The sequence below is a fragment of the Choloepus didactylus genome, chromosome 14, assembly GCF_015220235.1.
Source record: "Choloepus didactylus isolate mChoDid1 chromosome 14, mChoDid1.pri, whole genome shotgun sequence".
Classification (NCBI taxonomy): Eukaryota; Metazoa; Chordata; class Mammalia; order Pilosa; family Megalonychidae; genus Choloepus; species Choloepus didactylus.
The window spans coordinates 33386325-33674682 of record NC_051320.1 but is presented as its reverse complement, the minus strand read 5'-3'; the positions used below and the strand labels follow the sequence as shown (position 1 = coordinate 33674682).

Sequence of the window (288358 nt, the reverse complement as noted above, 5' to 3'; positions counted from 1 at the left end):
AGTCATTGTAATGAGAAAAGTTGATCACTTTCACACTTTTACTAATTGGAAGGGACAGTTTACTAAATTTTTCATTTTAAATTAAAAAGGGAAATGTGTTAGAAGTCTAAAATGCTTTGAGTAATTTTTAAATCACATCTATATATTTTAGAACCAAAATTTTACATTAATTTTTCACTGATCTTGACAAATATAACTTTTTAAATGAACTATAGCAAATAAACTTCATGGACTATGACTTATCTATATAAGCCTGTTGCTAATGTTTTGGTCTAATTTTATCACTTCATTTCTTTTTGGGTTAAGTGGTGACATAAAGTTCCTGAATTTTATCTTTGATTCAGTTTATTCTAATGTTAGATATTTCAAAGTTATGAATACAAGAGATGCAGAGATGGAGTTGATGTAATCTTAAATTCTATTTTTCAAAACCAATCTAATGTCAAAATATCTGTCACCAGCTCTTAAAATTTTAATGAAGTATTTTCCACTGCATTTACAGTACAAAATCTGCAATTTGATACAACGACCAATAATTCAAAGCAATAGAGAACTTGAGGTAAATGACCATATGATTATACACATGATAGGTGCGATATACTCACCTGTGCAAATGCAATATTTTTGCTAACAATTTTTTTAAAAAACTTTCACAAGATTATAGAAATATGATGTATGCCCAATAGATAGATATTCACATTTTCATACTTTGAAGATATTGGCCAATATGATTTAGTGTTTAATAGCTTTCATTCCAGTCTAAATGATAGATGATTATTGTAATAATTTTTCTTCTGCTGTTCATATTAAGTAAAATACAAAGTGCAAATGTGTAAAAACAAAGCCACCACAAGATAATGCATTTTAATAGATGCACGCATGAAGTTAAGGTAGGAAAATTAAGATTCCTGAACATGAAAAGAATGAGGAAAATATGAAGAAGTTTAATTACCAAATACCTGCCATAAGGTTATTTCCAAAAACTGTTATAACCTGATAGTTCCTTTCTATGGTTTGTGTAGAATAGTATTTGAGAAAAATCATTTTCCAGAAAGTTATGCATCTCTGCAGAACACAACCCTGGCAAAACATGTCCATACTTTTTTCCTCAAGTGGGTAAATGTTAAGAGAGAAGAATCCAAGTTTCATGATGCAGCAACACAAAGCTGGGAAGTGAAAATTATGTTGCAGTGGAGTCTTGAAAATATGACTGTAAAAGTTAATCAATAAAATGTCTATTCCTGTCTATTCACTAGAGGCCCCAGCTGCATAGCTTCACTCAATCGATACTACAAATTATTACGATTTCCAGGTTCCCACTGGACATTCAGAACAAATCTTTCAAGTGTAACAGGCTTATACTGAGTATACGGTGTGTGTTCTCTGTATTTCATTCAAAAAGAGGAGGGGAAAAATAAAATCTAAATCCTATGTGTTTTTTAAAAATTCAACTTTGTGGAACTAATAACATGAGGCACACATTTTAATATAAAAAAATCTACCCTTTGATTGCCAACATTTTTCATGCTTCTTTTTTAACTTTTTTTATGTTAAAAAATGAATAACCTGGCAATAAATTTTGGTGTATTGGAACCTGGCTAGTTCTGAATAACTATTCCAAAGACAATGAATTAAGGAAATCATTTTGGGATAATTTATCAAAAAATCACTTACAAGCATTTCCAAGGTTCGAAAGGTACAGATAAGATCCAAATATATTCCAAATTGTAATAGATCTCTTAAAGTATAAATTCTAGGTATTTTTATGACTTATTCCAACACATTTTTAAAATTACATTTCAGGTTTTCCATTCTTTCTCTTTTTCTAAAATAGAAAAAAAAATCATGATTTCATAAATAAGCCTCCCATCTTTTGAAAAATGTCCCAGAATCCTGTGCACTAGTGAGATCCTTTGCTTTCTGCAGCAAAATTCTATCGTGATTGCAATCTCTAGAAACTCTACTCACGTCTTTGACCATACATACCTTTATGCTTTATACATTTCACCCTGCACCACCCAAAACCCAAAGATATTTCAAATAAAGGGATGATTGGTTAAGGGAACTAACCAATGTTTAATACTTTATGACACCTGATGCTGCATTTCCTTCTTTTGACTGGCAAACAACAGGGTGTCTGCCACTGCCCAATACTGAATCACTTGGTTAATTTGATCAATTCATGCCACCTGTTGATTGAGTGAGAAAAACCAAACAAACCTAACTTTTTGTTTAATAGGTCAAAAAGGCTTTGGTTTTGTTTCTCATTTAATCAGTAGTCTATTTTTTATGTTTCAACATTGATACATCTAGCTTGTAGGCATATCTTGTTATAATAGAGTGTTTAAGTTTATTTTTTAAAGAAAAGGTGAAATTGTTTCTTGTTTCTCCTAAGAACCATCATTGTTTTGAATATACAATCATTTCTCAATCTCTTTAAAATTCCATGACATAACATAAAAAATCAATGAAAACATTTTTTATGACATGTCATAATATTTATAGTTATATGACTTTTTGAAGATATCCAATTGCTGAACCATGGCAAATAGTTTTTTAACACTGTGACAAATCTAACTATTCTTAACTCTGCACTGATATTTGTATACCGTGACATCACTTTCACATTAAGAAAGAATATTCTATTTAGTTTCACTATCAAGCTGTATTGGATCATTCACTGTATTTTTGAACATCCACTATATTTTAACTGAATGAATCACAGTCCGATTTATTTACTTATAAAATTCACAATTGAAAGCAGATATTTATATACCAGTTTTCAGAACGAAAATAATATTATTTTGTTATCATAGCTGAGAAGAGTGCTTTCATAATGAAGTTTCACTGAAGAAAATGTTTTTGGCACTATTTTCATAATATTAAGTTAAGATCAATCAGTCTACTTAGCTTTATGTTAGTGTACACAACCATTTTTATATATTTCTTGTTCTCTAAACATATCTTAAGTACATCATTCCTCTAACATTAGTTAGGTATATTTAAAGATCATAATATTTATTATATTGGTACATTACTTTCAGCCATTCCCAAAGAAACTTTGCCCAACATGCTTTTAATCCTTGGTACCAATTTTTACCTTTTCCTATTTGCTAAATGTGGGTGTTTTTTTTTGTTGTCCAAGTTCCATGCATCTGACTAAAGGTACATTAATGGCAAACAGAGTTTGAGTATTTTATTTTATTTAGAAGCATGCAAAATGTCATGTTACATTGTACAATTGTTTCTAATGCCTTATAATATTAAACCTTTGGATTGAAAGGCAAATATATTCTTCATGAACAAATTTCAAAAATATTATTTTCATATTTTAACATTGTTAATTCACTTTATAAACTATAATCAAAAAGTGCTTCAACACTCGTTATACATATTATTTTGAAATCATATTGGCAGACATATCAACATGTGCAGTAAATACAAGTTTATAATTTGGTTTCCAAAGATCAGTTGATATCAAATGCACATCTTAGTTTTGGCCTCAGGACTATGTTCAAAGTTATAAGTGACAGAGGGAAAAAAAGTTTAGATCTGTGTGTTTTATCTAGATGTGATTACTTAATTTAACCAAAGTTCATGAGCAAAGTGTAATTTTTGACAAATACACAAGGAGAGAGAAAGAGAAAAAGTCTGACAGAGGAAAGGAAGAGGGGCAGGAGTGAGAGAGAGAGAGGGAGAGAGGGAGGGAGGAAAATTCATCTGGGATAATGCAATTTCATAAATAATATTTTATAGCAGACTAAGAAAATCAAGGAAAGAACTGAGAGGATAGGATATTAAAAAAAGAAATTCTTCAAAGTTTATTTGAATAATAAATAAAACCTGAAAACATTATAATAGACATAATTATCACATAAATATTCAGTATTTATTTAACATTATTTAGTATTTATTTATTTAGAAACGAAATACTAGAAGATGTTAGACTAATAACAATTTTCATGGATGTTTCAAAACTAGCATAGATCTTTACTGCTTTTCATCATAATCCCTCATGGTATGAACAAAGATTCTACTCCAAATGTCTCTCACTTTACTAGAATCTTGCTTAGAGCAGTTACTTTAACAAAAAGAAAGACAACTAGAGCCATATGTAACCTTTGGACTCCAAAAGGGGAAAGATGAGAATGCCACTGGCACATAGGTGCTGCAGAAACACAGGGTATCCTTTCTCTTTGCATTCCGCATTGAACATTTTCTGGTAGTTAACAAGAAAGTTGACCACCACATCATTATTTGGAATCTGGAATAGGACTGTTACAATTTTCAATATGTGCCATTTCAGCTAAGAAATGCTGCAAATTTAAAGTTTAGAACTGTTTAAACCAACCGTTTATTGAGCAAGCTAGCACATTTATACTTAACCTTTTGCAAACAAAAAGAGTTAAATATTTAGCAACTAAAGTCAAAAGGACTGACTTGATTTCAGTACGTAAAGTAAAACTTTCTGAAATACTAAAAAACAACTCACTTGTAATCATTTTTTTTTCTTCTTCAGAAGCAATAATCCCTTCTGTCACTGTCTTCAGCTCTGCCTGGGTTTTTCTACTGTTCTGTTCTTGGCGAACTGTTTCTGTTATTTGCTCAGTTAGCTGCTCTTGAGTAGCTTTCAAGCTGGATTCCATTAGAAGTTTTTCATCTTGACTGGCAAGTTCTTGGGCTGAAAGATAAAACAAGAACATTGCCTTTTAAAAAACCAAGCTAATGCATGTTCTTTTCTTTTGTTTTTGGTTTAAATTTAATGCAACGCAACTTGGAAGATGATTTGAACAGATTCTTGTCAAAATACAAGCTCATGCATTCAGTGTTCAGTTTCCTTTATTTAAAGCACAAGTAAACAAAGGTATGTATGAAGGAATAAAGACGCAGGTCAGTAATCTCAAGTTTAAAACATTTGAGTTAAAAAATTAGATGTTGTGATCAGACAATTTACTGAGTCTATTTGTGAGCCTTCTCTTGCTACATAATTGTATTATGAAAGAATGTTGATACGTAGCATTATTGGTCCTACTTTAGCATAGGTCTTAGGAGTGTGTGTGTGTGTATGTGTGTGCATATATATATATATATATATATATATATATCTCCACATGGACAAAGACTGATACACTTATAAATTATGCCAAAATGATTGCTCTCCATTGATTTATTTTCACGTATATCTGTATTTAAGCACTTTTTCAAGGTCATCCAATAGATGGCACTCTTTCATTAGATCAACACAGATGTAGGCAGTTTGCTTCAAGCTCTCAGAAAAATAAGTGATTTAAGACAAAGACATTTTTCCTTTGTTCTTCGTTGACCGTATTCCTAGAGATATATATCTGTACATTTTGTTTGACTATTCCCCTGTATAAAAGTATTTATCTGTTTTTTTCTGTTGCTCAAATGCATATTATCAAAGACAAATGTGATCCAGTATTTTATTTTTTAATCATATATTCAGATATGTATTTATATAGTCCATATTTGAGATACTTTGAAATCAAACTCAATATCTAATCCATTAAAAATTACCATATTTTATCAAGATCAACAATTTCAATCTTTCTGTCCAAAAATGAAGTAAAAACAAGAAGACGCCAAATCGATAGAAATAGCAATGGAGAAGGCCCATGTTAATAAAAGTTTAATAAAAAGAACATCTTCCCTTTTAATGATTCTCATTTAATGTCCAAAGCAATGGTGTTTATATTAAGCTTCAATAAAGTTAGAAACCAATATATTACAGTCTTACATCAGAAGTATCTTTTACAGGCAACCTCATAAAGAAGATACTCCATATAAATATTCTGCATTTATCACTCATCTTTGAAGTTAAATGATGTCTCCCTGATAAATTAGATCTAAAAATATCTGATTCTCAGTTTCTCATTTATAGATTTTGAGCAACTGAGTACTTATATTTCAATAAATATGTACATGCATGTTTGCTGTTTTCTTGCAAGTGTTTAAAATGAACAGTTTTGCCCCAGAATAAATTACAGCATCTACCATTTTTATAGCTTAAACATGCTATATATTAACAGTTTAAATTTGTGCCTCAGGATACCACAATGCTATCCCAAACAGCTAAATATTTAACGAGGAAGAATGCATCACCCAGAGCTCATCTTTATTAAATTCCAAATACATCAGAATCTCTTTGAACAAATGAGTTAAATGTTTAATAATTTCAATACATGTTAAAAGTATGGGGAAAAATCCAATAAAGGACTTACAACAAGCTTGCTCTGAAAAAAAAATTGTCAAGCTTAAAATATATGAAAAGGCACTAAAACCTTCCCTGTTCTCGACCAATAAGAAAATGTAATCAAATGAAAAAAATCAATACTTTTATGGTGACATGTTTTTGAGCATTGTTAATATAGATGCATAAATAGTTTAAGTACAATATGTTATTTTATATATCTTTCCACCTTCCACAATTTATATTTCTTCTGGGAAAGAAAACTCCAACAAAACTTTAAAAATGAGTTTTTAGGAGAATTTTCAGGCATTGAAATTGAGAGGGGAATTTTCGGACATTGAAATTGAGAATTTTTAACTTAAAAAGACTTTGAGAAATAATAACACAAACAAATGATTATAGATACAAGACTATTTCAGGAAGTATCTTTTCTGAAGAATACACTTGTAACAATAGACTGACTTCAAGACTATGGAGACAAATTGTGGCACATGGATAAAACAGACTTTTACCAACTATGGATGATGTGAATTTTCTATGAAGTTTGTTATCTTGAAATGACTGAGGTTTTTGTGTCACAGCTCTCCTAAGAGTCTACTCTAATTCATTATGGGCTGGTTAAAAAGAGGCAAATTATTTTAAGTTTACCTATGCCTTGGACTTGAGCCTGAGTTGATCCCAAGCCAGAGGCACTCACAGCTGCATGGTTTATTTACAATCCCTTTGTCAGACTTACAACTGCCCCAGGCTATAACATAGTGTACCTAATGTTCAAACTGGCAGGTAATCTTATGTCAAACATACTTCTTTGATTTAAAGTGATCAATAGATTCTTGTAAAGAGGTAATTTCTCTGATGTTTCCACCTTGCCTTTCTTACAGGTGATTCACACAAAAGCCTGCTTATATGATGTACGAACAATAAACAGAAAGCTATAATCATGTTTTTTCAGATGTTTCCGGTGCACAACGATTTTGGATCGATACACTGTGTAATACAATTATCTGCAATGATCTGGTTGTATTGAAAAAGAATTTGCAGGAGACCTCTAGGGGGTTTTATCCAGAAATACGTATCTGGCAATGCTGTGAATAGTAGAAGGAAAAATTAAGGGATTGACGAAGGTGTCTGTTATGCATCCAATGACTTCATTTGTACTTTTTCATGAAAGTATTACACTACAAATATTAGTAGAACAATAGCTCAAAAGTAATAATAGTGATTATAATGGCCATGTCTTCATACTATTTATTTATGTGGAAAAAATTTTTAACAAACATGGATGTGAACTCTAGAGACTTAATGTGTATTATATAGAACCGATTATAGGCAATATTGATTGTTTATTCTTTGAAACAAAACCTCTTTATTCCTATCTTATCTAACTTATGTAAATACTGGCTTCCATGTCTGTTCAACTATATTTCCACTAGAATGGTAAACTTTTAGACTATTATTTAGGACTGTTCAACAACAACACTATACACTAAGCCCTTTATTCAAAGCTGCTTTCTTTCAAACAAAGATTTGCAACATCAGGAAAGAGCTAACATATACCACCTGTCTCAAAAAGAAATTATACACATTTTCTGCAAAGATCTGTGTGGAAACAACTTGGTTTTGTTTTTATGGCTCTCTCAAAGATGCTGACTTTGATGCAGCATCTACCTCAATGCCAGAAAAGATCTGCACTTTCTATTTTGAGCCTCTAATCATATATCCCTATTGTGAAATTCTCTTTTGTCAGGCTAGAACAGATTCGCATTCTGGCTAAGCCCATAGGTTTGGTAGGCACTGTCACCTCTCACAAAGCCCTGTTCTATGCAGATTCTGCAGGTCTCCATCTGGCTGCGGAAGCTCAGCTCTGCTCTGACGACAGACAGCAATTGCTCTTTCCCGATGCTTCACTCTCTGTGTATCCTGGGCACTTGCTTTTGGTCTCTTGACCACACAGTGGAGGTACTTCACCTTACCCACTTTGACTTTGATGGATTCCTGTGCCTGCAGGAGACCAGCTCCTGACTTTCTTTAAGAAGTCCTCTTTTTTGCATATTGCCTGTGAAGACAAAAAGCATTCCAATAGTGCCTTTTATGATGTACTTTTTATATCCCATCCTGTTATTCTGAACTATAGGACATTAGAGAACTTATAGCTTCTCATTAGCAATCAGGTCAAGTATCGACATCTCTTCTAGAATCAAAAACTTAAGGAACTTTTCTTCAAAAAAAAAAGTCAAAAGGAAGATTCACCATTAGCCTAAACAGAGTGTTAATCAATACATAAAGATTGAAAGGTGAAAGAAAAACAATTCCCATAATTCTTGGGGAATGAAAAAGGAGGACAGTTGGGTCAAAATGAATTCTTTCTATTTAAAATATAAAGAAAAATTTAATGAATACAAAAAGTATATTTTTAATCTCTGTGAGGTAACACCTATGTAGCTTTTTCATTTAGCTCAAATGCGAACTACGCTAATGGATACACGAGGAAATCCCTCCACCACGAAGATAATTAAGGTAACCTCCTAATGGCTTCCCACACCACTTACACCAGTTAGCTTTATACGAATATAATGTTTGTCACTTTCTTTTTCAATTTTATTATCTTTCTAGCACACAATGTTTCAGCTTTAAATTTGAATGAGGAAGGACATTAAATATAATTGAAGACTAAAATGATAAACTAACTTGCTTCTTAAAAGTAAAACTAACTAAATTTTATTGGTGCTGTTTTCGTGTCCATCAATATGGTATTTCTGGTTGTTTTTAATTGGCTCCATGCCACACCTTGACTCTCTATCATGCTTCATCATGCTTCTTTTAATCTGAATATTTAGTGTTCTTTCATGTCTTAATTACAGCAAATTGCAGCACAGTTGGCACCATTTCTTGAAATTAATCCCAGAGTACTTTGTTTCTGTCAAGCAGTCAAAGCCTTAGAGAGTAATAGTAAATGTTATTGCAGATCTAAATTTAAATGACTGTCTATGTATTTAACTTAAGCCTTTAATTATTCTTGCTGAACTGTTTTTGATTCAAATGTTAAACATTATTCATTGAGAATGCAAAATTACTTTAGACAGCTTAAAACCTGCAGATATGTTTGGCTATAATTTTAACACAACAATTATTTATATTAATATATTTTCTCAGGTGTCTAAAACTTAGTAAATGACATGCAATATCTTTTTATGGAAATGTATTGCAAGGTATTCTGTTAGTTCTGTCATTATTAATAAAAGATATGGACTTGAGCCCATTCAATTCCAAAATGGCTTTCCCATAATGAATTGTTAAATTGAAAAACAGTCCCAAGAATGTGATATTACCATGGTTAACAATCTTTAAATAATTCAGAGGTAAGTACTTCAAAAGTTCTTCTTACTTACTTACTAGAGTATCCTATGGAAAACGTAAAGCTCCTAGAACTCTCATTAGCTAATCTTTTCACTCCCCAATTCTGAACAGCCTCCATAAATGTCCTTATTCAAAAAGAAAACACTAAAAATATAAGTTAAAAAATTCAGTGCAGCAAAATTCACAATTCATGTCTTATAAATATGTGCTCAAAGAATTAGGAATTGGAAAAGTCAAGGATATACAGAATACATATTTGGTGATCAGATTCAAATAATTGGGATTCAATTTTATAAAATTAGAACCTACTCTTTTGGTCTTACTGAATAATAGAAATTCCATAAATTCTTTAAGTGAATGGGCATTTCATTGAACCACATACAAATCTGTGTATCATAGTAATCTACCTTGTGAACTCCCACCAGAATATGGGTTCCATGTAAACAGGCTCTTCATCTGTGTCTTGCCCACATCTGGCACACAGTCCTATATTTAGCTCTCTATATAATAAATACTTAGTGAATTGAATTGTATAAATTTCACCTGTCAGACACCTGTCATTTTCTCCAATAGGAAAACATATCATTTGTTCTGCCTCTGAAAAAAAGTTGAGTATGGAAGGATTTACACTTACAGTTTTGGTAGGTTTATCTGCCAAAGCATAATTTGATAAATACTACTTTTTAAATTTAGCTTTAATCTTGATCTAAATGAGATTCGATGACTATTTCTATTGCCAACACTTAAGATGTATATTGAATTTACAGACAAACAAGAGAAAGACAGATTTACTAAATGTGTGGTAAAATAGATTTTTCTCTGTAATTCAGAAAAAAAATGAAGTAGTATCTTGCAGTTCCCTTTCCTTATCAATTGCAATGTGATTTTTGAGTAGATGTGTATTTTCCCATTTTCTCACAATCTCAAGGGTGTAGCTGATCTCTCTGACTACAAAGTTTCCTAGTAGCTGTAAAGTCCCTTTCAAGCTGTGTTATCTGCTGTTCTAGCTGAGCAAGTTCCACTTTGTGTTTCTTTTGGGAAGCTATTATATCCAAATGCAGTGACTGCAAGGTCTTTTCTAGCTTTTCAATTTCAAGAACTACTTTTGTCCCCCACATTGGTCAAGTGTATTAGCTGTTTCAGCTTTTTCTTCCTCTGTGATCTACTCACATTCTTCAACTTTCATCGATGTTTGCATCGCATTTAAAGTCATGGTTAAAATGAGAAATTAATGTGCATGATCCCAGATATATTCTGTTCATTATGTTCTCTAAACATTATTATAATTCTACTTAGAAAAAGGTAAACAAGCATGTCTCCCCAGCAGTTCAGCTAATGTAAATGTAGAAACTGAGGAATATCAAAGTGAAACCAATTATCTTAGCCCTGGGGTAGTTTTCCATGTGTAGTTTAGACATCTTAGGGAATCAGGAACTGTAATATTTTCACAAGTCTAAAACAGGGCTTCTAGACTCTTGTACTATATAGCCAAGATGTTTCTATTCTCTTTATAACCATTCTAATAGATTTGGTCAGTTTGATTTCTTATTTTTACAATGAATTAAAGGATATTTAAATTAAATTAAAAATTATTTTGCATTTTACAAAAGCATTTCATATGCAAGGTCACATTTCATCCCTTTTGTAAACTTGTAAAATCTCCATTTTATAGACAAAGAAATTAAACTGTAAATCCTTTGTGCTTTTTACTATACCATGCTGTCATTATTCTTGAAAGAATTGGGGTTTATGGCAAACATTAATGGGTTAATAAACTGATATTTAATCAAAAAGGTGTGAAAATATTACAATAATCATAATAAACAATGATAATATGATAGTGTATTCAGTGTAAACCACAAATCAACATCAAAGTTAGTTTTAGAAATTTTGCAGTGCTAATCATGCATCTTAATGAAGTCATCTCTAAAGTTTTAGCTTTATTATTTGCACTCTTTACTGTACTCAAAATAGGTTTACTTATTTTGTGTGATAATCACAATCTTTGCCTAGCAATGGAAAACAAATCTCTCTCTCTCTCTCTCTCTCTCTCTCTCTTTCTCTCTGTGTGTGTGTCTTTCTCTTTCCTTAATGGGACTGGATTTTTCCCATCTGCATCCAGAAAGAGCAATTTTATATAGTGCAGGATTTTCTAGGTACCAGAAATGCAATCATTAACCGTAAACAGACAACACTGTTAACTATTAATATTTAGTTTGAATAAGTTCGATAGAGTTGTTGGATAGGAGATAAGTACAGACCAAGGATATATAGGTAGAAATATGCTTAAAAATAGAGAATAATTCAAGGAGACTTGAAGAATCAGAGACACCACACCATAAGGCTATTACATTATACTACACTAATGCCCATGTATCATAAAGTAGAATTAGAGGGAAATTAGATTATAGGCAGTCAGCACAAAGATTGCTGGAGAAGTCATGGACACACCAGTGGCCATCTCCCAGCCCTAGTCTGCCTCACTCCTTTTCTGTGTTTGGAGACTTCTAAATATGATTGCATTTTGCAGCCCAGGGGAGACACTAGGTCTAATGTAATAGCCTGATGGTACCTTGAGACCCAAATCAGGAATAAGCAGCTACTTTACTTATCAGGGTGAGGACCCTCTACAAAGTTTGCTTGAAACATACTTTTTGCTCAGTGGCAGGGCACCCTATTCCTGGGTGTTTAAATTCCCCACACTCGGCCAACAACGGGGTCCCTCATTTCCAATGTGAAGTGGGGAGACTGGAGCTGCCATTCACCCCCCCCTCAACTGAATATTTGGCCTTCTCAGCACTAGCCATGATGGGACCACTTCCCCTGCTCTTCTGGACCCTTTGTGCTGTGCAGGTAAAAAAGCAGACATTTGTTGAGAATCTCTGTTGTGCCTTTGTTCCCATGTTGCACTGTACAGCAACTCATTCCACAAAGATCGTAAGGTAGAATCAAGGATACTAGACTGTAGACAGTGAACACCAATACGATAGGGAATAGATCAAAGTAGGGTTTCCTATATGGTCTCATTACAGTTGTCCTTAGCTAGAACCTGCTGCTGGTTAACGTGTAATAAAATCAGAAAATTAGGAGTTTAACCAGTCCTATCATCTGGAGTTTAGCTCCTTATTACTAATTGTTAAGGTTTGTAAAATATCCTTCTGTAACCGTTACTCTATATAATAGACTGGAATTATACTTCATTGAGATCAGGGTCTGTCTTGTTTATTTTGTATTCAATTGTCCTAGCTCTGCTTCTGTCACCTTAGTAGATACTCACAAATGCTGGACAGATTGAACTGAGGTTTTCATCAGCAAATCATTTTAAAGAAAGTGCCACATTAAATGCACATCAAATTTAGGGGATGAAGTCTTAAATAAACTGTGTGATGAAAACTGATAAATTCACTAATTTTTTTAATTTTATGCAACAAAATTGTTACACAATAAATTATTTGTAATTTCCAAAATTTTTGATATTGAGTAGGTAATGTAACTATTAACAGTCATAATCTATAGTGTTCTCTTTTAAACATACTGTGATGAGAATAAATGGCTACTTTAATTCTGAAGAACAATCATAGCGATTTGTGATTTGTCATCTATATCACAAAGAGCATACAATTCTTTAAAAGTAAAATAGAAAAATTCATGGCTAGTCTTATTTAGAAGTTTAAAGCTGTTACTCTGAGTGTTTTTTCAAAAAAATTCTTATATATATTACAGGTATGTGACTTTCCTCTTTAGCAGTACTAAATCTCACTGGAATTTGTGCTTCAGTATTTTCTCACATCATAAAGTTATCAAACTATTATATTTGCCAGAAGACAGCCTATCACTATATTGTACTTAAACCCAGAACAGGATTTCCAAGTAGACTTAAGTTTCCTGTCCAAGCTTCACTACTTATTAGCTCTGTGAACTTGAATAAACTTCCTAAGTCTCAGTTTTCTCATCTGTGAAATGAGAATAATAATATCTATATCATAGAGATGCCATAAGGTAAAAAGAAATAATATATCTGGAACAGAGCTGACAGAGTAGGCACTTATGCTCCTGAGGTGGGGTCTGCTCCACCTGAAAGAAGTCCAGGACAATGCTCCCAGGAATAATTTTGTTCTCTAGTTTCCTGCATCTTGAGGGTTAAAATGTGAGCAAGCTCTTGAAGAAGGGGAGCTTTATATTTGGTCAAAATGGGTTTCAATAGAGACTAAAAAAAGATATTACTATTATTAGGAAAGGTTATTTTTACCTTAAAAGTTGATTTAAATTTAAGGAATTATAAAAATTATTATTTAACCAAATTGAATGAAAATTCATTTATTTTTAAATCCCACTGTTTTTCCGAAAGACGACTTTCTCCTTATGCTCTTATATTGATTACTTTTGAAAGATTTCCTCTGCAATCATGTATTAAAGTGTCTCTCTCTGTTTTCTATAATGACAAAACAGGTCCAGCCAGGAAAGACCATGGAAGTGTTTTTCAAAAAGGAGTTTTGTGGATTTTCACAAGATAAATTATAATACAATAAAATAAATTATCTTTGTTAGAGTGTCATCATTATTTTGTTCCTATTTGCAAATAGAACACTCTGGTGTCTTTCTTCTGGTAGTTGGAGGGTTAACCCTAGTAAGTAGATGTTAACCTCACATTGATCTAATCTAGAGGTCAGATGTTAGGGAACAGATATAGGTCAATAAAACTGTCAGGTCAAAATCCTGTGTTCAAGTCTGCATAGATGCAGAATAGTGAGTAGCAGAGAGAAAGAGCTCATGCAAGACAGATTATTTCTACTTGAGTACAGTTGTGATGCAGAAGTAAAAGATTATGAGATCACTGAGAATGAAATTAAGACATAGAGGAGGCAGAATATCTACAAATGAAGAAGGTACTGATAACTACCTTCTCCTGATTAGCTTGCCCTTCCTACTTATGTGGGCTCCAAGACTGATAAACATGGCCCCTTCAAAAATTCTGGAGACATATTTTGTTGTTTCCTAGATTGGTTTATGGAACGTATTGGTTGGCTTCTGTCGAAGCTGAGTTTGTGCATCTGGTTGGAGAACTATGAGATATACTTGGACATGTTGATAAGACTCAGTTTACCTATATAAACAGAACCCATTAATGAGGCTGTTAGTGATAAGAGAGGAAAGGAGGGGAGAGAAGGTATACATAAAAATAAATTTTAGGCATATTAAAAAAATTCACATACTACCAGAGGAATTTTCAATACAGTTGCCTGAGAAAACAAGCACTGCATATCAATCAGATTGAACTAGTAAATGAATTTCTGTTCTGTCTCAAGTCATAACGAGGGAATCTGTGAAAACACAATTTGGTGGGCACACTGAAGTATAATCCAGTAAATGGCGATATTCATACTTGTACCCTAACACATCTAAAGTGGGCTTTTAAGAAGCTTGTGTAAGCTGTAAATACTACTACAAACTAGTATATTTTCGTGCAGTTAAGGGCCAGGAACTGTTGAAAGTATAACTTTATCAATTTCACTTAATTTAAGAAAATTAGACTCGTACTAGAGGAAGATCTTTAGACATAGATTTGAAAAAGTTATGATTGAACTGTTCTCCAGAAAATAGGCCAACAAATGATAAAGAGAGTACAAGTCACTAAAAAGTCAGTAGGAATATTTGTGGCCAGTAGCTTCCCCTATCACCAATAGAAGAAAAGAGCAGGAACTGCTATTAGTAGAAAACACCATGGACAAGAATCTCCAAGTCACCAAAGTACGTTAGGTACTCAGAGAGACAACATGCTTTGGGAAGTATTTTGATCATGATGCTCTCCCATTGAAAACACTTGCTGCAGCTTCGTATTGTTCATAGATAAACTTAAAATTTTAACATTGCCTATGTGGCTTTCAGCTCCTATCTATCTCAACAGCTTCAGTATCCCTATTAAACACTAAATTCCAGTTGTATTCATCTTCCATGAGTTCTTACAGTGCCCCAAATTCCTACCTCCTAAACTCAGGGCCTTATATGTCCAGGTTTCAACAAAACAAAAGATTATAAAACATACAAAGAAAGAGGAAGTGATGGCCCAGGCAAAGGAGAAGATTAAAGAGTTAAAAACCATCAATGAGAAGGACAAGACCTGGGACATTCCAGACAAATGTTTTAATGTAAAATGGTCCTAAATAGGCTCAAAGGCTTAAAGGAAAACCTGGTTAAAGAACTAAAGGAAATCAGGAACATGATAGATGAGCATAAAGAAAATATCTTGTGGGGGCAGACGTATTAGTGTGGATTGGGTTGGAACCTATTGGTTCAGTGTCCACGGAGATGCGACCCACACAACTGTGGGTTGATAACTCTGATTGGATAATTTCCATGGAGGCGTGGCCTTGCCCATTCAGTGTGGGTCTTGATTAGTTTACTGGAGCACTATATAAGCTCAGACAGAAGGAGCTCATAGCTAGCTGTAGCTGAGACAGATATTTTGAAGACAGCTGTTGGAAGCTGATGCAGACATTTTGGAGAATGCCATTTTGAAATGCAACCTGGGAGCAAGCAGACGCCAGCCACATGCCTTCCCAGCTCACGGAGGTTTTCCAGATGCCAATGGCCTTTCTCCAGTGAAGATACCCTGTGTTGATGACACTTTATGGCCTTAAGACTGTAATTGTAACCAAATATAACCCCTTTATAAAAGCCAGTCCTTTTCTTGTGTTTTGCATTCTGGCAGCATTAGCAAACCAGAACAGATGGAAATTATGAAAAAGAACCAAACAGAAGTGAAGACCACAGTAACAGAAACTAAAAATTCCCTGGAGCAACTGAACAGCAGATTGGAGCTGGCAGAAAAAAGAATTGGTGAACTTGAAGATAAGACAATCAAAAACATCAAGTTTGAGGAGCAAAAAGAAAAGAAAGCATGAAGAAAAGTGAACAGAGCCTGAGAAATCTGTGGCACACCACGAAGCATATCAATATACACATTGTGGGATTCCCAGAAGGAAAAGAAAGAAAGGTGCAGAGAAAATAGTCAAAGAAATAATAGCTGAAAACTTCCCAAATTTAATGAAAGACAAGAATACACACATCCAAGATGCTCAAGGAGCTCCAAACAGGATAAACCCAAATAGTCCTGCACCTCACTGTGTTATAATCAAACTACCCAGTGCCAAAGATAAAATGAGAATTCTGAAAGCAGCAAGAGGAAAGTTACCTGTCACATACAAGGGAGCTTCAATAAGATTAAATTACAACTTCTCAATGGAAACCATAGAGAGAAGGTGGCCATGGGAAGACAAATTTAAAAGTGCTGAAAGAAAAAAAAATTGCAAACCAAGAATTCTACATCTGGCAAAACTGTCTTTCAAAAATGAGGGAGGAATTAAGACATTCCCAGATCAGCAAAAGCTGAGGGACTTGTCACCACCTGACGGGCCTCGCCCTCGTGGATGCCGACTCCGACCCCTCAGAGGTCAACAGGCACAGCCTCAAGCAGGAAGCCAAGGTGCCCTCCTGTCCTCTGGGTTTTTCCGGTTACCATCTGGCATACAATGATCTTGAGGGATGCCCAGAAGGAGCACAAAAGAGAGAAATGTAACTATACCAAGGCAGAAATGCAAAGGTTTTTAGAGAAGTTTGTACAGAAGCAGGGAGAAAGGGGAACAGATTGGCTATTGCAGGTCTTTGGCACAGGGTCCAATCTGTTACTTTGGGCCATCGAATGCACCAGTTAACAGGGCTAACCAAAGACCCTAAGACACATAACTCATTAAAGAATGCTAAAATACTCAGAGCCCAGCTTCTCCATGAAAGCACGGAACACTCACTTTCCCATTCCCCACTACCACGGCGCTTGCTTTGGAAAGTGCCAGGGTGGCAAGGTCAGGTTCTAGGAGGGAAAAAGCATAGAAGAGAGTGTTGAGGGGGGAACTGCCAGCAAGGAGGATGGAGCTTTGCCCCTCCTCACTTGGGTCGTTATGGCCTGGTGGAAGCTACCCCTCCATGGCCGTAATTGTTGCCAAGGCTCAAGGAGACTGGAAAATACTAGAAGAAGCTTGGCTTCTCCTCTGCAAAACAGGTATGGTCCAACAGTTCTGTCACATTGCTGAACATCACCCTCAGAACAACTCGGCTTGAATCTCAAATCTGGAAGAGGTCCTTTTAGGATCAGAAGTCAAGGAATTCTTCCTTCAGGGAGACTCCAATCTTTTAAGGCCATCATGCTCCCATTCATAAAAACTGCAGGGACCCTATTGACATGGTTGCTCTGCATGAAGGGGAAGCGGCCAGGGAAGCACAAATGTTAGCCGCCCATGCGTTTCAAACAGGAGCAGGGACGGCTCGACATTTAGCCCAGGGAGGCTCTCTACTAGGAAAGCTGCCGTTTCCAAAAGGACAGAAGTGGGGTTCAACGCCTCCTATCACTCACCACCATGCTGGCTAACCCTGAACTCAGGTGAGCCCCAGAACCCCTCCCTTTGGTGGAAGAAGGGGGCAAGATTGAGTAAAACACCCCCTACTAGCAGCTGCATAACCTAGGATGCCTCCCACCTTATCGCAGGCAGCTGCTTCACTAACTGCGTGCCCTGGCCAGGGCTTTCCAAGAGTCCAGGTGTCGCAGGGCAACCAGAAGAGCCATAACATCTTAGCACCACCGCCCCTCAGGCGGTGCCCACAGAGCCTCCCTCAAACCCCTTTCCTGATTTGTTGGAGTAGCAGCCTCCAAAGCTTCTGCCTGGGCATTCCGCGGTTCCCAGTCCTTGTCCCCCCACCAGGGAACAATCGCCCCTACACAACAGCACTTCACTGGGACAAGGCTAACAGCACCACTTCCTACTCTTAGGAAGTCACAGGGGCCCAGGTAACAGTCATTCCTGGAAACCCCGAATGTTGCAAACCCAGCGGCCCCGTCCCCTTCAGGGAATTTCAGGCCAACCAATCCCAGGCAAGCATATCACCATTGACGCCACGGTAGGCATCACCTCCTAAAAGGTCTACTGCTTGTGATGACTCCTCTTTCCACAGTATCGCCTGCACCAGAAGACCAAGGAGCTGAGACCAGGAACTAAAAATCTCCTAGAAACAGGCGTTACCACTTCCACCATATTCCCTTTTAATTCCCCTTTTCTCTGGCCTGTGCTTCAGGTCGTCAGATTCCCCTTGCAATTAAAAACTACATTCTAACCAATAGATCACCCGCCACCTTACCGTAGCAGGCTCCACACACGTCGCGACCTTTCGTCTTCTGGAGGCATCGTATACCCCGTTTATCTATTGTACTCCAACGTCATCACGAGGAAATCTCCACCTTTGGAGGCCACAATGAGATACAGCACTGCAGTTGGCCCAACCGTCTGTCCCCCAGGGCACACCCCTAGTCCCAGCAGGCTCTACGTTTCCCTTTGAGGCCCATGCCACTGCCGATCCCATCTCCTGGAATCTGTAGACTACACACGGCTCTGCATGGCTACCCACGGGCTTCTGGATGCACAGGCTTCCCATGACTGCAGCTCAATACACCCCTCTTGAAAAACTGCTGCTTGCTGCATGCAACGCCGTTGAGCTAGTGGTATGGACAGGCCAATGGCTGAGCAACTCTTTAAAATCCAGGACAGTCACTACAAGGAGCCTCCGTTTGGGCCAAACTGCAGATCCCCAGTTACCCTCCAGGTAATCACGTTTCAGCACATTCACAGGCCAACAGGCACAAAGCCGATTTTGACTGCCTGGTGAGGAGGCAGCTCTTATTCAAGTCACCAACCGTTCTGGTCTCCAGACCTGCCAAACTCACACTCCAAGGAAAGCTCCCAAGCTCCCGACCCTCCACCTCCACCAGGTTATGAAGCCTCGACCACAGCTCTTTTGTCGTCCCCCCATCCCTCCTCCTCGGGTTTCAATATTCTCCTCCTTCCTCCCTGCTTTTCAAGCCTGTAAAGCACGTACTCCTCAAGCACTAGCAGGATGGCGCCAGTCAGCTTCTCGACCTGCGGGGACTGCTGCCAGCTTGATTATGCCAAATGCCAGGGTGTTCCTCTTACCTCAGCATTAACCAAGCGACTGCTATTTAATTGCAAATGCTGCCCCATTATTAAGCACCTGAGCAAGCATGGCACTTCCTGGTGTCCCCGGGGTGACTGTCCCTTCAGCACAAGGCACACTGATTTCACCGCGCTTCTCCTATCATCAGCGGGTGCTTTCTGCTAAGCTATTACGTGCACTGATATGTTTACCGGTCTTCTACTGTCTTCTCTGACCAGGAACACCTTGGCAGAACAGGTGCTCTCCTTATTTGATCGTTACTTACTCCCCCTTTTGGCTCATCGGGCATTTTCCACTTAGACCAGGTCTCTCTTTTTACAGCCGCAGCTACCCAGGAATGGGCATTACAACGCAGGGTCCTTTGGAACTTCCGCTTAGCCCACGGTCACCAGGCTGCTGGCCTCACAGAACATCTCAATGGCCTTCTCAAATCCCTACTCTTAAAATTACAAAATGGGTCATGGACTCCCAAATGATCCAAGTTTTTGCCTAAAGCCCTTACCCTTCTTAACTCCCCATCATATGGTTAGCCCACTATCACAACTGGGCCAAACCCACCGTAAAAACCCACTGTGGCTCCTACTCTTGTAATTACAGAGGACACAGATTCCTTCCCTCTGAGGGATAATATCATATACATTTTCTCCCACAATTACACCTCCCCATATTGCTTCAAAACGTTGGTCTCTTGCCTTCTAACATTTCCTGGTAGCCCGGTATTGGGGACCATAGTGATTGACAGGCCCCGCCCATTGGCAACAAGCCGAGCCCCAAAGCTTTTGCTAGACCACACTTCCCCGCTTGACATACAGCTTCCAGCAGAACCCAGTGTTCAACAGCTTTAAGGGCTGGCTGATGTCTCCTACCCACGCTTCCCCACAGGAAATTTGAATCATTGTCCCAGGTAGCAACAAAAACCTCAGTAACTCAAACACTACAGATGTCCTAGTTTCCTAAAATACCCCAAGTTTGTTTGTAGCTGGGGTCCTTTGTCCTCAGGCACCACAATTGCTGGGTCTGTTATAAAGCCCAGCAAAGGTTATTACCTGAGTTAGTGTGTATCCAGCTGACCTAGTAACCCTGCCCTACTCACAAGACAAGCAGTATCCCATATGTCCCTACATTTCCCACAGCCCCTCTCCTTAGCGCTTAACTGTTCCCATGTAGGACACTTAAAATACAATACCCAGTACCTGGAGTACTCACCTAGTTCTTCACATCTGCCCTAGGGCCACTCCATATGGATCAAGAAGTAAGCTTGGGGCTCACAACTCAACTACCCCAAGATGCTAACTGATCACCCAGCAAACTTACTTTGGCTTCCCTGACCAAATACTTGGTGTGCATTGCAAACTGGACTCCCAGTGTGTGCACTTTGTTTCATATCCCTTAGCGCATCTACCTCCATGCCCACACACGGGAAGCCTCATTTGCTTTTACCAATGCACCCTGGTTTCACTGGGACCCTCACTCCAAGTAACAGCAGAAGGACCACCCCACATGACATTCATACGGCACTGACATGCTTTATTCTTTCCAATAATATTAAAAATAGGTGTACTGCACTCCCTCACTGGAACAGGGCTAGGCACCACTACACTGGGCACACAGGAACAGGTCATACAGGCCAACACTAATCTCTCCGCCACTCTAGCTGCTTCCTTGCAAAACCTCCAAGCAACCTTAGCCCAAATGCAGCAGTTCCATGAGTCCCTAGCCCAAGTGGTCTGGATTTAGACTGCATAATAACAAGGCAGGGTGGGGAGGGTTCAAGAGAACATACAGCATCTTACCAAGCAAACAGAAAAAATACCAAATGTCACCCAAGTTGTGTCCAACATTCCCACACTGCCAAATGGCTTCTACTTGTTCTCATGGCTAGACCCTACATCCTGGCATGGCTGGCTCAGGACTGGGTGTCAAATCCATCTCTATGCACTCCTTGGCATTTTCCAAGTTGCTACCCTGCTCAAATGCATACCTAAACACCTGACTAAGCCAACCCTTCTGGGTAGCATTTACCATTTCTTGGTTCAGGTAATTCAGCGCATCGTGGGGCCAATTGTCCTGGGAGCACTCAGAACCTTAGTGATGTGCTGCCTAGGGCTGGCCAAGGCTGGTCAGGACAGATGGACATCCCCTCCCTGGAGGCAGGGCAGTAACCTTAACCTAAGGTCGGTCCTCATCCTTGCCACCAAAGCCATTTGAAAGACCCAATAGGAAACAACCCATGAAAGTAAAGCGTGGTTTACCTCTCTCTTAAGGTCTGGGACAGTGGACTGCTGTCTACCCCTCTCTGGTCACCCTGTATGGCTTGAGGACCTGTAAGTAATAAACCCTTAACCTTCTAACTGTGACTGCGTCATTGAAGCCACCTGAGATCCTTCCCCCAAGGGACCCCTTGGTGGCCTTGCCTTGGAGGCCTTCTATGCAGAGTCAACCGTTTACTTACCAACTCCCCACAAAAGAACAAGACAAGGGGAAATAGAGAGTTAATTCAAAATGAGTGTTGGGTTTCTGTTTGAGGTGAAGGGAAAATTCTAGTAATGGATGATGGTGACAGTACTGTCATATTGTGAATGTGATCAATCCCGTTGGATACTCTGCTTAAGAGGGGTTGGGATGGGAAGATTTGTGTAGTATATATGTTTCCACAATTAAAAAGAAAGGGGGGGGAGACAGAGAGAGAGAGAGGATAAAGGAAGGAAGGAAGGAAGGAAGGAGGGAGGGAAGGAAGGAAGGAAAAGAAAGAAAGAAAAAGAAAGGAAGGAAGGAAGGAAGGAAGGAAGACTAAAAACAGTAATGACAATTAAATGTAATACATGATACTGGATGGGATCTAAGAATAGAAGAGAAAAGCCTCAAAAGGACATAATGGGACATAAGAATAAATTGGAATATAGAATATAAGTTTTATATCAATGATAAATGTCTGGAACTTGATAACTGCACTTAAGTGATTATATAAGTGAATTCCTTGTTTGTAAGAAATGTACATGGCAGTATTACATATTTAAGAAATGTGATATATGTAATCTGCTCTTAAATGTTCAAAAAATAAGTACAGCTGAGATAGATAGATTGATATGTAAAATGATATGGCAAACATGGCAAATGTTAAAATTGGTGAATCTGGGTAATGGTGGGGGGTGGTATTTAGGAATTAACTGTATTGCAGGTTGCATTATTTTTGCACCTGTTTGTAAGATTGAAATTATTTCAAAATAAAAGTTAAAAAATAAGTAAATAAAAAGCATCCTGTGTGTATATGTGCACACACACATATACACGTATATATGCACACATAGTAGCATTCTATACATGCTATACATAGTACCAGTCTATAGATTCTTCATATGCATATAAATATGGCACTATCTGCCACTCTGAGTATATCCATAAGCAGCCTTATTTTTTTTTTAATTTAGTGGTTGTTAATGTTTTAAATAATGAAAGTGAATTGGATATTTTATTCAACAAATTAATTATTAGTAGAAGGATTCTGTATTTCATAGTGAAAGTAAGCCTCTGTTAGGAATCAGCAAAAAAAGTTTTACTTCTGTCATTACTGCTCCCTACTTGAATGACAGGCATTTTACAAAATCTCCTTGAGTGCAGTATTTCTCATTTGTAAACAGTGTTTGTGGGTATTTGGTGGACTATATTATTTCTACAACCCTCTCAAACTTGAAACTTTTTCACAACATAACTTTAAAATTTGCATACTAATTATTTGTATATATACCAGCAATGAAATCTGATTCAAATCCATTAAAAACAAACAAAACTGTGGATTCAGTGTTAGTGTCTAACACTATCTCGTCCAGTAAATTCCGATTTTCTTGGCGACACTGTCATTTATAATAAAATTCTTTCCTCGGTCCTGGCCTTCTGTGAAGGCCACAGCTGTGCTTGCTCTGAGCTCTCTCCACCATGGTGGGCGGCCTGCTGTTTTGCTTTAGGAGGCCTCAGATAGGCTCTTGCTAATACTTAAGACCTATCTCTCAAACTTGAGCCTTATCTCTCTAATGAATGCCTGTTCACCATCAGAGCCAAGTGCCCAGGGAGAACCAAACCTCTTGATCCTTGCTTTCTGAACATCTACTTACTGGATCTCAGGGTCAGAAGCTCTGTGATGTAGTCACTCTGGTATTGTACTCTCTCCAGGACTCTAGGGTTCAAACAGCCCCTGCAGGCACTAGCCGCTATGGTGATAGATGACCGCAGGCTGGTTTGACTATGCCAGGCTTCAGGTATATGAATCCCTGTAAGTCTGAGCTTGCTACCTCATGACTTGAAAGCTGCATTGTCCTTCTGCTTCCTCTAGGCTGCCTGTCTTTAATTAGGTGCTTTTGCCACACCTTATCTAGGCCTTTTTATGCTAGTCCATGCAAGGTTCAGGTGGAACTACTGGTTTCTAGTGTCCTTCTACAGCACCTCTTCCAGTTTCACTCCTTCCTTCAATAAGAACAGAAAATGTAGATAAAAGCAATGCATTATACTCTTTTCTTATTACACCTGATGCTTTGGTTCATTGCTGTGGTATTTTTCTCCCAATCAGGACAGTCATTTACCTCCATTAGTAACTGACCAGATGCTGACTGTTGTTCTCAGAAAGGAATCTGAATGTACAACTTAGCCTAAAAGCCTTTTTAAGCCCTTCATTAGAGTAAAATTTAAGGAAATTCAAGGAAAAATGGTTAGATAATAGCCCTATAGAAAGAAAGATGGATAAATGTAATAAATAACTGATTGCAGTAAGAAACAAGAAAAAAAAGAGAAGTGAAGGAAAGTTGTTAGTTCTCTGCACTAGAAATGTTTCTGTGTTTCTCATTCTGGATTTGACGATCAAGTGAATCAGCTTTTTGTTCAATAATTCTTTATTTTAAAACGTTGCATTTAAGTATTGTATTGGTATTCAGGTTGAGTTTTTTGTTGCCATTGTCTTAATTCAAAACTGCCAATCTATACATTGTATTTAATCCAAAACTATCAGTCTATCCCCATCAGTTAATAAATTATATACAAAAGTCAGCATTTCATGTAGAACCTGAGGACCTAACAGTTCTTTCTGGTCCAGGAGAACATTTGCTCCTTCTCACAAATATAAAATAAAGCTGAGCTCAACTATAGTATTGAATGCAGAGGTGAATGTAGCACAAGACCTTTCTGAGAGTCCCCTAAAGAAGGCCTGGAGATCAGTCATTCACCATGAAGTCATTTACTGAAGACTAACAGTGATCCAAGACACTTAAGAGTTACCTGGGAACATTATACACTCCACTGTCATGAGTGAGTAAATGTCAAATACTATGAATTAGCATGTAACAAAATGTTGTGAGTTTGGTACTAGAGCAGTTGGCTTCAGAGAATTAGCAGGACAGGCTCATTTCTGGGATAAGCCTCATTTACTCTTAATAAATAGGCTTCTGGGGTAAGGTTTGCTAATATTTTATTAAATGTTTTTACAAATTGGTATTCATAGATGACATGGGCCTGGAGCTTCACTTTTTCCTTTTTCTTTCTCTTTTTTTTTTTTTTTTTTTTTTTGTAGGTAGCAAAGGGAAGGGAGTGTATCTTTTATTAGTATTTGTTAAGATTGTGAAATTGTCATTTAAAAGCTCTCTTCTTTTTCCTTTGTTCCAGATGATTTTAAATAGCTTTGAAATTGTTTCTTAATGAATTCTTCTGTGCAACCAGCCATTTTTTGCACATAGCCCTTTGACAACTTCAACCTTCTCTGTTTCTTTTATGGCATTAGTCTGTTCAGATTATCTGTCTGTTCTGTAGTGGCTGTGGCGGTTTATATTTTTCTCAAAAAATTTGTATCTATTTTATCCAGCTTTTCAAATGTACTGGCATAGAGTGGAGAAAATTAGTCTCAAGTGATTTAGTTAATGCCCTCAAATCTGTGGTTATTTCTTTCGTGCTTATGTAATATATTTATGTTTTCTCAGTTTTCTCTTGATTCATTTAGACAATGATTTTACATTCTTTTTTGGGTGGTTTTCCTCCAAAATATATAATTAATTTATTAATTAGTCTATTCATTTATTAATTCTAATTTATTTTCTGTTTGCATATATTGTTTCTTTTCAGTTTTTTGTGTATTTATACTAATTTTTTAATTTTTAATGTACTGTGTTGGATGCTTAACTCACTTATTTTCACTCTTGCCAGTCTCCTAATGTATCTCAGAGAACAAGTTAATTTCCAGATTATTACAACTGTTTTGATTTCCTCTTTGAACCCAGAGTTTATACACACATTCAGTTATATAGATATACATACATATACACATAATAGTTATACATAATACATTTGTATATATGGTACATTTTATATAATCCACAATATATGACATACATTATGTGTGTGTGTGTGTGTATATATATATATATATATATATATATATATATACCACAAAGTGGACAAAATACATTAACAGACATTTTATTAAAGAAATGGCTAATAAGTACATGAAAAGATGTTCACTTAGGAAACGCAAATTAAAACTACCATGAGATACCATTCTACAGTATTAGCTATGGTAAATAAAACAGACAATAACAAAATATTGGTGAGGATGTGGAAAAATGGGAACCCTTATATAGTGTTGGAGATTGATAAGATGGTATAGCCTTTGGAAAATAGTTTGGCAATTTCTCAAAAAGTTAAGCATGAAAGAACTAAAAGACCCAGCACTCCTAGATATCTGCCCAAGAGAAATGAAAGCACATGACCACACAAGTATTTGTACACCAGTATTCATAGCAACACTACATAATAATCAAATATGGAAAATAAATGTCCAATCAATTGGTGAATGGATAGACAAATGTGGTATATTGATACAATGGCATATAATGGATAGACAAATGTGGTATATAGATACAATGGAATGGTATATTGATACAATGGAATACAATGGAAAGAACAACTTGCCCATGCTATGTCATGGATTAACCCCAGAAACATTATACTCAGGGAAAGAAGCAAGACACAAGAGACCATATATTATATGATTCCATTTATATGAAACATCCAGCACCAGCAAAGGCAAATTGAAAGAGACAGAAAGTAGATTAGTGGTTGTCTGAATCTGGCATTGGGGATAGAGAGTAACTATAAAAGGGCATGAGGGATCTTATTGGGGGTATGAAAATGCTCTAAACTTCTGGTGGTGGTTGCACCAGTCAATAAAGTTAATAAGTCATTGAACTGTACACTTGACATGGGTGAATTTTTTGATATTTAAAATATACCTCAATGAAGTGGTTAAATATATTACATATATACATATGCATATAGTTTTTAAATTTCTACATTGTTACATTTCATATTTTACTATATAATTTCATATTTTCTTGAATTAAATCAGAGAATATAGTCAATACTATTTGTACTTTTCAGAGCTGATGGAAGTGTTTTGTAACATAACACATGACCAATATTTGAAAGCCTATGGACACTTAAAAATATTTTTCCTTTTCAGTGTATGGACTTTGAAAAATTAAAACTATTGTTAATAATATTATTTAGGTATTTTACATACTTATGGTTTGTCCATTTAATTTGTCACAAAATGAAAAAGAAATTGGAGACTCCTATATAAATGTGTTTCTAATCTCTTTCTCCTAGGATCTTTGTATTTCCTAATGATTTTGCTCTATAACTATATTGTGTTATTTGGTTCATGAATACTCTCCTTTTGTCATAATTGTGAATTTTATTATTTGTTACAATTTTCATTTGATTATTTTTGCCCTGAATTTAAATTTTTCTGATTACATGATGATAAATTCCACTTTTTGTTTCTTATTTGCATATCTCTGGGATGATTATATTCATCTTTTCTTTATTCAGTTTTTCTGGGTCCTTTTTAAATATGTGTATATTTTTGTAGAGGCTTTGTTTTTGGGTCTGTTAGAGAGTCTTTTACTCTTAATTGTTGAGATAACTGCATTTATCTTTACTTAAACTACGGATATGCTCGGTTAATTCTGTCATTTATTTTTTCCTATTGCTTCTTTTTAACGTGTCACCGTATAAACAGTGTTTCCTTTAGTCTGTGTGTGTATTATTCCAAAGATAATTTGGAATGTCTATATATTTTCTAGTGGTTTCTTTATAACTATCACTTTTAGGACTGTTCTTAGTTATCTACATCTTTAGATAGGCTCTATTGACTTCCTCTTCTACTTATTTCCCAACCACTGCTTATTTTGTATCAATCAGAAAAGACTAGGTTATACTGCAGTACAAAGGAACACAAAATTTCAATGCCTTATCACAACAACATTTATTTCTTGCTTATTCAAAGTCTCCTGTGTCTGGGTTTCTCTCCAAGGCAACTGTTTTCATACAGCAGCTCAGTATCTCAGGCTGCTTCAACCTAGTGCTACCTACTTCTCAACACAGTGTTTCATGGTCCACCATTCAGGAGAAGACAGCTCGGAGGATACTTCATCAGGAATTAAATGTATCAGCCTGGAAGTGACATCAGTCATTTCTGCTGAAATCCCTTTGGCCATAAACTAAGGAAAAATTAAGGTAGGACAGGGTGCTCTTCCTAGGTACCCACAAGGAGAAGAAAATGAGATATTAGCAAGTACTTATAATGCCTACCATGATATCAATATGGGACTTATTAAAATAAATAGGTTAAAATTTTGGAAAAGGGTTAGGTTGGAACTAGGCAATAGTGCATAAATCACATGATAGCAAATTCTCCTAACTAAGAGAATAGAGGAAAATAGTTATTGCAGGTTTTCCATTATCCATTAAGATAATATTATATAGAGAGATATATCCACTTATATACATTTTGCATTTATAAACAAACACTAACATATATACCAAGATCCAAACATGGAGAAAGAGATTATAAAGATTAGGAGACAAAGCCATTCAACTTAGTATTTTTAAAATATTAAAAGTTGCTTATCTGTATTATAAAACCTCCAAATTTAATACACAAAGTATAACTTTCCAATTTCACACTGTTAAATAACACAAAAATTTACTAAGAATATTTTCCATATGAGATGTCAAAAATATTAAACAATACAATGAGTTCTACAATTTATTCAGCAATGATTTATCCTTGAGGTTAAAAATAAAATTGCTGAATATGGTAAACTAACAGTGGAAAGTTCAGCAGTGATAATGTATGCAGAGGTGCGGTCTACATTATTACAACACAAACAGCCAAATCACCTATGAAAACATATATTTAAAGCCTAGATAGTTTCATTTGTTTCAGTGATGACCACATATTGTTTTCCATAAGGAAGTGAGAAATTATAGAGCTTAAATTTCAAAATTTTTTTGTTAAAATATAACATACATAGGGAAAAGTGAACAAATCATAAACACAGAGTTCCATGAATTTTCAAAAAATGAGCATATCAAATCAATACATCACCTATCAATTACATTCACAATATTGTGCCACCAGCACCACCACCCATTACAAAAAAAAAAAAAAAAAGAAAATCACCAAATCCCACAAATCCCAGGAGCCCAGAAGCTCCGTCGAGACCCTTCTCATTCACTACTACCTTCTAACTGAAGGTAACTATCGTCTTGACTTGTACCTCCATGCATTGGTTATTCCTGTTCTGCCCTTTATAAAAATGAAATCACACAATATGAACTTAATGCATATGTTTTTTTAGCTTAATATGAGATTAAAATTCATTCATGTTGTTACATGTAGAAGTTTCATTGTTTTAGCTTATTCCCTTTTATGAACGTACCTTAATTTGTATATCCATGTACTGTTGATGGACATTTGAGTTGTTTCCAATTTTTTGCTATTACAAATAGTGCTCCTGGAAACATTATTGTACATGTTTTAGGGTATATATGTATAAAGATTTGTGACTTGAATTGCTGGGTCTGACAGTACACATATTTTCAGCTTCAGTAGATACTGCTAAGAAGTATTTCTGTTGATTGTAGCAATTTAAATACCTACCAGCAGACTTCTGATTTCTGGTCCAACATGTAAAAGGGCTTGGAAGCCATCACTCCTATTCTCACAACAAGGTAAAAGCTGGAGAAAACTGCAGATCAACAACTCCTCTCAGATCCATTAGAGAATCGAAGTCACAGGGCAAACCATTGGCCTGAAACAGGAGATACAGGACAATGCAGAGAATCAGAGCTTGACAGGAAGAGAGGATATAGCTAGGGACTGTTCCTTTTACCTGCTACAACATGCCTGGCTTAAAAAAAAATTAGCAAACCATGCTAAAATGTAAAATAAATAAAAAGAGGAGATACACAATATGAAGCATCAAAGCAAGCAGCACAACCTGACTCAGATGTGGAAGAGATTTTTGAATTACCAGTCTGAAAATTTAATATAACTATGATTAATATACTAAAGTCTCTACTGGAAAAAGAGGGCAATAGTCAAGAACAGATGGGTACTATAAGTAGATCTATGAATTCAAAGAAAGAATCAAATGAAAATGCTTTAAATAAACATATGATAACAAATGAAGAATGCCTTTGATGGGCCTATCAGTAGACTGGACACAGCCAAGGACAGAATCAGTGAACTTGAATATATGTCAATAGCAATACCTCAAACAGAAAAGCAAAAGAAAAAAAAAAGGAATTAAAAAAAATCTAGAACAGAATATCCAAGAACTGTGGGACAAATACAGAAGGTATAAATAAGCATAATAAGGGAATACCAGGAAGAGGAGAGAGTGAAATAACAGAAGAAATATTTGAAATAATAAGGGCTGAGAATCTTCCAAAATTAATGAAAGGTACTGTTCCGGTTTGCTAATGCTGCCATTATGCAAAATACCAGAAATGGATTGTCTTTTATATAGGGGATTCATTAAGTAATGAATTTACAGTTCTGATGCCATAAGTGTCAAAACTAAGGCATCAACAAGATGATACCATCACTGGAGAATAGCCAATGGTGTCCTGAAAACCTCTGTTAGCTGGGAAGGCACATGGCTGGCATCTTCTGTTCCTTTGCTCCCAGGTTGTGTTTCAAAATGGCTTTCTCCAAAATGTCTCTGGTTCTCTCTTAGCTTCTCCAGAGAAAACTCTGGGCTAGCATCTCCAAATGACTCCAAGTATCTCCAAGTGTCAGTGTCAGGGTCAGCTCTTGTCCTCTCTCCAAAATGTCCTTCTCAGCTGCTCTGAGCTCTTTCTGTTTTTGAGCTCTTTTATAAGACTCCAGTGATTAAATTAAGACCCATCATGAATGGGTGGGGTCCATATCTCCATGGAGATAATTTAATCAAAGGCATAGCTCACAGTTGATCGAGTCACATCTCCATGGAAACACTCAATCAAGAAGTCATACCCTAATCAGAAAGATTAATAAATCTGCCCCACAAGATTGCATTAAGGAAGATGGCTTTTCTGGGGGACATAGTATATAAAAACTGGCACATTCCACCCCCTGGACCCAAAAAAGACATATTCTTTCCAAACACAAAATACGTTCATCCCATCACAATGTCACAAAAACTTAAATCATTTCAGTAAAAATAGGTAAGTACAAAATCAGTTACTGGCATGGAATTCTGGAAGCTCAGATAATACCAAACAGGATAAACGCCAAAACCTCTAGACCTAGGCTAGTCATATTCAAACTGCAGAAAATCAAAGACAATAGGAAAATCCTGAAAGGAACCAGAGTTTAAAAAACACCTCATCAATAGAGGAACAAGGATAACAATTTCATCAGCATTCTCTTCAGAAACCATGAAAGCAAGAAGAGTGGAGTTACCTACTATCTCCCTCTTGTTATAGTTTCAGGAGGTTTTTATTGATATTTTGGGATTTTCCACATGGGTTACTATGTCATCTGTGAACAAAGACAGTTTTATTTCCTTTCCCATCTGTATACTTTTTGTTTTATACCTGTATGCCTTTTCTTCCCCATCTGTATTAGCTCATACCCTATTTACTACCAATGAAAAATTAGAATTTGAAACTAAACACACAACACCATTTACAGTAGCACCAAAACAAATGAAATGTGTAGGTATAAATCTAACAAAATATGTGAAAGATCTATATGAGAAACAATACAAAAATCTGATGACAGAAAACAAAGATCTAAATATATGGAGAGAGATTCCATGTTCTTGGAGGGGAAGACTCATTACTGTTATGATATAATTTCTCCCCAACTTGATCTATAGAGTCAATGCAAGCCAAATAAAAACCCAGCAACTTATTTTTGGATATCTATAAACTGATTCTAAAGATTATATGGAAAGCAAAAGACCCACAATAGACAACACAATACTGCTAAAGAAGAAAAATGTCAGAGGACTGACACCATCTGATTTAAGACTTACTGTAAAGCTACAAGAATCAAGAAAATGTGGTATTGTTTAAAGAATAAACAAATACATCAATGTATTTGAAATAGCTCCACAAAGATACATTCAAGTAATTTTTGATGAAGGAGTAAAGTAAATTCCATGGTAAAGGACAGACTTTTCAACAAATGGTGTTGGAACCACTGGACATCCACATGCAAAAAAAAGAGAAAAATGATTCTAGACACAGTCCTTAAATCTTTAACAAAATATAACTCAAAATGGATTATAGAACTAAGTGTACGATACAAAACTATAAAATTTCTAGAATGTAACATAGGAGAAAGTCTAGGTGATCTTTGTTTGATGATGGCATTTTAGATACAACACCAAAAGCATGTTCCATGAAAGAAAATATCAATGTAGGATTTCTTTAAAATTAAAAACTTCTGCTCTTCAAAAGACTTTAATAAGAGAATGAAAAGATAAGCCATACTTTTTGGGAGAAAATATTTGCAAAATCCATATTTGCAAATCACATATCTGACAAAGGACCTGTATTCAAAATATGCAAGGAATACTTAAAACTCAAAAACAAGAAAACAAATAACCCAATTACAAAAAGGGCAAAAGATTTGTATGAATCAAAGAATATATACAGATGGCAAATAAGCATATGAAAAGATGTTCAACACCATCCTTCACTAGAGAACTGCAAACTAAAACAACATGAGATACCGCTCCACACCTATTAGAATGACTAAAACCCAATATACTGACAACTCCAAATGCTGGCAAGGGTGTGGAGCAATTGGAACTTGCATTCATTGCTGATGGGAATTCAAAAGGATATAGCCATTTTGGAAGACTGTTTGGCAGTTTCTCACAAAGCTAAACATAGGCTTATCCTAATACCCAGCTTTTGTGTCCTAGATATTTACCTAAATGAGTTAAATACTTGCAATACATACAAAAGCCTACATGCAAATATTTACTGCAACTTTATTCATAATTTCAAAAATTGGAGGCAGCCAATATGTCCTTGAATAGGCTAATGGATAAACAAACCATGGTACATGCATACAAAGGAATATTATTCAGTGACAGGAAAAAATTAGTTATTAAGCCACAAAATGGCATGGAGGAATCTTAAATACATATTGGTAAGTGAAAGAACTCAGTCTGAAAAGGTTATATACTATATGATTCCAACTATATGACATTCTGTAAAAGGCTAAACTATAGAGACAGTAAAAGGATCAGTGGTTGCCAGGGGTTTGGCAGGAATGGGGAGCTGGGGAAAAGAAGGAATGGATGAATAAACAGGTAGAGTACAGAGCATGTTTATGGTGGTGAAATTATTCTGTATGGGACTGTGCCGGTTTGGATGTATTATGCACCCCAGAATGCCATGTTCTTTTATGCAATCTTGTGGGGGCAGATGTATAGTGTTGATTAGGTTGGAATCCTTTGATTGAGTGTTTCCATGGAGATGTGACTCAATCAACTGTGGGTGGGAACTTTGGATAATTTCCATGGAGGTGTTACCCCACCATTCAGGGTGGGTGTTAACTGAATCACTGGAGCCTTATGAAAGAGTTCACAGACAGAAGGAGGTTCTGCAGCCAAGAGAGAAACTTTGAAGAATGCACAGGAGCAGAGACTGGAGCTGACACAACCTGGGATCAGAAGACGCCAGCCATGTGCCTTCCCAGCTAACAGAGGCTTTCCAGATGCCATTGGCCTTCCTTCAGTGAAGGTATACTTGTGTTGATGCCTTCATTTGGACATTTTCATGGCCTTCAGACTGTAACTTTGTAAACAAATAAACCCTCTTTATAAAAGCCAATCAATTTCTGGTATTTTGCATAATGGCAGCATTAGCAAAACATAACAGGGACTATAATGGTGGATACATAACGTGTATTTGTCAAAATCCATATAACTGTACAACACAAAGAGTGAACCCTATTGTAAACTATGGACATTAGTTAATAAAATGTATCAATATGGCTTCATCAATTGTAGCAAATGTACCACACTAATGATAGACATTAATAATATTAGGGGAAATTGTGTGCAGGGGAAATTTCTGAAAACCTAAAACTAAGAAGTAAAATAAAACCAAAAAAGTACTTAAAAAAATAAAATCAATTAAAAAATACCTACCAGCATTGTATACAAATTTATTTTATCTGTAATTTGGCAAAATAGAATTCATTTTATCCATAATTTGGCAAAATATTATAAATGAATAAGTCTTTCAGAATTTGACATTTATTGAATGTGTGGGATTTTCTTATAAAATTAACTTGCATTTCCCTGATGACTAAGGAAAATGAGTAAATGTCATGGACAAAATTATAAGAAGTCCCCCAATTTTCCTGCTTTCTGGTATGTACAGTCTTTTCTAGCCCCATCCCCTTGAATGTGATGTGTGAATATCATGGATGATGCTCCCATGATTAGATTATGTTATATGGCATATTGCAGCTGTAATTAAGATCCTAATCCATTGACTTTGAGTTGTTTAAGTTGGAGATAACCCTGGGATGGCCAGATCTAATCAGATGAACACTTCAAAAGAGAGTTGAGCAGTCAGAGATTTAAACCAGAAAGCTCTGTCTCCTCTGTTTGGTCTGGAGAAGCAAGCCCTCATGACTTACACATTTTATATTCTTGTTGCATGTTTTGTTTTTAAGGAAACTGACAACTGTTTTTTACAGTGGCTGTACCACTTTGTATTTCCATCAGCAACATAGTAGCAATCTTATTTCTCCACAATTCTCATCAACATTTGGTGGTGTCAATAAGTTTTTATTTTAGCCAATCTGATAGGTGTGTAGTGATATCTCAGTGTGGTTTTAATTTGCATTTCCCTAGTAGGTAATTACGTTGAAAATTTTTCTTGTGCTTATTTGTCATCTCCATACCCTCTGGCTCTTCATGTCTTTGTCCTCAGTAAGTTGGGTTTTTGTTTGTTTTTTTTACTGCTGAGTTTTTTTAAAATTCCATTTTATTGAGATGTATTCACATATCATACAATCATCCACAGTGTACAATCAGTTATTCACTTTACCATCATATAGTTGTGCAGTGATCACCATAATCAATTTTTGAATATTTTCATTATTCAAAAAAAAATCAGAATAAAAATAAAAGTAAAAAAAGAACACGTAAAACATCCCACCCCATCCCCATCCTACCCCCTATTTTTCATTTGATTTCTGTCCTCATTTTTATACTCATCTGACCATATACTGAATAAATGGAGTGTGAGCCACAAGGTTTTCACAATCACAGTCACACCCTGTAAGCTACATTGCTATATAATCATCTTCAAGAATCAAGACTACTGGGTTACAGTTTGACAGTTTCAGGTATTTCCTTCTAGCTATTCCAATACACTAAAAACTAAAAAGGGATATCTATATAGTGTAAAATAATGCCCTCCAGAGTGACCTCTCAACTCCACTTGAAATCTCTCAGCCACTGAAACTTCTAGGAGTCATGTCCCACGTAGTGGGGAGGGCACTGAGTTTACCTGTTGAGTTGGCTTAGAGAGAGGCCACATCTGAACAACAAAAGAGGTTCTTTGAGGGAGACTCTTAGGCACAATTGTAAGTAGGCTTAGCCTCCTCTTTGCAGTAACAAGCTTCATAAGGGCCAGCCCCAAGATCAAGGGCTCAGCCTACTAAATTAGTAATCTTCAAGGCTTGTGAGAATATCAGTAATTCCCCGGGTAGGGAAGTTTAATATTTCTGCATCTCCCCCAGCATATATTTTTATTTTCTTCCCAAATTACTTTGGGATATATCAGGACTTCATGCTAACCTGTACAAACCCACCAGATCTCACTTCCTGTTCAAAGTTCCATGTAATTATGATGTTTAAATAAACTGACCATACAAGTTAAATTATTTAGTGTGCTAAAGAAAATATAGGTCTTGCAGCAAATAAACATCTCTTCCCTTGGTCTCACACAGAAGTTGAAGTTTTAAAACATAGTGTGCCAGTCTGAATGTATTATGTCCCCCCAAACGCCATTATCTTTGATGTAATCTTGTGTGGGCAGATCCTGTCAATGTTAATTAGACTACAATTCTTTGAGTGTTTCTGTGGGAATGTGCCCCACCCACCTGTAGTTGATAACTCTGATGAGATATTCCCATGGAGGCATGGCCCCACCCATTGAGGATGGGCCTTGATCAGTGGAGCCATATAAATGAGCTGAGGGACAGGGGGAACTCAGTACAGCTGAGAGTGAACTTTTGAAAAGGAGCTACAGCCAAGAGGGACACTTTGAAGAAAGCACAGGAGCTGCAGATGAGAGACATTTTGAAGACAGCCATTGAAAGCAGACTCTTGCTCTGGAGAAGCTTAGAGAGGACAAATACCCCAAGTGCAACTAAGAGTGACATTTTTGAGGAACTGCAGCCTAGAGAGGAACATCCTGGGAGAAAGCCATTTTGAAACCAGAACTTTGGAGCAGATGCCAGCTACGTAACTTCCCAGCTAACAGAGGTTTTCCAGACACCATTGGCCATCCTCCAGTGAAGATATCCAATTGCTGATGTGTTACCTTGGACACTTTATGGTCTTAAGACTGTAACTGTGTGACCAAATAAACCCCCTTTTATAAAAGCCATTCCATCTCTGGTGTTTTGCATTCCAGCAGCATTAGTAAACTAGAACACATAGTCAATATCGTCCTTTACCCTTTGGCCTGATTTGCCTTAGTCCTAACCAGTTCTGCTTCATTCATACCACTAATTGAAGTCTGAACTCTTTTTCAGCTTTTTCAATGGTTGCTATATGGGGTAATACTGACCTTCATAGCTACAGAACTCTAACTCTCAGTTCAAGTGTCACACAGACACTTGAAGTTCCAAGGACCAACCAGGTTATAGACAAAGAGCTCAACATCTCAGAATTTAGAGATAACCATTACATCTCAGGAACAGATGTGACTGCTGTAAGAGCAATCTAGGGACATTTACAATAGGTGTTCCTCTGATAACCTGTGCTCTAAGATTCAATTCTCAGAGTTTACACTTTATATTTAGTCCATATTAGGGAGGCATTATAATGTTCGTATTTTTGTTTCTGGCACATTTCACTCAAAATGCTGGCCTCAAGATCCATTCACCTAGTTGCATACCTCATATTTATTCTTTTTCTGAAGAAAACTGGCATTTCTTCTTTCTGGTGGTGTATGTATACACCACAGTTCACCATTCCTTTTATCAGTGGATGCACCCTTAGGCCACCTCCATCTATTGTGAACTGTGAATTCTGCTGCCATAAACACCAGAGCGCAATGTCCACTCATGTCCTTGTGCTCAGTTCTTCCAAGTATATACCCAATAACAGTGTTGCACGTCCATATGGCAACCCCATAGTTAGCGTCCTGTGGAACCACCACACTGACCTCCAGCTGGGTTGTGCCATTTTACCTCCCTACCAACAGGGAATAGGTACATCCCTCTCTCCACATTTTCTCCAGCACTTGTATCCCTCTGTTTATTTTTTAAACAGCTTTATTCAGACATTATACAATCCCCCCTAAGTAAACAATCAATGATTCCCAGTATAATCACATAATTATGCATTTACCACCCCAAACTATATAAGGACATTTCCATCTCTTCCCCAAAGAAAGAGGAAAATGAGAAAAAAAAGAAGAAAAATGCAAGAGATAGAAGAACAATAAAAATAAAATACAATGAAAAGATAAGACACCACCACCACCACCAAGAATCCCATATCACTCCCTTATGTCCCCTCCCATAGACATTTAACTTCCATATATTTCATTTTTTACAATTAGTGGAAGCATCTTACAATGTTACCATTAACTGTAGATTCTAATTTGCATTGATTGTATTTTCCCCTGTACCATCCAATATCCAACACCTTGCAATGTTGACATTCATTTGTTCTCCCTCATTTAAAAACATTCTTATATTTGTACATTTAATCACCATCATTGACCTCTCTAGGTTTCCCTAAGTTATACAATCCCAGTCTTTATCTTCTGTCTTTCCTTCTGGTGTCATATATGCCCTTAGCCTGCCTATTTCAACCCTACTCACATTCATCTTTGTTCAGAGTACTTACAGCATTGTGTTACCATCACACACTATTATGCTATCCATTCCATTTCTGGATCTATACAATCAATACTGTTGAACCTTCTGCACTCCTTCAGCATCAAATGAGTGATTTCTAACTTCTTTCTATCTCCTGACAACCTGTGTTCTCAACTCTAAAATTTCACTCATCAATGTTAATCCATGTAATGAGATGATACAGTACCCTTACTGATAGTCTTCATTTCTACACTCTTCTCTGAACTTCTCTCTCATGTCTTTTTCTATCTGCCTGTAGTGCTCCCTTTACTATTTCTTGTACAGCACAATGTTCACAAACTCTCTCAGTGACTGTTTGTCTGAAAATATTTTAAACTTTCCCTCATTTTTGAAGGACAGTTTTGCCAAATATAGAATTCTTGGTTGGCTGTTTTTCTCTTTCAGTATATTAAACACATCATACCACTGCCTTCTCACCTCTCTGGTTTCTACTGAGAAATCCACACATAGTCTTATTGATCTTCCCTTGTATGTGATGGATTGCTTTTCTCTTGCTGCTTTCAGAATCTCTCTTTGTCTTTGACATTTGATAATCCGATCATTAAGTGTCTCGGAGTTGTTCTACTTGGATCTATTCTGTTTGAGGTACATTGCATTTCTTGGATCTGTAATTTTCTTTCATAAGGAATGGGAAATTTTCAGTAATTATTTCCTCCATTATTCTTTCTGCTCCTTTTCCTTTCTCTTCTTCTTCTGGGACACGTATGATATGTATATTCATGCTCTTCATGTTGCCATTCAATTCCCTGAGACTCTGCTCATATTTTCCCATCCTATCCCCTATCTGTTCTTTTGTGTGTAGGATTTCAGATGTCCTGTCCATTAGTTCCTGAATCCTTTCTTCTGCCTCTTCAGATCTGCTGTTGTATGTCTCCATTGTGTTTTTCATCTCTTCTATTGTGCCTTTCATTCCCATAAGATCTGCCAATTGTTTTTTCAAACTTTCAAGTTCTTCCTTATGTTCACCCAGTGTCTTCTTTATATCCTGCATCTCTTTTGCCATGTCTTTCCTCAATGCACTGATTTTATTTTTGAATTGATTTAGCATATTTTTCAAACATCTTTAATTAATTGTTTCAACTCCTGTATCTCATTTGCAGTGTAAGTTTGCTCCTTTGACTGGGCCATAGCTTCATTTTTTCCTAGTGTGATTCATAATTTTTTCTTGTCTAGGCATCCAGTTTCCTTGATTACCCCAATCAGATTTTCCCAGACCAGGCAGGCTCAGGTCTCAGGAGGAGGCTGTATTTAGTATCAGGTTTTCCTGAGGGTGAGATCTAGAAGACTGTCACACTTTCCTGTGAGGCCTCTAGACTGTGCTTTTCCCAACCTACTCATCAGATGGTGCTTGTCAATCCACAGCTCCCCACTGGCATAAAGAGGTGTAGTGCATTTAATTCACAGTGGACCCTCTCCCAGCCAGGAGCTGAAGTTATCAGAAGCCAAGTTTAAGCCGTTTCTGTTTTTTTTTCTCCAGGCCCTGTGGTCTGAGCTCTCTGAAGGAGGGCTGCCACTTGAGCTGGGCCCCATCTCACCCCCTTTACTTAGGGAAGATAAGCCCATTTGGGAATTATCTTCTACACTTAAGTTTTTCCTTTGACTCTGGCTCCCTTATTTCTACCCTTCACTGGCTCAGTGCTGAATATTGAAAATGCCTGAGGCTTTCTCTAATGAGCTACTTAGAATGAAAGGGGGAAAAAGGGAAAAATGAAGTCCTCTTTTCAGAACCAGTCCTGAGCTTTCCAGTTCACCAGGCAAGAATTGGAGTTGGTAGCTTGTTCTGTGTGCCTTTTCTTTGGACACAGCCTTTTTCCAGTATTCTGAACACCTCCAACTCCAAAAGTCCTTGTTATTTTGTTGTCGTTTTTTTTTCTGTTGTTTTTGTTATTAACCCTGCCTACTCACTTCTGGGCCAAATCCTTTTGTGCCTGCTCTTGTTTTATCTGTGCTTGGAGCTTTTATTTGGCAGTATGAATTTGTTAATTAATTTTGCAATTGGGGCTTTGTTGAGCCCCTCTCCTTGCCCCCAGAACAGATTGTTTCTTTTTCCCATAGGAAACCAGCTCCAAGACAGTCTGCCATCCCTGTGGGGGATGAGTTCCAGCCCCCCAGCCAGGGAAACTTATAGTTCTTTGCTGCAATCTTAGCCATTCCACCCATTCTTGACTGGTACACAATGCGTGTCCAGTAATAGAAGTCACTGAAACAACTCTTCCATACAGTTCCTGGCTATTTACCAGCTGCCCCAGAGGAGTAACTAAATTCTACACTTCACCTCTCCACCAAATTGCCTACTGTTGAGTTTTGAGTGTTCTTTCTGTAGTCTAAATTTAGTCCTTCATGGGATATGTGGTTTGCAAATATTTTCCCCAACCCTGTAGCTTCTTTTTTCATGCTCTTAAAAATGACTTGTGAAGATGAAGAGAATTTTAAAATACTGGGGATGAAGTCCAATTTTTTATTTTTTATAGTTGCTCTATCAATTGTTGAGAGAAGGGTGCTGAAGTTACTACCTATAATTCTGATTTTGTCTATTTCTCCATTTAGTTCTATCAGTTTATCCTTCAAGTATTTTGCAGCTCTGTTTCTTTGATGCAAACACATTGGTGATCACTCTATCTTCATATGGATTGACCCTTTAGTCATTATAGAAGGTCCCTTTCTGTCTCTGGTAATACTTTTTGTTCTTAAATCTACTTCTCTGATAGTAATATAATCACATTTGTGTGATATAAATTTCTCCATCCTTTTACTTTCAACCTGCCTATATTGTTATATTTGAAGTGAGTTTTCTTATAAACAGCATATGGTCTGCTCATGTTTTCAAATCTACTAGCAATATCTAGGTTTTAATTGATGTATTTAGGCAATTTATATTTAATATAATTATTGATATATGAGGATTTACATCTGCCATTTTGTATATTTTTTGCTCTATCTTTTTTTATTTCTCTGTTTCCTTTTTCCTACTTCCCTGTGTGTTATATGGACATTGCAAGAATTCTGTTGTGATTTATCTACAGTGTTTTAAAAAGTGTCATATTGTTTCTCTTTTATCGGTTGCTCTAGATGTTACATTATGTGTACATAAACTTATCACAGCCTACTTGTGTTTTGCTTTGCTATAGCTGCTGGAATGCAATATACCAGCAATAGATTGGTTTTTACAAAGGGGATTTATTACGTTACATATTTCCAGTTCCAAGGCCATAAAAGTGTCCAAATTAAGGTATCAACAAGAGGATACCTTCACTGAAGAAAGCCTGATGACATCTGAAACACCTCTGTCAGCTGCAAAGTCATGTAGCTGGCATCTGCTTGTCCTTTGGTCCCAGGTTGCATTGCTTTCAGCTTCTGATTCCAGTGGCTTTCTCTTTAAGCATCTGTGGGTTGTCACTTAGCTTCTCTGGGGCAAACTCTGGACTTCATCTTTTAGCTTAGCATCTCCAAACATCTTTCTGTCTGCATCCCTGAGCGTCTGGGTCTGTGTCAGTTCTGAGCTCCCTCTCTCTCCCTGAGCTCTCTAGTGGACTCTAGCAAACTAATTAAGATCCACCTTGAATGGGAAGGGCCACATCCCAATGGAAATAATATAATCAAATCTCCCACCTATAGGTGGGTGGGTGACATCTCCATGGAAAAACTTAATCAAAAGATCCCACCCACAATAGTTCTTCCTCCACAAGAGTGGATTAAAAGAACATAGTCTTTTATGGAGTACATAACAAATTCAAACCAGCACAACTTGTGTCATCATTTAACCAGTATGAGTGAAGTATAAAAGCCTATGTCCTGTTAAGTCCCTTCACCTCCCACATTTATATAATATGTTTGTCTTAAATATTTCATCTATATACACTTTGAACCAAATAAGGCAGTGATAATTTTCACTTAAGCTGAGAACATAATTTAGAAAAGTCAAGAGGAGAAGGAAAGTCTATTTTATTTACCTATATTCTTGCTTACTGTGTTTGTTCTTTCATGGTATTCTAATGTTCCTTCTTTTTCTGTTTCATTTCTGCTCAGAGAACTTCCTTTTGCCAGTCTTTTAGAGTATGTTTCATGGTTACAGGTTCTCTTAGTTTTCTTTCATCAGAGATGTCTTGATTTCCTCTTCCTTCCTGAAGAATATTTTCAATGGGTATGAGATTCCAAGTTGACAATTCTTTCCTTTCAGCACCTGAAAACTATTGTGCCTCTTACTTCTGCCCTTCATGGGTTCTGATAAAAGTTTCATGTCATTCAAAGTGTTTTCCTCTATGGATAAAATGTCATTTATTTTTTGTTTGTATGTTTGTTTTCTGTCTTCTTCATGATTTTTTTCTTTGTCATTAATTTCCAGAAGTTTAATTATTGGGTATCCTGTTGAGGACTTCTTTGGGTTTAGGGTTTATCCTGTTTATTTGATCATCCGTTTCTTTCTAAGCTTTGAGATTTTTGAAGGCATAAACATTTCTTATTCAGTTTTCTATTTTTCTTCCATCATAATACCTGGTACATAGTAAGAGCTCAATAAATGTATCATTTAAGAATCAGTAAATAATTTTAATCGAATTCAACATGCAATGATCAAATCAATATTCTTCCTAATATTTCCATACAAAAGTCCATGGAAAATAATGTTTTATGTTACCTAGTATGTTAAAGTTCACCTAATAAGGTAGCAAATGAAGAATGTCATACAAAATGGTTAAACAAAATGTCATGAGTATCCTGAAGAAGGAGAAATTCAATCATCTTTTGATAAATTGCTTTTGATATTTTGTAACATTGTGAAGACTGATGCCATATAGTAATTTAGAAGGAGAGATAAGTATCAGGACTGATGTCACTTTGGGGCAAAATAAAGAAATAAGACTTTCCATTTTTCTGATTCACTACCCCCATTTCTACTGGTCTAGAATGCTCCCCCCACTTCCATTTTCATGGAGACAAAGGTACTTAAATATTACCACACAAAGACATAATGTATTAAATCTAAGTCCTAAGTATCTAATATCAGACCCTTTCCTAGAAAGTTGGAAACAGAGAAGAACAAAGGGATGAAGTCAGCGCTCTACATCAGCACCATTAGTAGATCCATCTTACACATATAACAGTTTTGTTTGGGGCCTTAATTCGTGCTGTCACTTACTCCTAGAGGCCTCTGCATCTCCCAGCAGTGCTGCTGTCAAAAATAACAACAGTCTCTTCTAGCAATGGTCATCCTGTCATCAGCACCTATCCAAGGAGCCACAGTGTCTCTTGATTTTTCCAACAGTTCCTGGATGTCCGATCCACTGGAAAGCTCAGGGCCATATTCTGAAAAGTCGTGTAAACAGAGCTCTCCTAAGGAGATTCCTTGCACAAAATTCAAGTGGCAGTTTTTGCTGCTGGACCACTCGTTCAAGGAACCTACAGTTGTATTAGAAAAGTTAAACAATAAAGCACAACACAGTGCCACATTCCTGAGTCCCCTTCACCCCCTTCCACTGTGCTCTGGAATAAGAAATCTTTACCTAGTTTTTCCTGGCATAGAGCATCTCTCGTACTCCCTCATCAGCTTCAGCCATGAAGCATATATGCCTTCTTGTAGTTTGACAACGCAGTTATCAAGAGAACTTGAAAATTGTCTTAAATTTTCTTTCATATGAGATATCTATTGCATGTTAGGCTTAAAAGCATTTTGTAATTGAGTTGAGGGAATAATTATAATTATATCATTTTTATCAAAGTAAATATGCAAACTAAATTCTCATAACTAGCAATTTTCCTAACAATATTTAAGATATCTCTGTATCTTACACATAACAAAATGCAAGTGATGATTTCTAAATTAAAGTATAAAAAGTATAATAAATGACTGCAACATTTGAAATAAAGAACACATTACATGTTAGCGTATCTGAGCAAAAGTAATAGAAAATAATTAGTTTTCAAAATGCTTTGGCTCAGAATACCTGTCCATGATTAACAAAAATGTATATTCTTCCTTATAAAGGTGCTGGTATTTTATTATATTTTTATGTTTTTTTCCCTACCACTTTCCAATTATATTTTATGTAAACTTTTCTTAGACATTTCCTTGAGTTTAAACATTTGTTGAAGTATATTTACATATAAATGACTTCACTGAGAGGGAAGCATCATCTTTACCAGAAATTCATAGAATCATTAAATCATGTTACCTAAGGAAGCTCATTGGATCTAATAGAATCATTTAGCCATATCTCTATCTCTCATTTTAAAGCCTCCTTTAAAGAACATGCATATACCTACACCTTTTATTATGCAAATATTCAAACAATGGAAATAAACCTTTTAATTTATTTCATTTTATTGCTCCTTTCTGAATTAGGAAAACAATGGATTTTGAACCAATTTCCCATCTGTAATTATTATTGACCAACTACTTGAGTGGATACCAAAGAGTTTTCATACACGATAGAATCATTTCACTGAAAATCTTAATTTTGGGAAGAAATGTGAACTACTTTATGTCAAGGGCACCCACTAATGTATCAGTACTTATATCCCCTCGCAAAGCCTCCTTCACTGTGGATGTCACAATTTGGCAGTTAAAGACAAGGGTTCTGAGTGTGAGCTTACTTGGATTTGAATCCTGGTTTCAGTGTTTTATAGCTCTGTGATGTTGGGGCTCACTTTACTCACCATCTGGAAAAGACAGTAATAATATTTCACCTGATAAAATTGTCATGGAAAATAAAGAGAAGTAACTTTAGTACTTTAATCTTTGTTTGAAAAGTTAAAAATATTCTAATACATGGCAAGTCCTCAATAAATGTTACCTTGTTATAAACACATGAGATCAATAAAAATTCATAAGTAAATGAATGAAGTTTTCTATAAACATATGCTCTTCTATAAGGGAAAATGTACAAATAAACCGCAATTTATATTCATGCTCTATCAGTATACAATAGTGATTTTAAACTTTTAAAAAATGTAAAGGAAATTGTGAATATGTCAAGGTAATTTAAAAATATATAGTGTTCAAAAATGAACAAATAAATGAATTAATTAAAATAATTTCCATCAACTGGTGATTTTGGATAGTAAAATATATCACTTGACACTCAAAAATTAGGAGTTTTAGAGACAACTGAATATGTTTGCCTATACTGGAAAAGGAAACATGTACAGGCTTTCAAAGTGTAGCTAATTTTGCAAATATTGAATAATTCTCCTTCTAGTCTGAAGAGTTTATGCAGTTCAAACAGTTCTGGGATGTCTCACATCAGTGTCCCCAAAACTCAGTGTCTGGACTATGATCCTCGCAGGTTCATCAGATGATTTGTTAGGATTACCTGTCTCTGCATGCACAGAGAGAAAATCACCCCCCACCTCTAATCCTCAGCCCGCTAAGGGTAAGGCATTATCAATTATCTGGTCTGAGAACAGTTGATAATGTATTGTTTGTTTGTGTCTGGCAGTCATTCCACACTGAGCCACAGCTAAATCCCAAATGCAAGTTTGTAAAGATAGGACATGAAATAGCCTAGATGTGAAAGAAAAGCCTGGCTGGAGAACCAGTGCTTTCAGCCTCTATCAAGACCTAATGATGCTGTTATAAACTATTAAAGTGATAGTAAAAGAAAAATAATTTATAAATAAAAAGATATAGAAGTCTATATTTCCTAGGAAGAATACTACCTTTAAGTGAACATTTATAAAAGTCTAATACTGAAGAAGTTTTTTTTTTTAAAAGAGTTTCCTTTTAGGGCTTAATTATTTCAAGGCTTCAACCCAGGAATATAATTCTACTCCATTTGTAATCTGCTTCCATTTTCTGACATTTATTTAAAATGAATTATTTAAACTGAATTATCAATTAACTTCTTGACCAAAGTTTGTGACTGTAAACTTTTATCTTTTCAATTTCATACAACATATCTGTACTGTGTCACTTAAATTTAGGACCGTGATTCTAGTTTATCAAGGTCACCGTTGTCAAATGGATTTCGTGCACCTGAAAAATAAGGTCATAATTGAGACTGGTTTGGTCTATTATTACTTCCATGTTAATATTCTAAGGGAAAATGGAGAATTCACCTATATTGAATCACTATCATGTATCTGGATCTGTGCTTTCACATATTGTCTCTTTCAGTTCTTGAAATCCTTTGCAGAAATTACCTAATGTAACCAAAACAAAACAAAGATAGTAATGTGTTCTCATTCTTTGGTATTCTGAATTGGAAGTTTTCTTAATCCACTATTAAATATTGGATTTGTATTGCAGGGGGTGAAAGGCAAGACAGATAATTTGTCTTTAGTTTAGAAACTCTGGGATATGACGAGCCTCCGCATTTCCCAGAGATCCTTGACTGTGAATAGGATACAGTAACTGGATGGGACAAGGAGGTTGCCTCCCTCGGGGAGAGGAGAGTACAGTCTATGTATGCATTGGAAGGTTGCATATCGATATTTAAGAGAAGGAAAATGTGGACTGTAACAGAGTCTGCTAGTTGTTCCCCTAGTACCTATTCTCCCTTTCCTCTATATTTATAGAATTTTTAGTTGAGCACGTGGATGTCTGGCTAGACTTCATTTCTCGAATCACCAGTGTAACCAGTTGTATGTGCTGGAAGCAGATGTGATATGAACAACTTCTGAGTAGTGCCATTAATGTGAATAATCGTGTGTTTCTGTTTTTTCTTTCTGTTACTGGAATGGAGATAGATGGCAACGACTAGAGTAAACATTTTGATGCAGGGGATGGATGCTAGAGATTGAATGTGACTAGCAACCGGGTAGAAGGAAACTCGGCCCCTGATTACTTCGTGGGGGAAAGCCGAGATAGTAGCGGAACTTTATATGAAAGAAAGGTAAACTTTTATAATTTTAAACTCTTGTGAACTCTGGATATCAGTTTCACTAGCAAAAGCAACATTGTAACTAATACCACCAGAATTTGCAGATTAAATTGGCTCGCTATGTGGGTGGTAAAATTACTGCAGAGGGATTATTTTGTCTTTATTTTATATATTCAGATATAACATACATTTATGTTATCCTAGAGATGGATTTTTTTTAAATAAAATCTATAATAATGAAAATAATTCTTCAATTACATGATCAGAAAAGAATGTTATCCGCAAAAGAAACACAACCAGGCTTAGCTTCAGATCCAAATGGTTATGGAGCATCTTCTTCAGCTTTTCTTATCAAAAGTGTGATTCAAAAATTTTATAATCAGCAAAATTTTTGTGTATGTATTAAGGGAATTGAAAAACATTCTCAGCTAGGAAAGGACTTGAAAGTATACTACTCACATTATCTCAACAATATTTTTTTTAAAAAATTAAAGATAAACTTACACAATTGAGATGTAATTAAAAAAAAAAGAACCAATGAATGGAAATGTCTGTAATATGAAAAGACCAATCACAAATATTGAAACCAGTTAAACATTGAAACAATCTCTAAATGATTATTGCAAATACAGTTATACAACAGAATGCAAATGTCAAAATCTGTTCTTGAAAGAGAAGACAAAACATGCGTGCCTGTGAATGATAACTCAAATACCTTTATCAACTCCAATTCCCTTTGAAATGTTTGCCATCAACTCAGAAAAAGACTCTTCCTTGCAGAAGTACATAAACACAGATATGTAAATATTTCTTTTATGAAACATGAGCTCATCAGTACACAAGACTGAAATGGCATCTGCTCAGTAATAAAGCTTATGGTCACTGGAAATGTACTTTGATTAGAAAAATACAGTGAAATTAATAGAAACTAAAAATGGACATTTGACCTTTATGATCTTTGGATGTACTTCAGAACTTTAAATATGAATACTTAAAATTTAAATGTTTGGCTTTGAAATTATTTTTAAAGGGTAATGTATAACTGAATGTGCAAGCATTTTATTCATACTTGATTTATGTAGATTTAGTATTTATTCAACAAAGTTTTGCATGTAATAATGAATACACTTGATGCTTTTAATAGCTTACTAAATACCACCAAAAGAGAAAAATAAAGTGTTGGTATTCAACTCCAATATTTTGCTCATTCCACACTGTGTGTTTCTCTGCCTGCAAAAATGGGTAATGCTTTATTTGAACTGAAAAAAAAAAAAAAAAAAAAAAAAAAACCAACATATTATGAACTTTATACAAATATTTTATTTCATGTATTTCCTCTCACCTATTTATTTCTTTTTCATGGAGCAGCTTATGTTTTGCCCAGAAGTTGCTTCGATTCTGAGTTTTGTTTCTTTGATATTTCTTCAAATGTAAGTAGATTCTCCTGGCAGTCCCTAGTGACAATAACTTATTTCTGCAGTAGCAATATTTTGTTATTCTACTAAGCTCAGGCAGTAACCTGAAACTGTTCAACTGAATCTGCTCTAAATATAAATGCCATATAACTTTCAACAGTTTACAAGCCTAAAAGGTTCAGAAAAAATTTTCCTTCTGTGGCCTCTCAGTAATTCTAAAAACCCAGAAAACTTTAAACAAAAAGCTTGGCAGGGTTTTCATAAGGTTGGTAAAACAAAATTTTAAAATATAATCTCTGCAAGTTTTGTGCAAGACCAGATGACCACATAAAACAAAATAAAAGAATAATTTTTTTTTTTTTTTTTTTGCTAATGAACCATCATCATTTCAAAAGGACTGTATAATTTCTCCTTTTGATAGAATTTGCATATGGGTCATGTGATCATTAATTTCTAAAGATTTGTGACTATTTGCTTTGGGACTTTGATGAAACAACCCAGTCACAACTCTGTCCTATGTTGCTAATTCTCATGTAATGAAAATGAGGTGTGTTTCAAGGATTATTAAATTTTAAGCATGAAAGGGGTGAAGCCACTCTGTGCAGGTGATGTGTTTTTTCAAAAAGGCTTCTTTCTTAAAATGCTAAATCTTTTTTTTTTTTTAATTTTAAAAGAATCAGATCTTAATTTCGTATTAGTGCCTGACAGGAAAAGTTGAATTTTCCATAGACACCGTCACTCCACTATGTATTTCAAGATCCATTCTGCAGTTCCAGGAGGTACTTCCAGTTTGAGTTGCAAATTTATTACGCTAGTTAATGAGTTTTTCTGTAATATATACAAAATTGTCTGGGTCAATAACCAGGGTTAATAACCCCATTTTATTGAAAAGAAATCCAAAAGCAGAATAGTAATATTCTAGCTGTTAATTATGATTATTAAATAATATTTTTCATATTTGTATTACTTCATCTTTCAGTTTGTTTTGTTTTATTTTTAGTTATACTTAATTTGTTAATAGTCATTTCAGTTTGCTAACTAATACCCAGATTTGTATTGCCCAGTATGAAAAACAATTTAGATCCATTCAGATCCTTTAGGATCTTAACTATGTAACACAAAATAAAAGGAACCAAAGAATTGTCGAATTTAGAACTAATATTTCTGCTCTTTCATGCTTCTAAAAGTTGCCAAAGCAAGTTCTCAAAATATGAATAATACATGCTTTATTTTGAATATATTTATTTCTTTAACTACAAAAGAAAATTATGTCTATTATACAAAAATAGAAATTATTAATGAGTAAAAGAAAAAACCAACATTTGTGTGTGTGTGTGTGTGTGTGTGTGTGTGTATATAGATATATATATATATATATATATATATATTTTTTTTTCTTATCTTCTGGTGGGCTTTAACCTCTGGAAATGTTCTGATGTATAAGTTTCCATTTATTATTTTTTTCATGCAACAACTAAAATAGAAAACTCAAAACTTTCAATGAGTTGATCAGGTAACTCATTGGACTTGCAAAATGGTGAGGTAATTTTACATGTTCATCACTAATAACCCCAATCAAATGCTTGAAGTTCAATTGATTTTGAATGTCAATTATTTTGATGTTCTTCTTAATAAAAAAAAGACATATATATATATAATCTGTGTATATATATAAATGGATATATACCTGATTCTTATATAATGTAATAAATTGTTTAGAGTCTAGAGCACACCCATGCAAAAATATTAGACCCAGGAAGACTTAATTAATGTGACTTCAGAAAAATTACCAGTTTTAAGATTTTTTTTATGTGTTTTCAAATCCTCAGTAATTATTTACTCATATTGTTTTGTAATTATGAGCATTTTGTGAGAGAAGACTGTTATTAAGAATTCATCTGTTCTTAATTTACTCCCTACCAATGTTCTATTTTTATTATCAAGGAAGTTGGTTGATGTAAAAAAGGACTGATACTAATTATAGAAAATTGTCATCAAATGGAAAAGGAAAATGAAGAGTCTCATAAAGGCTGAATCCTGATTACAGCTTGAAATTGCTCTCCATTAAAACAATTGACACTCCCAACTAGCAAATTGTATAGCATTGCAAATAACCAGGTATTTTCCATCAAAGACCCTTTTTCCTTTTTTTTTTATTTGTTTGTTTTTGTGCAGCAATTATTAACCTTGAAGGTCTGGTGTAAAACTTCATTTCCATCATATTAAGAGCAAAAGTTTACCCAGTTATTAACATTTTTCATTTTTTTACTATGCATATTTCCAGTCATTGTAAATCAGCAGCTACACAAATCTACTAATGCAAATATTTTAATTATAAGTTTAACTTGAAAAGATGCTATTAGCCAATGTAAATAGTCTCTAGATATACATATTTTAACCATGTGAATTGGATTAACTTCAAAGGATCAGAATGACATTTGGTGAATAATCATTTCCAGTTTATTAGTGCTTTGGAACGTTCAGATTTTGGGGAGAGATAATTCATTCCATTCTGGTGAGCAATTTTCTCACTGTATGGTTGAACTTTACAATCAGATTCAGAACATTATATTCAGGGGACACCTGGTTTGAGAAATTTAAGTTACTTCAAAAATGCTATTTCAGCTACCTTCACAACTCCAGATATTGTATTAGTCACTAGTTCATCCCGTCATCTATTCATAAATTCACTAAGTTTACACCAAGTTACCACCCTGGGAAAACTAAGATCTGAATTTTCACAAACAATATAGTAGAATGCAATCCTTGTAAGGTATCACACAGTATCAGTCCATCCATTCCCCCTAAATCATGAGTTTTCTGTAGATAATAAGAAAACAGAACTATAATATTAGCACTGAGGGCATTGGGAGTTTTCAAAAAAATTTTTTTCATTAACAAAAAGGAAAAATATGACAGTTTAAAAAATAGTTTCGTATTTTCTAAGGACATCAGATAGTTGATTTTTTATATTCAATATTGGATTTTCACATTAAAACCTTAGAGGCTCAATCTCTTGGTACTCAGTAGCTTCAAGGTATTCACCAACAATTTCAATGTCACTATTTCCAGCTGAGAATATTATCACACATGAACCAAAGAGAAAAGCCAATGTTTAGAGAAAATAAATATTCTAGTACTCATTTTTTTGTCATTGTCCTTCTAGATCAACAGTTATTTCCATGGTTTCTAGGACTCTAGTGCCTTTGTTCATAATGATTTTGGGGAAGGGGGCATTGATAATGGCTATTATTGAGATATAATTTACATGCCATAAAATCCACCCATTTTATGTGTACACCCATCACCAAATTCTAATTTTAGAACATTTCCATCCCCCTGAAAAGAAACCTCATGCACATTGAGTCATTCACCATTCTTGCCCCAGTTCTGGGCAATCACTAATTGACTTTGTCTTTATCGATTTGCCTTTTCTGGTCATTTGACAAACATGGAATCATACAATATGAATTCTTTTGTGTCTAGTTTCTTTCACTGTACACATCTGTTTTCAAGGTATGTCCATGTTGTAGCATATATGGTTTTAATATGGTTTAAATACCTCTGTTTCCAGTGAAAACAGCTTTGTGAAGAGATACGTGTAATTCCCACCCCACCTGCTGGGTTGGTCTTTGAGGGGATGACCTAAGACAGGTAAAACTTTCATTTTTCATATCATTTGGAAATAAATAGAAAAAATATCATGATGAGGAACAAAGACAAGAAAGTTTAAATCAAGAAAAATGAAAGAAAAAAAATGCAGCTGTTGTTATTTAATTTAGACCAATTCTATTTCACCAGAAGACACCCCAACAAGTAAATGATATGGCGGCAACAATGAGTGTGTTACTTTTACTTGTACGTTCTTTCTGAGAATTCATTTGGGGAAACACTTGACTCAAGATATTTTATAGCTTTCGGTATTTGACATTTGGCATTAAAATAAGAAAGTAAATAAATGCTATAAAGCTGGCAGTGGTGGGTATTGCTTGCTTGCTTTAACTTTGATTTTAAATATTTGCTCATGAATACCTTTAATTAAGGTTGATTGTGTGTCAGCAAAACTGCCTTTTATGTACTGGCTGCTCTTTATACTTTCAATGCATGGTCTAATCCCCTTTCCTTTATTTACAAGTTGAATGTCTTTAGGCCCGCAAATAAAAGAAGAAACTATGGGATCTGAAAGGATATATGATGTCACCAGGGCAAATATCTGGAATGTGTACTGAACTGGATCATCTTTGCAAATCTCAAAACGGACATATTTGCATATTTTAAAAATATGAATAATATACTTGAAAGTGTTAAAATTACTAATGAAGATTGGTAGCTCCATTTCTGGGAGGCATAATGGGAGAAGGAGGTGAATTGTCCATGTTAGTCCAAACATATTTGTAAACATATTTTAAATTAGGCATGAAAATGTCAAGAAGGAAACTTTATTTTTAATAATTGAATTTGAAATGCACTTAGGAAGAGGGAGGTGAAAAACTTCACATATTTGTGAAAAAAATGCTAATACTGATCTGGATAGTAAATAAAAATGGAGACTATTGAAAAGCAGGGGCAAATATCAGACAGAAAAAAAATTTGGATTGTTCTGGAGTCAATAGGCATACTGCATTTGTTATATAGAGTAAGTAGAAATTAACATAAAATATTTAGAATACACTAAGACTTTTAATGCTCTTTCTAAATGATACCAATTAATGGTGCAAATTTTGGGAAGGATGTGTACAATTTGAATCCTGTGAATTTTGAATAGATCCTGTAAAATATGCATTGCATTGTATGATTCTAAAACAAATCTGAAGACCATTTACAAGGTGAAGTTTTGTATTACTTTTCCCAAATAATAGTATTATATGGTTGTTAAGAATATACATTTCAAAATACTATACTTGAATATCTTACATGAACTATTTAGGTGGCAATGGTTTCAAAATGTTTCATGCTAATACATCCATTTCCTTTTTTCTGTAAATTATATAAATCTTATTTAACCTCTCCAAGCTCAAGTTTCCAAAGCCATGAAATGAGATTTATTTCCTTCGGTGGCTGTTGTGTGGATTAAAAGAATGAATATAGGCAAAAAATTAGCATATTTTCTGACACATAGAAACATACAGTGATATATAGAATCGTCTCCTTGCTCACCGGTGCTGTCTCTTAATCTAATCAACTATCACATTGATATTCATTCAAGAAGAAACCTGAAACAGGAAGAATACATGCTTCTATGCCATACAGATTAAATTGACAACTTCTAATATGAATTCTCTCCATAATAAATATGCCACCTGTTTTTTTGAATGCAAAATTTAGAATGTACAGACTGCAATCAGCAGAAACTACATCAGTGAAGTGGATGTTTTTAATGAGAACATAGTTTTCAGAGTATTACTACAAAACTTAATTTTTGTCTTAAACATAATGGAATTATAAGCCTCAAAAGAAAAGATCACCTTGAGATATTATGTCTTTCAAAACTTAGAGTCATCCATTATTCATCTGTTTATTTATTCAGTGCATATCCATTCAATACCTACTATGAAGTAGGCATTTTCCTAGGCATTGGGCATACAAAGATACATATTTAGAAAATAAACACAATCATTTTTGGCCTTATTAAGTCTAATTAGGGACCATTTTGTGGAATTTGATTTTGTTTCCCCCAAAATTAACTTCATATTTCTTCGTGAGGCATCTAGTCCCTTTAAATAATGTATGAGTTAGTATAACATGCAAAAAAGGTGCTACAAGATAAGCAACTTACCATTATATATATATACAATATATAAATTCAATGTTTTTCATGTATTGCAAATGTTCTGTATATACACTGAAATATCCTCTGCAAAGGGTGAAACATGCTCGCTATACTTTTTTATTAGCCATATTGGATTTACGCTTTATTTTCAGCAACTCCATATATTTATTAAAGAATAAAGTAATGTAATTTTAGGTCAGACCTTCATGGATCATAAGCACTGCCCTGAATATAAACTGAACACATCCAGGCACTTTATGTCATTGATGATTGGGTTGTCTTGAAAAGATAATACACTTTGAAAAGTACCTTATCTGCACTCTGAATATAGATAATTTATTTAAGAAGTTATTTACCAGAAGCTTTGTAACATACCAACTTTAGAGAAATTCAGGGAAATATATTCAAAGATACAGAGGAGAAAAAAGACGAATCTGAGGAGATAAGATAGATAACACAGGTCATTACAGATCACGTATGTCATGTTAAGGATGTTAGACATCATCCTATTCAAAATGGTCCACATTTGTTAGCATTTTTATGAATGGGGCTGACATAGTCATATAGTCATATCTGGGTTTTTAAAAGACCATTTTCTTAATCGTGGGGATGAAGACTCTATAGGGTGCAATGATGAAGGATGAGAAGTCATTTAGGAAACTGCTGCTCTAATCCACATGAAGAATAATGAAAATCTAAATTTATGATAACAGAGCTTATATAGGGTATTATATTATAACCAGTGATAACATAGACCATAATGAATTTGACCAATTGATTGTGAAAAATGAAACGAAGTTGCCAAGAATTACTCCCAGGTTTTTAGTCTCGGCAATGGGATGGATGGTGCATGCTGAGGTGTGAAAGAGGAAGAGGTGCAAGTTTGGTGGCCGAGGGAAAATGATGTGTTCAGTTTGGGATATGTTGACTTGGAAAGGCCTATGGAACACTGCAGTGGAAATATCCAATGGAAGGAAGTATGGATTTATAGTGTGTGTGTCTATGTGTGTGTGTATTGACCTCATGAAAGAAACGGTGGTTGAGGATATACTTTAGAAGATGTTAGCAAATAAAAGGTAGTTCCTATATCCATAGTAACATATTTGATTACCTGGAATTTAAAAAGAGTGAATGAAGAAGAAAGACGACCACCTACCAGTCAATCTATGGGGAGCAGAAAAAGAGTGAATTAAGATAACTTGAGAAACAAAGACGATGGAAAGAAATTAGATGTATTGGAGTAGAAGAAAAGAGGATTTAAATGTGCAGAGTTGAAACAATGAAAAATAAGTATCAGTACTCAATCAACATTGTAAAATGAGGTCAAAAGAGTGACAATCAAAAAAGTGTCTAAATAATTGGAAAACAAAGAGGTCAGTGGGGGTCTTGAGAAAGCCAGTTTGGGTGAAAGGGGGGTAGCACAGAAAGATTAAATTGTTTGAGAAACCACTGAAAAAGTAGAAATGAGCTACTCTTTAAGAAATGCAGTTTGACAAAAAAGTAAACTAGAGTTAGAGGGTAATATAAGATTTGGGGAAAGTATGGTTTTTAAGCATGGGTAAAATTTTATCATATTTAAATACCAGTAGAAGGAGAAGGCGTGGGTTTGAGAGAGGATAAATGATATAATTATGTGGAATAAATGGTCAAGAATGCATGTAGGAAGCTTCTGTTTCTAGTAATTTGGCATAACAGAAGCCTTAATAAATAATCCTACTACAAAATGTCTAAAGATACTCTGTAAAATGTGTATGTTTTTTAAATGATTATTACACTTCTTCCTCCAACCAAGAACTAAAAAATCAACTAAAAAATCAGACAAAGTATATTGATAACGGCCACAAAGGACGATGATCCCCGACAGAGAAGGAACAAATGACGTGAGCCCTACAATTGCACTGGCTACTACTTGGGAGGTTTTCTAGTCTGTAAAGCAGGGAGGAGAAACCCACTAGGCATCTTTAGTTGAGGACACAAAGCTGGGAGTCTGGGGCGCCAAGGCAGCTGGAGTTGTCAACGTAGAATAGCAGAATGCTGCACAGACTACCCTGGAGATTTGCGGAGGTAACTCTGGAATATGCAGGTGAGGGCTAATGAGTGCGTGAACGTGCAGAACTACTGGGAGCTGAGGAAAGAACCTGAAAGGATTAGAAGAAACAATGCCTAAGGCTCACATGGGGCTGGGCAGTGTGCCCACTCCCAAAATCCAGAGTGGAAGACCTCATAATTCACAGGACATTGGTTAGAGCACTAAGCAGGATATTGCCTCAGTAGTAAGGAAAAAGGGAAAAGGAAAAGCAAGATGGTAGATTTTAACCCATCCATATCAATCATCATGTTAAAAATGGTCTAAATATCTGATTTAAATGGCAGAGATTGACAGATTGTATTAAAAAGTAAGACCCTATATGCTGCCTATGGTACGAAAGAAAGAAAGGAAGGAAGGAAGGAAGGAAGGAAGGAAGGAAGGAAGGAAGGAAGGAAGGAAGAAAAGGTACTTAGAGATACATTTAACAAAAAATAAAAGGTATCTTCTTTAGATCTATCAAAATGAGCTAGTTTATTCTGTGGTAAAACATGACCTCACAAATCTCGGTGGTGAACAACATAAAGGTTTATTTCTTAGTCATACTAAATATCCACTGCAGGCCAGTGTGGCTCCACTTCATGCCGTCTTCACTCTGGGATTCAAGTTGATGGAGCAGAGCAAAAGAGAGCATAAAGAAGCATGTGACGGCTCTTAAAGCTCCACAAAGAAGAAACACGTGGTACTCCTGCTCCTATTGGCTAAATCAGATCATGTGACCACAAGGCAGTTCAATTAGGCAGATAACTATAATCCTCCCACAGGGAGGGGCACTGAATATTTGTCAACAGTATTACAGTCTAGGAAACCCTTATGGTGAAAATTATAAAATTTTATTAAAAGACATTAAGTAACATCTAAAATTTAAAAAGCACACCTTCATGACTATGAATATTCAATATCTTAAACTGTCAATAAAAATTGCCAAATTCATTGATAGAATTAAAGCAACTCCACTAACAATTGTACCGGGAATTTTTGTGGCACCTTACACGTGCATTCTAAAATTTATTGCAGTAGTCAAGGCATATTTAAAGAAGAAGAACAAAGTGTCAAAACCTGATAAATCCATAGACTTGAACATAGTGAAATATTGCCTCAGAGTTAGAAACATAGAGATCCTAGAACCAAACCCACATACACAACGAAACTTGATACATGACAGAGTTGGGATTTCAGATAAATTGGGAAAGAATGGGCTTCTCATTGAATAGGGTGAGACAATTGGTGCATATATGCATGTAGGGCCTTCTAAACTCAAGGGATCTTTCCCACTGTACCCTCACACCCCACACCAAAGCCAGTTTCACATGGATTAAAGACCTAAATGTAAAAAAACAAACTTAGAAAACTTTTAAGAAAAGCGAGTACTCAAGTTAGGAAAATGCTTTCATTTTCCCCAAACAGGACACAAAAATACAAGCAATAAAGGAAATGTTAGTTTCTCCAACTAATTAAAATCCACAGCTTTTCTTTATCAAAAATCACTGAAAAAAGGAAAAAGTAAGCCCACACTAGGAAAGGATAATTATAATACATATAACTGATAAATTATATGTTCCAAAGTATATTAAAATGCTTAAAAAACAGTAATATAAGGCAAAAAACACAAAATACTTGAGTAATTTTCTCAATAGGAGAAACAGGAATGGTGATTAAATATATGAAAAGATGCTCAATCTCGTTAGTCAGCAGGAAAATTCAAGTTCAAAAGCAGGATGCAATTCTGTTTTATACTTAAAATAATTGAAAAAATTATAATCTGATAATACCAAGTATCAGTGATAACATGCATATATATATATATACATATGTTTTTAAATAAATAAACTATTTTTAAAATAGTTTTAGGTTTACAGAAAAATTGCATAGAAAATACAGAGTTCCCTTATACTCTCTACATACAATTTCCCCTATAATTAATATCTTGCATTAGTGTAGTGTATTTGAACCAATATTGGTAAATGGTCAGTAGCTAAAGTCTATAGTTTATATTAAGGATTCACTCTTTGTATTGTACAGTTCTATGGGTTTCAACAAATATATAATGTCATGTATCCACCATTACAGTCTCATAAGGAATAGTTTCACCAATCCCTGGCAACCACTGGTCCTTTTACTGTCTATAGTTTTGCCTTTTCTAGAATGTCATATATTTGGAATCAGAGGAAGTAGTCTTTTCAGACTGGCTTCTTTCACTTAGCAAGAAATATTAATGGTTTCTCTATATCTTTTCAGGGCTTGATACCTCATTTCTTTTATTGATGAATAATATTCCATTTATGGATGTACCACAGTTTCTTTATCTACTTACCTACTGAAAGACAGCGTGGTTGCTTCCAATTTTGGGCAATTATGAAGAATGCTTCTGTAAACAGTTATGTGCAAGTTTTTGCATGGATATAAGTTTTCAACTCATTCAGGTAAATAAATAGGAGTGTAAATGCTGGATCTTATGGTAATCCTGTTTAGCTTGGTAAGAAACTGCCAAGCTGTCTTCCAAAGTGGCTGTACCATTTTGCACTCCTACCAGCAGTGAGGGACAATTCTGGTTGCTCCATATCCTTGCCAGCTTTGGATATTTTCAGTGTATTGTATTTTAGCCATTTTACTGGGCTGAAATATGGTGGCATTTCATTGTATTTTTAATTTGCAGCTCCCTAATGACATATGGTGATGAGCATCTTTTCAGATACTTGTTCGCCATCTGTATGCCTTCTTTAGTGAGGTGTCTGTTTAGATCTTTTGCTCATTTTTTTTTTTAATTGGGTTGTTTTCTTATTTTTTAGTTTTAGGGAGTTCTTTGTATATTTTGGACACATGTCCCTAGTCATATATGTGCTTTGCAAATATTTTCTTGCAGCCTGTAGTATGTCTTTTCATTCTTTTAACAGTTTTGTGCTCAGAGAAGAAGTTTTTCACTTTAATGAAGTCCAGTGTTTCAATTTTTCTTTCATGGATTATACTTTTGGGGTTTTATGTAAGAAAACCTTTGAATTAAAGATACTGTATTTATTACTGAGTGTTCTAGTTTGCTAATGCTGCTGGAATGCAAAACACCAGGAATGGATTGGCTTTTATAAAAGGGGGTTTATTTGGTTACATAGTTACAGTCTTAAGGCCATAAAATGTCCATCAACAAAGGGTACCTTCACTGGAGGATGGCCAGTGGTGTCTGGAAAACCTGTTAGCTGGGAAGGCATGTGGCTGGCGTCTGCTCCAAAGTTCTGGGTTCAAAATGGCTTTCTCCCAGGATGTTCCTCTCTAGACTGCAGTTCCTCAAAAATGTCACTCTCAGTTGCTCTTGGGGCATTTGTCCTCTCAGCTTCTCCAGAGCAAAAGTCTGCTTTCAAAGGCCATCTCCAAAATGTCTCTGTAAGCTGAAGCTCCTCTCTCAGTTCCAGTGCATTCTTCAAAGTGTCCCTCTTGGCTGTAGCAGCTTGCTCCTTCTGTCTGATCTAATACAGTGCTTCAGTAATTTAATTCAGACCCACCCTGAATGGGTGGGGCAACACCTCCATGGAAATTATCCAATCAGAGTCATCACCCACAGTTGGGTAGGGTGCAAAGAATTACAATCTAATTAACACTGATAGGTTTGCCCACACAAGATTACATCAAAGATAAGGGTGTTTGGGGGGACATAATACATTCAAACTGGCACACTGAGTTATGTCACTTGAATTTAATATCAAGGAAACAGTGTTTCCTGACATTATCAATGTCAAGAAGAAATGTTTATAATTTATCCATTTTACCAACTAGAATGAGGATTTTTCACCAGACACATATTTCAGAGTAGAAAAGCAGCATATTGAACTTCTTGTAAGATGAAATAAGGTATACTTATTAGCTGTGACTGGAACTTGGTCCATTTTTTATACATGATTTTTGCTGGATCCTTTAACACTACAACTAAGATAAAAAGATTTATTGGCGGTTTCCAACTGCTCTGTTAAGACGGCAAGTTTGGAGACTCCATTTAGGGGCAACCTGTTTTTTTTTCAGTGTGTCGTACACGCAATTGCTGCTCCATTAGAACAGAGCCAAAAGTACCTGCCTCTGTCAACATCATGACTCAATATATAAATATTAATAATTAATCATAAATCCATGAAAATAAAGAAATAAGAAAAAAACCCTCTTAGATCATGACTTTTAAGTTCCAAAAGATAAAATATCATTCTTTCATATGTTACTTTTCTTTCAAATCTTATTGCACATGTGTGAGAGGGTCATACTCTGTACCTCACTGGAGACATCCAACTGTAAAGATAAATATCTGCCAGCCTGTCCATTCAACAGTCAGTCCCCTTCTGCTACATATGCCTTTGGTATTATGAAATAAACAACAGGGTCATTTGATGAAGGGGTTTGTCAATAACCAATACACCTTGCTCTCTAAGCATATCTGTCATTCACTTTGCCCTGGTTTTATGGAAGCCTCAGAAACAGTGTACTGGCTTTGTTACAAGAAGTGCAATTTTGAATGATGCTGCTGTGTTTTTGATCCCTTTGCATTTTTTTTCCCCTACAATCTTACCTTTGCCTTTATGAACAACATTCATCTGTTTAAAATGTAAAAATATCATTTTGCAATTATCCTGGTTATCTCAATCAGATTACTAAAAAGAGGATTTTGAAGATGATACCAAAGCTTCTTGCACTAACTAGTTTCATGACCAATCATACTGGACACTAGGAGTAAACAGAGTATTATTTAATAAAATGCAGTATGTTGATACTGATTTTGTATTTCCCATTTGTTGTTTCTCTTTCAGCTACTTGTGTAAAATAATTACAATCCTATGTTCACTATAAAATAATTACAATCACAGATTCACAATCCATAGTTTTACTGAAGTCTATTTTTATACGTTTACAATAGTATCCAGTTTTAGTGTTTATATTAGTATTTTCATCATTAATATTATGCTTCAGTTAATGACATTATTGTTATTGGAGCTATATCTGTAAACAATAAACTCTCTGTTATGTTTAACCAACTAGAAATGTAGCTGAATGAAATTTTATCCCTTTCATCTTTCATTAATTTCAAGCTGGATAAATGAGAGCAGTGATGAAACTACAGTTTCTATGAATTATTTCAATGATGTAGTTCCGCTGATTCATTTTTATCTGGAGATGGAGATCAGGTTTTTTTGTTTTTGTTTTTTGTTTGTGTGTGTGTGTGTGTGTGTGTGTGTGTGTGTGTGTTTTGTTTTTTGTTTTTTGATGAGCAGGAAGAAGATGGTAGAGCAAGCAAAACTTGAGTTATCCTCTCTTAGATACTTGCTGGCAGAAATACGCCTCATTAACTCTGGTTCAGAATGTATTCTCTATCAATATATATGAATCTTAAGTGAAAAATTGGAAATTAATATAGCATTTTTGTTTATGGGCAATAGAAGGTAAAGCAGCAGTTTTGTTTTCCATTTTTTTCCCTTGTGGAGGTGGCAGAAGGGAGATGCCCCTGGGAGAGAAAGAATTTACCTTCTTGAAAAAGAAAACACTCTCATTTGCTAGCAGGAGAGTCCTGTGTATGTACTCTCACTTACCTGCTTGACTATGATTGCAGATGGTAAACAGACCTAGAATCTACAAATTCATGTGGTGTGAGTTTTCATGGTTCCCTGGAAAAAATTACATGTGTAACTGGCATTTCATGATCAAAATGACTCCTTCTGTGTAAGTGACCTGACCGCACACGTCATTAAAGATCCCACAGGTTAATCTGGGTCAGGGGGCATTCTGGTGCAACAGGATAGAAACTGGGGAGATGCATCGCAGATCCCAGACCTCTTCTTGCTTTGCTTGTGTATCAAGACTTTTATCTTTGAAGTTATTAGGAAAACTCGTAGCTGGTTAAGATCTCTGATTCACATGCGTCCTATTTGACAATAGGACACTCTGTGTTATCTCTGCTTACAATGTGCAGAAATCAAAACCCTTATTTGTAGGTTGGAAGTCCATTACATTTCTTAAGTGGAATTCTTAAGTAAAAATGATACAGCACTTTTTCTTTTTGAAAATAGAAGACCTTGCTACAACTAAGTTTTAAATCCTAATGTTTCTTAATTTCCTTGATTAGATTTAACTTCCTAATGAAGTCAATGTTTGCTCTTAGGTGAGACAGCAATATTATTGCATTCATAGTTCTACAATACTTTCATGTCAACTACCAGGAAACCAACTAAACTTTCTGAGTAGAACAATTTTTTTTTAACTTTTTCATCAACTATCATCAATACATTTATTTATTACTACTACTACTACACTATTATTATTATTATTATTATTTTGCTTTGTCAGTTCTCTTTGGGTTGTCTTTAGTTGTCTGAATCTGTTTACCTGCCACAAAACTGTTCTCTGCCTCTCAGAAATAAGCCTTCAACATCAGGCAGAAATACAGGGGTACAACACGTAATTATCATGATATCTTCAAAATCAAATACCATTATAGAGCAGTGCATACTCTTTTGTACAATATATGATGGACTTTTGAATAAATTTATAATAATTTTCTAAAAATTCAATAATTTGCCAAAAATATAAAAGCAACATTTAGAAAGTGAAAAATAGTTTCTTTATTTTAATTTCTTCCGAAGTTAAATTTAGAAAATTATCCCAAGAAAAATATTGATTTATGTATAGTTATATTGCAGGCAATATTACAAATTTAAGGAAAGATGTGTGTTCTGTAATCTTCTAGAAGACTGATTGATGACCAAAAACTACCTTTCCCTTTTAGAAGAATAAATAATAAGATAAGGTAAAAATCAGTATGAATGATTCAGCTGGATAAATGGCTTTGGGAACAATGCAGTCAATGGCCAAAAAACCCCATCAATTACTCATTAAATGACATTTATTTATTTCTCAACTCTAATAGCCTTGCAGGCAAGAGTACACACTTTATTCAAAGTTTTTATGACCACACTGTGTAAACTGCACTCCTCTTCCCCAACTTTTCACTACCTATCCAGTTACTTTGTTTTATATTCTCCAAAGGATTTAGTAGTATTTGGAATTATATTTACTTATTTGCTTACAGACTTATTATTGGTCTCTCCTTAGTAGAAATACTACAAAGGCAGTGATACTGTCTATCTTGCCCCCTGACCGTATCCCCAGAGTCTAGAAGAGTGTGCCGCAATAGCAGAGACCCAGTACTTTTAAAGTAAATGAAGAATTAAATAAATAAGTGAAAAGTAAAACATCTGATTGGTTGAACTGGCATCAGATACATTTTTAATGCTTATAACTTTGTAACTATGTGTCACAATGCACTTATTCATAAGCATAGTGTAAGTTTTGTGTTATCTTCAAGTAACTATCAGTGTAACTATATCCAGTAGCTGTACTATTATAGATTTCATAAGTTGATGACAACTTGATTACTGTGGTCTCTTATATGGAAATCTAAAAAAAAAAAAAAAAGTATTGTAAAATCTTCATTCATTATATCAAGAAGAGACTTGGTCTAAACTAAAACTTTTTCTTACTTATTTTAATTGACTCAAAAATAACTTTATTTTAAGACTATCAGAATGAAATGAAATTCAATATTTAAATCTTGCCTCAATCCCCCTTTATAAGTTTTCTTATATAAATGTATAACTCATGGACTACTCTGAAGTTAAAAAACACTTGAGTATTTTAGAGGACGTTTTATCATTTTCTAATAGGTGAATATTAGGTTCCTAAAAGCTCAAGTAAAAATTCTTCAGCAAATAGAACAATTTCTGCCAGACAGTATAAAATTGATTTTCTCTAGATTAAGTAGTTAATGCAAATGTGATAGTAGCTTCAATAAGCTTTGGGAGTGAACAGGCTGTCCAAGAGAGTCAACCTAAGTGTGCCTCATGAAATAGGAAAGGTTTCAATTTTGCCATTTTCTAAACACAGAAAAATGTATCCCTCCAATTCAGAATATTGAATGTCTTATGGAAAGCGAAAGGTCGTTTGTAACTGTCCAAAGGATTGATGGAGTTGAGATACCTCCTTGACCTTCACCCCGCACTCATAAAGAATAGTTTCAGATGACAGAGCATCAGGCAAGTTTTCAGAAAATGTCTTTTCTTCTTTTCCATTGCATAGCGAGATTGTTACCTGATATTTTCTCTTATAATTGTATGTCAAGATTTAATTACCTTGTGTCCTCCCTCATTAAAAGTTAACTGTCATCTAAGGCTGCTGAGCAATGTCTTTGATTTGCACTAATTCAAGCAGTTCTCTCTGCTTTTTGCCATTGTTTCCCATCTCAGTTTCTATAAGTAATTGCTTTGGAGGCCTCACAAACTATGTCAAGGTCATCCTTTACAAATACTAACCACTTTCTCAGGCACACAACTACCCCAATTATTGTCGATTGAGGAGACATATTATAAAATGTGCTTAGTTATAATGCAAGGATTTTTTTATCCCTTTGACTTAATATTTTAAAAACAAATAAAATGCTTAATCCAGCTATTAAAAATACAACAGAAGTTGTGATAAACCATTATGCTAACTGTTACTGAAATATTTTGTGTGTGTGTGTGTTTACAACTTTTGTCAATTGTGAAATCTTTATGACCTGGAGTGGCTTTATGATTTCCAATCTTAGAACTTACATGATGTAAAATATAATGATGTTGTGCAAAATGATGCTAGTGATATACTATATAGAGGGCATGTGCTTCCAGTTGTTTTACACATAATAGTGACGCATTTGAGCTGATCTTACTGCTATGACTGTCATTTAAGCTCCCTTTATATTTCAGCTTGTATCTGGCTGCAGCCTCTTCACCATTCTTCTTGTTTAATCTAACTCAATTTACAACCCACATTATTTCTTCCAGAATAGAGATGAGGATAAAGGAAAGAGCCCAAATACCCAAGAAAAAAATAAGAGAATGCAATAGTAGAAGGTAATTAGAACTGCAGGAAAATGAAAAGACATGTATAATGAAAGAAATGAATCACAATAGTTGGCTTTGAAGTATTAAATAGTTATAATAATATAAACACATTAGTGGATTTAAATATTTCTTGCATGAACCCATAGACTAAGCATAAAGATAGTTGTAGTAACAGTAAATGTAAAAGTAAATGCAAATATGGTTGAATTTAGTGGGTTTAGCAATGAAGATAAAGGATGATATAACTATCCTCATACTCCAAAGCTGAGACTCAAAAGAAGAAATATGAAATGACTACTTATATATATTATTTAAATTGTAACATTTCCCAATTGAGAAATGTGAAAAAAAAAATGCTGAAACGTTAATGGAAGGAGCAGGAGAAGGAAGGGGAAATAGTGAATATTAGCCAAAACTACATTTATTTTATCAGAATGTCAATAGACTAAAATTTTTAAATTTAAAAATAGCACCATAAAAATTTAATTTTGAAGAAATAAATATGAACAAAAGTGGTTATCACTAGTGAATGGGCAAATATTTATTGAATAAAAATACAAAAAACAAACAATGAATATGTTTAACATGCTTTAAAAAATTCATGGCTGCATATTTATTTTCTCTCTATGCAATGAAGTGCCATTTTTAAAAATTATGAACCCTGCTATACTTTTAAAAATAATGTTAATTACTTTGATAAAAACATTAAACATTTTAGTTTCTTGTAATTAAAAATGAGATGAATTTTAAAACAGAATTCAGAAAGAGTAAAATGCTAAGAAATAAGTGCAGTTGTTTAGATAGATACTTGCCTGATTAGAGGTTAGGAAATAGAAAGGAAGGAAATAGAACTGAAAGAAATTTTAGACAAAGATTAGATTTGATGGTGTGAGCTGGCGATCATATATGTCTTCAAAACAAAAACCCAAAAGCAGAGTTTTAATTGATGGTTGTCAGCAAATTGACCATAGTTTTACTACATACTGAAATGCAGTATAATCTATCTGGAAAAAAAAAGATGACAATATTATAGGAATATTATTTTCCTATAATATTTTTCAAGTACAGAAATTTCACATATCATAGCCGAATTCAACCATACCAAAATAATTGATTTTAAGTATTATTTTGTTCAGTCACAGAGTGGGGTGATGTGACAAAATACACATCATTTTAATACATACTGAATTGTAACATAACAATCACCACATTAGACATATCTTTTTCTAAGTCTTGCTTTCTCATTCCATTCTTCAATATCTTTCACCCCTGTATTTCTCCTACATGGTACTTAAAATCTTCCTCCTTTTACCTCCCTTTATTATGCAGAGTTTCTTCCTTGTTTTGGCATGAAACTTAACTGCAAGCTCTAAAGGATCCTTTTTACCCAGTCAATGGTTTATACAAGCATCTTTTTAAGAAGTACAGTTTGTACATCTGAAAGAATTATTATATGAATGTCTAAGAATACAATTTTTCCTTGAAATCATGTATTCATATATAATTCCTTTCAGTCCTTGCAGTCACCCAGTGAAAGATGTGATAATGCCAACACTAAATTTATTTTCAGTTCTTTAGAGTTCACTAATGCACTTGGACACACTATCTCATTTTATGCTTTCATTTCATTGTGTCTGTCGTAATTTTCATCCAAGTAAACAAAGAAACCATCTACTAGTAGTTTTCTAAATGAGCCCATTTATTTGCCCATTTTTTTCTCTCTGCTGGTAACTCCTTTCCCCGTCTCTCCTCCAATTGAACTCTTATCCATCCTTCATCCTGAAAACCTTTTTCCAGACAAGGCCTTTCTATTGCTTGTGGATAAAAAGGGTAGAGGAGGACCTGCAAGTTATTTTGAGCTAAATTCTGTAGATACTAGAAGTTTTATGAAAGCATGTTGCCAATGCACAGAAGTCTCTCCAAAAAAATAAAAGAAGGAGGAAACAAAACAAACTCATCTTTTACTTTGTGGAACAACTCTGTTACTAAAAGCAGAAACAAAGAATGCTCTTTAGGCTGTACGTAAAAGCGTATGATGGAAGAGGAGGTGGGGTGTGCACCATATTAGACTCTCCATAGGGGCCCATTATTGCTAGTAATTGCGTTACCTGCAGGACTGCACAAGCTCAAAGATGCTTGCAGCTCTCGCCAGTCCCCTCCCCTGCCCTTCTACTTACACTACTTGAGTCTGCTGGACCTTTTTTCTCAGTTTAGATACTTCTTCCTTCAGAAAATCTTCCCTGAACCTAACAATTGCACTTACTACTTTGGCTAATCCCAGGCATACCTGGGTTTGCCTCCACTGCAGCATGGTAGGATCTCATCACCACGGACCCCTCCAGAGCTCCCCAGGCTGCTCTTCCCCTTTCAGTGTCTGCTACTCCTTCCCCGACTCTAATCAGTTGTCATTTCAAAAATGGAAGCTTAAACCTGCATCTAGAATTTTTATGCTTCTCTTGTCTTAGGTGATTCCTATTTGTCTTTCAATTCTCATTGCAAAGCTAATTTCTCCAGTAGACACTCCTTGATCCCCCTCCCTGCTCTGTACCAGGCCAAGTCCTTCTAATATCAATGTTTGTAGACCCCCGTCCTCCACTTTCACAGAGTGTATCTTAAACAGTATTAATTATTTACCTTTAAAATTTGTGAATGCCTTTCTAGTTCATGTAGATTCCTTGTAACAGAGACTGTGTCTTATTCAGGCTGTGTTCCCAGCACCTAGCATGGGACAGTACCTGATAGTTACCTGGAGTTTAAAAACATGTGTGTTCTGTCCTCCCCGCGATGAGGGGCCTGACTCCCAGGGGTGTAAATCTCCCTGGCAACGCAGGATATGACTCCCGGGGATGAATCAGGACCCAGCATCGTGGGATTGAGAACATCTTTTTGACCAAAAGGGGGATGCGAAATGAAACAAAGTAAAGTTTCAGTGGCTGAGAGATTTCAAATAGAGTCGAGAGGTCACTCTGGTGGACATTCTTACGCACCATATAAGTAACCCTTTTTAGGTTTTAATGTATTGGAATAGTTAGAAGTAAATACCTGAAACTACCAAACTCCAACCCAGTAGCCTTTACTCTTGAAGATGATTGTATAATAATGATGCTTACAAGGGGTGACAGTGTGACTGTGAAAACTTTGTGGATCACATTCCCTTTATCCAGTGTACGGATGGATAAGTAAAAAAATGGGGACAAAAACTAAATGAAAAATAGGGTGGATGGGGAGATGATTTGGATGTTCTTTTTTACTTTCTTATTCTTATTCTTTCTGGTGTAAGGAAAATGTTCAAAAATAGATTGGGGTGATGGATTCATAACTATATGATGGTACTATGAACTGTTGATTGTACACCATAGATGATTGTATGGTATGCGAATTAATCTCAATAAAACTGAATTCAATTAAAAAAAAATATGTTAAACAAACAAATTCTTATTTGTTTCCTTTCCAGTCTTGATGACAAGAATTATGTGCCCAGCAACTATCAGAGTCTGATATATAATGCTTCTCAAAAATTATTTGTGAGATAATTCATTCCTTCAATATATTTATTGAGAACCTACAATACATTTAGCCCTGGGGATGTTTCTATGAATAAAATCAACAAGATCCTGGCCTTTTGGATGCTAAAACCTTGTGAAGTGACAGAATAAATAAGTAAGCAAATTAGAAATAAGGTAAGTAACGATTACCTTAGATAGTGTGGAAGTAAGAGCTTAGTGGTGTGATGTAAGAGTAATTGGCCAGGACTATGTTCATAGGCACTTAATAGATAGTTTTGCATTAATGAAGAATGAATGCTGAAAATGTGGTAAAGGAAGGCTCCTCTGAGGAGACAAAATTTAAGCCCGGGGCTGAGAAATGAATTCCCAATATGAAGTCAGCCAGGAGGAGAGTAAGTGAAACCACATTTAGTCAGAGTGAAGAGCAAGTTTGTAGGTGCTGAGGTAGCAAATAAATTTATGTGTGCAAAGGGAGATAGCGATGCTGAATCCAGGTGGTAGAATGTGAATTTGGAAAATTAGGTGGCAGCCAGATCACCCATGGTCCATTGTGGAGAGGCTGGAATTCATTGTGCACTGGCAATCACAGGAGGGTCTCCAAGACTGTGATGTAATCTGACTTGTTTGTGTTTGTTCAGCAGACGTCTCTGGTTGCTTTGTGCTGAGTAGACAATAAGAGGCCAGGAAAGGAAACAGAGTCTATCGTGTTTAGAAGGCTATTGTGTCGTATTTTGACGAAAGATGAAGGTATTTTAACTTGGAGGGTAAAAGTTGAAACGGAAGGAAGACTGAATTGACATATATTTTGAAGTTTAGAACCAACAGGATTTGGTCAAGGATTACCGTAGTGGTTCAGCAAAAGGGAGAAGTCAATGTTGACTTCTTCCCTCCATCAGTGGCCCAGTCTACATTCTCATCCTATCCACCTATGGCCAGTGGTCTCCAAGTTCAAGGCATTGTCTGGTGCCAGGAGTTTAATCTGTGACTATTTTTAATGAAACTGTTGGGATTTGAACACAGCCTAGCCAACTAAATTAAATTCTGAATATAAATTAATACCTCTTTTTCAACTCCAACATCTCCAATGTTATTAATCATTGTGTATGTTATACAGCATATATTTTATAAATGTTTGCCAATGAATGACTGCATGCTAAATAAGAGAAATGTTCACATAGAAGATGATGATTGCACAATTGGATTTGATTTCAGAAATTAATTTTCGTATTTATATAAGTACAAAATCAAATGTATTTACATTTAAAAATATTTTCTGGAGTACAGTTCACTTTCACAGAGATTATATTATTTGATGAATATGTCCACTCTAGAATTCCAGGAGAGATATGGCAACTCTGTAAGTGGAAGAATCATTTAACCTCTATGAGCTTTAGTTGTCTGCTCTGTAAAATTAGGAAGTTAAAACTGAAGAGCTTCAAGAGTGTTTCCAAAGCAAACAATAGAATATTCAATCACTAGAAAATATGAAACTGTTCTTTCTTCCCACTGTGCTTCCTCCACATATTTTATATATTTTATTCATGTTTCCCAGTCATTTATTTCATTATTTGTATTAATGTAGATTTGTTGGGAATCTACTTATGTCTAAGAAGCATCAGCATACTTCTGATAACGTAAATAAAATCATTCCAGATCCATTTACTAGAGTTGGTATGACAAATACCACCCCATGGATTGACTTAAACAACAAGAATTTTCTGGCTTGCAGCTTTAGAGGCCAGAAGTACCAAATCAAAGTGTTGGCAAGGCCATGCTTCCTCTTGGAGTCTGTCGCATTCTGGTGACGGCTTGTCACAATCCTTGAGGTTCCTTGGCTTGCATCTCTGCCTCTTTCACATGGCAATGCCTTGGTCTCCTTCCATGGCTTTCCCTATCTCTGGCTTTTCTGTCTTCAGGCTTCTTCTGGTTTCTGGTTTCTACTGACTGACTGTGTCTGAATTTCTTCTCTTCATAAGGGTTCCATTAAAATATACTAAGACTCATCCTGATTCAATCTGATCACACCTTAACTAATAGTAACATCTTAAAATGTCCTATTTACAAATGGGTTCACACCCACAAGAAATACGGATTAGGATTAAGAACATTTCTTTTGTGGGGTATGTGATTCCATTATCAACAATATCAAAGACATTTTTGTACTAAGTTAAAAAGTCTTTGTGCAAAGAACAGAGTTGCCACCTTTGTGTTTCCAGCCTAGTGAGTTAAATACATGTTCGAACTCTTTATAAACAGAAAACCATGGCATGACACAAATTGAGAATTTTTATCATGCCTATTCCTACATTTCAAACAATGCAGCCCAATGTCTGAGCTAAGTTAAATTACCCAATTAACCCAGTTTCTTCTCTCTCTCTCTCTCTCTTAGTTTTTACCTCTCACATATAGAAAAGGGCTAAGAAGAAGGGAGGAGAGGAGGTGGTTGCAAGTGTGTGCATTTTCCCACATATATGACCCTATGATTTAGAAATAGTTTCTCGCAGGTGAACTCAGACTACAGAAGAGATATTTATGGCTTTAGTTCAGAAGGAGATAACAGAGGACATGAATTGCATGAGGACTAACTCAATAGTAAATAAAGAAAGCAAACTATATTTATAATATGCAGTCTGAATATTGGATAATCCTATTAAACAATCCAATCGTCAATTATTTTTTCAAATATATATAGCATATTTGTTGGATATAAGTTTTGACTATCAAAATAGGAGCATGTGTATTTCTAGGGTTACAAAAACCACATTAAAGATACAAGTGTTTTAGGTTCTGAGATTAATGGCAGAATAATAAGAATCATGTTTAGGATTTTAATAATAAAAGGGATTGAGGAGAATAATGAAACATAAAGAGAACAGGAAGGAAAACAGGGAGAAAGGAAAAACAGAAAGTTGCAAGTAGTGAGGTAGAAAGGGAAGTCTGTTTTAACACGGTGTCTAGCAAGTGCAGAAATGCCTCAGTCTTGTGCACTGAAAGCATTTGCCACAGTTTGCAGATGTTTTAACCAAGTGCAAATGTATACATCTACTACTGAATCCAATTTCATCAGTTTATAACAGTTGCTGATGAGAGCTGCGATTATTCTATAATTAACTAAGTTTAACTAATTAGTTTTCAGTAGCTCCCTGGAAAATGGTCTCATTATTTATGTGTTGATAATTTATTTGTCATTACCTAATCTTGGTCATTTCCATCTGCTGTAAAGCTGTGAGGTACCATAATAGTATACCTGCATATTTCATGTCATAGAAATGTGTACCTATGCAGAATTTTATATTAACATAATAAAAATGAGCTTGAAATCAACTACATATTCCATGATGGGCAAAAATGTATTTACTTCAGAAAATTAAGTTGGCTTGCTCTGCACAGACCAATGGTAGAATATATATTTGTCAATTGCAATAGAGTACTTTAGTTGGACACGGAATGGAAAATGAAGAGTTACTAAACGTTGATGATGACAGGAAATAGCAGTCCAGTGCTATTAAAAAAAAAAAAAAAATAGAAACAAGAAGAATTTGGCAAAATGGAGTCAACAGGAAGAAAGGCCAAATTATTGTCCACTTTAATTGATAGCCCACTGTCTGCATTACCAGCATCTGGTATAAGTAAGGTATACTGCTTTATATATTCTTTTGTAAACATTGTGATTTAACTTGTAAATTTATCTACACTGGTTCTAAAATTACTGCAATTACCACATTGTTTAGAATGTGTAATCCCTGAGATAAACAAACCTGATGCAGAAATTCAGCGCATACTGAATTTTTTTAAAATGAAAGCAGTTACATTTGTTTCCCACCACCCCTTCTCTCCTCCAACCCCCCACCCCCAGCCCGTTCATCATGGAGGACTTCCCAAAGCTATAGCCAAATGTTTTAATTTATAGAACAGTCTGCATTTTGCCACTGGCAATGAAATCACAACTAATAAGTCCCACAGACTGCAATAAAGCCCCAGAGAGAACTATATGCTATCTGTCAAGCATATAAATTTAAGGTTTAATAATGCATAATATGTTTATACAGTTTATCAAAGTACATCCCTTTTAAAAAAAAAAAAGAAAATGCATAAATGGAGGTGCTTAAATATAGTTGTTCCTAAAGGCACTACTTTTTAAATGAACTATTTATTGTTAATTGCTTCTGATCTGAAAAATTACCGTCAAAAACAATTGATTAATCTGTGTGTTCATTTAACTTAGGTCTGTGTTATTCAAAAACATTAACAATGCCAGGGTTTTAATGACCATAAAGAGATTATAATTACCTTATAAGAGAAATTTGCCAAATAGATTTAACTTGGTGGGTGTCTTTGTTTACAAAATAATGAGAAATTCAGTATTTTGAATAATCATCCTGTATTAAAAGCCATGGAAGGCTGAGTTGGTTTTTTTTTAACTTTTCTAATATTTTTCTTAAAATATAACCATATTATGCTTTGTGGTGTTAGAGGGGAGAAAGGGGAGATAGGTATTTTTAATGATATACCTCTATGATCTTGAGTGAGAACCAAGAATGTATTTCTCCCATATATTAATACTGCCAGGCTCACATATCACTCACAGCCTAATGCCTGCATAGATCACATGACCTGGAAAGGACAAAGAGGAATTGCTGTTCTATACAACATCCACCAGGAAATAAATAGCTGGACAGTGACTACAGGGCCTCTGTTTCCCAGATATCTGTATTAGTAAAAGTTCTTACTATTGAACTCATATTCATTTCTTTAATTTCTTTGTATTTGTAAACTATCATAAGGGATGTATGTATGTTAGAAATGCAACATGAATGGGATGGAATTAGAAATTGAATCATCTCAACTTTGCAATAAAAGAATCAAATATATTTAAGGCATAGGGTTACAGTAATATGGATCAATTAAGAATATCTTTCATATGGATGATGAAATCTTTGGATATTTTCATTTAAATGATATAAAATCCTCTCTACTCTTCATCAAAGAAAAACAAATGATGTCACATGCACAGATTGAGTTACAGGTATCGTTGTGTCTGTTTCTGAGGGGGAAGACAAATAATTCTAAATTAGTAGAATAAAACATCTAACTTTATATAAATAACTGAAGGTCTTCACAGTGAAACATTATGAAATGAATTATAACAAGAGATCCAGTGCATCACTGAACCAGGGTGAATTCCTAGTGTGTGTGCATGATTAAGAAGTATTAATTTTCCATATATACAGTTCCAGGTCATATTCGTTAGTTGGATTTCTCCCTTGGGTATAGTGGGAAAATGATGAGGTAAGGTGAATAAGAAATGAAATGCTTTGTCATATGAGATTTTAGAACTTAACTGATATTTCCAGTGTTAGAAGCACCAGGCCAGTAAGAAGAGTTTTGACCTAAATGTAGTCTAAAGGAATCAGAGAAGAATTGCCTATGAAGAAGATCATCCTGAGGATTTCAATTTATGCTAATAAACAAATGAATAATAAAGACCATGGTATGGATGGGACCCTTTTACAAATTCTGACTGAACCCGTTTGTTAACTGTGTGGCTTTGTTATAGGTTTCTTAAATTCTCTGTATTTTGGTTTCCTGATCTTTAAAATGAAGGTATTATCCTTACCTTATAGAGTTGTGAAAATTATAAATAATATATGCAAAATTCTTAGCAGGAGAATATTTAGCTTTTAGTAAGAACTCGATGTAAAATAGCTACTCTCATGGTCAATATAGTGCCATAGATAGACTTTTCTTTGTTTTCCTCCCCCTTTTTCCAGTAGCCATTTGCAGTGGTACCCAGGACTTTGTTCTACAGTGGAACATCTGGCTTGTCCCACTGAAGAAGTGCTCAATATTCATCAACCTTAGCATCATATGAAAACTTAATGTCCTATGCCCCATTACCTTGTGGCCTTGCAATTATCTCAATGATAGTTAACTAATTTTACAGCCCGTGATACCATTAATGAGTTTCAAGATTTACATGGGTCTTGCTTAGAATGTGTAATAAATATGTGTTGATTGATGTGTAATTTGCCCAGGAAATATGAATTTGAATGGTCCTTAGAAATTTGAAATAGCTGGAAGAGATGGTAGTCAAATCCAGCTGGTGCTCTTTCAATACGAGCAATTTAGCACGGTTGGCATAAGAGACTTATGCTTGCAAAGATCCTGTGTTTCAGGGATCAGAATAAAATGGATGCCAGAAGGGTCATAAAGGATCTGGTAGTGAGACGGAGATGTGTATCGTATTTTAATTACACAAACAATGAAACCATAAGATTAAAGAAAATATTATGAAAAGAAAAATTTACCACCTGCAACCCTCACCGTAAAGCAAAACTTATTTTTATCTCCCTATTCTCTTCCAACATTAATGCTGATTAGAGTTGTCACTGCCTTCTTTGCATGGGAGAATGTGGTGTTCTTACCTATTTGCATAATGGTAAAGATGAGCTGTAGGGAAACCAAGTGCATCAAATCCTTCCTCTTTAGCCTGACTTAGCTTCCTTATGTGCAGCCCTCTGCTATATACTCTTTCCAGGTAGGCATGAACTGTTGGAAAACAGAACCCTCTTACAAACATAACTGATACAAAATGATGGCAGAAGGATGTACAGTAAATGATCATTTCCCTGGAATGGTTAGGCCCTGACCTGTTCTGGATTAATAATATTTATAAGTCTGAATATCTTAACACCAAAAGCATACAAAATTAAGGAAAGGCATTTTAGCATAATGGAACATAAAGTATAGCAAAAAAATAAACAAGCTTGAAAGAAAATATTTAATGTAAATATTTATTGTATATAATGTATGATGCATAAAATATTTAAAGGCTTTAAATATGTTATAAAATAATTGAAGACTGCATGGAGCACATCGCATGAATCAAAAACATCTGGAAATAGTAAAATGACATGTTTTTTAAAACCTAAATATTAGTTTTTTAAATCTAATGAATGCATTTTATTTGTGGATTGTTTCACAGAAAATCACAGTTTGTAAATTCATTCACTTCCTTAAAAATGTCAAAAGCAAGCATCTCACAGTAATAAAAAGTCAGTCATTTTTTAATGTCAGGGAAATCTTTTTGAGCAGCAGATAGGAATATATTAAAGTGACTTATCATAAAGATCTGCTGAAATCCAAAATGAGGATGCATTGGAATCATTTGCACGCCCTCCAAGGCGTTTCCTTTGCAAATTGTCCCCTCAGTCTGCAACTCCATAGTATCTTCTGCTCACTAGTAAATATCTTATTCTATTAATCAATTCCATTAAATTTAAGATCTTTTTTTTTAATTGTACAAAATAGCCACCAATAAATGCATTTCAATCTGCTATTTGTGTCTAACCCATCCTTTCCCCAGTTCATGGCTTGTACTTCAACACCATTGTCTCTTTAATTTGCAATCTTTTTGTCATATATTTATGAGATGCCATCTATCATTCATGTATTACAATGGCATGAGTTTTTAATTGATTTGCAATTTCAACAGTTTTAGAATTATTCTATTGGGATATTTTGAATTTTAGACTCCTACATATATTTTCCTCAGCTATATAACAAAATGATTAAGCATACAAAGCTTAAAGATTCTATCTTGGCCCTACCATTTATCAGCATCATAATGTCAAATATGTTATTTAGTGTCTGAAAGCTTTAGATTTATTGTATGTCCATTTGGGTTATAGTCATCACCCATATTGTTGGAAGGGTTAAATGAGGTAATGTATGTGAAGCAATCAGCAAATTGCAAGTTCTCAATGCTTTAAGTTATATACTCATTTATCCTACAAATTCATAGGAAAATAGCATATTTTAGAACAGTTTTCAAGATTTGGGCCCTTTAAAAAACTTTCAAAAGAGCTTATAAGTAGGTTTAGTTGAGTGGGGATTTCTTTTCTAACTTTGCCTCAAGATCATCCAAAGAAAACATGATTATTGCTAATTTATGGACTTCTGATAGTCACTCAAAATACTGACCTAGATATCATTTTACCTCAATTTGTATGTTCTGATTCTTGAGAGATTTTGCAACTTGGGTAGAATCTGGTTTCTGGACAAATCATGTTTTTCTTTGATACAAAAGGAAGAATACAGATATTGAGGCTCTGTTAGTGAAATTCCATTGCAAAAAATATACTTTATAAAGAAAGCCTAAGTATCAAAATAATTGAAGTCCCAGCTAATGACCCACTAATTTAAAGTAAGATTCAAAAAACAGCAATTGTCCAATAAGCACAAGAGTCTGGGATTTGTTTACATCTAACTTAATGTAAAGAATGACAAGAATTTTCCACTAAGTAGTGTGTGCCAGTTTGGATAGATTATGTCCCCTAAAAAGCCACATTTTAATCCAATCTCATGGGATATTTAGATTACGTTGTTTCCATGGAGATGTGACTCACTCTACTGTAGGTGAAATATTTTGATTAGATATTTCCATGGAGGTGGACCCCACCCATTCAGGGTGGGTCTTAATTAAATCATTGGAGTCATATAAGAGAGCTCACAGACAGAAAGAGCTCAGAGCAGCTGAGGGAGACCTTTGGAGAGACACTTGGGAGCAGACAGAGATGCTTGCTGATGCTTAGAGATGCTTGGAGATGCAGACAGAAGGACATTTGGAGATGCTAAGCCAGGAAAAACCCAGGGACATATTGGAGAATGCTGTTTTTAAATGCAACCTGGGAACAAAGGAACAGCAGATACCAGCCAAGTGTCTTCCCAGCTGACAGAGGTGTTCCAGACGCCATCAGCCATTCTTCAGTGGAGATATGCTCTTGTTGATGCCTTAGTTTGGATGCTTTTGTGGCCTTAGAACTCTAAATTTGTAACCAAATAACCCCCCTTTATAAAAGCCAATCCAATTATGATATTTTGCATAATAGCAGCATTAGCAAACTGGAACATAGTGAAAATACAAAACCTTCTGGTGAATTTCTGAATTTGCTAATTGCTTAAACAATATATATGGACCAAATGTGGCATGGGATGTAATTGAGCTGGATCTCAGAGAGGTCTCTTTCAAAACAGGAGTCAATGAAAATAAAATGTATTTATTATTGTATGAAAGTTTTAATTTATTATTATTGGTGGTAATAATCTGCTGGTAAAAAGCAAAAACTGTATCTTATTAGTAAATTTTAATTCTGTATTCTAATTTCAAGGTATTTATTTGATATGACAATTTAAAATTTCATAAAAAATGTAACATAACAGTGTCTTTGTTTTGCAGTGGAATGCTTGGGCATTTTATATCATTATGGTCTCCATAATGTTTACATCATATAGCTACATGATGAAGATGCAATCAGTCATGCAAAAAGTCATGTATTCCATCTCTTTGAGTAGATATTTGCTGAATTCTATCATGGGAATAAATTTAAAGTCACATAATCACTTTGGTCAGTTCTAATCTCAACTATTTTCAGAGATGCCTGGCATTTTAAAATAAAACTTCACAAAGATAAACATTTAAATATCAAAGCTTATTTTTAGAACTAAACTTTAGTTACCATATGTGTAAATGACACTCTTCAATTTATTTGGGAAATGAGCATTGATTTCTGGGAACCACACACACACACACACACACACATACACATACAAATATAAGTTTTTTAGAAAAGAACAATATTTGGATAGTAAATACAACAGAAAACAAAAAAGAACCTACAATATGACCACCCTGAAAAACAAACCTTTGTTTTCTCTTTCTATGATTTTCTCCAGCTTTTGTTTATATACATGTACTAGATTGGTTGGTTTTAATTTTTCATCAATAAAAATAATGCTGCAATAAACTTTTTGAATAGAATATTTATTAATATGTTAGTATTTCCTTGAAATCAAAATCTTAGAAATGAGGTTACTAGATTATGGTCATGAATATTTCTACAATGTAGAACATTTCTTATGCCATTCATTTCTATATGTTTAAATCAGTTTACTTTGCCCTCAACAATGCATAACTATATACATGGGGCTATTGGAATCTTGAACATAATGGTTGAAATGAACACATAATAAAACCTTCCACAATCTGACATGTTTTTAATAGTAAAGGAATAAATACTGTCAAACAGTTCTGCAATTTGAGCAGCAAATCATTGGATGAGCCACTCGTAGGTGAAAAAAAAAATTAAAAAGACAAGCAAGTTCCTTAGATGTTGGAAAATATGATGAGGGGCCAATTATTTCTTATTCTCTATACCAAACTAACAGTGTATAAAGATGCACAAACCAATTATCAATGCTAATTAAGTGTTGGATCTAGCAGGAATGGAACTCTAATTTTTAAGGACTTTCAGCATTGACTTCAATGAGCCAAATTCTTTAGGGTCTAAAGTATTTCCTTTTCTGCCACTGCCCATTCAGACAACACTCTGTGGATATCCAAACTTATGGTGATGCTAAGTCTTCAAAGAAAAAAGCTACCAAATAAATTAATACCCAAGAGGTGCTTATTAATATCAAATGGCAAGATTAATGAATCTTTTAACACAATCAGTCCACTAGTGTTTAAACATTACTTGATATAAAATTGGTCCACTGAACTAGACTTATGAAGAAAATTGATGACAGGAGAATACCTAATAAGATTCTGGATAGCAAGCTGAAGTCAGAGGAAACAAGGGAGGCAGAAGAAATGTTATAAGAACTTGCCGAAATACGACTTTAAACAATATATCATTCCTGGAGGGCACTGGGTAGCACTGGGAAGCTGAGGTGGCTACAGGAGTAGCAGACCTATTAGATATTTAGAGCTCTATGGATAAAAGCACAAGCAAAAAGAAAAAAAGAGAAAAGATTTCTGTTTTCACAAACCACAGATCTTTGAGGATGGATGGACCATAATAATTATTACTGCTTATTATTCTTTCCCTGGCATCCACATTTGGGTTGAACTGAGAAGTGCATTGTGAAAATGTGGTCCAAAACTATTATTTGTTTATTACCAGATACTGTGCAAGGCACTACAAGTAAATTATTTAACTTAATGCATTTAAATTCTTATAATAAATTCTTGCAATATTTTCTACATTTTATAAACAATGAAACTTGGGCCTAGAGAAGTAAAATAATTTTCCCAAAGGCATGTAACTGGTGTGCAAGAACAGAGTCTGATTAGCCCATGTGTCCAAGCTTTTAGCCCTAAAACTTTACCCTATACTAACTATAGTCACAGAAGACTAATACTAAGAGAAGGAAAAAGGCTACATGGTTTTATGTCATATACTATTGCTTATACACAGCCTGATATCATGTTTCATCTGCCTTCAGCTTGTGCTTCTATATGGTTCTGACATAAATGTTTAATCAAGCATCTTGTTTTAGCCCTTAGTTGGTTTTCCACTTTTGTAGTCTTATCATTTGAAAGACGTGGCATTTTATTTGTGAAGAAGAAGGAGAAGAAGAAGAAACCATGTAACCAAATTATTGCCTAATTTGAAATCCATGATCATTACATAAAATTTACGTTTTACTGTATTTAAATTTAAGCAAGGTAGTCATTCTGTAGAGAGCAATATATTACAATGTTATTATTTTTTTTAAATTTATTATTACCATGTATACAATCTAACATTTTCCCTTTTAATCATATTCAGATATACATTTCAGTGCTATTTTAATTGCATTCACAATGTGCTACCATCACCACCATCCATGATCAAAATATTTTCATCATTCCAAATAGAAGCCCCATACAATTTAACCATTAACTTCACATTCCCTATCCCCACCCCATCCCCTGGTAAATTATATTCTAGATATGATTCTATTAGTTTGTTTATACTAATTGTTTCATATCAGTGAAATAGAAAATATTTCTCCTTTTATGTCTGGCTTATTTCACTCAACATGATGTCTTCAAGGTTCATCCATGTTGTTGCCTGTATCAGGACTTCATTCCTTTTTACAACTGAATAATAGTCCATTGCATGTATATAGCACATTTTATTTATACATTCATCAGTTAATGGACATTTGGGTTGCTTCCATCTTTTATAATTGTGAATAATGCTGCTATGAACATCAGTGTGAAAATATCTGTTTGAGCACCTGCTTTGAATTCTTTTGGGTATTTACCTAGTAGCAGGATTGCCAAGTCATATGGTAGTTCTATATTTAGCTTTCTGAAGAACTGCCAAACTGTCTTCCACAGTGGCTGCATATTTTAATTGCCACCATCAACAAATGAGTGTTCCTGTTTCTCCACATCCTCTCCAACACTTGTTATTTTCCAGTTTTTCAATAGCAGCCATTCTAATGGATGTGAAATGATATCTCATTGTGGTTTTGATTTGCATTTCCCAGATGGCTAATGATGTTGAGCATATTTTCATGTACTTTCTGGCCATTTATATATCTTCTTTGGAGAAATGTCTGTTCAAATCTTTTGTTCATTTTTTAATTGGGTTGTTTGCCTTTTTGTCATTAAGTTGAAGGATTTCTTTATATATACTAGATAATAATCCTTTATTGGATAAGTGGTTTCCAAATACTTTCTCCCATGTGGAGGTTGTCTTTTTACTTTCATGATAAAGTCTTTTGAGAAACAATTTTTTTTTTTTGAGGAGATCTCATTTATCTATTTTTTCTTTTGGTGCTTATGCTTTGGGTGTAAAGTTTAAGAAATCATTGCTTAACACAAGGTCCTAAAGATGCTTCTCTACATTTTCTTCTAGGAGTTTTGTAGTTCTGGCTCTCTTATTTAGGTCTTTGATCCATTTTGAGTTTAGTTTGGTGTATGGAGTGAGGCAGGGGTACACCTTCATTCTTTTCCATATGCATATCCAGGTCTCCCAGAACCAATTGTTGAAAAGACTATTCTTTGCCTCCTTGCCAAAATTCAATTGACCATAAATAGGAGGGTTGATTTCTGAGATTTCAATTTGCTTCCATTGGTCTATATGTCTGCCTTTGTGCCTGCACCATGCTGTTTTAATTACTTTGGCTTTGTAGTAAGTTTAAAGATCAGGAAGTGTGAGTCCTCCAAATTCATCCTACTTTTTTCAAGAAGGCTTTATCTGTTTGGTACAATGCTATTATTTGGTTAACTTTTAACTTGAGCAAACTACCTGTCTCAAAGACTTAACAAGATACTTTGCATCATATAAATTCATTCCAAGAATGTTTCCACTGAAAATCCGAATTACTGGAGATCTATGCATAGCACTTACTGGTTTACTTTCCTAGTTAAACCAGTAACCACATATGAAGTTTAGCAGATTTTCAAGTAACTTCTCTAATGTGGATCTCATTTTTAGACAACTGGATGCTACTATATATACATAAATAATTTATGCCCTATTGATTCAATTTTAGGGAGTATTTTTTCTTTCTTTAAAAGTATTTGAAATACACTTTTAAAATACAATGAAAGGTCTAGCATCTAACAATGATTTGACATTTAAAAATGGTACCTAAGAAATGAAATGAAATAATTTAATCAACTGCCTACTCTACCTGACACTAAAGCCCCAAATCCAAATCAAAGCCAGAGCCTCCTGCCAATACCATTCAGGAAAACCATCACTGACGAGAAGTCTGACTGAAACTCAAAGACAATCTATTTTAATAGGGTATAATCAGTTCGAAGAAAAGAACAAGAGCAGCAAATCCATTTTGTTCTGTGATTCTACATGGTTCTACCTACCTCAGGAAAAGTGAAGGTGCAGACGTCTCTCTCGCATGATAAAATTCATGTATCAAATAAAATTTGCTCAGAAATTTGGTTGTTGCTGTCATGCTTTGTGAAACTATTTTCTTCAAATTCAAATGAGCTAAATCCCAAAACATATTGGGAACTCAATTGTCAGGAATTGAGACAGATGGTTGTTCCCCCCCCCCTTTTCCCCCCTCCTGCCTCTCTTTCTCTTTCCCTCTTTCTTTCTGAAAGAGGGGAGGGGGAACACATTTTGTTTCATGGAGATGCTTGTGGTGGTTTTCCTAGACTTGCGTGAAGGTTGTTTCCTTCACAATGTCTACTGGGGGGAAGGAAGGGGAGGTGAAAGGCGGGGAAAGGGGGTTTTGAAACAAGAGTTGCTGTGTTAAACATGCCATGCAAAGTTGCAACTCTACATTTTTACGTGACTATGGGTTGTCAATTTCCTTCACTAGACAACAGGCTCAAGTGAGCACAGAGCTTGTTTCTGCTCTTATTTACTGATGAACTCCCAGTGCCTAATAAGTGCTCAATAAATATTTCTTGAGTGAATAAATAAAAGATGGATAGGAGAGGAAATTAGAGAAGCTGAATCTGCTCCCTATCATATGCTTCTGAGGGGCTGTTATGGGTTGAATTGTGTGTCCTCAAAAGACATGTTCAAATCCTAACCCCAGTCCATGAATGGGACCTTGTTTGAAATAGGATCTTTGAAGATTAGTTAAGGTGATGCTGAACTGGGTTAGAGTGGGCCCTAACCCAATAGGACTAGTGTCCTCATAAGAAGGGGAGAGTGGGAACAGGCAGAGAAACGAGAGAGGAACATCAAGTGACAACTGAGGCAGAGAAGGTGATGGACTGCCAGCAAGCCACCACCAGAGCCAGGAGAGAGGCATGGCACATTCTTCCCTACAGAAATCAGAGGAAGCACAGCCAGGTCGACACCTTGATTTCAGACTTGCAGCCTCCAGAACGGTGAAATGATATATTTCTGTTGTTTTAAGCCGCCCAGTTGTGATACTTTCTTAGGGCAGCCTTAGGAAACCAAGACAAGACCCTAGACCTTGGATTATCTAATTACCAAAAAGGAAAATTTCACACTTGAGGAACAGTTCTAACTCCTCACTCCAGCCGCACAGTGACACTGGGGAACTAAGATGCAGAAATAAGGATACACTGTCACAAACATGCTTTACCCGCCATTAAAAGTGAGCCTCTGTTTCCCCAACATCAGTTACCTGGGTGTGAGTGTGTGTTATGTGCATGTCACCAAATCAGATTCTCAGAGGAAAATATAACTTAGGCTCATGTTTTTCAAACTGTAAATAATTATCTGTGAGTGATTTTTGAAACATATTTAATGGCTGTGACCATCATTTTAAAAATTAAATGGTCTAGACTATCATAACATAGAAATAAATAGTGAAAAAATAAAATATCAGAATGCATTAGGAAAAAATTAAAAAAAAAAATTCACATTGTCTCACATATGGAACATTCTGATATATCCCTGACAGAGGACCACAGGTATTTTACTTTATTTTATTTTATTTTATTTTATTTTATTTTATTTTACTTTATTTTGTGATTCTGGTGAATCTGGGGTTGTGAGAGTTACTTCCTTCTGAAACATACTCTCTTCTACTACTAGACAAGTCTAATTATTAGAAAGTTATGTTTTAAGACTGTATGTAAATTGGTTAGAGTCAGCAGACCTGGCCTCAAAACCTGATCTCACCATTTCTTACTTATGTCTTTTTTGGCAACATATTTAATTTCTTTGGGCCCATACTTCATCTGTAAAAATGAAGATAAAATTTCTCCTCATGGGTTTATTGATAAGAATTAACTAAAAGAAGGTACAAAATAGCGCAAAGTTGGTACATAATTCACACAACGTAAATGATAGTTCCACTATCCTAGTCTTCAGTCTTGCTCATAATATGTATCACGCACCTTTTGCCATTAGCGTATGGAGGATTTCATAAAATATCAGACTTTCATAGAGAGTAAGCATATCATAGAGATCTCCTACCCAACTTCATAAATAGTAAAGCTATCTTACTGTAGGCTTAAGGTTTGAAATTTTACTTAGTACTTTTTGATTTTGCTTTTCAAAGTTCATCTGTGGTCCATTAGATTTGTTCTTGAAAAAGAGCATGAGAAAGGAAGTTATAGTATAACAAGAAACTGTGTCTATCAGAATGAACATAAGAATTAGAAGGATTTCAAAGGACCTATTAACAAGAAAATGTACTAATATTATAACATTAATAAAATGTGATAAATTAGTTCTTGTTGTGAAGGAAAACCTTGTGATGAGTTAGTAATGCATAAAATGTGTAAAATCATCTTTCAATTTTGGAGAAATTTGTGGGAAGGCAAACAGCGGTATGAACTGTTGAATATCGAAATCCTTTTTTCTTTGGTCTCTCGCAAGTCATATAAAAATAAGAAATTAATTTTGCTATACACTAACACACCAGCCATCAGAAATTGACTGCAGGTAGTTCCAAGGGCTTTTGATGTCATACTGACATAAATAACTGGAGCTATGCAGAAAACTAAGAGAGCTCTTGATTCAAACATAGAAATCCATAGTGAGTGGAAAGAAAACATTCTAGCTACATCTCCAGGGTGAGGAGGAAGTTAGGTACAAAACTAAATGGATCTTGATTTGTGAAATAGTTACTCAGTTATAATTTCCTTTAAGATGTGTTCCAATCATGAGCAATATTTTGGTATACGGTTATAAGCAAAACTCATTAACAATTAAAATATTATTAATTATAAATATATAGCATATAAGATTTTGAGTGTAACAGTATTGAGAAAACAATCAAGTGGCAAAGTATAGCTATGTCACACCTTTAACAAAACTGGCTGCCAAAATAAAAGGCCATATCTTCATTATTTTCTGAATTAGGAAATTCTACAACCAAGACAGTGGTTATTCCTTCTGAATTCTGAAAAACTATTAGCCTTTCAAACACTGGTATTCCAAACCCAAACCTTAAAAGTGGCAGCCAATATCACTTTACTCATGGGCTTTAACCTTTGAATGTAAATTGAAAACATTAGGTATCCTGACCTTTCCAGATAGCCTATTAGACACTCGGCCAACTGGTCAGCTGAATGAATGACAGTGGTTTTGATTTTCAATGGGATGTTGTCATGAAGTTCCAAACTATAATCCCTAGATTTTTAGAAATTGAAGAGTTCTGTATGTTAAAAAATTACAAACTGGAGCCATTACAAAATGATTTAGAACTGATTTTTAAACAACTTGTTTTCCTTCCTTTTAAACAGTGTTTTTATTTGTCTTATTTAATCAGTGCATGACTTATTCCATGTCTGGGCTAGTAAAGTTTATGTAATAAGATATTTTGTGGAAGGTAGGCTTGCTCTGTGTTGCTCAGGCTACTATTAAGTCATCTGGAGTGTGTTGAGCTAAGACAAATGTATTATAATTTATATTGCTACAAATCGATGGTTATTATTTCTTTAGGCAACAAAAGAGCAATAGGAGTTACTTTTCTATGGTTTAAATGCACAGATTATTTAATCTTTTAATGTTATTTGCAAATGTGTGGCCTTGAATGGAAATTTTCACTAACTTTGTTAATGAAGGTGATTTTAACCACTTTTACTTACATATACCAAATCATACACAAAATAAGATGATGAATTAGGAAGGAAATGCTGTTAAGAGAATTACTATAAGCATGAGGAAACTATTAGACCACAGTTTTCAGTAGTCTAAATTTCTGAGATTTGATTTTTAAATGATGAAACATCCAATAAGCCAAATGACTCTGCATAAACATGTACATGGAATAAATTATTCCAAATGAAAGCATGGATGTTATTTGTTCAGCTGTTTCAGTGGTTGGAACGTTAGGAACAAAAGCTATTATTGTTCGATGTATTTTTTCACAGGAAATAGACAGTGGCAAACATACAGTAGTTCAACACATGAGATCAGAGACATGGTTTTTATAGTAAACCAAGAACAGATGTTGGAACGATTCAGGACCTTTACAGAAATTATTAGTTATGTTTGCCTTTGAAAGCAAAGAAAGTTTATAGAGACCCACGTATCTGATTATATTAAGAAACAGACAGGTTTTCAAATCCAAAAGCTTTAATTCATTCAAGTCAAAATGTTCTGCTGCATAAATTCTGAATGTGCTACTCAACACTATTGCAAGTAATTATGATTGGTTCCATGCTACCCTACTGCTTTCAAAAGCAAAGCATGCTTATTTTTGAAAGATATAAAAACTACTGATTTCTCACATATAACTTCAGTAGCCCTATTCACTTTAAAACTCATAGAAATAAGATTTATGATTCAGGCAAAAAAAAAATCACTATTTAATAGCAATCACTGAAATCAATTGATTCCCAGACCATAGGAAAAAGAAATTCTCTAGGTAACTGGAAGGCATATTTTCTAAGGTCAAACTAAAAACCAACAAGTGGTCCTTTTCCCATTTATGAAACACCTGTATAAAATAATTTGAATTCATCAAGATCTCCAAGTCAATGACCTCCAATCTTTTGATTGTTCCTCCCCTGCTTCAGGTTCCCCCCATCCCTTTTTCTAAGCTTCTATTCCAGGGTGAATTGTGTAATCACTCCCTTGGAGACATCCTTAGTTTCCCTGATCCTTAGCAAAGCCACGCCTGGTTAAATCCAACACTCTGCTACTCTGTACCTACAGCTGAACAGCTCTGTGAGATTAGGGAAAAATGTCCAGTTGTCAACTGGTCTCATTTAAAATTCATGACCTTAATTTCAGGTGGACTCTTAGAGTTGCTTAATAATCATGCTACATGTTCTTAGTTCCTTCTCCAAGGGATATTTCATATCTTCTCTCTTGTCAAATTTTCAGGGACAATGTCAACCCACCCCATCCCCCCCAAACCACACATACACTCTTTCACTTTTAGCTGATGGCCCTGATTCTGACTTCACTGAGAAAGTAGAACCAATCAGTAGACACTTTACACAAGCTTAACCACCAAATCTACCAATCTCCTTGCATCTCTACCTACAGACACTACCTTCCTTTATCTTATAAGGAAAAAATTGCCTCTACCCCTAGGCCAGGGCCCCCTCTCAACTTTTCATCCTGGATACTCTCTCCTCTAACCCACACCAGACTTGCACCCCTGCAGTTTTTCCCTTTCCATATACATTTCCTGGATCATTGCTGTCACCATATATATACTGAAATATCTCATCTTAAAAAAAAAAGTAACTCCCTTGACCTCATATTCTTTTCCAGCTTCTGCTCCAATTCTCTGCTCCCCTTTATAGCAATACTCCTCAAGAGTTTTCCATTTTGTGATATGTAAATTATACCCTCATAAAGTTGTTTAAAAATGACTTGTCCACATTTGATGCCTCTACTTTCTCACTGCAACCCGCCGAGTACCACCTCTCTGTTGAAACTCCTCTGTCCATGAGCACCATAGCTAAATTGAGTGGCCGTTTCTCAGTAACTATCTTATTCTACCAGCAAAACATTTTCTCTTCTTTAAAACACTTCCTTCTTTGATTAAAAGTACATCACTCTCTCTTGATTCTCTTTTTACCTTACTCACAGTTCCTTCACTGACTCTTGTAGGTTCCTTCATACCTTTCCTCTCTAAACAGTGAAATGGTGACTCAGCTTTCAGTAATTGGATCTTCTCTTTTCTAACGCCATGCAATTACCATGTGATCTCTTCCAGTTTCATGGCTTTACATACCACCTCTCCAGCTGATGATTCAAAATTTCTATCTACAGTCCAGATCCTGAACGACAGTCTCATGTCCAACTGTCTATTTGACATCTGAGCTTGGAGGTTTAATAGATAGCTCAAATTTAACATGTCCAAAACCAAATTCTTAATTTTTCATCCAAACCTGATTCTCCTACTATCTTCCCCTCCTCAGTAAATGGCATCTCCAGTCATCTGTTTGCTCGGGCCTAAGATTGTGGGATCATCCCTGACTTTTTCTCTCACACCCATTCATCAGCAAATATTGTAAGGTCCACCATCAACACATAACCTGAACCTTGTACACATTTAACCAACCCCACTAATCTCACCCTAGTTCAAGTTCACTGTTGTTGCCTGCCTGTACTTGTATAATAGTCAATTTATGCCCCTGCTTACACTCTTGCACCTCTATCCTCCATTCTCTTCAAGGCAATAAGAGTAAGCCATTAAAATAGAAGCCAGGGAAAACCATTCATCTGATCAAAATTCTCCTGTGCCTTCCATGTCATTCTGAAGAGGAATTCAAAGTCCTTTAATATCCTGCTGGTCTCCACATGACCTGGACACTGACTGCATCATCTATTCCACCAGTTCCTACTCCTGTAAAGTCTTCCTTGCTATTCTTCAAACATGTCAAATCTGGTCACACATCAGGCTTGGCATGAACTTTTCTCTCTGCCTGGATTGTGTATTCTCTAGATGTGGCTTCCTCTCTCTCCTTCAGCTTTCTGCTCCAGTAAAACCTTGTTAGACAGCACCTCATTACCTTTCATGACCTCCTTATATGAAAGAGCAACCTCTAAATGCATGTTTCTAAATTCTTACCTGACACTGGCTTTGTCGTAGCATTTATCACCACCTGACATATTATACATTTATTTGTTCCTCTATTTTAACCCCAAAATATTAAGTTCATGAGAGCAGGGATTTTTATTTTGTACTTTGGTTATTGCTGTCCCCAGCACCTACTAGTCTAGTGTCTAGTACATAATATGTATATATTAAATGATTGGACAAAATGATGAAACTGGAATAATATTATGACAATAAGCAAATTCATTTTGATTCACTATACTAAGAATTTTTTTTTAGGTGCTATTCATGTGAATAGCACAATTACTCTCTTTTCTTATCTGTAAAACTTTGGTTTACTCACTAAGTTTCCTTTAAGGTGGAAAATAAGAGTGCCACTTGTAAGGTTGAGCCAATCAGTTTTTATTTATGAGAACTCTTTCAAGAACAAAGTCCTGAGAATAGTGCCTGGGACATAGAAAGTCTGCCATAGATTTTAGCTTCTATCATTGCTATTACTACTACATATATGGAAAGGAAATCATTCCACACTTCAACTGAATAATCATTTCAGTCATAATCTCGAAACTGAAAATGTAACTGGTTGAATTTCCCAGGACACTTCCTATATGACTTCCATGAGACTCTTGATAAAAATATCTTGTAGGAGAAAAGATGCTGTTACAAGATCCTGACCATATAAAAGAATTTAATAGATAAATTGCTGCTTGCTTACAAATTACTCAATGAAGTCAATAAAACAAAATGTATGATAACATCCCCCACTTACATATTTTCTCGTGAACATTAGGAAATGCATCAGACTTTCCTTCAGTAACCATATTATCAGGATAATTCAGGCTGAATTAATTATAATTTAATAGTCTACAATAGTTATTGCTACCATCAAACAGCAGTCTGCATTTTAAATAAAATTACCTGAGTTTTTCCTCTTGTTACCTAGCACTTTTCAGAATAATTTCTTTATGTAAATACACACACATGTGTATGTATTTATGTATATCTAAATATTGAACATATAAACTGTATATGAAATATATTTTTATTTTAAATATATGTATATATATTTTAAACATGGCATCTAATGGTCAAATATTCCCCCAAAAGGAAGTAATAGTAAAGTAAATTAAATAAAGTAAAACAAAGCATAACGAAGATTTTTTAAAAAAATTTTCTTTAACTATACCATTATCAGAATATTTTGACACCAAATAAAATAAAGTGACCATATATAATAGGAAGTGGGACAATAGTTAAACAGATGACAGCTCTGGTGCTTAATAGCTTAACATCTGTGGCCCTCAGACAAGGGACACTAACTGTATAATCTTTAATCACTCCCTCATCTATAAAAGTTTTGCATTAATTATCTTAGGCAAGGTTGTGGGTATTTAGTGTGTAATGTTTGCAAATGCTTAGAACAGTACCTACATATAACGAAAGATTAATGCATAAAAGGAGAGTGGCTAATGAGCTCAGAGACAAGACACTTTCCAGAAACTGATAATTGAGTAGAAGAAACAGACTAATACTGAATTATAGTTCCATCAATTAATCAACTTTTGGAAAAGCTCCCTTCAACTTTCTTTAAAGCACGTAAGTAAGACTGTGTTCCAGAACAAAACGGTGAGAGAAATTCTAGGAAAAATCACATTGGCTCTGTCCTGGAGTGCTGTTTTGCAGTGTTCTGATGGTTGAATAACCAAGCCAAGTGTGACGGCATGGGGAGGCTTGTGTAAGAGTGTTTTTGCGTGTTTTCTTCAAAACAAGAAAATAATTATCATATGGAAATAAAAATTAAAGTTCAAAATCTTCCCAAAGGACCACCACTGTTCTTAAAGTGACCACTGTTGGAGGAGATTTGATCATACAATATTTGTGTAACCTCATTAGAATGTTTGAAAACATTTGCTGAGCAATAAGATGTTCTGCTCTTATCTGCAAATTGCTTCAGCATTAGCAGTCCTGACAAAAGTTATAATAACAGAATTTACAATTATTGTTATGATTAAAGTGTAAAAGTGCAGTATGTTAGGGTACAGAAAAAGCTCATTTGTTTTCGACAGGAAAAAGCAATGCAAATTAATTTTCTTTTATTAAAAAGTTAAATAATAATGTGCTTAAGAATATTTGGTTTTATGTTTTAGATTAAAAACAATTTAATCTTGGTATACTACATATTTTTTACATTACCAATTCACTTGTTATAATTTTAAAAGGTAGATAAAACTAATTTGAATAGAATATGAATTGGCTTGTAAATGATATAAAATGCCTTTTGTTTAAAATTATAACAGAATTTTAAACATTAAGGAAACAATATGTACCATTTGTGAAAATCAGTAGCAAAAGAAGGAAGGAAGGAAGGAAGGGAGGGAGGGAGGGAGAAAGTGGTTAAGAAGAGAAGGCATAGGAAGGAACTAAGGGAGAAGGAAAGAAATAAAAGGGAAAAAAAGGGAGTTAAAAATAGATGCAAAGATAGCTGGAAGAAAAGGTGAATTCCTTTATTCAAAATAACATAAATTTCAAATCAATGGAGTTATAATTAATGACATTGTATCATTTCCAACAAAACTTCCAAGTTAATAAGTAAGTAGCAAGATGAAGAACATGGAGAAAGAAGAGCTAATAAATAGCAAGTTCTCAAGTGCAACAGTTTTCAAGTGCACCTGCTTATCTGCCTGTGTCCCTTCTGATGTGTTCATTTATCCAACCTAAAATTATTTTCCTAGAATGTTCCCTCAGCCTCTATGTCATCCACCATAGAGGTTCAGGATGCCCTAGGAATGTGTTTGTCTTAAGCCAGTATAAAAAACACAGCTTACCTTGGCCTTAGAAAGACTAGTTCACTATTGGAAAGTTTAACACTATTCTAAGGCTTTTATTTTTCTGTATTGCCCTTATGTGGACACATGGATATAATGCATAAAAGAAAAAAAGTGTTCCAATTCTAAATATTTACTAGTTTCTTTGTTCCTACATAACAGCAAGTAGAAAAAGAACAACTAATTCAAAGGTGCATACTTTACCGTGGATGGAAGGACTCCATTTTTGATCTCTGAAACCACAAAGAATACCTTCCAAAAAAGAAAAACCCTCACAGACAAATGGATACTTCAGAAAACATATATAAGACAAGTTGTACCTATTCCACATGATCTATCTGTGTTTAACAATCCTAATCTAAACCATTTAGGGTTTTAAAAGAACCGGTAATTTTCAGTTCTTGGGTTACAATTTCTAGATAATATCTTATTCCAAATTATTCTAATGGTACCTATTATGATTATTAATAAGCTTACTTATACCTATATTGGGTGGTAAAGTTAAGTGTGAACAAAGGCAGGAGAAATACATAATCAGAATATCTAAAGTTTAAAAGCAGAAGGAAGGTTCTTAACTAGACCTCAAAAAAAATGGTGCTGAGCACTTGTTGAAACTGTGTTTTTGAAGAGGCTTGATGCACAGCAGAACACTTCACAAAAGGCCTCATGGTGTCAACAAGAGCGAGCACTGGTTTTATGGAAAGTCAGATTATAAAGACTGAATCCCAGCCCTTCCAATTACTATCTACATAACTCAAAGGAGATTATAAGTACTTAGCACAGTGCCTACAGCATAGTAAATTCTAAACAAAGGATGGACCTCCTCACTGTGAAATAAATGCAATCGGAACTAAAATTAAAGTGGAAATGAAGATAATTAGGTATGGAATTTGAGCATCAGAAGTCAAAAGAGTGTAATTATTATTTCAAATATTATTAAACAACAACTCAAATATTAATTGGGTAAGAATCCTGAAACATGCTTTTTTTTAATCTTACAATATGGCACACTAGTTCACCACCACCTCTATAGTCTAACACTGAAAGCAGTTTAACAATTTGAGGACAATATGATACTGTTAGAAATTTCCTGTTATTACTTTTATAAACAAATGTATAATTAATGATATCATTTTGAGTGTAATTTGTTGGCTTCCAATTATGGGCTTATCCAGAAGAGAAGAAGTTGCATCAAAGAAGACTAAATACTAAGACTGGAAGAGAATGTTTTTATTCATGAATTCCTGCTCCTCACAGCCCCCATTCCTACATAATTAACACCATAGTTGCTTGTCTTTGGTTTTTCTTCTAGTTTCTTACAATTTTATGCATTTGTATCATGTCTCCATAGTTCATGCTCTTCAGTTTTTCCCTTCTGAAGGAAAATGCAAGAATTCTCAGTCCTGCAATAACACAACAAATTCGTGATTGCATTTTCTTCAGTAGGGAAAAAATCCAAGATACAGTCTCGCATGAATTTTGACAAGTGATATGCTTCTTCAAATTTCATTTTTTTTCCCAATTTAAAATGGATTCATTATGCACTCAGTCCAGTCATCTCTTTCTCCGTTTAGGCCTTTTCATCTCACTCTAGTGCTTCCTCTTTCCTTCATCAGTATAAACACATTAGTGTAGATTCCAAGGAGAGGAGTGAACTCCATAGCTTTTAAGGCTAATTTCGATCTTGTAGCTGAGCCAGTGCCTCCAGAAAACACCAGGTGAGCAGAAGAAACCTCAACTGATACGCTAAATTATGAGAAATAATACATTGTCGTCTCAATCAACTAAGTGTGAAGTGGTTTTTGTGCAGTAACAGATAACCAGAAAATCTAAAGAGCTAGTTAAAATGCAGAATCTTATTCAGCAGGTCCAAGGTGAGGCCTGAGATTCTTCATTTCTCAGCAGCTAGTAGGTGATGCTCAGGTTGCTGATCTGTAGACCACACTTCGGGAACCAAGACTACACAGTTGTGAGTTTGGCACTTGAAGTGATCAACAGAGCAACATAATTTCAACTCACATGATTTATTATGAAACCTCTAATATATTAACACAATTTGCACTTTAGAAATAGTTTGAAGCCTTATAGTGAACAAGCAGCTCCTAAAAATGTATCATCAGTGTGTGTTTAGAAAGTATGATGAAATTAAAAGCTGGAAATTAGATTCTCTCCATTAACTTATGGCAGAGTATTAGGAAAATATATATATTTTCAAATTTCAAGGCAACAAAATCATTCTAAAAATGAGCAGAGCATCAATGCATTTTTCATGTATAAAAATTAGGACACAAAAACTTGGAAAATATTTAATAATCTTTTAATAAGCAAATTTCAGCACTGATATTGAAACTATCAAAAATCATTGTCTGTGTTTACAAACTGTACTAAAAACATACTCTTCCTCACTTCTGACATCTTCTATTGATCGTTATTAACAAATAGTAAAAAATAATCAAGTTTTTTGAAATCATGAGATGATTTTTTTCATAACTTGTTCAGAAACCAAAATAGTTAATTGATTTATTTTCTAAATTATCCCAACTTTTGGTTATATTTTAAACTTCAAGTTGTTCCACTTAAAAATTTTTATTATTTCTCCAACCTCTACCCCTTCCACATCTACTACAGCCAATTAATTGCTAAGGCCATTCAAAGTTATACCCTCAATATTTCTGTGAGAAATATTATCTCCAGAAATATTGTTCTCTTTACTTTTCAAGTGGGCAATTCCCAAAAGCTCTTCAATAATCTCCATGAATTTGGCTTCTATATCTGTCTTAGGAGTCTACATTTCAGGTCTATTCTCTTTTTTCCTCTCCATGGTGTATCCTTAGTTGGTCTCCTCAGGTACCTGGACATTCTTTGGATCTCTGCCTTATGTGGGCATTGTTACGCAGGTATTAGAGCAGATGGGTCAGACAGAGTAACTGAGCTCCTGATCCCAAATTCACTTTCTAAACAAAGAATGGAAGTGTGCGTTCACACCACAGAACACAGGGGAACATGTACACACACACAACATAGTCAAAGCAAAAGGGATGAATTGCAGAGTTACAGGATCTTTTAAAAACTCAGACTATAAAATTCCCCCTTTCTCCTTCTTCCCAGGAGAATGTGTTCATGGAAAGTCAAGTTAATGATGGGCTTGGAAGGAAGGGAAAATTTTCCGTGGGTGGGGATGAGGTCAGTTGAATGGAGATATAAGAAAGGAGAAATGAGAGTCAACATATAGGGATTGAAAAGAGCAGGTTGTGGGTGAGAAGGAGAACATTTCAAGGGAAATAAAGACTCAGGGAGCAGGAATGTACCCGAAGAGTTGGGAGAAGAGAAGGGCTTGACTGAGGTTTTAATTTACTAGTTAATTAACCTCACAGTCATAGGCTAGAGCCTTTGACTTCACCAGTAATAGAAAAGCTTGCAGAATTCAGTGACATCTGGTGCTTTGTTAATTAAGAAACTTGATGAAGGTTGTGCCAGTTTGAATGTATCGTGTCCCCCCAAATGCCATTATCTTTGATGTAATCTTGTGTGGGCAGACGTTTTAGGTGTTGATTAGATTTGCATGGAAATGCACCCCACCCAACTGTGGGTGATAACTCTGATGAGATATTTCCATGGAGGCATGGCCCCACCCATTCAGGGTGGGCCTTGATCAGTGGAGCCATATAAATGAGCTGACAGGCAGAGGGAACTCAGTGCAGCTGTGAGTGATGTTTTGAAGAGGAGCTACAGCCAAGAGGGACACTTTGAAGAAAGCACAGAAGCTGCAGATGAGAGAAAGTTTGAAGACGGCCGTTGAAAGCAGACTCTTGCTCCAGAGAAGCTAAGAGAGGACAAATACCCCACGAGAAACTAAGAGTGACATTTTTGAGGAACTGCAGCCTAGAGAGGAACATCCGGGGAGAAAGCTATTTTGAAACCAGAACTTGGAGCAGATGCCAGCCATGTGCCTTCCCAGCTAACAGAGGTTTTCCGGACACCATTGGCCATCCTTCAGTGAAGGTACCCGATTGCTGATGTGTTACCTTGGATACTTTATGGCCTTAAAACTGTAACTGTGTAACCAAATAAACCCCTTTTATAAAAGCCAATCCATCTCTGGTGTTTTGCATTCTGCCAGCATTAGCAAACTAGAACAAAGGTCTAAGAGAAGAACTCAAATTTAAATCAGTACAATTTTAAACCATAAAAGACTAGCAAGGTGACACAATAACACCCTAGCACTGCCATTTCTGCTCTCTTTAGCAATTGGGACTTAATGATGAATTGTACAGGAGAAGACCTTACATAGGATCTAGAATGATGAAAGATTAGGGTGATGGGGTTTGAGGGAAATGCAGAGGAGGACAAAAAATAAAGGAATAGTTCTTACCTCACTAGTTGAAACCATACTAACAGAAACCATACTGGATGTTTATTGCTTCTTTTACTGTATTTTGAAATTTTGTTTAACTTTTCATTTTGAAGAATTTCAGATATACAAAATATATATATATATATTTTTATATATATTCAGATATACAAAGATTTTCTGTATACACTTCACTCAGCTTCCCCAAATGTTAACGTCTTACATAACTTATCGTAGTACAGTCATTAAAATCAGGAAATTGACATTACACAATACCATTAACTAATCTACAGACCTTATTCAGATGTTACCAACTGTCCCGCTAATGCCCTTTTTCTGCCCCAGGATTTATAATACAAGGTCTTGTATTCCATGTATTCTCTTATCTTATTAGGGTCCTCCAATCTGGGACAGTTCTGCACAACTTGTCTTTCATAATCTTGAACTTTTGAAGATACTGGTCAATTATTTTATAAAATGCCCCTTTATCAGGTATGTCTAGTATTTCCTCATCATTAGATTCAGATTATGCACAAACATGACATTCGCCCTTCTCAAGGAGTAATGTCTGTGGGCAAAATATCAGTAATTTCCACCAATGGTGTTAAATTTAATCTCTTGGTTAAGTTGGTGTTTGCCAGTTGTCTCTACTATTGTTTTCAATTAAAAAAGGCTATCTCTGAAATCAGTTAATTGAAGACTCATGTAGTATAGTTCTTATTATGCATTGAGACAAATGTTCCTAAAGTAAAGAGTATTCAATTTGTTCACACATGCACACATACACACATTCAGAGTTAAGGAAGAGCACGGAAAAGCAAGAAAAAAAACTGCTTGGAATAACTGTTTTATGAAACATCACTTTCCACCTTTAAGTACTTACCATTCATTCCAGTTACTAAGCTATTTTCTCTGAGCTCCATATTTTCATTTCTATAATCTGCTCTGTGATTCTGGGACCCAAAGATGGCACAGTTATTTCCAAGACTGAAGTGAAGCTGGTTCTGGTTGTTCTGAAAGAAGGTGGAAGCTGGAACCAACTGTCAAGTTGAATATCATCAGTGGTAGATGCAAAAAATAACAGAAAGCTAACAGCAAGAAGACTTCTCCCTTTGCCCAGTCTTCCAGTCTCCACTTAGTGCCTTCTATTGGCAGAACTTAACAGGAAGCAGTTGGCAAAGAAGAGATGTGGTTAGCAGAATCACAACCCCAGCGTCACCCCATTATTGTTAAGTAGCAACCTAATTTACACCTGGCAAAGGATCAGTCACTCTAATCAGTACATTAAATCTCTTTTAATTGTTGGTCAATGGTACCGAGAAGTTATGATAACTAGATAACAGTCTCAACTTTACTACTTCATGGAACCATTGCTGGTGGAAGCTCTCCTCTCAGAAATTACAACCTCCAAACATGCAGAGCCGAAAGTTTGGGAAATGCAGGCAAAAAGTTGTTTCTCTTCATAGATTAGTAGACAGGAGAGCTATTGCCATGTCTATCCCCTTATACTGTGTATCCTGGCTCTGAGAGAAATATTACAAAATGTAAGTCAGTGATTCAAGCATATACTGTACCCAAAGGATAGAATTCCTTCTTTTAGAGTGTTGTCTCAAAACTGACACCAAATTTAGTCTTCCGAAGGCTGTTTAACAGTTCTATCAGGCAAGCAAGAAGTGTATGGGTGATGGAGTTCATGGAAGAAAAAATATTTCTATGGGAATAGTTCACTGGCACATTTTTTGGGGGGGTTTTGCTATGAAATTGTTTAATTGGTCAGAATTTTTTGGAGTACTGTGATGATGAATAAAGCATTTTGTAAGTTCATGGATCATGATGCTGGCAGAGCATTGTGAGTAGAAGAGATAAATGTATGTCAAGTCCATTATATCTAGTCAAGGGAGAACAAATTACCTCTCTTTCCATAATTGAAAGGATCCAATGTAATCAACCTGCCAGTAGGTGGCTGGTTGGTCCCTCCAGCTTACTATGTAATATTGAGACTGAGCATTGATCTCTGATGTTGGAAGGCAGGCACTTCATAATGGTAATAACCAGGTGACTGTGGTTAGAGGAAATTAATTTTGTTGAGATCATGCATAGCTTCCATCTCTATGTCATGAACATTTTGTCCATGAGCCCTTTGAGGAAGTAAGGGTACGGCAGGAGAAGAGGCTGGCTGGCATCCATATAACATAACACCTTGTCCATATGATTAATGAAAGCCTATTATTCAGTGGATATCCTTTCCTGAATTCTCACATGGAACACAAATATCTTCATAGTCTCTGCCTATTTTGAGTGGCCCATTCACATCTTTGTCCCCATCTCCTTACCAATAATTTTTTCAGTCTTGATTTTTCCAAATCCCTGACAATCAGACCAACTGTTAGTGACTAACAGTTGTGAAGATTTGTATCTCTACTAATTTCTAAGGCTATAGAGTGGATAATTAAATGTACTCAATGAAAGTCTTCCCCCAGGTAGGATGCCTCTTCTTCAGTGTTTCAGAAACTCTACTGACTGGGAATGTAACGTTACAACAGTCTTCTTCCAGGGGTGCCAGCATATTTTCCATACCCATTTGTAAATCAGGTCTAAGTTTTTTCCTTCTTAGTTAACTAGTTACTGGTAACTATTTATGTGACCATAAATATGTATTGAGAGAGAATGAGTGACTCAGAAGGAATAGATTTGTAGGTATATGAGCCTCCTGCTCATGAAAATTACTTGTGCTTTTCAGAACTACTCAAAACAGATTTCTTATTTGCATGCCTGATGGATAATGGATTGCTCCTGCACTTGTGGTACGTGTGTGTGTATAAAATTGCATATAGTCTCATCATATATACATACGATGACAAAGGGAACTCAGTCTCTACGCATCAGTATCCACTTGATGTCTTAGAGTCAGGTGTTTAGTCTCTACCAGTACCAAGATCCAATAATAAAGCAAAGAATTTTTTCCCAAAAGAGGGATAATTTTCTGCAGAAGAGTATGTGGCTTTGCTCTAAAATCCTCAAAGTAGGCAACAATTCTCTAACTGAGGATTTCTGAATGCTGTATAAAGCATCTTTTTTTGGTCACAGACTCTATTGTTGGATCTTCAGTGTCCAAAGGTCCAGTGGGCAGAGAAGCTTGGAATATGATCTGGATCTGCTGCACTGGAAACCTTATTGTTATTCAGTAAATGGGTCATTGCAACAGTTAAACAGCAATATGTGTTCCCATCAATATCAAGAGGCCCTTTGAATATTGGCCTGGGATCTTATGGTATATGATGTAAGGTAAATCTGTCATTTGCTTTGGTGAGGATATGCTTTATACAAATAAGTGCCTCAAAACATTAGTAAGGTCTCAGCCTTTTGAATTTTCATGGAGTTCATTTCTTACTCTCAGGTGTACATGTGTCTTACTAAGGCATCCAAGATGCTTGCTACTTCCTGCTCATCAAGTCTAATCATCAAGATGTAATCAATACATTAAATTGGTGTGGTATGGTGGGATGTCAAGACAATTACAATCTCTGCAGATGCATTCTGGCAAAGAACAGGCAAGAAGAAACAACCCTGAGGCCACACCATAGAGTGTACTGTTGCTGCTGCTAAGTGAAAGCAAATTGCATCTGGTAATCTTTGTAAAGAGGTATAGAGTAAAAGAAGCAACTATCAGATCAATAACTATACATAGCTATATTGTTTTGCTCTATTAAATATATCTTTGCTGGAACATCAGTGGTCATTGATCACCTCTTGTTAAATTTACACAATCCACAGGTGTTCTCCAAGATCTGCCTACTTTCCTCACAGGCCACTCATGCCAGATCAATGGGAATAGTGATCAGAATCACTTCCTTCACCCCTCGTTTTTATAAATTTCCAAGGGAAGCAATATTGTTACATACTATGCTTTTACTTAGTATAATGTGAGGGCCAGCGTAATGACCCTCAGCGAATGGGTCAGGGAGCCATTGTAGGAATTCTGCGTGTTGCTGAGAATGTATGTCTATTCCAATTAACAAGGAAAAAACCATGGGTGATTATGTTTCCTGGAAGCTGAACATGGACAAAAACTCCGTTTATCACCTAATTTTAATTAACCCTCCACTTTGACAATTCTAGCATCATACAGCTCTGTATAGAACATGTAAATAATGGTATCATTATGGATAATAGTATTTATACTTTTCATAGATCACATCAATATATCAGCATAAACTAACAAGAATAATTGTTTATTTGGAGAGTATCTCAATATTAATTACAAAATGACAAAGTATTATTCTATTTGTTTTACTGTATATGTCATTGCATTTCAATTTTCCATGAAAAGAAAGGCATAAATCTTATAACAAGTTTCAAACTCTTTACCACAAATTAGGGTCTCAAGTAAAATCTGTAATCCATATGTCAATTATTCTTATTTTAAATAGATTGGAGTTGGTGCTGAGAGAATTAGATATGCAGGCCAAAAAAGTGTACTTTGATGACATACTTTTGAAGATAGAAAAGAAAGAAATTTATATTTTGACCAAAATTAATTATGAGAAACATGTAATGTGAAAGAACTGGAGTATAATCTTTAAAATGATTCTAGTTTTCTGAAAGACTAAATCAAGAAAATAGAATTATGATTGGAAAAATTATGATTTGCATTTTCCAAAGAATGCCTTAATCATTCTAGCAAGTATTTTAAGAAACAATATCCAGTTCATTAAAGTTTCACTCTAACAAAATGCCCTAGTAGCAAAGATTTTACAGTAAAAACATAGATACTTTAGAAAACTTAGAAACAATCCAATTCAGGATGTGATCCTAAGATACATTCTGAGAATGGGAAGTATTTTGTTTCCATGACATTCATCAATTTGGATTAAGCACTTTAATATCTATTAATTTAAAAATAAATATAGACACCAACAAAAAATTCCCTCTAATACTTCACTATATAGTGTAACTCCCAATTATTTGGCTTGACCTTTATATAAATGTTATTTACATTTAGAAAATTGCATGTAAAAATTGATAATTTTCCATTAATAATCATTATGAGTTCATAAATACATGTTTTAGAAAAAATCTGGAAGATAGTGAATATGATATTTAAAAACATTAATGCTATCTCTGAGAATCTTCTGTCTTTGTACATTCAATTAATATTCTACAGTTCTAAATAAACATGGAAAGATTAAAGTAAAATATTTTAATTTAATATTCAGAGCACTGTGAACATATAAACAAATTTATTGCTTTTTAAATTTATCGCAGACTTATTTTCCATATTAAGTATACAGTAATTGAAGTTGCATTTTTAAAATCTTAAGTATAATGACTTTATTGACCTTGACTATCTTAAAACATAAATAAAATGGAAAACTATTGTAGTGACTTTTCTTTCTACTTTTACTGATAATAATCACAAGTTAATACATACAAATTACATATTAAGGAGCCAGTGTTTAGGTTATATAACCAGATGATTCCTGGAAAAAGCAGCAACCATGCCAACCACTGGCTCCTGAGTATTTTGTGATCAGTTAGAGCAGAGTCTGCAGAATATTTTCTGCAAAGGAAATGATAGTAAATATTTTAGGACTAGCAGGCTATATAGTCTTTGTTACAACTGCTCAACTCTGTTGTTGTAATGTGATAACAGCCATAGATGATAAGGCATGGCTCTGTTCCAACCAAACTTTGAACACAAGGTTGGCCCTGTAGGCCATAAGTTGCTAACTCCTGGGTTAGAGCAACAAGATATGTGTCTACCAGCATTTGGAAGATTTTGAAGATGTCAAGCAGTTCAATAAAAAAAAAGGTCAGTAAAATGAAATAAGTAAACAATGTATTACAGTATTTATTTCTAATAAAAAAATTGGAACCAAGATTCCTGGTAACATAATGTTCATGCCTTTATTTTAAATTTGAATATCCTAACAGACTAAAATGTTTGCCAAATAGCATTTATCAACAAGTGTTAGTTGAGAGCATACCCTCTGAGAACTTCTTTATGAATAAAATAAACGTAACAGCTGAGTGAAGACTGGTAATATCTCAATCAACACTGACAAAATCAAACCACTTCAGAGTTAGAGAACTAAGACTATTTGGGGTTTACATTTAGCATGTGTCTGACCATCAAAGAGGTCGCCAATATTAGCACTTCTGATACTCTCTGGCTCTTAACCACACTTTCCCAAGCTATATGCCATGAGTGTAAAGTGAGATCAAGAAGGTTCCATATTGAATGAAAAATACCTTCTCCATAAGATATTTTCAAGAACAGAAAGATGGAAAAGGAACATTGACCTTTAAGTGAATGAGTGTTTCAACTTGCTCTTCTCCTTTGTAGATCAGAACTGGTGAGTCAGCACCATGAAAACCTCACAAAAGTGCACCCAAAGAGTTATAAATGGACAGTAGTTGAATGATGACATCTTAAAATACATGGAAAATCTATTTGATCTTTACCTTATAAAAGAGATTTCTAAGAACTAGCCTCTGAGGAACTTTCAAGAGAAATCAGAACAGACAATTACCATGTCCCAGAACATTGCATCATCTGATTGGCATGTCCTTTAAAGGATAACTGGAAACACAAGAGAGAAAAAGTAGACCTATCAGACAAGGGTTTTTTACAGACCAATGGAAGTATAAAGTGCAATAAATTGAAATATACATTTGGAGAAAAGAAGAAAACATTAAAATAGCTTTTGATAGCTTACTAAGAGCTTTGAACACAAATATACAGACTCTCCCCCAAATATTTTCATAAGAATGAGAAGATAAGGGGAAGCTTTTTAAATCCATTTTTAAAAAGACATTATTTATTAAGAGTGAACAGTTAACTATATTCTAAGTCTGGGTCTACATAGGAAGGGAATAATAATAAACCATAGAAAAAAGAATGGTCCAGAAACTAGAATTTTAAGGCATCAAGATTTTAAATGCCAAATAATAATAACTCATAAGAAATAATAGAACTGTGATGAATATTGACTTAAGAAAAAAGGGCAGGGGCTGGATTTGTAGCTGGACAGCACAGTGACTGCAGGCACAAATTTGGTTCATCAGGCACCTCTCCATTATCCCTAATCTTCAGCTCTGCTTTCCTCTGCAATGGTTTCATTCTCCAGAAAATTTTCCCCATATGATAAAGAAACTGATCTTCTTACAGCTTCAAGGTTATAGGATTCTCATAGTTTGTGATCTTAGAAAAAGAGCAATTCTTGCTGCCATCCATTGCAATCTGCACGAAAGGACTCTGGTTCTGCTTTACTCATATGCCTATTTCTAGACAATTTCTCTGTCCAGAGAGATAAGGGTACTTAGGGCAATCTACCATCATCATTTGCCTGCACACATAAACCCTTCATGGAAGGTAGAGATGCAGACTCACTATATGTTCCCTCCCCTTTGAGAGTCACTCTCCAAGCTCCACCTCCAGTATCCCCGCCTTGATCATTTTGTTTGTAGACATTTCATCTATCTGATTTCTACTACTTTGCCTGGCCTAGTCTTTTTCAGATATATTTGTGTGTTTTTCTAAATCTGTCCACCAAGAACACGATTTGGGGTTGTCCCTCGATTCATTCCCTCAGCCTTGGTCAGATCCATGGCACTTGTGAGCCACGTCCAGGCCATGCACCAGGGCCCTGCTTACCCCAAAAGGGAGTTTGGGCATTAGCCTAGTTTTCTCTTCTGATTTTGCTCCCCACAACCCCTACTGCTTTCTTGTGTAAAAGGCATTGAACCTCAAGCTATATCAGCTTTATTAATATAATAAGCAGGATTAAGTCATGACTGTGCCATACAGTTGAAGATAACTAGACTCTTCCTCCTTCACAATATTTATTTTTGAGGTAAAAATCTTAACCTCCTTCAAACATATATGAAACCTACTGCTCTACCAGGAGCAATCCATATTGTCAATGCCCAGATTCTTAAATGCCGTTTTTCAGATTTGATAAAACACCACAGATGTGAACCAAAGGGTGAGTAATTGATCCCTGGTCACGATTCTATACTTGTACAGATGTAGTACAAATTGGCATTGACCTAGATGGTGGTCACATCATGGTGTAGAACATGTGCAATTTCAGTCAACTGGAAAGCTCACTTTTAAACTTGAGTTCCTAAGTGTTGCATGTTTACTGTGCATGCAGATGGATCAAGGAGAAGTTGGCAGGGTGAATGGTGGGCAAAGAGGATTCTTAGAAAATTTCCAGTGTATATAAACAAAAACCATTTTAATGCAAGCCTTATCGAACTTATCTCTGAGCAATTAAAGCATTTTAAAGACACATCAAATGAAGTCTCCAAATATTTTCTATGAGGCCATGAAGCCACAGGATTGGTCATTATTCCATAACACATAGGAACATCGAGGTAAAATGATTTATATAATCTGAATAGATTCACAGATGCTGTTCCTTGCATCTTTATTTCAAGTCTATTTCAAGTCAATAGTTCTACTTCCTATAGAGAAGTATTTAAAATAATACATTATTTATATGACTTCAACCTAAACAGAAATTAAAAGAATTTCAACATTATTTCACTGCTTTTCCGCTGTTTTGGCCTACAGTGATTAGTTGATTAGTTTTAAAGGTAAGGTGGGCCAAAGGTGTCAATTAGTGTCACAAGATAATGATAGATTTTTAAATTATGACATTGTTAACTAATAATAAATACTTGTTGATTTGATTGATTTGGAAAAAATCAACCTCATTTCACACAGACATTCAATAAGTAAATTCAAGCAAGTAATCCATATAATATTTCCTAAATATAGCTTGAAAATACAATTCACTTAAAATTTTAAAATAGTTATTATGTAAATATGATAAATTAAGTACTTACAATGAAGAGATTTCTTGAAATTATGCTCTAAAACGACTATAAGATTCAGCAAAAACAACTACACAGGATACTTCTAAGACTCACTTTTTACTCTTAAGTAATGGACTACTTTATAAAAATGAGCAGTCACTATTAAGTAGTTTGGAGTCTTAATAATCATAGGAATGAATGATTAAAATATCCTTGCCCATGAAGTAATTAGACTTTTTAAAAATAAACAACATTAAATTAGTAATACATACATACAGGCTTATCCTTGGAAAATTGAAGAATAGATTTTCTCTATTCTTCCACTTGACACCATGTAACCAGGAAATGTTGTATATTAAAACAATTATTTCTTATTGTTAAATTTAGAAAATGTTTCAAAATCAGTTTACTTTTCTAATCCTTTATTTTTCCACCCAGATGTAAAGGTAATCATGTAGATTTTAAATGTTATATGTACCAGTAAAATCCAACCCATTACTCTGTAATATTTATTGTGATCAAGACAACTCAGGCATCGTCAAATCCTCTATAGCTTACAACTACCCATATCCATGGTTATTTTGGATTTTCTGCTTCTGTATAATGAAAGCACCATTTCTGGTGGGAAAATGAGGCTGGTGAGGGTTCCTTGAAGGTTGTAGGATTGAAAAAATTACACTGGGTAGTTGACGTCACTTCTCTTCATCCTTCCCAAACTATGCATGCATATCTGAATGGATGGATACATAGAACAGAAGTAGCTAACAGAAATATTTCAGAAAAGAAAAAGACTTGGGAAAGATAAACACTTTCCTCCTAAATCATTCTGGAATAGCCATTTTTGCTATTCATTATTCAACAGGTAGATTTTTTGGTATCTACCAGATCCAGGTATTCTTCTAAGCAGTCTGTAGACATTACAGACAAGGCCCATGCCCTCATGTGGCTTCCATTCTACTGGGAGAGACAGTAAAATGGAAGCAAAACAAACAAAATAATTTTAAGGAATGATAAAACTCAAAGAAATAAGAGTCTTGAAATAAAGATTTTCAGAGGAAAGGGGTTATTTTAGAGTGCATGGTCAGAGAAAGCTTCTCTGAGGAGGTAATATTTCCACTGACATTAGAGTGAAAAGAAGGCAGCCATTGGTGTTAAGACCTGAACCATAAAATTCACTATATTTCAGTCACACGCTCCTTCATTTGGTCCTTCAAATATATCAAGCTCAGGCTAAGCCCAGAGTCCCTTTGCTGGTAATTCTCTCCACCTGGAATAGCAGCCCATTTGGGAGATTGCATGTCCTAGCAGAAATTAGTAGATATGGAGAAGTAGGCATGGAAAAATGGATATAAAATGCATATTTCAAACAGTTTTGCTCAATATTTTTATACAGTGTTGGGACTAGAGGAAAATCAAGGATTGCTCCCAGTTGAAATAAAAAACAAAAAAGGGGTTATTTCTTGAACTGAAATGGGAAATAATAATGTGGGTGAGTTATGGGGTTTCTTGTGGGGAAGTAGGTGGGGATGGCCTTGGAATCCAGAGTTCTCTACGGATATTTTAAATTAAAGATGTCTATTAAACATCCTATCTCACTAAAATCAATCATCTGACCTCTCTTGTAAATTACATGATCATCCAGTCTCATCTTAATTCTCCCTTCCAACATCCTTATTTTGTATTCCATTATTTCAAAGGTCTGCACAACAAGGAAATCAGTCTCTATCCCCAGCTCCAGTGTGTTTCTTGACTAATCTATGCCAATCAGCACATGTCATCCCTCTGGCACTCATCTTGGGTCTAGGCATGGGCAAGTGGCTTAAGTTGGACCAATTAGGCTAAGGGAGATATATTTCATCATAACTGGAGGGGAACTAGCCCTAAGATGGTTTAACATTGTGGATGACAAAGCCAGAGAAGAAAAATAAAAACAAAAGCAAACAACACTGGTCTTGCTGAAACTGAAAAACTAACCCTGGAGCCAACCTACCACTGATCTTCCTGTTATGTGGGATATTAAACTTCCTTATTATTTCATCCAGTTTGAAAGGGGAATTCTGCTACTTTCAGGCAAATCTTCCAAACAGATACTGTAAGGTATGAAAGGAATGTGTAATTGTGGTTGTCATTCATGTATCTCCAAAAGTTAAATGTGTAGGATTCTTATCAACAATGATAAGAAAATATTTTTAATTGTACTGATAATGCGAACATGGATATAAAATTTGCATTTTTTCTAGAAGCCAAATTATTTCCTTCTTATTGGAAGGCATTTCTGATTTATCTAGATAATGGTTTCTCAACCTCGGCACTAATGATATCTTTGCTGTGGGGAGGCTGTCCTGTGCAGAAGGATGTTTAGCATCATCCCTGGCCTCTACCCCACTAGATGCCAGTAGCACCTCCTCCCAGCTGTGCTGTCTACAGATAATGCTGAATGTATCCTGGGGGAAGATATCTCCCCTACTGAAAACCACTGGCCTAGATAATCCAGAAGCAGCAGAGTGGATCATTAATAATAAATTGTTTTTGTTTTTAATTTTCTTTTGTATCTCCAAACATTTTTTTTTTCATGTGCCTCTTTCAAACACAATGGTTTTTCTAAATAACCTTGAATGAATGTGTGAGCAAGGACAGAAAACAGAAGCTCTACCTGTTTGCTCCTAATGCTAGTAAAATAGTTATATGCTGATCAAACATACACAAGGCTCCATTATGAAACAAAAAGTTAATAAGGTATGAGTGACAATCCCTCCCTCCACTTCACAAATGTATCTGCCAACAGTTGAAACTCTTCAAAATGCAAGTCTCAGAGCAATCACCCTAGTTCAATAAACTGAAGGAACAATCAAATCCCAGGACCATCCACACTGAGTAGGAACCACAGGTGCCACCCACCTTGAGGTGACAGTTTTAGGACCTGTTTTCATGTTCTGCATTTATAGATTGCACAGTTTGACAACAAGAAGAAGAAAATTATAGCTTTTCAAGCATGGAGTTTTAATAGGCATGCTATTTTAAAAATATTAGACAACAATTTGCATGCAAAATATAAACAATAAAACATTATTTTCCTAAAAACAATCTCTCATCTATATTTTTTAATGAATAAAGACTCCAATTAATGAACCAATTAATTCTACCTTTTATCATATTGGCTGATGACCTTATATGCTTAATTAATAAAAAATAATTGGGCTATTTAAAATGACAATAGTAGCGACACAGAGAAAAATTGCTTTAATCTATGGACTTGTATGTATATACACAGACATCTCTACTTCATTATCAATTTCTTCTATTATTACCTTTTGAATTATGTCTTTCTGGAGATCTGCAAGGTCACAAAATGAAAACATAAAAACGTACTTCTGTGAAATCAGCTCAGAAATTTCACAAAAAGCCTAAAAGTAATAGATCATGACTCAGAGAATGTCAGGAAGTTGAAGTAGTATTCACCTCATTTGAAAGTACATCTTGTTCATTCTGAGAAGTGTAACAAGCCTTTCAGTTCTGGCTTAAAATGGACTATTTTCTCCTCCATTTCTTGGTATCGATGTCATAAAGTGGTTCAATTTTTTTCCTCTTTTCTCTATTCTAACAGCAAAATCTTTTAATAATAACTTGCTAAATATTAAAAGCAATCAATAGCTATATTTTGCTATTGAAAAATAGCATAGTCCTCATAAAAAATTAATTCAAAAGGAAGAAATGTGATGAGTGTAATTTCAACATGTGAAAAAATAACTGTCATGAAAAAAGTTCATTACATTTCTGTAACTGTGGTTTTGAATAATCTGAATTTTAAAAATTTATTTCCTTAGGGTTTTAAAATTATCTTTGATTGCCTGCATATACCTTCAAATACATATAGTCTTTGTCATATTTAACATTTTCATATAAAGCCTACATTTCACACAACTACTCATTCAATAGGACACATTGGGGAATAAGTGGAGGGGCCAGTAAAATGAAGACTCTTTGCAGCTTTGATGAGCTTCGAAAAAACATAAGACATGATTTCCACTTCTAGTGATTCATGAAATAATGAGAAACAACAGACTTAAAGAAGAAAAAATATTAAAAGGAGACTGCAAGTGAAAATAAAAAGTAAACTGAGCCTGGAAAGATAAGTAAGATTTTAATAGTAAGAGAGTGTGTGTGTGTGTTTGGTTATGTGGGGAGGGGAATACATAGAGGTGAGCAGTGAAATGAAAGAATGAGGAAACGATCTCTAATGCATCCAATAGTAGTAGGCATGGAGATAGGAATGGGAAAATGGAATAGTATTTTGTGACTCAGTGTGTATACAGATGAGTTGATGAAGAATATAAGATTTCAGGACATATTTCCTTTTCTTCTGTTTGTTCTGTTTTTTCTATTACAGTCAATATCATACTTTACCTTTTAGTCTGATTTACCTTAGTCTTAACCAAGTCATATCTCTAATTAAAGTCTGACATCTTTTCCATCTTCTTTAACAGTTGCTGTATGGGGTAATGCTGACATTCATAGCTAACAAACTCTGGCTCTGAGTCTCAGGTGTCACACAGATACCTGAAGTTCCAGGGACTGACTGGGTTATACAGAAAGAGTTCAGCATGTCAGAATTTAGAAATAACTGTTATAACTCATGAATAGATGTGACTGCTGTAAGAGTATACAATCCAGGAAACTTTACAATAAGCCTTCCCCTGATAACCTATGCTCTTAGATAAATTCTCAGCATTTGCACATTATAGTTAGTCCCTGTTAGTGAGGCATTATAATGTTTGTCTTTTCCTTTCTAGCTTACTTCACTCAATATACTGTCCTCCAGGTCCATTCACCTGGTTCCATACCTCACAACTTCATTCCTTCTTGCTGCCCCTCAATATTCCATTGTATGTATATACCACAGTTCACTATTCTGTTTACCAGTCGATGTACCCTTAGGCCACCTTCATCCATTGCAAATTGTGAATACCGCCACCATAAACACCAGTGTGCAAATGTCCATTTGTGTCCCTGCTCTCATTTCTTCCAAGAATATATCCAATAACAGGGTTGCAAGGCCACAGGGCAACCCTGTACTTAGTTTCCTGTAGAACCACTACACTGCCCCCAAGATGGGCTGCACCATTCTACTTCCCCACCAATAGTGAATAGGTACATCCCTCTCTCCACATTTTCTCCAGCTCTTCTATCCCTCTATTTATTTTTTAAACACAGTTTTATTCACACAACATATAATCCATCCTAAGTAAACTATCAATGATTCCCAGTATAATCACATAGTTATGCATTCATCACAACAATCTATATGAGGACATTTCCATTTCTTCCACAAAGAAAGAGGAAGAGGAGAACAATGAAGAATAAAAAAAATAAAAGAAGAAAAAATAAAATAATATACAATGAAAAAGTAAGACAACACTACCACCAAGAATCCCAAACCACTCCCTTATACTCCCCTCTTACAGACATTTAGCTTTGGTATATTGCCTTTGTTCCAATTAATGGTAGCATATTACAATGTTACTGTTAAGTATAGACTCTAGTTTGCATTAATTATATTTTCCCCCATAGCATCCAAATTTCAACACTTTGCAATTTTGACTTCATTTGTTGTCCCTCATATAAAAACATTCTTATATTTGTACATTTAATTACCATCATGACCATTCTAGGTTTTGCTAAGTTATACAGTCCCAGTTTTTATCTTCTATCTTTCCTTCTGGTTTCATACATGCCCCTAGCCTTCCTCTTTCAACTGTACTCACTCTCATCTTTGTTCAGAGTAGTTACAATATTGTGCTATAATCACACAGTATTGTGGTATCCATTTCTAGATCTATACAACCAATCATATTGAACATTCTGTACCTCATCAGCATTAAATGCCCCATCTCTACCCTCTTTCTAATTCTGGATAACCTGTATTCTCAACTTTAACTCTCAAAGGTTGCTCATTAATGTTAGTTCATATTAGTGAGACCACACAGTACTTGTTCTTTGGTTTCCAGATAATTTCACTCAATGTAATGTCTACTGTCTACATTTTTTTGTCTTTTGGATTTCATGTCATATCTTTTTTTTATTTTTTTCTCTCTTTCTTTTTACCCTTACTGATAGTCTTCATTTCTACACTCTTCTCCAAACATCTCTCTCCTTGCTTTTGCTATCTGCTTGTAGTGCTCCTTTTAGTATTTCTTTTGGAGCAGGTATCTTGTTCACAAAGTCTCTCGGTGTCTGTTTGTCTGAAAATATTTTAAACTCTCCTTCATTTTTGAAGGACAGTTTTGCCAGAAACAGAATTCTTGGTTGGCAGTTTTTCTCTTTCAGTATTTTAAATATATCACACCATTGTCTTCTTGCCTCCATGGTTTCTACTGAGATATCTGCACACAGTCTTATTGAGCTTCCCTTGTATGTGATGGATTGCTTTTCTCTTGTTGCTTTCAAAATTCTCTCCTTGTCTTTGAATTTGATAATCTGATTATTATGTGTCTTGGAATAGGTCTATTCAGACCTATTCTGTTTGGAGTATGCTGTGCTTCCTGGATCTGAAATTTTGTATATTTCCTAAGAGATGGAAAATTTTCAGTGATTATTTCCTCCATTATTCTTTCTGCCCCTTTTCTCTTCTCTTTGTCTTCTGGGACACCCATGACATATATATTCATCTACTTCATGTTGTCATTCAGTTCCCTGAGACCCTGCTCATATTTTTCCATCCTTTTCTCTGTCTGTTCTTTTGTGTGTAGAATTTCAGATATCCTGTCTGCTAGTTCCTGAATCCTTTATTCTGCCTCTTCAAATATGCTATTGTATACCTCCATTGTGTTTTTCATATCTTCTATTGTGCCTTTCATTCCCATAAATTCTGCCAGTTGTTTTTTCAAGCTTTCAAGTTCTCCCATATGTCCATCCAATGTCTTCTTTATATCCCCCATCATTTTTGCCATATTTTCTTGCAACTCATTGATTTGATTTTTTAATTGATTTAGCGTATTTATTTGAAGATCTTCAATTAGTTGTTTCAAATCCTATATCTCATTTGAAGTGTAAGTTTGTTCCTCTGACTGGACCATATCTTCATTTTTCCTAGTGTGACCCATAATTTTTTGTTATCTAGGCATCTGGTTTCCTTGATTACCCCAATCAGATTTTCCCAGACCAGAGGGCTGTAGATTTGGAGGACTTCATAAATATAGGATCATGTCATCTGCAAGTAGTGAAAGTTATAATTGTCCCTTTCCAATTGGATGTCTTTTACAATGGTACTCATTAATTAGTTCTGGGAGGTGCTTAAAGTACCAAAAATGACAAGTACTAAACAAATATTTCCCATAAGGAATAATATAAATAAATGCAATGCATTCCCAAACCAAAGACAATGCACATTTTTATGGCAATATGTAAAAAGATATGGTTGTATATCACTACATGAGAAATAAACCTAAAAATTAATAAATACTTAGATTAAACAAAATAAAAATGTCACTTTACCTGTACTGAGAAGAGTCCATGGCTAATGGATGGTGGGAGGAGACTGGTGAGGAGGAGAGGTTAATGGAGTGTCGCTTGGAAGGGAGTTTCCCTCCAACAGAACATCGGGCATGTGAACTTCAGGTGTTCTTTCTCTTTTCTGACTTTTCTCAACTGGCACCACAGGCTCTGACATACTCTTTGTCATCTTCACTAAAAACTTATCCAATGAGGACTACTTCTGTCTTCTTTTAAAAATTCTTTGAAAATGTGAAATTGTTTGGCCATTCAATATATTCTCATTTCTGCTTGTCAGAGGTTTGTCCAGATGGTACGTCTCCACAAAGTTTTGAACTTCTGCCCATTTTGCACACATTTCTTTTATAAAGGAACTGGGGACATCCTCCCTTATCTCCTCCTCACCTGAAGAAACCTCTCCAGCCACCTCTTATTGCTGCTCCTTCTGTAGTTCCTGCAGCTCCTCAGTGCTGAGCTCTTCATGATGTTCCTCCACTAACTCCTCAACATCAGCAGCATTGACCTCCAGACTCATGTATTAATGCAAAGATACAACATCCTGCAGGCTTAGGGTCAGCCTCTGTACCCTCTGTACCTGCACACTTAGGGTCAGCCTCAAACCCTTCAAAGTCTCCAAGTCACAGCTTCTGGCAACAAATTCTTCCATGCCAAATTCATTGTCCTATAAGAGACTTCATTCCAGGCCTTATCAATAAGTTTAAGGCAGTGCAGGATATTGACATGCTCCTTCCAGAATTCTGTGAGGGTCAATTGGGTGTCAGAGGTGATCTCAAAGCACTTCTGGAAAGGCACCTTGGTGTGCAACTTTTTGAAGTTTGAAATAACCAGCTGGTCCATGGACTAGATGAGAGGAGTAGTGGTTGGGTGGTAGGAACCTTACAGTGATGAAACTGAACTCCTCCAGTAAGTCATCCTCCAAGCCTAGAGGGTGGGCAGGCACATTGTCCAAAAGTAGGAGAGCTTTCAGAGGCAAATCTTTCTCCAGCAATTTTTTTTTCACTGGGAGACCAAATACTTCATTTGTCCACTCAGTAAAAAATTGCCTTGTGACCCAAGCTTTGCTGTTTGCCTTCAACATCACATAGAGTTTGCTTTTTATGACATTATACTTCTTGAAAAGTCATGGGTTTTCACTATGATAGACTAGTTGAGGCTTGAGTTTTAAGTCCCCACTAGCATTCACACACAAAGATAGAGTGAGCCTGTCCTTCATTGGTTTGTGGCCTGGTAATGCCTTCTCCTTTTTTTGTGATGTAGATTCTACTTGGCACTTTTTTTCCAAAAAGTCCAGTCTCATCACAGTTAAAAACTTGGTGGGGAATAAAACCCTCAGTCTCTACATAGTCTTGAAATTCACTGACAAATTCATCAGCAGCCTTTTATTAGCACCCATGCCTCGCCATGCCTATGACACTATGGATGCTGGTCCTCTTTTTAATATTATCAAAACAGCTGTGGCTGGCTTTAAAAACTTCAACACTCTCATCACTCAGTCCTGGTTCATTTTTCAAAAGATCTGCATGCTAAGCCAACTCTGGCAGGTGGACTCACTGCCTTTCTGCCTATATGGGACCTGACTCCCAGCAGTGTAAATCTCCCTGGCAATGCAGGATATGACTCCCAGGGATGAATCTGGACCCAGCATCGTGGGATTGAGAACATCTTCTTGACCAAAAGGGGGATGTGAAATGAAACAAAATAAAGTTTCACAGGCTGAGAGATTTCAAATGGAGTCGAGAGGTCACTCTGGTGGACATTCTTACACACTATATAGATAACCCTTTTTAGGTTTTAATGTATTGGAATAGCTAGAAGTAAATGCCTGAAACTACCAAACACCAACCCAGTAGCCTTGACTCTTGAAGATGATTATGTAACAATGTCAGATTACAAGGGGTGATAGTGTGATTGTGAAAACCTTGTTGATCACATTCCCTTTAGCCAGTGTATGGTCGGATGAGTAGAAAAATGGGGACAAAAACTAAATGAAAAACAGGGTGGGATGGGGGGTGATTTGGGTGTTCTTTTTTACTTTTATTTTCTATTCTTATTCTTATTTTTTCTGGTATAAGGAAAATGTTCAAAAATAGATTGGGGTGATGAATGCATAATTATGTGGTGGTACTATGAACAGTTGATTGTACACCATTGATGATTGTATGTTATGTGAATATATCTCAATAAAACAATCTAATTTAAAAAAAATCATCAAATTTATAAAAATAATCTTCTAAAAGTTTGAATAGAGATATGTGCTCAAGTATGAGAGTGGCAGTTAGAAATGTGGCAGTGTTATATTGCTACAGAAATGTTTTAGTGAATTACCTAAATATTTTTTTGCTTCAAGTTGTGTTCCCTTGTGATGGTCAGAGTTATCTCTGAAGACTGAGATATAACAGGGTAATCTAGTAGCTTCTTATTGTGTGTGTGTTAACCGGATCCTCAAATATGGTAATCTGATCCTGGTTTATCCAGTGAATTAATGGCTCTGCTCCATATTTGTAATCAATCATTTCATTTCAAATAAGAAAGATGAATGAAAACTAATTCAAACAGGGAGTGGTATGTCAAGTCGCAGAGTATTACTTAAAAGATGCACTGTCCAACAATATAAACAGTAGCCTCACATGGGTATTGTGCTTTTGAATTGTGGCTAGTCCAAATCAAGATATGCCGTAAGTGTAAAACACGTACTGGACTTTGAAGACTTAGTATGGAAAGAGAATATAAAATATGTCATTAATATTCTTTTATGTTTATTACATGTTAAAATTATAATATTTTTGATATATTGAGCTATATAAAATGCTATTAAAATTGGAAAAAAAAAGATCAGCATGGAACACTTTTGCTTTTTTACATATCATGGCTTCTGATACACTATCGCCCAGTAACTGCTTCTCATTTATCCAAATTAACAGCTTTGCAAATTCCTCGAGTGTTTCAGAATGCTGCTTTGTTTCTGCTTTACCTCCTTTTGCAACATCAGACTTTTTATTGCTTCTTTATTCTTAATGATGGTGGAGACCATTGTTCTAGGCATACCATATTCCCTAGCAAGATCAGTAATGTGAATACCACGCTCATATTTGCCAACTATTTCTTTTTTTTTTTTTGCTCATTGTTGGTATGAAGTAATTTTCTTTTCTGCTCAGTGCTATCACTGCTCATTTTCTTAGGACCCATGATGAGAAAAAAAGTGAAAAAATTCACAAAATGACCACAGAAAGGGAAAGCTGTAATATTTCCATATCAGTGTTTTTAAATTCTATTCTTATCTAACTCCTACAAAGATAATGACTGTGCTGTTCTTCACAAGCAAGTTTATTTTAAATAATGAAGTGTGTTAATAAAATATATAAATTATTTTTCTTTAAAGAAATTTCTATCATTTTCTTGCAATTTCAGAAGCCATCATTTAACATTTCATGTACATCTGAAATATGTCACATTTCATATTTCAATTATAAAGTTTAATTTATCACTGATTAAAAATTACAATAATTCCAAATAGTCAATACATTTCTTTGGGGAAATATCTTTCTTCTGTATTTAGGATAAGAGGTTCAGGCTTTTCTTCATTGCCATTGAACAATTTATAAAATTATCTATTATTCAACACTTACTTTTAATTTTATTTACAGACCTGATAACATTTATTGATTCCTGAAATTTAAATTTCTCTTTATTTAATGCCATCAATAAATAATGCCATCAGTTGTTGAAACATTGGAGGGTTAATATAGATTAACTCTGGCTAAAACCCACCACTGCTGACTATCACAACTGGTAGTGAAAAGCAATTATACTGTAAAATCAGTATTGTGTGATTTCCACAAAATTATATCTAAGGTTCTGATATTGATAGACTCTATGTATCCATTTTCACTAATTTTAAAAACATAACTCTTACTCCATGCTTGTGAACCTTACATATGTAAGCAGTCAAGTTTCAGTATTACTGTGGTGGCTTCCATTAATTTGAAAAGAAAGTTTTCACATGTTTGACAATTGTCATCTTTTTTATTCTATTCAAGACATTATTGTTGCTCAATAAAACAGAAAAAATATATTTTATTTCCATCATTGTTCTAATAATCTCATAGGCTAATGAGGTTAATTTCTGATTGTTGTTTGGCCTACAACTTTGTGGGGTCATTTCAATTATTTTGTAGGAAACAAATTCATAAAAGACGTTTCAATTAATATCTTCTGGTTTTCTAATGTTCCTTTAAATATCAGAAGGATAATATACTTGTGTCATTTTTGCAGTATTCTTTGTGAAGCATTTAATTGTGAAAATCCATGACTCCATTGGGAAAACTTCCAAATGACAATAATATTATCAGCACATTTTATCATTGTCATTTTGCAATATGATATTTGTTTTATATGAATATGCATACATTTATAAATATATACTCACCATGCATGTGTGCGTGTGTGTGTGTGTGTGTGTGTGTGTGTGTGACATGAACACAACAGCTAAAGATGCAAAGTGACACAGGGTATTTATTGGCAACTGAAAATCTATGAGTGATTTTTCCAGGGGTCAAATTAATTTCCAAAATGGTGATCAAATTTTGATAAAGATTACAACATATCTGTTTTTAAAGTAAAATCTTCCCTTGGTTTGCTTTATATTTGCATTCCTGGAAAATTCAGTTCCCAGTAAAATTGTGAAAAATAGTTTCATCATTTGAAAGGGATTGACTTCAGAAACCACACTCTTCACTACAGGGATGTGCACATAAACCAATTGGATTGAATGATAGAACAGGAAATGTATACTGGGGCCTCTGGGTTAGAGAAAATCATCCTGTATTTTATAGACGCTTTCAGGAAGACTCTTCACTTGAGTGGGATCATAGAGGACTGTGAAGTCAGGAAAGGGCTTCAGCTACTCTGATACCACACAGTAGACTTTGAGAACCCCAGGGGGAGCTACCACATGGAGTCATGAAGCAAATGCTGCATAAGGCAGATATGAGGATGGAGAGAACCTGGGTTCCCGGTACCCTGCCAGAGCCTCCAAATCAAGCCACCTTTGAAACCTCATTTGCTTCTGGGCTCTTGGTTACAGGAGCTAATAAGATCTCCTTTACAATTCAAGTCATTTGAGTAAGATTTTTAATCATTTGCAATGAAAAGAATTTTAACTGATTCAAGCTGCTATTAGATCTTCCAAGGTAGGAAGACTAGAATCGTGTAAGGGGAAGCAAAATTGTTATGATTCTGGGACATAAACCCGTCTTCAATCAGAACAACTTGCAGGTTGCTTGACTCATCTCCCTTTCTCCTAGCAAGGCTTAGTAAAAGTCACTGATAAGCCCAGACTTTCCTCCACTGCTCTCCTGATTCTGCTCCACAGAATCAAACTGCAGTGGGGGGAGGTGATAAATGTTTGGGGGTGGGGGGAGGGAGCCTGTTGGTAGGTAAACAGGGTTTTGATTGTCAAAGCAGTTCTGACTTCATATCTTTATATATTACATATACCATTAAAATTCATTTGAAGAAAAAAGGCATGCAATTACCTTAAAAAGTAAAAGAGAAATTTAGTAAAAAAGTAAGAAAACTACAGAAATAGAGTCTATCTTTTAGGCATCCAAATTCTGTAATAGATATTTATTTCTCTTCTGATAACTCACATCTAAATACTTGACAGTTATAAACCAGGAGATTCAAAGATAAGCTAAGATGATGATCTCTTTTAACACATTGCGATATGTGGGCTGAAAAGTTAGGCTATCAAATTGTACAAGGTTAAGCCTGGGCTTTAGTGACAGAGCATCCACTCTGTTCCCACTGCCTCGTGTTTGGGGATAACATTGCCTTAACAACTGCCCCTTAGGGAAATTTTCCTCTTGTAATTCATCAGGTTTGCACCAACTTGAGGATATTTGCTGGGGATACTTAAATCTATACAAGAGCTTTAACAAGTCAAGGTTCACCTCTCTACAGCTCCCCTCTGAACCTGAATTACCCGGGATTTGGGGGCATCCAATTCAACATTGCCTACCAATGCTCTGCACTAAAAACATAAAGCTGAAACCTCATTATAGCTGGAGCATCCACATAGAACTGTGGTATTGTTTAAGTACAGAGAATGCCTAAAAATCTGAAGTTGGAAAAATTATGACTCCTATAATTGAATGTTTGGATTAGGTTCCCTTGTTTCCTGAGGGCTCTGTGGCCTGCCAGTGTCTGTAAGACGCCCGTGCTGCCCACACATGGATGCTAAGGCAATAACGTGCCATTCAACATCAAGCTGCAGCTTTTACCCACAAAGGCCACTCCTATACCCTATATGCTATCAGCTCAGGCCACTTTTGTTATCTTTGTTTTTATTGAAGCCCTTGGCTGCCAACATGTGTTGACAATCAAGGCCTGCATCATTCTTAACACCCAGGAGGATGGCAGCAAGACTCAAAGCCTCTCAAGCTTTTGCTTAAGTCAATCCCATGTTGAGTCACTTTTGCCCTGTCTTAAGGCCAGGAGTTTGTTGAGGGCCTGAGAACTTTGATGAAGGTCTAGTAAGTACAGTCTTTCCTGTACAGAAACAGCAAAGTACCTATACAAAAACAGCTCCTCACCTGATCAGAGTCCTCACTGTTGCCTAAACACATAAGGACTAAATGCCTAAACCAGCCCCAAATAAGCCCCTACACTGCCAAAATCAGAACACTCTTCCCACACACTAAAGTGTCCAAAGCACATCCATGGACCTGACCCATGTAAAATCCTATTCATTTTGTAAATTTAGGCTCCAAAATTTCCACTACTGAATTGAACCGAGACCAGCCTCAGTTCAGTATGGCAGGCCAGCCTTCCCCCAATTACAAGATCAGTGTCAGATCTGTAAGAGTATAACATGGGCAACAGGACAGAATTTCTCCTAGGATGTAGCTTGCTCCCGAAAGAGGGAGAAGAGGAGCTTGTGTATACCCGCTAGTCTCTCCTTGTAAACGCACCAATTCTCATGACCTGGGAAGGACTGAAGGAGACATGGAGCAAGTGAGAAATGTTAGCTCTTGGGGCCCACACTGCATTGAAAAATGCCAATAGTGGAAGGAAAATTACTTCTCTTCTAATACGGTGTAGTGAAAATTAGTTTTATATTCTTTCCTCCTTAGGTCTTATGGGTTTAGTATTTTAGATAAGTTATAAAGAATTTTGTCAAAGTGAATAATTCATCTATTTTTAAATGGGTATTTTATAGGTCATAGAAAAAGTCAGTGATCAAGAAGTCACTCAAAATTCAGCCTTTTGTGGAAGGATATATACACCAATCTCTGAGTGGCAGGATTACAAGTTATTTTATTTTCTTCTTTCCATTTTTATAACTTCAAAGGCTTTTAAATAAATTTTTAAAATGTAAATATATATGTACATTTATATCTTTATAAATGTGAATATATATTTATATACATTTATGTACATTATATAAATTTTCCTCATTAGCAAAAAAAAAAGTTCTTTTAAAATTAATGTTTTTCCCAAAAATGCTTCCCAACTGCCAATATACCGGAGTATTTAAAATGAAACATACTAAATGAATACTAACTGGGTGAATAACTTAACTTACACAGTCCATTCAATTCTAGGGCTCTTGTGTACTCACATACTTCTTTCACTTATTAACCTAATATATCTTAATTATACTTCATGCTGTTGGGCCTCAGGGTATGCCAACATAATTTAAAATGCACAATTAAAAATGTAAATGCTATTTATAAGTTTTACTTATATTTCCGAGTTTTATTCTCTTTACTCTCAGAAACATATTTTCCAAAGTACAACATAAGAAATGCTTGTTTTGCTGGCTGAGAAAATTATAATGGGCTTGCATATATTACCATGTGATATCATTGTGTATGTGTCCATAGAAAGGCATGAAATAAAAGCAAAAACACTGTGCCACTTAATTTCTTTGAACTCTATACTTTAAATACTCTGCAGTCAAAGTGTTTCCTAGTGTAGATATTGAGTGGTACACATTTTAACACTCTGCTCATTCTCAGCACCTACTAATTCATAAGCATGCCACTTTCAAAGATAAGACAATGAAATTATATATGTTAACATACATACAAAGCCATCATTATGGGTAATGGCTATGGTAGATTCAAGATGGTCACAAATTCTTTGTTACTCTTCCCATTGAGAGACAACATCTAATGACCCTTCCCTTGAATCAGGCTGATGTCATTGATATGCTTGACCAATGGAATAAGATGGATGTGACATTCTGAGACTTGAAGCACTATTTTTGGGAGTTCTGATCTTCTAGCAAAGAAGCCCAATTTCCCTGAGGCTGCCATATTGAAGAGACCATGTGTGGGCTCTCTTGGGAGTCCAGCTAAGTCTAGCCTTCCAGCTGTTGCCATCAAGGCATAAGATACAGTAAAGTCATCTTGGGCACTCCAGTCCAGTGCATCCACCCATTGGATCACAATACATAACCTTCATCAGTGTCACAGGGAATAGAATCTCCCAGTTGTGTACTGCCAGAATTCCTGATTCAAAGTCATGATATAAAATAAAATGATTATTGTTATAAACCACTGTATTTTGGGGTAGCTGTGCAACTATAAATAGCAGGAACCCATGCCTAGATATTATCTGTATGAATCAGAATGAGAATTGTGTTTATTGTCAGTGAAGTTGACTAAATATATTTTAAATGTTTATTTACCTTTGATTTTCTTGATCCTCTATAACATTGATTCCCAAAGCTTTTCTTGTGGCATGAAGTAATTCATGGATGATTTTCAACTGCCCGAAAGAGTGCCACTAGTATCACTGCTCATTTTGGTCTGCCTCTTACCTAATTTAGATTGTGGCTTCTAGTAAGTTTCTATGTACTTGTTATAACTCATTTACTTTCTCTTCTCTTGACTAATGATACACCACCATATTCCAACTGTTGTTGATAAGCTGAAGCTATAAAACTTTCCACAGGCATGTGGAAAAATTGAAATAAGGTTATGAGTATTAGACAAAAATCTCCCAAACATCCATAGTCATAACCCACTTCTATAATCTGCTTCAGATTAGTCACAGTATCTAACCTTGGGAAAAGCAAAGACCTGGATGTATAAACACAAATATTTAAAATAATCTGTTAATATTTAAGCTAAATCCTACGAAATTGCCATTTTTATAGGTCACAAGTGTCCGAATATCAACTAAGAATGGTTTAAACTATTTAAGATAGAGGCTTCTGTGTCCATAATTGATACTTGAAAAAGGTGTTCCATATACAGAAGTCTGTTAGATTAGGGTCTCATTCCCCCAACATTTGAAGCCAGGGTATAGAGGAGCTGAAGTGGGACTAAAGATTAGCATTGATTATGCAGTCTCTCCATAAGTGCTTTTGTGAATTCGTTTGTCTGCAGCAAACAAACATGAAACATCTACTCATACAGGCACTCTGTCAGGAATTACTCATACAAAGATGGATGCATCATAGTCTCTAAGCCTTGGAAAGTTTACATATCTCATTATATAAACATAAATATTTAATATAGTCTGTTAATATTAGGTTACTAGACATTAAATTGTCATTTTTATATGTCAAAAATAGCCAAATATTAGGAATTAAGCATGGTTTTTAACTGTTTATGATACACACACAGATATATACACATACAGTCTTATGGGACCATAGATGAAGGGAATTTAGGGTGCAAGAGTTTTTTTTTTTCCCTGCAATTTTATTGATACAGTCACATACCATACAATCATCCAAAGTGTACAATCAGTTTTTCACAGTACCATCATATAGTTGTGCATTCATCACCACAATCAATTTTTGAACATTTTCATTACTCCAAAAAATAATAGAAATAAACATAAAAATAAAAATAAAAGTAAAAAAGAACACCTAAAACATCCCATTCCCTCCATGCCCCCCATTATTCCTTTACTTTTTTGTTCCTATTTTTCTACTCATCTGTCCATACACTGGATAAAGGGAGTGTGAACCACAAGGTTTTCACAATCACACAGTCACACCATATAAGCTATATAGTTATTCTATCATCTTCAAGAATCAAGGCTACTGGATGGGTGCAGAGTTCTTTAGCTGAGTTTTGGCAAATGAATAAGAGTAAACCAAAATTGCAAAGCTGAGAAGAACATTCCAAGGAAAGGCAACAACCTAAGCAAAAGCATAAAGTTACAAAACACGGTTTGGAGTGGTTAGGGAAAATGCTAAGCAGCTTAGCCTTACTCTAGTGTGAAATGCAAGTTGAGGAGTGGTGGACAAAGATGCTGAAGAAGGATGTAGAACTCAAGGGGTGAGGAGGACCCCATGGGGCATTTGAAGATGGGGAAAAAAAAGGTATCATTTAAGTGTTTTAAGCAAAGATGTGATATTTTTGGTTTAGCATTTTAAATAGACAAAGAATGGATATTGAAGCCCGTGAGGCCTGTCAGATGGCTAGTCTGAGAGTCCAGATGAGAATAATGTGATCATTAAAGCATATAGTTTGCATAAGGTAAAGGGGAGAAATTCAAGAAATATTCAGAAGGAAAAGCCATTAGGAATTTGTGATTGATAGACCACAGGGACAAGACCATGGGAAGAGGTAAGGATGGTTTTCCAGGTTCCAGGCATGGATAACTCACCATAACATGCAAACAGGGTTCCAAATGGGCATATGGATTCTAGTTTAACTCCACTTCATCACATGGTCAGCATATGGATTTATGTTTTAAGGAAAATGTCTATCCATTGTCCTCATAACAATAATGTTAGGACACGATCCTATCATAGAAAGAACTTCTATTGATTAGTATTTTTACAGCTGACTTTCAACAAGTGTTTATTAAAGAAATTAATTGTTTTTAAAGTCTTAATAATTCTACTGATTATGTTTTAAATGTAGAATATTTATCATTCTCCTGGAAAAATTTCTAGTAATTCTACATTTAGCTTTAGCCTAATTTACTTAGTCTAAGTCATTTTAATTTTAGAAAGCAGATCAGATCTTCTGATCATTTCTCCTTCAATAACTATGTATTAAGATTTATAGAAGATAAATAAACTTCAAATAGAAAAGATTTGAAGCTGTTTGCCAATAGGCTTTGGAAAGTAGGGAGTTGGGGCAGTGAACTGCTGTTTTTCATAACATCCTTCACAGAATTATTTGAATCTGTAAACTGCTTACATTTGTAAACTTTATGAAAATTAAATTACAGAAAAGTAGAAAAAGAAAAGTTTTCTTTATATTATGAATGCTGCCATTATCACTCATTCTTCTTATAACCCTTCAAATTAGAATGGAATTTTATTAATAATCCCATCTTCCTTCTTTTAAAAACATGAAATATATTTATGGGAAGAAAAAAATAGCCCCATTTGACATCTTAAAAAAAAAACAACACAACAACATTGCACTTTAGTCTAAACTAAATAAAACCTTCTAAATTCCAATCACAGTACCTAAAAATTGAGAGAAAAAGAAGGAAAATATTTTGGAAGCCCAAGGCACCCAATTCACTTTAGAATTCTGCAAAAACAGTAAATGGTTGCTATGATGACGTTTGAAATCTTTAGAAAAAGATGTATTTACAAAAAATATCTATCAATTTTATTAGTCTAAGGGTATAATAGACCAACCCACCCAGGGTATCAGTAAAGGGAAGAGAACCAGGGACAAAGGAATAAATAAAGAAAATTAAGAGTGTATCACTCCTTTGACTCCTAACTTTTAGTTAGAGAATATGCTTATGGGTCTTACATGAACGGTGGCTCTGTTGAAAAAGAGCAGTGAATTAAACAAAAGAAGAAATGTCGACTTCATGACACGTCTGAAAACAGGATATAGAATTTTCTTATGTATACTTGAACGGCAGCAGAAAAAGTTTTCATATGAAAAAATATTCATGAAAAGAGAGGGTTTCAAGGCAGCCATCTTTGGGGCTAAATTTACATGTAGAAAAAATTCAAGAGTCACAAACAAAAAAGAGCAGGAACTGCATCATAAGCAGAATTGGAATTTGCAAAGCTCTCTTCTGAAAGTAAAACCTGAAATGCCTGGATGCACAGATGATCTTTTCGTAATGTCTGTCATCTTAAATGAAAGGGAGGAGTCTACTGCTTGGGTTAGTGCCCTTGTCTTTCTTTCCACCATTTCCATATCTCTCTGAAAGGAGACTTCTAGACCCTTATTACATAATATGTTGGCATTTTCTCTTAATTTTAGACTGTAGAAGTTATTTTTTCCACTTATTACCAGAGTTTCTTAATAAATGGCAGTGTGACTTTTTAAGAAAACTCTTCATTGAATTTAAAGTTTAAAAGCCCCAATCAATTATTCAGGATTAGGATTAGGCATCTGTTCTCTTTACTCATATAATGAAGACTTCTCTCTCAAACAAGTCCCCAGTATCTTTGTACAAGTTCTTTGAATTAAATCCACAATCCAGCTTGCTATGTGTCCCCCCCCCAATTTTATTAATGAAGACATTGAAGTCACCCCTAGTACATAGCAAAGATTCATGTTTTCTAACACCCAGTGCAGTGACATAATACTATACCATAGATGATTAAACTACTGAATTATGGAGAAGTGCCAGTAAATCTGCTCTGTTGTATAAGGGCAACAACAGAGGTAGCATGAGACAGAAGACAATAAAACTAACTTTATCCCTTTACTCAGGAAAACTAAGGCTCCTGCCATGTGTGTGGATTATATTCTAGTGGTCTTTCCCACCTCCAGTGGCTTTATCTCTAGAGAAACCAAATAAACTAGAACTAGTCTGTGAATGTGCAGTATTTGAGATTGGGGGTTTAAGGTGGCAGGAGAAGAAGAACAAAATATCAGTTTATGGCATATCAAAATAGCAAAATGCATATAAATCCCCAGCTAGATGTCTCCCCGAAATATAAGAACTATGTCCTACTTTTCAGATACTTTCTGATCGTCTTAAAAAGTGCATCAGTGTGATACATTAAGTAGAACTCCAAAATTCCTTTAAATCAGTTGAGATAACAGCCAGTGAGAAACCTTCCCAAACTCTTATTCTTAGCTAAGAGGCCTTTACAAATTATTAGGTTTACAGATTATTTTCTGAATTTCAGAATTCAAAGATCCTCACATTCTCTTTGAAAGATGAACAAAACACCCTAGATATAAATACAATGTAATCAAATTTCAAATATTTCAGTAACTCTATATGAAAAATAAATCAAGAAAATTAGCTGCAGTAAAGGGTCATTTACTAAAGTTTTCTCTAGTATATTGCTTGCCAAAATTCCCTGGACTTAGATAAAAGTTGATTTTATAGTTCTTGGTACATATATTTCAAATATATTTAAGGTTTAAGTAATTGGCATTAAAATGAATAATTTGCAGAAAATAAGGGTTTGGAAAATGGAAAAATATTGCTTCTTTATTTTATTTTGCTTTTCTTTTTGGTATGTTTGACTGTTGGAGGGTGGTGGGTCGTTGTGGTTCGTTCAAGTGTTATTCTTCACTTGCACATTTCCTCCTTGAAAATGCATAGTTTGCTTAAAGTAAATGTTGAATGCTTTCTTCCAGAGTTATTAATGGGAATAATAGAGTTTTTAAATAAAAATTAGAATTAAGGTTTTACATTTTAATTTTTTTAAAAAAATGAAAATACCATGGATGAAATGTAAAGGTTATTTATCTCTAAATGACATTCATTCATTTTTAAGATTTTTAAGGTGGTTTCATTTAACAATGACATATTCACCAAGGATGCAAATAACTAATTGAGATTAGGTTATAACTTCAATTTAATAGTTTCAAATTTATATGAAATAGATGATTTAGTCAATATTTTAAATAGTTAATTCTTTTGTTTATAGTACAAAACAGTTTTTCTTACTTTGTAATTGAAGGGTTAAATATTAATACTATTTTTATATTAAGACTTTTCGTATAATGTAATTGATATAGATTATCACTATAGAATATTTAGAAAATACTAGCATGTAAAAATGAATTAAAAGCACTGGCAATTTCAAAGCAACTAACATTTTTGTAAGTCAGTCTATATCTATTTCCTAGCTCTCTGTCATCTATTTACCTACCTAACAATCTATCTACCTACCTATCTACCTATCTTTATGATTCTCTTGAAATACCAAACTAAGAACATAATTTACATTTTATTTTAAGATAAATACTTTAATAAATGGTTCTTAGTAAGTACACTGGCCTAAGTGCTTTATTATTATAATGGCATGGAAATGTTGTGAATCTCTTTTCATGGCATTAAATCATTCTATGGCATAATGCTTAGTTGGTGAAAAAAATTCCACTGTTTAGATATATTGAAATTTAACTAGTCCCTTATTGTTGTAAACTTCAGTGATTTCAAAAGTCCAATATTAAGAACACTGTAATTAATATTCACATAACAAAATAATTCTTTCTTAAAATACCATTAACTATCTTAGAGGTTTTTCTCTTCTAGATGTATTTTTAAATGTTTTGTCAAATTTCAAGCCAAAATATTACTAAGAGTTGGAATGGAATTAATTTAAGGTTAATTATATAGTTGAACTGAATTGGGACCTTTATAACAGTAAATTTATCCCTTTGAAAGTATGGCGTATTTCTCCATTTATTTGTTTCCTTATATACTTAACATTAAAGATTAGTGAGTTTTCTTTTACATATATATACCCTGGATAGTTCTTTCCCATATGTCCTTCCAGACATTTTATATATTTTATATATTTGTTGTTATTGCAATGGTCTAATTTTCTACAAAATATATCAAAATTAGTAATTAGTGCTATATTTTTATACATTTGGATTCTAAAACTGCACATTACTAAATATTTTTATTAATAAAAATTATTTTTCATGTAGTTATTAATCATTTTCTCTACAAATAGTGATAAGATTTGACTCCTTTTTCAGTCTGTGGATTATTAAATTATTGTTAAATAATAATGGTGGCTGATATCCATGGTATTTTCCAAACATTAACAGAAATACTTGTTGTTATTGATGAAGTTTATTATTGTTTGCTTACCATTAGTATAATTTTTTTGAGACAGGTTATATTATATTAAGGAATTAACCTTCTATTGCTATTTTAATAATAACTTTAAAATAAAAAAAGGATTTCTTTCAAAAATATCTTTTCCTGAATCTGTAAAATAATCATATATTTTCTGCTTCTTATATTGAAAGGATGAATTATAATGGATTTCCTAAGATTACATTCTTGAAATCGTGGAATAAGCCATAAATTGCCATGTGTATTACTTCCATATTTTATTATCTGGTTAAATTTGTTAGTGTCTATTTAGAATTCTTGCATTCACATTCATAATGAAATTACTCTACAGTTCTCTTTTATGTGTAATTTGCTAATTCATATACAGTATAGAAATTATGTGTTCCCTGGAATATTTAAAAATTTTAAAATTTATTCAAAATTGTCTCTGAATATAGTCCAATTTTTTAAGTAATCTTCAATAAAATTTTCCAATTCTGTCATTATTTTTAGGCCCTTCAAATTTGTGTTTCTTTCTTCAGTTTTGGTAATTTATGTCTTTTGTAAATTGCCTATTTTATCCAGCTATCAAACACATTAGTTTGTTTTTTGATTCTGTGCTACTGATATTATTCCCTTCAATTGTTTTATTTATGCTTTCTTTCTTTTTTCTTCATTGATTATAATGAGATCTTATTTTACTTGACATAACAACAGCTTTTGATTTATTAAGAATAATGATGTATATCTTTCCTAATTAATTTCTGCTGCTTTATTTTTAATTTTCCTCATTATGGGCTGGTTATGCTTTATTCAGTGTTAATGGAATTAAATATTTAAATCATTTATTGCATTTGCCTTACCTAATAATAAAAATTAAGCCAATGGACTTCATATGAGTACAGCTTAATTTTATTGATGTGTTCATTAACATCCAAATTATTTTAAGTAAAGTCTGACTTACTCTTTGACCCAAGTTATAATTAAGATAATTTTTAATACGAAAGATCTGGTAAAGCACACACATTTGCATTATCACACTTATGTTTATGTTGCTCCATTGCATTATTATATTTCTAATTTTATTATAATTCAATGCACTCTTTTTTTTCAAATTTATTTATTTTTATTTGGTGTCATCTGTTGAGAGTTTTTAAAATTTTCCATGGGCATGTGAAAAATAATAAGTTCTGTCTTTATGTGCAGTAATAAATAGTAAACTATTTTATTTGTAGTATATATAATATATGGCATATATGTATGCAATATATATGTATTAAATTAACCAAAATAATTAGTTCATTCAGATCTTCTGCAAATATTCTTGTGCATACATGATTTGCTAAGGACAAAGACAAAATTTTTAAAATTATTTTACTCCTATTTTTAATATCTCACTCCTATTTTAAAAATTTTTACTTATATTAATAAAGGTATCTGCTTTTTTAGAGTTCAAATTTTTATGACTGGCATCTAAATTTTTCTCATACATTTCCCCTTATCAATTCAAACACATTTTTATCATACTGATTTATTTTACTTTGGTATGCACAATTACAGTGAATTCAGTTTTCAAATTTACATTTGCTTAGTATATCTTTGACCCTTTTTCATTGTTAATCCTTCCAAACCACCTTATATTTTTGTTTTGTCTCTTTTCTTTTTTTTTTTTTTTTTAATCATCATTTTATTGAGATATATTCACATACCACGCAGTCATACAAAACAAATTGTACTTTCGATTGTTTACAGTACCATTACATAGTTGTACATTCATCACCTAAATCAATCCCTGACACCTTCATTAGCACACACACAAAAATAACAAGAATAATAATTAGAGTGAAAAAGAGCAATTGAAGTAAAAAAGAACACTAGGTACCTTTGTCTGTTTGTTTGCTTCCCCTACTTTTCTACACATCCATCCATAAACTAGACAAAGTGGAGTTTGGTCCTTATGGCATTCCCAATCCCACTGTCACCCCTCATAAGCTACATTTTTATACAACTGTCTTCGAGATTCATGGGTTCTGGGTTGTAGTTTAATAGTTTCAGGTATCCACCACCAGCTACCCCAATTCTTTAGAACCTAAAAAAGGTTGTCTAAAGTGTGCGTAAGAGTGCCCACCAGAGTGATCTCTCGGCTCGTTTTGGAATCTCTCTGCCACTGAAGCTTATTTCATTTCCTTTCACATCCCCCTTTTGGTCAAGAAGATGTTCTCCATCCCACGATGCCGGGTCTACATTCCTCCCCAGGAGTCATATTCCACGTTGCCAGGGAGATTCACTTCCCTGGGTGTCTGATCCCACGTAGGGGGGAGGGCAGTGATTTCACCTTTCAAGTTGGCTTAGCCAGAGAGAGAGGGCCACATCTGAGCAACAAAGAGGCATTCAGGAGGAGACTCTTAGGCACAAATACAGGGAGGCCTAGCCTCTCCTTTGCAGCAACCGTCTTCCCAAGGGTAAAACTTATGGTAGAGGGCTCAACCCATCAAACCACCAGTCCCCTATGTCTGTGGTCATGTTAGCAACCATGGAGGTGGGGTAGGCGAATATCCCTGCATTCTCCACAGGCTCCTCAAGGGGGCACTACATCTTTTTTTTTTTTTTTTTTTTAACTTTCCCTTCTTTTTTCAAATCAACTGTATGAAAAAAAAGTTAAAAAGAAAACAAACATACAATAAAAGAACATTTCAAAGAGACCATAGCAAGGGAGTAAGAAAAAGACAACTAACCTAAGATAACTGCTTAACTTCCAACATGTTCCTACTTTACCCCAAGAAAGTTACATAATATAGCAACATTTCAGTGAACTTGTTCCTACTACATCCATCAGAAATTAACAGACCGTAGTCATTTCTGGGCATCCCCAGAACGTTAAATAGCTTATCTGTTCTTCTTGGATTATTGTTCCCCCTTCCTTAATTGCTCTCTACTGCTAGTTCCCCTACATTCTACATTATAAACCATTTGTTTTACATTTTTCAAAGTTCACATTAGTGGTAGCATATAATATTTCTCTTTTTGTGCCTGACTTATTTCACTCAGCATTATGTCTTCAAGGTTCATCCATTTTGTCATATGTTTCACCAGATCGTTCCTTCTTACTGCCGCGTAGTATTCCATCGTGTGTATATACCACATTTTATTTATCCACTCATCTGTTGAAGGACATTTGGGTTGTTTCCATCTCTTGGCAATTGTGAATAATGCTGCTATGAACATTGGCGTGCAGATATCTGTTCGTGTCACTGCTTTCCGATCTTCCGGGTATATACCGAGAAGTGCAATCACTGGATCGAATGGTAGCTCTATATCTAGTTTTCTAAGGAACTGCCAGACTGACTTCCAGAGTGGCTGAACCATTATACAGTCCCACCAACAATGAATAAGAGTTCCAATTTCTCCACATCCCCTCCAGCATTTGTAGTTTCCTGTTTGTTTAATGGCAGCCATTCTAACCGGTGTTAGATGGTATCTCATTGTGGTCTTAATTTGCATCTCTCTAATAGCTAGTGAAGCTGAACAGTTTTTCATGTGTTTCTTGGCCATTTGTATTTCCTCTTCAGAGAACTGTCTTTTCATATCTTTTGCCCATTTTATAATTGGGCTGTCTGTACTATTGTCATTGAGTTGTAGGATTTCTTTGTATATGCAAGATATCAGTCTTTTGTCAGATACATGGTTTCCAAAAATTTTTTCCCATTGAGTTGGCTGCCTCTTTACCTTTTTGAGAAATTCCTTTGAGGTGCAGAAACTTCTAAGCTTGAGGAGTTCCCATTTATCTATTTTCTCTTTTGTTGCTTGTGCTTTGGGTGTAAAGTCTAGGAAGTGGCCTCCTAATACAAGGTCTTGAAGATGTTTTCCTACATTATCTTCTAGGAGTTTTATGGTACTTTCTTTTATATTGAGATCTTTGGTCCATTTTGAGTTAATTTTTGTGTAGGGGGTGAGGTAGGGGTCCTCTTTCATTCTTTTGGATATGGATATCCAACTCTCCCAGCCCCATTTATTGAAAACACCATTATGGCTCAGTTCGGTGGCTTTGGGGGCCTTATCAAAGATCAGTTGGCCATAGATCTGAGGGTCTATCTCTGAATTCTCAATTCGATTCCATTGATCTATATGTCTATCTTTGTGCCAGTACCATGCTGTTTTGGCAACTGTGGCTTTATAATAAGCTTCAAAGTCAGGGAGTGTAAGTCCTCCCACTTCGTTTTTCTTTTTTAGAGTGTCTTTAGCAATTCGAGGCATCTTCCCTTTCCAAATAAATTTGATAACTAGCTTTTCCAAGTCTGCAAAGTAGGTTGTTGGAATTTTGATTGGGATTGCATTGAATCTGTAGATGAGTTTGGGTAGAATTGACATCTTAATGACATTTAGCCTTCCTATCCATGAACATGGAATATTTTTCCATCTTTTAAGGTCCCCTTCTATTTCTTTTAGTAGAGTTATGTAGTTTTCTTTGTATAGGTCTTTTACATCTTTGGTTAAGTTTATTCCTAGGTACTTGATTTTTTTAGTTGCTATTGAAAATGGTATCTTTTTCTTGAGTGTCTCTTCAGTTTGTTCATTTCTAGCATATAGAAACATTACTGACTTATGTGCATTAATCTTGTATCCCGCTACTTTGCTAAATTTGTTTATTAGCTCTAGTAGGTGTATCGTTGATTTCTCAGGGTTTTCTAGATATAAGATCATATCATCTGCAAACAATGACAGTTTTACTTCTTCTTTTCCAATTTGGATGCCTTTTATTTCTTTGTCTTGCCGGATTGCCCTGGCTAGCACTTCCAGCACAATGTTGAATAACAGTGGTGACAGCGGGCATCCTTGTCTTGTTCCTGATCTTAGAGGGAAGGCTTTCAGTCTCTCACCATTGAGTACTATGCTGGCTGTGGGTTTTTCATATATGCTCTTTATCATGTTGAGGAAGTTTCCTTCAATTCCTACCTTTTGAAGTGTTTTTATCAAAAAGGGATGTTGGATTTTGTCAAATGCTTTTTCAGCATCTATTGAGATGATCAATTGATTTTTCCCTTTCGAGTTTTTAATGTGTTGTAATACATTGATTGTTTTTCTTATGTTGAACCATCCTCGCATGCCTGGAATGAACCCGACTTGGTCATGGTGTATGATTTTTTTAATGTGTCTTTGGATTCGATTTGCAAGTATTTTGTTGAGGATTTTTGCATCTATATTCATTAGGGAGATTGGCCGGTAGTTTTCCTTTTTTGTAGCATCTTTGCCTGGTTTTGGTATTAGATTGATGTTAGCTTCATAAAATGAGTTAGGTAGTGTTCCATTTTTTTCAATGTTTTGAAAGAGTTTGAGTAAGATTGGTGTCAGTTCTTTCTGGAAAGTTTGGTAGAATTCCCCTGTGAAGCCATCTGGCCCTGGGCATTTATTTGTGGGAAGATTTTTGATGACTGATTGGATCTCTTTGCTTGTGATGGGTTGGTTGAGGTCTTCTATTTCTTCTCTGGTCAGTCTAGGTTGTTCATATGTTTCCAGGAAATTGTCCATTTCTTCTACATTATCCAGTTTGTTGCCATACAGTTGTTCATAATATCCTCTTATAATTTTTTTAATTTCTTCAGGATCTGCAGTTATGTCACCTTTTTCATTCATTATTTTGTTTATATGGGTCTTCTCTCTTTTTGATTTTGTCAGTCTAGCTAGGGGCTTGTCAATCTTGTTGATCTTCTCAAAGAACCAACTTTTGGTGATATTTATCCTTTCTATTGTTTTTTGTTCTCTATGTCATTTATTTCTGCTTTAATCCTTGTTATTTCTTTTCTTGTACTTGGTTTAGGATTGGTTTGCTGTTCATTTTCTAGCTTCTTCAGTTGATCCATTAGTTCTTTGATTTTGGCTCTTTCTTCCTTTTTAATATATGCGTTTAGTGCTATAAATTTCCCCCTTAGCACTGCTTTTGCTGCATCCCATAGGTTTTGGTATGTTGTGTTCTCATTTCATTCGTCTCTATATATTTAGCAATTTCTCTTGCTATTTCTTCTTTAACCCACTGATTGTTTAGGAGTGTGTTGTTTAACCTCCAGGTATTTGTGAATTTTCTAAGTCTCTGATGGTTATTGACTTCTAATTGTATTCCATTGTGGTCAGAGAATGTGCTTTGAATAATTTCAATCTTTTTAAATTTATTGAGGCTTGTTTTATGTCCCAGCATATGATCTATTCTGGAGAAAGTTCCATGAGCACTAGAAAAGTATGTGTATCCTGGTGATTTGGGATGTAATGTCCTGTAGATGTCTGTTAAATCTAATTCATTTATCAGATTGTTTAGGTTTTCAATTTCCTTATTGGTCTTCTGTCTGGTTGATCTATCTATAGGAGAGAGTGATGTGTTGAAGTCTCCCACAATTATTGTGGAAACATCAATTGCTTCCTTTAGTTTTGCCAATGTTTCTCTCATGTATTTTGTGGCACCTTGATTGGGTGCATAGACATTTACGATTGTTATTTCTTCTTGCTGAATTGCCCCTTTTATTAGTATGTAGTGGCCTTCTTTGTCTCTCAAAACATCCCTGCATTTGAAGTCTATTTTATCTGAGATTAATATTGCTACACCTGCTTTCTTTTGGCTGTAGCTTGCATGAAATATTTTTTTCCATCCTTTCACTTTCAGTTTCTTTGTGTCCCTGTGTCTAAGATGAGTCTCTTGTATGCAACATATTGATGGTTCATTTTTTTTGATCCATTCTGCGAATCTATATCTTTTAATTGGGGAGTTTAATCCATTTACATTCAACGTTAAAACCGTGAAGGCATTTCTTGAATCGGCCATCTTATCCTTTGGATTATGTTTGCCATATTTTTCCCTCTCTCTATTAATATCCTTTATTGTACCCATGCCGAATCTCTTTAGTACTGAACCTTTCTCCAAGTCTCTCTGTCCTGTCTTTGTTTCTCTGTCTGTAGGGCTCCCTTTAGTATCTCCAGTAGGGCAGGTCTCTTGTTAGCAAATTCTCTCAGCATTTGTTTGTCTGTGAAAAATTTAAGCTCTCCCTCAAATTTGAAGGAGAGCTTTGCTGGATAAAGTATTCTTGGCTGGAAATTCCTCTCACTTAGAATTTTAAATATATCGTGCCACTGCCTTCTCGCCTCCATGGTGGCTGCTGAGTAGTCACTACTTAGTCTTATGCTGTTTCCTTTGTATGTGGTGAATTGCTTTTCTCTTGTTGCTTTCAGAACTTGCTCCTTCTCTTCTATGTTTGACAGTGTGATCAGTATATGTCTCGGAGTGGGTTTTTTTGGATTTATTCTATTTGGAGTTCGCTGAGCATTTATGATTTGTGTATTTATGTTGTTTAGAAGATTTGGGAAGTTTTCCCCAACAATTTCTTTGAATACTCTTCCTAGACCTTTACCCTTTTCTTCCCCTTCTGGGACACCAATGAGTCTTATATTCGGACGTTTCATATTATCTATCATATCCCTGAGGTCCATTTCGAGTTTTTCAATTTTTTTCCCCATTCTTTCTTTTATGCTTTCATTTTCCATTCTGTCATCTTCCAGGTCACTGATTCGTTGTTCAACTTCCTCTAGTCTTGTACTATGAGTGTCCAGAATCTTTTTAATTTGGTCAACAGTTTCTTTAATTTCCATAAGATCATCCATTTTTTTATTTAGTCTTGCAATGTCTTCTTTATGCTCTTCTAGGGTCTTCTTGATTTCCTTCATATCCCGTACTATGGTCTCATTGTTCATCTTTAGTTCTTTGAGTAGCTGCTCTAGGTGTGTCTCTTCTGGTCTTTTGATTTGGGTGCTTGGGCTTGGGTTATCCATATCATCTGGTTTTTTCATATGCTTTATAATTTTCTGTTGTTTTTGGCCTCGTGGCATTTGCTGAACTTGATAGGGTTCTTTTAGGGTTTGTAGACCAGTTGAAGTCCTTATCTCTAATTTATCAGATCTACAGCTTCGTGGAGTACACTTTCTCTAACTAACCAGCAGGTGGCGTCCACGAGCCACCTGTTCTCCACAAGCCAGATCTCCCCTGCTTAGCCTTTTTGGTGAGTGGGGGAGTGAGTCTTGTGGGGCCCAATTGGTGTACCAAGCTTGCGTGTGTAGTTGGTGTTGCCTGCCCTGTATGTGGGGCGTGTTTCTGGGCAGTCGGGGAGGGGGGGTGGCCCTAACAATCAAATCTCCCTGATGATCCTAGAGTTTTAAAGCTACTGCAATAGTCTAATCCTTCAGTTCAGTCCTGCCACAGTTTGTCTCTGCTACTGACCCACAAGTCTTTGGTATTGGGGTATGGCTCCTGAGACTTGCAAGTGGGCCCCTCTTCCAGGCTGTGCACCCCGGGTCCTCTGTTGAGGGATGACTGTGCTATGTCACAGGTGAGTGCCGTCCCCCCAGGGCAGTTCTGGGCTGCTGGGCTGTGTTGGGAGGCTCCCAGTCTGCTCAAATGATGGCTGAATGGGGCTCTGTTAATTCACACTGCTCCCCCTTCCCAGCTCTGGGACATTCAGCTGAGGTTGCAGGGAAGGCTAATGTCCACGCCCAGTTTTGTAGTGTGTGCCTGTTATTTGAAGCACTTCCATCACACTGGGTTGTCTGGGGCAGCTCTGGGCTATGGGGCTGGCGATGGGCAGGAGTGTTTCCTGTCCACCAGGATGGTGGCTGTGAGCGGACACCCCCCTTTTCTTGGGAAGTTGTGTTGTTTAGTGAATTTTCTCAGCCACTGGATTATTGCCTTTTGTCTCAGAGCTCTCTTAGTTCTGCTCTTGACTTGACGTGCCCAAATTGCAATTCTTTGAAGCTTTCTGTATTGAGCTTCTTAGAGTAATTGTTTTAGAAAAAGCAAAAAGGATTTAAAAAAAAAAAAAAAAAAAAACGGCCCTCCTCAGAGATCTAATGGGTTATTGAAATGCTAATAGACAAAGCAACCAGGGCCATTAAGGAAAGGTGCACAGGGCAGAGAGATCAGCCTTGCTTTGGGATTTGCATATGCGCCTCAAGGCCTGATCTCCGCCCTTCCCCTTTCTGTGTTCACCAGAACTCCAAAAATCCTCTGCTTTTATTTTGGAGTTTTTCGTGTTGTTTTTTTTCTATGCCTGTCTCCTCTCTGCTGGGCTGGCTGCTCTCAGAGTCTCTGGTGTCTGGTCTCAGTCTATCTATGGTTGGAGTTTGAATCAGTAGAATGAGTTTCCGATAAGAGCAGCCACTGCAATTCTCCCTTCTCCTTCCTGGAGCTGACAGCCCCTCCTCCCCCGGGACTGAGCCTGGCAGGGAGGGGCGCGGGTCCCCTGGCCGCAAAAACTTACAGATTTCGCTGATCTCAGCAGTTCCACGTTTTCATGAGTGTTGTATGAAGTATGCCCAAAGACAGATTGCTCTGTGGTGTCCAGTCCACGCAGTTCCTGGCTTTTTACCTACTTTCCTGGAGGAGTAACTAACTCTTGTCTCTTTTCTTGCACTACATTTTTAAAATTTGTCATTGAAGAGGGTATGAAATTTTCTCAAGGTCACTTAGCTTTACAGTAAGTATTGAAAAGAAAATTCCTCAGGGCTAAGATTTTAACCACTATAATCATCACTGGCCCTCAAAGCGAATATATCCCATTTTACTCTGTCATCTCAACTTAGTTTTTTAGTCAGGGTCTGGTGTAGTAGAAGTCTACCGCCTATGTTTTCAGAAGTCATTTCAAGTTTTTAAAAGTACCATTCTCTCTGGATTCTGATCATGCTACAGCTTAACAATCTCAGTTCCACTCATGCCAAATAGTGGCATTTTGCCAAAATATGCTATACTCTTTCCTGCTCCCTAGAGTTTTTTCATGCAAGTCCTTCTGTTTGCATTAAACTTTATATCTTCTTTCGGATGGAAAATTTTGCTATGTTAAGTTGTAGACTTAGCTTATAAATGACCTCTTCCTCCATCTCCACAGACGATTAGATGACCTCCCCACTTTCCATACACCTCATTCAACTCCACTATGAAATAGATGTAGCAGTACATCCTATTTATAGGCCAATGTTAATATTAAATGAGATGGAATATGTTGATCACTTAGCGCAGTTATATTCCTAGAACAGGATATATTGGACATATATTCTCTCAAATAATATATTCCCTAATATTTTTTCAAACATATCAACACATACAGACTGCAATTAAATATGTTATTATTGATATGATATGAATACTCTGGTTTTTACTAATATGGGAAGACAGGAGAAGACTGGCAGTGATTTAAGCATTAGCTTCTTGAAAGAAAAAGTAACCAAAGGATGGTACTTGGGTTAAGGGCTTATATTTGTAAAACAGATAAAATAGCATGAGATGTCACAAACTTCTTGTGAATTTAGTTCTTCCACAACTGTAAAGTCAGACACTTTTGCAAATGAAATACAAACAAAACTTTAAAGTAAGTACGATGCATATTAACACAAATGTTACATTGAAATTTCTGTCATTTTCCTTAAACTAAATATGTATACACAACATAACCATGGTATTATTCCTACCACTATTCTATACTCGAATGATATTAAAACTGTTTTTTCATTTACACATCATGACGGTTTTTTCTTTCAGTTATCATCAGTTATACATTAACTTTGCTTCAGTTCCTTTCTCTTTAGCCATGGCTATTGGAGTAAAATTAACTAGTGCCAATTTTAATTCCAATTCCTAAGTTTTTATTTTAGTGTTCAATACTGGTACATACTGCTAATAAAACAGCATCTAATTAATCCAGAATGTTCTTATATTATCATATGTATATAATCATAAAAAAGAACAAAATGAAAAAAATCTAGAAAATTTACACACTCACAGGAAACCCCCAGTTACACAGACTACAATTTAAGAAATAGACAGATTAGAGTCCTCTGAAGAAAAGATTCTTGGAGTGACAAAATAAATAAGCAGGAAGAAAAATACATTCTCTAAAAAAGGAAATTTGCCCCCAAATGACAAAATTCTTTGATTACAAAATCATTTTGGTAATAAAGAAAAAGCTATTTCATTAATTTCTTTTCTTCATGTACTTTGTCCTTTGCCAAACAGCTGACAAATTAAAAACCTCATATCCAACAAACCAATGCACAACATTAATTCACCTCATGAAACTTTCACGACATATATTGGATTTCTAAAAAAGAAATTTTCCTCCAATAACTGTATAGGGACATTTTTATTTCAGGAAACATTACAATATGGAATTGACAATTTTATTTCATAGAGTACAGAAAAACGTAAATTTCTAGTTTCACAGTCAAATTTCTATGTTCTAGACTGAAGCCTTCCTCCTTTCCTCTTTGCCCTGTCTTCCATTGGGACACACCAATTTACTTTATCACCACCCTCAACACTATTTTCTAAACTAATTTGAACTCTGTGCAATTTATCCAACCTCTCAGCACTAAATTCACCCTCTCTGGCTGCTCTTTGAAAATGATCTGGATCTTTTAGTGCTCCTTCGCCAGTTGGCACTGAAGTTTTGCCACTAGTAGGTCTGGAAAGATATTCACAGAGCAAAGGGTAGTACTTCATGGTTTCAGTGCACTCACTTGCAGGCTCCTACTGTGCTCTCAGCTCTCCATTACCAGGCTCCTGTGGTGTGCAGCAGCCAGAAGCCCCCTGTAGCTGCTACCTTCCCCCAACATAGCATACCATGTCATATCATCATATCATATATCATATCAATCTCCTATCATAGTTTATATTATATCTGCTATTGCTGTATTTTTTTTAAAGTTCTTGTTAAGTCTTTTTAGCCAATCTCTTATTACTCCAATCTTTTGCTAGAGTTCAATGATTCTTCAGAGTGAACTTTCCCTGTTCAAATTACTGTGTGGTTTCTCTGTCTTGGCTGGATCCAGACTGATACAATGTCCTTGCAAACACAATTTACCATACCCTTTAAATCACATAATGCTTGCAAGAGTGAGGTGAAAATATTTTCAAAATTTCTGAAATATTTGTCATAACCATACTGAGACAATCAGACATAAGTGAAAATTTTCACCATGTACCACATCTTTATTATCTAAATAAGCCCACATGTTTTCCTTCTGCTCATATGTATCTTTATCACAATTTCTGTTTCATTGCAAATATGTCCACTTTTTAGTTTAAAAAAGAAATAGCTCACATTTTGTAATTCTGTCCCCTCAAAGTATTAGGGACATTATCAAATGCCATGGTGAAACCAAGACTATTTACATCTATACCATTGCTCTGAAGAAAGCAGGTTTTAGTAACACTGCTGCCCTTTCACTCATGATCAATAATTTAATAAGTTCTTATTATTGCCCTGAGTATTCTGGATTAAAAATATGGATAAAATGTGAATAATTCATAGAGTTCTCATTCTTGCTAATATGCAAATAAAATATTATGGTACAAATAGGAACAGTGCTGTAATTAAAGTTTGAGCAACCTTTTATGAGGAGGGCAGAGATTTGTTCATAATGGTATAGTTTGGTGAGCCCAAGATCACAGCTGAAGTGGCATATGAATTAACTCTTAAACTGTAATTAATAACTCATCAGACTTGGAAAGGGAAAGGAAACTCTAGGCATAAGAAACATTAGCAAGTACACAAAAAGATTTTGGTAAATTCTAATAGTAGTGGAGAAATAAGTATTTATAGAGTGATCCCCTAACAGGCAGAATGGAAGAAAAAGTCATTGAAAATAAAACTGCAAAAAATGTATTATATATATATATATATATATATATATATATATATATATATATATATGTGGCTATATGGATATAGGTCTTATCTTCTATCGGTATTATCAGTATTACGGTAGAAGAAGCTTCATCAAGCTTTACTTACATCATATTATGTTTAACAATGCAGTCTTAGCTAAATAAGCACACTCAAAGCTGTCAGGGAAAATACAGAACAGGTATCAAGAAATTTATGGTACTGACAAAGTGCTCCTCCAACTTGTCCAGGAGGTTAATTTTCTAGGCTCTTGTATTCTTTTAGAGAGAATAGCTCTCTAAGCTTCCACTCTTTCAGAGCTTCCAGTTTTTGTTTTGTTGTTTTAGTTGACGAAATTAAAATAACCCACCTCCACGTTACATGGGGTGTTGGTGGCATTGGGGGTTGTTTTAGTTTCTTAGGCTGCTCAAAGCAAATACCATTTATTCCCTCACAGTTTTGAGGCTGGGAAAATGTCCAAATCAAGGTATCATCAACGATGCTTTCTTCCTGAAGACTGGCTGCCTGCGAGCCTTGCCTCCTCTGTCACATGGCAAGGCACATAGTGGAGTCTCCCAGTCTCTCCCTTCTCTTCTGGGCTTCACTGATTTCCATTTCATTGCTTCTGTGGCTTTCATTCTCTTTTTCCAAATTTTATTTTCTTATAAAGGACTCCAATAATAGGATTAAGACCCATCCTGATTGAGGTAGGTCACACCTGACTGTGGTAGCTTCATCAAAACGTCCTACTTACAATGGGTTCACACCCACAGGAATGGATTAACCTTAAGAACATGTTTTTCTGGGGCACATGCAGCTTCAAACCACCACAGGGGTACAGTTGTTAAAAATAAAATACAGTACCTATCCTCATAGATCTTAAAATCTAGAATGGAGCCTTTTAACAAACCATTACAGATAGATGCATGCTACAAGCAAACATTGAGTGCTAAAAAAGGGTACTAAGCCATTCCTCCTTAATCCCTTCACTTCTTGATGGATAATTTAGTTCAAAAGTCCTAAAGTCATTAAATAGGTATTGTCTTCCACTCCCATCCAAGATGAAATGATGGAAACCTGATTAATTCTCCAACCTGAAACAGCCCAAGAAAAGTGACTCTTGGAGACCAATATGGCTAGATTTTGCAGGAGAGAGTTCTGGAAAGGAGTGAGCTGCACAGAACTGTGGAGATCTGCAGAGGTCTCCTCTTGAGTATTCTGCAGAATACTGATAAATGCATGCATTTGAAAAGAAAGAAATAAAGCATTGCCAAGGATTAAAGGGAACAAAAAGCTACAACTATTCTAATTCCCACCAGCCAGAATTAAAAACCTCATAATTCAAGGGCCATTGATGGGAATAATCAGAAGAGCCTTGACGCAGTTGTGGGTTTAATTAACCTTAAACTAAGCATTAAACACTGGTCAAGTTCTGCCCTTACACGTCTTAAAAGAAAGACCTGAAGGGATGAAACTTTTTCCAAGGAACTTAACTACATTCCAGAACAAAGTTCAAGAATATTTATAGAAATATAAAAATATTCAGCACCCAACAAGCCAAAATTCACGATGCCTGGCATCCAATAAAACATAACCAGGTATGCAAAGAAGCAGGAAAATATAGCCCATGTCAAGGGGGAAAATAATTTGGTTGGTGTTCACACTGACAGGTGAGAAGGACAGCTTGATGCAGGAGGGTGTCAGAGCCCACTGCCATGTGAGGAGGGTGCCTTTGCAGGTTACTGGAACCTGAGCAAAGTGAGGAGGGGCATTTAGGGGAGCAGCAGTGGCTCTGAGCAGGTTGTTGCAGGCTGAGTGGGTGGATGAGGGTATCTGTGTGGGAGGGAGGTGGCAGCAGCCCATCACGGAGGGTCATAGTTCAGGTAGAATAAAAAGAGTATCCAGTGACTTAATGTAGGGTTTCTGTACCTGGGTGGGATGAGAAGGGTGACTGCATTGAGTGGTGGCAATAGTAGCACTGTACATGGTGTAAGAGCCCTAGCAAGGTAAAGAGTCTATTCATGTGGACGGATGACAGCAGCAGCCATCTGGAGCATGGTGCCTGGTCATGAGCACATTGAAGCGGGTTGAGGCTTAAAAAGTTAACCAAGGGGTGACCAAGTTGGTGAATGGAGATAGGTTACATATGGAGGGTGTGACACAATAAGTAAATATACTGAGCATAATGGGAACCAGATTTTTCATAGTCATAGAAGACAGTTACTATTATGGAAAAAGAGAAAACTCAAATGGACTAGAGATATGAAGTGAGCTCACAGTTTGCAATATAGATAGATATAGAAAATATCTTGCAATATAGATGTATGTATGCATATACATGTATTTCTGCCCCACCATGTCCTCCACCCCCACCCCCACCCCACCCCCGCCGCCACAAGGTCTCTGCACTGAAAAACACTGAGCACGGATAACCCAACAGCAGTGGGCATAACAACAAACTAGATCTTGGTTTCTAAACACCATTTTCCAAAAAGGAACTTGGGCTCCTCAGAATAAAGATGGTTTTCAGAGCTGGGGCAGGGAAAGTGCTTGATTAAACTGGATCATCTTGTGTCAGAAAGTAAGGAAATGCTCAAAGAATGATGGGGATATGTCAAAAGGACACTGAAGTCAGTTCAAAGGTGCTACCAATCAGCAAATCTGGAACAAGTTGAACAGTAAAATGAACTGTGACAGTGATGAAATATATCCTATTGAATAAAACAGGAATCCATGAGTCCACACCCAGGAATCCATGAGTCCATACCCATGAACAGATAAATGAATATATTAACAGGGCTCAGAGAAGGATTTAAAAAAAAATAACAAGAGAATGCCAGTGAACAAATTTAGAAGGAAAGCAGGAATTAGGAAAATCATCATTTGGCAGCCATCACATTAATAATTAATTTAACAAAGGAACATCAATTCACCAAATGCTAAAACTAGCAGATGAATGTTTTATGAAGAATGGGACATTTATATGTTCTCAAAGAACCTTTCCACAAAAATATTTATCAATTACATAGGGGAAAAGTGTAACTTTACAATGGAGAAATTGGCAGAGGCCAAGACAACACCTTCATTGAGCCATCTGATTTAACATAAATAAAATTTAACATAATAAAATTGCATACATCTAATAGGATGCAGTGAGAAGACAGTATCACTTCTGCGATATTCCTGCCAAAATTTCATGACCTGACTCTAGTGATGAGAAAACAGAAGATTAACACAAAATGAAGAATATTCCAAGGAATCTTGTAAACTTCAAAAATGTTAAGGTCATTAAAGTCTTGGAAAGAATTGTTTCACGAAACTGAAGACATGTGACAACTAAACATAATACATGATTCTGAACTGGATCTTTGTTTTATAAAGAATATTACTGGGACAACTGGTAAAATTTGAATTGAGTCTGAGGATTAGTGGTAATGCTGTATAAAAGTCAGTATCCCTATTTTGATGATTATATTCCCATCATGCAGGAGAATGTTCTTGTTGGCAGTAGTCACAAACTTACTTATTCAGGGTTGTTGATGCATCATGTCAGCAACTTAATCTCAAATGTTTCTCTCCCAAAATTGTTATACTATACTTTCAACATCTGTGTATGTTGGATATTATCTCATTTTTAATATTATCTTTATATTAAAAAAGAAAAGAAATAAAGAAAGCATATCAAAGGAAAATCCAAAATATCTGGGATCAGCAAAGGTTTTTGAAGAAGTATGATTTATCATGAGCTCTTAACTATGAGGAGGAATTTGCCCAGTGAAGGGGTGCAGCATATGTGAGGAGCCTGGGGAGAATCTGTCCCATGACTTGGTTAACAGTTATTTCAACAAACTGAGTAAATCATTTCATTTTAAGGATTCAGTAATAATGTGTAATTTCCTCCTAAATATTATTTAACTTTTTTCATGGTCAGAGAACCCTAAGTTTACTGTGTTGCCTATTACAAAAATGTCAGGACAAAGCAACACCCATACAACATTTCTTGATATTATGGATATTAACTACTCCTGAGAAGTATGTTTTGAATTTGAAGGAGGTGGACCACTTTATGGAGATAGAAAACACTGTAAAACATAAAAATAGAATATATGATGTTTCATCTACGATGAAGAGAAACATTGTTTATTAAAATACTTTCACAGAAATATTATTGTTGTTTTTCATTAACACTATGGAAATTTTTAAACAAATATGAAGTTAGAGAGAATAGTAAAATGATGAACTCTTCAGTTTCCATCACCCAGTTGCAAAGATTATCATCATATGGACAAATGTCTTTCATTTCAACCACCATTTGATTATTTTGAAGCCAACGGCGAACATTATTTCAATATGTACCTCAGAAGAAAAAGAACACTTTCTTGAAACGTAATCACAAAACCATACCCACCTAAATAAAATAAACAAAAATTCCTTAATAGCATCACTATGCAGACTGTTCAGCTTTTTCCATTGTCTCATGTTATTCTACAGTGTCAATTAATATCCAAACAAGGCCCACACATTGTATTTAATTAACATACCTCTTAAGTTTCTTTTAATTTATAAAATATCCCTTTCTGTTTTTCCCCCTTGTAATGTACCTGTTAAATATATAGTTCAATTGTTCTGCAACCTCTGCCACACTCTAGGTTCTGCTGATTGCATACTCATGATGTTTAGCAATTTTCTCTTGATACCTATAATTTCTTTTAATTGTGGTTGAATCTAGTGGATGTTAATTTATTTACTTATTTATTTGGAGAACATTCCATAGCTAGTGCTACTTCCTCTTGCATCATCTCAGAAGGCCCAAAAGGGACATAAGGACTTGTTTCTCCTTATATGATGCTAAGATGGATCAGTACATTTAGATGTCAAGTCTCCCGTCAGCTTTCTCGCTGAAGATTTTCTCAGCCATTGATGGTCACTATCTAAATGCATGATTTAATTAGGGATTATAAAATAGTGATATTCCAATTGAATCATTTTTCTTCATCTGCTAGCTGAAATTCTTCTATTAAGAACTTTCTGTTTTTAATAATTTTATTACTCTCAGGTACAGTTGTATAGAAAAGCAGAACAAATGTTTCACTCTTTCTCTTTATTTACTAATACTCAAAATAATAAATAAGTTCTTTAGCAATCCCCAAGACTAAACAATGATGGTTATTTTTAATATAAAAATTGTAATATAGATTTTAACATTTCTGTTTTTTAAACTATTGTAGTTATTTTATGTTAATGCTCTATTTGTTCCATCTTTTGGCCAGAGTGGACCCCTTCAAAGTTGGCTTCTGTATTTTTGATATGACTCCATGAGTCTTTGCTAGTCTGCTTTCTGATGTGACATGAAGTAGTCTCATGTTGAACATTTACTTATTCTAGCTCAGGAATAAGCCATTCCCTGCTTGTGTGTGTGTGTATGTGGAAAATGGTGTTTAGAGACCATGATTTAGCATCTGGGGTGCTTATGCTACTGAGTAGTTGCTTTTTGATTTTTACATTGTTTGACATTAAGAAATACTATTTTTCAAAGGGAAAATAGATAAGAAGATCATACGGATTTTCAATTCAAATTTAAGAGCATAGGGATCTGCATAAGGTCTTGATTTTATATTTGTTATTTTGTTTCTTTTGCTGAAATTCTTGCTTCCTAATAACATTAACAAATACTTTTTCAATAAACTATCTATCATGGAAAAGTGGTTTCAGAATCACAACACTGACGTTATTAGTGACAACATGATTACTGCAAACAGAATAAAATTTTCTTAAAGTGCTTTTGGTCCCTCTGTGTAAATCATGCACAGTCATCTATCTCTAAAGTTAAATCACCTCCCACAGGGAATCATTTTTATAAGTTTGGTGTGTTGCTTATTTATTTAAAAACACATACATTCCTCCTGATTTCTCTGATAAAAGTTTGTATACTACACATCCAATTTTCCCTTATTTATCTATGTATTTATTTATTTAGCTGATTTTTATGTCTTAGACTTCAACTCATAGTAGTCTACCTAGACATCAGATGTTCCATTTTACAATTTTACCACTCTGTGGTTGACCAGAGTTTATTCAAGAAGTACAATATTGATAGTCTTTGGGGAAAAATATTTATTTTCAAGAAATAAAATGGTTTCAAAAGAACTGTTTCAATTCAATGCATAGCACCTCCTTCTCCTCTCATATTTGACTCATTACTATCAGCTCATCTTATTAAAGCTAAGTTTTATTTTCTTGAAAATATTCCAGACCAACTACTTTTAGGTCTTCTTCCTCTAAACTCCTTCTTTACTTTCATGACAGTCTATGTATAAACTATAACATAAGACTTAACACATTGCATTGTCCTAACTGCTTTGTCTTGTCTGTTTCAGTCAATAGACCATGAGTATTTAGAGATTAGAGTCCTTATCTTCATTCCTGCACTTCTACCTGAGTTCTTGGTTATAATTGTCAAATCAATGAATTAAAAATAAAGATAACAAATCCACTTAAAATGCTTTTTAAATATCTCCTACCCCAACACTCAACTGAAAAGTAGTAATATGATTGAAACTAACATTTGAAAAGCTCCTGATACTATACACCAGAGGAAACTGTTGCTACACTTCCAAAGGACTCTTCAGTAAAGATGCTGAGGCATATTTGTAAATATTCTCAATATTATCTTCAATTCTATCCATGTGGAACAGAAAACTTTTTATTAATTAAGACAGAACTAAACATGAAACATTAACACAATAACCTCTGCCTGTCTAACCCAAGCTTTATCCTATTGCTGATATCAGCGAATGAATGGCAGATCCCTGCCAGCCATGAATTTTTTGTTTTTTAAAGAAAGTTTGCATGTAAGACTTCTAGGATATGTCATTGTTTGGATTTAAATCTCTTAGCTTTGAAGTCATCACAATACTTTTCTCAACTTGTGTTACTCATGTTCAAACCTTTCTCTATTATCTACATGGCCCATGGCACAAACCTGCAATGTTTACCACTTATAGATTCTTTCCCCACTGAAGAGTATTTTTTGAAGCTTTAAAAAATGTTTTAGGAGGGTTTCATGATCCTTTGTGCCTCATGGGGATGTTTTAAATCAACTGCTTCAGCACTCTAAAGTAAAACATACATACATATATACACACTCATATATATCAAATATATTTTATAAATTTTATATATATTTTATAAATTTTATATATATATAAAATTTACAGATAATCTGAGTTCTCAATCTCATGCTCACCAAAACCTACATAAGGTGTAGGATCTCCTATCTAGTTCTTGGTAAAATACTTCCTCACTTTTGCTTAAACCTATTTGCTGCATAAGAATCAATTGTAAGATAAGTTTTTTTTTCCTGAATAAATCTCCACAACTAAAAGAGTTATTCATGTTACCTGCTCATTAAGTAAGATTACTCTTATTTCAAATGCTTATTATATGTAACACAAATATTTATAAATATTTTGTAAATCAATACAATACACATTAAATGTGCTCTGGGTACCAATGCTTAGCACGCATTTTTCAGTTTTTAAATATCTGTGTTTCTTGTGCCCTTAGCTACTCCCTGTCCCCTCCTCATTACCCACTAACTCCCCTTGCCTAATAAATACATTTTTTAAAAGAACTAAATTTACAGAAATACAGAAAGATATAATATGTCTATCACAAAGATATAATGAGGTCAGGAACTATAACAGAGGATCTATATTGCATACATCAAATAAATGTTCTGTTGGATTTAATGGGACTGTTTGTAGAACTGTCATCAAATAATACTTAATAAAATAATTACAATATTTACTGTTAGAAAAACAATATAATTCCTGTCACTGGAAATAATAACATTATTAAATTTCTTGAATATTAAAAAACTTTAATATTAAAATATAGAGCCTTTGTCCATGAAAAGTTGTGAAATCTCCAAATATGTAAAAATCCCAGAAGATATCATATTACACTGAACAATTTCACTAAATTAGCAGTTTAACTTTTATAATTGGCCATAGCTATACAGATTATTAGGTATTTAAAACATATTAATGGGTGCACTTTCCATTTTAATTGTAGAGGGCAGGTAAGTTATACTTTGGGTATCAATTAATAGAAATATTTAATAGCTGCATTAGTGTTGGCACATTAATTACATCAATCTTTGATTATAAACATTGATCATGAAATGTAGACCATTTCAGAATAATTTTCTTTTAAATCACACTTTTAAAAATCTCTCTTGTTACGCTCTCCTTTTGTAGTTATTTTTCTCTCTCATATACAATTGAGATTGGTACTCTAACAACTTGAGAAACATGTTTATCTCCTTATGATTCTTTTCACTATATTTCTTATCATCAAAACTTTATAGGGGCATTACATAATAATTTATTAAGGAAATGAAATCTCATTGAATTAAAAATACATTCATAAATCATATTGCAAGGCAGAATTCTGGATAAAATAGAAAAGATTTGAAATCTTACACAGTGTTTTCATCTATGCATTTAATGATTTCATTATTCATTATTAATTGATTTCAATTAATATTCATAATGCATAAGAAAAATTAAATTAGTTTTGTTCAGATTTATTGCAAGTTTATACTTATGTTTTTGTTGACATATGATATGAAATCTAACAATGATATCATGATCACTACAGTATAAAAGTGTTTTTTAGAAGGTAGAGAAAATATGAACTGATGACCATTTCATACCTGTGAAAGTGTGAATATAAAAAAACAAAATAAAATATTGAAGAATATTGACAAAATTAAATTATGTTTTTTTATATAAGTTGGGGATGGAAGATTAGGGAAATAAAGAAAAAGAAAACATCACTTTTTGCCCGATTATCTTTCCTTTTCCCTACCCTCTCCCTAGGGATAACTAACCTATAATCCCAAAGGTGTAAAAGCAGTACTAGTACACATTTTAGATATTTATCTTGTTATTGCCTGTTATCCCTCACTAGAAGGTAAATTCCATGAGGCCGTGAATTTTTCTAGTTTGTTCATTGCTGTGTTCCCCGTTACCAGAACTTCGTTGAGCATATAATAGATATCAAAATCTTTTTGAATAAATGAATTAGAGAATATAAATATATTTTAATGCAAAAAAAACTGTACTCTAATAAAAACTGAAATCTGCAAAAATAAACAGTCTTCTTATTTTATAAGTAATTCACATATAGAGAGAGGTGTGTTCCATATTCTCATGTTTATAGATAAACAACTTTAGACTTCAAAAGATATGGGAAATGGGATTTCTCTTACATTTGGATTCCCCCTAAAAATTTAATTTTTCACAAAAAAGAAAACTACCAGGTATGTGAAATGCGAATTAGCAGTAAACTCGGCCACAGTAAATGCCATCTATTATCCAATTCAGTTTGCAATGATTACTCTGTTTTTTTGGCTTCAAATAAAAAAGAGATAATAATATATTTTCTAGATTGGGTAAAGCTAGGATTCTTCTCCAAGTAGTTAAAATAGTGCATTTATTTTCAAATTAAAGGGACATGGAAAATAAAACTACAGAAAGGCCTAGAAACCTCCAGATGAGAAAGTATTACAGTAAGTACAATAAAATGAAATGTTTAGCAAGTTATCTTCTGACTTGGGTTTCATCTTTTGTTATCTAACTGGTGGCTGAATGTACTTGTAAGGAGAGACAAAGGATGCAAAGATTGGGAGGCTTCATCTAAGATCCTAGCTTTACTCCCTTACTCATCGGGTTCACTGACTTTATTATAAGAATAATATCTATTTATTTGAGTTGGACAGATTTCATGACATAACCTAGATAAATCATGCTTTGTTGCCACTGTTATTATTCCGTTTTGCAGAGGCGTTTCCTGGGCCAATAAACTTGTGAGAACTCTTCCTTGTTTTGTCTTCATGAACCACAGTACAAAGCTACAAATTCTCAAACAACTAGCACCAAAGTAAAATCAATCATTACCACTTCTTAGTCATCCCACATGCAGTGTGACATATTTGCTAGGAATATATTAAGGTCAATGAAGGAGGAAGTATTTTTACTTAATATCCAACTGAGAGCCCTAGGTTCTTCAGAGAGCTCATAACCAACCACTGATTGAGGAGAGGCTGGATTATGTGAAATATAGCAATTTAGATATATAGTCTTCACTTTTCTCCATCCCTTGTCCATCTTTGTATTCTGCCTTCCCTGCCTCCATTCTAAAAGGTGATAGATGATGGCATGCCTTGGATTACTATTTACTTTATTATAACCCATTAACATTTCATTATAATTAATAGGTTCTCCATTGCTTTCCTCTTTCAAGAAATGAGGTGTTGAGTCTATGCAATTAGTCTAGTTCAGAATTCTTGGCTAATACATGATCTTTCAATATACAATTGGACCATATTTCTATCTGGCTATTCTTTTAAATGATAGGTACTGATATGTTAGATCTTTTGGTTTCATACAGTTGCTATTTATTTCAGAACTATTATGGTTTAATCACAATTCACTACTCATATTCTTCTACTTACAAAGGGATAGAATATATACTGAAAATTATAAACAGATATGTATTTGCTTAATAGAACACTGAGTCATTTCAAGAAATATTTATTGCGTGTCTAAGACATAAGCCAGAAACTATTCTAGGTGCTTCTGGTACATCAATAAATAAAATAGACAAAAATGCCTGCCTGCATGGAAGCTGCATTCTAGTAAAAAAAAGATTCACAGGACAGCTGTGTATCTCTACAGAAAAATACGCATCTATCTTTAACTGACAGAAATTTACTTATAACAGAAAAGAGCACACCAATGTATGACAAAAGAATGATTTATAAAAGAAAAGTTTTCTTTGCATATTCATCTTAATACATGATATTATCCAAATATGGGCCATGATGGAAGAATTAGGCCCTAAAAAACTAGATAGGGCAGAGATTCCTAAAAAAGAAAAAAGAAAAAAAGTGAATAAACTTTGTGACACTGGTTTATTGAACTGTAGCCAAAGCCCTTGAAGAGGAAAACAGAAAAAAGATAAAAAGAAACAAGAAACATTAGGACAAAAGTGCAGAAGAGGGATCCTGAAGTGAAAATGGATACAAGAATTAAAAACATTCTAAGAACTGCATCAGATCAGAAGCATCTCTTCAACTTGTACTAAATTTCTGGGACAATTGCCTAATATACCATTACCTTTCAATTACTTTTAGGAGTCAATGGGTCCAAGGGTGGGCTCAATTAATAGAGACAGGTACAGAGGTACAGAACTTACCAGGACTTTCACTTCCATTACATGATAGCAGTTACATTAGATTCCACAAACCCAGGTCCAGAACTAAACGGCCCCTTAACACAGAAGGCAAAAAGGACACTTCAAAATCATTGAACAACTATTCAAAACTCCTTATTTTTCTGATTATAGTTAAGAAAAGTATTTTTCCATGTCATTCTCCTATATTCATCATTTATTTCATCTTCAATAAACAAGGGTGCTGAACAAATCCACTACTTAAATGTGGCTCATCCATCACTGGTACAGGGCACCACGAGATTAGAACTTCTAAAGACATACTCCTCCTAAGCTACCTGGAGTCCTTCATCTGCACCTGTTTCCAAATGCTTTCTTACTGTCAATACACCCTGATTTGGGAAAATACATATTTTTTTCTTGAAAATAAATTACAAAAAAGGAAAGTGCTAAGCCATAAAGCAAAGGAAACCAAAACCATAATGAAACCAGTCCCTTTTATTTCACCAAGTCCTACCATGAACCAGGAAAAACAGAACCACCATCACAGAACTGATCTATTTTACCACTAAAGAAAGTAGAATGTTACTGCTATACTGCAAAGAAATTATATTTCTTTTTTTTTCTTGAGAAACAATAGGAAAGTTTGCACATTACAAATCTGAAGCTAAAAAGTGAAAGAACATGGCTAACCTTTCTAAAACAATTGTCTCTCCTAAGGGTTTGGTTCTGCCTCTGTGATCATATAATTTTCATGTCGTTTTATGCATTCCCTATGGCTGAATCAACTACAATATCATTGCATATTAAAATTTCAACACAGAAATGCACATTTAAATTCTGTGCTTGATATAAAAGTCATGAAGAGACTGGAGGCAAATGGGAGAAACAACTGACTTTTAATAAAGAGATCAATATAGCTGAGCAGACATATTGCAGCTCCACTCTCAGAGGCTTCTCATATGCACACATGCAAAAAGAACAAACAAAAAAACCACAAAAACAATTTTTTCAGAATGCTTTTCAGGGGAGAGAAGAGCCCCTCATGAAGCTATTAAAAACATCATTATGTTTAGTATCCATTCTATTTTTTTAAATAGTTTTAATATAGGCCACATATTTTTAGCAACCATCCACTTAAACTCTTGAAAGTTGGATTTTTATCACTGGTTTGTGCATTTAAGCCAATTTTTAATAAAATCAATCATTTCATCACAAATTTAATCTGAAAATTATATTTGGGATAAATGGATATGTGCGAAAGTCAGTCTTTGAAGAGTATGTATCACACCTTGCACATATGCGCACATATGTGCACACATGAAAAATTCTTTTCTCAGAATTTATGCAAAAATTTTTATATAGCTATTTTGTTCAAAAATAAATACGGTTTCAAACAGGGACTCTGCCTCACTTTTTCAGCTACAAATCATTTTAGAAAATTGTTTGCATTGGGCACAAATATTTTAACTTCTAAAATATATCACACATGCATTAATGGAGGAAACATTTCCCTTCAGATCTTCTCTAAGTGCAATAGATTCAAATAAAACAAAAAGTGTAATAGATTTTATTTGTTTAGGCTTCTGAAAGTATAGCATGAGTTACTAGTACTCCATGTAGCATTTACACATTATTCCAAAATTACAATCTGAAGTCTCTTTATTCAAGTTCATTCTCTGTAAAGAGGGGTTCTTTCGTTGGGAGGGTAGCGTCCTAATGCTATAAATACATATAAAGCATCTTGAGCACCAAATAACATCTAATGAGGTAGGCAGACAGGGAGGACGAATATATTTAAATAAAGTAATTTCTCTCAGTTAATATTTAGATGATGTAAAAATGGCTTAAAATAGTTAAAAGTTGTATATCTTGATGCACTAAAATTAGTTCTTTTGCAGGGTTTTTAAATATCTACAGAGCATTTCCTTGGATTCTGGCAAAATCTAAATATGCTTTTAACAACTCATCAATGATACTTTACAAAAATAAAGTTTTCAGTTAAAATATGTCACTGTATATTTACATACATGATCAAGTCCTCTAGTATGATTACATGACTACCATAAATGCATATTTTCCTGAGTAAATAAATGGAAAAATAAAAAATAAAATAAAATGCCATTTATAAAGATGTTTATTTGAAGCTTTACTTCTAATATTAAAAACTAAAACAACATAAATGCATAGTAATTACAAATCAGTGAACTATTCATGGTTAGATTATATACAAAATGTGAAGAAATAGTCAAAATGGCTTTATGAAAGTCTTTGTGTGACAGAAATAGTATGTGACATAATGTTAAGAAAAAATGCCATAAAAATTTTATTAACAAAAATATTTGGACTATCCACACTACACATATGCACACACACTCATACACACACACCATGGTGGTTTTAAGGTAATTTAAAAATTTTATTTTCATACATATATTTTGAAAATTTTCCACCATTCTACAATGATTCTGTATTACTAAAAAAAAAGTTATTTTAAAAGGAAAAAGATGATATTTGATGGTTGATATCATGGCCCTCAAAAGCCAAGAGGTTGTTTACCATAAACAAAACAAATATTGCTTTCAAAATACAGATCTAAGTGTTCATTAAACCTCGAGTGGAATTTGGACATTTGGAAAATTCACTGTTTAGAAACAGAATGAGTATTTTAAATTTTCACTTTCAGGTTTATTACATGCTAAATCATGCAGATTTTTAAATACATTTTTTAAAGGAATAAACTGTTATTTAGACAATTGTTTTTCAAATGAAGTATTGAAAGTTCCCCTTTTAAGAGGAAAAAATGTTCTAACCCTGAGTAAATTAAGGCAGAGTGAAATTTCAGAAACAGATAAATCAAAATATTTTTCAGTGAAGAAATTTCAATTAGGTTTTCCAAAAAATAATAAATTTATATTTAAAACTGATTAAATATTAGATTATTATAAAAAATTAAAATGCAAAATTCTCCCATAACAACTGAACCTTAGAGAATATATCCACAGGCTGCAGGTTGATAAACATTGCATTGAAAACCTAAAGCTCATGCTAGAAAATGTATTTCAAATTGCAAGCTGCCTCTTAAAAACAGCCCTGTGTTTAATATCGGTAAAATTTTCCTGAAGATACAAGCAAAATCATAACTCCAAATTAGAAAAATAAAATCCAAGAGATCTCTGCTTCCCAGAATATGTCTGTAGACTACTTTAGAATCTGATTAACACAACTGCATTAAAAAGGAAGTAAAAAACCAATCTTATTATTGTTATCACAGATTTGAACACTAAGTATTAGAGCTATACTTTCTATGGCCTTTGGCCATTTTATAACTATTTATATTTTCTGATAATGCATAATGTAAAGCATGCAAAACATTTTTTTCTAAGTAGTCATGTATTTTCGAGTATTCAGAATGGTACCTACTTGGTTCATTCCTACACATAATTTTTGCTTGCTTGAATTATCTAGATAATTGAAGTCAAAGGTCATTTGGATTTCAGTATCCAGACAATTTATGCATAAATTCAACCCGTTAATTTATAGTAGAGAAATAAAATGTGTTTTGCAAAATGTTTGATGACATATGCAATTCAATCACTGGCTATATGTGGGTCTTCATGCTCTCCCAACACCTTGATGTGCACCCTGATAAATGTTGATTGGTGCTTTCACATACCCACTGTATAGGCTCCACTTTTAGCTATATGATGGAAAAAAGAGACCAAGAATTTGTTCAATACCACAAGAATACCATATATATGCAACCTTTATGTACACACTATTTTTGTTTAAATTTATAGTGAAGTCTACCTTAATTTTGTCTCATTTCTTTTCTCCAGTGTTTAAATCGCAAGCAGATGATTTGTTATATAAAAACCTTCATGTTGTGATTTTTTCATAAAAAAATACTGAAAAGACATTAAACATAGCTTTAAGAACTAGAATACTAATTCTCTTTTACAATGCATAGCTGTCAACAGCAATATCAGGGCAGCGCTGCACAGAAAATGATTCAGCTTCCACTAGCTGCCACTGTGAATACTATATACCACATTCATAAATATGAAGACTGAAAGTATCATTATTCAATGTCCTGAAGAAAATGAAAACACACATTTTCTAGGATTCATCCCTTATGTGGAATAATTTAATTTAATTTTATCATATACACTATTTTCTCTTAGAAAAGTCCTGCTTAAACTCCTTTGATTGCATAAAACAATTGACTATCAAATCATCATGCACGAAAATATTCTATGTTCTTTTGTGCTTTTTAGCATTCCTATAAAAACACTTTTGAGGTGCATAAAACAGAGAACTGTAAATTCAGCTTCAATTATTACCATAACTGGTAACTGTTTTTAAAAGTCTTAAGCAATAATGTAAACAGTCTTTAAAATATTAAATTGATTCTTATGACTTAAATTGGGTAACAATTTTTCTATAAAGAAATGGTATGTGAATATACGTACATAATAAGAACTGCAGGGCACGGAGAAGTCAAAAGGTCATTATTTTTCTGAAAATTACACATTCTCATGCAAAATCTGATAGTATTTATTGATGGACAACGTCATAAAGCCATCACTGTGTTTATAGACATTTAATTGAAGACAGCATAAAACGATAAACTAAGAAACATGCATGGTTGACTCCTCCAATTCAAACCATAAATCATACTGATGTTCAGACAAGTCGCCCAGACACAAATTCTGATGATAGATGAACCATTTAACTTTGATTTTTGAAAGCAATGAGCTTGCTAGCAATACCTCACACTGACTAATACCACATATGGTCATATAAGAACTCATCAAAAATCCATTTTCCCTTGTGTGGATGCTAAAATTATCTTCTAAATGATCATTATTAAAAGTATGCAGTGTGTAACATCTTTCTAATGTGCATAGCTGGATTCAATGTCTACTTGCTTCAGTAAACAATGATTTTATCACTATTCCTGTCTTAAAAATTATTAAAGTAAAATAAAGATAATTTCCCAAATTAATAAACCAAAAACATTATAAGCAGGTTAATTGGAAAATATGTAGAAAGAGAAGAAAAACATCATAAGTTTTTCAATATGATGTATATATTTCATTGGTCACATATATACCATGGTAAACATAAATCTTTTATCTAATAATTTCATTACATACCCTAGAAATCAATATTTCATGAGAAAAAGAAAACATCCTCTTTATAGTCATTTTCCAATTTAAAAATTCTAAATAAAGGAAATAAAAATATATGATATCCCTAATGATTTCAGCAATCTGTATTTTTAAAAGTTTCCCTAATTTAATTTTGATGCAACTTAAATATATTATGTTACTTGAATACAAGGAAGAAGCTTTATCTCACTTTTTAAAAGTTGACAATATACATTCTTAAATTTAATTTTTAGAACTATTTAGTGTATTTTAAATAAGGTTTTGTTGAAAAAATTTAATGTATAGTTTGGGATAAACAAAATGAAATATTTGAAATTGTTTTAATATGCAAGTTTTCTTTCCTTAAAACTGGTTAGACATGTAGTTAAATGAGCATTTTGGAACAACATAAATCTAAAGCTTGTGCATTATAAGAAACCAAAGTGAAGTGGTAAAAAAGTAAAGTATTTACATATTCTGAATAAAACATCCTCTTGTTAATAATCAGAATTAGCTTCATCTTATCTGAATTGTATGCTTCAGTCCACATAATGCATGATTCAAAACTGTAACAGTGATAGACACCTCTCTGGAAGTACACGTTTATTTCTAATCTATACAAAATATTTATTTGGAAGTACACGTTTATTTCTAATCTATACAAAATATTTATTTCATCATCAATGATATTACAGATAAACTTTTAAAAATTTTCCTTGGAGACTGGGATATATAATCAGAACACAATTTTATCTTATAATTTTCAAAGAAAAGATAATATTTCACTCTGTGTACTGCAGGCTCCAGCTGGTGGCTCTCTCCCACTAGCCTAAGCCGACTAACTGCCAAGGAGTCAACATTTTAATGCAGGGCCAAAGGATCAGGAATTTCCTCTGGGACTTGTTTAGCTGTGTAGCACAATGTCAGATTTGGGATCTTGTTAGTAAGCTGTGTGGGAGAATATAGTTTGGGCATAACTGATATTCTTTAAAATTCATTAATATAACCTATTATATTTTGCTTCTCAGTTACTCAAATGCCACCTGCCATGCTTACAGGGGTTTTGTCATCAACCTAACAAAGGGATTGAAATTAAGCTAGTAGATTTGAGAGCTTTGAAAGTAAGAATTTTGCAAGATCAAGTCCAAGAATGTAAACTAATATGATAGCTTGTTTTCAAAGGCAATTGAACATGTGCCACATCCCCATCAGAACATGTGCAAGTTCACTGTTCTCGCACAGTGGTGCTCAAACGACGTGCTGGTATGTTCTCTTACTTCAGCTGTTGCCAAATCACATTTTTGTATGACCAGGACAAGATCAGAATGCACCCCTTCTACTGCTTTTGTGATACCACACACCAGTAATAAATGAAAGAGCCGTGATATTTAGATGGATGAGTTGTGTGCCAGGAAGAGAAAACTACCAAACAAGGACCTAAAGCGATCCCCTGTCTTCACATGCTTGATTTCATTCCTTAATTAGAGCCATTAATCAATAGGTATGAGATATGAGGCTTTAGAAAGGCTTGGTGACATGACACCTTGCCACCTGTCAAAATTACAGCTTTCTGTTCATGCACCATCCCTCAAATAGTTATTTTCTGCAAGCCTGGCTGCATCCCACAATTCATTATTTACTGTATAGTTCTATCCCAGTGAGATGTCAGAAGATAACCCTTTGATGATTAGTAATGTTTTACATTGAATGCTTAAATCTCATGTATGTATGTACACACACACTCACACATGCACACTTTTGTGCTTTGTAGTTAGATATTTCAAATATATAATATATGCCCATTGTCCCTGGTTGGCACACACGCAGCATATCAAAACAATACTCTATTAATTAAACATTTTTTAAGACAATGTATATTATTTCTGTGCTAAAGGAGGGGGAAATGTCCTATTTAAAGAAGAAAACAAATCTAACAATGTTCATTAGTCTACCTTCTCCTATCTCCCTGTAATATAGAAAAATTTTCCTATTTTTATTAACCTTATTGGACATGTCAAAAGACAAAAAAGGGAAACAGGTGTCCATAAAAAGTGGAAAACCATTCCAAATTAATGGTATTTTTGAAGGAGATAACAGTACAGTGAAAAACAGAATGCACATGGGTATTTTTTCCCTTGGAAACATATTTTTTGAAAGACAGGTCAATGTTCAAAGCCTATGCCAGTTTGCCCTAAAACATAATTTCTGTAATACAGTTACAAAATATTTCAGACAAGCTTTCTCAGAAACCTGCTGAGAGACACAGAAGGTCCAGTTCTGCTTTTTACTAAAAATAGGACTGGTGACCCTCAATTAATTTTTCCTGGAGAATACCAACAACCATCAGATAGCTCTGTCACAAATGACCTTGGCATAATTTAAACCATTGAATGAAAGCATAGAAAAAGACCGCATTTCAGTATCCATTGCTGTGTCACCCAATCCCCATACGCTATTTAATATAATTACACTCCATTCAGTACTATTACAATTATACCTATCCCCTGAATACCATGCGAGTGGCCCCTCTAATTAATGCTGTCCCTGAAACAAATACCTTTTTCATGTTAACTGCTTTGACATACCCACAAATTTAGCTTATAGTTGGACATTTGGAGAATGATTAATTTAAAAGTAATCCTATTTAAAGACATTAATGATATTACATGGTAAATGATTGTTTCAAACGAGAAACTTCATATGATCTGCAAAAAACATCATCCCACAAATTATTGGCTCACTGCACACTTCATAATGGAGTGTTGCTGATCTCTTCCATATATTTCAAAACTATCCAAGATTTTCCAGAGTGACATACTTTGAATTAAGAGAAGCAACATGTGCAGTAAATAAAGTAAATCATAGAGGTAGGAGATGAAAATATGAATTAGCAAGGTATTTGTACATACTATTGAGACAAGTGGTAATTTAGATGAGACTCTGTTACTTTAGGTAAAAAGAATTTGCCTATTCTACCCACTTGGATTTCTCTTTCTATACAAATACACTTGACATAAAATACAATTACGTGCAATGCGGGAAACAATGGGGAAAAATCAAAGCATTGTGGGTTACTAGTAAAATTCAAGAGGACTAATTTCATTCTACAGCCCCCGAATGTTGTTACAATTATTTTTCAGGAATTGTTCATATAGATGATTGAGTTTTAAAAACAACCCTGAAAGTTGACACATGAAATATATTACATATATTAATGTAAGTATACTCATTTGAAGAGCATAGTTCTCATTTCATATTTATTAAGTATTTAAACTGAATGGTATTTAGGCTAGTGTTTTACATAGATAATATCAATCTTGAGATCCATATCCATCAGTGGTCAGCAACGTAGTAGAATGCCTGCATTAGTTTTGTTTGAAACTTAATGTTTGCTTATTTAGCAACATTAGAGCTTGTTGTCACACCTAATTGTGACTTTTTCATCTAATATGAAGTTATGATTGTATTCTTGTTTTCTTTGTTGTTACTCTAAAATTTCAGCAAATTTGGGACCACAGTAAGGATAATTAATAAGTAAACACTTAAGGGGAAATAAATGTGTTCATCCTGAATTCATTCATAACTCATCATTGACTGACATTTTATAGGCAAACTGATTTTAAATAACATTCTGAAAATTATACTCCTTAGTACACTAATTCTGGGCTACTCCACCAAAAAATAAAGGGGGGTGGTAACAGTCATAAAAGTTTGGGACCCATTATAAACTACACTCTAACCCTTTTTTCTTGGTGATTCTCAATGCATACATTTAAATTAAATGTTCTGAGCTGTACTATAGTTTTAAAAAAAGCTAATTTTAAGCCACGACAAGCAAATATTTTACTTCAAATGTCTTTTCTTTAGAAAAGCACCTTTCAACATTCCTTTGGACTAGTTTTTCGGCGGAAGACACTTTGGGAAACACTAAGCTTCAAGAACTAATGAAAAACAAGAAGTGGGTGTTAAGGAAAAATAATTAGTCCAGTTTTCTGAACTATGGAAAAGAATAGCAATGAAACATTCTAATCTGAACTCTGTGAATAACTAATGATTTAAAAAATCATTTACCCCCTCTGAAATAATAACCGTACTTAACCTGACTGGTAATTATAGCAATTAGATGTAGTGAAGTTAAGTACTAAATCTCTATTAGGTCCCCTCTTTGGACCAAAGGGGGAAAAAAAAATCCCTCTAAATTGCCATTAGATTTCTCAGCAACGCAGTGCAGATGTCTGCTGGAATATTAGATTGTGCCCTCCCTATTGTAAGACCCTAGAAACCACACCAGGCAAGCCATGACCCCTTTCTCATCCCAATCCCCACTCCATATTCTAGCTCCTTTTACCACTCAAGGTGAAATTATCACCTGTAAAAGCTCTTTGCCAGTAGATACTCTAGCCCTAGAATCACAGGCTTGGGTAATTTGAGGTATTCTCAGCTTTTAAACAGGTCCCAAGGCATTCGGAACAGGGGCCTGGACACCAATGGTGCACAGATGGAATCATATAATGCCACCTGCATGAGCATTCATTCCACATTACCTTGTGTGTACCTAGACACCTGTGCCTGCCAAGATTCTTGGGGGCATTGCCACTGAAGTGATCTTAAAATGGCATTTATACCGTGTTCTGCTCTAGTTTAAATAATACTTAACCAATAAATTGACAGTGGGCTTCTGTTTTAGAAGGAACATTTCTCAATCAAAATGCACATAATTTTCAATTGATCATATTCAACCTTTTTTTTTTCTTTGAGAATACAGTATTTTCCCAAAAAGGGAATAAATTATCGCTAATATCAGTTGCTGTGCTACAGGACAAGAGTAACCTGTAACTGAGCCTGGGGGGGGGGGGGGCGGAGTGGAGGATGCCCCAGGAGTTAAAAACTGAATACCTTTTCCTTAGTACTTTATGATGTAGGACTAAGTAATATAAACATTTTACTTATTCCTCTTATTTACTGTCAGGCTCCCTCCTCAAGAATATAAGTTCTGTGAGGGGAACTTGTTTTTATTCACTGCTACACATACAGTACTTAAAACAGTACCTGGCATGTCACAAGTGCCTAACAAATATTTGTTGAATAAATGAACTCGAAAAGTTGTATATGAGGGGATGTCAGATGCCAAATGTAAAAACTGTCAAAAAGCAGGCAAAGTATTTACCTATAAATAGTCTCTGTGGATAGAAGGTAGTAAAGTTTTTGCAAACTTTACATGTAGGGAATGAAAATAAACATATTTAGGTTGTATTAATACTGAGGATTAAAACATGCTCTTCAAAAATAATTGCTTTGAGAATATGATTTAGCCACAAAAAGGAATGAAGTTCAGATGCATGCTACAACATGGCTGAACCTTGAAAACATTATATTAAGTGAAATAAGCCAGACACAAAGGCACAAATATTGTATGATTCCACATATATAAAATATCAAGAAAAGACACATTCATGAGACTGAAAATAGATTAGAAGTTACCGTGGGCTGCAGGGAGGGTGGGATCGGGCATTATTACTTAATAGGTACAGAGTTTCTGTTTGGGGTGATGAAAAATTTTTGAACATAAATAATGGTGATGGTTGCAAAACATTGTGAATATAATTAATGCCACTGAATTGTACACTTAAAAATGGTTAGGTTGCAATTTTATTTAATATATATTTTACCACAATAAATTTTTTTAAAAAAGAATTGCTTAGGAAAATATTTATAAAATCTATTACTTTTTGTAAAGTTATTGTGACTTTCATAAGTCGCCTTCCTAGGCTTAAATGAAAACAAAGGGTGATTTGAAACTCATGGGGATCTTTTCACAGAACCTGGAAAGGCTAAGAGTAGAAGGGCACCATTAGGCACTGGAAAAAAAGGATGATAAATAAAAGTTTTCTACTTTACACACCAAGAAATAAATCTAAATATATTATTACCCCCAAGAGTGAGGAAAAGAAGATAGAAATGAATTTACATAGATATGGACAGAGCTACCAGTGACATTTACAATATTTAGCAATAGCTAGAGAAGCTATGACATACTTTCAATTAGTGTTGATAAAGGCCATGAAGCAACAGCATATGGAAAAGTGCACATGGCTCAAGGGTCTAACACCAGGTAACAATTTTCAGGCTTCTATGTACCTATGCAGAATGATAAAGCATTCTCAAAGATATAAAATCATCACCATGTGTATGTGTATCAGTAAGCCAACTAATTTGGCAAGGGATTACATTCTTTAAACACCACAATAAAATTTTTCCAAAGCAGTGCAGGTAAAATTATTCTCTGATGTGTAGTAACATACATATACAATTCCTAAATTTTTGCTCATTCATTTATTCAACTAAAAATGTTATCAACAACTAGGTATTATGCAAATTACTGGGGTAAATAGATGAATAAAAAAATTATCTCCCTCAAGAGACTCACAATTCAGAAATATAAATATATAACCAGAAAAATAACATTACCATCAGATAAATGCTCTGGATTTAGCAAATTGTTTTCAGATACATATGGACCAGAGCTTAAAACACAATAATAAAAATATTATTTCTGTTTCATGTATTTAAATCATCATTGTGAAATTCTCTTTCACAAAAATCTGATTAGCATTGCTAGTCAGGTAAGATATACACAATAAATATGATTTGTGACAACAAAATACTGATTTTATTGTTACCATAATTATTAGAAGAAAGTATATATTTTAATTCTATAAGTACATTTATTGTAGGCTTTAAATAAAATCAGTTACAGAAGAAAATCTTCAAAGACTTTTATATTGTTCCAAATAAAACACAAAACTGTTCTCCCCAATGCAACAGGAAAAGGTCTGTTTCTGAGAAAGCATTTAAGTAAATATTTTATTTGCACAACACACTTATTCAGGGCTTCTATGCCTAGGTAAATCTACAGAGCTTTTGGTTATAAAAAGTTATGCAAGAAATCTATATTCCTGATATTCCCTAAGGGAAAGACTTCAAAAGCATTACTTTCAAATAGGGATAGAATTTCCAAAGACGTTCTTCATTTCCCTGATTTTAAGCTAGACATCTGCAGGAAGAGAGAAATTTGAATTTGCTAGGAAATAAGTGAAAACAAATTCTGTACTTAATGAATATTGCTGATATTCAAACATAGATGCCTGTCAGAGACAAGCCATCTGCAAGAGTAAAAATACTTTAAATTCACACTGCACCTTTTTCTGAAGAATTCATTTAGAACTGTTAGAAAATGTTAAGGAATGCAACATTATACTTAAAAATGTAGGGAAAGAGGAAAATAAATCTGGCTGTGTCTACCTAGCAAGACAATAGACTATTTTAAGTCAATGAGTTAAATGGATTAAAAAATAAATTTTTCTGATTTAATTCAGGATATTGACCAGTTACGTGAGTTAAATGAATCAACAAGCTTTTAAGTATCTAGATAAACTGAGATTATTTTTGAATAAAAATTAAATAATATCTGAAAAAATAAAAGTATTTTACAAGATGTTATTTTGAATACTAAAGTGAAAAAAGGAATCCTCTAACAACAGATTCCTTCAAATGTGAAAAAAAAAGTATTCAATAACAAAATGTACCTTAAAACATAGCGGACAATCACCACATGAGAGACTATGATAAGAATCATTATTGGTAAACTTCCAGTTGATAATGTTGAGCTCTCATTCTTTTATTCATCCATCACATTTTAATTTTGTTTCTTCTTTGTGCTAAACAAGGTGCTGGACTCTGAAAGATTTCGTGTTGAGCAACACCAACAAAGATATCTTGCTGCACAGAGTCTTGTTCAGTGAAGATTTTCCTCTTTGTAAAATTTGTAGCTTGAAAACACAGTCAATTTCTCCTTTTCACATGAAATTTTGTGAGGAACAATACTGATGAAAGTGCTATCAGTTGCTTCTTTCCCTCCGTAACACAAACTTTCTGAGGCTCTTTAGTTGTGTATATGAGGAAGCGATCACATTGCAATACCCAAAGGCAGTGCAAAATTGGCCCAGTAAAAGCTTTGAGAAAAAAATGTTATTTCTGTGAATTTATATATGGCAATCCTCCCCTCAAAAGGACACTGCCTTAGCAGAGGTCATCTTGAATGTGGAGCTTCCGTAAGGGTTACAATGTTGATTCTGGAGACATGTGGGGAAAATGGCAGAGTAGGGAGATCCAGGACTCATCTTCCCTCCAAAACAACAAATTAAGTAGGCAGGAACTGTCTGAAACAACTATTTTGAAACTCTAGAGGCCAGAAGAACACTACAGCATCCAGGGAAGAGCAGGAGGAAGAGGCAGATATATTACAGTAAAGAACTGTAAATTGCTCTCTCCACACGGCAGTTACCAGTGCCCATCCCCCACTCCATAGCAGGCCACCATGGGTTCCGATCCCTGGCTAGCTGTTGGGGTGTAAAAATCCCCTTCCCTAAGAACAGGGGTGGGCATAATTGATCACTGATCATGGCTTTTGATTAGCAGATTCATATTACTGGTTCCTGGCTCTAAGGGCACACATTGTTTCAAATCTGTTCAGACAAAGGCAGTGGCAGCCACTGTTTCAAACCTCCCCAGACAGAGGTACAGGCGGTGGAGATTTAAAGACACAGCGCTTCCTCCGGGCTATAGGGAACAGGTAGCTGAGGGGCTGCATTTGCTGGGTAGGCCAGGAAAGCTCAGCTTCAGGGAGATGTCAGAGAAGTTTTGGAGGCCTTCCTGATCCCCTCCCCAGGGCACTCTGGAGATGGTGTGTGCCACTTTGGGGGCCCATAATCCAGTTTTGACTGGGAAAGACTGGCTTTAGAAAGTCCTCTTCAGGGTGACCCTCCTCCCAGAATTCATCCTTTAGGCTAAAGCAACATGAGACAATGAAAGGAGTGCAAAAAAACTATAGAGGTGACAGTCTGGAACAAAGTCCTGTCAAAAAGAAAAATTCCCAGGAGAGTTTCAGGAGCAGATTGGAATTGGCAGAATAAAGAATCAGTGAACTTGAATAGGAGACCCTTGAACTGAGTCAGGCTGAGGAGCAGAAAGAAAGAGAAATATTTAAAGTGAAAATAACCTTAGACAGCTATGGAACACCATCAAGTGCACAAATATATGTATTATTGGATTACCAGAAGGAGAAGAAAGAGATAAGAGGGCAGAAGGTATAGTCAAAGAAATAATGAGAGAACTTCCAAACTTAGCAAAAGACATTGTGATGGTTAGGTTCATGTGTCAACTTGGACAGGTGATAGTACCCAGCTGTCTGGTCAAGCAAACACTGGCCTAACAATTGCTGCGAGGATGTTTGTTGCTGGTTAATAAACAGGCTGGTTTATTAAATTATCAGTCAATTGGCTGCAGCTGTGACTGATGACTCATCAAAGGGCGTGTCTTCCACAATGAGAGAATGCAACTGGCTGGATTTAATCCAATTAATCAGTTGAAGACTTATAAGCAAGACAGATAGAGGACCTTCACTTCTTCAGCTGCCCAGCGAAGCATTTCCTGAGGAGTTCGTTAAAGTTGCTGGTTCATTTCCTGAGGAGTTCATCGGACATCTTCCTTGGAGTTGACAGTTTGCTGACTGCCCTACAGAATTTGGACTCATGCATACCCACAGTTGCGTGAGTCACTTTTATAAATTTTATAGCCATAGATACCTCTCATTGATTCTGTTTCCCTAGAGAACCCTAACTAATACAGACATGAATATGCACATCCAAAAAGCTCAGAGAACACCAAACAGGATAAACATGAAAAAAAAATACACCCTGTCCTATACTGATTACACTGTCAAATGCAAAGGACAAGGAGAGAATTCTGGAGACTGTAAAAGAAAATCAACTGTGTTATGTACAAGGGAGTCTCAGTTAGATTGAGAATCAATTTCTCATTGGAAACCATAGAGACAAGAAGGCAGTGGGTTAAAATACTTAAAGTGCTGAAAGAAAACAACCACCAGTCAAGAATTTTATATTTGATGAGACTCTCTTTCAAAAAATGAGGATGAGATTAATACATTCTCAGATAAACACAAGCTGAGGGAGTCCATTACCACTAGACTGGCCCCACAAGCAATGCTAAAGGTAGTCCTTCAGATTGAAAGGAAAGGACACCAGACAGTGGTTCAAAACAGCTTACCAAATAAAGATCTGTGGTAAAGGTAGCCATTTGGCTAATTATAAATGCCAGCGATAATGTATTGTATCATATGGCATGTAACTTTACTTCTTACTTCCTACATGTGCTAAATTTCAAAAGAATAAAAAGTTACGATAAATCTAGGTTTTTGGACATAAAATGTATGAAGATATAAGTGGTATAAAGAGCAAAAAAAAAATGTCATGGGAACAGAGGAGTATAGGAAAAGTATATGTGCATGCTATTGAAGTTAAGCTGGCATCAAATCAAATATGATTGTTATATATTTGGGATGTTAAATTTCAACCCATGGTAACCACTAGGAAAAGAGATGAAAAATATATCCAGATAGAAGTAAGAAGCCACTCAATCTGGTACAACTCAAAAAAGCAAATAAATATAAAAGTAGGCTTTAATGTAAGTAAGGGACAAAAAGGTATAACACTTACAAAGACTAAATAGCAAAATGTCAGAAGTCCTGTATTTTCAATAGTGCCCTGACTTTAAGCATAAATGGATTAAATTCTCCAGTCAAAAGGCGGAGATTGGCAGAATGGATTAAAAAAAAGTATGACCCAACTATATCCTGTCTACAAAAGACTCACCTTAAAGTCAAAGACACAAGTAGGTTGAAGATGAAAGGATGGAAAAAAATACATATACTATGCAAGTACTAAGCAAAAGAGAGCTGGTTTGGCTATACTAATATCTAATAAAATAGATATCAGTCAAAAACAGTTACAAGGGACAAAGATGATAATCATATACTGATAAAGGGGACAAGTCAACCAGAAGATATAACAATTATAAATATATATGCACCTAACAGCAGAGCCCTAAAATAAATGAAGCAAATACTGACAGATTTGAAGGGAGAAATTTACAGTTCTACATTAATAGTAGGAGACTTTAACACACCACTCTCAATAGTGGACAGAACATCTAGTCAGAAGATCAATAAAGAAGTACAGGATTTGAAGGATACGCTAAACTAATCAGACCTAACAGACATATATAGAACACTGCACCAACGAAAACAGAATACACATTCTTCTTGAGTGCACATGGATGATTCTCAGGATAGACCATATGTTGGGTCAGAAAACAAGTCTCAATGAATTCAAAAATATTGAAATCATACAATATATATTCTCCAACCACAACAGAATGAAGCTAGAGATGAATAGCATGGGGAGAAATGGAAAATTCATAAATATGTAGAAAAGAAAAAAACATACTCTAAAACAACTAATGGGTTAAAGAGGAAATCAGAAGTAAAATTAGGAGCTATCTTGAGGTGAATGAAAATGAAAATGCAGCATAGCAAAAGTTGTAGGATGCAGAGAAGGCAGTGCTGAGAGGGAAATTTATAGCTCTAAGTGGTGACATTAAAAAAAGAAGAAAGACTTCAAAGCAGAGATCTAACCTCAAAACTAGAAGACAAGAAAAAGAAGAGCAAACTAAACCCAAAGTGAGCAGAAGGAAGGAAATAAAAATTAGAGCAGAGATAAATGAAACAGAAAACAAAAATGCAATAGAGAGAAAAACCAAAACAAAAGTTGGTTCTTTGAAAAGATCAATAAAATCAACAAAACCTTAGCTAGACTGACAAAGAATAAAAGAGAGGATACAAATAACAAAAACCTGAAAAGAAAAAGGGGACATTAATACTGACCCCACTGAAATGGAAAGGACTGTAAGAGGATACTATGAACAACTGTATGCCAATGAATTAGGTGACCTAGATGAAATGGACAAATTCTTAGAGACACACATATCACCCACTCAAGAAGAAACAAAAGATCTCAAAAAGCCAATTACAAGTAAAGAGATTGAATCAGTAATAAAAGACTTCCCAACACAGGAAATCCTGAGACCAGACTGCTTCACAGGGGAATGCTACCAAACATTCCAAGAAAACTTAACTCCAATTCTACTCAAACTTTTCAAAAAAATTGAAGAGGAGGGAATACTCCCTAAATCATTCCATGAGGCCAATATTGCCTTTCTACAAAGTCAGATAAAGATAACACAAGAAAAGAAAACTAGCAACACTATCTCTTATGAATATTAGATGCAAAAATCCTCAAAAAATACTAGCAAACTGAATGCAACAGCATATTAAAATAATTATACACCACGATCAAGTGGGATTTATCCATTATACAAGTTTGAGTCAAATAAGAAAATCAATTATTGCAATAAACCACACTAACAGAATGAAGGAAAAAAACACATGATCATCTCAATTGATGCAGAAAAGGCATTTGAAAAAATATAGCACCTCTCTTGTTAAAAACACTTAGAACACTGGGAATAGAAGGAAACTTCCTCAACATGATAAAGAGCCTATATGAAAAACCCATAGCTAACATCCTACTTAATGGTTCAACACTGAAAGCTTTCCCTCTGAGATCAGGAACAAGAAAAGGATGCCCATTGTCACCACTGTTATTCAACATTTTACTAAAAGTTCTTACAAGAGAAACTAGGTGAGAAAAAGAAAGAAAAGGCATCCAAATTGGAAAGGAAGTAGTAAAACTTTCCCTATTTGCAAATGATATGATCCTATATACAGAAAACCTTGAAAAATCCTCAACAAAGTTCCCAGAGCTAAAAAAAGTTCAACAAAGTGGTGGGGTACAAGATCAATACCCCAAAATTAGTAGAGTTTCTATACACAAGAAATCACCAATTGGAAGAAGAAATCAAGAGAAAAACTCCATTCACAGTAACAACTGAAAGAATCAAATGTCTAGGAATAAATCTAATCGGGAAGTAAAGGACTAATACACAGAAAACTACAAAGCATTCTTAAAAGAAACTAAAGAAGAGCTAATAAAATGAAAGGAGATTCTGTGTTCAGGATTGGAAGACTAAAGATCGTTAAGCTGTCAATACTACCCAAAGCAATTTACAGATTCAATGCAATCTCAATCAAAATTCCAACAACCTTTTGTGCAGAAATGGAAAAGCCGATCATCAAATTTATATGGAAGGGTAAGAGACCCCAAAGAGCTAAAGCCATCTCAAAGAGGAAGAATGAAGTTGGAGGACTCACACTTTGTGAACTGAAAACTTCTTAAAAAGCCACAGTAATCAAAACAGCATGGTATTGGCACAAAGACAGACATATGGGCCAATGGAATAGAATTGAGAGCTCAGAAATCAACCCACACATTTATGTCCAACTGATTTTTGACAAGAATGATCAAATTCCTAGAAGAAAACGTAGGGAAGCATCTCAAGGACCTTGTGTTAGGCAATGGTTTCTTAGACTTGACACCCCAAGCACAAGCAGCCACAAAAAAATAAATAAATGTGACCTCCTCAAAATAAAAAATATATATATATATTTTGTCCCTCAAAGGACTCTACTGTGAAAGAAAAAAGACAACATACAAATGAGAGAAAATATTTGGAAACCACATATACAAAAAAGGATTAATATCCAGTATATGTAAGCAAAGTCATAGAGTCAGAATCTAGAATACAGGTTACCAGGGGATGGGGTAGGAATAGAGAATGGGAAGTTAAGGCTTAAAATGTACAGGGTTCCTATTTGGAATAATGGAAATGTTTTGGTAATGGATGATGGTAATAGTAGCACAACATTGTGAAAGCAGTTAACAGCACTGAAATATATATCTGAATATGATTAAAAAGGGAAATATTAGATTGTATATATGGTAACAGAACAAAAAGTTTAAAAAAAATTCATAGAACAACACTACACAGTGAACCCTAAGTTAAACCATGGACTTTTAATTAATATTACAATTATAAAAATGTGTTATCCTAATTTAACAAATGTTCCACACCAATGCAGGTGTTGTGGTGTGGTATATGGGAATCCGGTATTTTATTCATGCTTGTTCTGTAAACTTACAAGTTCTTTAATAAAAAAAATCAATGTTGATCCTTTATTTGAGATGAGCACAAGGACTAAGAGGGTTAAAAAAAAAAAAATGTAAAGCAAAGATGCAAAGCATGACTTTAGGACATCTTACTGATTTAGGTGCCCCTTCACAAAGTTCCTCTAAGAGAGAGGGCAAGTTATTCAGAGTTGTGATACTGAAAAGTCCCAAGTTATCTTGATGCTTATGTGACATCCCTATCAGATGAAGGTCAATGTGTAATTCAAACTTTGGGAGACTCAACAAGATTGGATTTCTCAGAGCCCTGTTTTGCAGGGGCCCAGGTAACAAAATAACTGAACATGCATTTAGTAACTAGACCCTCCCAACAACTGTGTTAATTCCCAAGTGGCAAATATTGTGTATAGAGTTTGGCAAAAGAATAATAAGATAAATATTTTTGTTAGTCTGTCATCAAATATGTTGTAGTTTTTATACCAATAAGAAAAGTTTCTGCGCTATACTCAAGTGTTTTTAGTTACTGATTTTTAGCTACTGATATTGCTATCACCCCTGCTTTTCTAGAATTTTTATTTTCTCATTCAATGCATATTTTATCATTTCTTTGAACACTGAACAGCCCTACAGATTTCAGCTAGGGAGCCTAATTTCATTTTTCACACCTCCTAAAATCTTCAGCCTTCAGCCAGGCAAATATTCGATATAATTTATCACTTTACATCTATTAAAGGGTTCAGCTTTTCTCACTTTTGTCTGACATTTTTAAGAAATCAAGAAATGCTAACAATCCAGTAGAGTGAGAAAATAACCTTATCTTCTTATCTTTATTAAAGATTTTAAAAGCAATTGCTTTTATGTGGTAGTGAATTTCATTTTAAAGTATGCAAAATAACAAGCCACATCTGAGGAAAAAACATTTGTAATGAAAGGGATAATAGAATAGGGACTTTATAATTTTTATTGAGGCAGTTTTGGATATTTACAGTTACAAAATATGGCTGAATTTGCTAGCAACATTTGAAATAGATTTGGGTCTAAAAATAATCATTGTCAGCATATTGAAAAATACCAACTCAATGCTAAAAAAGTTGCTTTGGATCTCATTAGACATCTGAATAAATAAAAATCAGAAATAATATCTTAAAGAGCTTATTTAATTTTGTACCATTCAAATAATTACAAAACAACAGCCTATGCATATTCATTTAGATATCAAGAAATAAATGGTAAACATAGAAATATTATGAAGAAAAGTTAAATTAAAAGAAAAATCTAGAACCAAGTAATGGGACTGGATTTGAGATCAGATTTAGGAAGTCTAAACTGTAGTCTTGACATTGTCTCTAACTAGTACTGTAACATTTAGTAAAGCAAATATTCTGCCTGTTTTTCAAATCCCTTACATGTGCACCAAATCAGAATTGGAAGAGACATCAGGATGCTCCAGGCTCCTACCCTGCAACTATGGCAGGTGTTGCAAATGGATTGCAGGGCTCCTTGCCACTGTGCTCAACTGTCCTTGCATTCATTCACATCCTAGCACTTGAAGTAGTCAGTAGCAATCAATAGATATAGGCACTAGAGAGGAAATCAATTTGTCATTTTTGGTCACTAGTAGCTCTAGCTTTCTTAATTCTAGGTGTCAGTTCTTTGTGTAGACATTGTGTCATTAACTGTTCTTTAACAAAATATATAAAATTCTGGTTTCCCGTTAGCCCAATTACAGAGTATCTTATGGACTCCTGACATTCAGAAACAGTGAATGAACTACCACACCTAGCATCAAGGCCTAAGGGAGAAATCAAGGAGCTATTTAAATTAATGGCGGTCGAAAAATAATTCAATTTTAGTGACTTAAGAATCACAGTGGCAGAACAAATTACAGAGTTGGAGGGGCAAGATATCTCGATTAAAACTCTATCCTCTTATATTTATCTAAGTTGAAATCATTCATTCAAAAAATATATTTGAAGCCCAAGCTCTTTTTTAAATTGCAGCACAGCGTTAAACAAAACTAACATTAATCCCTGGTTTCATGAAGTTCACAGTCTGGTGTGGGAGTTGGGGAATAAATATATAATTATGATAATAGTAAATGTGTAATTACAAGTTTTGAAAAGAGCCTTTAAGGAAAAGCATGGAGTACTATGAAAGGTTGTAACAAGAAGAATTAAATTACTTATCAGTAGGAATAGTTATGAAAGGTACACTAAAAAATTACATTTAAGCTAAGGCATGAAGAATAAGTAGAAGCTAGATTTGAGCAAGAATTGGTAGTATGAGCAGAAAATAAGTGAACAATCTTGAAATATATTACAAAATATAAAATTTATATTTTGTAATATATTTAAAATAAATATATTAAAATAAATAAAATACTTTATCTGCCCTATGTAATCCTTACTAAGCCATATTTCTCCCTCCTACAAAGGAGACATCTGAATAAACACAAAGGAGGGAGAAATATGGCTTAGTAAGGATTGCATATGGCAGACAAAGGAAGTAAGTTTGGCGTCAAATTTCTGGCTTTACCATTGGGTGGCTGGAGGTGCCACTGACTGAAAAAGGTAATTATGATGAGGAAAAGATTTGGAGGAAAACTTAAGAGTTCATTTATTGGGATTAGACGTTTATAATGCCAATAAAGCATCTAAGAGATAATATCAAGTAGAAACTTTATATACGGATCTGGAAATTAGAAAAGGGATCCAATCCATATATTTCAATTTAGGAGCCATCAGCATATGTGTGCTATTTAAACCATGGGAGTGGTTGAGAGTGCTTGGGGAAAGAATTATGAGTGAGGAGTTTTAAGAGAAATGTGTGCGACATAAGGATTTAGATTTCCTCAAGATGTTGTCTGTGGAATAATAGCATTAGAATTACTAGGAAGTTTGTTAGAAATATAGTGTCTCAGAACCAACTCCAGACCTACTGACTCATAACTTGCATTTTGCATATCCCTTGGTGATACATATGTTAACTAAAGTTTGACAAGCTCTTGACTAGAAGAGAATTGGTTGGTAAAGGGAACTGAGAAAGAGAGAGAAAAGCAAAGGAAAACTAGAAAAACATGGTGTCATGGAAGATGAGCAAAGGATGCATCAAAACTTAGGGAGTGATCAAGAGTGTGCAATGCTATTGGGAGTACAAATAAGATGACAGGAAAAAATGTGCATTGAATTTATCAGCATGGTTAACCAGAACAGTTTTGATGGAGCAATGCAAATGGAAGCCAAGTTATTAGTTGGTTGAAGAATTAATGGAAAGTGGTGAAATAGAGACAACCAAATATAGACAAAGCTCTCAAGAGGTTTGTCTTTGAAGGAGAGTGAAGGTAGGTCAGTAACTTAGGGTAATGAGAGATCAATGAGGGAGTCAAAGGAGGATAATATTAATATAAACAATGATGAAAGAGGTTTGAATGCTAATGAGAAGAAATAATTAGAAATGGAAAAATTGAACCTATCAAGATGAAGATAAATTAAAAGAACTCAAGGTTAACAAAGAGGGAAAGCAAAATGTTCAAAGAAAACTTGAGAAGACTGTCTTCAACAGGTGAGGATGCTCCCCCATTGTTACAGGAGGATGAGTATAACCACATACTTGGAGATGTGGTAGGGGGACAAAGATAGAGCATCCATTTAAAGGCTTCTAATTTTTTCTACAAAGGAAGGTCATTTGATAAAATGAATGATGGAAGTAGTGACAAATATTTGAGAACAAGAGAATTTTTTACATTTGCTAGATAAAAGTTTTATTTTATTTAATTCATAACAACCCTCCAAGATTGGCCATTTTATTACACCAATTTTTTTCAGGGAAAAGAATTCAGGTCAAGTTTATGAAAGAGCTGGGATACAAACCCAGACAGACTGACTACAAATCCCATTCTCTGTCAACCACAAAGCCATCTTTTTGGAGAGATTTTACTAGAGAAACACAAGAATGGTGATGAGGCATTTTAATAATAACCTTTGGCCAGGCTGACTAGTGTGCCAGTTTGTATACATTATGTCCCCCAGAAAAAGTCATATTCTTTAATGCAATCTTGTGGGGGGAGATTGATTAATCTTTTTGATTAGGGTATGACCTCTTGATTGGATGTTTCCATGGAGGTTTGACCCCAGCCATTCAGGGTAGGTCTTGATTAGTTTACCGGAGTCCTTTAAAAGGGGCTAACAGGCCCAGACACTTACTGACACTGATATTTAGACATGCTTGGAGATGCAGACTGCAGGACATTTAGCTAAGAGATGAAACCCAGAGTTTGCCCCAGGATATGCTAAGACAAGACCCCCAGGCGCTTAGAAAGAAACCTCCTGAGAGAAAGAACCAAGAATGCACAGAAGCTGAGAGTGGTGCTGGAACACAACCCAGGATCAGCAGATGCCAGCCATGTGCCTTCCCAGCTAACAGAGGTTTTCTGGACACCATCAGCCATCCTTCAGTGAAGGTATCATCTTGCTGATGCCTTAGTTTGGACACTTTTATGGCCTTAGAACTGTAAATTTGTAACTTAATAAATCTCCTTTATAAAAGCCAATCCATTTCTGGTCTTTTGCATAACAGTGGCTTTAGCAAACTGGAACAACCAGTAAAGCATGTGCTTACATAAATGAAAAATGACTTAATTTTATTCTGACTTTTCATCTTCATAGTGAAGATACTATTGTAAACCAGTAAGAAGGTATAATAATAACTAATAGCAAAAATAATTAACCTTTGTATAACAGTTCATGAAACATTTTAACATGCTTTATTTTACTCTGTATTAGCCCATAGTATTTAATGATTGAGCACAGTTTACTGTATCAGTGAGTTTTTTAACAGATATTTTTGCTGTTGGATCTGAAGCAAATATTACTAGGATAGTTAATCTCTCTTATCATTGTTGTATAGTCAAAATAGATAAAATATATGAAAGCATAGTAATAAAAAGAGAACTTTAAAACTCTATTATTAAGAACAAAAAACAAAGATAAAGTTCAAGCAATGAATGTTTTTGCAATTTTAGAAACAGTCCTACTTATCATTCATGTAATCAATAGATTTTCATGAAAGATACTGTCTCTTGTTGGTACCAACTATTGGGTTCAAACATAATTGATCAGTGAAATTTAAGTGCCCATGGGCATAAGCACAGTTTTGAAATGACTGGGATAGTTTGACTAACACAATTCTATAAAGTTAGAAATTTCTATCAGACACTATCCAGTGCAGAAAATAGTACATTCTCTGATGCCTGGGAAGATTTTCAGGGGGTCCCTTTGTGAATGTTGCCAGGGCAGAAGTTTTGGTAGATACCACCAAAAGGTCTGATAACAGCCAAAGAACACCTGAGAAAAGATCTGCATGTAAAGATACAAGAGAAAAATCACAACATCCAAAAGTGATGACACAAAAGAAGAAAATATCAGGCACCTAAAAATCAAGCAGGGATTGTCAATGCTCTAAAAACAAACAAACAAACAAAGAAACAAAAAAACACCTGAGGGCCTAGGGCAATTAAAACAAACAATTCATCCTTGTCAAGAGGCTAAACCATATACTTAGCAAAACAGGCTCTGGCCAAATCAACAGGCACAAATACCTCTGGGTGGGGGTGGGGGTGGGCATTTGATGATTCTGGCCTATGAATTATGATAACAAAACAAAGAAACAAACAAGAAAAATAGGAACCTGCAAAAAATGTAGATGACTAAACTTCCTAGAATAAAATATACCCACTCCTCCCAAACAGTTTAAACTCCTCACTTCCATTCACACTGTAATTTAGGATAAAGCCCACTGTTACCTTACCTACAGAAAATTTTTTTTTTTGGTAAATGTATGGCGTATCTCCATGGAAACAGTCCTATACAGGCACCATTATAAATAGGATACCATTTGCAATGGACATCAGTTTCTGGATAAAACGGCCAATTGGTCCAATTAGTTCAGAGAGTTATTTTTAACTTAAAGGATCCTTTAAGCTGTAAAGTCTCAAGACTTTATGATGAAAAATATCTTCACAAAATATTTGCCAAGAGGAACTGAATACATACCAAGAAATAAATTAAATACAGTTTCAGTAAACGGAATTTAAAGGTAACTTCACATAAAACAAATAATATAGAGACTGCACCTCTTTAGTGTTAGAGTTAGTTTCAATTTTTTTCAGGAAATATTGTTCAACTGATTTAGTAAATGGCACTGAAGGAAATGTCTGGTCCAAGGTAGATCATATTCTATATTTGGTTCTCTGTCCATCAGTACTGGTGATATTTTTTTTGTATTCCATTCAATCCTGTTTCTTTATGATAATCTCTGACAACATGGTCATTTCAATTTGCACAATGATACATCTACATTGTTCATCTATACTATGATAAATGAAAAATCCATCAACAATTTTACAATTTGCTTATTATTAAAAATATAAAGTTCAAAATTTTCATTCACTCTATCTCAGCAAATATGGATTGATACTATTAACAAGGCAAAGAGAGTTCTCTTCAACACTAGGGCATACAGAGTTAAAGCATTTCTCCAATGTGTAATCTTCAAGAATTCTAATGTTTATCTTATTTGCAATTGACAGTCTTCTTCTATCCCTGTTGCACTGTACTGGCAAAAGGAAGTTTATAATTAGACCAGATATTTAATGGGAGAAGAATCTCTTTCAGTTTGAAACCCACTTGCCACAGTAAATGAAAAGCATTTACTGTATGAAACTTCCCGTGTTTCACCATTTATGTCCATTTACAGGAGAACTAAAAGTAATTTTATCTTTAGGCAAAAACAGGTCAATGGAACCTTTCCTACAAAATCTAAATATTCTGATGGAAAACTTCAGAATCATAGCATCTCAACTTTAGCTCAGAAAAATCAACTAAATTACATGTCAAGTAATTTCTAGTATTTAAAATACCAATAATTATGCAAAACTTGCATTTATTTTCAATTTTATGTCATTCCATCACTTGGTAAGGATTTGCAAAACATAATAAGTTTAATTTTTTCATTTCCGATTTTAAATGATTTTGTTCTGTATTGAGCAAGAAAGCAAATATACCTAGAATATAGAAAAAAAAAAAAAAATGGAGTATTGTTCCAGTTTGCTGATGCTACCATTAGGCAAGACACCAGAAATGGATTGGCTTTTATAAAGGGGGTTTATTTTGTTACAAATTTGTAGTCCTAAGGCCATAAACACTTTTATGCAAAAACTAAGGCATCAACAAGATGATCCCTTCATTGAAGAATGACCAATGGCGTCTGGAACACCTGTCAGCTGGGAAGGCATGGGGCTGGCATCTGCTGTTTTTTTGCTCCCAAGTTGCATTTCAAAATGGCTTTCTCCAAAATGTCTCTAAGTCTTTCTTAGTTTCTTCAGCTCCTGTGCATCTAAGCTTAGGGAGTCCTCTCTTAGCTTCTCTGGAGCAAACTCTGGCCTAGCATCTTCAAATGTCTCCAAGCATCTCCAAGTGTCATGTGCCAATGTCAGTTATTAGCTTCTCTCCAAAATGTTCCTCTCAACCACTCTGAGCTCCTTCTGTTTGTGAGCTCTTTTATAGGACTCCAGTGATTAAATCAAGACCTACCCCGAATGGGTGGAGTCCATAGTTCCATGGAAATAATTTAATCAAATATTAACCCACAGTTGATTGAGTCACATCTTCATGGAAACACTAAATCAAAAGATTCCAACCTAATCAACACTAATATGTCTGCCCCCACAAGAGTGCATTAAAGAATATGTCTTTTGCGGGGATATAATATATCCAAACTGGCACAAATACCCAGCAAGTAACTTATTTATTAATGAAATATTGATAGGAATTGGTAATTTTCTGTGTAGACAAATAAGTATGTGACAATTTTCTATAATTATCATTATTTCTGACATGGGAAACAATATATTTTAGCATTGTGCAATAATTTTAAGAATAATCAAAATAGTAATTTCTACATGTTATGCATTTTTATACATTTAATTCCCTATTAATAAGTCATCATCAACCCCCCGTTAACCTGGAACAGTTCTCATTTAACTAGCAACTCTATTTAAAATAAAATGGAGTGAGCTCAGTCATCAGCATCTATGAATGACTAATCCACCAGGACTCCAGCAGTGGTCAGAGAAATATTTAATGCTGGGCCCTACAGCCTATTTTGGGAAAAATGCACAAAACCATCAGGTCAATACTGAAGATACAAGTATTTGTTTTTTTTAGTAGATAACACTAATACAAATTGTACTGAAGAACAGCATTTTGACAAAATAAATACTTTATACTCACACACATATTTATTCCATTATAAACTGTGAAGTAGAAATAGAATTGGAGTTGGTAAAAGTACTCTATAAATAAGAGTGATGACAAATTTCAACATTAAACACTTTTAGCAAATTTCCATTATAGTAACCAAAGCTTGCAAATGGAGCTAAGCAAAGAACAAGATTGAATTTTGTAATTATAAAATTTTGTCTTGGAATATCATGACCTGTGAGAGGAACATCCTGATGAACCAATTTATATTCTGAACTGTAATGAAATGAAATTGAGGATGTCTATGATTTTTGCAGCATCTAAATCTGGGAACATTTTCAAAAGAATTATGATGAGACAAATTATTTATGAGTTTTCCCACATAAAAAATATTTGCCAGAGAAAAATACTCGAATGGAGACAAAAAAAGGCATTAGCTATTTAACTAACTGGTTAAAATATTTATACATTTTAATTGTGACTTTTAAACACCTCCTATTTAACAGGACTGGCTTTGAACTTAACCTGTACCTCAGCATCTGTAGAGAGAGTCTTTTCCCTTTCAAAATTTATTGTCTGGATCTGTGACATGCCAAATAGCAGCTATTAGCCACATGTACTCCTGAGCACATGAAATGTGGCTAATAGGAAAGGAGAGATTCTATAGCATTGGATTTCAAAGCCTAAGTATGAAAATAAATGCAAACTATCATGTAAATGTTATATATTGATATCTTAATATTTGTGATATATTGGGTTAAATAAAATAAAATATTAAAATTTTCCCCAGTTACTTTTCACTGTTTTTGAAGGTGACTGCTAGAAAATTTGAAGTTATATTTCTGGGTCACATCTGTGGCTTAAGTTACATTTCCATTTAACAACACTGCTCTAAACCCAGGGAAAATCCAAATGAAGATTCAGCCATTCAAAATATATTAACCATAAAATTCAACTTTTAAATATTAAAACCAACTTTATTTTTTAAAAATTAATAAGAATTGCTTCATGTTAAAAACTCTTCAGAGAAATACCAGTGATATGGTATTACAGAATAGAAAGACTCATAACTGATTAAAGGATACAAACATATTCCAAGAATTACTTTGTTTATATTATTTGTGATGTTCAGATGATCAATATAAAGAAGGGAAGTCGTGGAGATTAAATATGAGATAAGAGATGAGGAACCTGGAAAAGTCTTACTGCTGGAGGGTCAAGGCTACAGAGAAGGTCTCCCAGCTCATGAAGAAGCCTGAAGAAAAATCTCTGCCAACTGAAGCCTGGAGTGTGTGGGGCTTGGAAGGGTGGAAAACAGACTTGGCCCCACAATCTAGAGCCAAAGCAGTAATTAGCTGGTTGTTTGACATGTCTCTTCACTTCACCGTATCAACATGGGTCATAATACTAACGAGCCATGATAGGACCTAGTTCTAGACTGGAGGCCAAGAGGGAAAGGTGCCCAAACTCAAAACCACTGGACCCAGAGAGAAGTACAGAGGAAAGGGGTAGAGAAGGCAACCAAAAGAAAAATAAAGTTCAGTCCAAATGAACCTAAAAATCAAAGGTTTGAAGTAAGAAATCTAATGCAAGTAAAATAACCAACGAAATCAAGAAGTGGAACATGAATTCATTCCATATTAAATTAGAGTTATGAAATAATCTGAAAAGGTTATTAAAATAAATATGTTTAAGTTGGTCAGAGAGAAAACTGAGGTCAAAACTTCTATTAAAACAGGAAATTATGAAATAAAGGTTGATCTCAGGTGGTCGTGAAAAATGAATAATTAGAAATCATTTAAATAAAAAATAGTCATAGACATGAAAAAACACCAAAAGACAAATTGTTGAATTGGAAAATGGAAGGTCACACTGAGGAATTCATCCCTCATAGATAGAGTTAAATTATATGAAAGAAGAGTTAAAACACATGTATATATAAAAATAGAATTTCCAGCATAAAAAAAATAGAATAAAAAATGGAAAATAGAGACTATTTGGAGGTATAAATGCTAGTATCAAAGAGATATTTAAATCCATATATTACAATTATACTCCAAATGCCAAACTGGATAAATTAAAATATATACAAATGTAGATATACCATGGAGAAACTTGAGAATTGTATTTATAAAGCCATAATCTCAAAAGCTACCATAAAAAAAAAAAAAAAACGTACTTTCAAAGGATAATATTGCATTTAGACTAGGTTTCTCTATTGCAGCAAGAAGTGCCAGAATGCAACTGAATAATATAATATATTCAAAGCACTGAGGAAAAATGACTTTTAACATAAAATTTTATAATCAGCCAAAATATAACTTCAAGATCAAGGGTAAATCAGACATTTACAGATAAAGAGCGTTTATCATCTTTAGGTCCTCACTAAAAGAATTAGTAAAGATGTGCTGCAAAAAGAAAAGTAAACCAGAATTAAGACATAGGTTACAAGAAACAAGTTCTTTATTAGATAAATTGCAGAAAGTTCCATGAGAACAGTTCCCTGAGAATATCTCTTTTCACCAGTACCCAACCTATTCACCCAATCAGTGAAGCTACAAAATAACCAGCTTATTTTTGTTTTAGGGATTTTGTTCTTGGTTTTGTGCATGTGTGGTTTTTTTGTTTGTTTGTTTGTTTTTTAGGGGGGGCACCCATCAGAGAGCCAAGGATACAAAGAAACATAAATGAACTAAACACAAAAAATTGTTTAGACTTTCATAGAAGAGAAGAGAACCACAGCTTCCTGTGAGAATGGCAGGAGGAAATGAATCCCGCGTACAGGCAGTAAGAAGCAAGGAACCCAACTTTAATGAGCATTTAACAACTGAATGTGATTTCATGTGAGAGATTAGTATCCTGAGGAGCCTCTGGCACAGAGCAACTCTACACCACACACAACTCCTTCTTCTGGATCTTTACCAAGTGTTTGGGAGTATTACACCAAGGGTTGCCAGGACAGACCTATGAGCTAAAAAGAGATTACCCTGAGTTTTGCAGGAACTCCCTTAGAAACAAAGCAACAGCTTTCAGAATGAAGGGAGACAGGGCTTCCAGGCAAGATGGTGAAAAAAGGAACCAGATTTTCCTCTGTCTGAAACAATTACAAAATGGATTAAGTTCATAAAACAGTTTCTAACACGCTGGATATCAGGCAATGGAGAAGAGTGATCCCCAAGAGACCACAAATGAATTAAGAGAGCCCTACAGTTGCTCAGTTTACATCCCTGAGAGTTTCAAGGACAAGGCTCAGCAGGCTGCCAGATTCCTGAAATTGAGGAGATGTACCTGAGAGTGCAGGGAGACTATGGCAGTTAGAGTACAAAGGATAGAGCACCAGAAAAAAGGAAGCTGCACATAGAGAGAACTCTGGGGATCTTGGAGGGAGATTGAGCTCCTCGTCCAGTATTCAGCTGAGCACTGATCAGTGCATACCTGTGAAGGCTGAAGAAGCACCACCCAAAATAATTAGTGATAAGAATGCCTTGTGATCACACAGGTCCAGGAAGAGTACCTTTTTCTACCAGACAGCCCGCAAAACATTATGATTTGTTTGTCACTCAGTAGAGTTCTAGAAAGGTCTTGTTTCAGAAATGGGGAGTGACAAGCCATGGAGTGAGCACTTCTCCAGTCCCATTTATCAAATTTTACAAGCTAGACCCAAAAAGATCAAGCTTTCAACTAGTAACTCAACTGCATCCCCAAACAAACATCAACAATGCTTACAGGAATTCAAAAATATCTAGCACTCTGTAAGATAAAATTCATGTCTGGCATCCAAACCAAAGTTATAGGCATGCAACGAAGCAGGAAAATATAACCCATATGAGGAGAAAAAAAAATCAATGAATCACAACTGACCCACAATTGAAACAGATGTTAGAATTAGCAGACAAAGATATTAAAACTGCTTTTATAATTATTCCATATGTTGAAAAAGTTAGGTAAGTACATGGAAGATATAAAAGAAGACACAAATCAAACCTCTAAAGACAGAAAATACAATGTGAGGGATGAAAAAAATGCCCTGGATAGCAATAATGGCATATTAGACATTGCAGAAGAAAATATTAGTGTGATTACTTAACTTGAAGACACAGGAATAGAATCTATACAAAATGAAACACAAAAAGAAAAGATCATTAAAAAAAAATGAACAGAGTGCCAGTGATCTGAGAGTCAACTTCAAATGGCCTAATGTCTTAGTTTGCTAATGCTGGAGAATGCAAAACACCAGAGATGGATAGGCTTTTATAAAACGGGGGTTTATTTCACTAAACAATTAGTCTTAAGGCCACAAAGCATCCAAGGTAACACCTCAGCAATCGGGTACCTTCACCGGAGGACGGCCAGTGGTGTCCGGAAAACCTCTGTTAGCTAAGAAGGCAGCTGGCGTCTGCTCCAAAGCTCCGGCCTCAAAACGGCTTTCTCCCAGGATGTTCCTCTCTAGCAAGCTTGCTTCTCTTCAAAACATCACTCCCAGCTGCACTCTCTTTTCTCCCCCCAAGTTAGCTCATTTATATAGCTCCACCGATCAAGGCCCACCCCAAATGGGCGGGGCCACGCCTCCATGGGAACATCTCATCAGAATCATCTCCCACAGCTGGGTGGGGCACATTCCAAGCAAATCTAACCAACACCAAAACTTCTGCCCCACACAAGACTACAAAGATAATGGCATTTGGGGGACACAATACACTCAAACTGGCACACCTAATATAGGTGTAAGTGGAGTCCAGAAAGGGGAGGAGGGACAGAAAAATATTTAAAGAAATAATTACCACAATTTTAAAAAATTGATGGAAAGTATAAACTCATAAGTCCAAGAAAATCAATGAATCACATAACTACACCAAGGCACATTTATGATTGGGTATTTATGGCAAAATACCCAAAACCAATAACAATTAGAAAATTTTAAATGTAACTAGAAAAAAAAAGTGCTATATGGAGGGATAAAAATGATGATGACAACAGATGTCTCATCTGAAACAATGCAAACAAGAAGTCAGTGGAGGCAGAGCGCTAATTTCCATCTTTCCTGGCCCGCCGCACCCGTGGAACCATAACTCCTGAAAATCAAGCCAGCCTGCATTTGCTTTCTCCTGGGCAGGCCAACAATGGACTTTCATTGTGCTTCCCCAAGGCTATGTACATAGTTGGACCATCTGCCATGGTCTCATGGCAAAGGACTTGGCTAAGTGGAAAAAGTACCGCAAGTGTAACTCTATTTCACTAACCAGTAACTCTTTTTAAGGTGCAATGTTTCCCCATGCTGCAAATGCCAAAGCAACTAGTGGCTTTCTTAAGATTTTTGGAGTGTTGGAGACCTTTGTTCCTCACTTAGCCCAAATGTTAAAACTTTTGTCTTGACTAGGAAAGACTATTCCTGGGAATGGAACACCTCCCAATAGACTGTGTTTAAAGAGGTAAAAAGGGAAATAATACAGGCACAAGCACTGGGGGGCACAGATACAGAGCTGCCCTGTGAATTGGATGTAGCCAGAACTAATATTGGCTTTGGGTGGGGTATGTAGCAGAGGCAACATTCTAAACAAATGCCTCTTGGCTTTGGTCCCCATTACAGAAAGGGGCAGAACTGAGATACAGCCCCCTAAAAAAGAAATTGTGTGCCACATAAAATGCCTTATTTCAAGTGGAGGAACTGATGCAAAGATGCCCAGTCACCTTAATAATGGCCATCCGTATTTGGGGGTGGATTACTGACACAGCTTCTAAGCCATGCTCTGGCTGTGCCCAGCTGAGCACACTGGCCAGGTGGAGAGCCTACCTGCTACAGCACAGCATTGTCAATACCAGCCCTCTGAGTGCAGAAATGCACTAGATTATTGGACCAGTGCCCTATAAACTCAACAGCTAAAGTTGCTGCATCTGAGGTAGCTGTTGAAATAAGAATTGTGGAAAGACATCTGGGATGCCCATCAGTGATGAAAGTTAACTGTTGCCAGCAACTAGTGGACATCACTAGAGTGCCCTTTGTGCTGTCTGTGCCAACCTCATGGGCTGCCACACCAGATGAACACGTGTACTACATTGGTCCCCTTTTGTTCTTGAGGTATGCTTTTACTGCCATGGACACGGCTACAGGACTTTTGTAGTTAGCTTTCCAGGTGGGGAAGGTGAACCAGCAGGCCAGCATCACCTGTTTGGAAAGGGTGTGCACTCTGTATGGCATAGCTACACAAATAGACAGTGATCAAGGGACCCATTTCACTGAACAAATGACCCAAGCATGGGCTAAGGACTACAAAATCTCTACAACAAAAGGCTGTATCAGGCCCTAACTCCCCTGAATACCATACCCAGAGCTGCAGCCCCAGCTCCTATTACAATTCTAATGGAGGAACCAACGCAAGCATTGAGAATCCAAGCTACAGGGCCAGCCCTGTTACAGCCTAAGTGGAGAAATAATAATGATTTATTGTTGTCTGTGCCTCAGACTGTACAGAACAGGAAAACAAGGTCAACTGGCCTTGGTGCTGGCCTATGCAGCCATGTTGGTTAGGAATCCAGAGTCCCTGGGAATAGGAATTAGCCAAAATATTGTGACAAAATCTAAATGCTATTAAAATCTTTATCACCAATTCGGGGCCTCCTATTCCCATGGGATCCTTATGCACGGCTATGTGGAACCTTTTTATGTCCAGATTAACAACTGTTCTAGTTTGCTAATGCTGCAGAATGCAAAACACCAGAGATCGATAGGCTTTTATAAAATGGGGGTTTATTTCACTACACAGTTACAGTCTTAAGGCCACAAAATGTCCAAGGTAACACATCAGTAATCGGGTACCTTCACTGGAGGATGGCAAATGGCGTCCAGAAAATCTCTGTTAGCTGGGAAGGCACGTGGCTGGCATCTGCTCCAAAGTTCTGGTCAAAATGGCTTTCTCCCAGAACATTCCTCTCTAGCAAGCTTGCTCTTCTTCAAAACGTCACTCACGGCTGCACTCTGTTCAGTCTCTTGAGTCAGCATGTTTTATATGGCTCCACTGATCAAGGCCCACCCTGAATGGGTGGGATCACACCTCCATGGGAGTATCCCACCAAAGTCACCACCCACAGCTGGGTGGGGCACATTCCAAGCAAACCTAACCAGCACCAAAACATCTGTCCCACAAGACCACAAAGATAATGGCATTTGGGGGACACAATACATTCAAACTGGCACATTTCACCCCCTGGACCCCAAAATGACATTATCTTTCCAAATACAAAATACATTCATTACATCCCAATATCACAAAAACTTAAACCATTTCAGTAACAAAAGTTAAGTACAAAATCCCATCAAAATCAAATATAGGCGTGGTCAGTCCTAAGGCATACTTTTCCTTTAGCTTTGGATCTGTGGACTTAGAACAAGTTATATGCTTCCAATATACAAAGGAGGGACATTCATAGGATAAACATTCCCATTGCCATAAGGAGAAACAGTAAAGAAAACAGGGTTAACATGACCAAAACAGTTCCTAAAACCTGCAGGACAAACTCCATTAGATTTCAAAGTCTGAGAGTCATTTACAGAACAACATTGCATCCTTGGGGCTTGAGAGAGTGGGAGTATAACCCTTCCTAAGGGCCTTTTTGGCAGCCCTTTCCTCTCCAAATGCTTAGGTGAGTGTTCCAACATACCCACACATTGGGGAGACCACCTTCTTGGCCCCACCCTCCTCAAAGATCGGGGCAGCTCCCGGATTCCCTTCCATCTCCGGGGCACATGCTCAACCCCTTACAAACAGTGTGGTGGCAGCCAGGCTCTCCCCAATTCCCTGGGAATGTGCTCCACCCTCTTTGGGACCTCGGGTGGCAAAACTCTTCCAGAGCATCGAGGCGGAAAGCCCGCCCTCGACCTCCAGGGCAAACTCACCCTTTCCATGCATGTGGGCTGCTCCGCTCTCCCAGCCCGAGACCTCCTGACTCCAGACCTCAACCTCCATGGCTCTGTCTTTGAAGAAATTTTTCCTTCAGTTTGTTCCTTTTCTGTCTCCTCCAGTCCAGACTGGCAATGGCTCTGTCTATAAAGATCTCGCAAAAACTCTGTTGGCTTTGCATGAAGCATGCAGGGGTCAAAGCCATCAGACAATAGGACTTTCCACAAATCCTTTCTGGATAATTCTATCTCCAATCCTGGCTTGTACTGAAATGGCGGCTGGGTTCTATGTTTGGTTACATCCTCACGTTGGGCGGCAGCTTCTGGGATTCCACCCCCTGGAAGCCTGTAATTTTCCAAGCCATCAACTTCTGGTTTCTTTGAACCCAAGAGTTCAGTTCTAAGTTTATCTCTCTCTGCTCGCATTTTACTATAAGCTGCAAGGAGAAGCCAGGATACATCCTCCACACGTAGTCTGGAGATCTCCTCAGCTAAGTATTCCAGGTTGTTGCTTCCAGATTCTTCCTTCCATCTGACACCAGGACTCAATTTTGCCAAATTCTGTGCCACTTTAAAACAAGGATCGCCTTTCTTCCAGCTCACAACAACACATTCATCATTTCTGTTCAAGGCCTCATCAGAAGTATCTTTAGAGTCCATATTTCCACAAACAGTCTCTTTAAAGCAGTTTTGGCCTTTTCTATCAAGCTCCTCACAACTCTTCCAGAAACTCCCCCTTATCCATTTAAAAAGCCATTCCAACATGTTTGGTATTTGAAGACTCAGCAGCAAAAGCACCCCACTTCTCTGGTACCAAAATCTGTTCTAGTTTGCTAATGCTGCAGAATGCAAAACACCAGAGATGGATAGGCTTTTATAAAATGGGGGTTTATTTCACTACACAGTTATGTTACGGTGCCCGTGAGTTAAAGTACGAGACAGCCAAACAGAATTTAAAGAGCCTTTTATTAGCCAGCTAGCAGGCGGCTGCCGTCTCTCACTCCGCGCAGAGAGTTCAGCAAGCAGCCCCCACCTGTGTGCGCTGGTGCCTTATATAGACAGAAACCGTATCCTAGAAACGCAAGCAAGCAAGCTATTCTAACAGAAGCAGAGTTGGCAGTTTAGCTCTTGATCACAAAAAACAATTACACAAAGAGATTCACTTGGAACTGGAGCAGTTATTGATCATACAAAACAATTTCACAAAAACAATTTCACAAAGAGTTTCACTTGGGACTGGAGCAGCTACTGATTATTAAAGGGTTACAAAAAGTTTCACTTGGACCTGGAGCAGTTATTGTTAAAAGGGTTACGCTTGGCTGATGCGTGCAACCGCAGCTTTGCCTCCCCTAAATGGTAAAGTTTTGATTTCTTTAACTGGTACAGGCCCAGTCTCACTCCCCCCCCCCCCATGGCCTAATGCTGTTTACACAACACTATTGCTTTGCAGATGTTTTGGGATTAAGGGAAAGGGACCCCACTTCAAGTTACAGTCTTAAGGCCACAAAACGTCCAAGGTAACACATCAGTAATCGGGTACCTTCACTGGAGGATGGCAAATGGCGTCCAGAAAACCTCTGTTAGCTGGGAAGGCACATGGCTGGCATCTGCTCCAAAGTTCTGGTTTCAAAATGGCTTTCTCCCAGGACATTCCTCTCTAGCAAGCTTGATCTTCTTCAAAACGTCACTCACAGCTGCACTTTGTTCAGTCTCGAGTCAGCATGTTTTATATGGCTCCACTGATCAAGGCCCACCCTGAATGGGTGGGGTCACACCTCCATGGGAGTATCCCACCAGAGTCACCACCCACAGCTGGGTGGGGCACATTCCAAGCAAATCTAACCAGCACCAAAACGTCTGTCCCACAAGACCACAAAGATAATGGCATTTGGGGGACACAATACATTCAAACCGGCACAACAACTGATGTAACACTAGAGGGCTCTCGAAATTTGCAAGAGAAGAATACCTGGTATTTAAGACCTCCCCATAATTTCTTCTGCCTGGTCCTTGTTATCAACCAATGGAACTCTAGCATGTATATTGTTAAATCAGCAGAAATTACCCTTTATTGTTTCCCATAAACATTTTTCTTTTTGCCTAGCAAACACCTTCCTGCAGTGGGCCTCAGCAGTAACTCATGCACACAATTGAACCCAATGTTGGGTTTGCATGGACTTGCCACCTTTAGGTGCTACTGCCCTTTCTTGGACTGGGGCCCCTGCAAATTGTACTGTGTGGAATATTCTACTGGCCTGGCAGAATTCAGCAATTATTAGTAAACCCTTTGTCTAAATGGTTTAATTCCCTTTCTTGGCCATGGCGGCATCTCTTTGTAAATTTGTTATCTGTGTGTGTGTGTGTGTGTGTGTGTGTGTGGCAGGAGGAGGACTTCTACTCTTCAGTTGTCTATGGATGCAATGTCTGTCCTATGGTCAACATAGTCTGCTACGTGGGGATGGTGGGGTGGAGGGAATGGATTATGCGGGCTCAGGGCCAGGGGCCCTCCCTTCCATAGTGATTTTATGTAGCTGCCTACTTGACAGGTTCACACAGATGTTAAAAGTCATTAGAGTTAACAGAGCACTGAAACACCCCTCCCCTGATCACTGCTGATAATGATCTCCATGCCCTTGTGTCCACACCCTTTTTGTCTTAACCCTTATAAGGCATCCCCTGGCACACCCTGCTTTTGTGGAGCACTAACTTCCATCTTTCCTGGCCCACCACCGCCATGGAACCATAACTCCTGTAAGTCTTATTAAACTTATGTCTGACAAAAAAAAAAAAAGTCAGTGGAGCAATATCTTTGAAATACTGGAAGAAGGAGGGAGGAAAAAGCATTCTGGGTTTTCAACTCTCAGAGTCTGGTGAGGGGCAGCCGTGCTGAAGGAGGTCCTCTCAGGCATTCTGGGCCTTCACAAAATCTAATCTAATCACACTCCCCGAATTAGGAATCATGCAGAGTAACACAGAGAGAGAGAGAAACAGACATGGAGCAATCACCTGAATTGCAGAAAGTCAAAGCAGTACCCAGTAAGTCAAAAAGCTGACAAATAGGCTTTAAGGACAAAGAGAGAAACAGAAAGAGAAAGAAGAAAAAAGAGAGCGTGACAGAAAGATCTTCCTTCAATGGTTCAAAAAGCTGGCAACTCAGCTGTAAAGTTTAAAGAGATCTCAGAGATCTTATGAGACTTCAGGTCCCAAATCCTGGGGAAGGAAATTTCTTAATTCTTCTTTGTAAAATATTCTGCTTTGTAAAGCCAGTAATGAACTGAATCAAACTGAAGCTGTAAGAAAGTCCAGATTTATATCAACTATGCATAAGTCCCCACTCTAGCAGCTTGACAATATTTACTTTAGTTTCTACTGTTGTTAAAACAAATATCAAACATACAATAATAAAATTAAAGGCACATAGAGAAGCAAGAAAATGTGACCAACGATCAAGGGAGGAAACTGTCAATAGTAGGAGACACAGAGATGGCCCTGCTGTTGAATTATTGTACTGGCACTTTGAAATAACTGTGCTAATGATGTAAAAGTATGCACTGGAAAAGAAGAAAAAGAATACTACAAGTTGGACAGGACTAATTAGGGTACGTAATAAAGGCAAAGAAGATTATACTATGATGGTGGTAGAATAATAGAATCTAAAAACATAACTTCCACATGCTTTCATAGTAATTATTTCCACTGTAGCACTTACCACATCAGTTCCCTTATCTGTTCATCCCAGTAAATTCCTTGAAGACAAGAACTTCACCTTGTTGACAGCTATCTCCTCAAGGTCAACATAATACCTGGTGCAGAGTAGTTGTTCAAAAAAGTATGTTAATTAAATAAATGAATTACAAATAAAAATGTTAACGGTGACTTAATTGTAGAAAGAGAAGAGAATTTTAATTGAAAAAATTACCATACATTTGAATATTACCATAGGAGAGTGTTTTGAGAAATTCCTAAGTTACTACTATCTACTAAAACACTGTAAAGCAACAGCTTAATTTATTTCTGTATAATATATATGTCGTTAAAATACTGGATTCTATGCCTCATTCTTTTTTTGAACCATTTTAGATCAACACTGAACATTAGTGTAAGCTAAAATTTTTTAAAAAAGAATTTAAAATTCCAATTTCCATAATTTACCAACTTATCAAATACTGGCTGCAGCAAAATTCAAACTAGCTATCTTCATATGATAATGTGATAGCGGCCACCTTGGTAGCAACACAAACTGGAGAAGACAAAGTATACAGCTCTTGATAGCATGTTTACACTGGTCTACAAGCAAACGTTCTAGGCTGCAGAGTAAGGGAATGGTTAGGAAATTATTAGATTTACCAGCAGTGAAGCCCTGTGGAAGATAAAAGAGAATGGAGGAGCTAGCATTGCAAACCTGGTCTTCTACCAGCTTTCCCTCGGGCATAAAGCTCTATGTTCCTGTCTTTCAGAGTCTATTGACACTAAATTCAGGTAAGAAAAGTTTCCTTTATTTGAGATCTTTACTCCAGTATTACTATGCTTTGCGGAAAGGAGAGTAGCTGGGTACTTTTCTTCCACCTAATCATTCCTGACATAATAGGAACTCAATAAAAAAGAAGGAAGAAAGAAAAGTGAAAATTAGTAAAGAAAAACTAAGAAATGGAGAATAGCTACACAAAATCCCAGAAGAACATACATATGAGTAGGAAACAGAATGGACAATAAGAGAGGGCAATGCTGTGTTAGAAATTAAGCTAAGCCTTGAGCTCTGGTCTCCTCATTATCTCTTGGGTCATAATCTCTGACCTAAGAAAAAGAGAAACTCTTTGTTCTTCAGTTCCATGTCTAAATAGCATCGCTTATTTCATAGAGTTTTGTGAAATGGGCATATTTACTTCAGTAGGATTTCCCCTCCACTACTGCATGCAGTCCCTTTAAAACAGAACACTTACTTCAGATTTGATATTTGCTCTTAGGACTCAAAAGTGCATGATTGCACTTGGTTCCTCAAATTCTGAAATATCCCTTTCTTCACTTTTATCATGTGTCCCAGGAATGTATATTTGATATTAGCAATCTTTGTTAATTTTACTAATTGGTAGAAAGGGGTTTACCTGATAAAAAAAGGTAAATGTTTCTTATTTATTTATTTTTTTTTAAGTAAGGGAGTCTTAATATGCCTTTCTGAGTATTGTATCTGTTTACATGAGAAAATTATACCACACAATTTCATAAAATTGACAAAATTACACAAAAATCAAGAAAATATGTTAGAAATTATACTAAAACCTCCTGGTGCAAACTTGTTATTTACATTGTAGAAAACAGATTTTACAAATACGGATTTTATTCTACCATCATGAGAAAAATGAATTCATTTCTAGACATATTCATTATTATCAGTGTTTTCTGATAGTTATGACTTTAAGTTTTTTTTTTTTTTAATAAAAGACTTGGTCTTATTTGTAGAAAATTAATTAAGATATCTTAAAGAAAATTTACATAGCTTTTTGGGAGCCTGATATAACTTTTTGTATTTAAACATTTCAAACAAGCAATGTTAGAGCTTCAAAACACTTTTTGCCCAATTTCTATAAATTCAAATTAAAGAATCATTAGGACATCCTGTCAATAGATTTGTGCTACAGCAAGCACATTTGTAATTGTCCACAAAAGAAGGTTGATGCTGATGGACAATCAGCTTAAGTATGAGAGAGAATAGAGAAGTGGACAGATGAAAGAATTCAGTTCACAATGAAATCAAATTCCTGTCAGATCACAGGATGCCTTGTTTTAGACACATGATATTTATCCTTATGTGAGTCTTTATTGCCCACTAATTTGCACTTTTTAGTGATCATTTTATACTTACATTTTATAAATGCTTTGTGAAACTGGCATGACTAAACAGATATGTTTGCATTTTAAGAGTTAAATGCCTATTCCTTAATATGATTTGTTGTATAATAAATGAATTAGAGATGTTAAAAACATCTATTCATTTTAGAAAGTAAATTTTCTGTGTATTCATTTCATTGGAAAATGGCTTTCTCTTTTATGTTTTTTAGTTTCCATCACTCATCTTTGAATGTCTTTAAATGTGTTTTTCAAATCCCCTTCTATTGTGCAACTATTCTCTGTGGCAGTTTCCCGTCTGCAAAGGTCATTTACTATCAAGTTTACTATATATGCCTAATTTTATATTGTGCAATAAATCTTCAACAGCTCCTACATGTGACAAGTCTGAAGGTTCAATCAGAGGTTGGATGTATCAATGTTTAATGTATCTCTCAATAAAAAATTAGCACGTATCTTCAACTAAAATAAATGTTCTTGTTTTATGTGGTCTGTTTTACAAGACTATTAAAATGGTTTTTTATGATAGTTTTAGTATTCAGATAGGGACAGTATCAAACTGAACTGTTAGGTTAACAAAGTAAAATAAACCATGAAACATGACTACATTTAATCTGAAAAATCTAAAAGATACAGGTGATTGAGTGAGTGGAGACAAACATCAAACAAAATAGATTTTATCTATATAAAATAATGAGATTTTTCATTTTGAGAAAAAATCTGATTATGCATTAAGGATTGAAAATTAAACTGTTTTTTTTGTTTTTGTTTTTACTTTAGAGGTAAACATTATTCAAAATATTTTACTTGGACTAGCAAGTATTATATGCACAATGACAACAAAATCACTGAATTATTTCCCAAATAATCAATACGTGCAAACTTACTCCAGGATGTAGGTCCTGCTCAATAACTTAACCTTATCCCATTTCAATTTTGGAGCAGTCTGAAAGCTAAAGTAAATGAAGTAAATGATTTAAAGTAATTTAATATATGTACACTAAAAAGCAGTTTATTCACATTACTGTAAAGATATATCATAAATTTTTAACAAAATATTTTAGATATTTTCATTGCTTTCAAAGCAAAACATTTTTCTGGATAAAACCATTAATCCTTCCTATAAATTATTTCAATATGAAGATTTTAGAGGCAAAAGCCCTGTTATAGAACTGAAATAGAAATCAACATAGCAACATATGTACATTACAATTGATATAATTTTAAGATTCTCCATGGTCATTTGGAGAGAAAATATAAGCCAGTCTGTTGATAAAATCAAAGGGCTCTTTTAGCCAGGCATTTAAAACAGTACAATTTCTAATGGTCTTACTTGTGCTGTGGTGAATTTACTATAAATCCCACCAGTATGACAGATTCAATCAGTCCATTTGTTGGAATGACAGGTCATATTTGCAGCAGAACGATCCAGCACCAAATATTTCAAAATCACTAAAGATATTGAAAGTGACAAAGAATGCAAAGAGCAAGAAAATAGTAGTAGGAGAACACAATTTTGGAAATAAAAGCCACTTAGATAACTGCAAAATTACCTACCTATAACTGGCTGCTGAAAAACAAATTGCTATCAAATTTAACTTTAAGAATATGCTGCACTTTAACTAGCTTCTGCTAAGTTTGACAATATTCCCTTTAGTGCAACGTTTCTGCAACATAATTTCTGTTGAGAAGCAGTAAAGCATGCTAGAAAAAAAAGAAAAAAGAAGAAAACGCTAGATATTTGGAAGCTCTGGTTTCTAGACCTACCTCTGTGACCTTGAGCAAATCTTTAACTTCTTTAAACCTGATTTCCTCATTTGGAACATGAAAAAAATCTGCAAACCTTACGTCTCATAGTTGGAGAATAATAACCAAATTAAAAAAAAACAAAAACAACATTATATGAATGGGTATTGAAAGCTATCAAGTAATAGACACCGTTTAGATATTAATTCCAAATTATTGTGCTAAGCTTTTTTAAATGAAAATCTTTCTGATTAATCTTAAAAGGTACTTTATTACTACTTTAGCAAATATATGTTGCTCTTTCCTCACAGAAATTAGTTTTCTCTTTGCACAGTGATTCTTTTCCTGTGCATTTTCTGACAGTCCCACTTTCATATTAATATATATAAATAAGTTTAAATAAAAGAAAAGCAAAGACTGCCTTTGTAAATAAATTTAATCAAGTTGATTTCTAACTTCTTTTTAAGTAGCATTATGACTAATAATCAAACTGAAGTCCATAGAAGTGTTATAGAATATTAAAACTGTTTTAAATAAGATTTAGCAAATACTCATTAGCCTCAATCTGGTCTTTGAAATATTCCCTCAGTAGTGTTTGGAAATTCCATAGAGTTAGAAATGTAAAAAGATACTTGTTTTCTTCTTGAAGTCAAAAGCCTTGCCTATCCATCCATTTACATGGTCCAGGGAATTCAAGAAGAGTTGCCTACATAGAGTCACTTCCTAAACTATTGACTCTAACTTTTCCTTCCTCTATAAATTAGCTACTCTTTGTGAAGGGTCTCTGAGTCTTTGCTCCATACTTGATTCATACCAATATCATCATGTCGTACTATTTAGAATAGGTTGATTGATGGATGATTAGATAGATAGATATAGATAGATATGTAGATACATAGATGCATAAATATATGATTGATAGATTGCATTGGTCAGGGTTCTCCTGAGAACCAACAAGATTAAAGGTAATTCTAAAGTCAGGCAAGTCCATATTTCCCAGGGGAAGCTGGCTGATTGAAAGTGAGGAAGAAATTCTTTCTGATTTCTGAAATCCTCAGCTCTGGCTTTTAAGGCTTCCAACTGCTTGGATGAGGGCAATCTCTTTTGTTGATTGCAGATGCAAGCAATTGTTTATAGATGCAAATCCATCTCTGAAATTCCCTCACAATGGCCAGCAGGTCAGTGTTTGTTTGACCACACTACTGGATACCATAATCTAGCCAAGCTGACTCAAGAAAATTACCATCCCAGTTCACCCATGGTCAACTTGGAACCCATAAACTTTTCTTTAACCATATTTAATCTCCAAATAAAACCAATAATATACTCATATTTTCACCTAACTGTACTACTGTGTATACCCAAAAACACACTAACCCTTTCCACAGAAGAGGATGTAAGTCCCTGGGTGATATTCACTCTCATCCTTGATATCTTATCCTTGCTATCCTATAATTTAAATACTATGATTTAATGCAACAAATACAATAAGAGAAGGGGAAAAACAAAGATATTTGTTGTATATATGCATATAAACATATTCATAACAAAATAAAGAAGAAATACTCATAACAACTACAGTCCTTACTTCTGCAACTGGTCATGGGTTTGTAGCTGGTATTTATAACTACCTTCTTTCACTACCCATTCCATATTCCATTTAACCTAGTAAGCACCTCAGCTGGTTCTGGTTCTTTGCCTGATGGGGTGACAGAAACCTTCATTCCTGAAAGGTCTGGGCCATTAGCAGTCCTGCCTGGATGGGGTTGTTGTAGTTTTCTATTGACTTTAATCATAGGACATGGTAGTATGAAGAGATGCACTGAGGTATCTTCTTTACCTCCAATATGTAGTAGTAGTCCTACTTCCCCTTGAAAATGATCAATTGTCCCAGCCAATACAATAACTCCTTTCTTTGCCTGATGATTCATAGACAGGAAGAGCCAAAAGTGGCCAGGTGGCAGCCTTAACTGCCAGTGCAATGGACTCATAGTGGAAGCACTCCTCCCTTTGGCAATAAGACCTCCTCTAGATCAGCACACAAAGTTGCAGGAAGCAAAAATTTTGCTAGTGGATCACTAGGAATACTACTTAGTGGTCCCACTCCCATTTCAACCCCTTGACTCCTGGACTCATGACCCATAAATCCCAACTATGGGAGAAAGAGCACCATAGATTATTGCAGATTTAGAGCATGTATAGCTTCCTAGAGAACACTGCTCAGCCCTGCAAGTTTTTGCCACCCAACTGGTGCTAGAATTGAGTCCTCAAAAGGTCATTCCACTGTTCTATCAATTCAGATGCTTCAGGATGATGAAGAACATGGTAATACCAGTGAATTCCATGAGTATATGCCTACTGCCACACTGCATTTTCTGTGAAGTGAGTTCCTTGTTCAGAAGCAAAACTTCACAGAATATTATTATGGTGGATAAGGCATTCTATTAAGTCCATGAATGGTAGTTTTGGCAGAAGCATTGCATACAACAATGGAAAATCCAGATGTTTATTCAAAAAACTACCCCGATCATGATAGAAACGGTTCAGTGTAATCCACCTGCCACCAGGTAGTAGGCATATCACCTAGGGGTATGGTGCCAGATTGGGGATCGAGTGTTGGTCTCCACTGCTGGCAGACTGGGCACTCACTCAGCAGTGGTTGTAGCCATGTCAGCCTTAATGAATGGAAGCCCGTGTTGCTGATCTTGAGAAAAAAAGAGCAATCAATAAAAACTCTCTCTGAGGAAGCACAGATGTAGGACTTACTAGGCAAAATGTTAAATCAGATATTCTTAGTATATTGTAAGAACTAAGGAAACTAATGATCTAGAGGAAAGTGTAAGAATGATGTCTCAGCAAGAGAGAATATCAATAAAGTTATAGAAATTAGTTAAAAGAACAAAATAGAAATTCTACATTTGAAAGTTAACTGAAATGAAAAAATTACCCACAGGATCTCAAAAGCAGCTTTGAGCAGGCAGAATAAAGAATAGGTGAACTTGAAGTTCAATTAAGAATTTCCACTCTGAGAAACAGAATATAAAAGAATGAAGAAAAAGGAACAGAGCCTGAGAAACTTGTGAGACACCACTAAGAAAAAGTTTGTAGAGTACCATCAAGTGTGCCAACATATGCATAAAGGAAACCACGGAAGAGAAAGGAAAAAGGTCAGAAAAATATTTTAAGAAATAATGATGGGAAACTTCCCAAATTTGATGAAAAATATGAATCTAAACCTATAATGTCAAACCTATAAACTCATAAATCTAAACCTAGTCACATCTAGGTAGAACACAATTAAACTATTCAAAGCCAAAGAAGAGAAGAGACTCATGAAAGAAGCAGAGAGAAATGACTTATCATGAACTAAGGATCTTTAAGAAGATTAACAGCTGATTTTTAGTCAGAAAATGGAGGGAATGAAGCAGTGGAATGAAATTTTCAAAGAAAAAAAAACTGTCAACCAAGAATTCTATGTCCAGCAAAGGTAATCTTCAAAAACAAAGGTGAAATTAAACATTATTAGGTAAACACAAAACCAAGAGCATTCATGCTGTGCCAATTTGAAACTGTTATGGACCCCAGAAGAGCCATGATCTTTTAATCCAATCTTCTTGGGTGGAACCTTTTGATTGAGTGTTTCCATGGAGATGTGACTCACCCATCTGTGGGCAAGAACTTCCGATTAGATTATTTCCATGGAGGTGTTACCCTACCCATTCAGGGTGGGTCTTGATTAATCACTAGAGTCTTTTAAGACAAGCTAAGAGCTGACACAGACATAGATGCTTGGAGATGTTTGGAGATGCTAGCCCAGAGTTTGCTCTAGAGAAGTTAAAAGAGGACCCCCAGATGCTTAGAGAGAAATGCCATGGGAGAACAAGCAAAAATGCACAGGAGCTGAGAGAGAGAAGTTAAGAGAAGACCCCCAGATGCACAGGAGCTGAAGAATCTAAAAGAGATAAGCACAGAAACATTTTGGAGAAAGCCATTTTGAAACCAGAACCCAGTAGCAAAGGATTAGCAGATGCCAGCCACATGCCTTCCCAACTGTCAGAGGTGTTCTGGATGCTGTCGGCCTTTCTTCAGGGAAAGTTTCCTCTTGTTGTTGCCTTAGTTTGAACACTTTTAAGGCCACAGAAGTAAATTTGTAACCTAATAAATCCCCTTTTTAAAATCCAATCCATTTCTGGTATTTTGCATAATGGCAGCTTTAGCAAACCAGAACACATGCTAACAAACCTATCTTGTAGGAAATATTGAAGAAAGTCTTTGGGGCTGAAATCAAAGGACATTTGAATATCCTAGTAAAGAAATAAAGAACACCAGTATAAGTAACTAAATAGGCAAACATAAAAGACAATATAAATTTGTGGGGTTTTTTTGTAACTCCTTTCTTCTCCTCCCCAATTTAAAATACAACTGCATAAAGCAATAATGATGATCCTGTGTTAATGGGAACACAATGTATCAAGCCATAATTTCTGTGATGATAGTAGCACAAAGGTGAGGGGAAGAATGGCACTATAAATGAGCCAAGTATTTGTGCATTACTGAAAATAAATTTATATTAATCTGGAATAGGTTGTTATAAATAAAGATGACAATGGCAACTCCCAGGACAAATGCTAAGAAAATGACTAAAAATAATGTAAAAGAAGCAAAAAAAAAAGGGAATTAAAATATCCACTTAAACCAAAAAGGCAGTAATGGAGTAATAGAGAAGAAAAAGACATAAGGCATATAGCAGACATGGCATAATGAATAAATAAATACTATCTTATCAACAAATATATTAAATATAAATGGGTTGAACACTCCAATTAAAAAAAAAAACAGAAATTGGCAGAGTAGATAAAAATATGATGCAATTATATGATGTCTACAAGAGACATTTCATATTCAAAGAAGCAAATGGTTTTAATGTAAAAGGATGGGAAAAAGATATACCAAGAAGCCAATAACCATACGATAGCTGGAATGGATATGCTAATATCAAACAAAATAAATGTTAAGAAAAAAAATTTTATGAGAGTAAAGAACATTAATGATGGAAGGCACTGACAAAAAATTATAGAAATTATAAATATATATGCACCTCAAAACAAAGCTGAATATACATGAAGTAAAAACTGACAGAATTTATGTGAAAAATAGTCAATTCAAAAATAATACCCCAATTTCATTAATGGATAGGAAAACTAGAGAGAAGATAAGAGGAAACAGATGATTTAAACAACACTACAAGCCAAAAACACAATAACATTATAACTTGCATCTATACAATACTCCAAAACACAACAGGGAATACACATTCTATTGAAGTGTACACAGAATATCCTGCAGAATAGACCATATTCTAGGCTGTAAAGGAAACTGCCACAAATTCAAAAATATTGAAATCATGCAAAGTATGATCTCCTATCACAGCAGAATGAAATTAGAAATCAATAAAAGAAGGAAACTTGGGAAATTCAGAGTTATATGGGAATACAATATAGTCCTAAATAACCAATCAGTCCTAAATAACCAATCCTCAAATAAAATACCAAATAAAATAACCAATCCTCAAATAAAATAAACTAAATAACAATACAGCTCTAAATAACCAATCCTCAAATAAAAAGGCACAAAAATAATTTAAAATTACCTTGAAATGGATGAAAACAAAAACACAGTGGAGCAAAACTCACGGGATGCAGATAAAGCAGTAATTATATGCAATTTTACAGCATTAAATAACTACATTAGAAAAGAAAAATGATCTCAAATCAGTAACCTAATCTTCCATCTTATAAAACTAGAAGAAGAGCAACATAAACCAAAAGCAAGCATAAGGAAGAATACGATAAATACTGAAGTGGAAATAAATGAAATACAGAAAGGAAAACAATGGAGGGATCTATGAAACTGAAAGTTGGTTTTTTACAAAGATCAACAAAATTGAAAATCATTTACCTATATGAACAAAGTAAAAGAGAGAGGACTCAAATTATTAAAATGAAGAATGAAAGAAGGGACATTATTTTTGACCTTACAGAAATAAAAAGAATTACAAAGGAAGAATGTGAACAATTGTATGCCAACAAATTAGATAATCTATATGAAATGGACAAATTCGTAGAAACACACAAACTATGGAAACTGACTCAAAAAGAAATAGAAAATCAAAATATATCTATGACAAATATAGAGATTGAATTAGTAACTAAAAAAAACATCCAACAAAGAAAAGCCCAGGACTAGATGAATTCACTGGTTATTCTACCAAACATTTAAAGAAAACTTAATACCAGTGCTTCATAAACTCTTCCAAACACATAGAAGAGGACACAACACCTCCCAAATCATTCTAGGAGGCCAGTATCTCATTGGTTTTCCAACCAACAAACATATCACAAGAAAAGAAAACTACAGATGAATATCACTTATGAACGTTTGTATTAAAAACAGACAGATCAAGATGGTGGCATAAGATGTTCCATGGTTCTGTTCCACCACAGAATCTCTGAACAACTAACAAAAACCAGTAGGGCCACTTTCCCCAGATCGGGAAAAGCAGTAAAATGGTTGCGGTAAGTGGGTGAGTGCTGAATCAAGAAAACACAACCTAAAACCAGTAGGAGAAGCTCATGGCACCCTTGCTGGCACCTTCTCACCACCACTCCATGGCATGGTGTGTAGCCAGTCTTAATCCCAGTTGTCATCCCTGGCCCTGTACCAGAGGTAGCAGAATGACCCCTATGTGCATACTGGGTATCTGTATGTCAATGCGAATCTATCAAGTGCGAGTGTGAAGGACTGAACCAGGACACTCATCTCTGGCTTGCCCACCCAGAACTTGTTCTGAATGAAGGAGCAGCTTGTGGACAACTAAAGCAGTGTAAGAAACAATGAAATCAAAGTGGCCACGGGAAAAGGATTGCCGGCTTTAAGACATACAATTGAACACACGGGGGAAAGAGGTGAATATTTCACAGGTAGTAGAGGGAGCATTCAGATTCATGTAAATGGGAGAATTCCTAAGGTCACAAGCTCATGGTAAAGACATGAAACATATTCAGAAAAGACCGAGAAGGCCCACACGCATCTCAGGCTCATTTTCTTGATAGCAGGACAAAGCCAGCCAACGCAGAGCCAATTTGCAGACTTTGAAAGATGTTTTTTGCACTGGTTTGTTTGTTTTTTGTTAGCTCCTGGGATGCAAGGAAATGTCTGTCATACCACTAGCTATACACAAACTTAAGAAGCAGACAGCTCAGGGACTAAATCCCAGAGATAACACATTGAAACAAAATATTCAATGTGCAACAAACGATTATAAAATCAAACAAAGAAACAGGAAATGATGACATCCATCCAAAGGAACAAAATAAGCCCTCAGAAACCAGAGGACCAGACTTTGAACATACAAAGCACAACAACCAGAGAAAAAAGTAAATTAGACTTCATAGAAATGTAAAACTTTTGTCCTTAAAAAGATATTATCAAGAAAGTAAAAAGACTACCCAGGGAATGGGAGAAAACACTTGCCTATCATATTTGATAAAGGTCTAATATAGAACCAGAATATATAAAGACACTAACAACTCAGCAACAAAAGGCAAATAACCCAATTTTAAATGTACAAATTATTTAAATAGGAATTTCTTCAAAGATGAAATACAAATAGCCAATAAACACATGAAAGGATGCTCACCAGCATTAGTCATTAGGGAAACGCAAATCAAAACCAAGAGATTGTATGTCATGGGAACACAGGCTCAGGCACAACACAAACTTTCAGCAAATGACTACTTTAATACTTAGACAACACAAAGGGTCCAAATGAGTAGGGGCATTCTTCCAATACTGGCTGCACTCCCAGGGAGGCCAAACTGCTTGGGTCAGGGCTGCTGGATGGCAGTTCCACATGCCCCACTTTCCATCAGAGGGGAGCGACTCTGTGCTGTTTCAACGTGAAGTATTTATTCACCACAGAGGGAAGGGGCCTTGACACTAAGAACCTCTACCCTAATAAGTCCTTGAGGCTGCGTGTTCCCAGTTTCCATGTTTAAGGTCTGTAAACATGGGAAAGATTTGACCTAACATCTCCCCCAGGTTGTGGAATGGAAACAGACTGAAACATCTTCACACAATAGAAGAGAAGGCAGGGGTGGGGGTGGGGGTGGTGGGGGTGGTGGTCGTAGTGGTAGAGGAGGGCCAGGAGATGGCTTCTGAGCCTGTCTGTGACTTTTCCAGCAGAGATACCACGTCACAACCTCTAGGCTGGCTATGACAAAAAAGACAGACAATAATGAATATTGACAAGAGTGTGGAAATACTGGAACACTCAGACATTGCTATTGGGAATGTCAACTTCTAAGGAAATGCTAGTATCATCAATATGCTGGATATATGTTGAAATTGTTATGGGAGCATAAAGAAGAAAATACATAACTTTTTCAACAGTCCAGGCAAGCTTCAAGCATAGAGTGGAACTTGAAGGATTAGTAATATTTAATAAGCAAAATAATTGACAAATGGCATTAATGATACACAGGAAACAATAGGTCCTGTGAACAAACAAGCAGCCCTTGGCCGTAGCTCCCATTCATTGGTCTCAGATAAATGCCATTCTGTAATGAACTCTTAACTTTTACCAACAAAATTAGAAAAATAATGTGAATGTAATGAATTTAAAAGGCTACTTTTGTGTACTTTTATCAGACAGACCATTGTTCAGATATTAATATTATCCCAATTTTAGTGACTATTAAAATATTAATTATTTTATTAAGCAACAGAGATAGCTGCCATGTGCTAATGTTATAAGGATGGTGACATAATCAAAACAAATAATAGCCATTAATAACCCTTATTATGTTAATAATTGAAAAATAAAAACAAAACATGGGGTTCTTTGTCAGTAATTCAAAATTTCAAATCACACTACCAGGAGGTGGGATGTACTATATAGTTTAAGAAAACATGTGAATGTACGTATGTATGCATACTTCATAAGAAACAAACTAACAAAGCAAAAACGCATTTGGACCAAAATATCTGTCAGTGCCCTGGTACAGACAAAGTTTAAGTAGCCATGGAAAAGTACTGGAATATAACTTATACAACATGAAAGCAATTGTTACATTTTTGTGTGGTAACAGTTTATTCCTTTTCCAATGTAAAGTTTTGTTTTATGAAATAATACAAAATGTCTTAAAATTTAATTTTTCCAAGTAAAACAAATTATTTATTATAATTATTTTTTTCCTTGGATTGGGTAATTCTACAAATATGTACATTAAATTCTGAGACTGATACAAAGGATATATCTTTCTTTTAATTGATCATTCAATGCCTGATTTTTTTGTGATTTGCTGATTTCACTTTCAAAATTATTATATAGTGCCCTCAGTGGTTGGGGAAAATAAGAAAAGATGAAATAAAATTATAGTTATTATTCATAGTGTTTTAGTAGGAAAAAATTATCATAGTTTGTCTGGGTTCAGGGGAAGACAACACTGAATTTAAAATAGGCACTCATAGATTTCAAGAGTTAAAGCCTTTCCACTTCTGGGGCTAATTCAAAATTCATAATTTGAAATAATATTTCTACATTTTTTTCTCTGTATACAATGTGTAGGTGTTAGTGATGCTACTTCACACAATCAGTTCACATTCATTTGTGTAAGTCAATATAACTGAATTAGTTTGTATACATTTTTATTTGATAACATAGGTCCCTACTATAACCCATTATACAAAATTACTTTGGGAGTAGATGTCTGTCTTCATTCTGCATAGCAGTGCAATTCCTGATAATGAAGTGGTCAGAGAATGAAAAATCTCTTCTAAGAGACTTGATTCTTCTAAACAAATTATGAAACAGAAGTTTGGAGATTTTTTTTTGACTTTGCTTTAAAAATAGTGAAATTTGAAATATTATTCTTCCTATAAAAGTTTGCAAGCCTAATTTTGACATATTTCATTTCTAATTTTAATTTTTTTTCCTACAATATGCCTTTGAAGCATGAACATTTATTTCCTAAGTACTTCTGATTGTTAAGAAAAGAGAGGTTGTACATTGGAACAGAGATAGTGTCAGAAATAAATTAGAGAAGCAAAACCAATAGGGATAATGTACAATAACAGATTTTCTATAGGGCTTTGACTTTATGTAATTGTGGTAGCTGGTGGATTAGCCTGGGTTTGCTATTTTTTCTCCATCTGGTATTGAACCTGAAGTAATAGAACAGATGATAAAGTTTGAAAGGTGGGCAAGAAGTTGAGGAGAGCAGCGACAAAACTGCATCTGTATCTCATGCCCTCCCCCCACCACTGGCCACTCTACATTTCCAAGCTTCCAACCCACTGCCATAGATGATTTGCAAGAGAAGCTATCACTCTTTCCAAAGAGTCTTCAAATTTGCATCTAGCCCAGGACCTGAGATGTTGAAGAAAGAGTTTCAGCAGGAGCTACAACCATGGATCAGGCTGCTGCCTATGCCAACATCATGAGCCAACAGAGCACCAGAAACTTTCATGAGTTGCAAGAAGGGCCGGAGCTCATCAACCTTCCTTGAGTAAGTATAGTTACTGCTTCATTTTCACCTTCTGAATTTTGCACAGATAGCTCTAGTGGTCAAATCTAAGCAAAAAAAAAACAAAAAAGAGAAAAAGAAAAGAAAAGAAAAGAAAAGAAAAGAAAAGAAAAGAAAAGAAAAGAAAAGAAAAGAAAAGAAATACAAGGAAAAGAACACTCTGGAAAATGTAGTTCTGCTTAGCCAAGTTGGCACATTCTAAAGCCACCACAGTCCACCTTTGTCAACTAGGCATCCAAAAACCTCTTTTAACTATATGTAACTTCCAAATCAAGACAATGGCAAAAATATGCCTCTGCCCAATATGACACATGCACATCCTACAATCAATCGAAAGCATGCTAACCTTCTCCCTATAAAGGGTAGAGTGTCCTTTTATCCATTTTTTTCTGATGTTCATTCTTCTAGCTGAGTCATACTTCATCTTTGATATACCATAATTAAAATAATGATGTATAAAATTAATTACTATTAATATCTGATGTTAGATAGCAGGAGAATGAGATGGAAAGAGAAAAGTGATTGGTTAATAAATATATAATATATTCATTTTAAAATATGGAATAAATGTTAATAACTATTACAGTTCTCATTATTTCTGCATCTGGTAACATGATTGTACCAGTATATAACTAACTTCAACCAAATTCATTCTATGTTTCTGTTGCTCTTAGCTGGTCAAAGTTTCTTGCCTACTGAGGTGATGCAGACTTTAAAAGGGCATAAATCTTGTTGAATTGCTTCAGTCCTGCCTGAATTATGTTGCAGCTTTCCAATGACTTGAACCACAAGATATGGGAGAGTACTAAGGGGCACTCCAGGAATCTCCTGCACTGTAGGCACAGGCCTCTTTCATTCACATTGTGTAGTAGCAACTCAATTCGTGCCTGAAATTCAGGATCAATCACCCCAACCAGTACAACCTCAGTACTTCACTTTATAATTCGCTGGCATCAGAAGCTCAAAGTAGCCATTTAGCAGTTGCAACTTCCAGTTTAAAGTAATCATTGTGTGACCCATGATGGATGCATTCTACCCTTGGAAACCAAGACCACTAGACTGGCAGAGTCCAAAGCTGTAGGGATGGGAAGCAAAAATTTTACTAGTAGATCAATAAGGGTAATAGGTAATATTGAGAAAAGCTACCCCCTCTAACACCCCTTGATTTCTAGACCCATGGAGACTGGCTACCAGAAAAAACCGCACCATGTGCTATGGTTTGGAAGATATTGCCCCAACCCTGCAATGTGTGGCAAAGGGGGATTTGACTTCTTTATAGAAACTATGGGGGAGGTGGTCTGGAGGTATTATTCTTGCTTTGATTCAAGATCGGTATAGTTTGAAATGCACTCTCTCACTCTATATTTGCTTGCCTAATTTTACAATTATGTTCCATTTTCAGTTTTATAATTTCTATCCTGACAATATGTCATTGAAGTTGAAGATTTATTTCTTAAGTAATGCTGATTATTGAGAAATTAGATGTAATATATTGGAATAGAAACAGCATGGGTTGTGCAGGTTGCACCCTGGCTTTACATCTTGGCTCTGTCATGTACTAGGGATGACCTTCAGGGAGGAGTTAGTTAATATCTATGACTCTAAGCCTTACCATCTTTCAGCAAGTATAATAACAACCTCACAGTGTCTGGAGTGAATTAGATAAAATATAATATAAAAGCATTCATATGATAATTGGCACATAAACTTTATGGTTCTAAGTGCCTTTCAAATAGTGAAATGCATACTTTTCCATAAATTAAGCAGGTTAGAATATTTTTAAATGATGGCAAAATATCATAAATCAAATAATTTTATTTAAAATGTGTCCTAGGAGTTGCACTACACTCTTTATCCTGTATATAAACCCTGAAACAATATACTTAACTTATTTTTGCATATCTCTGTGGACCATTGGCAGAATCCAGTTTTTTTTAAAAGGCATATTAAAGTAAAACATTTATTAAATATATACTTTTAATATTATATTCATACTATATAGGTTAATTTTATTCCCCTATAATATTTATATTTATATTCACAAATCAGACAGAAATTCATGTATCTCATATTGTAGTTGGTAGCTCATTTTCCATCACAGTTTAGTCTGAATCTACAATTTATTCAAGGCCCCAAGATATCTTTTAATTAAAATCCATGAACTAATATTGAACTCTAATAGTAAATTAAAGAAAATATGTGACCTATTCTATCTTTGATTAAACTGACTGCCTAAATGTGGCCAAATGTGATTTATTTTTTTTAGGTATGTTGAAATAAATATACCAGTAATTGGTCAAGATTGACAATGAGTGTTTCGAATCTTTCTTTCATTTTTTATTTTAATGTGAAAGCATCTTAAATTACTGATTAAAACATAGTCTGAGATATGAACTTTCACCTAATATGGTTCTTTACTCATATCTATATTCCAATATCTAGTTAAAACATGTCATTCTGAGATCCTAAAATAAAATTTCCCTCTTTATCTTAAGTGCTCAAATGATTTCCCTCTTTATACTACATTCATAATATGAGAAGACACCTGTTTGCTCTAATCTAGGTTAATATTTATAAGGATATGGCTTGGAATCATCAACCCTTTCAATAGTTCTTCAGAATTTTAATGTAAAAAGCAAAAATTGTATAAAAACATTCTGAGCTTACAATTGTAAATTGATGGCAGATAAAAGAAGTTATAATGGCAATTATGTAAATGAATGTAGAAAATCATCCTGCTACTGTACTTGTTTCAGGAATAATTTTAAAAGCAAGAGGCAAACAAAGGAATTAGAGATGAGCTAGTTCAAAAACACAACACTGTTATTGAAATAAATGCTTCCATTCAATTGATCATCACAGAGACAAAAAATAAAATTTTAACACAAAGATTAAAAATAAATAACCTTTATTTTGAAAAATCGTTACTGATTTATGCATTTGTCTTCTGTACTGTACACTTATTGAGTTAAGATTTATACTTCTCAAGAATTTCTGAGTTGAGAAACAAAACTTTCAAAGTTAAAACCTCTCATATATAAAGGGAAAGTAGCCCACCAACTTAAGAGTAAATAAATAAATGATTAAAAAAACAACAAAATTCTGCACTTAAACAAAAACATGATATGGCATCTACTTTGCCTACAAAATTGTACTATATGCTATGCTTTTTTCCAAGGCATCACTGTCTTTTTTGAAAAAGATCAATTCTAATTTTTTGAAGGTCATGTGTTAAAATTTCAAGAATTCTGAAAACAAAGTACACATGGCATGAACAAGAAATGTAAGTGCTTGTGTATTTGAGTGTGGTAAGCAAGAGAGAGCATGGGTGCAAAGTGAAATCCTTTCAGATACAGTAAGCTATGAAAACTAAGTGTACCTGTTCCTGCCTTCCTCTATCCGTGCACTCACCATCAACAACAATTGTTGGTTTTAAATCCACTTTGAATATGACAAAGCATTATGGATTTAGGATTTTACAAGGAATAAAAAAACAATCCCTGCCCTCAAGAGCTTTATAGTCTAGAACAAGAAAATAAAGAGATAATTAACACCTTACATTAGTAAAAATTAACACTCTGGATATTTAGGGATGGGCGTTATTATCAACAGAAAACCTAAGAAATGAATCTACAAAGAAGGTGGTGGTTCATGAAAAGTAGTATTAACAAATGTTCCATAAATACTAATTATGTGTTAGGCCATCTTTAATTACTTTATAAGAACTATCTCATTCTATCCTTACAACAGCAATATTATATAAGTAGTACTGTTTTCCCACCTAAATAGATGGGGAAAGTGAGCCATAAGCTAAATCGCTCAAGGTTGTACTACAAATAAAGTGCCACAAATTGGCATCTTCCTTTTCCAGAATTTAATCTGAATAAAGGTTAGGGTTAGGGGAAGCAAGACACTAAAGTTAGGGCTTAAACATCAGACAATTTTAAGGAAGTATAAATGCACATGGGCAAACCCCAAACACAGGAAACACTATGGAGTATGTTTCTAATCATAATCTCATTACCAATGAATAAAGATGATATTCTTTACTCCTGGAGCTATTGGTCTTATACAAATAAAGATAGCATTTGGTCACCATTTTCTAGAGACATAGACTCTCTAGTAACAATATTATTTTATATTTCTAATTATTTGCAATTATTGATAAGGTCCTGGACCACTACATATTCTGCTGGGCACTGTGATAAACACTTTAGTTTCCCGGGCACAGACTATGGATTTATGGATATAGCTCCACAGCCCCAACAAGAAAATCAAAAAACCACCAAAGTTATACAATTTGTGCAGTCTAGATTGTTCAGTTGTATGTGTAGTTGCAGAGCTACTCTTCAGAAACATTTACTTCAATTTTGTATTTTATACTTTTTAGAATAGTCTATTTGGATAATATTAAATAGGGAAAATAATTTACCTTCTGTTTTTAAGATTTAAAACTCCTGGCAGAGAGAGAGGGGGAATCTTTTTAAATGAGCCAGTCTCTAACTTTGCATATAAATTTGAAAATTGCTTAATTCAAAATTCCTTGTAAACTAATTGTTGGAATTAATAGATGGTTCTTAATTGCTAATACACAACATTTTAACTTATTAGCATTTATAATAATGACAAGGATATGCATTTTAATTTTGAAATGTGTAATAATGATAGCAAAATATTATATAAATATATAATCAGATTAACTAGAAACTGGCTGAAGAGGAAAAATTACCTGGATCACATAGATATTTTAAGTGAAAAAAAAATAGAACCTGTTGAACTAAAATTAACACTAGGAATCAGACGAAATAAAATTCTAAATGTGATCATTAAATTTGGCAATCATTAGAAAGGAAATAAAAATTTATATGAAAGTGCAAGTCTTATCTCCTGCAGAGTAGTATGCTAGTAATCCAAGTCTCTGAAAAAGAAGTCCTGCTTTGAAGCATTTTCCAATTTCTATGGTGTAAAAACTCCTACCATAACCAATTCCAAGCTACCACCATAGTATCATTGAACAAGGAATTGGGAAGAGATGCTAACAATCAGCTCTCACGACCCAGTGGGATCCCAGTCTAGCACATCCCTGTTCTTTTGTTTCTTCCATCTACCACATAATTTCTTTGTAAGCACAAATTAAATTTCCTATTTATAGTATGATGTTTATGTAGCCTACAGGACAATGAGCACAACATGGTTAAACTGGAGAAGCCTGAGTGGTCAATGCAATGTTTGCTTAACTAGTAGTGCTGCACCCAAATTCAGTTCCATGCAAACCCAAATTCAGCCTTGACCCCAAGTTATTTTTCTTCCCAAGGGCAGCAACACAATGAGTATAACACAAATGGTCAGATGACATGAAGCCAAGTACACATTCTAGGGAGTAAACTTGCAGCACCAAGGAAAGCATTCCTGTCAGTATTATACTGCAAGTAGAGCAGACAGCATTCAGCAACAAGAACTGGAATAAAAGAACTTGTTAACTCTGCAAATAATTTAATCTGTTATTTAAAATCTATACTTGAGCAGGTATATAAGCAGAAAGTGAGTAATAAGATTTCTGATACAAGAAGGCAACATTCCAGTGCAGCACAGTGTCATTCAAGAATGGTATAGGACACCAAGGAGAGCGTTAAGAGGAAATTTGGATAAAGTAAGAAGAGTGATGCAATCCACAGGACAGCCTCTCATCTATGGACAAAAGGTTTTAGTTATTCCCTAATGAGAAAGTAATTTGAAAATGTCACTGAATATCACTTACTGTCTGTTTTATGTAAATTATTCTTGGTAAATGTAAAGTCTATACTATTCTCATGTCATGATGCACTCCTTCCTGGAATTACTGTATAATAAAATCTTGGATAAGTAATCCAACCTCATTACTTTAGTTAAGATTCCTGAACCAGAGTGGACAAAAAAAATCATTCCCTTAAAGATTTTTGCTTTAACAGGCCTTGTGTTTTTTGGACGAACTATATGTACCTATGCCTCCATATGAGGCACTTGATTTTAAGATTTATAGTATTTGTTAATTTCAGCCAGTAAAATGCTTTATTTGGGGATAGCAAGAATTAACAATTGAGCTCGATAATAAAGGATGAAAAATATTTCCCAGGCAGAGGAGGCAGGGCACACAAACCAAAAGACACATGTATACGTAAAGAGTTATGATTAATTTCCTTCAAATAATACTAAGAAAAAGCAGACAGTAGTAGAAGATAAAACTGAAAGTTTAAATAAGAAGTGATCATGCAGGCTTTTGTTTTTGTTTTTGTTTTTGTTTTTTCTGAAGAGTTTTGTACTTTATCTGGTAAATCAATTGTTTGAAAACTTTTGTTTGGAACAGCTGAGCATTTTTTTGGTAAACAGTATTATGTATTTACAATTCTTCATGCCCTCTGTCTTAGTTTCCTGGCTGCTAAAAGAGTTACCATACAATGGGTTGGCTTCACAACAGGAATTTATGGTCTCAAGGTTTCAGAGACTAGCAGGCCTGCTTCCCCCTGGTGTTAGTATCTTCTGGTTGGGCAGTAAACTTGGGGGTTCCTTGGGTTTTCCATCATGTGGTAATGCATATGGTGGCTTCTTCTCCTCTCTTCTGGGTTCTGTTGACTTCCAGCTTCTGGCAGCTCCCTGTGGCTTCCCTCATGTCTAATTTCCTTTGCTCATAAGGACTTCAGGCACATTGGATTAGGCCCACCCTCATTCAGTTTGGGCACACTGAACTAAGAACATTTCCAAAGTTCCTATTTACAAATGGCTTCACACTCATAGGGCCAGGGTTTGAGACCTGAACATGCCTTTTGTGGGGGACATGGCCCATTTCCCAATACTCTCCTTGTCCTTGCTATGGTTTCACTATGGGTTGATTGTCCTTCATGACTTGTAACATTGTTGACCAATGTAATATAACAAACAGAACATGGACAAACTTGGAAATGTGCTTGTATTATTTGACCTGTCTCTGGAGCAGCTACATGCGTCATGAGAAAAGCAAGCCACAAAGAGCCACTGATACAGAAAGGGAGATATGTGGAGATAACCTGAAGTACCTGCAGCAAAACCACCTCAGCCTATCCAAAGACTTGTGAACAAGAAAAGCAAATGTTTCTTATTTTAATACACCAAGATTTTGGAGTTGTTTATTATTCAGAATGACCACAGAAATAATTCAAAGAAGGGGACTTCCCAAGTCTAGGTTTGTCACTCAGTGTGGCCAATGAAAGTCACTCTGAATGGGGCTGAGGAGGAAAAGAGGGTTTATTTGTGCTGGCAGGAGGACAGGGGGAAAATTTCCCAAATCAGCCTCCCTAAAGTGATTTTTCAATTGGCTTTTATACCCATCAGAGACAGAGATAATCATCTTAGTTAACAGGTAACAGAGGTTTGGAGAATTTCAGCTGTTTATCCTACTTTCTCTAGGATTTACAACTTCTGACACCTGGGAAAGGTGTCTCCCTGTCTAGGGAGACAGACGACAGGCTTATTCACATCTGGAAGGTTTGGAGCAATAGATTAAAGCTTATTCAGATCTGGGTACAGACTTTTCATTTACCTACTGCTGCAGACTTTACATTCTAAGCGCTCTCACAGCCTGCTTCCAGCATTGAAGGTTACATTTTAAGGCTACTTTACAGTTTCCAGCTTGCCGATAGTTTTAAGATTATATTTGAGAAGTTACTGTTACAAGTTGACTAAACTTTTTCTTCAAATAAAATTTTAGTTGGGCCCAATATATTAAATACACACAGCTGAATTGCTATGGTTGAAATGAGAATGAGAAGCAGAAATTAGCACTTGAGTCAGCTTCTTTTTCACCCCTTCCTGGTGGCCCCAGTTTGAACAGAAAATGTAAGACAGGCCTGCCTCAGAGATATTATGGGCTGGGTTCCAGATCAACATTTAATGCAAAAAGTTATGTTTGTATTATACTGTAGTCTATTGAGTGTGAAATAGCATTGTGTCTGAAAAAACAATATACTTACCTTAATTTAAAATACTTTATTGCTAAAAAATGCTAACTGTCATCTGAGCCTTCAGTGAGTCATAATCTTTTTGCTGGTGGAGGGTCTCGCCTCGATGTTGATGGCTATTGACTGATCACAGTGTTCATTGCTGAAGGTTGGGGTGGCTGTGGCAATTTCTTAAAATAAGACAACAATGAAGTTTGCCACATTGATTGACTTTTCCTTTCACAAAAGATTTTTTGTAACATGTAATGTTGTTGGATAGCATTTGAACCACCGTAAAACTTCTTTCAAAATTGGAGTTATTCATCTCAAACCCTGCCACTGCGAGGATTACTAAAATGTGACATAGAGGCACGAAGTAAAGGCATGGTGTTGGAAAAATGGCGCCATTGGACTTACTAGATGCATGGTTGCCACAAACCTTCAATTTTTAAACTCCACGTCTGCAGAATGCCATAAAGCAAAGAGCAATAAAACAAGGTATGCCTGTGTTGGTTGGGAAGATTAAAGGATTTTAAGTGTGAGAGTAATCTGATCAAAATTGTGTGTGTGTGTGTGTGTGTGTGTGTGTGTGTGTGTGTGTGTGTGTGTTAAGATCAGTCTAGCAGCAGGAGGATGTACAGGGAAGATCAGGCCAAAGGGGCAGAGAGAGTGCTGGAGAACAAGAGATTGAAAAGACCTGAACTAAATGAGAGGACACTGAGAAAGAAAAGAAAAAGAAATAGAATTTAGGACATTTAGCAGCGTAACTGATAGGACTAGAAGATACATTGGAAAGTGACTGAGTAAATGGTTTTAATTAATACATTCAATAACAAGATCTAACATTTCTGCCTTATCATGTGCCTATTTTAAATAATTTGTCAAACAGAACAATGAAGTGACTTACTGAAACATCTACGATGTGCTTATTACCTAGTGGTAGATGAACACAAATTAAAACACATGACATATGAGGAAAGTTTGATAAGATAATGAAAACTCGAAAAGCAGGCAATATCAAGAAATGACACATCATTTGATTTTCCATTGTTTAAATCCAAATTCAGATAAGGATGATGATGATGGTGACTGACGATTTTGAAATCATGATTTTTCCAAGTAATGAGAAGAAACTAAAAAACCATCAGCCTAATAGATTGAAATGAGATACTAATGTAGAATTAAAATGAGAAATAAGGAAACTGAGGTTTTATTAGTAAGTATAGTAGGAAACAACATGGGTTTTGGTGTTTAACAGTAACTAAAAAGAAGATAACGTACAATTCTATCGACCCCTTTGGTTTCTGTGGTCTCTCAACAACTACCTAGGGAGCAAAAATCTGGCTATACACACATGCCAATCTTTCAGGAACCATGTGTAAGTCAAGCAAGAATCCTGAGCAGTGGCTGCCATGTGAAAGCAAAGACAGGTCAAAGAGAAATTGGAGACAAATGCTCCTGCTCAGAGAGATCTCAGTGGATGCCAAAGGGTGTAATCTTCTGGTTTTCTAATTTGTCTTCTCATACCAGCTCCTTTAGATCTTGAAACTAAATCAGAGCATTAAGCATTACTTGAAGAAAGCAATGCTTAGCTGTGGATCACAGGGCAGGTCTGCTTTGATGCTCAGGGTTTGAGGACTGGTGAATTGGAAGCTTGAAGTTTCCACATTGAAGAAACAACTTTGATATAAACCTTGGGGCTGAAATACCAAGAAAGGACTTCTAAGAATCAATTGATGATAAAAGCTCTATCCTGTCTTAGCTTACTTTTGTGTGTATGTGGTAAGAATACTACCAACTATTTTGTTTGCTAAGATGGTTGGCTGTTCTTGGTGACTGGATGCCCATACTTTATACTAATTTAATGCTAACCCAAAGAGAAATGTCAAATTAAATCTTTAATGTAAGGAAAAAGAATATCAAGAACCATAGAACCTTCTGAAAAATTTTCCACTCAAGTAACACTGGATGGAATAGAAAGAATAAATATTCAGCTGCTTTAGTGAGTACATAAAAGATGAGTTTATTATAGATACTCCCATATTAAATAGGATGAATGAATGCAAATTGGTTGCAAGCATGAGAAATATCCAAAATAACTCTCACGGGGCATAAAACTCCGAAGAAATATATTTGGAACCACTAGAATGAATTTTCTAAGACTAAAGGAATGAAGTTACAAGTTTTTCTGAATATTCAAAGCCTACACCAAATATTTGCTCAAGTATACAGTACTCCGTGTTTCCAATGTACAACAGAAACAGTGAACCCTCTTGTAAATGATGGACTGTAGTTAATGGTACAATCATAAAAATGTTCTTTCATGAATGGTAACAAATGTACCACACTAATGCAATGTGCTAATAATAGTGTGGTTTATAGGAACTCTGTAATTTATGCATGATTTTTCTGTAAACCTATACCTTCTCTAATAAAATTTTTAAAGTAAAAAATTAATTAAAAAATAAAAGTCTATGACCTTTACAATTATTCATAACATTTCATATTGTATACATTCTATATTCTTGGGAAAGTTACGTGCCCTAGCATCACTGCATTTTAGTCAACACATTTAAAGATATGTTGATGAGTTTTTCACACTGATTGCATTTTGCTAGTTTATAAAATGAAGAAATTGGATTAAATCATCTTTAAGTTCCCTTCTCACATTAGGACTACAGAATATTAGGTAACAAATGACTACATGTTTTATCATTCCATTGTAAAAATGTCAAAACATTTTGTAATTTGAAAGATCACGTTGTACATTTTATTTTCATGGAACAATAATCTTACAAATTTCTGTAGCATGTGTTAAACTGTATGAAAATATGTTTCTGGACAAATACTCATTTTAAAAATGGAGAAAATAAAGAAATTTTTAAAATGACTATTGCAAATTTCTTCTGACTGGATGGAATGTGATAGTTTATCAGTAAAAAAGTCATGTGATAGATTTAAATTCTAAATTTACCTCATTTAAAAAATTATGCTTGAAGTTTATACAAACGATCACTACAGTAGTATAATATATTCCTACTTGAGAGTCACAACTGCTAAAGCATCACTTTTATCATACATTCTAAATAATTATTCTAGGAAGGAAGGTAATAAAAATGTTTACTTTTGAAGTAAGTATAAAAGAAAATAACACATTCCATGAACTATCATGACAAGTTAGTTCAAGCAAATGTAAGTTAAGACCCTTGTCAGACATTTTTGATACTTATTTAAAAAGTCAAAGATCCCAAATTCATGAAACTTCTTGTTTTATACATCAAATGATAAAGCAAGAGGAGAATTTATACACTCACTTATTTTATAGATGAGGCCAAACAGGCCCAGCATGATTATTTGGGTTTAAAACTTCTTCAGCTCAAGTAAGCCAGAATACTTAAACACTTAACATCACTCAAATGACTCCTACCTGAAAAGTTATTTAACCCAAATTTCTTGGAGCAACATGTCCGTCATTCTACCACAGTATTTAATGTTCCATATTAAATTTCTTGCGCCCAGTTTCCTCTCTATTCACTAAATTATGAAGGAAAGGGGTTTGTTTCATTCATTTCTATATTCATAACACTCAAATGCAGTCCCTAGAATAAAGTATGAAATTAAGAAATGTTTGATAGATAAACGAATAATTTATGTACTATATCGTACACTGTCTAATGGCACAGAAAAAGTGATGTTATTTATATTTGGAAATCTTGATGTGATGCTAAATGTTATTTCACATTTAAATTCAATCATGGCTTTTTTTAATCTGGTAATTTTTTTAAACTTCAGGTACTGCTAAGTTAGTCATCCTCCTCAGTTTATGGCACATCATCATCATTGGTTCATAAAGGTCTTCACTGATTATATAATTTTTATTTAATTTTTGCATAGAAAATAATTTTGAATTTCCACATGCAATGTACGAGAATATGTCTTACATGCAAATACTGTAAAAAGTCTTTATATTTTTGAGAATCTCACAGGTAAAAAATAGTATATCTCATTATAGGTTTAATTTTACTTTGTGTAATCTGAATTAAATTGAACATCTTTTCATACGCTTAAAGCCAATTTATATACTTTTTTCTTTCTTGAATCCTTTTTCATATCTGTTCATTTCAATACAGTTTCTTGACCTCCTTTATACCAATGAGAATGTCCTATATCCTAAATTTTAAAAAAACTGCAAACCTTTGCATAATTTCTTGTTTACTCACTACCTCCTGTTCTTCCAACTTACTACTTCTATCACCCCACATTTGACAATCCTTCAATAACACTGGGACCTGCAATTCATTGACCGTATGACCCTCCCAACTGACCTCCCTCTGCCCATGTCTCCTGTCCTCTCTCCTCTCATTAGCCAGCCAAATTTCAGAACAATCATTCTCCCTCTCTTGCACACACCATCATCTTCTGGATCAACTCAAGCACTTCCTGGTTGGCAAAACCTAAGCCTTGTTACGTCTGATTCTCCACTGTGTCTGCATCTGCATAGCAGATCATAGCTAGTCAAGCATACAACCATGCTGACTGGTCTAACTGTAGAGACATGAACATTAATTTTAAATGTGCCTTTAATGCTGCTCAGCCATCTTGTATTTTTCTGGTCAATGTCTTCTTCTACTGTCCAAGAGAACTATTTCGTACCCTTCTCTTTTCTTCTCAATACTCTAACACTTCCTTCCCCATCCTTACTGTGAACTGATACTCTGATTTCTTCCTTCACTGAGAAATTGAATAAGTTCAAAACCACCACATCCTTGCCCATATACTCTACCTTCCCTCAGGCTGCTGTAGTAGAGTTGTCCAGTTCCTAGCTACTCTTGACACTTCCATTTGTCCATTAGATCCCTTCAGCTTTTGATTTCTCAAGACATTGTTCCAACTATTTTCCTGTCTATTTCTTTCTTTTATGCTATGCTGTTCATTACATCAGGATAAACATGCACCCACCGAGACGCTAAAACTGTTTTTGCCAAGATTACCAGACTTCTACATTGCTAAATTTAATGGTCAATTTTTAGTTCTCATCTTACTTGACTACGAAAAGTATTTAATCCAGGCAGACCACTGCTTTCTTTTGAAATTCTTCCTTCTTTCAGATTCCAGGGCCCCCTACTCTCTTCAATTCCTTCCAATCTTACTGGCTGTTAAATTCCTTCTCTAACGTTATCAATAGGCTTGCTCCTTGATTTTCTTCTCTTTCTCTCAACATGTACTTCTTGATCATCTCATCCCCTATCTTGGCTTTAATACAATCAATATACTAACAATTTCCTAATTCACAACTCCAATTCAAAACTTTCTCCTAAACTTCCAGTCCATGTATACAACTATATACTCAACATTCCATTTTGGTGTCCAATGGAAACCTCATAAATAACAACATTAGAAGTGAGCCTCTGCTATTGTCTTCTGAATACATGTACATTTTATCTCCTTTTACATTTCCCATATAAATTTACATTAGATTTTCAAAGTACAGTAGTCATTTCATATTTCCACAGGGTACATTGCAAGTACTTTGTGAAACCACAAATTCGGGAATTCTGCAATAGCATATCATTTCTTTCAGAAAATTCAGCAAATTGTGGCTGAAAGATTAAGTAGGCCAGTCAATCCTTAATGAGAATTATCGCACATGTAAAAATGTGTGGAAAACAGCACTGCCTCCTTGACGGTGGCTACTACATTACTCTTTGAATGCCAATGTATATGCACAGGGTACGTGGTTCAAATTTGTGAATGCACACTTTACTACAACTATTTATGCACTTTCAGAGTTACTTGCAAATAATAAGAATGCTAAATCCTCATGTATTCATGATCTCCTCCAGTACTATTAAATTCTGCATAAAATTTGTACATGAATTATTAACTATACTGTGCCCATGTAACATTGTAGGAGCCATTAAAGTTCTACCTTATTTAAATCTTTAATTCATCCATGGCGGCTCCAATTCACAGAAATCTCTCTACCTCTTCTGAACTTCTAAAACAAGTAATATCTATGCTACATGTATATGAGAATTGGTAAGTACTTCAAAAGAGTCCTGAATTGAAGCCCAATCATAAACTCCATTCCCAGATGAAGTACCTGACTTTGAAAGAGATAAAGTGAATTATAAAAGCAACATCCCTCCACATCTACTAATCCTTTCTCTATATTTATTTTATACTTTCTCTGTATTTAGCTAACATGTATTTTGAATGACCCTATTACATTACTTACAGTAGTAAATATTGAAAATACTTATCATAACTAAATTGGAATAACAGCCTCTAATAAAATATTATAATGTGAGGATACTGACAATATAAGAATGATGCAATAAATATACTTTGATGAGTGCATAAAGATGACATAGTAGGGGGCAACATAGTGAAATATATCAGCTATCAAAAAATCAGTAAATAAAAGGTCAAAATTTGAAGGATACATTTTTGTCTGAAGGTAGTTTCATAGATATTAATCTTACTTTTATAAGAAATTGATAGTGAGAAGTCATACCATAATCATTTTATATAGAAAAATCTCCCAAGTAAGTTTCTGGAGAAAAATTCCAGAAATCTAAAAGTTTACTTAAGAACTTTCATCACTGAGATTACACAATAGATCATAACAATATATCTAGCAGTAATTTTAGCAAAAATTAATTTCAAAAATTAGTTGAAGCAGTATCTGGAAATAAATACAAGAAATCATTTATAAAGATCATTTAATAGTATCACAACATTAACAAGTATGAATTTCATATGTATTTCATTCTAGAACCAAATTATATGTATCAATAAGAATAAACTGCTCACATCAACCTAAGCATTGTTGATAAATAAGAAGCATGAGAAAAAAATGATAATCTGAATAAACTTTTAAATATAAATTCACTGTACACAAAAATACACTATAGAGCATAGAGGTAAATGGACATTCTTTTTCTCTATAATCATAGGCAAGAGAAGAACTAATTGAAAACCAATAAATTAAGTACAGTGCAGCAAGCGGTCTCTAGCTAACTTGGCCTATACATCAATAGGTCATTCTCAGTTAATTAAGTGAAGGTATAATCAGCTTAATTTATGTAGTTCACAGAAGTTAATGATATCATAGTACAGTACCTGACGTTTGGTCCGTCCATATAACTTGTTTTATATGTTCAGGTCATTCTGCTGTTTCTTGGAATGAGCACTTAATTCCTGTAGCTCACAGTCTATGCTTTTCTTCCTGCAGAAAATGGGAAGTTTGACATTAAGAAAACGAAGATAAAAGATCATTCAAACAAAAAAAAATTATTTTAAAAATGACCTGATATTTCAGTGAATTGTTTTGCATCACTTCAAGTAAACACAAGCTGCAGCAATGAGAAGTATTCCAAAGTAAAAGCAATGTTAAAATAAGATCGGTATTAGTGCATATAACATGCCTATACAGATATTACAAAGACAAACCAGTGAATAAGTAAAAGAAAAATTGTGCAATCATAAAATATATAAGCATACACTTAACAGACATAAAAATTCTTTGGTATATTTGTGTAAATAGTGTTGCATTTCAACACTGGGTTTTATACCTGTAGAGGACCATCTTCTTTCTCAGGAAGGGAAATTCTTTCCACTGTCTCTGTAGCTCATCTTCTCTTTTCTGAAGCTGCAAGTTTACACACAAAGACAAACCACAATGTCAACCAATTGGACCTCACTTAAGGAACCTAGGAGATCGATTTGTAAAGCAAAGAATGAACAGGACCCTATTTCTGAAGTACGTTGCTCAAACTGCTCTTTCATTAAAAGATGCTCTTTCTTATTGATTTTGGCTTAAGTAATGAGAAAGCTTATCCAAAAATCTTTAGCATTTGGGCTCAAGTTAAGGAAATCAATACAGTCATTTCCCATTCGAACTGCATATGTGAGCTTTATGTATGAGAGAGAAGACAAAGCCAAATTCAGATAAATCAATAGTATTGTCAATAGAACATGAAGCTGACAAATGGCATTTTTCAGCAATTAAAGTGAGCCGTAAACATACAAAGACTAATCAATTACAATGTTTTCCATTAACGTTTTTTAATTGGTGCAAAAGTCATGTGTGAATGTGACTCCCCAGGAATGAAGAATCGAGAACTTTGTAGTATCTTGGTGGACCATTTCACTAATGTTTAGATAAACACAAAGATAGTTTTACATCTGTCAAAGTAAATTAAGACCCCAATTAGGCACAGTAGTTTGAATATCAAATAATCTGTATAATCCAGTGGAATATTTTATAAATTCAGGGAGTGCACACAAATGCACTAGAATATGCTATTCCAAAAACTGATTAAAGTTTTCTGTGTTTAAAATATATATTTGCATCTACTAATTATGCATATTTAAAATAACATAATTAAGTTTAAATAATAGCATTATTTCTAAATTTGAGGAATTAAAGTCTAAATTAAAGCATTATGTTTCTTCCACAGTTGTATTTTTCAAATCTTTATAAAATACTTTGGTTATAAATACAGATTCTTCATTTATGCAGATAATTTTTAAAAGTGTTTGATATCAGTGATAACCTGTAATAAAAATACTGAGCCATTACAGTTTGCCATTACTTTGGACTATTCAGGAAAATTGCTGTACAGGAACTAAGTGTAATTCATAATCCACTAAGATAGGCATATCATTAAAATACAGATAAAACCTTTGTTTTTAATAAAAAATGATATAACAAAAGGAAAAGGTTAATTGAAAAGCAAAATAAACTACCCAGTTTAGTAAGGCACATTACCTAGATTAACAGAAATCAATGAAATCATTAAAACAATTAATAACTTAGAGCTCCATTCAGACTAAGATAAACTCGGTGGCTATTAGAATGCGGATGGCAGGCTACAGAGACATATCTGTCCTCACTGGGTAATTTCCGCTCCCCTGTAACAGTTCAGTAATATATGCAACTGGCATTATATAGCCACTCATTTCTTCTTTTGTGACAAAAGATCTTCCGTGGTTTTTGCTATCTATGCTAAGTGAAGCATAAGAACCACAGTCTTTACAGAAGGGAACATTTTCTCCTCCAGTGTTCAGGATTTAAAATGGACCATTAAAGCACCAGTAGTATTAATCAAAGCCTCCTAACTGTTCAGCCTGTTCTGTGGGAAGCATAAGGTCACACTATCCATCCTCCAATCATAAATAGGATGTTTATATAGGAAAGGCAGGCACAGCAGTCTTCTAAATGGGGGTGTACCTAAAGCCAGCATGGACTTCTCTGAAGAACATATTCTGGGAAGAAACCCCAAATAAGCAAACTTTTATAACTTCATGAGTTATATTAAAAGAACAAACATTATCATTCTTGATGCTCTCTTTTTGCCCAATTCACCAAAACAAACAAACAACACCCCCCCCCCTTTACCCCACACAAACTAGGTGAAACTCTAAAAATAGAACAGAAATTTAAATTAATGCTATGAAACAGAAAAGGATCCTTGGGTTTTATAAACCTATTCCAAAGCTTCAGATTTGATCTAAAGGAAGTGTGTATGTTAGTCCTATAAACAACAAAACAAATTTGGCATTTTAAACCTATTACAAGGCTTCATTGCTATCACCTTCAAATGCCAAGACTCATACACCATTTTCATCTTTTTTGATTCAGATTAAAACCAGAGATATACTGGTGCTTCTTGTAGCAATATAACCCTCAGATAATTCTTTCTTTTAGACTTAAATATTTGTATTTAATAAGGGAAAAGAATGAAAATTTTAAAAGAGGGCAAATTTTACTCATTAATTTTATCTCCACCTAAGAAAATATAAATTATTAGTAAATATTTAATAAATAAAATGTAAACAACTGGAAACTGAAATCTTAAGTTTTATGAAAGAGATCTGGTGAACAATACCACAGAAGAATGTTCTAATCAGATATCTATGAAATCACATGAATAATTTATGAAAAATCAATAAACTGAATAGAAATTAGTACAGCACAATTATAATCCAATATCTTGGGAAAGAGATATCCTAATTTAAAGAAGTAGCATAATTCATGTGGAAAATGTATATAACTTAGACAAAATCCTACAAAATCAACAGATGCAAATATAATGACATTTTTAAAATATTAAAACTGAATTGCAGATAGGCTCTGGAAGAAGACAGACCTTGACTTGATATGGCAGCTTTGCCATTTGTTAGCTATACAAATATATATATTTGTTATATTTACATATATATACATATAAAGCTTAGCTATGTTGACCTTGGGAGAATTGCCGTATTTCGCTGTTTCCTTATCTATTAAAAATGGAGGTAATAATAGAACATTCTCACAGGGTTGTTATCAAGAGTGGATCAGATGATATATGTTCTATTTAGCCCTATGTCTAGAACATACTGCTTCTGAATTAAATGCATAATAAATTAATATAATTAATAAACATTTGTCGTATTATAACACAAAGTTTCCATAAAATATCAACATATATTGCTAGTCAAATCATGTGTATGTAATCGTAATTAAGAAAAAAATGTATTGTATCTGCAAAAAAGTCTCTGGAATAACCTTACTAACAGGGTGTCAGATAGCTATTGGGTGTCATCAATCATTCATTCACTCAACAAACTCACACTGAATAGGATATGGCAGACCAGGAAGATCATTTTTAACCCTACACTAAGTAGAGTTTTGGGAATAGCACTCATTAGCAGAACATTTCATACAGAATGGAGAATGTGCCACCCAGGTCTTAAAGACAATGTCAACTTAATACATACAAGGTAATACTTTGCCAAGCACAATTCTCCTAAGGAGCATAATCAGGTGAGAGGCATCAGTCCCAGATTTTTCTAAGTTGTACAGGTAGAGGCCAGATTTCTCTTTCTGTCCCAGCTCAGAAGTCATCAGAAGCTGAACATAAGAAGAATTAAGACAATTTTCACTTACAACAATAGGTACATGACCACAGTGATCTCCAAAATCAAAGTCAGTGATTTTACAAAATGCAGAAAATAATATCTGCCTTTCTTTCTTCTTGGAGATTTGGAATGTAACAGATAAAATTCTCTCTAACAGAGTTGTGCCAATATATGTTGTTTCTCTTATTATTATTACTTTTTGAGATTGTTCACATACCATACAATTATCCCAAGATCCAAAGTGTACAATCAATTGTCCATGGTACCATCATACAGCTGTGCATCCAACACCACAATTTTTTTTTCAATTTTTAGAACATTTTCATTATTCCAGAAAAGAAATATAGACAAAAAAAGGAAACTCAAACCCTCCCATACCCCTAACCACCCCCCTTCCATTATTATGATTCATAGTTTTGGTATAGTACATTTGTTACTATTGATTGAAGCATGTTAAAATACTACTAACAGTAGTATATAGTTTGCTATAGGTATATATTTTTTCCTATATGCCCCTCTATTATTAACTTCTAGTTATAGTGTCATACATTTGCTCTAGTTCATGAGACAGATTTCTAATATTTGTACAGTTAATCATGAACATTATCCACCAGAAGATTCACCGTTTTATACATCCCCATCTTTTAACCTCCAACTTTCCTTCTGGTGACATACATGACTCTGAGCTTCCCCTTTCCACCTCATTCATGCACCATTCAGCACTGTTACTTATTCTCACAATGTGCTACCATCACCCCTGTCCATTTCCAAAAGTTTAAGTTCACCCTAGTTGAACATTCTGCTCATAATAAGCAACCGCTCCCCAGTCTTTAGCCTCATTCTATATCCTGGTAACTTATAATTCATGTCTATGAGTTTACATATTATAATTAGTTCATATCAGTGAGACCCTGCAATATTTGTCCTTATGTGTCTGTCTTATTTTACTCAATACACTGCCATCAAGGGTTCTTCATCAGCCCATTTTTTTAAGATGGTTTTGTTCATACACCATACTTTTGTCCTAAGTAAACAATCACTGGTTCCCTGTATAGTCATGTATTTATGCATTCAGCACCATCGCCACTATCTATATAAGGACATCTCCATTTCTTCCACAAAGAAGGAGGAAGAGTCAAAGAATGTAGAGGGACAAAATAAAAAGAAAAAAGAGAGAGAGAAAAAAAAACATGACAGCTAGAAAGCAACAAAAGGAAAGATAGCATTAAACTAAAGTAGAATAAAGAGTCAGCAATGTCATCAATGCCAGGAGTTCCATACCTTTCCCCTATGTCCCCCCCTATTCCCCATATGCATTTAGCTTTGGTATATTGCCTTTGTTATATTAAAGGAAGCATAATACAATGTTTCTGTTTTCCCCCAATCCCACCCTATTTTTAACACCTTACAATGTTGACATCCATTGGTTCCACCTCACATAAAAAGATTTTTGTACCTTTTACTACAATTGTTGAGCACCCTAGGTTTCACTGGGTTATACACTGAGTTATTCACTGAGTTATCTTTCCTCTTTCCTTCTAATGTCCCACATGCTCCTAACCTTCCTCTTTCAACCATACTCACAGTCATCTTTGTTCAGTGTACTTACATTGCTGTGCTACTATCTCCCAAAATTGTGTTCCAAACCTCTCATTCGTGTCTTTTCCTTTCTGTTTGTAGTGCTTCCTTTAGTGTTTCCTGTAGCACAGGTATCTTGTTCACAAACTCTGTCATTGTCTATTTGTCAGAGAATATTTTAAGTTCTCCCTCATATTTGAAGGACAGTTTTGCTGGATATAGGATTCTTGGTTGGTGGTTTTTCTCTTTCAGTATCTTAAATATATCACCCCACTTCCTTCTTGCCACCATGATTTCTATTGAGAAATCTGCACATAGTCTTATCAAGCTTCCTTTGTATGTGATGGATCACTTTTCTCTTGCTGCTTTCAGGGTTCTCTCTTTATCTTTGATGTTTGATAATCTGATTATTAAGTGTCTTGGCGTAGGCCTATCCAGATCTATTCTGTTTGGGGTATGCTGTGCTTCTTGGATCTGTAATTTTATGTCTTTCATAAGAGATGGGAAATTTTCATTGATTATTTCCTCTATTATTGCTTCTGCCCCTTTTCCCTACTCTTCTACTTCTGGGACACTAATGACATGTACATTCCTGAATTTTGTTTTGTCCTTAAGTTCCTGGAGATGTTGCTCATATTTTTTCCATTCTTTTCTCTATCTGTTCTTTTGTGTGTAGGCTTTCAGGTGCTCTGTTCGCCAGTTCCTGAGTGTTTTCTTATTCCTCTTGAGATCTGCTGCTGTATGTTTCCATTGTGTCTTTCATCTCTTGTGTTGTGCCTTTCATTTCCATAGATTCTGCCAGTTGTTTTTTTGAACTTTCAATTTCTATCCTATGTACGCCCAGTGTTTTCATTATATGCTTCATTTCTTTTGCCATATCTTCCCTACATTTTTTGAATTGATTTAATATTAGTTGTTTCAATTCCTGTATCTCAGTTGAAGTGTAAGTTTACTCCTTTGACTGGGCCATAACTTCATTTTTCTTAGTATAGGTTGTAGTTTCCAGTTGTCTATGCATCTGGTTTCCTTGGTAACCCCAATCAGGTTTTCCCAGACCAGAACAGGCTCAGGCCTTGGAAGGAGGGAATAGTATCCAGTTTCCTGAGGATGTCTTAGAAGATTGTTATACCCTGTGAAGCCTCAAGTCACTGGGCTTTTCTGCCCTGCAGATAGCTCCTGTCAGCCTGTAGTTCCTGACTGGTGTAAGGAGGTGTGGCCTGTGGCTGTTTCCCCCAGGCTCTGTGGTCTGGTTCTGAATGAAAGGCTAGTAGTAGAGCTGGGGCCCACCTCTTTCCTCTTAAGGGAAGATACACCCTCTAGGGAGAGGTCATAGCATTTGAATAGTCTCTCTGCCTGCTCTATGTTCACCTTTGTCTGGTTCAGAGTGCTGGGAACTGAAAATGGCTCAGGCTTTCTCCACTGAGCTGGAAAAGGAACAGAAAGCCCCCTTCAGGGCCAGTCTGTGGCCACTCTCCAGCTCTCCAAGGTCATTCATCACTAAGAGCCTCTGTCTACTTGTTGGGGATTTGTATCTTGTATTGAGCAGTCCACATTTGTTAATGGAGCTCAGCTGAGCTGTATTCGCTTGCTGGGAGAGAGCTGCTCTCTAGCACCATGAGGCTTTGCATTTTGGGCCATTGGAGGTAGGGGCTCCCGGCTTGGATCCGCAGTTTTTACTTACAGATTTTATGCTGCGATCTCGGGCATTCCTTCCAATTCAGGTTGTTGTATGATGAGTGGACAGTCACATTTGTCCCCCTGCAGTTATTCCAGATTATTTACTAGTTGTTTCTGATTGTTTACTAATTGTTCCTGGTTGTTTATTAGTTGTTCCAGGGGACAAACTAGCTTCCACTCCTCTCTATGCTGCCATCTTCTCAATAATCTCTTATTTTTAACAGAATATGTAAGCAGCATTCCATATTTTTATTCCCTCAGCCATATTGAGTACTTTTCAAATTGCTGGCGAACCATCCATGCTTTCTCTCTTCTCCATACTTTGCAATACTGGAAGCTCCATCTTTCTACTTTTTAACCCTACTTTTGCTTCAAGACTCAGCTCAGACAGCTCTTCTTCTGGGAAGGCTTTCTTGACCTACCCAAATGCATTCACTGTTGATTCAAGTTCCATTGCTGTGTGCTCCCACAATGTCCTGTTATCTCTCTATAAAAGCACTTTCACGATTTGGCAATTGACTTTTTATCTGTCCTTGACGTAACTGCATTGGAAGTTCCTGGGGTTAGAACCCATGTCTTATTTGTCTTTGTATATCTGACATGAGAAGTATTTTGTTAAATGTTGGTGGGATTAATAAATGAATTAATATATTTTGGAAGCAAATATTTAGTCATGGCTTCCTATATATGTACTAGACACTGAGCAAAGCACTTTGTATCAGCTATCTCATTTTTTCTAAAAAAAAAAATCCTCTAAGATAAGTATGACTTTTATTCTGATCATATAGATCTCAAAGGAATATATTTGAGATTAGTAACTTGGCTGAAATCACACAGACAGTAAGTGGTGGCTCTGGGATTCCAAGTTCCCTCAATCATATGAATTGCTTTGGTCCAGCTGAATCGTAATTTTTACATGTTCAGAAACTGTATTTTATCAATTTTCCAAAAGCTCTCAGCTCCTGGTTTATTGATGCAATATGATTAATCTTATAAAAGACTAAATCATATGCCAGAATCCTAATTTATTAATTTCTAATAAAGTATAGAAATATAGGTAGGCCAGAATATTCTTTTCTGTGTTCCACGATGTCCTCTTTAATTGTCTGCATAAGATATCAAATTTGTTCAGTCATTCAACAAAAATTATGGAGAATCTATTATGTACTAAGCATTGGGGATAAAGCAGTAAACTAAACAGACGAAAAAAAAAACAGCTGCTTTTATAGAGCTTACATCCTGGCTAACTCTTATTTGGCAACTACTATGTGTCAAGCATTGTTCTGAGCTTTCCATTTACAAATTTACATAATCTCCATAACAACCCTATGAAATTCTTACTACTATTATCCTAATTTTACAGGTATGGAAATTGAGGCAAAGAGAGGAAAGTAACTTGCCTGTAAGCTGGACTTGCAGTTTCAACCAAGATTTCTATATGGTGAACCTGCAATCCAGAAGCTGTGTAGCAGTGCACCACGTGGCTCAGTCTGACGACATGAGGCCTCCAACTCTGCTAGAGGACTATGACTACTACCATGAGTACAGACAGCAGCTTGTTCCCTGGAGTGTGCTGCAGATGCTCTGTTACAGACCTAGCTCCAGGCCCTCTCTTTTATTTACCCACCATAAGCACCATTACCTCATGCACAGGAAGGTGTAATACAATTATCAATTACAGTTTCTTCATATGAATTGCTGGTTAACATTGAGAGTCCACTTGTCTTCCTTAGGATGGAAGACCTCTTTTATGCTTCTTTTTTTTTAAAAAAAAAAAAAAACCGTGTTCTCATTTTTATACATTAGGGATATAGGGGCATAAAATAAGCATTTATATTAATGAATCATTCATGGTAGTAAATTTAGCTTATGGAGATCACTGCCACATTGTTAGCGCATAGTATCAGCAGGACACAGAAACATTTTCTTTGCAGATTTTTTGTTGAATAATATGTTAAATATACTTGAATTATGTAATTATGATGTGAGTTATATTCATATTTTATTATATGTAATGTATAAATATTTTACCAGTTATATGCAGGTTGCCCCATAAAATAAAATAACACCCTCTTATTTTCCAGCCCCCTCCAAAGTATACCTCCTACATGGTAATGGTGACATTCTATTCAAATTGAAAACATTTAAAGCTAAAATTTCAGTAGCTTTTAAAATTAGCTACCAACAAAAATTGATTAATGAGACATCTTTCTGGAAATTCCTTAAATATTTATTTACATTTCTTTCCTCTTTTGTTTGCTTCCTGACTCTCTTTTCTCTTCTTTTTTCTTAACATATGTTAGTCCCATTCAATTTCCTCCCCAGTACTCCACTAACAATTCCTCTCAATTCCAACTTAATCTCCCTTCTTCTTTCGCATTAACCTTTAACATACACACTTGCTATCTCCTCTTTACTTTCTATCTAGCCCATTCATGTCCCATTTCTTTCCTAATATAATAGATGTGAGAAAGGAAACTCAATACTCTATAAAACAAATACAAAAATTAAGGTCTCAAAGATTAGAAAACTGCATAACTCAATTGCACCACTCCAATACAAATATATTTACATATTATCTTTTTTCTCAGGTGTTTTTCATCTTGTTTTTTCTAAACCAGTATTTTAATAATAAAAGACATGTACTAATTTTTAATCCCTCTCTGCTCCACCAACTGCAATTTCTCTAAATCACATTTGAGATAACCTGTTCAAAGGATTAAGTATATCTAGTATTTATCTTTGTATCTCTGCTACCTAGCAGAGTGACTGCCACAAAGTAGATCCTCAATGTTTGATGAACTGAACTGAAATAAGTAGGCTTAATACTTGATGGGAAAGAAACTAGTTAAATTAAAGCACAAACTTCTCTTCATCAATAGCTGGGGTAAGGACTGGGTGATGGCAAGTATGTAGGACTCACCTGTTTATATTACTATGCTGCCTCTTGCATTTCTCTCTGATTATCTTTTCCCATATCTCCTAGGCTACACTATTCCACTATTTGAAGGCTCAGCATCTGTTTGAGGGTTAGAGTTACAGTTAGGGTTATGCTCTAAGGCCCAAAGAAGCAAACACCTGAGGCTATAATAAGTTGCTGGATTTTGAGCCCTAAAAAAATAGTGACCCAAGTCGAATGGAGTGTTATGGATTGAATCACATCTCCTACCCAAACATGTTCAAGTCCTAACCCCTGGTCCTATGGCTATGAATCCATTTGTAAATAAGATTTTTGATGATTCTATTAAGATGAGGCCAACTGAATCAGAGTAGGCCTTAATCCAGTGTAGCTGGAGTCCCCATAAGCAGAGGAAGTGTGGACTCAGGAGTGGTAGGAGACAGAAGGACACAGAAGGTCATGTGACAGAGTAGAGGTGGAGTTACAGATTCCCAGCAAGCTACCACCAGGACACTACAGACTTCAGAGAAAGCATGATCCTGCTGGCACCTTGATTTGGGACTTCTAGCCTTCAAAACTGTGAGACAATAAATTCTTGCTGTTTAAGCCAACTATTTGTTAAAGCAGCTGTAGCAAACTAAGACACTGGGAAAACAAGAAAACCCTAAATGTAGAGAACTCTTCTGATGATCTTGCTTTTCGCCCATTCCTATCTCCCTGTGACACTCAGATTTTAAGACTTGTCTGAATTAAATCCTCACATGCACTCAATATGATTTGGATTCATGGAATTTACAACTGTGCAATGGTTATATTCATGTGTCAACTTGAATAGGTTATTGTGCCCAGTTGTTTGGTCTAGCAAGCATTGGCCCAATTGATACTGTCAGGATATTTTGTGGTTTTAAATAATCAGTAATATATATATATATATATATATAGATATAGATATAGATATAATCATAGATTATATCTATGGCTGATTATACCTACAATCAATGAAGGAGATTGCCATCAACAGTGAGAGAAGTCTCATCCAATCATCTGAAGGCCTTAAAAGGTCAAGTGATGATTTTGGTAGTCAGAAAGAAGAATTTCCATCTCCACTTCAGCCAGCCAGCTTCTCTTGGGGAATTCATCGGAAACCTCCATTGGAGTTCCCAGCTTGCAGCCTGTCCTACAGAATTTGGACTTGCCCATCCCCACAGTCATGTGAGCCAATTCCTATAATAATTCTCATAATATTTACATGAGATATCTATAGATATAGATATAGATATAGATATAGATATAGATATAGATATAATCAGTTCCCTGGAGAACCATGACCAATAAACCCCCATTTGAAGATCTTTGAATTAAGAGGGCTTATCTTCTGTTTTAATTGGTATTGTGTTTTTGTCCTTTTAAGGACATATACTTTTGTCACAATTATAAAGCTTAAAAATAAAGAACATATTTCAGATATTATTAAAGCTAGCTGACCTGGGAAACCTTGATTCTGATGCACAGATAGAAAATCAGGAAGAAAGACATGAAATAGTTTGTGTATCCAGGAAATGGTGAAAACCCCAGTAATAGTATAGCATACGATGAATGGAAAGGAGGAATAGAATGGAAGGAATGAAGGAAGTAGGAGAAAATCATCTTTTATTATGAAATACAAATGGATTAGATTACTAGAATCTCTTTCACTTTCCAGTTTTAGATATTCTCTGTTCTCATGATCTCTACTCATACCAGAAAATATTTCACTTCATCAAATTATTTCTTCCACAATTCCTTTCCAGTTAAAGGCTACAGCCTACAATTATGTTTTTCCATCCTAAACCATCTCAACTAATTCTCTTAACACCAAAATAAGGCTACCAAAAAAGCAAAACAAACAAACAAAACAACAAAATCTGCTTTGTAAGGAAAAGTCCCAAATAAAGCTGAAGAACAATGACCATTAATATAAAAATCATGCTGGTCAAAAGTGAAACTGCTCTAAAGCTATAACCCTTTTCTTACTTCTCCAAACTCACTGAAAGGGAAAAGGAATTAAAGAAATAACTACGGGGGACATAATAATTGATTAGATATAGAGTCCGAAGGAGAAGGAATTGTTTTGGATGATTCGCAAATGTCTGCCATCAATAATTGGGTGAATGTAATTTCTGTCATCAATAAAGGCCAATGATTGATTTCCCTTCTGAAAAAGCCAAAGCTGTAGGGATAGAGAAGAGATCAGCAGTTGTAGGGGGTAGGGGTAGGGGTAGAGGCAGAGTTTTACTACAGAGGGCAGTATGAAGGAGTTTTTACTGTATCTTCATTATGGTGGTAGTTACATGTTTCTATGTACTGGTCAAAATGCATAAAACTATATACCAGAAAGACTGCATTTTACCTTATGTAAAATAAATAATAAATAAATAGTCTGAGTTCAATGATTAATTGACTTAAATAAGGATATATTTTAAGGATTAGAAAAAATGTCAGAATGTTTACAGGGAAAAATAAATGAAAATTAATAGTGCACTAAATTAGAAATTAGGCTGGAGCCTGGAAAATAAGATTTTTGCAGACTAGAAACAAGGAGGAAGTATCAATATAATAAATCAAATGTGAGAGGCATTTAGCTAGTAAGGATGATACCACCTAACACTTCCCTGAGTGTCTTGTGTTTGAAAATTACTTCTGCCTTTCTACTCCTCTACCCATCAAAAAGTCATTTTCCAGAGACTGATTGGTCTCACTTGGTCTTGCTCTAATTAACTGGATAGCAAAATTCTCAGTGTTGAATACAGAAAAAAAGGTAGATGAGAAATGTAATCCAAGGCAGGCAGCTCAGACAAATTTGATGGGTTACGTAGCTTAGGGGAAAGGAATAACATTTTCCACATTCTAGTCCTCAGCTTTGCTGAATGATAAATTCGGTTTGCCAAAGCACCCGGATTCATGACAACCAAATCAAGAGGAAATTGCGACCCTGGAATAAATTACTTCCTCTTATCACCAGCAGCAAGAGTCAGCAAAATGCCCCTGCCTCTCCTCTGCAGGGTTCAAAGACTCCATCAGCAGAAATCAAGGGAGAACCCCGAGATACTCATCGTCCTCCTTACTGCTCCAGGATGCTCCTCCTCTCACACACATTCTTCGTTCCTCTCTGCTGTCTCAGCCTTGCTCGCACTGTCTTGTGTCATCATGCCCACTTTCCCTTGTTAGCCCAGGGCTAATCCCCATTCAGCTCTGATCTCTGTCTCTTCTGACCCGGTCTCCCAACCCTTCTGCTAAATTTTATTTCTCTGGAACACAGGGTCAATCATTAGCAAATACTTACCCCCAATCTCCTTCATGGAAGTTCCTACCTCCTACTTTTCCTAACTGAAACTTAGCTCTCCCATGACACTGCTCCTAGCAAGTTGTTCAAGTAATACTGTTCCTCTTCCACAATCCTTGTGCCCCAGGACCTGGAAATGGGGTAGGTGTCCTTTTGTGCGCCCCATTGTTGCTCCCATACTACCATTCCTCCTTTCTCTATTAAAACTCATGTCGTCAGTCTATACCATCTAGTATCCTTTCATTTGGTAGTAAATCCCTCAGTGAACTTCCTCTTTTGCTTTAAAAGTTTGGCCCCTGACTTGCAGATATTCTCTCCAATTCTACACCTGCACTGCCTCTTGATGATTTTAAGTTCCACATATAAGCCAATACCCTGGTCTCACAAGTTTTTGACCTACTTTATTCCAATGATCTTGTCCTCCACCTTATAGCAGCTATCAAATCCCAAGTCATACCCTTGACGATAACATTTCCAATAAGGTGAACTTCTCTATCTCAATTTAACATGTCCCTTTTTCACCCCCTCTTGACACCCATCTCTAACAATTTTTGGACTTCATCAGAACCTTCAATCCATTTATCTTACCACTTTGGAACTGTTTCTCACTCCCCTCAAGTCCTTTTTTCGCTATTATCATCCTATATTCATGATCAATTATATTGCACCTTTGCTTACATTACTGCCCTTCTTTTAATTTGTCCAAATCTTGACAAAAACTAGTTAAATCCGACTTTCCACCAGCTCTGCCCTAGTACCCCTGAAGCTGAACCTGGCCAGAGAAAAACACAGGATAATTCTGATTGGTCTATTATGTTTACTAACATTAAGTGAGCTCTTAAGATTGCCTAGGAATAATATTATATTTATCTAATCTATTTTCACACTTTCTTCTCTAGATAATTGTTCTTCTCAAACCCCCCAAAACACCTTCCAATTTTGTCACATCGAGCTGATGATGTTGCTTCCTATTTCAGTGAGAATATAGAAGCAATCAAAACAGAACTCCCACAAATGTTTTAACTACATCTGCTTCCCTACCTGCATTTCTTCTAATATCCTGCATTTTCTTCTATTGCTGTGGATGAACTTTCAATGCTCTTGGTAAAGCAGCTCCTCCACTTATACACTAGCAATTGACTCTAGCCATTCTGTACTCTTTCTTTTGCATCTTCAGTTTTCCTCTCTTCATTGAATTATTCCATTAGCATGCAACATGGTTCATTTTACCCATATTTAACAATTAAAATTGCCATGACTCAAATCTTCCATCTTCCATTTCTTACCTCCATTTTATAGTATCTCTTGAAAGAATCCATACTAGTCATCTTTTTCTTCCCTACTGTTCACTCTTGAATCTACAAAATTAGAATCTACCACTATTACTGCTATGAAACTGTTAAGAACTTCAGCAATGACCTTTGCTTTGCTAAATCCAATAGTTATTACTAAGACTTCACTTTATTTCATCAGACAGCACAGTTTGACACAATTGATCATTCTCTCCTTAATTTGTTTTTTTTTTTCTTGGTTTCCAATTTCTTCCTAACTTTCTGGCCACCCCATCTCAAAATATCCTGCTGGGTTCTTTTTCATCTCTGCCATCTAAATTCTGGAATGCTTCTGGGCTTAGCTCTTATACCCATTCTCTATTCAATCCGTAGTCATTGTTCTAGTTTGCTAATGCTGCGGGAATGCAAAACACCAGAGACGGATTGGCTTTTATAAAAGGGGGTTTATTTGGCTACACAGTTACAGTCTTAAGGCCATAAAGTGTTCATCAACAAAGGGTACCTTCACTGGAGGATGGCCAATGGTGTCTGGAAAATCTCTGTTAGCTGGGAAGGCACGTGGCTGGTGTCTGCTCCAAAGTTCTGGTTTCAAAATGGCTTTATCCCAGGACATTCCTCTCTAGGCTGCAGTTTCTCAAAAATGCCACTCTTAGTCGTACTTGGGGTATTTGGCCTCTCTTAGCTTCTCCGGAGCAAGAGTCTGCTTTCAATGGCCATCTTCAAAATGTCTCTCATCTGCAGCTCCTGTGCTTTCTTCAAAGTGTCCCTCTTGGCTGTAGCAGCTTGCTCCTTCTGTCTGATCTTATACAGTGCTCCAGTAATTTAATTCAGACCCACCCTGAGTGGGCGGGCCAACACCTCCATGGAAATTATCCAATCAGTGTCATCATCCACAGTTGGGTGGGGCGCATCTCCATGGAGACATTCAAAGAATTACAATCTAATTAACACTGATAGTTCTGCCCACACAAGATTACATCAAAGATAATGGCATTTGTGGGGACATAATACATTCAAACTGGCGCAGTCATTATATTGATGGTGCCATCCAATAGATGTCTTGCAATATCATATATATGCTGACAACTTCCAAATTTATGTCTCCCATATTTTCATAACCCTTAGCATCTCCACTTTGTTGTCCAACTGGTAACTCAATACATCCAAAGCTGATCTCATGACCTCCTCCTAAACCTGCCCCTTCAACCGTCTTCTTCATCTTAATTAATATCAATTGCTTTCTTCCAGCTATTCAAGTTAAAAATCTTGTCATTCTCATCATATCTTTTATTCTACCCCATATCTAGTCTGTTAAAAAATATGTTAGTCTTTAATTTCAAAATATATTCAGAATTTTACCATTTCTCAGCTCCATCACTGTTACCACCTTGGTCAATCCACCAGCATCTCTTATCTAGATTATTTCAATTAGCCTTCTTCAGGTCTTTCTGTTTTGACCCTATCCTCCTTCACACTATTCTCAATTCAGCACCCAAGTGATCCCACTGAAACCCAAGTCATAGCACGTCATTCTTACGCTCAAAACCCTCCAATGGCCCTCCACCTCAGAATAAAAGCCAAAGTCCTTTTTATTATTTTCAAGGCCCTAAATGCTCTGGGCTCTTGTTACGTCTCTGACTGCATCACCCCTTGTTTCCCCCTCATTACTAGTGCTCCAGTCCCCCTGGCTTCCTTGCTATTTCTCATATAGCCCGAACATACTCCCACCTTTACACATGGTGCTTCATCTGCCTGGTGCTTTTCCCTCACATATCCAATGGCTAGTTGGTGTAGGTCTTGGTTCAAAAGTCACATTCTCAGTGATACCTTTTTTGGCCACGTATTCTAAAATTTAAGCCAAAAGTCATGTCTCTTATCACCTTTTCCAAGCTTTATTTTTTTCTTCTTATATATATTTGACTTGGTTATATTGCTTATTTTCTGTCTCCCTTGGTATAAGTGACGATTTGTGGGAACAGAAATTTTTGGTCTCATTTATTCATTGCTGTATTACAAAAACCTAGAACAGACAGTCCCTGGCACATAGTAGACATTCAACAAATATTTGCTGAATGAATGAATAATAATTGAATGAACTCTGTATTCAAGTCTGCAAAATAAAGTGGATAAGAATGAAATTCTATTCTAACAGTGATTTTGAAACAAACATTTCAAAAATGATTCATTATTATAGATATCTTGTAAGCACTTACTATGTGGTAGATAAGAAACCGAGACTTTATAAGATAGCTAGAAACTAGGTGTATAAAAGCATACATGGGGTGCCAATAGAACCCCCTACCCAAATCTTAACAACTTAAAACATGAGAAGTTAATTTCTCACTCATACAGATAAAATATGTGTCAGTGGAGGTTCTCCCACATCTGAAGGCTCAGGAATCTGGGCTCCCATTGTTATGAGATGCTACCATCTCAACATAAGGCTTTCATAGTTCTTAAAAACAGGGCAGAGGTAATGTGGAAATGCCTAACTAGTTTTCAAATTCCTCAGCCCGAAAGTGGCAGATGTTATTTCATCTCTCATTGACTAGAACTAGTCATAGAGCCTTGCCTTAAAGCAAGGATAGGGAAAGCTCACTAGTCATACTCATGAATAAAATAATATATTAACATAAAAGGGCATGATTTGTTTAGGAAGGAGTCTTTATGTAAAAATAATTACAAACTATACCAGGAAGCAAAAGAGAGTTAACACTGAACTGAACAGAACATAATTACTGAAGTACTTCAGTGAGATATGGGATTTTCAACCGGATCTTCAAGATGAAAATAAGACTTTGCCGAGTGAAAGGAAAGTTTAAAAATTCTTCCAAGCAGAATCACATCCATGTACTACTTTATTTTATTTGTGTGACAGCCAAGTTACATTTTATATCTGACAAATGCTTAGAGACACCGAGCAAAACCAAAACCGCAATAATCTTATTTGCATGTTCCCCCTAGATTAACATATTAACTGTTAATAGGTTATGAACATTGGTATTAAACATATGGCTGTAGCTTTATAACCCTTAAAACACATTATTATTGACCATTATAATCCACCTAGAATGTAGAAATATCCAAGTTTCTCTAATATGTAGGAACTCTTCTTAAGAGATTCTTTAAAAATACGTATAAAATCTGCAATTCTTGGCAATAATACTTTTAAAATTCTTGGAGATTTTTATTAAGAAAACAATCTAACTGTTAATATAACACTATAACTAGTATTATATGAAATTTAGCTAGTGCATAATAATTTCATTTCCTATAAAAACAGTTTATTGCCAAATTGGCATATAAAGTCGTTAAAGTTATTCAAGTTGGATCCAACTGGTAAATTCAAAGCTAAATTTTCCATTGTATTATGTAAAGCTAAATTACCAATGCACTATGCTGTAATAAATGAGGATCCATCACAAGCTGTATTCAGAGATTTTATTTTAAGTCAGCCTCGATTCTAAAGTGATTCTATGGCAAATTAAAATAAAAAATTAATTGATAGTCTTCTACATAGTTGAAAATGCAGAGAAAAACCTACCAACTTCTCATCTCATATTATTTTAACTTTGCTTCTCATAATGTTTGAAGTTTCAAGTATAAAAAAAAAATCATCGCCTTCTCAATTTCACATTAGCAACTAAAACTTCCAATATAATTCTCCTCTTTTGGTGCATGGAAGGCAGTTATTATCCTACTCCACATGTTTCCCACAGAAGAGAAGGAAATTTTGCCTTACTTCCCAGGAGGGAAAATTATTACAGGAACATTTCCAGTTTTCCTTTCTTGCCTAGCAATTTGTCTTTTTTATCTACATTTAGGAGTAGAGCTGAAAATAGAGTTAAGGATTAGATATTGTAACGCTTCCATTTCTAAACACTGATTTTAGATTGTTTTTTAAACTTAATCATTTACAAATATATTAGGGCAGAAGTTTACATACATATTATCCATATAAAGGTATATTATTATTTTTTACTGTTTTTTGAATCAAGCAAAGTGGTTGGTTTTTTTTTGTTTGTTTGTTTGTTTTTGTAACAGGGACAGAGGGAGAACCTGCTTAGCAATTTGTTTTGTTTTCATTAGTCTTATTTAGTATCATAAAACACATTACACATCTTTTAAATTGATTTTTCTTGCCGAGAATTTTCATATTTATTGGAAAAGCCTTTTTCTGCTTAAGAGAATCCTCAAATTGTGCCTATGAAAATGGAGTGTTAAACCATGTGAGAAATAGGTTAGACAGGTTGTTAACCTATTCAGTCAGGAGGTCAAAATAACATTCTCTGAAGATACTGTTTAAACAGCTGGATTTCATAGACAATTTGAACACTCTAACTTAGCTTTCTGCTGACTAATCCATCCTACATTTCCATAATTGATTGGCATATAGTTGCATTCTTTTGAAGGGGAAAAGAAGGTATATTCAATATAATAGATTCTCTTTCAGTAAACTTTATACTGAAAATGAAAAATAAATAATACTCTTTACTTTGGTGGCTCAAGATTAAACCTACCACTTCTTTCAATGACATTATGTAATCACTCCCAAAATTAGATTTAAAACCTTGGGGTATTAGAATTATGGATTCATGCAATTTATCTTCTATTACTATCTCTTTCCCCAAAATGATATTAGTAACAAAGTTGTCTGTTTCTTCTTTAACAATATATCTGTGATTCAGTTCTTCTTTCATTTTGTAGCTTAGGCACCAATCAGTTCTTGCTTAAAATACGGTACAACCTGCAAAATGGACTGCTGATTCTCAAGGTGTGATAATCTTCCTAAAGGACCAGCTATCTCTCGTTGGCTCCTAAGGGTTTATTTTAAACTCCAGGCTCTAGATTTAAGGAATAAAGGAAAAGAAAGCTTTTATTTTCTAGATTATATTATTTAACTTACCTGGGTAGAAAACAGAAGGGATTGGGGGAGAAACCTCTGTCTAGAAGTAAAAATGTCTATATTTGACTTTTATGAGTCATGTGGAGTTCTTCTTTTGAACCTGAGCATTATACTTGATGAATTTTTAGGGAAAGGAGGAAATTCCCCCAAATCCCTAAGATCCCTACCAATTTCTATGTCCTATGATAGTAATTCTGTGAATCTTACATGCTGTATATTAATTAGTTAGACTTCAAAATTCTGTATTTTAAATAACATTTAGATTGTGGAAAAAATAATGTGGAAGCATCCTAAATTGGCTCCCCTCAGGAAGTTTCCAATTTTTGCTAATATATATGTAACAATGAAGAAAAAATCCAAGATAAGAGAATCAAATTCCAGACCTTGCGGAAGACTACCTTTGGAGATGGGGGGAAGCAGTTTCAGCCAGAATGGCAATGGAAGCCTCTGGAAGGAAATGGGTTCTGACCTGGTGGTCTTTGAAGGATGCCTGGGCTACAGAAAGTTCGACAAAAATGGAACTGGGGCCATGGCAATTGGGAAGTAGCAAAAGCAAAGGTACAGTGCTGTGAAGATCATTAGAAGACCAGACTATTCAGAAAGATTATGTATAAGAATACTAGGAAATAAATTTGAGTGGGGAGGTACAGCTCCAAATGAGAATGATCTGTATGAGGATTAGAGTGATTGAGCTAAATTGGGAAGGATAACTGAGAAGTCTCTTTCACAGAAAAATCAGGAAGACATAAAAGCAAATTGGTGGCAGCAAGAGTTTGATTAAAGTGAGAGGTTATAAACTAAATGGTATGGTAGAGTCCTCCAACTGAAAAGATTTAGTTGTTTAATAGACATTTCAACATCTTTTCCAGATCTATCATTCTTTAAACTTACACATGTGATTAATTGATCTGTTTTATGCAGCCCATTCTTGCCAATGTTTATTTTAGATTATGAACCTGAAATGGAAATGAACTTACTATATTTCACAAGCTGTACATGTAGTACATGCAAATGAGTACACAGAATTTTTTCATGTAAATCTGCACATGAAATTCCGAAAAACAATGAAATTTTTTAGTAATTCAGGAAATTTTCTCAGAAAGTATGTATCTGTTCCTTCACTCCAATAATGTTTAACAGATCAAATTTCCCTATTATCATTATTTTGCTCCTATAGGTCAAAAGAAAAGTAGGGGAGTAAGGCAGTAATGAGGCTCTAGAAATACAACTTAGTTTTGAGTCAGGACCTTCTGTGGTGCTTTGAAGCTGTACTTCCAGAAAAACATGTTCTTAAATCTAATCCATTCCTATGAGTGTGAACTCGTTGTAAGGAGGACCTTTTGTTGATGTTACTTCAGTTAAGATTTGGCCTAGCCCAACTAGGATGGACTTTAATCCTATTACTAGAGTCATTTATAGGAGGAATCAAATTCAGATAAATGAGAGAAAACCATAGGAAGTAAGAAGCTGAACATCAATGGAAGCCAGAAAAGAAGGGAGAGACCAGGAGATGCCGCCATGTGCCTTGCCATGTGACGAGCTAAGACCAAGGTTCACCAGCAACCAGCCCCAGAATGCCACAGTCTTTGAGAAGAAATCGTCATCTTGATGATGCCTTGATTTATTTTTTTATTTTTTTATTTTTTTTTTTAATCATCATTTTATTGAGATACATTCACATACCACGCAGTCATACAAAACAAATTGTACTTTCGATTGTTTACAGTACCATTACATAGTTGTACATTCATCACCTAAATCAATCCCTGACACCTTCATTAGCACCCACACAAAAATAACAAGAATAATAATTAGAGTGAAAAAGAGCAATTGAAGTAAAAAAGAACACTAGGTACCTTTGTCTGTTTGTTTGCTTCCCCTACTTTTCTACACATCGATCCATAAACTAGACAAAGTGGAGTTTGGTCCTTATGGCATTCCCAATCCCACTGTCACCCCTCATAAGCTACATTTTTATACAACTGTCTTCGAGATTCATGGGTTCTGGGTTGTAGTTTAATAGTTTCAGGTATCCACCACCAGCTACCCCAATTCTTTAGAACCTAAAAAAGGTTGTCTAAAGTGTGCGTAAGAGTGCCCACCAGAGTGATCTCTCGGCTCGTTTTGGAATCTCTCTGCCACTGAAGCTTATTTCATTTCCTTTCACATCCCCCTTTTGGTCAAGAAGATGTTCTCCATCCCACGATGCCGGGTCTACATTCCTCCCCGGGAGTCATATTCCACGTTGCCAGGGAGATTCACTTCCCTGGGTGTCTGATCCCACGTAGGGGGGAGGGCAGTGATTTCACCTTTCAAGTTGATGATGCCTTGATTTAGACTTTCTATTAGCCTCAAAATCATCAGCAAATAAATTCTTGTTGTTTAAGCTGACCCATTTCATGGTATTTGCTTGAGCAGCCAAGGAAATTAAAACACCTGAGTACCAGGTAAACAACTGGACACAGGGAAGACTAAGGTAGTACATGTCAAATGAAAATGAAGGATCTCAAAAGACCACATATGTCTCAGCCAAAGATTCTCTTAGGTTAAACAGTTCTATCTGTGAAGCCATTGCAAAGGCAATCAATATATTTATACAGAGTTTGATCTAGTCTTATATCAGCAAAACTTTCTGACAACAAATTAATGAGTTTTGTGAAGCAATCAAGTAAATGAATGACAATCAGAATTATAGGAGTACTATTAGAGTATCTGGAAGTCTATTCTCCTATGGTTTCTCTATATGAGCTTCCAATTTCATTTCAAAGCAAGCACAATATAAGGATCAAAGAACAGGCTCTACCTGTCAGAGTTACAACAGATCTTGTATTTGATCTTTGGATAAGTACACATTTACTTACACTTTGAGGATTCTTAAGCATAATCTGCAAATGACTTAATAATGTGCCTCTCATTAGAACATAAATATGACTAAACCTATATATAATTACTACACTGATAACTTTAAAATTGAATATTTTTTAATTTAAGCAGGGTTATATATATATATAATACAAAAGACAGATTTGGAAGAAAACATAATTGCAAAATTAAATCATTCTAATAACAACGTATATCATTTTATAAAAAGGATAATGCTATGCATATGCATGTGTAACAAATCATGTATTCAATTACCCCTCCTCCATTTAATCAGCAAACATTCTATTATAAACCTTAAGCAACAAAACTCTGTGAAATCAGGTGTTTTATATTTCTCTTTACTAGTTTCAGTCATTAGACATGTACAGTGGCAATTATATGTCAGCACTATTCAAAAAATGAAACAAGACTTTTTATTGAGCCTATCCAACAAGCAACTTTCTGTATTTCTGGTAACAGTATCCCAAAATGTCTTTGGAAACCCCTTTTCTCCTACTCTTGATCATCTATTCTTGATAACTTTATTTCCTGAAACTCTCTCTTTGCATTTTAGTTACTAATCTGTACTATTGATCTATTCACATAACTTTCCTCTATATTTTCCTTCATGCCATCAATATTAAGAGTTGTCATTGTTCATCTTTCTGCATTTGGAAATAAAGGGAAACAACTATGTCAGTGGTTTTCAATAATCAAAGAGATTCAAAAGTTCAAATAATCTAAATTTTAAGAATGAAATAGAACATACTGACACAGACATATAACACCCAACACAGATCAGGTCTGTTCACTTGAGAGAAAACAAAGGAAAAGTGACATGAATATTGCCTTTTTAGGTGAATAAAGTCAAGTTTAATTCACCAATTCTCATTAAATGCAGAAAAGTTTAAATGTTTTCAATAATGGTTTGAATGAAAGGAAATGGAAGATTTGGTGAAGTGGAGAAAAAACTGCCCAATACCACTTCTAGCTAGAAGAAGTTGTTTTCATGTCTTTCACTCTCTTAAAGAAAGATTTTGAAAAGTACAAATTACTCCAACTCATTCTATCCATCTTGGAAATGAGCAAATAGAGGTCACTTTGCTCAGAACACATAAAAATCTAAAGGAAGTTCAGAAGTTATCTTTAAGCAGAGTAAAAGGGAATCAGGGAGATTTCTAGAAGAGGATAGCTGTAATATAAGCCTCACATAATGGAAGGAGAGATGTTTCAGAAAATTCCAGGAGGTTATTGCAGTTTCCTTGCATCTAGTCCTTTTAGGATCTCTGATTTTTCTTTTACCAAACACACCTGTTTCAGTTTGCTAATGCTGTTGTTATGCAAAATACCAGAAATGGATATGCTTTTATAAAGGTGATTTAGCACGTTACAAATTTACAGTTCCAAGGCCATGAAAGTGTTCACACTAAGGCATCAACAAGAGGATACTTTCACTGAAGAATGGCCAATGGCATCTGGAACACCTCTGTCAGCTGGGAAGCACATGGCTGGTGTCTGCTCGTCCTTTGCTTCCGGGTTGTGTTTCAAAATGGCATTCTCCAAAATGTCTCTGGGCTTCTGTCTTCACTTCTCTCTCTCAGCTCCTGTGTGTCCTTGCTTCTTTCTCCCAGGGCATTTCTCTCTAAGCATCTGGGGGTCCTCTCTTCGCTTCTCTGGGGCAAACTCAGGGCTTCATCTCTTAGCTTAGCATCTCCAAATGTCCTTCTCTCTGCATCTCCAAGTGTCTCCAAGAATCAGCAGCATCTATGTCAGCTCTTGAGCTCTCTTAAATGCTCCAGTGAACTAATCAAGACCCACCCTGAATGGGCAGGGTCTACATCTCCATACAAATGATCTAATCAAAGGTCTCACCCACAAATGAGTAGGTCACATCTCCATAGAAACATTCAATCAAAAGGTTGCTACCAAATCAAAAGACTAGTAAGTCTGCCCCTAGAAGACTGCACTAAAGAACATGGCTTTTCTGGGGGACATAATATATTCAAACCAGCACAATACCTTTCTTGAGGGCCTAATAAATGTAAAGCAATCTGCCAGATGCTGGTAAAAGCAGAGACAAAGGATAGACAGATGATAGATACATGATAGATAGATAGATAGATAGATAGATAGATAGATAGATATACGGATGGATAGATAGATAGATCCTATGTAGCAAAAGCTTAAAATTGAGAGATGGGGCTTCCATTCTATTCCTTCATTCATTGATTGAATACCTAGTTGCTCAAGATTTAGAAACGAAGAAAAATTTATTATAAAGTTGCTACCATGAGGAAATTCAATAAATAGGCACTATCCAGAGGTAAACATATATAAAAGAAAATTTTAGAAATAATGACATGTGTTAGTGGATGATGATAGACCCCAAAATTCTGCCTGTTGTGGGAGAGATGGATGAGCAATTCAGGTACCAATTTAGTAAGGAAGTTATGAAAGGACACAGGTGCTTAAGCAGCAGCAGCTTGAAGTTCAGTGAGAATCTAACAATCATCAACTGTCTCAAAACTGGAATCAGTGTAAAAATATTTATGAGTCTCACTGGCAATTATCTTTTGGGAAAAGGAAACAGGTAAGCCCGTAGTAAATTTGAAATTGATAATTGTCACAAAATTCTAGCTTTGCTCCTAGAAATTTTTTTTCTAGAATTTCCAGCTAATTGTGTTTATTTACATATCTCCAAAAACCCCAATAAATGATAGAAAATAAGTGGTGGTAAGGTCTGGATACATGGAAAGAGGTTTAACTAAAAACAATTTATTGAAGGGTTTATTTACAAATGTGAGGGCAGCTAAGGGGACATCCAGGGAACCCAGAGACTAGTAACAATGACATGTTGCAATTAGCTCTAGGCCTGAAGGGGCAGAGAAATGAATGGTGTTTTATGAGCTTGGAAAAAACGGGAGCAATGAAGGAGGAGCCTCTGCAAAGCCATCGTGGCCATTGTGGAATGTAGTCACTCCTGGAATCACAGCCACGCATGGGGAGAGTGGAAGTAACTACCCAACCATTGCCATTTCTTATTCATTGCTCATGCCAGTGCTTCCCATTACCCAAACCCCAACCAGAAGCCAGATTGCAAGGGAGTCTAAGGAATGCTCTTGACAGAGGTCAGCCTCCTGTGCTGTAGTGAAAGGTAAAAAAAAATTGTTCTGGGTATGGAGAAGATAGCAAACAGAGATTATCCAGCCCACAAGGAAGAACAGATCTTGGCTTCAGCTTTCCTTAATCTGCTGTGGTGGATTTATAACCTCTCAACTTGACTAGGCTGAACTCCATTTCCCAGAATTGCCTTTCTGGTGTGTATCCAGTTAGACTGGACAATAAGAGATATTCTTGTGGGAGACGTGGAGGGCAGCAGTGAAGCAGGAGCCATTTTGTAGATCACAGACTTTGTTGCTCTTCTGTTAGCTCACCTTGTTGGCATTTGGCAATGGCCAGGTCGGCAGTTGTTCCACATTCCTCCGGATCCACCTTCAGTTTTTCTGATTCCTGGCCAGCTGTGTGTGTGTGTGAGTCTATAACAAAGAGCTGTGGCTTTTGCAGGACCATACCACAAGATTAGGGACAACAAGAACTGACATGTGTAGATAGATCCTCACAGGCTCTACTTACGCTTGTGGGTTACAACTTGCTCTAGCTCTCCCCACCCTTTAGCCATCCTCACTTCCTGGCTGCCTTCCATGTGGACTTCAAGTTCTAGCATCAGATTTAAAGACAAGGAACCCTTGAAATGCAACAAGACCTGACTTAGGTTTCTGTCCACCCTCATGCTGACTGCCAAGCTTTTTAACTGACAGCCTACCCACTGTATAGGCAGAATATTTAAGATTTCTCTCTGGGTAAAATAAATTACTTGGTAAATAGAAATGCAGCTACTTACATTTGGGAGCCCCAAAGAAAGAACTGCCACTCAACTTTTTAGTTCCTAAGTATAAGTAGGATATTCAAGGATCAGCTGACTATGAAGAAATCCTTTCATATGATAGACATGCTTTAATTAGGATAAAGGTTTAGTTGTATATGACAAATAACAAAAAATAACAGTGATTTACACAAAGTGGAAGTGATTTCTTTCTTATCAAAAAGTTATAACTAATATGGTGCTTTGCTTACAGAAGTTAGCACGGACCTCGTCTCCTTATAACTAGTACTCTGTGAGACTTAGCATATTTCCCTCATCTGCAATGCACAAGATGGCTTCCTATCTCATTCACACTTCAAGCAGTGGGGAACAGGGGAAGAAGAAGCAAAGGGTGTGTCCCTTTTCTTTAATAGCATGCCCCAGAAATTGCACATATCACTTCTGCTCATAATCCAATGAACTGACGTTAGAAGGCTGGCAAATTAACTGTATATTCTATTGGTCATGTTCCCAGCTGAAACTTGAACATTCTAAAACTAATAAAAGAAGTGGAGAGGTATATTAGGGAGCCAATTAACCATCTTCAAATTTGCACACTTGGGTATTCACTCTGCAAAAACCCTGTGCTGTTTTGGATGTATTATGTCCCCCAAAATGCCGTTATCTTTGATGCAGTCTTGTGTGGGCAGGAAACATATTGGTGTTGATTAGTGTGATGGTTGGGTTCATGTGTCAACTTGGCTAGGTGGCCTAGCTGTCTGGTCAAGTGGGCACTGGCCTGACGATTGCTGTGAGGCTATTTGAGGCTGGTTAAAAACCAACGGGCTGGTTTGTCAGATCATTGTCAATTGACTGCAGCTGACTGATGACTCATCAAGGGGCGTGCTTCCACAGTGAGAGAATGCAATTGGCTGAATTTGGTCCAGGTGATCAGTTGGAGGCTTATAAGCCAGACGGTTAGAGAACCTTCACTTCTTCTTCAGCTGCTCAGTGAAGCATTTCCTGGGGAGCTCGTCGAAGTTGCCAGTTCGTTTCCTGAGGAGTTCGTCAAAGTTGTCGGTTCGTTTCCCGAGGAGTTCGTTGGACGTCTTCCTTGGAGTTGACAGCTTGTTGACGGCTCTGCAGAATTTGGACTCGTGCGCCCCCGCAGTTGCGTGAGTCACTTTTACAATTTGATAATCAGAGACATCTCTCATTGATTCTGTTTCCAAGGAGAACCCTAACTAATACAATTAGGTTGGAGGATTTTGATTGGATGTTTCCATGGAGATGTGATCACTCAACTGTGGGTGCGATCTTTCATTGAATAATTCCAGGGAGGCATGGTCCCGCCCATTCAGCATGGGCCTTGATTAGTTTACTGGAGCACTATATAAGCGCAGACAGAAGGAGCCAGCTTGCTACAGCCAAGAGGGCCACTTTGAAGAAAGCACAGGAGCTGCAGATAAGAGACAGTTTGAAGACAGCCTTTGAAAGCAGACTCTTGCTTAGGAGAAGCTGAGAGTACAAACACCCCAAGAGCAACTGAGAGTGACATTTTGAAGAGGAGCTGGGGCCTAGAAAGGAACGTCCTGGGAGAAAGCCATTTTGAAACCAGAACTTGGAGCAGACACCAGCCACATGCCTTCCCATCTAACAGAGGTTTTCTGGAAGCCATTGGCCATCCTCCAGTGAAGGTATTCAATGTTGATGTGTTACCTTGGACACTTTATGGCCTTAAGACTGTAACTGTGTAACCAAATAAACCCCCTTTATAAAAGCCAATCCATTTCTGGTGTTTTGCATCCTGGCAGCATTAGCAAACTAGATCAACCCCTTCTCAAGAAAAGAAACCCGTAAGTTACATCCTGTTGATGTGCCCAGTACAGTCTAGGATCTCTGAGTGATGTACAGTCCTCTCCATTAGATCTGGATATAACTCTTTATGAGCCAATGACCCATGAATAAAAGACAAGATAACAGCCTCTAAGCCCATTTTACAGAGTAAAGTAGGAATAAGGTTAATTAAATTAAATCTCCCATTTGGGAATTTGAAGAAGGGGGAAACCACAAACATTTTCAAATCCTGCTGGCAGTAATCATGAAAACACCATTCCAAAACAGTGGATGAAAGTTCCTTGATTATTTTACCTTGCAACAACTCAACTGAAGTTGATTCCGTGGTTTGTGCCTTTCATAGACGCTGCTCTAATTTTATAGCCCTTTTTCTGCTGGTGAAATTTGGGAGTTCAGAGGTTGCTTTAGGGTGTGATCTGATCACAGCTTTTGTAAATCAAGCTTGTGGCTTCTTTGGCATCATATTTCCTCATAAAATTAATGAGCATCCAGTCACTTTGCTACTGATAATTCTACATTTGAGTAACTTTTCTTCTAAATATAGTTTAAAAATCTGATAACTCAGATCTTTTATTTACTGGCCTCTGAGCTCTGTGCATCCCCTTCTCTTGTGAAACAATAGGCTTGTGTGAAAAGTCCACTCCTCTCATCTGATCTTTGGATCACGTGGGCTCTTACTGGCTGAGAAATCTACTTGAGACATGCTTAGGGCCACTGTCTTAATGCTGCAGTTAACATTTGAGATCCCAGTCAGAGCTTCTGTCAATGTATATTGCAAGCTGCGCTCAGAGAGAACCTTGCAAACAGGCTAACCTATATATTCACCTTTCTCTTGTAGGATACTGCTAAAAATATTAAGAAAACAGCTCACAACCCTCTCAATATTTCCTAGGTCTCAAATAGCTCATTGTCTCATATAGCTCATATTGCCTTCCAATATATCATAGGCAACAATTTTATGAAGTGCTATTCTCCAGCACAAGGTTACCAGCTTTCCAGACTCCAATATTTGTGTTCTCACTGTTCCAATGTTTCCAATAATCCAAGGCCATATATTTTTAGTTCTATGCTATGTAGCACTTCTCTTCCGATTTAGAAATATGGTGGGAAGTACCAAAAGAAACAACTAAAATAGTTGAGTGTTGCTTTTCAGAAGTGTGATTCAAGAATGGGAAAGTCTATTTGACTTTTTCACTTTGATTAAAAAATAAGATATTAAATAAAATATGAAATCCTTGCATATAAATTTGGCCCAAGCCAACAGGAGCCTACCCAAGCCAAAGATCAGACTTAAATGTATCTCAAATATAAATTTTTCCCAAACATATTAAGTTTAGTGATGGTAGATGATGGTTCTCAATGTGAGAAGATGTTTCTCCCCACTCCCCATAGGGGTCATTTGACTATGTCTGTAGACATTTGTGTTTGTCATGACTGGGAGTGAGGGCATGTTACTGGCCTCTAGTAAGCAGAGGCCAGAGATGCTGCTAAATATCCCGTAATGCATAGGACAGCCCCTGCTCCCTGGGACCTACATCAAAGAATTACCCAGTCATATGTCAAGAGTCCTGAATTTGAGAAAATCTGGTCTTGGTCATTGAGTAAAAAAAGCCAAACCTATGTGCAGGAGCTATCAAATTATAAAAATTGTACCTCTAACTTTGGCCCATATTGACAGAGTCTGACATCTTTTGAGAGTGGAGCATGCAAATAGAAAATGTGATTTTGGCCATAGAGTTGTTAGCAGGGAGTAGCAGGAAGTAGAGACCCCACTACACCGCTGCGTATCTAAAAACTTTGAGGATGTGGACAAAACAACAGATGTGAGTCCAAAAATCTGCCAAGGTTTCCCAAAATGTGAATACATTAATTGAGTTGGCTAGGTAAGGGGCACTGAATTAGCAAAAAAAATCCATCAGTTCACTGTAGAAAAAAAATACTCCATCTATATGCCCCATTGATGGTGAGTCAGTCATCTGTGGTAGGTCAGTTACTTACTATAGGCTGATTACTAAAGTAATAAAGTAGAAGAAAAACAATTATTTTGATGGACAGATGAACTCCAGAGTATACACACTAATTTAGTTATTTAATTTCCATTACACTTATGAAAAACTAGAATTTAATACTGTGCATATTTCTTTTGGGAGTTTCATTTTTAATTAGATATGACTTGCGCTCACTCTTTTCCCACTGCCGAAATAATGTACAAACTCAGGGTGTGAGCATGCTCACATACAAGAAGGCCCTGCAGTTGTATACATAATTTATATTTCTTCACACACACACAGATTGGTCTTCAGTGCAACACATTTAAATAAGAGAAAACAAAATGCCATAAGAAATTATTGCAAGTGAGTTTATCTTTTAAATCAATCATTTTCCTTCTAATTTCTAGAGTTTGGTTTCAATTTTGTTTATGTGATTTTAAATCTTCTTTTAGTTGAAAATTAAACCTCATTTTAAGTTAGAATTTAAGAAAAAAATGTACAGATGATTATGCTAGATACATTCCATTGCACTTAAAGGATTTTTTCAGAGACCAAGGAGAATCTTTTTTGTAAAAGAAGGTTTTTCAAAAAACAGTATATTGTAGTGACAGTAAAGTTGCTCACTGATTTTATCTTACCAAATAACATTCAACATTTGTGGACCTAAACACAGTTTCACAGATTTTAAAAAGGAAGTTTTTTTAAAGAAAAATGAAATGAAAATTAAAGAGAAATAAGACATAATGATTAGGTCTCTCCCTTGTTTTTTGAGCAAGGTGTACAGTTTTATAAAACTAGATATAATTTATATCAGTTTTAAAAAGGAAAACAAAAGAATGCTTCTTGTTTCCTTGGTTACATACACACATGTACACATGCACATGCAGATAAAAGTTTTTTTAAAGAATTGAAAGAGTGTATACCAAACTAATGATCAAGAATGACAGAAGGAGCAGAGAAGGCAATGGGATTGGGGTGTGACTAGGGAGAACGGAACTTCATCTTTACTTGTAGTGTTTTATTTCATTTATTTGAAAAACATATTTAGACAGATTGTGATGCATGTTAACAAAAGCCACTTCTGAATGAAGCATGCAAAGATGTTTGTCATAATATTTTTTGAATTTACTCTGCTTTTTAAATTTCTCAAAATAAAAAATATATACAATTAAAATGAACAAGAAGAAGGCTGTCTGATGTACAGATGTAAATATTCAGAGACCAGAATATAAAAGATCATGGCATATTTGGGGTCATAAGTAGTTGTGGATGAAATATGGAGGGGAAAGAAGTGATGCTAACAATATAAGCAAGATCGGGGTCTTGCAAATTATGCCAAGAAATCTGGATATTTTCCTGAATACAATCGGAATGGACAAAAAAATCTAAGTACAGTGAAATTGTCATAACTGTGCGTTATAAAGCTTTCAGAAGGAACTCGAGAAAAGATGGCTTGTAGAAAAATAATTGCTGAAGTTAGTAAACTTCTTAAATGGCTATCACAATAGTACAACCAAAGAATAATAAGGTGCTTAACTAAGAGAATAGCAGTGGAATAGGAAGAAAGAAATAGACGTCAGAAATATTTAGGAGATAAAATTGACAGGACTTGTCAAATATTTACATAGTGAGAAAGGCAGAAACATCCAGTATGGCTTTTGTTTCAGGCCAGGGCAACTAGGTGAACTTTGAAATAGGAATACAGACTAGGAAATATCAAATGCTGAATAGGTTTGATGAGGAAGAGTGCACTGATTCTTTTTGGGCACTAACTTTTTTCTCACTAGCTCTGTTGTTAGTCCATTTTTTCCCTATCCCACTTATAAGGCTCTTAATTACAGCAAGTCTACATATTTGTAACAGACTTCAAAAGGATTTCTTGATCTCTAACTTCCATCACTGCCAAGTCAATTGGCACACGTTAGTCAGATCTCTGTTTCCAAAATAGCCCCTTTTATTCAGTCAAGGAATAATCAACAGTTTGTAGAAAAATTCAGAGGAATAAAGCATTAGGGTCTATTATACTTGAGGAAACAGAAACAAGAAACATATACTTGAGGAACTTGTACAGATATCTTGGGGAGAAGATCATAAGATAAGGCTGGAAAAGGAGATGGTGAGTTTGTTTTAAGGTTTTCAGTTGCACCCAAGGATGATGGTAAGCTACTAGAAGTTAATTAAAGAGCAAGTGACATGATTCAGTATGTAATGATAAAGACTGGCTTAATATAAGCAGATACACATTTTCTAATATAAACTTTTCCATGCATCCCTCATAGAAAAATGTAATTATAGCAAGGAATACATTTATAGAAGACAGAAAAAGGCTACTACACATGTGCATACTGAGTATCTCTGAATAAGAAACCAAATACAATTTAAAATACATGTTTAATGACATGCTAGAGTACATTTTACTTAAATAAAGTAAAATTTGAGTGTACACTTAGAATGAGAAAATCGGGGCCAGGAAAAATTGACACAAGATAATCCCATGAAGCGTATCTTCTTGAAGTCATTGAACTTCGAGAACAAAGACACATATAAGCACCCAGGCAGTGAGAGTAAGTCCTGCACGAGAGGAAAAGATGAATTAGTTGTCAGTCTCCACAGCAGCTTTCACTGAGAACCAAAAGGTGGAAGAGCAATGTCTACAACATCTGAGAATTCCCACAACATTCTCAGAGAATATGTGAACAAAGATTATTATGTCTTTACCAAGTAGTCCTTCAAGTCTCAGGCAATGGATAGATATTCTCAAACAGAAAAGAACTCAGAGCTAATGAATACAGCACTCATGGATACTGAAAAACAAAGCTAGTGGATGATAAAAATCCTTTCAAAAAAGAAATGGGGAGATAAATCAAAATTTTCAAAACTCCAAAATTGAGAAAGCCCAGTAAAAGGACTATGTGATGAATGTAGAATTCAATTAACTAGAGACCTGAGTCAAAATAACTTTAAAAATTATGATTGTGCAATAAAATATAAATCTTATGAACACTGACCTTATAAAAATTTCTTAATCTTTCTTCAATGAATTACGTTTTGGCATCTATTGACTTCCTGCTATAAAAGATGACAGAATTAGCACATATATACTTCCTATTCCCCATCTTCCCTTTATTTTACCTTCCAATGTTCTTATTTAAATATTATTGGGCACACACACATACACACATGCACAAACTTCCAAAATGAGGCCATGATTCTTAAAGGTAATATCATCCATATACACATTAAAGAAGAGGGATATGGTCCTTTGCATATTATCATCTACTCAGATTCCCTTGTCCAAACCACAGATAGTACTTTACATTAGTTTTAAGGGTGGTTTCAGTCCCTCCTGCAGGTAGAAAATCTGCTAGTACTTGAGTAATGAGAGCCAGAAAAATTTTGCCAAATAACAGAACCATTTGTCTGAAAGGCCACCTTTAGTGACACAGAAGAGAGTCTAGGCAGACCCCTACAGGTTAAAAATTCTTTACTTTTTGCTGTCACCCTCCACTCACTTATCTCTGTAATCTGAAGGAAGGCATTTCTTTCTACAATAAAATCAAAGTAGTGCTATGTTTTTCCAGTTACATACAGAGTAGTAGTTAATACTTCTGTCATTACTTATTTTAAAGCATTAATTTTCTACATGTATTGCCCCACAGGATATGAAAGGTTATTTACCTGGAGTCTGTTCTGTAAACAATCCATAAATTTGATCAAACTCATTAACCATTTGTGTTCCTACCACTTCAGATGTAATATATTACAGATGGAATTTCAAGTTAACATGTAAAATATGTGAATTTAATTAATTTTGTTGCATTGTGAGCAAAAGGTCATAGTCTCAAAGCAAATTAGAAATAAACTAATTTGAAACAAAAGTTAAGAAACATAAATGCTGTGATTCATAACATTTGTTAATTTGTACAATTCAAAGTGAATCTTAGATATTTCCTAGTAGAGACTATAATTTTATCATAGAGGAGATTTAAACCATGTAATTTATTTTTTCTAAAGGAACACAATTAATCAGTACCCATGTTCTACCTCTGAGACATAACACAGGCTGCTTAACATTGATTTCTTTGTTTGCAAAATAAGGATAATAATATTTATCTGATAGGGTTGTATGAGGAGCAAATATTGGCACAGAAGCTATTTGGTGACACAAGTTGTCATCTAATTAATAGTAATGAATGATGTTAATTTATGCATTTATTATTAATATTATTATGCTAGTTTCCTCTCCAGTCTAACACTGTTTTCATTTGTACCCGAACTAGACATCTTCAGAATGGAATTATCTGAATAAAACCAAAAAAATTCTTTTCTCTTATGATTAAAATACATACATACATATATATACATATATATTAATCAATTAAAAAGCCAAATAAGAATTCTCAGGTGGTATGCAGCAACTTCATGAATCTCCTTGTGTTTGCTGTCTCAACTGACAAACAAATTGAAGCTTTTTAAGAAGAATTGGCATGTTATATCTATGGTGCACAGTGTAACTAGCATGCTTGCTAAACACATTTCCCTTTAAAGAAAATAAAATATAGTCTTGATTTTTCAACATATACTTAACTCAATAAAATGGAGACATATTATTTATATATTGACTTATCTAGGAAAACTCAACTCTCAAATATATTGAGAATACAGATTCAATTACTGCCATTTCAACTATATCTGTTTATTTTGCCTTTAATAGCAGTCTGTAGTTCATACAATTATCAACTCCTTCACACTCACCCACTTTTACTCCTAACACACACACACACACACACACACATAAACATGCACATATATCCCCTGCCTGCATCAGATGGGAGAATAATCTATTTCAGGATTTAGATGTGCAGAAGTGGACAGGATATAGAAAATGGGAAATTTCCTTATTTCTCTTGCACAGGGTAGATTCATTATTTTATTTAAATATAATTTCTTTAACTCAGCCTGTGAAGTTTTTGTTCTATATCAGTTATTCCAAGACTTCACATTTCATAGAGCAATAAGTTATAAAAATAAAATAAATTCAGAACCTGATATATATTTTCCAACATTTGTCACATAAACATATTAACAAAATCATCATATCTTTAGAGACAGGACATTTTAACTCCAAAAAAGTAGGAAAGATATAATTTCAGATTAAAAGAAGGAAACATTTCTAATTTTATACCAACATACATATAGTACAGTGTACAATTTTCCTCATTCACTATAGATTCTTAAGGGTTTATCACAGGTGAAATCTACCAATGACATGGTATTAGGAGCCACAGTTTTACTTCACCCAATAGTTACCCCATGTGGCCTATATGCAAAATATTCTCACATGGATATTTTTTATTGATCTTATCTTCCTTATCATCATTATTCTCCTTTGATTCACCCACAAAACCTCTTCAAGTTATTTACTTATACTGGGCACCCATTATGTCTTTGTGGAATGAATAAGATATTAGCATGGTTATATAAACAAAAACACCAGATTCAAACAACTAGTGAACTATGTTAATAACAATTTTGTATACTCAGCTCTCTCCTACTAAGTTTAATAATTATTCTTAAGTAAGAATAGTCTAAATAAAGTTAAAAGATTTTAGTAAATTGTTAACAAAAACAGATGAATTTTGATGTAAAGAAATGATATCATATGCCGTATAAGAGCATTCATAAAAAATTTCTTAGTTCAATTACTACTGAAGTTCTCTAACCATGTCTAATAGAGGAATTTGCCTATTCAAAGTCACTTTAATTATCTTCTGTTTGCCCCTCAGTTTCTATTTTGCTTGTTTATTGCCTAAAAAAAACAATCAGTGACTAACCCTAACCCTGCTATCTAACTTTATTCCCTTACCACCTAAGTTTCAGGCATCAACACCTGTTTATTATGCAATAGGCTCTTAAAAGAAAGTAAATTTATATTAATGTATAACTGCAAGGAGGGGCAGGATGGCAGCATAGAGAGGAATGGAATTTAGTCAGTCCCCTGGAACAACTAATAAACAACCAGGAACAACTAGTAAATAAATTGGAGTAACTGCTGTGGGACAACCATGACTGTCCACACATAGTACACCAACCTGGATTGGGAGGAATGCCTGAGATTGCAGTATAGAATCTGGAAGTAAAAGCTGCAGAACTATGCCGGGAGCCCCCTCCCCCAATGGCAGGCTAAGCTGCAAAACCTTGCTGTGTTAGAAACTAGCAGCACTTTCCGAGCAAGCAAATATAGCTCAATTGAGCTCCAACTGGGGTTTTAATTAACAAATTTGGATGACTGAATATAAGCTACAAACCCCCAACAAGCAAACAGAGGCTTTTAGTGACAACTGACCTTAAAGAACCAGAAGACTCATCTGTCCCAGGAGGGGGAGCCCAGAAGACCAGGTGTTACCTCTGGCTGATGAGTGAAACTGGGGAGCCATGTACTACCTCCAAAAGGGGGCTTTCTGTCCCTTTTTCTCTCTCTCAACCTGAGGGGCTCAGAGGAGAAAGCCTCAGCCATTTTCAGCTTGCAGAGCTCTGACCCAGACAGGGGTGGAGACAACAGAGTCAGAGAGACTATTCAAATGCAGATGATAACTCCCTAGGGGTTGTATCTTTCCTAAGAGTAAGGAGGTGGAGCCCAGCTTTCCCTTCAGAACCAGACCTCAGAGCCTGGGGGGAAACAGCCAAAACAGAAACTGAAGGGGCCACACCTCCTTACACCACTTGGGAGTGACAGGCTGACAGGCGTCACCTGCTGGGCAGGTTAGGAAAACACAGTGACTAGAAACCTCAAAGGAAAGTCTGTCATTCTTCTAAGCTATACCCTGAATATAACCCTATTCTGAGACCTGAACCCATGCTGGTCTGGGAAAATCTGATTGGGTAACCAAAGAAACCAGATACCTAGACAACAGAAAACTACAATCTACACTAGGAAAAATGAAGATATGGCCCAATCAAAGGAACAAACTTACACTTAGATCAAGATACAGTTGAGATATATTGTTTCACTTTAATGAAAAAATCTACTAAAGACTTACAAAGAAATATGCTAAATCAAATCAAAAATCAAATCAGTGAGTTCAGGGAAAATATAACAAAAGAGATGAAAGCTATAAAGAAAACACTGGGAGAACATAAGGTAGAAATTGAAAGTTTGAAAAAACAGCTAGCAGAATCTATGGAAATGAAAGACACAACACAAAAGATGAAAACCACAATGGAGACATACAACAGCGAATCTCAAGAGGCAGAAGAAAACACTCTGGAACTGGAGAACAAGACAGTTGAAATCCTACACACAAAAGAACAGACAGGGAAAAGAATGGAAAAATATGAGCAACGTCTCAGGGAATTAAATGACAACATGAAGCCCATGAATGTGTATGTCATGGGTGTCCCAAAAGGAGAAAAGAAAGGAAAAGGGGAAGAAGCAATAATAGAGGACATAATCAATGAAAACTTCCCATCTCTTATGAAAGATATAAAATTACAGATCCAAGAAGTGCAGTATACCCCAAACAGAATAGATCTGAATAGGCCTACACCAAGACACTTAATAATCAGATTATCAAATATCAAAGACAGAGAGAATCCTGAAAACTGCAATAGAAAAGCGATCCATCACATACAAAGGAAGCTTGATAAGGCTATGTGCGGGTTTCTCAGTAGAAACCATGGAGGCAAGAATACATGGTGTGACGTATTTAAGATACTGAAAGAGAAAAACCACCAACCAAGAATCCTATATCTGGCAGAACTGTCCTTAAAATATGAGGGAGAGTTTAAAATATTCTCTGACAAATAGACAATGAGTTTGTCAACAAGATACCTACGCTACAGGAAATACTAAAGGGGGCACTACAGACAGACAGGAAAAGACAGGAGTGAGAAGTTTGGATCACAATTTTGGGTGATGGTAGCACAGCAATGTAAGTGCACTGAACAAGGATGACTTTGAGTATGGTTGAAAGAAGAAGGTTGGGAGCATGTGGGACACCAGAAGGAAAGAGAAAAGATAAAGAGTAGGACCATATAATTCAGTGAAACCTAGAGTGCTCAACAACTGTTAGAAAATGTACAAATATGTTTTTACATGAGGGAGAACAAATGAATGTCAACCTTGCAAGGTGTTAAAAATAGGTGGTATTGGGGAAAAAATACAATCAATGCAAACTAGAAAAAAAAATTAGTACATCTAGAGTGGTGTGCTGGAGCCAGCTAGCACCAAATTGAAAGTATCACTTGTTAAATTTTCATGCCTTTTATTAATTGGTTGCATTGTCCAGGATGGGAATATTCTCCCATAGAAACCAGCAAATGCCACAAATGAGAGTCTTTCTCTTTATTTTGTTCCTAGGGAGCCAGTTTTTAAACAATGACCAGCATACCATAGATGCCAATTCATAGAAATATGGATAAAATATGTAGGAGAAAGCTAGGATATTATGTGCCAAAACAGCAAAAGAGGAATCAATGTTCTCTTGCTGAATAAATAGTAATTGAGTCCAATTATGAGACTGGGAAAATTTCCAGAAAATGGTTACACCATGAAGTGAAAAAGGTAAACAATGTCCTTATTCTTATAAAACTTCCATTCTTGTGGGGGAGAATCAGGCAAAGAGACAGACAGAAAAAGTAAGGAAATAAGGAGGAAGAAGGGAGGGAGGGAAGGAAGACAGAGTTGGGGATATGGGTACAGTTATAAAGCAGGGGAGAGTAGATATAGGACATTTTTTTCCCTGAGAATTAAATGTGAATTTCAGATCATTTCTACCTTTAATCATAGATATGGTTCACCCTCCCTTTAGCAATAGTGCTTTCTAATTTATTATTGATCAATATTTTTTAGCTTCTATGAACCCTGTTTTAATCTTGTATAATTATTTAATCAACAGACAGCACTTGTAAATTTATTTTCCCCATAAAGCAACCCAGAAATAAAGGGTTCCTGAATATCTTCAAAGAACTACCTCTTTTCCTTCAAGTGAAAATGGTGCTCTTCATGAGAAAGTTAATATGGAAAAGTGTATTTATATGATACTAAATTTATATGATACTAAATTTATATGATACTAAAGTGTAAATTATGTGATTTTGAAAGAATGTATAAAATTAAATCACAACCTTTCTCCCCTATCAATGCTTTTGTAATTTGGTTCCACTGAGTAATAACCAAGTGTGATGATTAAGTTCATGTGGCAATTTGGCTGGGTTATGGTGTCCAGTTGTTTGGTCAAGCAAGCACTAGCCTACTTATTACTGTGAGGGTTTTCCATGGATTTAAATCATTTACCATTGATTACATATGTGGCTGATCATATTTACAAACAACAAAGGAGATTGCCTTCAGCAATGAGAGGTGTCTCATCCAATCAGCTGAAGGTCTTAAAAAGAGAACTGGTGATTTCTGCAGTCAGAAAGATTTTCTATCTCTACTTCAGCCAGTCCGCTTCTCCTAGGGAATTTACCAAAAACTTCACCAGAGTTCCTAACTTGTGGCCTGCCCTATGGAATTTGGACTCGCCAATCCCAATGGCTGAATGTGCCAATTCCTCTAATAAATATCACAATATTATATACATCCTATCAGTTCTGTTTCTCTGAAGAACTCTAATACACCAAGAGTTTCCAATTTAAATAACTGCCAGTTTTGACACTAAACAATAATTATACATATTTCTTGGAGAAGTTGTATAGTTCTCCCTCTGTATCTCCCCTTCTTAGTGAATGGTCTGTCTAGAAAATAGCCAGTAAATTGGTGTCAATAACGTTGTGAATTTAGAATATTTTCAATCATCACAAAATTGCTGAAATTCAAGTTGTTTCGATTTAATTACCATTCATATGGATATTAATGCTTATAAAGCAAATTAGGGATGATATGAATATTAGGAAAATGAGAGGTAATATGCTCCTTCAAATAATAATGGCATAGCCTGGGGTGGTCAGTTTCCTTTACAATAGATTCAACTACAGACAAAAGATTAGAAAGGTACTTTGTATTTTTCTGGTTTTTCCATAACTATTAGAATAATTTTCATGTAGATATGTAACCATGTAATCAGACAATTCTTATACCACTGTCATATAGGGTATAAGGACACACACATACACACATATATATAATTTAAAGGTTAATATAAATTTTCCTACCAGTACCATACTCATGCACATGATCATAGCAGATAATTTTCTTTCAGTATCCTTGGCAAGTTTAAAGCAGAAATTTATTTTATTTAAAGCTATCTGTTTTTGTTGTTGCTGTGTTCCTCTGCTGGAGCTGTCATTGAGCTAATGTCTATGTTTATCTTCTTTTTAAAATTCTTTAATAAACATAAGCAACTATTTTTAAAAAAAGTATAACTGCAATAATGATGCTGATGCATGCTTGTATTTTTGTTCCTTGGGCTTTTTCACTTGTAATGGAATAAACTAAAATATTAAGTAGACCATTACTAAGTGTCAGATATTTTATAATTCAGAAAAATGTTTTCATAGTGTTAATGACAGACCCTAACCTCAGAGATCCCTTGAAAATTAAATAACATTGAAACTCCAGTTCCCATCATTCTCATTACATTGTCTTCAGGATAGCTGTGATTTTCCTAACTGTGGGTTTGGATGTCTATAGAGGTTATCTTCTTAAGGAAGAATCAGTAAACCTTAGTTTTATGATTAGGCATTTAGTCAACTCAAGTTTTATCCAATGAATTTTTTAAATTCTTAAAATTAGGGAAAATTGAGCAATCTTCTCTCTTAGCCAAATATTCTTGCAATTCCACTATTCTCTGAAATTTCTCACCCATGAATTTAAAGTTCTCCTATATTCCCACTTCATCACATGCAACTTTGACAACTCATTTATCATGGCCAGTAACTGTATTCAACTTCTATTGCACACACAGACATATGAATCCTTTCAATCTCATTTCACCTTGATGTACCAAATTTTGTCAGTACTTTATTGCAAGTTTTTTTATTTTCCAATTTTTCATATATATATTTCTTACCATTGTACCACTGCATGAGTTAATGTAGCCCAGTCTGTTGGCAGTACCCACATAAACATCCTTCTCCTTCCTCCTCATTGGCAGGGCCTAATTTTGTTGGGATGCTTACTCCCTTGCATCCACCAACTCAAGGAAGGGGCCTCTTTAATTAGTCCAAGACAAAGATGATGTTATGTTCCTCATTGCCTGTGATTGGATTAAGAATGGGCATGTGATACAATTCTGAAAAATAAGACTTGAGGTAATTTTAATGGGGTCTTCTAGTAAAGGTTCTCTTTGCTCTTAAAAATGTTCACAGGAGAGTCAGTGTCCTTTTTCTTCCCTCTGGACATTGCCTGTGGGAAAATGCTGCTGCTGCTACAATCATCTTGCAACCCGGAGCAGCAAAGCCTGAGGCCAAAACCTTCAAAGAATCAAAAAGAGAAAAAGCAAAAGGATTCTGGGCTTTCAATGATTTTTGGACCTCTGAAACCACCCGGGAACAATTCCAGGCTTGTTCTCTGAGATAAGCGCCCCCTTATGTTTGAGCCACTTTAACTGTGCTTTTGGTACTTGGAATTTGAAGAGGTCTAACTATGACCTCTCCCTGATACCAATGAGGAAGCCACAAGTCAGAAATTAGGTGACCAGTCTAAAGGGATTCAGTGAGTGGGTGGTAGAGCCAGAGCTAAGTGCTAAAATATAAATTACTAGTTCAGACCCATTTCTTGTATGGCGTGTAGTCCCTTCTTTAAGAACTAGGACTATCAACAAACCATTGATTAACAGTGCATTTATAAAAGTACAAAATAGATAGTACAGTAGTTTATACAATGATGAGTACATATATATTATCTTAGGTTGAATCAGATGAAACTGCCATTTTATGAGTCAAAAATGTTCAAATGTTGGCAATTTCATGTCTTTCAATGTATAGGTGTCCCCTTGTTATTGTAGAGCAGATGTTTCTATATTTAGTATATAATAATTACTCTTAAATTTGATTTTTAAGATTGCTACTTAAAGCTTAAAATGGCAATTGCTTCAATTTTCATAAATGACCTTTATGTTGCTTCCCTTCAAGGGGAAATCCTAGTTTAAAGACTTAAACGGCTTATGAACAAACCCATCCACGACAATGATACTGCAAAACTTAAAGCATGTACAAGGTATGCTCTCAGTTTTTTGGGGAATACTTAAAGGGCTTAATCAGCAACTGTAGCATGCTTCAGAGAACAAAGTTCCATGCATATAATAAATATGACCTGAATATATCATTAAAATATGACGATGCAACAAAAGTGAGGAGAAACATACCCCAATGGGATACTGCATCACCTTTTTGCGGAAGAAAGATTAGCAGTGCATTTTTGTGATATTATGATTTGCTGTCATTTAAGGTGGTATTTTATAGCATCTTTGTTTTTATGGTTTTAAATCAGCCATTTAGGAGTTCATTCAATCTTTTCTCCTCAATTTGACTCCCACTGATGTTAAGAAAATTATGTATGTAACTCAAGAGTTTATTACATTAGCTTTCAAAGTTATTTTAACTGATACTAGAGTATAGTACCTAGGAAGAAAAATTCAGCTTTCTTACTGAGTTCTTCACAATATTTTCTGCTTAATTCCAAAAGTATATTTTTCTACAAACTGTACATTAACAGGTCCTTTCAAACTAAGATTGTTTACTTTGAAAAAGTTTAAACACTGCTTCAAATGCATAGAGTTCCCCACAAAATATGAGATTAGTGGCTTCAGTACTGCAGTGTAGCAATATTATAAAAATTATTGCAGAAATCAATAATGCTTTCATTTCCAGAACTAATCTGACGGTAAAATCTTGTTTATATAGATATTAAACAAATGCATTATTCACATTTTGTAAATATTTTATAGGAAAAAAATACATTTTTTAATTATCATATGGAAGTGGTATAATAAATGAGTGTAATTTTTATTAACAGAAAGTTAATTTACATAAAACAAATGCTCATTGAATTATTGAATATGATAATATCTACATGTCTATTCCTGTTTGTCATATTTTGTGCCTTTTGGCACCATCAGGATTATAACAAACTGATTTATGTGCTAAATTTAATGCATAATATGACAACTCACAAATATGTACGCCTTATAATGTATAATTTAAGCATGATTGCTATATATTTCACCCGTTCTTTCATGGCTTTGCCGATTTTTCTCATGCAGTCAGAAATCATGATTAAAATGCAGGTTGCCAGAAATGAATGTCTGTTTGAATTAATGAATATTTTCATAAAAATACTCCAACTATGAATGTTTTAAAAACCTTGTCATAACATTCACCAAACTTACACATGACAGCTAGCATGTGTTACTGCATTTTCATCTTAAATATTTGATGATTGCCTCCTTAAATCCAAGATTCATAACCCAAAGGCTTTCATTTTCTTACACCATGTGTAATTCAAGAGACATTTATTAGTACAGTCCTCTTTTTATGCATCAACAAAACACATCTGAAAAAAGCAATATATGAACTTCCCAGAAATTTGGACATATTTTAAGGTATTAATTATACATAACAATATTTATAATATGTATATACTATTTATATTCTTTGCCCTTCTCCCTCCCAGTGGAATAATGGTAAGATTTACAATAAAGATGATTCTGGTTAAACATTAAAAACTATAGTATAACTGGAATCTTTTTCAAGTCACATTAAAAATGTGTAAACATTTCCTAACCTACCCACATTTTCAGGGAATGATTACAGTGCACAGCTGTAATTTATAAGGTTCTGAAAAACACCAATGCTTGTCTAATAACAATGATGTCAGTTTTAAAATTATGAATTTAAATTTAACATAGATGTTTTTAAAGGCAAATAATTATAATGGATCCAGTACTGTCATCTTTATTATTAAAGAAGGAAACCAACTAACCACCTAAGAGCAATTTCTTACGAGGTTAAAACTGAAGGTTGCCCATTGATGGGTCACTGTCACTTGACCTTGGGTGTGCAGAAAGGTCGCTCACCATGGTAACCTTGGTCTTGATGCTTTCCATACAGTAAATCATTTCAGTCTTTTCATGCAATTCTTTTATTGGCAGTGGAATTGAAATGTCATGCTTCACGAACAGAGAAGCTAGTAATTTCTTATGGCTGATTAAACTACCTTTTAAATGTATGAGCATGGAGGAAGTTGTAATGCGACTATTTTAACACACTTAGTTCATAATAATTTTTACTCTGTGTTATTAAAATATTCTGGTAAACATATTTACCATAACATATTTTCTTAATCTTTAAATATTGACAATCTTTCGGTATACTATCAGATATCTAGTGTAACATAATGAGTTATATGGTGATGTTTCCACCTACAGAAAAAAATGTGCATCTGTGTTTATACCTAAAACAAAGCCTTTCAACAATACTGAAATTTCCAAAGGCAGGCAAGTTTTAAAAGGACATTTTAGGCCCTAAGCCAAAACTGACATTCCACCTTTATGTGAAAATCAAAAGAATGTATTTGAATGAACAATTATGATAAAATCATGAAAACCATACTTTCTTTAAATATCAGAAGTTACAAGACAGCTTTTTCCTTATGAACTGTTCAAGCCAATATCCCTAGACAATAGTGCCTTTGCACTTTTATAATAAAACTCTGCTTTTTCATTCAACTGCATTACTCTCAAAATCACCTATCAAGATCCCAGTCCCCCACCCTTTGCATTTGTTCGTATTTTTCACCTAGCTCAAAATTTCTCTATGCATAACAATTTCTGCCAATATCCTGGGAGATTTTAAAAGCCACATGCACAATTCATTCCAAATCCTCAGTTTCTTCAACTCCTCATCACCAGTGACCTTATCTTTGACCAACCACTCTCCTAGACCAATACTGACTGGCTTTTGTCATCCCTGAAACCCTCCCATCCTTAATATAGGTATTTTAAAAATTCTGTGCTCTGGCCACTAACAGTTTTTTATTATTTTTATTAGGTATCTGACTATACTAACTATAACACTATGACTCATTGCCACTAGAAACTCCAATTCATGGATCCCTCTACTATCTTTCTATGATTAGTCCCTTTATAACTTTACCGTCCATACTATCTAGTTAAAATTTTATGGTGCATCATTCCAACCATTTCATTTACAATAGCTAACTCTCTTTCCCTCTACCTTGTCAATTTGCCCATTTGAAAGTCCCCAAATTTGGACAGTCCCAGTAGTCATCTACTCTAGCCCTGCCCTTAGGCATCTGAGTTCTGCTAGAGAAAAACACATAACAGGAAATACTGATACCCTTATATAAATTAATAATCACCTATATTAAAGGTACCCTCAAAACTGCCCAGCAATTGTACCATATTCATTGGTCACTCACTTTGCTCCTCTCCATGCAGAGATTTCAAACTCCTGATAGCAAACAACTAGGGCCCTCAGAGCTCCCTCATTCTTGGCAGATAGCTTCACCTTCTACCAGAGAAAGCAGACGTAATCCAAGGAAAACCCCCTGCCATCAAACCTGTGAACTTACCTGCATCTGCCCCAGGCTCTTATGATTACCTTGTGTTTAAATAGATGATTTCTTTCTGTCAATGTTAGTTAGATCTGCTTCTCTCCCACTTCCTCAGATGCCTTAATATCAATGATCCCATCTCTACTTTCGATAATTCCTTCTCCCAGAACACTCGTCCCACTCCTATACTGATGAACACTTTTCAACCTTTATATTCTCAGTTCAAATGTTTCCTTCTCATTGAAGACCTACCATTCACCCCAGAACAAGCCCCCCATTTTCAGTCTTATTTTCATTCAACTGTATTTCTTTCCTTCCCTTCTGTATTTTCCTTCAGTCCATTTATCATAATTTATAATTCTATTTATTTATGTGATTATTTAATTAAGATCTCCATCCACCTACTATCCTTTTAGCATTACAAGGTAACTGTTGTGGCACATAGTAATAACTCAGTGAATATCTGTTAATGAATGACAAAAATAGGAAGCACTTGGATATAGCAAATACTAAGAGCCACGGACTATATACATTAACTCATTTAATGAACAACTCTTTCTTCATTTTATGGATGACAAGCCTGAAGCACAGAGAGGTAACAAGAAGGTAACAGGCAAAGTGTTAGAAGACTAGTAACTGGGATTTGAACCCAGTTACTCTGGCTCCAGAAATTACACTCTAATAACCATACTCAACTGCCTGCCATGAATGAACGAAGTGACACTTTTACAGTATGCCTACTCCAAAAAGATAAAAATATTAGAGCTGTGGTGACCTTTATTCCATACTTGTGTTATACAGGATAACTATAAGTGGCAAAGTTGAAGTACATTAAAATGTTCAGAACTTTTTCAATCCCTTGGTATTTTGAACTTTAAGTGTGGAAAGGGTACTCATGGTTTTTTTTAAAATATTCATCTTGAGTGCTTTCAATTAATTATGCTTTTTCTTATTAGATGAACAACATTCTAAGTTCAGGTTAATATTGGAGATAAATAAAGGAAGAAGAAAAAGGAAAATAAAAATCTAGAATACAGGACATTGATCTGTTCGGGAATTATAATAAGTTACCTTCTGTCTAAATGAGTCTTCTGGGTTGGAGCAAGGAGGTATTCTCAAAGGAGACATAGGGGTGCTAAGGGCTGAGTCTGGTACTGAGATACAAAGAAAATACTGGAAGGGAAGAGGTCATAATGGAGGAGGTAGGGGGTAGGGGAGCCAATATAGAGAAAGAGAAAAGACAGTTCTGTTAATAATATCCCTCTTCCAATCCTGGCTTAGCCTTACTAAATTCTTTACAACTGAATCTACATAGCCTTCAAAATATAAGGAAGAATCATACTCATTATGTTTCATTTTTCACCAACACTCTATAAAGTATTGAAGAACTGAATATAATATCTGATTCAATAATCAAGAGAAGAGGAAGTAATTTTCAACAAAGCCATCCTCCATGGGAAAAGAAACACACTTGAGAGAATATAAGAAGGCTTTCAACCCAGTGGGAAGGGAATGTGAAAGCACTTCATTGAAGCTCATTGTAGCCTGTGCACAGTTTGCCTGCCAAGAAATGCTCATTCAATATAGGGAAATAAATTCCCATTTACTAATAAACCCAGTCAAATGCAAAGTTGCTTTACAAAGTCAAATTCCATAAATAACTCATAAGTGGTTTATGCCTTAAGATAGCTTCCCCAAATTACATTTTATTCCAGGCTTTTTCATTATTCTACTCTTTTTGTCTACAATTGTTCATGGCACAATTATGTACTCCCTAAATTATTCAGATTTACATGGGAGAAGATCATAATTCTCCATCCACTAGGATCATGCAGTATGGGGACATTTAATTTTGCAGGTTTTGTACATATGGATAAACAGGAAGCAAAAAGATCGATCACTAGTAGTGTTAACCATCAGTACCCAATACCCTGTCAGCCAAGGCTTAAGTGTTGTCTCTTGACTTGCACATTGACCCAGGAGTCAGGAAAATAGCCCAGGGCTTGTATTTTCCAATAATGTACTGGAGACCTATGACAAGTTCACAGCCAAGTAGTAAAGCACTTCTTAACTCACAAGACCATCAAACAGGATTAAGTGTTTTCAAATCCACAGAAAACTGGTGCTTCAAGGACTGAAGATTCAACTCACCAGGTCGCCTCTTTGCCTCAGGGTCACTCACCTTCTTGCCCCTAATGCTAGGAGAATATTGACAAGAGGAGTGATAGAAGACGCCCATGGCAGCCAAAGTTAATGCAGGGAAAGCTATTAATTTCCCATACACAGATTTTATGCTAAAAAAAGATAAAAAATTCTATAGTAATCTTTAAAAACATTAATGAATTTTATCTCTGCTACAATTTTCAAAATCCTTAGAGAGTTCTGAACAAACGATAAAATTTGTTTTTGCAAACAACTACAGATTTGCTTTCACATTACAATTGTTCCTAACAATGTAGTATTAGCCATTATTAGGAAGAATTTTAAATCTAATTTGATAAAGAAGCAAAATCTCCCCAAAAGACAAAAGTACTATCAAATAAGGACTTAAGATAATGAAGATGGTCTAAAAATAGCATTTCAATGAGAAAAAAATTGATTTGGAACTCAGCAATGGTACAACATTAGTTAATAGAAGTTCACTGATTTACAAACCTCAATTACATGAAAATCCATACAAAGTTATTATGAAATAATCTAATTTTTTTAAATTAAATTCAGTTTTATTGAAATACATCCACACACCATACAATCATCCATGGTATACAATCCACTGTCCACAGTATGACAACATAGTTATGCGTTCATCACCACAATCTATCTCTGAAAATTTTCCTTACATCAGAAAGAACCAGAACAAGAATAAAAAATAAAAGTGAAAAAAAGAACACCCAAATCATCCCCCCATCCCACCCCATTTGTCCTTTAGTATTTATCCCCATTTTTCTACTCATCCATACACTAGATACAGGGGGTGTGATCCACAAGGTCTTCACCATCACACTGTCACCCCTTGTAATCTCCATTATTATATAATTGTCTTCAGGAGTCCAGACTGCTGGGTTGGAGTTTGGTAGTATCAGGTATTTACTTCTAGCTATTCCAATACATTAAAACCTAAGACGTGTTATCTATATAGTGCATAAGAATGTCCACCAGAGTGACCTCTCGACTCCATTTGAAATCTCTCAGCCATTGAAACTATTTCGTCTCATTTTGCATCCCCCTTTTGGTCAAGAAGACACTCTCTGTCCCACGATGCTGGGTCCACATTCATCCCCGGGAGTCATATTCTGCATTGCCAGGGAGATTTACACCCCTGGGAGTCGGGTCCCACGTAGAGGGGAGGGCAGCGAGTTCACCTGTCAAGATGGCTCAGTTAGAGAGAGAGAGGGCCACATCTGATCAACAAAGAGGTACCCAGAGGGAGACTCTTAGGCACCATTACATGCAAGTGTAGACTCTCCTTTGTGGTAATGAGCTTCATAAGGGCAAGTCCCATGCTTGAAGGCTCAGCACATCAAACCGCCAGTCCCAATGTTTATGACAACATCAACACCAGTCCAGGTGAGGATGTCCAACACATCCGCACCTTCCCCCAGATCCTTGGGGCTGGGGAGGGGGAGGCTGTAAACATACCCCTTATCATCTGCCCAAATTACTCTGGGATGTGTCACTAGAAATAATCTAATTTTTTAATTTAAGAAAGACTATCAAATGTTTCCTTGAAATGACATGATAGTAAAATACAATTCAATTTGGAAAATTTACTTCCCTACTTTTAGAAATCCACACTTATTTGGCATTATCAATTGCACTATACCAGCACTGTACTCTATGCATTCCCTTAGTTGTACAGTCTACTAAATCAATGGCTTTCAAAAGGTATTTTTTAATCCTTAGAACTCTTTTTAAATGAATTTAGATCCTCCTTTTCCCTGACAGCCCCAAGAGGTCTCCATAGAGTCCCCAGGATTCTCTAAAGCCAGGTTTCAAAACCTCTACTTGATTTGATGACTCCTCTGGACTGGCTTGGGTTTGGGGGAAATACTGTTCACTGGGTACTCATTTTCCTCATAGACATCAGAAGAGAGAGGAAAAAAGTGAAAATGTTGTGATAGAATGAAATAGTTTTTGTACTCTTGGCTTATTTGTTTCTTAAAATGAAAAAATATTGTGGCATACTAAAATAGTTTTGCACATTATTAGGTTTTTAAAAACATGTCAGAAAGGCATAGCAAACCTTTGTGGAAAAAAAGACATATTGACCTTTCCATCTCATTATAAAATTAATTTGTATTGTTTGTAGGAAGAAAAATACAAGGGCGGAAATCACCTAAGAAAAATATCTAAATGTGGAAATAAATGTCTTTAAATGTTAGCCAAACTAATTTACATATTTTTCTCTGAATTTAGCTGAAAGGGAAAGTATGTAATTCCAACTCGGCTTTGAAACACAGATAATAATGTGCAATAAGCAGCAAAAGCAATTGAGAAAATTCTGGGCCCTGAAGGTCTAGATTGGTCATAGCACATGGTCAACATGAGGGGGATGCCATGGGGAGCTCTCCTATATGGGGAGCACAAATCTCTACATTGTTGACCTTGCCTCTCTCTGGGTATGACCCCCAGGGTGAGGCAAACACTGTCATCACTCTCCACTTCTAAAGTGATGGAAGACAAAGAAAACTCAACTTTATTGTGTATCTGCAGCAAATCCCTATTTATAGCAATGACCACTGAAAACTTTTGGAGATAAAATAGAGTTTATGGAACAAACAATACTTTTTTCTTAATGCATCAAATGAGTATTTGAAAAAAACATAAGATGTTTGGTGAGCTAATATGTAATCATGGAAATTAATTTCTTTAAATGTTAGCTAAATGAATTAACATGTTTTTCTGTGAATTTAGCCAAAAAGAAATGTATATTCATGCAACTTGATTTTGAAACTTAAATATGATGTGCAATAGGCAGCAAAAATAAATGGAGAATTCAATGCCCAGTAACCAAAGGGAAAAAGAGTTATGAAGGGCTCAGATATTTCCCAATGTGTGTGGGTATGGGTGTGTGTTGGGGGGAGGGGGGGATGTCCTTGCCTTATTTTGAACAGAATTATTCACTCTTTATTCAGATATTTTTTCCTTGATAAACAAAACTCTTGGGTCTTTTGGTAACTGATTTCTGTTCATTTGTTTACTGTGCATTTAATTAAGATCCACTTCTTTCTTATATTTAACAAATCTGGTATGTGACTAGAAAAATTAATACCAAATATCATCATTACCAAATAGCTATTAAAATGTCCTCCATGGTACCCATAATCGCCACTGGTATATCTTGTTTTGTGCAATGAAGTTTCCTGGAAAGCACTGTATCAGATCATAAATTCCTTCCTTTGTTTCTTCCCCAACTCCTGCCAACCAAAAACATGGCTGTCAAATGAATCTGTCATGATTCACTTCTGGTGCTGTCCCTCCCCCTCTCAAAATCATTTACTGGCTCCCCATTGCCTGCTCCCACTACTCCCCACTCTGATTATGACATTGAGTGTGTAAGTTTTTTTTAAATCTTTGTAACAACTCCAGGAGATGATAATACTATTACCTGCATTTTATAGAAAAATATAAATATTTTGCCCCAGGTCAAATAGCCAGTAAGAAGCAAAGAAAGATGTCTATCTAGGATTGACTCCAAAGACCATGCTTTTAACTCTCCAGCTTTTCAGCATGCCAGAGCCTAACTTTCTAAATTTATCTCTCAAGATGCCTTTACCTAAGCCCTGTGCTCCACCCAGATTTGTCTGTCTGCCACATAACTCATAGCCCAGTACTAGTCTATGGTACTTTTCAGATAAAGTCATTAGTGTCCATAGAGAAGCTTTTGTTATTAGAAACAGTTACAATGTTAAAGCTTTAAAATTCCCTAATTTTGCCTGTTGATTACAATGTGCCAACCAAAGCATAAATGAGAAGGGGATTTTTTTTTTTTTTTTTAGTTAATACTTCGATCTGCTCTGTGATGTTCTTGAAAGATTATTTTAGCATCATAGACCTCACTATGAATGGAAAAGCTGTTCTTTTGCTAAACATTATAGAGATTCCTCAATAATGGTTATTTTCTGGAAATATTTATTTTGCATTTTCCTGCCCTCTTTAATATTATGTTATACATTCAACATAACAAGAGGCTATTAATCAGAAAATTAAATAGTCTACAAATTTTATTTAAAAGTTAATCCATCACAGTTCTTTTCTGAATTTATTTCTAGGTAGAGAAATGGTTCAAATTAAATATTAAAAATTTGGACAAATTGTGTCCTGATGTCCATTTGGAAAAGTGCTATGATCAACTGTTGAAGAATTTGAAAGCTTAGGCAAAAGTGACTTCATATACCATAGTAAAAAATGTAAATAGTGAGTGATATTCCTTTATACTTTATTAAACTGAATACAAATGAAAGAACATGGCTGAGTAAGTACAACTGAGCAAACAATGCTCATGGTCCATTTGTTTGAAATAAGAAAATGGTATTAGCTAACATTTACTGAGTACCTACTATGTGCTGAGTTTACATAGATTAACCTAACAGTACCCCCTAAGAATGGTGATATAGCAACTGTTATTGTATTGTATGAAGTAACTTCTTTTCCCCATTCTACAGATGAAGACACTGAGAGAAAAGTTACGCAACTTACTAAAATATGAAACTATTAAGTCTTAGGATTCAAACGCAGTTATCCTGAACCCAGAGCCCATGCCCTTAACCCGATGCTGGAGTGACTACCCTACTTGGTGTGTGCTTTGAATCATAGGACCATGTTGAAAGACACTAAGAGCAAGCATGATTATGATGCTTTCGTCTCTATTCTGCTCTCTAATTTTGAAGAAAGGCAGCCATATTAACCCGCTGTATTAATTTCTGTGGTTGCTGTAACAAATTATCACAAATTTAGTGGCTGTAGACAACAGAAATTTACTCTTACAGTTATTGAGTCCAAAAGTCCAAAATCAGTCTCCCTGGGCTGATATCAAGGTGTCAGCAGGACACTACTTCCTCTAGAGATCCTAGTGGAGAACACATCCCTTGACTCTTCAACTTCTGATGGCTACCAGCCATTCCCTGGTCTGTGGCCACATCACTCCAATCTTCAAATCCCTCTCTGCTTCATCTTCACATCCCCTTCTCTTCTGCATCTGTATTTAATCACCCTCTGTCTCTCTCTTATAAAGACACTTGTGATGACATTTAGGACCCACTGGGATAAACCAGCAATATCTTCCCATCTCAAGATCCTTAATTTAGTCTCCTCTGGAAAGACCCTTTTTCAAGTAAGGTAACATTTACAGGTTTCATGAATTAGAATCTGGTATCTTTGGGGGACCATTATTCCATCGACTACACCCCCACCCCCACACACACCTATAAATGTAACATCACCTATGTGGCTGAGACAAAATATCTTCAAATAATTTTTTCAGAAAGTTTGAGGATCTTTTCTAAAGTCAGTGTTCCTTCAGCAGTTTGTCCCATGACTTCTTTATTTGCATACCTGAAGCAAATCACGGTAACTGATGTTCATTTAGGTGACCATATCCCCAAGGAGAGAATATGCAATAATTATGCAGTAACTGTTTTCTCCATGACACCATGTAAGTAAAGAATGAAATTTCCATGTAAAAATGTGAAATAAAACCCAGGACATGAAGCACATGACTGCCTACTACGTATGTGCTGGGTTACAGGGGCAGAGACCTTGTTAATATAATAATTTTGGCATTTGGATGTAGTGATCAGATGGTAAAAGCAAGAAAACTAAGAACACTGGCAAGTAGGGAGTTGGAATGTATTAAGTCTAGACCCTGAACATACCACGTTCTCATTGAAGGAACAATCTAGAAAAAAATTGTTCACTGGCAGAGGAAGATAATAAATAAACTTGTCCTTAATAATTCTAATCACAGGCTTGCACCTTAAATGATCTTGGGATTCAAATTCAAATAGCATGATATGGGAAGTTCCACAGAGGCCGCTGATACTTCTGGGACATATGGCATAAAAAAAATTAACCCACATTACAGAAACATGTCCTCAGGATTACCACAAACAAAGCCTCATTGAAGATAAACAAGCTAAAGCTACCAAAGCACAATTCACAAAAGAGAAATCCTCAACAACCGAACAAAAAATACCTTGGCTGAAGAAAGGAAAAGAAGGAAGAAAAATTTGAACCTCATTTTTAACTTAAATAATTCTAATTAAAATGTCAAGATCAGCAGAGAGATCCAGGAAGACAAGGCCTGAAAAATAGCCATTGAATTTGGGAATCTGAAAGTCAAATACATATTTTCCAGAGTACCAGTCAGGGTAAAAACCAGTTTGCTGTACATTGAGCAGTGAATGAGAAGAAAGAAAATTAGAAATAGAGTATTAGCTTTTTTGAAGAGTTTAGATGGTGCCAGAAGAAGACAGATGTAGCACTAGCTAAAGTTGGATGCATACTCAAAGTAGGTTTATTTCTTTATTTGTTCATTTGATTGTTTTTTATTGTGGCTAAACCATGAGCATATTATTAGACTGGAAAGTAGCCACCAGAGAGGGAAGGGTTCAAAAAGTAAGAGAGAAGATAGAGCAATGCTCTGGAGAATACAATTACACAGATGGAAAATTTAGCCTCGAACAACAGAGGAGAGTAACAAAATGCCTTACTTTTTAAGGAAATTGTTAAGGGAGGATAGCAGGCATGAACGAAGGTGAAGGTATTCAGTAATAGTGAAGTAAGAGGCAGGAAGTCTAACATTAGACTATTTTATTCATTAACATTTGCCTATTTTATTCAGGCAAAAAAATATATATTAAACAAAATTAAATTAAGCACCATGCCATTAAGGAGCTCACAGTCTATGAGGAAAGGTGAGATCTATTTGTACCTAACCAAAAATAACTAAAATGCCATTCATCCTTCCTTTCCCAATGTATACATATTAGTTTGTTCTTTCCACCTTCATTTTCTAAGATCACATAGCGATCTCTGATCCTCTTTTCCCCCCAATTCTCTAAAGAAGGAACACACAAAAGCAATTCGTCAAAGCACCAGAGTTACGTGTAGGGTCCCTTCCGCAGCTTAGCATTATAGGCTGCCTAGCAGTTCATGGAGGGCTGTGGGATGGTCAGGGCTAAATGGGTGAAGAAAATGATGAGGATGATAAATCATTAAAAATCATTGTACTTCTTCTCCTCCCACACCCAAACACATTTCACTTGTAGGGAGAGTACTACCCATACTACCCAGTGTAAAACTGACTTCCCTCTTACGGACAAAATATTTTAAAGATGGACAAAATCAAACTTATTGACCAGTCCTCAATATATTCTTAAATATATATAACATTAAAAGTTATGTTTTAGGAGGGCAAAAGTTTCAAGTTTATACTTGGAGATATTTTAATGCTAAGCTGATCAATACTTTTCTCATCTAAATTTATTTGAACATATTCTTCCAAACAAAGATAGTCAACATCTATTATAAATGCAGTTTATATAAGCCTTTGGTTTTCAGCAGTAAATGCAGAGACCAATGAGATTATTAGTAATTATGATCAGAACAATACATGCTTTTCTAAGACAGCAATTTTTTCCATATATGTTGCTAAAGGAAGCAAATTTATCACAGATTCTTTGCATTTTGTTTTCCATTTCTCAAGATTAAAAGCATTCCTCTAAACTCCAAAGGCAGAGATTGTAGTATATCTAAGATTAATTACAATTTTCTTTTTCATATTTAATTATGTTTCCTTCTAAAGAATAAACATCATTTATTCAATTAACTTCATTTTATGGATCATGGAATCACCAAGGCAGAAGAAATGTAAAAAGGGAAAATTTTTAAAACCCAGAGCATATAGTCCTCAGACATGCCAAGTCAGTTGCTCCTTTTTACTTTAAAAAAATCTCTTCAACATTCCATTAATCTTCTTCTTTTTAAGTACTGTAGGAGACAAGGGTGCATGTGTGATACACTCTAACTACTTCTGGACTATGCAGTAACAAAGTGTATAAATTCACTTGGCTGCTCAGAGTGACAACTTGAATATCCTTAATATATAGTTACTTTCTCTGAAATTAAACAATTAATAAGCCAGCAGCTATGTGAATCATAAATTATTCATACTTACTATACCAGATGAACATTAATCAATTATAAAGAGATACAGAAATTAAAACCAAGAGAAAGTGTCAACCATAGCCTTTTAATATTGAGACACTGCTAACCCAGTCTCTTTAAACATATTTGATCTGTATAATAAAATCAATATGCACAGCTATGCTTGCTGCTCAAGTTTCCAACAAAATAACCAATTTATGAGTATACACATGCTGTCAACCCGTAACAAGAAAGACTCTTCACAATTCTGTAGTCTTTGACAAAAAGAGCTTATTAGAGTTCTTTCACATTATTGTGCCTTATCAAATATTTAATATTAACTCTCCTGGCTTCCCAAAGAATTTGAAGCACACCAAAAAGCATCTTTAGAATTCTTTCATAGTCTGAATACCAATAACTTCATACAAGTAAATATAAAATTGTAATGATCACAAGAGTAAAACATCCACCTGGACAACTAATGGCCTAAGTCAGTCAATTGTGACTTGCTGCATCATTAACAGAGCTGCAGCAAAAAACTCACGACTTATAATCATCTAATGGGAAGTTTCAACTTTCTTATCCCCAGCACAAGGTTTCTAGATTATGCAAGTACCCAACCTGAAAAATTTGTTTCAAATCAGTCGGGGAAAGATAGAACTACCGTCTGCATTTTTACCAAAAGTCAAGCAACAGAATAATAAAAGTATATGGATGGTAAATAGGGACTTAAATGGGGAGATGGAATCCATCCAAAATAGAAAATTGGAATAAGCAATTTCTTATAGCTACCAATCAAATGTTAGTGTCAGGTATTACCTAGCAAGGGCATGAAACTGTTCTTCAATACATGCTTTGCAGAATTAATGAGCTTGCTTCTTAACCTCCCCAAGAACAGGGAAGTGCCATTGACTGGTATCATTATATGTCCCACATTGGAGCTAGGCGAAATGGGGAAATGAGGTTTATAATGCGGAGGATTAAAAACAAATGCATTCTGGAGCCGAGCTCGGGGGCCCGGGCCACGGATATGCGCTGTCTTAAGGTGAACAAGTTGCTGCAGCGCCGTGGTCTGGACACTCGCGGCCCCAAGGCCGAGCTAGCTGAGCGACTGCAGGCGGCGATGGAGCCCGAGGAGCCCGCCACCGCCGAAGAACCAGCGACCCGGGCACAACAATGAGGAGGTCAAGACCAAGGGGAGCTCCGAGCAGGAGGGGACCGTGCAGCCACCTCCGCCCGTGCTGCGGCCACACCCGGAGCCCCGCGGCTACTAGAGGCCGGAAGGACATTACGCCATGGACAATATTATCAGGCAGAACCAATTCTACGAAACCCAGGTCATCAAGCAAGAGAACGAGTCACGCTGAGAGGAGACCACTAGAAACGGAGCAGCAGCAGCCGCAGGCCTGTCGCCCAGAAGTGAAGACAGACAAGAAGCAAGAAGCAACGGCCCCCACCGCCTCATCCCCCCGCGCCGGCTTCTATCCCCCGATGCATCTCAGCCTAAGCCAGACAGACAGCAATTCCGGAGTCACAAGAGGCCTTATGAAGAATACCGGAGGCGGGGGTACTTCGCGCCGCGAGAGGAAGCTCTCCTCAGCCTCTTGCTGAAGAGGATGAAGACGACTTTGGCAATACCCTTGTTGCCACTGACACATATAACTGCGATCTCTACTTCAAGGTTTCCCAAGACTGGAGAGGCAGCTACCCACTTACAATTAAGGGCTTTGCATATCTGTGGTCAAGAGCCTGTGCCAGCTGTGGGGTCAGAGGGGCCGTGTGTGCTTGGAGATGAAGATCAATGAGGAAATCTTCGGGAAGCACCGTCCATCTGTGGAGCCTGACCCCCACGTGGTCCGCATCGCAGATCTCTGGACTCCGGCAGCACTCAGCTAGGGGAAGAGCCTTTCTCCTAGGGCTATGGAGGCACTGGGAAGAAGTCCACCAATAGCGGGTTTGAAAACTGTGCAGACAAGTTTGCAGAGAATGATGTGATTGGCTGCTTTGCAGACTCTGAATGTGTGAATGATGTGGAGATTTCCTTTACCAAGAATGGGAAGTGGATGGGCATTGCCTTCCGAATCCAGAAGGGAGCCTCGGGGGGTCAGGCCCTCTTTCCTCATGTCCTGGTGAAGAATTGTGCCATGGAGTTCAACTTTGGGCAGAGGGCAGATCTCTACTGTTCTGTCCTCCCAGGGTTCACCTTCATCTAGCACCTTCCCCTTAGTGAGTGGATCCGGGGCACCATCAGACTAAAGAGCAAGGCACAGTGTGAGATTCTGATGATGGCAGGCCTGCCTGCTGCTGGCAAGACCATGTGGGTCACCAAACATGCAGCCTCCCACCCCTCCAAGAAGTTCAACATCCCAAGTATCAGTGCCATCATGGATAAGATGCAGGTGATGGACCTACGCCAGCCACGGAACTAGCCAGCCGCTGAGATGCCCTAATCCAGCAGGCCACACAGTGCATCAACTGCCTCATCCAGATCGCCTCCTGCAAGAAAGCAACTATATCCTGGATCAGACAAATGTCTATGGGTCAGCCTAGAGACGAAAACTGAGGCTATTGTAATTTGTCCCACTGGTGAGGACCTAAAAGACTGAACAATAAAGCGAAACGATGACGAAGGGAAGGATGTTCCAGATCATGTGGTATTAGAAATGAAAGCCAACTTCACATTGCCAGATGTTGGGGACTTTCTGGACAAAATTCTGTTCATTGAACTGCAGCAGGAGGAAGCGGATAAGCTGGTGAGGCAATACAAGGAAGTTCGCAACGCTGGGCCATCCCCTGAAGAGCGCTTTGACAACGAGGTGGTGGCAGCGGTAGTTTCCAGCGCTAGGACAACAGAGGCCCCCCGGGGGCAATCGGGGGCTTTCAGAACCCAGGGGGAGACAATGGTGGAGGAGGCAGCTAGGGAGGAGGTTTCAACCGCAGCGGGGGTGGTGGCTACAGCCAGAACTGCTGGGGCAACAACAGCCAGGATAACAACTCCCACAACTGAGACAGCTACACCCAGACCCCCCAGCAGCAGCTGCCACCACAGCAACTGCCACCACCACCCAGCTTCAGTCCTGCTCGGAATGCCCCGGGAGGCAGCAGCTACAACAACAGCAACATCCTGGCTCGAGCGCCAGTACCAGCACCCCCACTGTCAGCAGCTACAGCCCTCCACAGCCAAGTTACAGCCAGCCACCCTACAAGCAAGGAGCTTACAGCCAGGGCTACACAGCCCCACCACCTCCAGCTCCGCCACCACCAGCCTGCACTATGGGAGCTATGACGGCCCCTTATAACCCACCCCCACCTCGCACCGCACAGACCTACCCTCAGCCCAGCTATAACCAGTATCAGCAGTACGCCCAGAACCATACGGGACCTAGGACTCCTGAAGGTATTCCGGGAGCACACAGGGTGGCCCCAGCACACAGCAGCAGAGGCACTTCAGGGGCCCCTGGAAGCCCCCACTGGTTTCTGCACCAGCACCCACCTCGGGCCCTCCTCTACCTCCAGTGGGTCCCGTGGTTCTGGGGGACAGGGTCATTCCAGGGCTGCCTCCCTGCCCAGCCTCCCTTCAGCCCTCTGCTTCCCCACCAAGGGGTATCTTCTCTCCACACAGGACCAGGCATTTCTCTCTGGATTCAAAAAAGCAACAATAACCTTTTATTTTCTATTTGTCCAACCCCCACTTCCCCACTCCCTCCTCCCTTTCTTCCCTTCTTCCTTTTTGACTGAAGAACTCCTCCCTCTCCCTTGGTCACATGGTGAGGCTATGGTGACTGAGGGGAGGGGACCCCGTCCTGTCCTTATTCATTCATCCCAACCCTGTTCCAGCCCCTCAGCTTCCCGGCCCCTAGTGCAGTTTGTTGTAAATTCTTCCAGGAGCTGTTTTACTGTCTACTTTTCAGGACTTAAAAAAAAAAAAATCAAAACCTTAAAAAATAAGAAGAAAAAAATAAACCCACAAGTTTAAAAAGCAAAATGTGGAGGGAGGAAGCAGTCACAGATTTTTTTTTTTTTTTTTTTTTTTTTTTTTGGTCATTATGCTTTTTTTTAATTTTTAGAATTTGTCAGTTATTTTACTGTGGATTGGCTGTCAATATTTCATCAAGATAACCATTTCTTTGCTGAGGTCAGGTGACCAAGGAAGAGCCACACTCTCAAAACAAAACACACGCAAAAGCAAAATCATCTTTAACCTAACTTTTTATACAATGTCTCAGTTCTCTGTAACTTTGCAAGCAAGCTTCTGTGTTGACTTGAACTGTAACTGCTTTTTGTATTTGGAGAGAGTGTAACTATTGAACATAAAACCTTTTAAAAAACAAACAAACAAGAAAAACAAAACAAGTGCATTCTACTATCCCTGAGTCTTTAGTAATAATTGCTTTTATTTTCTGAGTCAAGAGCACTAGTAGAGTTATGATGTCTGTTCCCTGATCTGATGTGATGTATGGTCAGCCCAACAAGATAGCCAAAGAAGTATCCTAATATCACTCAGTAGGCATGTGGAATCTTTTGCTATTTAGGGTGGATGGAAAGCAGAACCAGAACGGCTTTACCGGTGGTCAGAAAAGTTCATTGCTAGTAGCTCTCATTCAGCAGGTATAACACTGGAAAATCCTGAGAACTCAAATACTCAACTTAAAAAGGATGAAATACATGTTAGCCCTTCCTTACAAAATCAACCAAAATTCAGAGTCCTTACAATACTATGTTTTAAAACTTCAAATTCCATGTGAGACCAAGGGAAGAGATGTTTAGTTGGTGCAGGATCTATATTTCCTAAACAATTTAACTTGTACAGTTTGTTAAAATACCATAATCAAATGGAACTTTTAATAGGAAGCGAGACCTGGTAGGTTTGCATAGGTTAGTGTGAAATAGCGACACATCCCAAAATAATTTGGGCAGAGAATAAAAATATATATGCAGGGCTCCCCTGAGGAGCTGGGGGAAAATGCAGAGGTGTTGGGCTTCCTCAACTGGATTGTCGCTGATGTTCTCAGAAACATTGAGGACTGGCGGTTTGATGTGCTCACCCTTTATCATGGGACTTGCCCTTATGAAGCTCATCACTGCAAAGGGGAGACTAAACCTACTTATAATTGTGCCTGAGAGTCTCCCCCTTAGTACCTCTTTGTTGCTCAGATGAGGCCCACTCTCTCTAGCTAAGCCAACTTGACAGGTGAAGTCACTGCCCTCCCCCCGGACTCCCAGGAGTGTAAATCTTCCTGATAATGAAGGATATGACTTCCAGGGATGAATCTGGACCCAACATCGTGGGATTGAGAACATCTTCTTGACCAAAAAGGGGATATGAAATGGAACAAAATAAAATTTCGGTGGCTGAGAGATTCCAAATGGAGTTGAAAGGTCACTCTGGTGGGTATTCTTCTGCACTATCTAGATAACCCTTTTTAGGTTTTAATGCACTGGAATAGCTACAAGTAAATACCTGAAACTATCAAACTACAACCCAGTGGCCTTGACTCTTGAGGACAATTGTATAGCAATGTATCTTACAAGGGGTGACAGTGTGATTGTGAAAGCCCTGTGGATCACACTCCCTTTATCCAATGTATGGATGGATGAGTAGAAAAATGGGGACAAAAATAAATAAATTAAAAATAGGGTGGGGGGTGATTTGGGTGTTCTTTTTTACTTTTATTGTTTATTCTTATTTTTACTTTTTCTGGTACAAGAAAAGTGTTCAAAAAATAGATTGGGGTGATGAATGTACAACTATATGATGGTACTGTGAACAATTGTACACTTCGAATGATTGTATGGTATGTGAATATCTCAATAAAATTGAATAAAAAAAAAATTCAGAGTCCCTAATCCACACTAGCACTGTGCTATGCACTATGAAAAATAAAGAAAACTATTAGGCACAATTACTACAATGAATAAAGGAGCCTGCAATTTAATAATGGAATTAATTTCTATTAGTGCAAAACAATAACGCTATACAAAAGAATGTTACATGTTCTAAATGATGTTATGGATAAAAGTTCTATTGAAGAACACACAATGTAGATTTCTTCAGGATAGACTCATCTTAAAACTTCGCTCTCAAACTTATGGTCTGATGACCACAAGCATCATCATTCCTGAGATCATATTAGCGATGTAGAATTTCACAGCCCATCCCAGAACTACTGAATTAGAATCTGCATTTAAGTGATACCCAGATCCTGTGATTTACATGCACATTCAAGTTTGCGAAACACTGAGATATTTTCATAAGAAAAATGATACTTAAACTGGTGGTTGAACTGATGAGTAGACCAAGCAAGGTAGAGAAAGGGTGGTCAGGATGTTTTAGCAAATGCTCAGGAGACAGCAAAAGCGTAGCATGTGAGAGTCTGAGACATGTTCCATGAGGAAGCTGGCTTATCAATTTAGCTAGGGCAAATATTTTATTCAGAAAGTGGAAAAGGGTAGGTATCAAAATGTAGAATGGGTTTAGGTAAGAGATGTCCTGAAAGTTAGGTTGACAGTAACATCTGAGCATGTATAACAGAAGATTGCTTTTATAAAAATGTTGTGATTTACTGTTCCCATTCCACTCTTCAGGAATGAACACTCCTTCCTTCAGCTTCAGGGAACACTGGCTGCTAGTGCCTCAAAGCTTCCCTTGGAATTGCCTCGGTTGAGGGGAGCTTTACTGAAGCATACCCCCTCTTCCTGGAGGCAGCCTGCAGCCAATGACTGATTGATGGAGTATTACAAAGGCCTTCCTCCTGAGCTCAGTTGGCAACATCATTGAAAGACCATGGCAGCTTCAGAGACCCCAATGGGGTGAGTTATCTGGTACAAAAGTATCTCATTTCAGTCTCTCTCTCCCTACTCAGCCCTGCTTCCCTCATTCCTTTCAAGTGTTGTTCCCAGGAGAACTTCCCAATACATTTCCTACACAAAATTCTACATCTCAGAGTCAGTTTTCAAAAACTTGGCCTAATATCACTTTCTTTAAAAATTTACCTCATTGTTGACTTTTGTTTAACCAGATGATGTAAGATGCTCCAGGGTGCTGTTCCCCTACAGAATCTTTGAACAACTAGCAAAAACCAGCAGAGCCATTTTTGTCAAAACTCTAGAAAACAGTCAAATGGTTGCAGTAACTAAGTGAGCACCAAATCAAGAAAACGCAGCTTTAAAAATGAATAGGAGAAGCTGTGGCACCCTTGCTGTCTCCTCCCCCACCCTCTCCTTGGCATGTTCTGGTGCCACCCTGCACTCCCATTCTGGGTCCCTGGATCTGCTCCGGAGGGAGCAGAGGAACCCATATGTACATACTGGGGTACCTATATACTGGTGCCAGTCTATCCAGTAGCAGACTAGAAGCCTAGTTTGCCACCCCAGAATCTGCCCTGCAGGCAAAAACAGCTTACTGATGGCTAAAGCAGTATAAGATACAATTTAAGTCAAAGCAGCCTGGCCAAAGGGTTGCCTGATTTAAGATATAGAATAGAGCACCCAGTGGGGAGGGAGTCTATTTGATAGAGAGTAGAGAGAGTATTCAAATTCTGGTAAATGGAGGAATTCCTAAGGTCACAAAGTGAGTATAAGCCCAGGACAAGATGCAGACTTATTAAAAGCAGAGAGGAACCCACACTTAACGTTCACCTAGGGCTGAGCTTCTTGATAGAGGAACTAAATTCTGAAGAGGAGCACCAGCCAATTTACAAAGACTATGAAAGGTGTTTTTTGCATTGGTTGATTTGTTTTTGTTAGCTCCTGGAAAGCAAGAGAATTTCTGTCATATTACTATCTGGATACAAACATAAGAAAGAAATGGCTCAGGGACTAAATCCAAGAGTTAACACTTTAAAATATTAAAAGTGAAAATATTAAAAAATACAGTGTGCAACAAAAGATTACAAGGCAAACAAAGAAACTGGAAATGATGACCCATCAAAGGAATAAGACAAAAATCCAGAAACCAACAATGAAGAAGACAAGACTTTGGACATACTGGAAAAAGACTTTTAAAAAATGTTCTTCCATATGCTCAAGGACACAAAGGAAAACACAGAGAAAGAATTAAAAGATATCAGGGAAACAATAAACAAACAATATGAGAATCTCAATAAAGAGAGAGAAATTTTTAAAAAGGAACCAAAAAAAATACTGGAATTGAAGACCACAGTAACTGAAATGAAAAATCCCCTAGAAGGTTTCAATAGCTGATTACAGGAGGGAAAGAAAAAATATTCAGTGAACTCTAAGACAAGATACTTGAGTTACACAGGCTGAGGAGTAGAAAGAAAAAAACAATGAAAACAAGTTAACAGAACCCAAGAGATAGAAAGAAAAAAACAATGAAAACAAGTTAACAGAACCCAAGAGACCTGTGGAACACCATCATAGACTACTATATACATATTATAGTAGTCCCAGAAGAAAAAGAAGAAAGAGAGACAGGGGCAGAAGGAATATTAAAAGAAATAAGGGCAGAATGCTTCCCAAATTTAATGAAAGACATGAATTTACACATTCAGGAATTCCAGTGAACTCCAAACAAGATAAAACCAAAGAGAACCATGCCCAGACACATAGGAATCAAAGTGTCAAATGCCAAAGACAAGGAGAGAGTTCTGAAAGCTACAAGAGAAAAATAGCATGTTATGTACAAAGGAGGCCCAATAAGATTAAGTAACAATTTCTCATCATAAACAATGGAGGCAAGAAGGCAGTGGGACAATATATTTACAGTGCTGAAAGAAAACAACTGCCAGCCAAGAATTTTATATCCAGCAAGACTGTCTTTCAAAAATGAGAGAGAGATTAATATATTCTCAGAGAAGCAAAAGCTGAGGGAGTTCATCATCATTTGGCCTCCCCTACAAGCAATGCTAAAAGGAATCCCCATTGTTTAAGCCAACCAATTGCATGGCATCTGTTTTAGCAACTAGGAAACTAAAACACTGACTCATAGTAGGAGAGGTCTACACATGTAATCAAAGTACAGTATTTTTTAAATGGCTTAAGCACCATATAGACATATACGTGGTATATTATGAGTTTATCCTTTATAGATGAGTGAAAACTTTCTGGAGGTCAATTCAGAAAACTTATGAATTGAGTCCTTAAAGAAAAGGAAAGAGTGAGTAAGACAAATATGAGAGAGAAGATCATATCAAAAAGAGAGGACAACAAGAATACAGGAAAGACATTTGTCAGAGACAGCATGGTGAATGCAGCAGAACCAGAAACAGAGAGTGATAAGTAATATGAGGATAGGGAGAGAAGCAAGATGATGGGCTGACTTCTGTGGCTAAGGTGTTTGGACCTTATCCTGTAGGAAATGGGAAGATCTTGAAGGATGCTTAGCACACTAAGAACTTGGTCAGATTTTTTAATTATTTTTGAATCCTTTTTTAAATTATTTCCTTAATCTCAGGTATTTTCTGCATTGTGGTCATCATTAAAATCCTCCAATATTAGACAACCTAGATGAAAAGGACAAATTCCTAGAAAAACACAAACAACCTACACTGACTCCAGGAGAAATAGAAGATCTCAACAGACCAATTACAAGTAAAGAAATTGAATCAGTAAGAAAAGCCTCCCAACAAAGAAAAGCCCAGGATCAGATGGCTTCACGGAGGAATTCTTTCCTAGAATTAGTACCAATCCTGCTCAAACTCTTCCAAATATTAAAGAGGAGGGAAGACTCCCTAGCTCATTCAGTGAAGCCAACATCACCTTAATATCAAAGCCAGATAAAGATACTACAAGAAAAGAAAATTACAGACCAATATCCCTTATGAATATAGATGCAAAAATCCTCAACACAATACTAGCAAATTAAAACTCACAGCACATTAAAAAAAATTATACACTACGATCAAGTGGGATTTATCCCAGGTATGCAAGTGTGGTTCAGCATAAGAAAATCAATTAATGTAATACACCATATTAATAGAACAAAGGGAAAAATAAAAACACATGATCATCTCAATCCCACTTCTGGGTATATACCTAAAAGAAATGAAAGCAGGGACTCAGACAGATATTTGCATACCAATGTTCATGGCAGCTCTATTCACAATTGCCAAAAGATGGAAGCAATCCAAGTGTCCATCAAAAGATGAATGGATAAGCAAAATATGGTATATACATACAATGGGTTATTATTCATCCATAAGAAAGGAATGAAGTTCTGGCACATATGATACGAATGAACCTTGAAGACATCATATTGAATGAAATAAACCAGACAACAAAGGAAAAAATATTGTATGATCTCACTGATAAAACTTAATTAGAATAAGCAAATTCACAGAGTCAGAAGCTAGCATATAGGTAACCAGGGGCCAGGGTGGGTGTAGAGAACAGGGAATTAATGCTCTACTGGTACTGAGTTTCTGTTTGGGTTGATGGAAACGTTTTGATAAACTATGGTGGTGATGGTAGCTCAACATTGTGAATGCAGTTAACACCACTGAATTACATATTTGCATATGGTTAAAAGGGAAAACTTTAAGTTGTATATATGTTACTAGAGTAAAAATAATAATAAATAGGCAAGACTGTACAAAACAATGAACCTTAATGTAAACTCTGGACTATGGTTAATATTATAATTAGTATAATATTATGTTATTAATTGTAACATAATTAACACACTAATGCAAAGATCAATAATAGGGAAAACCATGTGTATGAGGGGGTGGTATATGGGAACTCTGTATTTTCTGCATGATTTTTCCATAAACTTACAACTTCTTTAATAAAAAACAATTAGCAGAGACAACTAAGGTGGCGGCTAGCTGAGACAGGGCAAAAAAAACGCCTCCGTGAAAAACACTAGCTAAAAACCAGAAAGTGACCTAAAATACCGGTTACAGTGATGCAACAACTGGATGAGGGCTCCTAGCTCCAGAGGGGACGTATACTTGGTGAAACCGGGAGTCGGCATTCTTAAACAAGTGAGTAAGCTGGCTGGAAGACCCCGCAGCTGCACGGTGGGCTGGGGAAGCTAGGGTTCAGCATATGAAGACCAGCTGGCTGTTTAAAAAAAAAAAAAAAAAAGGAGCGGTTCCAGTAGCAATTGTGGGAACCACGCAGAAAAACACAGCAAGAGGGGGCTGGGCTGCCCTCTTGCTGTCTGGCCAGGAAGATAGCCCGCAGCAGATACCCTTGGGTTCAGGGAAACGGAGGGGAGAGCTGGAAACAGAAAGAAACCCCATGGCTAGCAGCTAGCCCCCGGAGGGCTGGATAAACTCCTGCCCGGGGCCGTGCCCACAGCCCAAAGCCCCACCAGTTGTCCAGGAGCTGGGAAGGAGGAATGGTGCAAGGAGGAGGGGGCTGAGATGCCCCGTTCGGCCATTTTTGCTTCGGGCTGGGAGTGCGCTGCTGCACGGCCCGGCGGCCTGGGGCTTCCCTTGTGGGATGGCACGCACTGATGATGTAGCACAGCCTTCCCTTGGCTGAGCTACTGGAGGAGCGCAGCTGGGAGGGGGGATCTGCTTGGAGAACCCAGGGACGCTACGCCAAGTCCGGTGGTTTATGGATCAGCGAGAGTGAGAGGCTGGGGCTGAACTGAAATGAAGGCTTAGACTTGTGCGGCGGCCTTGAATCTCCGGGATCCTGGGGGATTTGAACATTAGAACTGCCCTTCCTCCCTGGCTACCCATACACACGCCCCACATTCAGGGCGGACAGCTCCAACAACACACCCAAACTGACTTCTCCAGCTGAACCCACAAGAATCATTTCCCCACACAAAGCAGAAAAAAGGCTGAGAACTGACTCGAGTCGATATAGGTGACTCACAGACGCCATCTGCTGGTTAGTTAGAGACAGTGTACGTCACCAAACTGTGCTCCTGAAAAATTAGATCGATATCCCTTTTTCTTTACAACTTGAAAGAGCCCTATCAAGCAAAGCAAATGCCAAGAGGCCAAAAACAACAGAAAATCTTAATGCATATGATAAAACCAGAAGATACAGAGAATCCAACTCCAAACACACAAACCAAAATATCGGAAGATACAGTATACCTCGCAAAGTTAATCAAAGATCTACAATCGAGGAACGAAAACATGGCAAAGGATTTAAAGAACATCAAGAAGACCATGGACCAGGATATAAGCTACATAAAGAAGACCCTAGAAGAGCATAAAGAAGACATTGCAAGAGTAAATGAAAAAATAGAAGCTCTTATGGAAATAAAAGAAACTGCTGGCCAAATTAAAAAGACTCTGGATTTTCACAGTACAAGACTAGAGGAAGCCGAACAACATCTCAGTGTCCTAGAAGCCCACAGAACAGAAAATGAAAGAACAAAAGAAAGAATGGAGAAAAAAATCAAAAAAATCGATCTCAGGGATACGATAGATAAAATAAAACATCCAAATGTAAGACTCATTGGTGTCCCAGAAGGGGAAGAGAAGGGTAAAGGTCTAGAAAGAGTATTCAAAGAAATTGTTGGGGAAAACTTCCCCAACCTTCTACACAATATAAATACACAAAGCATAAATGCCCAGCGAACTCCAAACAGAATAAATCCAAATAAACCCACTCCAAGACATATTCTGATCAGACTGTCAAATACTGAAGAGAAGGAGCAAGTTCTGAAAGCAGCAAGAGAAAAGTAATTCACCACATACAAAGGAAACAACATAAGATTAAGTAGTGACTACTCAGCAGCAACCATGGAGGTGAGAAGGCAGTGGCATGACATATTTAAAACTCTGAGAGAGAAAAATTTCCAACCAAGAATACTTTATCCAGCAAAACTCTCCTTCAAATTTGAGGAAGAGCTTAAATTTTTCACAGACAAACAAATGCTGGGAGACTTTGCCGATGAAAGACCTGCCCTACTTCAGATTCTGAGAGGAGCCCTGCTGGAAAAGA

General features: G+C 35.6%; 1 pseudogene; it reads left to right on the top strand.

Moving 5' to 3' along the window:
- The first annotated feature begins 276452 nt into the window (after positions 1 to 276452).
- LOC119508812 lies at positions 276453 to 282206 on the top strand (annotated as a pseudogene).
- Positions 282207 to 288358: the final 6152 nt, after the last annotated feature.